This window comes from Chiloscyllium plagiosum, unplaced genomic scaffold, assembly GCF_037043375.1.
Source record: "Chiloscyllium plagiosum isolate Xiang-an unplaced genomic scaffold, Cpla_swu_hap1 HiC_scaffold_6, whole genome shotgun sequence".
In the NCBI taxonomy this organism is placed as follows: Eukaryota; Metazoa; Chordata; class Chondrichthyes; order Orectolobiformes; family Hemiscylliidae; genus Chiloscyllium; species Chiloscyllium plagiosum.
In genome coordinates, this window is record NW_028270144.1 from 91,409,316 (window position 1) to 91,624,670 (window position 215,355).

The following is a 215,355-nucleotide window of genomic DNA, read 5'->3' on the forward strand; positions in this document are numbered from 1 at the left end:
TTAAAATTTTACAGTAAACCTTTAATCTACAAAAAAGGAATTTAATATATATATATATATATATATAATTCTTGAACCGAAGGCTGACATTTATTTACAATGCTAATGCCTCCGGGAAAATGTTGACGGGTCTTTGTTTTGACTGGACAGCAATGATTTGATGCAATTGAGTAAATCGTTCGGCCAGAATGCAGGCACTATATGGATCGAGAGTCATATCTAGGCCAGATCAGGTTAAGAACGGACATTCCTTTAAAGAACATTCACTTTTTAAAAAAAAATGATATTTAATTGTATTTACTCATAGCTGCTTTTTTTTTCTATTTCTATGTACCTTTACAGATTACGAGTTCAGTAATAAGACCATACTATCCGAATGTATAATGAACATACAGAATGTAAGTTATTCTATATTATTTGGTGAAAAAAGCAAGTAATGAGGGAATTTTCAGCAATGAAATTAGTTTCAGGATACTACATATGTGGGGAGAGAAGTTATTTGAACAGGATTTTAACCACCACTATGAAGTTGCTGAAGTAATCCAGGCAAATTCAAACGTCACAGTGGATGGGGAATTTATACGGGGCATGAATCTCTCACCAAAAAAAAAGTTTATAATACAATTGATTTAAAATCATTTCTTGAAATTACTGTTTCAACATTTCAATGCTAAAAAAAAGCCCTCTGTCCAATGGATGGATTGCAAACATCAGGATTTGAAGGAGTACTTTGGTGCTCACAAATGGATTGCTGAATAGACGGAGTCAGAAGTCAGATGAAATCAGGTTATAGTCCAACAGGTTTATTTGAAATTTTATTGCGTTGCTCCTTCGTCAAGTGAGTCCAACACTGGTACCTCCACATCACGGATATATTGAAGAACTGTCAGCCAGTAAACAAAGCAAAAATGGCAGTACAAATCAAATCCATTAACATTGCGTTCTTTTAAAGAAGGTGCAAGTGTAAAACAGGTACGTAGTGTTAAAGTATTATTAATTGCACGTGAATGTAACCATGCAACAGGCGAGATCAGGGCTTTGCAAACTTAATAAGGAGAAGCGCATTGATTAAAAAAATCAAAATACAATATATTGAAAGTTGACTGCTGTTCATCAATAAGACCAAATTTTCGACACATTTGTGGATTTCTACCCTGTAGATTTCACTGATGCACATAAATATTGGGGAAATAAGACATTTGATTATCAACAATATTTCAAAGATTTTGACTTTAAGTTGTTAATTTAGTAATGCTTTCTTATAAATACAATGTACCTAAAACATTAAAATATCAAAACAGGCAATTACTCTTTTCTTAAATAAAAATAAAAGCAATTTCAGCTGTTGGATTTCCTTGAGGATTCATTCAATATCTGGACAGTATGTTGTTATTTTCATTTTCAAGCAGTGGTGTAAATTTCTTTTTCAATTAGCTTTTCAACTTGCTTTTTATGAAATTCATACTTAAGAATACAATTATACTGGAGCGGAATTTACAGCCTCAGTCTGCTGTCTGGATAATATTTGCAGCTATTTTTGCTGCTCTGTTCCTCAGTCTCTGGATATAAAGGTTCGACATTCAATTCTTGAATAACTTTATTTTTAAAAAAAAATAATTGCACAGCTGCTGTGGAACTTTGACAAAATACTTGGTTACACATTCATCATTTATGAACAGTTTGCTTTTGTTTCATAATCTCTTAAATTGCCATAAAACTAACAGTTTAGCCACCTGATGACTTCATCCACTTAGCATACTTGTTCTGAGATTTCTCTGCTTTGTTCTTGAACTCCTGCACTACTTTCTTTTAGGCTTCTCCATCTGGATGTCTTCCAGCAAAGGTACTGTGCTTTTTAGTGAAATGCCTCTTAAGATTTGATTTTTTTGGTGTTGGCTAATTTCTTATTGCAAATGAGATACACAGGGAGACTAGCCAGATTTGGAATGAATGCGAATGAATCAGTCTATTCATCTTGAAAATCTGAATTTTCCTCTTCAATTCTTCTCTTCTTTGCAGTCATTTCCAAAGCAGCCTTAAAACAAGGACCAGGGTAAGTTTGTCCCCCTTCAGTGATTATGTGTCAACTTGCACACAATGCACGTGCTTACCAACACAGATCCAGCATCAGGGCCAGAGTGAGACTGCTCTTTTATTGATTAATGTGCTTGCCTGCACGTGTGCACCAGCACAGCATCAACACTATCAAGAGCATCTCTGTTACAATCAACTAATCAACATCTACTTTTACATTCAACCAATGACAGTGTTAATCCAGTTTTAATGATCAGTCAGAATGCACCATTGTAGGTCTGCTTTTTAAACAGATCTACCAGGGTTAGAGTGAGTGTGATATTTTATTATTATTGAGCCTGTTTGCAGGTGATCCATGGTGGTCAACAATGTACAAAAGCCTCTTGTGATGCAGTGATAATGACTCTATCTCTGAGCCAGCAGGCCTGGGTTCAAGTCCTACCTGAAATATGTTCATCTTTGAACAGGTTGATTAGAAAATATCCAGTAGTACGCAATCCCATTTTTCATGGCAAAGCGTTCGACAAACAAAAAGTTTATAGGTAGCTGATGCTTTTTCATGTGTTTCTAACTGGGAGTACATTGGAGAATGATTCTCTGAAAATGTTTTCAGGAAATGATTGATAGGTGTGTTCCTTTGGGAACTGGAATTATAGAGCCACAGAGTTGTACAGCACAGAAACAGACCCTTTGGTTCAACTCATTCATATCCCCCAACCAAATATCCTAAATTAATCTAGTCCCATTTGCCAGCATTTGGCACATATTCCTCTAAATGTACCCATCTAGATGCCTTTTAAATGTTGTAAATATACCAGTCTCCATCACCCCCTCTGGTAGCTCATTCCATACATGCACTATCCTCTGCATGACAAAGCTGCCCCTTAGGTTCGTTTTATATCTTTCCCCTCTCATCATAAACCTATCCTTTCTGTTTTTGGACTCCCCAACACTGGGAAAAAGACATTGGCTATTCAGCCTATCCATGCCTCTCATGATTTTGTAAACCTCTATAAGATTACCCCTCAGCCTTCGATGCTCCAGAGAAAATAGCCCCAGCCTATCACGGAAGCCACACATCGTATTCCAGGTTTTCATAAGTTGCCAAATCCTAAATTAGGTTAAACAACTTATAAAGTTGAGCCTGACTAAGACACAATAGGCAAAATTTTAATGTCTTAAGACTAAATGTGGAGATTGGCCAAAAAACCAGAGGTACTTCTGCTTAGTGGTTAAGTAGTTACATTGTTTTGAGTCCATTACATATTCAGGTGTACATAAAGAGCCGGATTTTTTTGATAGGTTTTCAGGAGGTTCTGACCCCTGATGGGATCTTCCAGGCATTCTGGTTAAAAGGCATCCAGACAGCATAACTTCACAACTTAGCTCATCACCCCAGCTCTGCTCATCACCCCACTTATCCCTGAAGATACCCGAATTATGCCAGAAGAATGCACCATACTTCAGCGATTCCTCTTTAGGGATGCTCCTGCAGGGTGTCTGTGAAAGAACGGTTGTTCTGTTTTGTACAGTGGCAACAAGAGGCCAACCCAGGTCACCAAAGCAGCCTGAGCTGACCTGGCTGTGGAGGTTAGCAACAGTGTCCAAGAGTATGAATGATTTGCTGCATACCACCAAGCTAAGTCCCACTGTGTACTCAATGATTCATGTCCCTATGAATGTGAGTTTACATTGTCAGCTTGCCACTTCATAGCATTATCACTCACAAGATTGACTGCCAATATCTTCATCACTGCATGTGTAATCAATGTGTGTCACTTCATTGCACCAACCAGAATGTACTTTCAGCACCATAGTGCTACTTCTGAATCTGCCCTGGCTTACACTTCAAACATAAAAGGAGCTACATTCAGCAAATTATGGACCATCAGCTCATTGATTTTTCATCGCAATAAGGAAAACTTGCACATCTGACAGCTTCTCACCCATAGGCTTGCATGGGACAAGGGTACAACCAGAAAAGATGGCTTCAGGAAGAACACTTCACAGGGTTAACAGGCACACACATTGTTTACAGTTTCATTGATTTCTATTAACTCTAGCTCCTCAACCATGTTGAACTAACTTTCATTCAGAACCCTTGAGCTACTAACTTAACCCATACCACTGTCTTCTTTCAAATATTGGCGATCACAGGTCTAAGGATTCAGTTATGCATCTGTACCTCACGTATAGGACCAAAGCAGAGAACAAGGTAGGACTGTTAAATTAAACTGAATTTATTTCAATGCAAGAGGCCTAACAGGGAAGGCAGATAAACTCAGGCCATGGTTAGGAACATGGGACTGGCATATCATAGCAATTATAGAGAAGTGGCTCAGGGATGGACAGGACTAGCAGTTTAATGTTCCAAGATATTAATGCTATAGGAAGGATATAAAGGGGGACAAGAGAGTAGCGGGAGGGATAGCATTACAGCTGTACTTAGGGAGGAAGTTTTGGGAATACATCCAGGGACATTCTCAGTTATCTGTAAGAATAATAGGGTGGTTATGATAGGGGATTTTAACTTTCCAAACATAGATTGGGACTGCCAGAGTGTTAAAGGATTAAATGGAGAGACATTTGTTAAGTGTGTACAAGAAAATTTTCTAATTCAGTATGCGGATGTACCTCCTAGATAACGTGCAAAACTTGACCTACTCTTGGGAAATAAGGTAGGGCAGGTGATGGAGGTGTCAGTGGGGGAGCACTTTGGGGCTGGTGAACATAATTCTATAACTTTTAAAATAGTAATGGAAAAGGATAGACCTGGATCAAAGTTGAAGTTCTACATTTGAAGAAGACCAATTTTGATGGCATTAGGCATGAACTTTCAAATATTGACTGGGGGCAGATGTTTGAGGTAAAGGGACAGCTGGAAAGTGGGAAGCCTTCAAAAATGAGATAAGAGTCCAGAGACAGTATATTCCCATTAGGATGAACGGCAAGGCCGATAGGTGTAGGGAATGCTGGATGACGAGAGAAATTGAGGTTTTGGTTAAGAAAAAGAAGGAAACATGTGTCAGGTATAGACAGCAGAGATCGAGTGAATATTCAGAAGAGTATAAAGGCAGTAGGAGAATACTTAAGAGAGAAATCAGGAAGGCAAAAATGAGAAAAAGTTTTGGCAAATAGGGTTAAGGAGAATCCAAAGGGATTCTATAAAAACATTAAGGACAAAAGGGTAACTAGGGACAGAATAGGACCCCTCAAATATCAGAGCTGAAAAATGTGTTGCTGGAAAAGCGCAACAGGTCAGGCAGCATCCAAGGGGCAGGAGAATCGACATTTCGGGCATAAGCCCTTCTTCAGGAATGAGGAAGGTGTGCCAAGCAGGCTAAGATAAAGGTAGGGAGGAGGGACTTGGGGGAGGGGCGTTGGGAATGCGATAGGTGGAAGGAGGTTAAGGTGAGGGTGATAGGCCAGAGAAAGTATGGGGGCGGAGAGGTCAGGAAGAAGATTGCAGGTCAAGAAGGCGGTGCTGAGTCTGCCTGAGATAAGGTGGGGGGAGGGGAAATGAGGAAATTGGAGAAATCTGCATTCATCCCTTGTGGTTGGAGCGTTCCTAGGCGGAAGATGGGGCGCTTTTCCTCCAGGCGTCGTTTTGCCATGGTCTGGCGATGGAGGAGGCCAAGGACCTGCATGTCCTTGGCGGAGTGGGAGGGGGAGTTATATCCTTGGTGGTGGGGTCTGTCTGGAGGTGGCGGAAATGACGAAGGATGATACGATGTATCTGGAGGTTGGTGGGGTGGTAGGTGAGGACCAGTGGGATTCTGTCCTGGTGGCAATTGGAGGGTCGGGGTTCAAGGGCGGAGGTGCGGGAAGTGGAGGAGATGCAGTGGAGAGCATCGTCAACCATGTCTGAGGGGAAATTGCGGTCTTTGAAGAAGGAGGCCATCTGGGTTGTTCGGTATTGGAATTGGTCCTCCTGGGAGAAGATGCGGCGGAGGCAAAGGAATTGGGAATATGGGATGCCGTTTTTACAGGGGGCAGGGTGGGAGGAGGTGTAATCTCGGTAGCTGTGGGAGTCGGTTGGTTTATAGTAAATGTCCGTGTTGAGTTGGTCGCCCGAGATAGAAATGAAGAGGTCTAGGTAGGGGAGGGAGAGTCTGAGACAGTCCAGGTAAATTTGAGGTTGGCGTGGAAGGTGTTAGTAAAATGGATGAACTGTTCAACCTCCTCGTGGGAGCACGAGGTAGCGCCGATACAGTCATCGATGTAGCGGAGGAAAAGGTGGGGGGTTGGTGCCAGTGTAGCTGCGGAAGATGGACTTCTTCAAAGACCGCAATTTCCCCTCAGACGTGGTTGACGATGCTCTCTACCGCATCTCCTCCACTTCCCGCTCCTCTGCCCCTTGAACCCCACCCCTCCAATCGCCAACAGGACAGAACCCCACTGGTCCTCACATGGGGGAATAGATGGTAACATCTTGAAAAATGTCCATATTACAGAGGAGGAGGTGCTGGATGTCTTAAAATGCATAAAGCTGGATAAATCCCCTGGGCCTGATCAGGTGTACCTTAGAACTCTGTGGAAAGCTAGGAAAGTGATTGCTGGACCCCTTGCTGAGATATTTGTATCATCAATAGTCACAGGTGAGGTGCTGGAGGACTGGAGGTTGGCTAACGTGATACCATTACTTTAGAAAGGTGGTCAGGAAAAGCCAGGGAACGATAGATTGGTGAGCCTGACATTGATGGTGGGCAAGTTGTTGGAGACAATCCTGAAGGACAGGATTTACACGTATTTGGAAAAGTAAGGTTTGATTAAGGATAGTCAGCATGGTTTTGTGAGTGCAAAATCATGTCTCATGAACTTGATTGCATTTTTTAAAGAAGTCTTGATGAGGATTGATGAAGGCAAGAGTGGTAGTCGTGACCTATATGGACTTCAGTAAGGCATTTGATAAGGTTCCTCATGGTAGACTGGTTAGCAAGATTAGAGCTCATGGAATACAGGCAGAACTAGCCATTTGGATACAGACTGGCTTGAAGGTAGAAGGCAGAGGGTTGCCTTTCAGACTGGAGAAGTGTGACCAGTGGCATGCCACAAGGACTGGTGCTGGGTTCACTGCTTTTTGTCATTGATATAAATGATTTGGATGTGAACATAGTAGGTGTAGTTAGCAAGTTTGTAGATGACACCAAAATTGGAGGTGTAGTAGATAGCAAAGAAGGTTACCTCAGAGTGCAACAGGATCTTGATCAGATTGGCAAATAGGCTGAGGAGTGGCAGATGAAATCTAATTTAGATAAATATGAGGTACTGCATTTTAGAAAGGCAAATCAGGGCAGGACTTCTATACACTTAATGGTAAGGTCCTGGGGAGTATTGCTGAACAAGGAGACCTTGGAGTGCAGGTTCAAAGTTCCTTGAAAGTGGAGTCACAGGTAGAGAGGATAGTGAAGAAGGCATTTGGTATGCTTTTCTTTATTGGTCAGAGCACTGAGTACAGACGTTGGGAGGTCATGTTGCAGCTATACAGGACATTGGTCAGGCCACTTTTGGAATATTGTGTGCAATTCTGGTCTCCTCCCAATCAGAAGGATGTTGTGAAACTTGAAAGGGTTCAGAAAAGATTTACAAGGATGTTGTAAGGGAGGGTAGGAGCATTTGAGCTATAGGAAGAAGCTGAATAAGCAGGAGCTGTTTTCCCTAGAGCATTGGAGGCTGAGGGGTGACTTTATAGAGGTTTATTAAATCATGAGGGGCATGGATAGGGTAAATAGACAAAGTCTTTTCCCCTCAGGCAGGGCAGGGGTGGTGGTTAATGACAGGAGTCCAGAACTGGAGGGCATAGGTTAGGGTGAGAGGGGAAAAATTTAAAAGGCATCTAAGGGCAACTTTTTCACTCAGAGGGTGTTGCATATATGGAATGAGCTGCCAGAGGAAGTGGTGGTGGCTGGCATGACTACAACATTTAAAAAGCATCTGAATAGGTATATCAATAGGAAATGTTTTGAGGGATATGGGCCAAGCCCTGGCAAATGGGACTAGATTAGGTTGTCTGGTTGCCATGGATGAGTTGGACCGAAGGGTCTGTTTCCATGCTGTGCATCTCTATGACACTACCTATGCTAAAGTCTCTCAATGCTTCTCTCCTTCTGCAAGAGAAAAGTGTGTACAACTTGTGCAGGTATGCTAAGCAAGGGTGAATATCTGACATAAGGGTTCTCATTTTTGAGGAGGAGGCTGCTGAGTTGGCAGTGAGCAATGGGATCATGCTTGTGCTGAAGGGTTGATTGATATGTGCAGCCATTTAGTAAGAAATCTTTCAAATAGCTATTATCTGCTGCATATATTAATGAAATCTTGAGCAAGGATTTACACCACACTACACTACAAATCTATTTGTATTTCTGCGCAGCCTCCAGAACCAAGAATCAAACAAGGTCTAGCAAAGTAAGAGCCTTAGTCCCCAGACAAAAGACTCTCAGCCTGTCAAAGCAGACCTCTGAGGATGAGCAGCCAGAATCCTCAAAGGAAGTACAATGAAGGTCTGCTACCCTCCAGCAGTGGATGGACATTCACCTTGATGGGTATATCTAGAGCAGGCTTAGAGTCACATTGTGGTGTGTACAGCACTAGCATGGGCTCACATCTGAAGGAGGAAGAAATGGCAGAAGGCTCTGACACGTGAAGAACTGCTGCAGGACTAGGTCTCGTACCAGACTCAGACATAAGTGTGCAGATAGAGATGAAGAATAAAGCAAGGAATATCTGACTGCCGCACTACCTCACAACTTCAGCCTAGATGACAGTTTAATCACCATGTTCTTAACTTGCATATGTACAGGCCTTTGAAACATCTTGCATAGTTCAATGTGTTATAACCAATCCCCTCATTACCCAGCATAATTTGCAGTGATATTCTTCTTATCAAAAGGTTAATGCACAAGAGGACATGATTGGGAGGTAGCTGTTTGCTGTTTTAACAACTGATTTGCCTTTACTGCATTGACATTTTCCTTATTGTGCAAAACACTTAACCTACAGTGCGAGAACTCAGTTTTTTCATTTGTTGTATGTGGTCTTGCTGTGTTCTAACATGAAGAACAGATCTTTGGCTCCTTATTTTTGCATGGCAAAGTCTCTATGAATCATATGCTTGTAAAATACCAATACAATACTTAACTTTTCTTTCAAGTCTTTCATCCTGTAATCTCCTCCTTTAGAATATACATTTCGCCCTATAACTCTTGATGTCCCTTTTATCATCTTCCATTCTCTCTAATATTCTTCAGTATCACCTGGTGACTATTCATTGCTTCACTATCTCTGAATATTCCTGACCTTCCCTCGATCCCACTCCCATTGAGATCCTCATGGGTCAGCCTCACCCTTATAACGTTCCTTATTCAAATTTGCATCTCCTCCCTCCACAGAAAACCTGTTGACCCCATTGTGTTCCTCACTTTTAATATTCAGCTCCCACCCTTTGTTGTTCCTATTGCTCCTATACCTGTTACTCTCTTTTTATCGCAGTATGTTCCCTCCATTCCTATCATCATTCCACTGACAATTGCAACCTTTAAATTGGATTTCCTAGTTTTCATTTAAAACCAGTTCATTTTTCTGTCCACCTTCTCTGTAATTCCAGAGAATGCTGCAGAAACTCAGCAGGTTAGGCAGCATCTAAAGAAAGAGAAACAGAGTTAACGTTTTGAGTCCAGTATGACTCTTCTTCAGAACTGGAGAAGAGTCTAAAGAAGAGTTATATTGGACTTGAAATGTTAACTTTGTTTCCCCTTTCACAAATGCTGTCAGATCTGCTGAGTTTCTCCAGCATTCTTTGTGTTTGTTTCAGATTTTCAGCATTTGCAGTGTTTTGGTTTTTTTTTTCTGTTCATCCCTTTTTCAGGTTGATCCGCCTTTTAAGTTGAGGCTTATTGCTCACCTCGGTCAGGCTTGCTGAAATCAGCCAGGGTGGTTGCCTGGCTTGGATAGATAGTGAGTCTGGTCTGCCTTCAGTCCTGACAACGCAATGGTTAAACTACAAGAAAACAAATGGCCATTTTCTGAGAGTTCTTATGTGCTGGTCGACAGGGAGAGTCTTCAGCCCAAACTCTGAACCAAACGCACAAACAAAGGCTTGTTTATGAAGATACCAAATTACTAAAGAAGTTTTACTCACCAGAGCTTCTGAGGCAGAGTTCCAAAGTTGCACAAACCTCGGGGAGAGAAAAAAAAGCCTCATCTCTGCTCTAAAAGAGCAACCCCCAATTTCATATAATGCCCAAAATAATTACCACAAAAGGAAACAATCTTTCCATGCTTAACTTGTCAAGATCATTCAGGATCTATACACTTCAATCAAGTCACCCCCTCTCTCTTTTAAACTCCAGTGAAAACAAGCCCAGCCTGTCCAATCTGTTCTCGTAACTCAACCCACTCATTTCAGGTATCAATCTAGTAAATCTTCTCTGAGATGCTTCCAACACATTTACATCTTTCCTGAAATAAGGATATCAAATCTGCACACAATATTCAAGATGAAGTCTCACCAATACCCTGTACAATTTTAGTATAACATCTTTACTTTTATGTTTAATTCTTCTCATTATAAAATATAACATCCCATTAGTTTTTTTGGTTATGTGCTGTACTTACATACTAACATTTTGTGACTCATGCAATAGAATACCTAAACCTCTTTGTACTTTGAATTTCCAAATTTGATCTCCACTTTGGTAATACTTTGCTTTATTAGTCTTCCTGCCAAAGGGAACATCTTCACTACTTTCTGCCTTATACTCCATCAGCAGATTTTTGCCCACTCACTCAACATTCTGAAAACTTCTTATATTTTCTTCATGACATATTTTCCCAACTAACTTTGTGTCATCTACAAATTTAGTTACTCCCCTTTGCTCCCTGCAACAACATGAAAAATTAGAGCGAATGCAGCCCACGGCAGATGTTAAACTAAGTGGGTTATCATTTAAGTAAATGCAAAATATAGCAGATACTGGAATTCTGAAATAAAAATAAAACAGCAAGAGCTGGACAGATTCAGTGAGTCTGGCAGAAATCACTGAAAGGGGAAGAGTTAACAATTTGAGTTAACAATTAGAATGCACTTCTGAAGAATTATATTAAACTCGAAATGTTAACTCTGTTTTTCTCTTTGAAGTTGCTTTCTGACCTGCTGAGTTTCTCCAGAATTTTCTGATTATATGGCCTGTAGTGCTCTGTTTTCTGCCTGCTTCCCTTCTCGAATGGTACAACAAAGCACAGACATAAGCAAAAAGTATGTTTACTGATACCATAAGTTGCCTATTTGTGCATAATCATGCTGGTCTTGGATCGGAGTCAGAATGTTGTAGGTTCAAGTACCACAACAGGAATTTCAGCATAAAGCCTAGACTCAAGTGCAGGAGTTCAGCTCAAAAGGAGCTCTGCATTGTCAGAAATGCCTTCCTCCAGATGATAGTTCAAGACTCCATTTGCCATTTCAGTTAAAATATGCCAAAGTACTATTTCAAGTAAAAGGATTTTCCTTTACATACTGGCCGATATGTAACCAATAAGGGCAGTCGGAATATATTTAAAAGGGAAATCAGGAGTGCAAAAGGGGACATGAAATAGCTTTGGCAAATAGGGTTAAGGAGAATCCAAACGGATTCTCCAAATACATTAAGGGCAAAAGAGTAACCAGGGAGAGAATAGAGCCTTTTAAAGATCAGCAAGGCAGCCTATGTGTTGAACCGCATGAGATGGGGGAAATACTAAATGAGTATTTTGCATCAGTGTTTACTGTGGTAACGAATATGGAAGCTAGAGAATTTGGAGAAGTAAATAGCAACATCTTGAAAAGTGTCCATATTACACAGGAGAAGGTGCTGTGTGGTCTAAAACTCATAAAAATGGATAAATCCCCAGTACCCGTTCAGGTGTACCATAGAACATTGTGGGAGGCTAGGGAAGAGATTGCTGGGCCCCTTGCTGGGATACTTGTGTCATTGATAGCCACAGATGAGCTGCCAGAAGACTGGAGGTTGGCTTATGTGGTGCTACTATTTAAGAAATGTGATAAGGAAAAGCCAGGGAATGATAAATGGGTGAGCTTGACATCAGTAGTTAACAATTTGTTGGAAGGGATCCTGAGGGACAAGATAAAGGCAAAGACTGATTAGGGATAGTCAACATAGCTTTGTGTGTGGGAAATCATGTTTCACTAATTTGATTGACTTTTTAAAAGAAATAATAAGAAGGATTGATGAAGGCAGAGTGGTGGACGTGATCTATATGGACTTTACTCAGGCGTTTGACAGGGTTCCACATGGTAGACTGGTTGATAAAGTTAGATCACATAGAACACAGGGAGAACTAGCCATTTGGATACAGAACTGGCTTGAAGATAGGAGACAGGATGTGGTGGTGGAAGGTTGCTTTTCAACTAGAGGCCTTTGACCAGCAGTATTGCCACAAGGATCTGTGCACTGCTTTTTGTCATTTATATAAATTATTTAAACATAGAAGGTGTAGTTAGTAAGTTTGCGGATGTCACCAAAATTGATGATGTATTGGACAGCAAAGAAGGTTAGCTCAAAGTATAACAGGCTCTTGATCAGGTGAGCTGAGGAGCACCAGATGGAGTTTAATTTAGTTAAATATGAGATAGTGCATTTTGAGAAGACGAATCAGGGCAGGACTTATACACTTAATGGGAAGATCCTGGAGAATTGCTGAACAAAGAGACCTTGGAGTGCAGATTCATAGTTCCTTGAAAGTGGAGTCGCATGTAAACAGGATAGTGAAGAAGGCGTTTGGTATGCTTGCTTTTATTGGTCAGTGCATTGAATATAGGAGTTGGGAAGTCATATTGCAGCTGAACAGGACATTGATTAGGCTACTTTTGGAATATTGCATTGAATTCTGATTGCCCTGCTTTAGGAAGGATGTTATAAAACTTGAGAAGGTTCAGAAAAGATTTACAAGAAAGTTGCCAGAATTGGAAATTTGAGCTAAAGGAAGAAGCTGAATAGGCTGGGGCTATTTTCCCTGGAATGCCAGACACTGAAGGATGAGTTTATAGAAGTTGATAAAATTATGTAGGGCATGGATAGGGTGAATAGCCAAGGTATTTTTCCTAGGGTAGTGGAGTCCAAAACTAGAGGCCATAGGTTTAAGGTAAGAGTGGAAAGATTTAAAAAAGACCTAAGCAGCAGCTTTTTCATGCAGAGGGTGGTATGTGTATGAAATAAGCTGCCAGAGGAAGTGTTGGAGGCTGGTACACAACAAGGTCCAACATTTAAAGGGCATGAATAGGAAGGGTTGAGAGGGTTATGGACCAAATGCTGGCAAATGGGACTAGATTAATTTAGAATATCTGGTCGGGGGACATGGTTGAGTTGGACCTAAGAGTCTGTATATCTCTCTGACTCTATGACTCAATCAACACCAGAAAACATGTTGTTCTTGACCCCTGCCTGGGGAAATATCATCCCTGTATCTAGTCTGTTCAGTACTGTCAGAATTTTATACATTTCAATGAGAACCTCTCATTCTTCTACTCTCAAGTGATACAGGTATGCTTTTAGTTGGACCTTTTAGTGTTCAAAATGGCGGCCATGTTTCCGATATTGTAATGCGACTACACTTCAAAGGTATTTAATTGAATGTAAAGTGTTTTGGAGTTTCCTCAGACAAGTCATTCTTTTTTCTTCATAATCAGCTGAAGTCTGAATCACACCTGAATCACACCTGGTATACTGTTTTCAGTTCTGAACAAGAAATGTTTAGCACTGGCTTCCATGCACAAAAGAACTGTTGTCTAGAGTTTGAGATCTGTGTTTTGAGGATATTTTTAGATTTGAATGTAGATTTTAAAGACTTGGAAGAAGGTATTAGTGAAGTTACAACAGCAAATGTTATGGAAAAGGCAAATCTAAACTGTTACTTCAAAATATATTACTCAAGGAAGAGAAAGTGCACAAGTATTATTAATACCACAATTTAGTAAAAGACAAAGTTAGAACTAATAGTTGAAAATTGTGTGCATAAACAGTGAATGAGGTGGTGGAGCCAAAAACACTGGAATAATTTCAGAATAAAATGATCCTGCAATAGAATTCTGAGTGGATAAACCAAAATCTTTAAAAATTCATTCACACGATGAGTGTGTCGTAGGCTGGGCCAAGTAAGACTGATGTTTCCTTCTCTATAAAATATTAATGAATTGGATAGACTTTTTCCCCAACAATTGACAATGATTTCACGGTCACCAGTAGACTCTTAAATTCAGATTTTTATTCAATCAAAATCCATTATCTGCAAAGACAGGATTTAAACACAAGTTCCCTGGGTCTCAGAATTAATAGTCTAGTGATAATAACATTAGATATCATTGCTGTGTGGTGAGTTTCCCAGCAATTAATGTAAAGAAACAACTTATCAATCATTGAATAGGCAAGTCGTGGCTGTTTACTTGAGTGTATGCATTTTGATGAAAACAAAACTTTTCATTTTCCAAAGCAACTTCCTCAATTGGTGGAGGAACTGCATTTTCAGTACCTGAACTGAAAATGGATTGAGGGAATAAACCACTACCGCCACATTGCTCCAAATACAGAAGATACAGCAAACTGATCTGCCTTGAAAGGGGACTAAATTAGTTTGGAAAATTCAACCATAAGTACCACCAATCAGAGAAGTTACCCACTGCAGAATTTGTAAGGAGGTTTTGATAAAGGGTCATTGGATCTGAAATGTTAATGCTGTTTCTTTCAACACAGATGCTGCCAGTCCTGCTGTGTTCCTCCAACAGTTTCTGGTTTGATTTCAGATCTCCAGTATCCATACATCTTTATGTTATCATAGTACTATAATTTGAAAGGAGCTATTCACCCAGCCACAGGCTTGTTCTCCCTTCTGCTTATTGGTGGTAGGCTTAGAGTGACCCTATCAGCTACAAATGTGGGAGACAAGCAGCTTGTGATTGGAGGAGCAGTGATAAAGTGATAGGCACAGTGAGCATGCCGGCAAAGGTGAGGATTGCAGATGCTGGAGATCAGAGTCTACATTAGAGTGGTGCTGGGAAAGCACAGCAGGTCAGGCAGCATCTGAGGAGCAGGAAAATCAACATTTTGGGCAAAAGTCCTTCATCAGGAATGAAGGCAGGGACCCTCCAGGGTGGAGAGATAAATGGGAAGGGATGGGGTTGGGGAGAAGGTAGCCAAGAGTTCAAGATGTGGTTGAAGAACTTCAGGGCAGAGGAGAAGGTTGCAGTGAGAGAGAGGCTTACTGAAATCCTTGAAGAAAGCGGAGAACTTCTTCGGTTGAATCCTGAAGAATGAGCTGGATGAAGCGAAACTGTGGAGTCTGTAGGATGTTCAACGAGAGGGTGGGCAGGATGTGGGGTTGGCAACTAGGGAGATAAGCTGGGGGCTGGGGTAGTGAGTTTGCAAACGGGAGAGGAACAGCATCTGGAGAAGGGGAAGAAGGACTGCTAGGGGAAACAGTACGGTTTTAAGCTTTTCTACAAAGGAATTGTGTATTTGCAATGAACACTGTCAATTGGAATTTTAGTACTGAACAGTTTTATTTCATAAAGATTCAGATTTATGTGTTATCACAGCCAAAAGCATCTCACATACTGTGAATTACTTGAAGTGAAGAGACTACTTGCGACCATTTAACTGTGCCTCACCAGTCCATGCAAAGTTTGTCTGTGGTTATTGGTTTTGTGTATAGATAAATTTCAGTATTTTTTAAATTTGTTGCTAACTTATGCCTGTTATCACATGCCAATTTACATACTCAGGTGTCATGACATGAAGGCATTCCTTATATGTGTGTGTCTTTAAATTGAATGGACTCGTGATGATTATTGAGGATATTGTTGAATTATTGTAATTCTGTTTTGTATGAGTTCAAGTACTCCATTTGTCAACACCAGTACAGAAGGTAATGTTACTATTTTACTAATAAAGGAGTAACTGATAACAAAAAAATCTACAACTTAGATAACAGTGAAATCAGCTAATTAGATTAGATTCCCTACAGTATGGAAACAGGCCTTTCAGCCCACCAGGTCCACACCGACTTTCTGAAGAGTAACCCACCCAGACCCATTCCCGACCTTACATTTACCCCTGACTAATGCACCTAACACTATGGGCAATTTAGCATGGCCAATTCACCTGACCTGCAAACCAGAGCACCTGGAGGAAACCCACACAGACACAGGGAGAATGTGCAAACTCCACACAAGGGTAAAAACAATGACTGCAGATGCTGGAAACCAGATTCTGGATTAGTGGTGCTGGAAGGGCACAGCAGTTCAGGCAGCATCCAAGGAGCAGCGAAATCGACGTTTCGGGTAAAAGTCCTTCCTGATGAAGGGCTTTTGCCCGAAACGTCGATTTCGCTGTTGCTTGGATGCTGCCTGAACTGCTGTGCTCTTCCAGCTCCACTAATCCAGAAACTCCACACAGACAGTCGCCCGAGACGGGAATCGAACCTGAGTCCCTGGCGCTGTGAGGCAGCAATGCTAACCACTGAGTCACCATGCTGCCAAATCATTCTGCTGTTTATACAGCCAAAGTGTATTCTGATTAAGTCAAAGGATTAAACATGTCTTCAGCAAGAGCACAATATAAACAATAATGAACGTGCAGTCAATTTTCTTTTAAAGATCAGGCTGGGTATAAAATGATTCATTTGTGCCAATTTTCTGCTATTGTCCAAGACCCGCTTTACACAACTGATCTTTAATGCAGCTGCTGGAAAACAAAATCAGACATTTTCATGATTTGTATATCCTCAGATAAAGAAGCATTTCATGCTTGGATGCAGCAAAATGTGGGGAGGTGGTGGCACAGTCTATCGATCCAGAAATCCAATTAATGCTCTGGGTACATGGATTCAAATCACATCATTGCAGCTGGAGGAATTTAATTTCAATTAATACGTTTGGAATTTTAAAAATGTGTGGATAGTTGTTAAAAAATATCCGCCTAGTTCACTAATGTTAATTACAGAAGGAAATCCTCCATCCTTACTTGGTTTGGTCTATCTGTGACCCCAGTTCCACAGCAATGTAGTTGACTCTGCTATGGCCTTGTGACTTATAGCAAACTGCTGCAGATAGCATTGACCTAAACATTAGAAACAACAGAAACCTAGCCCTGTTGATCCTGTAAAGCTGTCCTTGCCAACATCTGGGGCTTGTGTCAAATTTGGGAGGGCTATCAGAATAATCAAGAATCAGCCTGATGTCGTCAGATTCTCCCAATCACACTTTTCAGACAGTGTTCCAAATACCACTGTCATTATCTCTGGCAATGTCCTATCCCACTGGCAGAACAGTTGCTACAGAGACAGTGATACAGGGAAGAAACAGTATATAGAAGTTGTCCTGGAAGTCCTCAGCATGGATGCTAAACTCCATGAAGTCTCATGAATATGGGCAAGGAAACCTCCTGCTGATGACCACCTCCCACCTCTCTGGATGATTCCTCCATGTTTAACATAATCAAAGAAACACTGAGGGTGATAAGGGCACAGAATGGTCTCTGGCCAGGGGACTTCAATGTCCATCACCCAAGTGTCTCAGTGCCACCACTGCTGACCAAGGTGGCTGAATCCAAAAAGACAGAGTTACAAAACTGGATCTGTTTGCAGGTTGTGAGAAAAGCAACAAGCTGGAAAATCTAACTTCATGCAGCCCTCACTGATCTACCTGTTGTAGATGAATTTCTCCAGGATCATGCTGGTAGCAGTGGCTGCTACCAGGTCCTTGTGAAGGTGAAGTCCTGTCTTCACATGCAAGATAGCTTCCATCAGGTTGTGTGGCACTGCCATTTTGGTAGATGGGATTGATTTCAAACAGATCTCGCAATATAAAAAGGGGAATCCATGAGACTTTATGAGCAACCAACAGCAGATTTGGATCCAACCACAATCTATCAACTCAAGACCCAGCAAATTATCCAATCTTCTGCAACTAGCCAGGGATCAACACTGGCTCAGTGAACACCCTAGGAAGGAGTGCCAGGAGCTGCACTAGGTAGGCCTAAAAATGAGGTGACAATTTGGTGAAGTCCAACTTAGGACTGCTTGCATCCCAAACAGCAGATGCACCATGCTAGGTAGTCAAACAACCATGAGGTCTAAGCTCTGCAATCCTGCTACATCCAGCTATGAATGGTTGTGGACAATTAAGCAACCAACAGGAGGAGGAGGTTCCATCCTTACTAATGGAGGGACCCAGCACATCAGTGCAAAAGGCAAGGCTGAAGCATTTGCAACTATCTTCAATCCAAGTGGATGATCCATCTTAGACTGTCCTCAGGTTCCCAGCATCACAGATAGATGTGTTCAGCCTATTCAATTCACACTGTAATAACAAAAGAATGGTTGAAGGCAAAGTTTGTGAGCCCTGACAAATTCTGCAATACTTGTGCTCCAAAAGTATATGCTCCTAAACAAGCTATTCCAATTCAACTGCAACACCAGCATCTACCCAATAATGTGGAAATTTGCCGGAGTATGTCCCATACACATAAAGCTCAACAAATCCATCTGGCTAATTGCCACCTCATCAATTGACTCTTAATCATTAGAAAGAGTAAGCTGGGAATATTATGGTGAGTAACTTCCTCAATTCACCAAAGCCTGTTCACTATCTACTAGAGAAAGTGAGGATTGCAGATTCTGGAGAGTCAGAGTCAAAAAGTGTGGCGCTAGAAAAGCACAGCCGGTCAGGCAGCATCTGAGGAGCAGGAGGGTTGACCTTTCGAGCTTAAGGCCTTCATTAGAAATGAAGGGTTTGCGGCCAAAATGTCGACTCTCCTGCACCTCGGATGCTGCCTGACCTGCTGTGCTTTTCCAGTGCTACACGTTTCAACTCACCATCTACTCGGCACAAGTCAGAAGTATTCCATCATACTCTTAACTTACATGGATGAGTATAGCTGTTTTGTTCATGTTCAGATCAAGGCTGCAATGAGGTCAGGAGTTAACTGGCCTAGTGGAATTTAAATTGATTTCAGAGAGCAAGATTATTGCTAAGTACCTGTAAATGCTGTTGATAGCGCTGTTGATGTCACCTTCCTTCATTTTACTAACAGTAGATTAATGAGGTGCTAAATGGACATGTTAGATTTGTTCTCCTATATGTGTACAGAACATAGCTTTCTGCATTGTCAGGTAATGCCACTTTCCTAACTGTACTGGAACAGCTTGATTAGGGACATGGCAAGTTCTTTTGTCCTGGTTCTGGAATGTTGTTGGGGCCCACTGCCTTTGCAGTATCCAGTCTTCAGCCTCTCCTTGATACCACGTGCAGTGAATTGAATTGGTTAAAGACTGGCATCTATGATGCTGGGAACCTTCAAAGGGTGCCAAAACAAATCATCCATTTGGCACTTGTGGCTGAAGGTTTCCTCAAGTGTTTTAGCCTTAACTTTGCACATCTCCATTATTAAGCTTGGGAATATTTGTGGAACACCCTCTTCTAGTGAGTTGTTTAATTATCCATCACCATTCACAGCTGAACGTAACAGGACTGCAAAACTTTGATTTTTTTTCCATTGGGTATTAAATTTTTTAGTCCTACTAATGCTGTTTCACACAGTAGTCCTGTGTTGTAGCTTTACCAGGTTGACACCCCATTTTTAGGTATGCCTAATGCCATTCCTGGCATACTTTCCTGCCCTCTTAATTGAATAGGCTTGATGGTAATGGAAGTGTGGGATTATCCAAGATTATGAAGTTGCTGCTGCTGATGGCCCACGGCCAATTCAAGACCAGTCTTGCTGGTCTTGAATTGCTGGATCTATTCAAAATCAAGACGTCTCTATTTTGAAATCCGTTTAGCATGGTCATAGTTCCACACATGACTGAGTGTATCATCAGTGTGAAGATGGGACTTTGTCTCTACAAGAACTGTGCTGTCTTCACTCCCACTGATATTATCACAGACATATGCATCTGGTCAGTAGGAGGTCAAGTATGTTTTTCCTTTTTGATGGCCCCCTCACCACCTGCTGCAAACTCAGTCTAGCAGCAGTATCCTTTAGGATTTGATTGGCTTGTTCAGTAGTAGTGCTGTTGAACCACTCTTGGTGATGGCACTGATCAGCAAGGAAACAACTGATGTCCTTGCAACCCTCAGTCCTTCCTAATTGGATTTCAAAATGGAGTCGTCTTGATTCAGCAGACAATGACATTGGTGGGGGGACGTTGGAACAATTTATTCAGCAGGAGCTTTCCTTGTCCATATTTAGAATCTGAAGTCAATATTGAGGACTCCCAGAGCAACTCCTTCCCTCCTGTATACTTCTTCAGATATCTTGCTAGTGGATCAAGATTTATCCAGATTTAGTGATGGTGTTATCCATGACATTGAAAAATACAATTCTATTGAGAATTACTATGTCAAGTGCTGTTTGATTAGTCTGTGAGACAGCCCTCCCGAGTTTGGCGTTAGCCTGTAGCTAATGGGGAGCTTTGCAGAGCCAACAAGGGTGAGTTTGCCACTGTTAAATCTGGTGCCTAGATCAATGTCAGGTGGTCTGTTCTGTTTCAGATCTTTTTGAGACTAATTAGCAGTTTGATATCACAGAGTGGTTTGCTAGCTGTACAGGAGGCTACTAAGTAAGATAAGGACTCATGGTGTCAGAGGCAAGAAGCTTGGCTACTTGGCAGAGAGCAGAGACTAGGGATAAAAGCGCCCTTCTTACGATAGCAGCCAGAGACAAATGGTTTTCTGCAAGGCTTAGTGTTGGGACCACAACTTTTCACTTTATAGATGAATGATCTAGACGAAGGAACTGAGGGTATTCTGGTTATGTTTACAGACAATACAAAGATAGGTAGAGGGGTTGGTAGCATTGAGGAGGAGGGGACTGCATATGGATTTGGACAGGTTAGGAGAATGGGCAAAGAAGTGGCAGATGGAATGCAGTATTGGAAAGTGTGAAGTCATGCACTTTGGTAGGAAGAATAGAAATATGGACTATTTTCTAAACGGGGAGAAAGTTCAGAACTCTGGAATGCAAAGAAACTTGAGAGTTCTAGTCCAGGATTTTCTCAAGGTAAACTTGCAGGTTGAGTCAGTAGTTAGGAAGGCAAAGGTGATGATGGCATTTATTTTGAGGAGACTTGAATATAAAAGTAAGGATATACTTCTTAGGCTCTATAAGGCTCTGGTCAAACCACATTTGGAGTATTGTGCACAGCTTTGGACCGCATATCTCAAGAAGGATGTACTGGCCCTGGAGTGTGTTCAGAGGACTATCATGAGAATGGTCCCAGGAATGAAAAGCTTAACATATTAGGACCGTTTGAGGACGCTGGGTTTATACTCGATGGAGTTTAGAAGGATGAGGGGGTGATCTAAATGAAACATACAGAATACTGAATGGCAGCATCCGAGGAGCAGGAGAATCGATGTTTCAGGCAGGAAAATCGCCTCAGGCGATTGTGTGGAGTTTGCACATTCTCCCTGTATATGTGTGGGTTTCCTCCGGGTGCTCCGTTTCCTCCCACAGTCCAAAAATGCGCAGGTTAGGAGAATTGGCCATGCTAAATTGCCCCTAGTGTTAGGTGAAGGGGTAAATGTAGGGGAATGGGTGTAGGTGGGTTGCTCTTTGGAGGATTGGTGTGGACTTGTTGGGCCGAAGGGCCTGTTTCCACACTAAGTAATCTAATGTTGAGATGTTTCTGTTGGTAGGAGAGACTGGGACCTGAGAGCACAGCCTCAGAGTAAAGGGAAGTCCTTTTAAAACTGAGATAAGGAAAAACGTCTTCAGCCACAGGGTAGTGAATCTATGGAATTCATCGTCACAGAAAGCTCTGGAGGCCAGGTCATTGAGTATATTTAAGATTGAGATAGATGGGTTATTGAGTATCAAGGGGATTGAGGAGTACAGGGAAAGAGTGGGAGAATGGGGTTGAGAAACTTATCAGCCATGACTGAGTGGCGCAGACTCGATGGGCTGAATGGCCTAATTTCTGCTCCTATGTCTTATGGTTATTTCAGTCGGTAGTTGAGACTCAATCATATTGCTGTGAGTCGAGAATAGGTCATACCAGGTAAACATGACAGACTACTCTCCCTAAAAGGTATTAGTGAACCAGATAGTTTTTATGATAATCAACAATGGTTTATAGAACATAGAACCTTAGCTCCCTCAACTTTTCTTCATAAGACATACCCTCCTGTCCAGGCAGCAACATGGTAAATCTTCTTTGCACCTTCTCTAAAGTTTCCACTTCCTTCCGTGGGCGGCACGGTGGCACAGTGGTTAGCACTGCTGCCTCACAGCGCCAGAGACCCGGGTTCAATTCCCGCCTCAAGCGACTCACTGTGTGGAGTTTGCACGTTCTCCCCGTGTCCGCGTGGGTTTCCTCCAGGTACTCCGGTTTCCTCCCACAAGTCATAAAGATGTGCAGGTCAGGTGAATTGGCCATGCTAAATTGCCCGTAGTGTTAGGTAAGGGGTAAATGTAGGGATATGGGTAGTTGCGCTTTGGCGGGGCGGTGTGGACTTGTTGGGCCGAAGGGCCTGTTTCCACACTGTAATGTAATGTAATCTAAACCTAATCTAATCTAATCTTCCTATAATGAGGCGACCAGAACTGAACACAATATTCCAAGTGTGGTCTAACCAGGGCTTTATAGAGCTGCAGCATAACCTCGTGGCTCTTAAACGCAATCCCCCTACTAATGAAAGCCAACACATCATTTGCCATCTTATCAACCCTATCAAGTTGGGTGGCAACTTTGCAGGATCTATGGACATGCACCCAAAGATCCATGTTTCATGATCAAAATTAGACTTTCAATTCAAATCTCATAACTGAGATTCAAACCCAGGTTCTCAGTGTATTATGTGTCTCCAGATTTCTAGTCCAGGAACAATATTACCACGTCATCCCATTGTCATGTCCTTCTAGGCAGCAAAGGATGTGTGTTATCAGTTATTAGGACCAGGCGAGGACAGCAAAATCAACTCTCATCTTTACAACCTCCCCAGATTGGCCACACAAAGAATTACTTTTCTTTTTAACAATAGACTACGTAGGTAACTAACTTCCACTCTTTAGCAAGGAGCCAATTTAGATTACTTACAGTGTGGAAACAGGCCCCAACAAGTCCACACCGACCCGCAACCCACCCAGACCCATTCCCGTACATTTACCCCTTCGCCTAACACTATGGGCAATTTAGCATGGCCAATTCACCTAACCCGCACCATTTTTAGACTGGTGGGAGGAAACCGGAGCACCCGGAGGAAACCCACGCAGACACGGGGAGAATGTGCAAACTCCACACAGTCAGTTGCCTGAGGCAGAAAGTGAACCCGGGTCTCTAGTGTTGTGAGGCAGCAGTGCTCACCACTGTGCCACCGTGCCGCCCACAGTTTGTTGAATGAAAGAAAAACTATTTTCTTGTCTGCTAACCCCCAAGAAAAATAATGAAGTTGTGACATAAAGCATACGCCCAGGTGAGGTCAGTGCAGGACAGAGATAGAGAGAGAGAAAGAAACTGACACCAGAGTGATCCTGCACAGTACTGCCTTTGCTGTTTGAATTCATGCATCGCTGGACATCAGAGTGCATCCCGGAAAATTAAGAAACAGTGAAATTCACAACTGATCTTGGAGTAACTGTTTGGGTGAAGTTCACAGCACAGAATCATATAAGTTAATTGTTTAAAGTGGCCTACAGAAAGTCTGCAGTAGTGAGTAGAGGGGTTATATTTTGATTATATGTTTTATGAGATATATCTCTTGATTAAATTTAAAATATAAGCTATAACTATTAATCTAACCTGGGGTAGTGTTTTGTAGAGGAATAAGACAGTGTTATTTTCTGGATCTGTAGATTGTGAAGGAACAAAAATGGCCTTTAGTAGGACGATGTGTGCTTCTTGTCAGATGTGGGGATTTGAAGAGAGTTTATGGGTTACTGCGGATTATATCAGCAATAAATGCTGTTGGTTGCGAATCTTATCAGATCGAATGGATCGGTTGGAGAGACAGTTAGAAGCAATGAGGAATTTGCAACAGCAACAGTATGTGATGGATACAGATACAGTCACATAGATGGATTAATTCCAGAAAAGATAAGCGAGGTAGGCACCTAGTGCAGGTGTGTTCTATGGTGATACCCATTTCAAACAATGCTGTTTTGGAAAATGTAGGGGGTGATGGATTCTCAGGGGAACATAGCACGAACAGCCAAGCTTCTGTATTGAGACTGGCTCTAATGCAACGAGAGGTATGTTGGGTTCTAAGAGATCAATTGTGTTCGGGGATTCTCTAGTCTGAGGTACAGATAGATGTTTCTGTGGCCAGCAGCGAAAAATCAGAATGGTGTGTGGCTTCCCTGGTGCCAGGATCAAGGATGTCTCAGAGAGGGTGCAGAATGTTCTCAAGGTGGAGCGGGGCCAGCAAGAGGTTATTGTCCACATTGGAACCAATGACATAGGAAGGGAAAAGGTTGAGATTCTGAAGGGAGATTACAGAGAGTTAGACTGGAATTTAAAAAGGAGTAGTAATATCTGGAATACTCCCGGTGCTACGAGCTAGTGAGGGCAGGAATAGGAGGATAGAGCAGATGAATGCATGGCTGAGGAGCTGGTGTATGGGAGAGGGATTCATATTTTTGGATCATTGGAATCTCTTTTGGGGTAGACGTGACCTGTACAAGAAGGACGGATGGCACCTAAATTGGAAGGGGACTAATATACTGGCAGGGAAATTTGCTAGAGGTGGGGCAGTGGGACCCAGGGGGACAGTGAGAAAAGAGATCAATCTGAGACTGGTACAGTTGAGAACAGAAGCGAGTCAAACAGGCAAGGACAAGGTAGGACTAATAAATTAAACTGCATTTATTTCAATGCAAGGGACCTAACGGGGAAGGCAGATGAACTCAGGGCATGGTTAGGAACATGGAACTGGGATATCATAGCAATTACAGAAACATGGCTCAGGGATGGGCAGGACTGGCAGCTTAATGTTCCAGGATACAAATGCTACAGGAATGATAGAAAGGGAGACAAGAGAGGAGGGGGAGTGGTGTTTTTGATATAGGACAGCATCACAGCTGTGCTGAGAGAGGATATTCCTGGAAGTACATGCAGGGAAGTTATTAGGGTGGAACTGAGAAATAAGAAAGGGATGATCACCTTATTGGGATTGTATTATAGACCCCCTAATAGTCAGAGGGAAATTGAGAAACAAACTCGTAAGGAGATCTCAGCTATCTGTAAAAATAATAGGGTGGTTATGGTAGGGGGTTTAAACTTTCAAAACATAGACTGGGACTGCCATAGTGTTAAGGTTTAGATGGAGAGGAATTTGTTAAGTGTGTACAAGAAAATTTTCTGATTCAGTATGTGGATGTACCTACTAGAGAAGGTGCAAAACTTGACCTACTCTTGGAAAATAAGGCAGGGCAGGTGACTGAGGTGTCAGTGGGGGTGCACTCTGGGGCTATTAGATTTAAAGTAGTGATGGAAAAGGATAGACCTGATCTAAAAGTTGAAGTCCTAAATTGGACAAAGGCTAATTTTGATGGTATTAGGCTAGAACTTTCAAAAGCTGACTGGGGGCAGATGTTTGCAGGTAAAGGGACGGCTGGAAAATGGGAAGCCATCAGGAATGAGATAATGAGAATCTAGAGAAAGTATGTTCCTGTTAGGGTAAAAGGAAAGGCTGGTAGGTATAGAGAATGCTGGATGATTAAAGAAATTGAGAGTTTGGTTAAGAAAAAGAAGGAAGCATATGTCAGATATAGACAGGATAGATTGAGTGAGTCCTTAGAAGAGTATAAAGGCAGTGGGAGTATACTTAAGAGGGAAATCAGGAGGGCAAAAAGGGGACATGAGATAGCTTTGGCAAATAGAATTAAGGAGAATCCAAAGAGTTTTTACAAATACATTAAGGACAAAAGGGTAACTATGGAGAGAATAGGGCCCCTCAAAGCTCAGCAAGGCAGCCTTTGTGTGGAGCCACAGAAAATGGGGGAGATACTAAACAAGTATTTTGCATCAGTATTTACTGTGGAAAAGAATATGGAAGATATAGAATGTCGGGAAATAGATGGTGACACCTTGCAAAATGTCCATATTACAGAGGAGGAAGTCTGGATGTCTTAAAATGCATAAAGGTGGATAAATTCCCAGGACCTGATCAGGTGTACCCTCGAACTCTGTGGGAAGCTAGAGAAGCGATTGCTGGGCCTCTTGCTGAAATATTTGTATCATCGATAGTCACAGGTGAGGTGCCGGAAGACTAGAGGTTGGCTGACGTGGTGCCACTGTTTAATAAGAGTGGTAAGGCCAAGCCAGGGAACTATAGACCAGTGAACCTGATATCAGTAGTGGACAATTTGTTGGAGGGAATCCTGAGGGACAGGATGTACATGTATTTGGAAAGGCAAGGACTGATTACAGATAGTCAACATGGCTTTGTGCATGGGAAATCATGTCTCACATACTTGATTGAGTTTTTTGAAGAAGTAACAAAGAGGATTGATGAGGGCAGAGTGGTAGATGTGATCTATATGGACTACAGTAAGGTGTTCGGCAAGGTTAGATCTCACGGAATACAGGGAGAACTAGCCATTTGGATACAGAACTGGCTCAAAGATAAATGACAGAAGGTGATGGTGGAGGGTTGTTTTTCAGACTGGAGGCCTGTGACCAGTGGAGTGCCACAATGATCGGTGTTGGGTCCTCTACTTTTTGCCATTTACACAAATGATTTGGATGCAAGCATAAGAGGTACAGTTAGTAAGTTTGCAGATGACACCAAAATTGGAGGTGTAATGGATAGTGAAGAAGGTTACCTCAGATTACAACAGGATCTTGACCAGATGGGCCAATGGGCTGAGAAGTGGCAGATGGAGTTTAATTCAGATAAATGAGAGGTGCTGCATTTTGGGAAAGCAAATTTTAGCAGGACTTATACACTTAATGGTAAGGTCCTAGGGAGTGTTGCTGAACAAAGAGACCTTGGAGTGCAGGTTCATAGCTCCTTGAAAGTGGAGTTGCAGGGAGATAGAATAGTGAAGAAGTCGTCTGGTATACTTTCTTTTATTGGTCAGAGTACAGAGTACAGGAATTGGGAGGTCATGTTGCGGCTGTACAGGTTAGGCCACTGTTGGAATATTGCGTGCAATTCTGGTCTCCTTCATACCGGAAAGATGTTGTGAAACTTGAGAGGGTTCAGAAAAGATTTACAAGGATATTGCCAGATTTGAGCTATAGGGAGAGGCTGAATAGGCTGGGGCTGTTTTTCCTGGAGCGTCGGAGGCTGAGGGGTGACCTTATAGAGGTTTACAAAATTATGAGGGGCATGGATAGGATAAATAGACAAAGTCTTTTCCCTCGGGTTGGGGGAGTCCAGAACTAGAGGGCATAGATTTAGGTTGTGAGGGGAAAGATATAAAAGATACATAAGGGGCAACCTTTTCACACAGAGCGTGGTATGTGTATGTTTCCTGATGAAGGGCATTTGACCGAAATATCGATTTTACTGCTCCTCGGATGCTGCCTGAACTGCTGTGCTTTTCCAGCACCTCTAATCCAGAACCGTGTATGGAATGACCTGCCAGAGGAAGTGGTGGAGGCTGGTACAATTGCAACATTTAAGAGGCATTTGGATGGGTATATGAATAGGAAGGGTTTGGAGGGATATGGGCCAAGTGCTGGCAGGTGGGACTAGATTGGCTTGGGATATCTGGTCAGCATGGACGGGTTGGACCAAAGGCTCTGTTTTCATGCTGTACATCTCTATGACGCTATGAGGTACAAAATTGAAACGAGATATTGTGCAGTATGAAAGAAACATAAGATATTGTTTAAAGTCATTAGGGTGTCTTGAATTGTAAGGTTTTAACCTGTGACCATGATTGTTCAACTGATACCTTAAATCACCAGCAGTTACAAATACCCTTCTTAAACCTTTGATGTCTCTCTTCAATCTGTACTGTCAACGGTTTCCTCGAGAGCAGGCAGTACATATTCTGCAGCTGGTTCTAAGTCAGTTCTGCAGTCAAAAACCCATTTCCTTGTTCTGTCAAAAGCAATTGCTTTAAAAATAAGTTGGTTTGTGTGTTTTCATGCCTGGGTTCATTATCGCTAAGCTTAATAATTGCAGATGATATTTCTCATCTCAATATGTAAAATTTGTTGTACTGGTTAAATAAAAATTAGGAGGAGAGTCTTTTCATGCTTGACTGAGTTGACTAGTTTCAGTGTCTTTTGATAAATACCAGTTTCAGTTTAGAGTTTTGTATTCTACATTGGTTTCACGAAGCTTGGCTAATTTGAGAGTTGGCATGCAGTTCTGTCTGGTGGGGCATCCTCCCACTTGAGATCAGAAGTACCATTGTGTTAATATATTGTTGCTCCCAATATAATCTCACTGCAAAGCAGCCAGGTTTCAGGTGGATGACTACTGACCAATCTTTTGATTGAGGGGATGCGGGATGTACAGCATTCCTAAACAAGTATGTCACTAATGTTACAGACTTCTTTCATAAGTGTGTACAGGTTGTTCTGCTGTAACGCATGTTTCATCAGCACAAATTGGTTAGAACACGAATGACAAATTGTGGATGTTGCTTGGATAATGCAAACTTTCTACTGAACGGGTAAGCAATTTTCTATTAGCGATCTTTTACAGCGTGATTTTCTATAGCAAAAGGTTGCAGAGGCGCACAACTGTCATAGTATAGCAGAACATCCTGCAGAAGATTGCATGCCTAAGAAGTAAATCTGAATGTTCCCCAATTGGAAACAATGGATGAACTGGGAGATCCACTTCCTACTGAAGTCTAGGTCTGAGGAATACAAGTCAGGCAATCCTGACCTCTACAGAAAATTCAGGTATGACCTTTATAAGGCCATCAGAGATGTCAAGAAACAATAGCAAACTATACTCGAGACCTAGACTAACCATATGGACACCCATCATTTGTGGGAAGGTTTACACGACATAACAGGCTATAAAGTGAACTTGAACAGAATCACAGACAACAGGATATCCTTGACCAATGACTTAAATGCATTCTATGCTAACTTTGAACAAAAGGTAATTTAAATGATGTCATTTATCCCAGCAGCCACATGTGCACCTGTACCACCACAGACATTAAATTGACCTTCTTTAGAGAGTGAACCCACGGAAAGCAACTTCCCTGGATACAGTCCTCAGCTATGCACTCCGATCTTGTGCAGACTGGCTGGCGTGGGTTTTTGCAGACATCTTTGAACTCTCCTTACTATGATCTGAAGTCCCCATCAGCTTCAAGAAGATGACCATCATTCCTGTGCCAAAGAAAAATCACGCAGTGTGCCTCAATAACTACTGCCCAGTGGCTCTGATCTTCATAATTATGAAGTGCTTCAAGAAGTTAGTCATCGCTCACATCAACCCCAGCCTACCAAACTGCCTTGATCCTTTGTAATTTGCTTACTGACGCAACAGGTCCATAGCAGATGCCATCTCCGAGCCCCTACATTCATCCTTGGAATATCTGGAACAAGGATAACTACATCAGGTTCCTACTTATTGACCGCGGATCCGCCTTCAACACCATAATTCCAAACAAACATCCCTAAACGCAGAGGCCTAGATCCTGGCTGCCCCCCGTAACTGGATCTTCAACTTCCTGACCCATAGGCTGTAATCAGTAAGAATAGGTGATATCACCTCCTCTACCATAATATTCAACCCCAGTGTCCTGCAACACTGAATACTTAGCACCCCTACTATAGTCCTCTTACACTTACGACAGTATGGCCAAATACCGCCCCAAATCCATTAGAAGTTTCCTGACTACATCACTGTTGTAGGTCAGATCTCAAACAATGATGCGACAGAATATAGCAAAGAGATTGAGTGCTTAATGACATGGTGTATAGAAAACAATCTCTTCATCAATGTCAGCAAAATGAGCTAGTCATTGAGCGAACACCTCTATCTGCATCAATGGCTCTGAGGTGGAGATGGTCAAGAGATTCAAGTTCCTGGGAGTGATGATCACCAACAATCTGTCCTGGTCCACTCATGTCGATGTGACGGTCAAAAAAGCATAACAATGTCTCTACTTCCTCAGGAGGCTAAGGAAATTTGGCATGTCCATAAGGACTCTTACCAGCTTTTATAGAAACCAAACTATCTGGATGCACCACAGCATGGTATGGCAACTGCCATTCCCAATACTGCAAGAAATTGAGTTGTGAACACAACCTAGTCCATCAGCAAATGAGCCTTCCAACCATTGACCCATCTATACTTCCCGCTGCCTTGGGAAAGTAACCAACCTAATCAAAGACCCCTCCCTCCCAGTTACACTCTCTTCCATTGGGAAGAACATATAAACATTTAAATACACATATGAATAGATTCAAGAATGGCTTCTTCCCTTCCGTTATTAGATTCTTGAACAGACCTTTCAAATATTGATTGTGATCTCTCTCTCTACACTTTCTCTCTAGCTGTAGCACTATATTCTACATTCTGCTCTGCTGCTCTGATGCACTTTGTATGATACAATCTGCCCATATAGCACATTAAACAATACTTTTCACTGTATCTCGGTTCATATGGAGAAAGTGAGGACTGCAGATGCTGGAGATCAGAACTGAAAATGTGTTGCTGGAAAAGCATAGCAGGTCAGGAAGCATCCAAGGAGCAGGAGAATCGACGTTTCGGGCATGAGCCCTTCTTCAGGAATCAGGAATGAGCCCTGAAGAAGGGCTCATGCCCGAAACGTCGATTCTCCTGCTCCTTGGATGCTGCCTGACCTGCTGCGCTTTTCCAGCAACACATTTTCATCTCGGTTCATATGACAACATTAAATTAATCAATCAAACTCCATACAGACCAACCCATGATTCTGGATCAGCTTTGGAACATTTGATTCTTTTGCTCTGCTGTTCCATTTTGCTTCGGGGAAATTTGTAATGAAATTCAGTAACAATGCCAACCCTGTTTAATGCCAAATTTTTATAATGATTGACAGGTACCATTGCCAACTTCAAGATACTAAGTGCACCCTCTTAAAGGAACAGAAACAGAGCGAATTAAACTATCTGCAAAAAAAACAATCAAATTAAAATTTGATCCTTATGATGGAAGTGTAAGGCATGTGATTTATATATAAAAAAAGCATTATATAAACATAACTTATTTGAGACTTGAGATTTTGAATTGGTGGCATGCGTATATATGGGTTTCATATTTAACTTGTCAGTATTTCTGGAACATTTTTTAAACCAATAGGAATTTGTTTGCATTGGAGAAATTTTATGATTGGATACAGTAAATATTGAAAAACATTTGAACACTTTCAGTTTAAAAGAATTAGGAATTTTATTTTATTTGGGGAAATAAAAGTTGACTTCAGTTTGTAGAAATCTTGATTAGAGTAAAATGTTTCTCCAGAAGATGACAGTTCAGAAATGGGTCACCTCAGTAAAGGTATTAGTTTGATTTCCAGACCAGAAATGTTTCTGTGGAAGGCTGAAAATGTTATTTGAAACTGAGACACTCTAAGCTCAGTTGCATGAATAATTAAGGAAGAGGTTATCAAAGTTTCAAAACCAGGAAATGAAAGAAAGAGATAAGTCAAATCTACATGAAATAGACAAGGGAACTTTACTATGTATTTTGAAATCTTTAAAATTTTGTTATAGGTAAATAGTCTGGCTTTATCAATTTTATTTTCAATTTTTACATGGTAAGCTTGTTTTATTATTAAAACCAATTTTTTGTATGCTCACATTTCCACGAAAGACCACCTCTTTGAATGCGAAATCTATCAAGCCAGCTTTCGGTCTGGGATCTGACTTGTCCAGTAGTAATATCAGTTGGGATCATAACAACTGCATGCTCACTTGAAAGTTGAATTTGCTGGATGAAAGAGGGATCTTTATTTTAAAAGTAATGGGTACATGACAGTTTTGGACCTAAAGTGGCTGTGTGTGAAGTTTATTGCATGGAATTTGAAGATGGCTTTGAATGTTGCTTAGAATTTTCGGGAAATGGAGATATAAATGGATTATTTGAAATCTTTGACTAGAGCTAAACAGAGATAACAGGTAAATTGAAGGTGGAAGCACAAATAGAGACTCATAAGGATGAAAATCAAAATGTCAGCCTCATTCTGTTAACTATCATCTTTTCAAATTAAATTTTCAAATATTGTATTTTATAAGTGAACTTGCACGACATTGCCCTTTTGCAGAAACAAATTCCAGTGCCTCTCAATATCTTTACTGGGTTCTGTCTTTGAATTGAAGCAAAAAGAAATACCTCCCCTTTTGAGATAAACTATTCTCAACCTCCAGTGGTCTGATTCTTCTCATTGATACTCGAATGATGATTTTCATGACTGTCTGCAGCCTTCTCTCCATTCTTGGTATATTCTAAGGAAACTATTGATATAGTTTTAATACCTATTTTTTAAGCTGATGTTTCTTTTCTGAGGATTTCTTAGACATTCCTACGAATATAATTGGTTTTCCATTTAACTTCCATCAATTAGCTTTGTTTGTCCGGTTCTTTACAATGAAGCCATCTTATTTTCTTTATACTACTTTTTTGGTCCAGCCATTAGTTTTTACTATTTTGGGTTATACTCACAGATCTCTCTTAAATTTAGTGAACTCCGATCCTACAAGAGCCCCTATTTGTTATGATCATAACTAAGTTACTACTGGACAGGTCAGATCCTAGAATGAAATCTGGCTTAATGGATCATATTTTGCTCTCTTTCTAATTTAATGCGGCAAACGTTCACTAAAACATATGCATGCCAGGCTACAATTTGGCTTTAACAATTAAACACAACTGTAGTATGCAACAGCAAGAAAAATAAATGAACAGCTATATATTTTTATTTCACTCAGTGTTTACACTGAAGTAATTCACTTCCTTAATTACTCTGATCAAGTTCTTTGTTGTAGGGAATGTTATATCTGACTTCAGTAAGGTCTCCTTTGAACTAAATTTAGAAGCTCTTAATGAAATTAAGGAAAGCCCTTGTTCACTCTAGCTTCTGATAAACCATGACTTCTTTGTTTTCTCCTGTTGTAATCAAAGAATCACTGAATCCCTACAGCGTGAAAGCAAGCCATTGGGTCCATCAAGTCCACACCGACTCTTCGAACAGCATCCCATCCACCCCAATCTCTGCCACTCTGCATTTCTCATGGCTCATCCACCTAATCTGCACATCTTTAGACTGTGGGAGGAAACCCATACCAAAGGATAATGTAGAAACTCCGCACAGACTGTTGCCCAAGGGTGGAATGGAACCCAGGTCCCTGTCGCTGAGAGGCAGCAGTGTTAACCACTGAGCCACTGTGCTGCACAACAGCCCACAGTATGAACAAACTTCCATGACTTCTTCATGATGGCCTAGAGTCTCTTGCTGGTTTAAAATCATACTTCCTGAAAGACTGGAGTTGAAAAGTGTGGTGCCGGAAAAACACGGCAGGCCAGGCATCATCCGAGGAGCAGGAGAATCGACGTTTCGGGCATAAGCTCTTCTTCAGGAATGAGGCTAGTGTGCCACGCGGGCTGAGATAAAAGGTAGGGTGGAGGGAATTTGGGGGAGGGGCGCTGGGAATATGATAGGTGGAAGGAGGTGAGGGTGAGGGTGATAGGCCGGAGAGGGGGTGGGGGGCGAAGAGGTCGGGAAGAAGATTGCAGGTCAAGAGGGCGGTGCTGAATCCGGGGATTGGGACTGAGATAAGGTCGGGGGGGGGGGGAATGAGGAAGCTGGAAAATCTACATTCATTCCTTGTGGTTGGAGGGTTCCTAGGCGGAAGATGAGGCGCTCTTCCTCCAGGTGTTGTTTGGTCAGGGTCTGGCGATGGAGGAGGCCAAGAACCTGCATGTCCTTGGTGGAGTGAGAGGGGGAGTTAAAGTGTTCAGCCACGGGGCGGTTGGGTTGGTTGGTGCGGGCGTCCCAGAGATGTTCCCTGAAACGTTCCGCAAGTAGGCGGCCTGTCTCCCCAATGTAGAGGAGACCACATCGGGTGCAGCGGATATAGTGAATGATGTGTGTGGAGGTGCAGGTGAATTTGCGACGGATATGGAAAGATCCACTGGGGCCTTGGAGGGAGGTGTGGGCGCAAGTTTTGCATTTCTTGCGGTTGCAGGGGAAGGTGCCGGGAGTGGAGGTTGGGTTGGTGGGGGGTGTGGACCTGACGAGGGAGTCGCGGAGGGAGTGGTCTCTTCGGAACGCTGATAGGGGTGGAGAGGGAAATATATCCTGGTGGTGGGGTCTGTTTGGAGGTGGCGGAAATGACGGAGCATGATACGATGTATCCGGAGGTTGGTGGGGTGGAAGGTGAGGACCAGTGGGGTTCTGTCCTGGTGGCGATTGGAGGGGTGGGGTTCAAGGGCAGAGATGCGGGGAGTAGAGGAGATGCGGTGGAGAGCATCGTCGACCATGTCGGAGGGGAAATTGCGGTTTTTGAATAAGGAGGCCATTTGGGTTGTTGATAGAGGAATTGGTCCTCCTGGGAGCAGATGCGGCGGAGGTGAAGGAATTGGGAATATGGGATGGCGTTTTTACAAGGGGCAGGGTGGGAGGAGGTGTAATCTAGGTATCTGTGGGAGTCGGTCGGTTTATAGTAAATGTCTGTGTTGAGTTGGTCACCCGAGATAGAAATGGAGAGGTCTAGGAAGGGGAGGGAGGAGTCTGAGACGGTCCAGGTAAATTTGAGGTCAGGGAGGAAGGTGTTAGTAAAGTGGATGAACTGTTGAACCTCATTGCGGGAGCACGAGGGAAGCCAATACAATCATCGATGTAGCGGAGGAAAAGGTGGTGCCAGTGTAGCTGCGGAAGATGGACTGTTCCACATATCCGACAAAGAGGCAGGCATAGCTGGGGCCCATGGCTACTTCTTTGGTTTGGAGGAAGTGGGAGGATTGGAAGGAGAAGTTGTTAAGAGCGAGGACCAGTTCAGTCAGTCGAAGGAGGGTGTCAGTGGAAGGGTACTGGTTGGGTCGGCGGGAGAGGAAGAAGCAGAGGGCTTGGAGGCCTTCGTGATGGCGAATGAAAGTGTTAGGGACTGGATGTCCATCGTGAAGATAAGGCGTTGGGGGCCGGGGAAACGAAAATCATGGAGGAGGTGGAGGGCGTGGGTGGTCTCCCGAACGTAGGTGGGGAGTTCTTGGACTAAGGGGGACAGAGAGTGTCGAGGTATGCAGAGATGAGTTCGATAGGGCAGAAGCAGTCTGAGACAATGGGACTGCCGGGGCAGTCAGGTTTGTGGATTTTGGGCAGGAGGTAGAAACGGGCGGTCCGGGGTTGTGGGACTATGAGTTTGGAGGCGGTGGATGGGAGATCTCCTGAGGTGATGAGGTTATGGATGGTCTGGAAGATAATGATTTGGTGGTGGGAGGTGGGGTCATGGTCAAGGGGGCAGTAGGAGGAGGTATCCGCGAGTTGGCATCTAACTTCAGCGGTGTAAAGATCGGTGCGCCAAACTACCACTGCGCCTCCCTTGTCTGCCGGTTTGATGGTGAGGTTGGGGTTGGAGTGGAGGACTGCGCGTTGTGAGGATGCAGTCCTCACTTTCTCCTTCCTGAAAGACTGACCTAGCAATTTACTAAACCCCATCACAAACAAACTGATTAAAACTCATATGCTACTAGTTTGAAATCCAAACTCCAATGTGCCTTTCAGATGCACAAGTTGATTTCTGAACCATCGATTGGCTGTGGAAGGGTGGCTTTGTTTGGGCTATTAATAAATGTGAGGAGATTCCATACTTTGTGTGTAAAGTATATGAGTATTTACGAAATTCTGAGCTACATGAATTACCCAAGCCACCTGAATACGTACAGTGTCTTTCAACATTCTAATTCACAACTTATTTTAATCCAGACTCTGCCACATTTTTTTTAACCTAAGATAAATGCATTGATATCATGTGTCTAAGGTTAAACACTGATTTAATTATTTTCGTTCATGGCTAAATACTTTTGCAGTTAATTCCTGAGAGATCAAAACAGTATTTCGAGTAATGAATAAACTAGCAATTAAAAGTTATTATGATTTGATGGCAACCTTGACTTTCAAACCATTCAATATCTGAAGATCATAATTTGTTTTGGATGCCATGAAAGTAACAAACGTTCTGCTCAGCATACAAGCAGCTGGTTGATGCTCAAGTGAAAACTTTAGAATCTTGAGCGAATAGTCATAAACCAATTGAAAAAGTTGATAGGAGATTGACTGCATTAAACACAATAACATACTTAATGTATTTTGATGTGTTTATTATTACAACCTTGAATTTTCCTCCAATAGCACAGTATTTATTATTCTTATAGTTGGTGGCAGCACAAATGATGCAGAAGTTATGTTCATGAACTTAAAACGAAGCTCAGCATTAGGTTAGCAATGTTCAGAAATGACATTGAAGGATCATTTTAGCCACAGAACTATTAAGGTTGAAGTGATTTCTAGAGTACATTTGTAGTCTTGTTTAGATTTTATTAATTGATGAAAATATTAACTTCTTTTACTAAAATAATCTGCTCATAGAACATAGAATGTTACAGTGCAGTACAGGCCCTTCGGCCCTTGATGTTGTGCCGACCTGTGAAAATATTCTGATGCCCATCTAACCTACACTGTTCTATTATTATCCATGCGTATGTTCAATGCACATTTAAATGCCCTTATTGTTGGCGAGTTTACTACTGTGGCAGGCAGGCTGTTCCATGCCCCTACTACTGAGTGAAGAGATTTCCCCTAATATCTGTCCTAAATCTATCATCCCTCAATTTAAAGCTATGTCAACTCGTGTTAGCCTTCACCATCCAAGGAAAAAGGCGCTCACTGTCCACCCTATCTAACCCTCTCATTATCTTCTATGTCTCGATTAAGTCACCTCTCAACCTTCTTCTCTCCAATGAAAACAGCCTCAATTCCCTCAGCCTTTCCTCCTAAGACCTCCTTTCCATATCAGGCAGCATCCTAGTAAATCTCCTCTGCACCCTTTTCAAAGCTTCCACATCCTTTCTATAATGCGGTGACCAGAACTGCATGCAATACTTCAGGTGCGGCCTTACCATAACCTCATGACTCCGAAACTCAATCGCCCTACCAATAAACGCTAAGAGACCATAATGCCTTCTTAACAACCTTATCAACCTGGGTGGCAACTTTCAGGGATTTATGGACTTAGACACCGAGCTATCTCTGTTCATCAACACTGCCAAGAATTTAACTGTTAAAATTCGGCATTCCTGTTATTTCTTCTGAAGTGAACTACTTCACACTTTTCTGCATTAAACTCCATTTGCCAATTCTCAGCCCAGCTCTGTGTCTGATCTTTGTTCCTCTGTAACCCACAACATCCTTCAGCACTATCCACAACTCTGCCCACCTTAGTGTCATCCACAAATTTACTAACCCATCCTTCTATGCCCACATCCAGATAATTTATAAAAATCACAAACAGCAACAGCCCCAAAACAGATCCTTGCGGCACATTACTTGTAACTGAACTGTACATTTCCTATCGACCAACACCCTCTGTCTTCTTTCAGCTAGCCAATTTCTGATTCAAACCACTAAATCAACTTCAATCCCAAAACTCCGTATTTTGTGCAACAGCCTACCATGTGGAACCTATTCAAAAGCCTTACTTAAGTCCATATACACCACATCAACAGCTTTACCTTCATCCAACTGTTTTGTCACCTTCCCGAAGAACTCAATAAGGTTAGTGAGGCACGACCTACCCTTCGCAAAACCGTGCTAACTATCCCTAATCGAAATATACCTTTCAGATGATTACAAGTCCTATCTCTTATAACCTTTTCCAACACCTTACCCCCAACTGAAGTAAGGCTCATTGGCCTATAATTACCAGGGTTATCCTGACTCCCCTTCTTACACAAGAGAACATTAGCAATCCTCCAGTCTTCTGGCAGTACTCCTGTTGACAATAATGACACAAAGATGGAAGCCAAAGACTTTGCAATCGCCTCCCTGGCTTCCCAGAGAATCTGAGGATAAATCCCATCTGGCCCAGGGGTCCTATCTATTTTCAGATCTTCCAAAATTGCTAAAATCTCCTCTTTGTCAACTTTAATCACATCTACTCTTGTAGTCTGTATCTCCATATTCTAACTAACATTGCCCTTTTCCAATGTGAATACTGATGAAAAGTATTCATTAAGCATTTCCCCTATGTCCTTAGATTCCACACACAACCTTTCACTACTATCTTTGATTGGCCCTCATCTTAATCTAGTCATTCTTTTATTCCTGATATACCTATAGAAGGCCTTAGGGTTTTCCTTGATCCTATCCTCCAACAACTTCTCATATCCCCTGCTGGCTCTTCTAATTGCCCCTTGCTCATTGGGTCAAACCATGTTCTGTGCCCATGTAATTGCTTTATACCAGTTTCTGCATTTTATAAAGTGTCACATCACAATTTTACAAAACAAATTCAGTCTACTGAAATTAATAAATAAGTTTGAACATTTGCTTCTTGGTCTTTGGATGTGTCTGCATTTCCTTCTTTCCCACTGGATTTTTGTTTTCATTGCTCATCAGTCATGACACCAAAACATTTCCCTTCAACAGATTGTAGAATAATTTTGTTTAATTACATAAATACAGCAAAACAAAATTCAGGATATTGCTGTTGTCATGTAAGTATTCCTTTAAATATAAATTGTGACTCTTACTACATCCTCAGGAATAAAATGGCAGAAGGATTACCAAAATAAAAACCCAACTCTGTTTCCAAATGCAAATATAGAGATACCTAGGTCTTTACAAGCACTCACTCAAATTAAATAATTTGACAATATTTTTGGAAAAAGTGGACCGGAAACAACTTGTAGAAGATGAATCAGTGTTAGAACACCAGGAGTCACTCAAGGAGGAGATACAGAAGGTTCAGAATACATATGCTCCCATAAAGCAAAAAAGTGAAGGTTGTGAAATTAGACACATCTTTTAAAACATCATATAGTGGGATAAGGCAAGAAAATAAAGATTGTGTGTTAAAACTGCTGTTTTTCATGATATATAATAATTGTCTAGACTTTGTGGTCTCAGCATGATTTCAAATTACATTGGATGATTGAGCTTTTTTTTTAAAACAACTATTTGCACTTTAGTTAAATGTAATGATTATATAAGGAGGGTTAGAAATATTAGAGATTGTCAGCACAGAAAAAGGTCCTTTGGGCCATCATGAGGATATTATGTTGATTGATTGTGGTCAAAATAAGGCAGGAGTCATATACTTTTGTCTGTGGCTATATGCTTTTGGATAAGATTTACAACATAGCCTTAGACAAACAGATTGCATTTACAGCAAGCATTAAAAAAAATGGCATTCTGAAACAAAACAACTTTAGGTTTCAATACACAGTTATTGCTTTAGCTTTGTAACTTGAAGTGCTTTAAACAGACAGTCACTTTGCCTTAAAATATGTAATATGCAGGGTACAGAGAAATATGGACCTCATAAAAGGCAAGAAGTGTTTAGTTTAGAAAGGCATCATGTGTTGGTGCTGACTTGGTGAGATGAAGGGCCTGTTTCTGTGCTGTAATGTTCTATGTTCTTTATGTAATAGGCCTATATATTTCTTTGAAGTTAAATTCCGGCGTAATGAGGTTGGTTCTTGGTAACAGAACACTGATTTTCTGAAGAACAAAAGAAGATGGTACTTTTTTTTTCAAAGTGATTTTTCTGTTAACTTGCTCCAAGGACCAGCAGTCATTGTGAAGTTTCTTATTAACAAATGGCTCCTGAATTCTCCAGACACCTAGGTGCACCAATTAGACATTTGGGATGATGATCCTGTGGTAGGTTATTGTATGAGAGCTATAAATTCAATAACCAGACAGGGAAAGGATATAATCTAAAGCATACACCTAACGAACTTTGAATGATAGAATCCTCCCCAGTGCAGAAAGAAGCTATTTGACCCATCCAGTCTGTGACGACCCTTTAAAGAGCATCCCATCCAGATTATGTGACCTTGCGTTTACCATAGCCAATCCACACCTCGACACACTGGACAATTTAGTATACCCAATCCACCTGACCTGCACATCTTTGGACTGTGGGAGGAAACCCACGCAGATATGGGGAGAACATGCAAACTTCATACAGACAGCTGCCCAAGGATAGAATCGAACTAGAGTTTGTGACGCTGTGAGGCAGCAGTGCTAAACACTTAGCCACCATGCCTCCACATGTTGGATATCTTCAGGAAACAGTCAGGAGATAATAGGTGGTGATATGATGACCATTACAGTTAAGAATAAAACAAATAACTTCAGATCAGAAGCAAACAAAAACAGAAGTTGGAGAAACTCAGCAGGTCTCCAATACTTCAAGGAATGAAAATTTTAGTTAAGAGAAAAGATTATAAACACTGAAACGAAAACAGAAAATGTTGAAAATACTTAGTGGATTTGGCAGCATTTGTGGAAAGATAACAGTTACTATTTCAGATCAAAATTGGGATTACTACCTTTGGATCAGAGGTGTCTGGGAAGTTATTTAGTCACATAATATATAAAATTATAAAGTGCCTAGTTAGAATGGTAAAGTGCTATTTCTGTTAACAGTGTTTCAGTAGCCACGTAGCATACATTTTAAATTAATAGCAGAAGGTATATAGGGGAGTTGAGAAACCTTTTCACTTTGAATATGGTGCAGGTTGAGAACACTTTGAAAAGGTGATATTGTCAGAAGTCCTGACCTTGTTTAAAAATAATTAGACATGCACTTTAAGAGCTAAAGACTAATAGCTGGAAAACGAGATTAGCTGAATAGGTCTCTTTGGCTGTCAGAGAACCTGAGCCAAATAGCCTCCTTCTGTGGTGTACATTTCTCTCATTCTTCTTACTATTGTAGGATGCTTATTTCAAGACTCAGAAATGTTTCATTCATGGATTTAGGTTTTTAATTCAATTATTCTCATTTTCAAATTAACCTTTTTTCCTCTGCATCCAGGTTGTGATTTTACACCAGAAATGCTTTCCTCAGCATTCGGTATACTTCGGAAACAATCTTTTCCTTTTGTAAAGGCTAACCTTAATACTCATTCTTAAGCAATTGATTGAGAACCAGGAGCAAACATCCCCCATAATGTAAATTGTTTTTGATTTGAAATGGATAACACCAATAAGCCATCACACTTTAGTTGCAACTAAAACCAGTGTGATTATAATGGAGCCATAACATGGTTACTGCATAGTAGGTCATTTGGCTTGTTTGATTCCGGTCCTTCCTGGAATAACAACTCACCTACCCTGCGTCCTTGGTCTTTTCCCCCAGTCCTGCTATTATTTTTCCCCTTCAGATTACTGCCCAATTATTTTTCCAAAGTCGCGACTGATTCTCCCTCCACCTCTGGCAATGCATTGCAGGTCCTAACCACTTGCTCGGTCAATAAAGAAAAAATATTTTCTTCTGTCCACACGTCATTTTGTCGGAATTGGTGCCCTCTGATTCTTCATCCTTCCGTTAACTGGAACAGCTTCTCTCTATCTGCTCTGTCCGGGTCCCCGAACAACCGCTGGGCTTCAAACGCCTCCATTTTAAACCCGCGATTGTTTTTTTTTGGTTTGCATACGAGGGTGGGGGGAGGGGAAATAAAAGACAGCAGCGATAACGAGAATCCATCAAGGTGGGAAAGGAAAAGTCCGATAGGAATACAATCAGCAGGTGCACACATTAATCTTGGCGGCGTCGAAGGAAAGAAGAGTGAAAGAAGTAGCAGCTGATAGCGACGCCCCCTCCCTCCTCACCATTTGTTTTGATTCCTTGGGTGCGAATGCGCCAAGGCTGCGCATGCGCACTGAGGCGCCAGCTGGCTGCTCGGCGGAGGCCGCTTGCAGCCGAAAAAAAAACAAGCAGGGGGGAGAAAAACTTGTAGCTGCGGTCAAAGCGGCTCCCACCATCGGCAGAAATAAATATCACCGCTGGGGAGCCTGAGCCTAATCCGGTTTATCCATCCCTCCTGCTTTTTTTTCACCCCGATCGAGTGGCGGAGACGGTTGCATCGGGGCCTGTGTGTTTTCAGTGTGTGTTTTTTTTTGTTTTTTTATCGCACCCGCCCGCCCGCTCCTTTTCCTTCCAATGTTGTTGTTCTTGTTCTTCTCCGCCTCGGCTCACGGATTTGAATTGTGGGAGAAGCAGGGAGGCCGGAGCCGGATCTGGACCCGCGGCGGCTCTGCCTCCCGGCCGGCCGTGTGTGCAGTCGCCGCCGCCGTTTGAAAAGGTGGCTTACTCCAGCCTTTTCCCGTCTCCGCCTGCCATGAACGGCGGCGGAGGCGGCGGCGGTGGGCCACTGCCAGGCGGGGGCTCCAAGGTGAAGTACTGCCGTTACTATGCCAAGGACAAGACCTGTTTCTACGGCGACGAGTGTCAGTTCCTGCACGAGGATCCCAACAATGGCGCCGCTTCCGCGAGCCTCGGTCTTATCGTCAATAACAACCACCCGGGACTGGCAGTCGGGACGGCCGCGGCTGCGCCGGGAGCCGGCGGCGGCGGCGGAGGAGGAGCTGCAGGCGGAGGAGGGAGCGGCGGCGCTGCCGCCGGGGGAGGATACCCACACCCACACGGAGGGCCCAAGAAAAACGAGCTCGGCAGCCTGGTGGAGCCCGGGCAGCTGCTCACCAGTGAGTCTGATGTTGGATATGTGTCAAACCTTATACTAAACTAATCCCCCAAAGTGCCCAAAGTATAGATGGAGACGCTGTTGCGCGATGCAAATACATTGTCTTTTTTTTACACACGCTCAATCCTGTAGAGGAAACAGCGGTTTGCTTGTCAAGTGCACCCGGAAGAGTAGGTGTCTTCAACAAAACGGACAGACATCCCATTATTATCTTTGATCGATTTTAACCATTATATATGTCCTGGAAAAGTGATTTGTCATGGGTCATACATGCTTTCTAAACTGAAAAATCTATAATGATAACTTTAGGGGATTTATTGAGAACACTCCCTGTTGGCCCATGTGAGGCAAAAGTACCAAATAAACTACGAAATGTAAGTTTTCTGATGTAGTTGATTCACACAGTTGTACTCCTGAAGTTTAATGGATTGAGATGTAGGTATAGGTTCTAAATATGCTGAAGGGTTTTAGTTTAAAAATTCGAGAGATTTCAGCGATTAAGTACTTCAACTTACATTTATTTTGTCACCTTTAATGAAAAGTAACATCCCCATGGCATTTCAGTGAAGTGAGATTGAACAGATTTTCAACCATAAAGGGAAATTGGCAGAGATTACCAAATCAGATATAGGTCTGGAGGACAGATAGTATAGGGACATTTGTAGGATAACCATCAATGATGGGACAAAAGTAAATTGGGAGTGTATGGCAAACACAAATGGTTGCCATCAGTTTGGCAATTTTCTTTTAATTTGTTTATCTCTGATTTTGTCTGGGCAAAGGTACTTTTCAGGAAGGTAAGAAGAACCTGAAAAGCTTAAAAGTTAACTTTTATCTAATCTAATCTCAACACTAGCATTCTGCACATGATATGGTGCTGTCAGGTTATATTTGGATAAATTCAGTATTTTTCTGATCAAATAGATTTAAATTAGTTGAATTAATTTTATGACCATTAGTAAGTTGTGACAAATACATGTATAGTTTAAATGAATTTAAGGCAATAGCTGGTCAAGGAAATAAGTTACAGTAAACTATGTCATAAATTTACTGATTTTAGGTCAATTTAATTGAAAATAATTTATACAGATGGAAGATAAGAAGAAGAGTTTGCTATTTATTCCTCAAATTTGTCCCATTATCCAGTTCAGCCATGTTGTGTGTGCCTCAATTCCACTAATATGCAATTGATCCATCTACACCATACCCTTGGTTATAAAAATCTGTTAATTTAGTCCAGTGTCGACAAGCTTTTGATGGAGAAGATTCCATGCTTCCAGGAAACTTTGAGTGGAAAAACAATTTATTTGCTTTATTCTTAATGATGCAGCTCCAATTTTAAAAAGGTGCCCACTTTTCTGGATTCCCCAGCAGTGGAACCAGCTTTTCTGTACTCCTCACTAACTTCTTATTATTTCAACTGTCAGAGTTAATCACCCCTCAACCTTCTACCACATGTAGTGGTTGAAGCAAACAGTATAGATGTATTAAAAGGGAATTTTGACAAGAATCTGAGGGAGAAGAGTGTTATGGGGTAGATTTGGATGAGCAAAGATTAGAGGAGACTGAAATGGTGTTTAAATGCTGATAGGGATTTATGGAATGTTTCTGTACTTATTTCTGTATTTAAAAACAAGGAATTTGAGTTACAGTTATGCAGCCTTGTTAATTTAATTCTTTTGAGAACACCATGGTAAATTTGGTGCTTTCCAAACTTATCATATTTGCTGTGGTACTGTCCACACTGAATAGAGTACTCTGGTGAAGGTATGACAATTTTGTGTACAAATGAAGCCTAACTTTTTTTTATTTCAACTCCTTGAGGTATGGGGCTACATGCTGTACCAGAGGCTTCTGGTAAATTTTCATTATTACAGTTACAGCGGAAACCTGGGAGCATCTTCAGGAATTTATAAGTGATATATTTCTGGAGAAATAGGATTTTAAGCAGAGAATTTGTGTTAAACTTACAGTATCTTAATCAAGACGATGACCTTTAAGCTGGCATTCATTGGGATAGATGTTCCACATGCATCCACTCCCTCCACCACTGATGCTCGGTAGCAGCAGTATGTAATATCCACAAGATGCACTGCAGAAATTTACCTAAGATCCTCAGCATCTTCTAAACCCACAACCACTTCTACCTAGAAGCAGCAGATATATGGGAACACCACCAACTTCAAGTTTCCCTCTAAATCACTCACCATCCTGACTTGGAAATATATTGCCTTTCCTTCATTGTCGCTAGGTCAAAAGCCTGGAATTACTTCTCTAATTGCATTGTGGGTCAACCCACAGCAGGTGGACTGCAGCAGTTCAAGAAGGCAATTCACCACTACCTTCTCAAAGGAACTAGGGACAGGCAGTAAATACTGCCCAACAACAGTGCCCTCATTCCACAAAATGTACTTAAAAAAACTAAGAATACCTAATCTGAAAGGGAAGAGTAATTTCTTCAGATGAAAAGAGGGTACTGATGAGTTGACAAGTGGATCCTGATTAGTTAAGGCATTACCATGGTGAATGCAAGAGGAAATGTCTGTCTTTCAAGCTTTTGTTTAGTTAGAAACTAAAATATAAATTAAAAACTTAGCAGTTAACTGTTCCTTGCTACCTTCTCCATAGCTACACCTCAACCAATCAGCAGTCTTGTTTCATGTAGTATTAATTGTTGTTACCTTGTGTGATTTTGGCATTATTATTTTTTCCTGAATGTGAGACGGAAAGCTTCAATGGCATACCTTTTCAACAATATTCTAGTCCTATACTATCAAGTAATTATAAAAAATCTTTGCATCACAGTAGAAGTAGTGTTATTTGTTCTGTTCAGCATATTACAAGATTATATATCCCGAAGAAGATATGGATTAATTTAGTACAATTTTAACGGAGGTTATATCTATAAGGAGAGGTTGAACAGACTTCATTTTACCAGAACAGAGAAGATCGAGGGTCCACTTAATAGATACCTTCAAGATTATAAAGGATTTGATGGAGTAAATGTAGAGAAAATGTTGTAACTTGTAAATATTATGAAGTTTCATGATATATTATTATTTGAGAACTTGGGCTCAAAAGTGGAGGAAAATGGATTTTAGTTTTCAGTTCTGTAAAGATCTGACATTTCTCTGAAGGGTCAGAAAGTTGCTTTGAGCATTAAGTTCAAAGCAGCATTTAGAAGTTGTATGATTTCAACTTAATGACGCAGTTGACCTCTGGGGAAATAATTACTAAGATGCTTGAGTTTTACAACTCCCAGAGGAAGGGACCACATAGGCTTGTGCAGGAATGGAGGGGGAAAGAGACTCATATTACTGCACTTATTTGCAGTGTCCGAGCAGTCTGATCAAGGGCAAATCTGGTGGTGTTTGGGAGTCAGTGAGAAGAAAGTTCTAGAAGCAGAAGGCTATGGTGGGACTGTCTGAGAGTAAGACACCCTACAAGATTGTTGAAGACATGAGTTTAGATAACCCATTGATAAGTAGCAGTGAACTGAATTAGCATTTTGTTTATAGGGACACAGACAGAATTTATCTTAAGAAAATAATATCTGAATGCACAGAAATTTGTCAGAAGGAAACCAATATCAGCCATGACCAATTAACAGAAAGCCTTCATGTGGCGATGGGGTGACTCATCACTGAGATTTGAATGTCTGCTCGGAGAAATGGAATGAATCCTTCTGATGTTTGGAATAAAGTCTTCTAATTTTTCTTGATTATAGAACCATTAGAGTTCAAGTAGGTCAGACAGTATCTGAGGAGCAGGACAGTTGATGTTTCGGCCAAAAGCCCTTCATCAGGAATGAAAAGATCCTGATGAAGGGCTTTTGACCGAAATGTCGACTATCCTGCTCCTTGGATGCTGCCTGACCTGCTGTGCTTTTCCAGCACCACACTCTTGACTCTAATCTCCAGCATCTGCAGTTCTTACCTCCTCCATATGAGCTCAAGTAGGCCATTCTGCCCATTGAGTCTGCTCTGCTCTTCTTTGAGATCATGGCTGATCAGCATTCTTAACTCAACTTCCCTGTCTTCTCCCCACACACTTGCTTCTCTTAGCCTTTAAGAATCTGTCAGTCTTAACCTTGAATATATTTAATAGTCCAGCCTCGACAGCCCTCTGAGCTAAAGAATTCCATAGAAGTAGCAGCCTCTTAGGGGAAGAAAAGCTCCTCCTTTCCATCTTAAATGGGCTCCTCCTTACTCTGAGATTATGCCCTTTGGTTCCAGATGTTCCCAGAAGAGGAAACAACCTCTCCACATTTGCCATGTCAAGCTCTCTAATACTGGTATGTTTCAGTACAGTGACCTCTCATTTTAATAAATTCTGATATACAAGCCTAACCTACTCCATCTGCCCTCATAAGAAAGTCACTGTATATCCAGGATCAACCTAGTGAATCTTTTCTGAATTGTCCTTGGTGCCAATTTATCTTTTCCTTGATAAAGGGAACAAGACTGTTCACAGTATTCCAGCTGCGATTAATGTGTCATCCACACTACTTGCCCTTCCTTCCACCTATTTGTGTTGTCTGCAGACTTTGTGATAGTACATTCACTTCTGTCATTTGGTCCATTAATATATATTGCAAACAGTTGTGGCCCTAGCACTCATCACTGCAGCATTCCACGAGTTACAGTTTCCCATCCTGAAAATGTCCCCTTTATCCCAACTTTTGTCTTATTTATGTTTGCTAGTCCCCTCTCCATGGAAATATATATTACCTGCAACACCATGGACTCGTTTCTCATTAACTGTATGTGCAGAACCTTATCAAATATCGTTTGGAAATCCAAATGCATTACATTTACTGGTTCCACTTTATCTAACCTGCTTGTTACCTCAAAGAATTCTAATAATGTTGTCAGGCATGATTTTTTTCCTTCATGAAAACATGCTAACTCTGCATAATTATATTTTATGTTTCTAAATGCTCTGCTATTACATCCTTTTCAATGGACCCTACTCATACATGTTTTTTCTTTTGTGTGATAAGCCTTTTGTGTTTTTGCTAAAGCAAAAATATCTGAATACATTGTGACTGACCTCCACAGTAGACAGAAGAAAAATAAAAAATATTGTCAATCAAGTCAAATTTGTTTGTGATTTGATTTGACCATATTAACATCATCTAGGATCATGAAAAGGATGAAAACAGAACAATGGGACAGAAATATAAAATAGTCACTTAAAAATTCAACTGTGAATTCTGAAGATATTTCTTGCTTTCAAAGTGTTTAGAATATTGAACATTACTCCAGAGAACAATTGCTAGGTGATACAAAAAGTATAGATGAACCTTAAGCGATATTTTGAAAGGGTGAGATAAAATAAGATGGAAGGAGACTTGTAATGAGCATAGTCCCCAGTATTGAATTCTTGATGCAATTGACTTGTTTAAGCATACCAAATACTAATAATGTTAAGTAATTCCATGATCCTTTTAGCTTTGTTTTTGTACCTGTGCACTAATATTTTGTGATTAATGTACTTCAATACAAGAATCTCTTTACTTCTTTTTGCTCAGAAACTAAAGGAGCAGATTAAAAAAGCAAAGTGATCGAGCAAAAATACTGGCAATATATTCCAACATCATTGACTTTTAACGGAATATATTTGGAAAGTGAATGTTATCATGTCTACATAGATAAAGTAGTTTGATTGTTTTGTAGTGGTACTGGCAAGTGTGATTTTGAATTTGGTAAACCTCGTCCTTGAGGGCTGGCACCAGATTTGAAAAAAACAAAGCAATTTATTTAATTTCCTTCATTGTAAGGAAATTGTATTTCATTTCCGAGTCTGATCGCACAACTTGTAATTAAAAAAAATGACCGTTATTAATTCTGAAGTGGCTAATCAAGGTACTACTTTGTAAAATTCTTTTGGGGAAAAAAGCAGATTTATGCTGAGAGTGGGCAACTAAATGCCAGTCTTGTCCCCAAAATTAGCATAGGCATGTTATAATAATAATAATAATAATAATAATAATAATTGTCAGTTTAGCTTTCTTGACTTTCTATTGTTTTTATTATTCAGCTGAAAATGATTTAAATGCCTTTATTTTTAGACCTTAAGTTTCTTTATTTTTCAGTTCCAGGGATGGATGCAACATTACCAGACAACCTCACTAACTCCTACTTCAGCAGCAGCTTTATTGGGGTAAATGGCTTCGGAGGAGGGCCTGCTGAACCAAAGTACCCTTTGATTCAGGTATTGGAAATTAACTGTTCCCTAATTGAATTTGTTGCAGATTCCAAAAATAATATAAAAACAGTTTCTGACTATTTTACAAAGGAAAAGAAACAAAGTGGGAAGTCGTTTAGAAGGAGTGGGTCTTGGGAATTAATAACGGCAGGTGAATTGAGCAGGTATTTTGACTCAGTGCTCAGTACAGAGGGAACAAGTAACATCTCTGAAATTGGTGTAAATGAGGATACAGAAGGGAGGAGAAGCTCAAAAAAATCACCAGGGAAGTGGTGTAGAACACATTTTTCGAACCTTGGGGTCACAGTTTCTTGGGACCTGATGGATCCTGTTGTAGGGTTATACAAGGAAAGGTTCATGAGATAATTGATGTATTGGTTTTAATTTTCCATTATTCCCTTCAGACAGGGAAGTCCTGTTATGTCAGAAGATAGCAAATTCAAACGGGAGAGAGAGACAGAAAGCAGGATGCATCTCTCATACAAACGATGTTAAAAGCTATTAGTTAAAGCAATAGAACATGGCATATAGAAAAGTTCAAGCTAATCAGGCAGAGTGAACAGTGTAATGAAAAGGAAATCATGTTTAACAAATTTATTCAAGTTCTTTGAGGAAGTAATGTGCAATGAATAAATGTCTTTTTCTGATTTCCAAGTTAAGAAGTGGCATGTTGCAGAGATCAGTGCTGGGGCCTCAATTTATTAAAATCACTAAGTTACTTGGATGAAGGGACCAAATATGTGGTGACACAATTTGCTGACTATACAAAGATATGTAGGAAAGTACGTTGTGAAGAGGTCATGGGGAAGGAAGCTACACAGTGATATAGATGGGTTATGTGAATGGGCAAAGATCTGGAAAATGGAGAAGATGTGTGAAAATATTGCCCATTTCGACAGGAAGAATTAAAAAATAAGTCTACTATCTAAATGGTGAGAGTTGAGAGATGCAGTGGGATCTTGTGTATGAATTGCAAATGTTTTGGTGTACAAGTACAGCAAATAACTTAAAAAGCTATTGAATATTATCACTTATTGTGAGGGATATTGAGTACAAAAGTATGCAGGTTTTACTTCAGTTACACATGATATTGGTGAGACTGTATTGAGAGTACTGTGCGCAGTATTTGTCATGTTATTTAAAGAAAAATGCAAATGTGTTGGAGGCAGTTCATGGAAGGTTCATTAGACTACTACCTGGAATGAAAAGATGTCTTGTGAAGAAAGGTTGGATAAGTTAGATATGTATCTGCCGGAATTTAGAAGAGTAAGCAGCAATTCATTCAAACATGCAAGATCCTGAGGGGCTTTGACAGATGGACATGGAGAGGATGTTTCCTGTTTTGGGAAATTCCAAAACTAGGAGTCACTGTATGTTTTTTAAAAAAAAATGTCCATTTAAGACAAATGAGGGAATCTTTTTCTCTCACAGGCTGTAAGTCTTTGAAAATCTCTTCCTCAACAGGTGGTGGAAGCAGTGTCTTTGAGTCTTTAAGGAAGTGATAGGTGATAATGTGAAAGATTATTGTGAACAATTGGGATTTTGGAGTAATCAGATCAACCTTGATTTGACTGAAAGGTAGAGCAGAGTCGAGGGCCCAAGACCATTTCTGCTCCTAATTCATAAACAATGTTTAGTTTCTTTATTAAACTAACAATCTAAGTAGTTTGTTGGATGTGGAGGATAATGGAGGTGGGGCTAGGAGGAGCTGCAGATAGATGGGAGGGCGGTTTTGGATGGGGAGAGGAGGGGAATGGTTAGATGCTGATAGGTGTGACCTGGTAGGTCAATGGGAGGGATGTATCCGGTTGGTAGTTGGAAGGAAGGGTCAGTCGGTGGAATGGAAGGGAGAGGCGGAACTGGAAAGGGAGTCTGGGAATGGGTGGGAAGGTTATTTGGAATTGGAGAACGTCATGATGAGTCCTGCGGGATGTAGGCTGCCCAGACGGAAGATAAGGTGGTGTTCCTTCGGTGTGCGGTCTGATTCACTGTGGCAGTGGAGTAGGCTGAGGATGAACATGACGGAGAGGGAGTGGAAAGGGGAATCGAAATGGGCGGTCAGGCTGGCCTTTATGGGCCCAGCTGGGATGTTTTGCGAAACATTTTGTAAGCTTACGTTTGGCCCTACCAATGTAGGGAAGACAATATTGAGAGCACTGGATGCAGTAAACTCGGTTGGAGGAGAGGCAGGTGAACGTCTGGAATGATTGTTTGGGGCCCTGAATGGAGGTGGTGTGCTGGGACGTTTTGCATCTTTTGAGATTGCAGGGGGAGGTACTAGGGGTGTTGGTAAGGGGTGGGGTGTTGGTAGGGAGAGTCTTGGTAGGGAGAGTCTTGGAGTCATAGAGATGTACAGCATGGAAACAACCCATCCATGCCGACCGGATATCCCAACCCACCTGCCAGCACCCAGCCCATATCCCTCCAAACCCTTCCTATTCGTATATACATCCAAATGCCTCTTAAATGTTGCAATTGTACCAGCCTCCACCACACCCTCTGGCAGCTCATTCCACACGTGTACTACCCTCTGCGTGAAAAAGTTGCCCCTTGGGAGGATTTAAACTAGTAAGGTGGGGGGGGTGGGACCCATGGAGATAGTGAGGAAAGAGATCGAGCTGAGACGGGTACAGCTGAGAACAGAAGTGAGTCAAACGGTCAAGGCAGCAGGGACAAGGTAGGACTAATAAATTATTTCAATGCAAGGGGTCTAACAGGGAAGGCAGATGAACTCAGGGCATAGTTAGGAACATGGGACTGGGATATCATAGCAATTACAGAACATGGCTCAGGGATGGGCAGGACTGGCAGCTTAATATTCCAAGATACAAATCCTACAGGAAGGATCGAAAGGGAGGAAAGAGAGGAGGGGGAGTGGCATTTTTGATAAGGGATAGCATTACAGCTGTGCTGAGGGAAGATATTCCCAGAAGTACATCCAGGGAAGTTATTTGGGTGGGACTGAGAAATAAGAAAGGGATGATCACCTTATTGGGATTGTCTGATAGACCCCTGATTAGTCAGAGGGAAATTGAGAAACAAACTTGCAAGGAGATCTCGGCTATCTGTAAGAATAATAGGGTAGTTATGGTAGGGAATTTTAACTTTCCAAACATCGGCTGGGACTGCCATAGTGTTAAAGGTTTAGATAGAGAGGAATTTCTTAAGTGTGTACAAGAAAATTTTCTGATTCAGTGTGTGGATGTACCTACTAGAGAAGGTGCAAAACTTGACCTACTCTTGGGAAATAAGGCAGGGCAGGTGACTGAGGTGTCAGTGGGGGAGCACTTTGGGGCCAGCGACCATAATGAGAAGCCTTCGGAAATGAGATAACAAGAATCCAGAGAAAATATATTCCTGTCAGGGTGAAAGGGAAGGCTGGTAGGCATAGGGAATGCTGGATGACTAAAGAAATTGAGGGTTTGGTTAAGAAAAAGAAGGAAACATATGCCAGGTATAGACCGGATAGATCGAGTGAATCCTTGGAAGAGTATATAGAAAGTAGGAGTATACTTGAGGGAAATCAGGAGGGCAAAACGGGGACATGAGATAGCTTTGGCAAATAGAATTAAGGAGAATCCAAAGGGTTTTTACAAATCTATTAAGGACAAAAGAGTAACTAGGGAGAGAATAGGGCCCCTCAAGGAGGGCTTATGCCCGAAACGTCGATTCTCCTGTTCCCTGGATGCTGCCTGACCTGCTGGGCTTTTCCAGCAACACATTTTCAGCCCCTCAAAGATCAGCAAGGTGGCCTTTGTGTGGAGCCACAGAAAATGGGAGAGATACTAAATGAATATTTTTCATCAGTATTTACTGTGGAAAAGAATATGGAAGATATAGACTGTAAGGAAATAGATGGTGACATCTTGCAAAATGTCCAGATTACAGAGGAGGAAGTGCTGGATGTCTTGAAACAGTTTAATGAGGATAGCAAATGTAGTTCCCTTGTTTAAAAAGGGTAGTAGAGACAACCCTGGTAATTACAGACCAGTGAGTCTCCCTTCAGTTGTTGATAAAGTGTTGGAAAAGGTTATAAGAGATAGTTATAAATCCTATCTAGAAAAGAATAATCTGATCAAGGACAGTCAGCACGGGTTTGTGAAGGGTAGGTCGTGCCTAACGAATCTTATTGACAAAGTGACCAAACAGGTAGATGAGAGTAAACCGGTTGATGTGGTGTATATGGATTTCAGCAAGGTGTTCGATAAGGTTCTCCATAGTAGGCTATTATACAAAATGCGGAGGAATGGGATTGTGGGAGACATTGCAGTGTGGATCAGTAATTGGCTTGCTGAAAGAAAACAGAGGGTTGTAGTTGATGGAACATGTTCATCTTGGTGTCCAGTTACTAGTGGCGTACCGCAAGGGTCAGTGTTGGGTCCACTGCTGTTCGTCATTTTTATAAATGACCTGGATGAGGGCTTAGAAGGGTGGGTTAGTAAATTTGCGGACGACACTAAGGTCGGTGGCGTTGTGGATAGTGACGAAGGATGTAGTAGGTTGCAGAGCGACATAGATAGGATGCAGAGCTGGGCTGAGAGGTGGCAAATGGAGTTTAATGTGGGCAAGTGTGAGGTGATACACTTTGGACGGAGTAATCGGAATGCAAAGTACTGGGCTAATGGTAAGATTCTTGGGAGTGCAGATGAGCAGAGTCCATGTACACAGATCCCTGAAAGTTGCCACCCAGATTGACAGAGTCTTTAAGACGGCATACAGTGTTTTGGCCTTTTTTGATGGAGGGATTGAGTTCCGGAACCAGGAGGTTATGCTGCAGCTGTACAAAGCTCTGGTACGGCCACACTTGGAGTATTGTGTACAGTCCTGGTCACCACATTATAAGAAGGATGTGAATGCTTTGGAAAGGGTGCAGAGGAGATTTACTAGGATGTTGCCTGGTATGGAAGGAATGTCTTATGAGGAAAGGCTGAGGGCCTTGAGGCTGTTCTCATTAGAGAGAAGGAGGTTGAGAGGTGACTTAATAGAGACATACAAGATAATCAGGGGGTTAGATAGGGTGGACAGGGAGAGCCTTTTTCCAAGTATGGGAACAGCAAACACGAGGGGACACAACTTTGAAGTGAGGGGAGATAGGTATAAGACAGATGTCGTTTCTTTACTCAGAGAGTAGTAAGGGTATGGAATGCTTTACCTGCAACGGTAGTAGATTTGCCAAGTTTAAGTGCATTTAAGTCATCATTGGACAGGCATATGGACGTACATGGAATAGTGTAGGTAGGATGGGCTTCAGATTAGTATGACAGGGCGGCGCAACATCGAGGGCCGAAGGGCTTGTACTGAGCTGTAATGTTCTATGTAAATTCCCAGGACCTGATCAGGTGTATATGAGAACTCTGTGGGAAGCTAGAGAAGTGATTGGTGGGCCTCCTGTTGAGATATGTGTATCATTGATAGTCACAGGTGAGGTGCCGGAATACTGGAGGTTGGCAAACGTGGTGCCACTGTTTAAGAAGGCTGGTAAAGACAAGCCAGGGATCTATAGACCGATGAGCCTGACCTCAGTGGTGGGCATGTTGTTGGAGGGAATCCTGAGGGATAGGATGTACATGTATTTGGAAAGGCAAGAACTGATTCGGGATAGTCAACATAGCTTTCTGCGTGGGAAATCATGTCTCTCAAACTTGATTGAGTTTTTTGAAGAAGTAACAAAGAAGATTGATGAGGGTAGAGTAATAGAAGTGATCTATATGGACTTCAGTAAGGCGTTTGACAAGGTTCCCCATGGGAGACTGATAGCAAGGTTAGATCTCATAGAATACAGGGAGAACTAGCCATTTGGATACAGAACTGGCTCAAAGGTAGAAGACAGAGGGTGGCGGTGGAGGGTTGTTTTTCAGACTGGAGGCCTGTGACCAGTGGAGTGCCAGAAGGATTGGTGCTGGGCCCGCTACCTTTTGTCATTTACGTAAATGATTTGGACGTGAGCATAAGAGGTACAGTTCGTAAGTTTGCAATTGTTACCAAAATTGGAGGTGTAGTGGACAGCGAAGAGGATTACCTCAGATTACAACAGGATCTTGACCAGATAGGCCAATAGGCTGAAAAGTGGCAGATGGAGTTTAATGCAGATAAATGCAAGGTGCTGCATTTTGGGAAAGCAAATCTTAGCAGGACTTATATACTTAATGGTAAGGTCCTAGGGAGTGTTGCTGAACAAAGAGACCTTGGAGTGCAGGTTCATAGCTCCTTGAAAGTGGAGTCACAGGTAGATAGGATAATGAAGAAGGTGTTTTGTATGCTTTCCTTTATTGGTCAGAGTATTGAGTACAGGAGTTGGGAGGTCATGTTGCGGCTGTACAGGACATTGGTTAGGCCACTGTTGGAATACTGCATGCAGTTCTGGTCTCCTTCCTATCGGAAAGATGTTGTAAAACTTGAAAGGGTTCAGAAAAGATTTACAAGGATGTTGCCAGGATTGGAGGATCTGAGCGACAGGGAGAGGCTGAACAGGCTGGGGCTGTTTTCCCAGGAGCATCGGAGGCTGAGGGGTGACCTTATGGAGGTTTTCAAAATTATGAGGGGCATGGTTAGGATAAATAGACAAAGTCTTTTCCTGGGGTCGGGGAGTCCAGAACTAGAGGGCATAAGTTTAGGGTGAGAGGGGAAAGATATAAAAGAGACCTAGTGGTGCGAACCAAGGAGTGATGAAGGGAATGGTCCCTGCGGAAAGCAGAGAGGGTTGGGAGGGGATGATATTCCACCTACCGATCCTTCCTTCCAGCTACCAGCTGGATTCATCCCTCCCATTGACCTACCAGCTCGCACCAACACTTGTGTTCACCTGTCACTATCTCTTCCCTCAAGGAGAAGTGTAAGTCTTGTCATTTCCTCTCCTCTAAACTGTGGTTGATTTTGCTTTTTGCCCCTGCGATCTGGTTGACATGAGCACTTATTTCCTTCCCTTAGTTGTTTTGAAAGCACTTTGGGTCAAACATCTAGTTTGGGAGCAGAATTGCCTATATCTAAATTCAGGGTAGCTGTAACGGTCAGCAAAATTATTTATCAAATTATTAGGCATTTTGCACTTTACAATCCTACCTTACAACTTCAAAAATAATCAGTTTGAAAATAAAGGTTTACAGCTGATATCGGGGTGTATCAGAACTGCAGGGGTGTCTCAAAGACCTTCGCAACCAATTAAGTACTTTTGAAGGTTTGTAATGGGGAAAAACAGTCGAATTGTATAGCTAGTTCACATAAACAGCAAAGTGATCTATGTTGTCTAGATTATATCTTGGCCAATCTTCTTCCTTTAACAGAAGATTTAACTAATTTAATAGTAAAGCTCAGCAATTGAATTTGAATTCATTTGTATGACAGAAGCTTCAAGCAGAACAGTGTCAAGTTCAAAGATTGCATGTCATGAATGATGCAGGATTGATAATTTTCTCAAAAGTGCTTAAATGGCCCTGGTGTTTTTCTTCTGAAGATTTTTTATAATTAATTTATGGGAAATGGGCATCACTCACTGGGCCAGCATTTATTGCCCACTCCCATTTGCATTTGAGAAAGTGTGGTGAGCTGCTGCTTTGATTTAGCTGGACCTACAATAATGTTAGGAAAGATGTTTCAGGATTTTGACTTGGTCACAGTGAAAGAATAGGTGAAAGTGAGAACTGCAGATGCTGGGGATCAGAGTCTCGATTAGAGTGGTGCTGGAAAAGCACAGCAGGTCAGTCAGCATCCGAGGAGCAGGAAAAACCCTGATGAAGGGCTTTTGCCCGAAACGTCGAATTTTTTTTTTTGATGCTCCTCGGATGCTGCTTGACCTGCTGTGCTTTTCCAGCACCACTCTAATCTACACAGTGAAAGAATGGCAATATATTTTCAAGTTAGGGTTAGTAGCGGCTTGCAAGTGGGGTGTTTCCATGTATCTATTGCACTTGTCCATTGAGATGGAAGTAATCATGAGTTTGGAAAGTGCTGTCTTGGGTGCCATGTTAAATGTTATAGTAGTGCATTTTGTAGATGTTGCACATCCTGCTGAAGTTTGGTGGTGGAGGATGTAAGTGTTGATGCAGTTCAAGCAGGTTGCATTGTCCTGGATGTGTGAAGCTTTGCACTCATTCAGGCAAATGCCAATGAAATGATATGGATAAATAGAAGTGAAGATAAACCAAAAGAAAGGATGCATACAAACTAATGAAGATGCTAACAGGGATTACGAACCTAGAAAACAGATAAATAAAAGTAATAATAAAGCCAAGTATGCAATGAAATCAAAATATTAGAAGTATAAAAATAAATTAAGTATTTAACAAACATTTGTGAACCAAAACCATGGACAAGGCTGCTAAGAGATGTGCACGATAAATTCACAAGGTTATACTGAAATGACACTGTTGCTGTTGAGATACTATGCCTTAGCCCCTTCAGGTAAAACTATCAAATATAAAAAAAATTAACGGGAGACTCGGCAAGATGGAGGCTCTGCCTCACAGCCAAGGCATATTGATTTTTTTTTTGCCATCCCTGCCTAACTTCTTTGAGAGAATTGTTAATTTAAAATTTCGAGAACACACATTTGTTCACATTTTGGAGTGGGAAGGATGCCAAAGGGAAAGGGAGTGAGCAAACAGCAGCAAGGAGAACGTGCCCCTGCAGTACCAGGCACGCCAGAGACTGCTGCTGCGACCTCTGCTGAACCCTCAAGGCACTTCACTGACATGCAGGAATTGGCGGCGGCAGCGATGGCGAGACTTCCCAAAAGTTGAGGCTGCATTTGCAGAGATTGGTGCCCAGATTCAACCCATTACATCCATGCTGCAAAAGCATGAATGGGAGCTCCACGGCCTCGGGACGCGGATGGAGGAGGTGGAGGGTTGAACAACTGCCTCAGAAGCGGCGATTCCATGAAAATTGAGGTCGGAGGATGAATCTGGGGATTGTCGGGCTCTGGGAGGGTGAAGAAGGTGGGCAGCCAGTCAGCTTCTTTAACACTGGCTGCTGCTGCAATCCTGGACCTTCAAGTCAAGTCCGGATGGCTGCACATTAAAAGGACCTATTGGGTAGTGGTGCACAAGACCGTACCAGTACAGCGCTCCCGTCCAGTCCTAGCGCACTTCCACACATACAGGGACAAGCAAAGAGTGATAGAAGCCTCCAAATCACTGGGGAAAGAGCCACAGGCACTGCTGCACCAAGGGTCAAAAGTTATGTCCTTCCAAGATTTCTCGGCAGCTGTAATCTGAAAGAGTCATAGAGATGTACAGCACGGAAACAGACCCTTCGGTCCAACTTGCCCATGCCGACCAGGTATCCCAACCCAATCTAGTCCCACCTGCCTGTACCCGGCCCATAACTATCTAAACCCTTCCTATTCATATACCCATCCAGATGCCTTTTAAATGTTGCAATTGTATTAGCCTCCACCACTTCATCTGGCAGCTCATTCCATACTCGTACCACCCTCTGAATGAAAATGTTGCCCCTAAGTTCTCTTTTATATCTTTCCCCTCTCGCCCTAAACCTATGCCTTCTTGTTCTAGACTCCCCCACCCCAGGGAAGAGACTTTGTATATTTATCCTATCCATGCCCCTCATGATTTTATAAACCTCTATAAGGTCACCCCTCAGTCTCCGACACTCCAGGGAAAACGGCCTCAGCCTATTCAGTCTCTCCCTGTAGCTCAAATCCTCCAACCCTGGAAACATCCTTGTAAATCTTTTCTGAACCCTTTCAAGTTTCACAACTTCCTTTTCTGAAGGCTTCCCATTTTTCACCCATCCCTTTACCCGTGAACATCTGCCCCAAATCGGCTTTTGAAAGTTCTTGCCTAATACTGTCAAAATTGGCCTTCCTCCAATTTAGAACTTCAACTTTTAGATCTGGTCAAGTCCTTCGATGAAGTTAAGAGGCTGAGCAACCTGGGCATACAGTATTCCATGAGGTACCCGGCGGTGCTCCGTTTCAGCCATGAGGATTTGGTATATGTTTGATTTGGCGGATAAAGCCAAGAACTTTGTGGACACTTTAAAATAGACCGACTGATCTGAAGAATATGGTTAATGTTTGCTCTCTTTTCCTTCTTTCCCTATATTTTCCCTTTTCCTTTTTTCCTCTCTCTCTAATAATTTTTTTAAAAAAATCTTGGAAATGTTGTTCCTATTATATTTTTATAACTGGATTTTATCATGGGAAATTTTATGAGTGCCCTTCATTGTTTTCCTCTCTCTTTTTTGTCCTTTTAGTCATTAATTGGGATTGATATTGAGCCAGGGATGTGTGGAGTGTTATCCTGACTTTGTCCTCTTTTGTTGATTTAAGGATCATCTATCTCCTTGTTTACTTATTATTTTTGCCTAAAGCTGGGGCAAAATTTAGTCTTCAATAAACCGTGAAGAGGGGGATGGGTAGTGTGAGTGCCCCCTATGGGCAGAGGTGAGAGTCTCCCGTTCAAAGTTTTGCAGTTGTTTTTTTTTGTAGTTTTTTTTGGTAGCAATAGTTGTTTGTAGTTATGTTAGAGTAGTTTTTGCATACAGTTTTACAACTCTGAGTCTTCATTTACTTGTGCTCAGTTCTCTCTCCTGGGGGTTTTAAGGGTCTCTGAAAGGGGAGATGGCTAAGTGTCTTGTTAAATGGTGCACCTGGAACACCAAGGGAAGTCATTTGCCTGTTAAAAGGAAAAAAGTGCTTTCTAGCCTTAAGAGGGAGAGGGTTGATAATTGCTCTGTTGCAGGAAATCCATCTTGATGATGGGGAAAAGCTGAAGTTACAACCGGGGAGGTTATGATCGCATATTCTTTTCATGCTTTACTACTAAAAGTAGGGGAAGTGGCTGAACTTAGCCAGAAAAATCTGCCGTTCACATATTAGAGCAGGTAAAAGATGAGCAAAGGCACTTTGTGATACTTAAGGCCCTGATGTGTGGAGACGAATATGGAATCTTAAATGTCTACTGTACCCCGGCTCATCTCCTCAAATTTTTGATTCGTGTCTTCTCTAAGCTGAATGCCTTTAGAACATGGCACAATATTATAGGGGGGGATTTCAATTGCCATTTGGTTCTGACAGTGTTTAGGATGCCTAATGGGCTCCCAACTATCTCTTCGCAGGCTAAACAGATGACTAACTTATGCGAGGAGTTGAGGCTGGTGGACATTTGGAGATGTCTTCGCCCTACTGGCAGGGACTTCACCTTCTTTTCAAACCTGCATAAATGTCACACGAGGATTGATCTTTTTCTGACGCCCTCGACTCTTCTGGATTCAATTATGGGTTGTTAAAATTGGGAACATAGCTACTTCTGATTACACTGTGGTATCTTTGGAGGGGCAAGGTTCACAGCACTGGTGTCTGGATCCTCTTTTCTATCAAGAATTCCAAATTTGTGGAATACTTTTTGAGGGAGTTTCAGGAGTTTTTGGCGATCAACTCCGGCACAGCTAGTAATCTGTCTATGCAATGGGAGACCACTAAGGCCTTTGCTAGGGGATTAGCTATTTCCACTTCAGCTAGCTGGAAAAGGCAGAAGGGGGAACAGCAGCGTCTACTTGAGACACGGTTAAAAGCTGCTGAGGCAGCACATTCTGCGAGGCCTTCGGTGACGCCCTCTGCATGGCCCTCTGGGCTACCCTGAATTCAGTACTTACAAATACCGCAAAAAAAATCTTGCTTTTGCTAGACAAAGGCTGTTCGAGTATGGGGACAGGTCAGGGAAGTATTTAGCATATCTGACGAGGAAAAGGTGTGCTTCCCAATCCATTATTGCAGTTCGAGACTGCGCCGGGGTCCTTGCATACGATGCCAAAAGGATTAATTAGGCTTTTTGGAGTTTTTACTCTGAATTGTACTGGTCTGAAGGTTGCGAGGATAGGTCAGTCAAGATGGAAACCTCCTGGGGGGGTAACCATGGAACAGGCCTCTCTCCTTAATGCCCCTGGACGGTTCAGGAAATACAGGAGGCAGTTAGGCAACTTAAGAGTGAGAAAACCCCTGGCCCGGATGGTCTCCCGGGTGAGTTTTATAAGGAGTTTTAGAGATTCTATCAGGGCCAGTGCTGAAAATGTTCAATTATTCCTGTATGCATGAATGCCTATCACTATCATTGAGAGAAGCTAATATTTCCTAATTCGTAAGAAGGGGAAGGTTCCTGAGGGTTGTGCTTTAAACAGGCCCATCTCTCTATTAAATTCAGATTTTAAGATTCTATCTAAGATTTTGGTGCTGAGATTGGAGAAAGTGTTGCCCTATATTTGTCAAAGTGGACCAGACAGGTTTTATAAGGGGCTGTAGGTCTTCTAATAATATTAGAAGGTTGCTGAATATGGTCCAAGCATTTCAACAACGATCAATCCAGGGGTTGGTGATTTCCTTAGATGCAGAGAAAGCATTTGACTGGGTGGAATGGCCGTATCTCTCTTACGTCTTAGAGCAGTTTGGGCTGGGTAGGGTCTTTGTTAGGTGGATGGAGGTTTTATATCGCCACCCTCTGGTCGCGGTCATCACCAACAGGGTAAAATCTAGGTACTTTAAGAATAGTGGTTGTCAAGGCTGCCCCCTCTCACCATTGTTGTTTACTTTGGTGATAGAGCCGCTGGCAGAGGCCGTTCGTCAGAACGTCCACATAACCGCTCCATAAGTTATACTGTACAGATGGAGGGTATACAAGGTTATACTGTATTGGACCCGATGACCTCCGCACCCCATCTGATACAATGTATTAATTCGTTTGGGACCATTTCAAGATGTAAGATCAAATTTGCAAAGTCGGAGGCTATGCCTTTGGGGAACCTTAAGGAAATACTAGAGGTTGAAGGTGGTCCTTGGTTCCACTTTAAGTAGCCACGAACGGGTTTCCGATACCGAGGTATTTTTACTATCCCCATATTTAATCGGCTATTTCGGACTAACTTTGTTCACCTGCTTAACAATATTAGTCAGGATCTCCAGAGATGGGAGGCTCTTCCAATTTCATGGTTGGGCCGAATACCCCTTAAGATTAATATCTTTCCTCGTTTGCTTTATCCTGTGCATATGCTCCCTATAATGTTTCCCAGGTCAATGTTACGGGAACTTATGGCTTGGTTTAGTTCTTTTGTTTGGCGTCATAGGTGGCCCCTCATCAAACTTAGTAAATTGCAGTTGTCTCAAGGATGGGGAGTTGTTTTCCCAAACATCATTTGAGCTCCCTACTGTCCTTTGTGTGCAATTGGGCAGGTAACGATCCAGGCTCAATATGGCTGGATATTGAGGCCTCCCCCCGCCTCTCATTAACCTGTTGTTCATGGATAAGAGGAGTACAGTTATGGACCACTGCCGGAACCGTAATGTTATTGGTACGGTCAAGGCATGGAGGGCAATGCATCAGAGTGAAGGTTGCTTATTCAAGACTTCACCATTCACCCCCATAGTTGGTATGCCATGGTTCCGACCAAACTATGGGCTGCGAGAGGAGTTTCTAGTTTGGGAGGTTTGTTTGAGGGGGAGGTTATGATGTCCTTTGAATAATTGAGCCGCAAATATGGGCTGTCCAGTAGATCCTTTGTTTTTTTTCAGGTTAGGGGTTTCATCCTGAAGAAGACTACGCTTCTCATTAAGCCCTATAAGCCCAATATACAGAGGTGGTTGCTACATGCCACAAGCACCCTTTCAGTTAGTGCCTTCTATCGCCTACTGGGTGGTAGGACCTGGTAGGATATTAACCGGCTATGTGAAGTTTGGGAGCAAGAACTAGGAGTGGAGATCTCTTCTGAAACATGGGAGGGCAGATGGGAGAACGTGCGAAAGATCTCCATCTGTAATAGAACATCCACTATGCAGTTAAAAGTTCTGCACAGGGTTCATTTGGCACCGGACCGTCTGGCGAAGTTTACGCAAGGGGCATCTCCAAGTGCCCCAAATGTAAAATAAGTGTAGTTCCTCTTATCCATTGCTTCTAGACATGCCACAGGCTGTGTGTTTGTTGGAGCGCTGTGCGGGAGAGATAGGGAGGGTATTGAGGACCGAAGTTAATGTAGAACCGACATCTCTCCTCCTTGGTCTACCAAATTTATCAGCTTTAGACAGGCATGGGAAGAAACTATTCAATATTCTGATGAATTGGGTGTTTGAGAACCCACCAGGCTTGCTGGGATGGCGGATTAATTATGGAGCGCATCCCCTTAGATTTTCTCACTAATATGGTGCACCACACAACAGAGGGTTTTTATAAGAGATGGCAGCCCTTTTTTGAGTTGTTTGGATACAGATTTGTCTGTCATCTTAAGTAGGGTGTTCATTTAACCAGGATGGTTTGGTTTGCTGAGCCCTGTCCCCGGAAGGGGGACTCCTGAGTTTATACGGGTATATATACAATGCTCCTGTTTTTTGTTTGAGAGCTTTGTGTCGAGCATTGTTATTTTGTGTTCTTGTGTGTTCTTTTGTTCTTTTTAGTGACTTGTTGGTATTGTTTTGCACAGTGTTAGGTTATGTTTTGCATTATAGGGTAGGTTAGTAGTTAGACAGTAGTTGTGCTGGAATTTGCTTTTTTTTATTATACTGGTATTTGTTATACCTTTTACAACTTTATATTTTGCAAAGTCAGAAAAAATTGTTTTTTGCTAATAAGCATATTGCCCTGTTATCAAACCCTTGGTAATGGAATCCAGTATTTTTACAATGACTTAAGGCTAAGTTGCCTGTTGTTTCTCTCTCCTTCCATTTTTGCATAGTATCCACTGGGAATTTTCCCTAAACCAGGGAATTTTCAAAGGTCATAAACCAATGCTTTCATTTCTAAGAACTCTTGGATGTAGGCCATTAGGTTCAAAGGTTTCATCAGATTATAGTTTTATTAATTTCTTTTACTTTGACTATTTTTAGTTCCTCACTGTCTTTGTCTCCCCATTACTTCTGTTTTTATATTTTCTACTGGGAAGACAAGATGCAAAATATCTGTTTAACATTTGTTTCCTTTCCGCTATCTGAGAGCTTTAATCATTCATGTTTACTTTTGCTTTTAAGATACCCAATTTTAGTATAGTCACGTTTTAAATGAAAAGAATGAATTTTGATTTAAAAAGAACATGAAGTGAGAAGAAAGGTGACCTAGACGTTGTGGAGGTCTAGCCTGCCATGTTTGATCAGGGAACTCTGCTCTGAATGCAAAAGGAGAGTCTGTCGATATCTGGTCCGTTGTGATGTGTGACTTCCGGCAGTACATCTAATTGGACCAGTATTATATTTGTAGGAATCTACCATAGCTGTGACCTCGGAACTAAAATAAAAAGGAACACATTCTAGCATAGGAATATGTTGAAAAGCTTCTTGGAAGCAAGGCCACAAAAAAGATTAAGCTGGGTTAAATCTATTGGTTTCAATTTAAAGTAAAGCTGATATTATTTAGAATTGTTATCTTTCTTGTTCAGTGAACGTAATGGCCTACATCCAAGAGTTTTTAAAAAATGAAAGCATTGGTTTATTGCTTATGTTTGTTCTGTTCAAATTTGTAAGTAAAGATTGTTCAGGTGTTTCAATTTAATCCTGTGCTTTATTTTCTTTCCTTTTGGTTCTTCCATGCATTTTGCTTTTTAAACAAGCATGGCCCATCAAGCCAAATTCTACCAAATGTTCAGCTTGTCCAGTTTTCTCGTAATGGTGTCATAACATCATGCTACAAAATGATCAGTCAGAAGAAATCCCAGCATGAGAGATTTTTCACCGGAATCTCTGGATGTTGTGTCACATTGATCTTTTGAAGAAATTTTGTTTTTTGTTCTTACACTAGGATATCTGTGTTGACTGTGACAGGTGTATGACAGTGGGATAGATGAACTCTTGGCAGACTTTCCATATTTGACATTTATGCATCCTGATAGATATGTTGAACAATAATGTAGCATTCTTTAGCTCTAATTAAATGTTTTAAAGCATTCATATAAATGAAGAGCAAATAAAATGTATAGTGGACATGATTTCACTTTCTGTTGCTTGGTTATTTGTAAAAATAGTATCACCCCAGTGAAACTAAACGGAACTAGTATGCCATCAGTGGAAGTAACATGCAATAGATAATTATCCCATAATCAAAGTATCAAATCTGAGCTCTGTACTCCTTACACATACTATCATGAATGGTGGTTGACATCCAAACAACCAATGGGATGAGCAGTCTCCACAAAGCTCCCCATCCTCAATGAAGTGGGAGCTCAGCACATCAGCACAAAAGACAAGGCTGAAGTATTTGCATTTGTCTTGTCTGAAAGTGTTGAGAGTTTGACTCATCTCTGCCGCTTCTTGAGGTCACCAATGTCACAGATGACATTCTTTGATAGACTCCAGATAATTTCAAGAAAAATATGAAGACACTGGATAATGGAAAAGCTATGGGCCCTGACAACATTCCAGCAGTTAGTAAAGTAGAGTATGCTATCTGTTCCAATTCAGTAACGGCACTGACACATATCCAACAATGTGAGCCATTGCCCAGATAAGTCCTGTACACACAGCAAGACAAATTCAGCCTGGCCAATTACTGCCTACCAGTCTATTCTCTCTCCTTTTTTAAAGAAATAGAAAGGATCACTGACCTGCTATCAAGTGGCACTGGGAAAGGAATAGCTGGCTCACTGCTGAATTGGCATTTGTCAGACCGCTAAGTTACAGGCTTAGTCCAGATATGGGACAAAGGAGCTGAATTCTAGAGATGAGGGGAGATCGTTTCCCTTGACATCAAGGTAGCATTTGACTGAGAATAGCATTAAAGAGCTGTAGCAAAACTGAGACGCAGGAATCGAGGAAAGCTCTGCTGATTGGAAGATGGTTGTGGTTGTTAGAGATCCGTCCTCTTGGGTCTAGGATATTGCTGTAGGAGTTTTTTCAGGGTACTTATTTTTTAGTCAATCTGTTTGCAAATGTTAATACATATGGGACTTGTGTATCGGTCTCCTGGCTTAGGTTTAAAGATGCTACTACTGTGAGATAAGAGCTCACATGAGAGGATTGAGTGTGATGTATCCAAATCAGGATGGTAAGCATTGTAATCATTTCAAATCAACCTATTCAGGCATATCCTGTATTATGACATCTGTAACAAGTGGAACTAGGGCCTCCTGGCTCTGAGGTATGGACACCACAACTGTACCACACAAGTGCTTAGCACATATTCTGTAAACAACCTTCATCAGACCTTGGACTAGGTGGGATTTGAGCCCTAGCTCATCTTCAGGTGGTACTGTGTTCTGACAGGCCTGTCGGCCTCGAACCTGACTTCTAAACCACTATTAAAGCCTCCGGAGCAAGAATACCCTGTTACAACTCACTTATTGATTTTTGTTCCTCTCTTGTTACCTCCTCGTTCCTGTTGACTGAAGAAAGACATTTGAATTTCTACCAATTAGTGTAGATTGAGAGATCAGTATGTCTGAAGCATTGGGCTCAAAAGCTGAATTTATCTACGTGCTTTTTAACACTCCTGTTAAAGAAACTAACATTACTGTGAGTTTCAGCTCATAATTGCTGTTTTAGGGCATATCTGCTTTGATTGGATCTTGAAGTATGTTAGGCACATCTAGGTTTTAGTGATTGTTAGCAGCAACATTAGTTTGGAGGAGTTGTTGGGGGGGGGGGAACGGCAAATGGTGAAGGCTGTCTAACAGTAAAGCTATCCTGGCTCTTGGTTGGAGGAATGATGGGGTTCACATGTTGGGGACAGCTTGGATGCCTTTGGGAAATGGAAATTGGGAAATGCATGGGAGATCGAATGAGGGATTGGGATGGCAAATGAAGGGGATGTGATGAAAATAATTTAATTGAAAATGAAGAAAAGGATGAATATGTTGGAGTAGGTGTGGAACAGAGCCTAATAGGATAGGATAAGAGTATTTTAAAGTACTGTTGCAACAAAGATTTGCATTTCACTGTAAATGTTTTGCAGGCATCTGCTAGTAGCAAGATTATAAACCTTATTTGTTTCATATTTGCACCTTCAAAGTTTTCTTAAATTACAAAATTATGTTTTGATCAGGATTGTTATTTACTGTACAGTTAAACATTGTTAGTAAATAGTTACATATTTTTGCATGCTGTATCCCATTAAAATTAAACATTTGTTACCTTGAGTATGTTTTCCCTTGGTAAGATGGAATGTTACAATTTGGCACAGCAAGTAGTTGTATGACCTCATACATTTGGCTCTACTGCTTGTTGAGAATTAGAAACAGGAATGTTTTGCTGGTTACCACCAGACCATTTTATTTCCCCTAGTGTAATGTTGGTTCAAGTAGCAGTGGTTCAGCAGATTACTAACTCCTTTTGCATTTGTGAATGTAAAGGATATTTGCATTGTTAGATTTGGAATTTTTGTTGATCCATACTTCTGTCTATCAAGCAAATAAATTAAGAGGCAGTGGAACAAATCTAACATTGTACAATGTAATGGCTTTATAGTCATGACTTTCAAATGGGCTGAGATGTATAGAATTGAAGGGGCAGTGGCAGGGCCGATATGAAGTTGCCTCCGAGTTTGAAATTGGTGGTAGTAAGTAGTAAATGGTTGATTTTTTTTCAGGGGTGGGGAGGATACTGAGTTGATATTCTGGGATCAGGGTACTGACTTGAATTTGTGTATAAGGAAGATTAATACCAAGATTTATTTAAACATTAGGAGCATTGTAATTCACTTCAAAATGGCCTAGACAATCTGTGGCTGGGGCTATTTTTGTGCAGTGGGAAAGGTGTAAATCTGATTCGTACAGGGAGTTCTTGAGAGACCTAAGGGGTAACCACACTTCATACTTATGGTTGAAATATCCAGTCAGTTTTGAGGGAACTACAATTGTGATGATGGACTAATAAATGAGCAAGTGAGAAAGATTCTTAACTTGAGTACTAGATGTATTACTGTTTGTTAACATTTAAGTGAGGTATAATTATAAAAAATGTTATTTTTTTCAAACATAACAAATCATCTTTCGTCTAATCAGTAACATAGCATCAAATGTTATGATAAAGTAAGTCCATCTAAATTTGTAAAATGAAACTGCTAATTTAAATTTTTTTTTAAAAAGAGAAGACTTGTCTGTGGTCAAATAGATGTGTCGATATTAGCAATATTTACGTGTGTTCTATTATATAAGTTAAAATTAAATTTGTTTAAATTATGGTTGGGTATCATTTTAATTGAAAACGCCAGTACTGATTTATAATCTATTAAAATGTTTCAAGTTTAACTTTCATAGTGGAGGGATTTTTTGGAAATTTCTTTGGCATATTCTTCAAAGTATATATTTGTAAGTTTGATTTTGCAAAGCCTTTGATGGAGTCTTCTATCTATATAATGTTGTATCATAAAGGAGAACAATCATAAATGGTTCAAATTTTCCAAAATTGTATGGAGTAAACAAGTCATGACTGCACAGAAAGAAGAAATTCAGTCCATTGAGCTCTTGCTGGCTTTCTGTAGAGCAGTCTAGTCAGTGCCATTTCCCCACTCTATATTTATACCACCAATTTTGTAGCAAATTCATTCTAAAAGAACGCCATTCACTTTGTTAAAGTAGTTCTTTCTCACATTGCATCTTTTGCTCAAATCTTCACGTATGTCCTGGTGCTTCACTAAATCAGTTAATGAGAACAGCTTTTCTTTTTGTATCTTTTATGTAAACTTGTAAAAATCTTTATCTTTAGCAGATCTCTACTTATTTTCTTCTGTTTGAAGGAGTGAGAGCCCAGTGTTGTTTTTTTTGTCGCTAAATACACTAAGCCCTGGAACCATTTGGATAAGTTTCCTGTGCGCTCTTTTCCATTCTTTTTGCTTTATAATCTTGTGTAGCTGTAAAAATCTTTATTTTGTAGAAATTCTACTTTCGCAAACACACAGTTTTGTTGAGAAGGTGCTTTGTTGAAGCTTTCAGTGTTGCGCTGAAGACAATTTGCTTACTTTTTACATTTGCATTTCTTGCAATCTTTTTGTACTATATGAGAAGAGAGTGCTGATTGCCTCTACTTGCCAAGCACTGTCATGGAGAATGCACCATTTCGATGATAATTAATTTTTAATTCTGAATCAATGTTCTAGTAATCTAGTTCTATTGTGGCATTGTAAGGCTGGCAAATTTGATTATTTATTAATTTGTTTCGGTATTAAATCTGCTTTCAGCTCTACTACATCCCACACACGCTCAGAACTGTTGGCTAATTGCAATATTGAATTTTCTGATTTTTGAAATTTGAAATTAAAGGTGTCTTAAAAATGAATTCCCTTCTGTTTTAACATGTTAATGTTTTACATTGTTAACTAAATGGAGTGTGATCAGAATAAACTTACTGTTGCATAATAGTGGTTTAAACCACACAAGTTGTGGCAAGTCTGTTTATAGCAATGGAACTAGTTCATAAATGTACCAAACCAGTTTGAACAAAAGTGAACGTATGAATCCTTGTTTCCTGTGGTATGAAAATGCACATGATACCACTTTTGGCATACCAGATAATTTGGCAGGCTAGTTTCTGATGATTCCCCCCCCAGTGTCAGCCTACAGTTGCTAACTATGCTAGGAGTTAATTTGCATGTTCTGCTTCTCCATATCCATATTTCAGTTAGCTGCCTTAATTCTGGTATTACACGAATTGTTAAGTGGTTGTTTAAATTGGGTCTGCTAAGGAATCTGTGACGCAGTGTGAACCTGACAGGTCAATAACACAATTGTTCAGGGTCATCAGAAGTTCTCGAGATAATCGCTGGATTGTGATTATGAGCAGAACTTTGCGGATTGTCAGTTGAGCTCAACTGACAATTAGTGGGTCTTTATACAGGCTTTGGCCTAATGCCAGTTCAGTGACCAATCACCAGAGCTATGACCTAGTGGCCGTGCCCAGGCTAGGAGATCCGCAAGGTAAAAACAATGACTGCAGATGCTGGAAACCAGATTCTGGATCAGTGGTGCTGGAAGAGCACAGCAATTCAGGCAGCATCCGCAATACAGGTGGGTAGTAGTGGCTGCAATGTGAGCCATGGACCCCCTAAGGATAGTAAGTCTTCCAACGAGAAAACTGACATGAGGGGCAGGCTGGAGAGGAGGAAAAGGTAGTCAGTGTGGAGGCACAGCAACCGACCCAACGTTCATGTGAACAAATTGAGTCAATGGAGGAGGAGGAAATAGTAAAGGAGGCTAGGGAGTGGATACCAGTGAGAAACAACCACAAAAGGAAAATATGTTGGGACCCACTCCAGTCCAGTGCAAAACAGAAAGAGGCTGCTACATGACGGACACACCGACAGCTCCTCTGATGATGAAGCCGTGCCACTAACAAAATAAAGTGGCATAGTACCACTGGGGAGAAGGAGAGGAGCACCCTGAAACCTGGAAACTCTGGATGTCACAAGGGGCCTGGTGAAGCCTAACCCCCAGCTATCTGGAACCAAGGGTTAGCCATCACACCATAGTTGTTGGCAGCAGGAGCAGAGATGTTCCGATCTAGCACTGTTAGACACAGAATCAGACTTTCCCGATTTCATTTTTGCCCAAATGACATTGGATCAGGGCAGTCCCCACCAAGAAGGAGTAGAACTGTTACCTCATTGCTGAGAGTATACAACAGTTTGCGTACACCATGGATAGTCAGGGAGTGCTCTCTGCCAACACACTTGTGGATGGATTATTGGGTCTAAGGATAATTCTGTAAACACTCAACGGGTTTCAAAATTGACAGCATTAACACATGTAGCATTAAATCTGCCACACAATGTGTTTATTGTTTTGATATGATATATTTTCATGTTTCTTAACTTTCTAATTTTGCGAAGAAAAATTTTTCAATAAAAGTTTAAAGAAAAAGTGGAACCCCTGTTTCTGGAGGAGTGCAGGATGCTACATCTCGGCAGCTATAGGAAATAATCGAGCTTTTGGGCCTTTGATTAAGTGGGGGGGGGGGGCGGGGGAGTGGGGGGAGAATGTTTGCTGTTCCTCTGGCCTGGGTATTCTGCGAGGAGGCAACTTCACCTTCTTGGAATTTAATGAAGTGGTGGGCAAACGCCTCGTTGCAGACGTTATGTACAGAAATGCTCTACTCAGTCTAATGTGTACACCCTGATGGAAAAAAAGTAGTGCCTTGCTGTCCTGCAGGAACCCCTCCCCCATCCCTGCCACTGGTGGCATCCAGGCCAAACATTTTGGCTGGCGGCTTCAACCGCAACATTGATATGGATGAATGATCCAGAGGTGCTCACAGCAACCCTGGCGCTACTTCCAGATTCTTGATGGAAATGGTTAAAGTTGCCAAGTTGTACGACATCTTCACCCCCTACAGTCAGAGCATGGCGTAGGTATACTGGACTGCGGCCAGACAGGTCTGTACGTTTGAGGATAGGTTTCCTGTTTGTGTCCCGACTGTTCTCGTTCAGACCCACTAGTGTCAAGCAGGTGTTCTTCTCTGACCACTGTCTACTGCTGGCTGACTATCACCTATAGAACGACCAGCAGGCTAGTAAAGGAACATGGAAGCTGGATGTGAAACTGCTTCCCCAAGAAAACATCGAGGAGCTCAAAAGGGAATGCACAGGTTGGAGAACCATGAAGTCCCTTTTTGAATCTCAAGGGGACTGTGGGAAACAGTTAAAGGGAACATCAAAAGGTTCTTTAACATCAAAGGTATTCGGAAGAGAGAGAAGGGGAAAGCTTTCCAAAGTCCTGAAAAGCATGCTGAATCTACTTGAGAAAATAATAGGGATTGAAGTCACAAAGGATCTCCAAGGGGTGAGGAACCTGCAAGCCTTGTTCTTTGCCACAGACTCCTCCAACATAATTTTTTGATCTAGGGTCTGCACTGTGGAGCAGAATGAGACATGTTTGCGTTTCTTCCAAAAGATGCACAAAGAGAGCTCTGTGCTCAGCAGCATGAAGGAAGATGATGACTTGGTAATGTTATCTCAGTCTGACATCCTGAGGATCAGCGAATCTTCTTATGTCAGATTATATGGCATGAAGCCCACTGACAGAGCAGCCTCTTGTTCCTGTTCTCTATGATGGAGATCATAGATGGCAGCGCATAGAAGAGCTGGACCAGCCATTATCTCAGGATTAGCAGACTGAGGCCCTTGAGTCTTTAGAAAAGAATAAAACTCCCCGAAGCGGTGGCTTACCGACTGAGTTGTATTCAGCTCTGTGGGACTTGATTGGCCAAGAGCTGCTGAGGTGTATGACAGAATGCTTCTGGTAGGTAGCATGTGCGAATCCATGAGGAAAGATGGTTGAGTGCTACACACTGTCACACATCTCCTTCTGGAATATGCTTTTTCAAAGAAAGTTTGGAGAAAGATGTAGTGGTTTTTGTGTAGTTTCGTCCTCAGCAGATCCATGACACAGGACTCTGTGTCCGACTGTCTGTTCCCCCGGACACACATGGACTAACATTTGTGCCTGGAGGACCATCAACACTGTGAAAGAAGTTGTTTGGTTTGCTCGAAACGTAGCCTTCCAGAACAAGGAGTTGACCACGACTGAATGTTGCAGACTGGTACATTCCCAGGTCCAAGACTACACGGTGATGGATGCACTAAAGCTTGGGGCAACTGCTGCCTAGGAGCAGCAGAGAAAGACCATTGTCTGAATTTTTTCTATTGAAGTTAAATGGTAGTCTGTTCAGTTATTGGATCCCTTGCTGCCTCCAGTATATGTAAATATAGTATTGTTGAAGTAAGAAATGCCTTTAGTTTCTTTTATTGGATAGAGTCAAATTCCAATATCTATTTGTTTCACCAAATGCCACTGTACACAGAACTACTTTAGTGACTACTTCCGTATGTCTAAAATATTTTTCAGAATAAAATATCTTCTTGAAATAAAGAAAAATGGGAAGTACTTGGGGTGCAGTGTCAAGAGTAAATTGTTGACTGGTGGACTCTGCTGTTATAGTTCTACTATCTCCTTAACCCCTAAAGCTCTTTCCATGCCCTGTTCTGCACTGCACTACCTCCCAAATTTCTGCAAGTGATGGTGACAAAACTGAATGCAAAATTCAATTATAGGAGTAGAGGTGCAGAAAGGAACAAAGGACAGGAGTAGGGGAAACCATTCGAGCCTGTTTTGCTTTCACCGAGATCACAACTGATCTGTAGTCTCCAAATAGTTGCCTTTGACTCATGTCCCTTAGTAACCTTGCTTAACAAAAAGATATTGATCTCAAATTTAGAACTAACAACTGATCTAGCATTAACTGCTGTTTATGGAAGAGAGTTCCAAATGTCTTCCATTCTTTGGATGTCAAAATCTTTGGGAGAAAGAGTAAGATTAGTAGTGCAAAATTAAATGAGAGTAGTATTAAGGGTATGAAGACAGAATTGGCTAAACCTAGGAATTAGGTTAAGGGGTAGGCCAGCAGAAATTCAGTGGTAGACATTTAGGGAGTTGTTTCATAACACTAAGCAAAAATAGATACATTCCAGTGAGAGCGAAACCCTTTAGGGGAAGGACATGTCCATGGTTTAACTAACAATCTTGTACATTCGACTAAATTATAGCTTTATTATCAGCAACCGAAATGGTACAACCTACTTGTACAAATGATCACTTCACTTCCAAGAGCATACAATTCTTGTGACCTGTGACAACCTGATATCCAAATCCAGTTGTGCTTTTATTACCAATTTTTCTTTGTTCAGTTATTCATTATAGAGTCATAGAGTTGGACAGCATGGAAACAGACCTTTTAGTTCAACTTGTCTGGGCAGACCAGATATCCTAAATTAATCTAGTCCCATTTGGCCCATTTCTTTACTCAGTAGTAAGGGTATGGAATGCTTTGCCTGTAACGGTAGTAGACTCGCCAACTTTGTACATTTAAGTTGTCATTGGACAAGCATATGGACGTACATGGAATAGTGTAGGTTAGATGGGCTTCAGATTGGTATGACAGGTCGGTGCAACATCGAGGGCTGAAGGGCATGTACTGCGCTGTAATGTTCTATGTTCCCTCTATCGTCATATTCATGTATCCATAAAGATGCTTTTTAAATGTTATTGTACCAGCCTCCAGCACTTCCTCTGGAAGTTTATTTTATCCACTCATCACCTTCCTCTGTGGAAAATGTTGCCCCTTATGTCACTTTTATGTCTTTCCCCTCTTACCTGTAAACCTATGCCCTCTAGTTTTGGGCTTCCCTCCTCTGGGGTGAAAACGGCCTTGGCGATTCACTTCACTGTGTGCCCCATATAAACCTCTATAAGGTCGCCCCTCAACCTCTGCTGCAGGGAAAATAGCCCCAGCCTATTCAACCTTTCCCTATAGCTCAAACCCTCCAACCCTAGTAACATCCTTGTTAAATTTTTTCTGCATCCTATCAAGTTTATCATCTTCAAAGAAATCACAACTGTATTTTTTAATGCATAGATGTAAACAGCTTCTCTTTATTTTGTGGGAGTCACATCAGCACTGAATTTTTGGCAGCCTATTGTGTTTTCTGGTTTCCTACAACATGTACAATAGGCAAATTGATATTGAGGCAAGTTTATAATATGTCATCACTGCTTCCGTAATTCTAGCATCAGTTTTTATATCCTAGTCATAGAGTCGTATTGCACAGAAACAGACCATTCAGTCCAACTTGTCCACGCCAACCAAATAACCTAAATTAATAGATTTGCCAGCATATGGCCCATGTCCCTCCAAGAGTATGAGATGATATAAATGTGCATTAGTAAATATATGAAATGTCACACTTTGACAGACTTACTTTTTTTGTATGTTGGAAAGAATCCAGTAAAAAGAAAGTAAAGATTAGTATCAAATTGAAATAAAGTATGGACATTTTCATGAAGCTTCGTGACAGGTCAGAAGATTGAATAGAATATGATAACGACAAAATAATTTTTAAGAATTGAGTAAGAAATCTGTGAGAAAAGCTAGCTAGGAAATCTAAAAATAATTTGCACTCAGAGTTTCTTCATGTTTTTAAAAGGAAAAGATTGAAGGGAGCAATGAGTGTGGGGAGCTAATTTCCATGATAAATAAGGAAATGGTAGATGAATTGAATAGATGTTTTGCATCGATTTTCACCCTGGAAGATGCAAATAATATCTCAAATAATTATAAATCAAGAGGTGAAAGGGAGGGAGGAACCTGCGGCAATTATGATTATGAAGCAGAAGATTTTTCCTGTTGAAAAATAAATAAAATGTGACCAGTGCGCAGGTCCTGATGGACTGAGGGAGTCGCATAGAATGGAAACAGACTCTTCGGTCCAACTCATCCGCACTGACTAGACATCCCAATCTGACCTAGATCTATTTGCCAGCGTTTGGACCTTATCCCTCTAAACTTTTCCTATTTGTCTAACCGTCCAGATGCCTTTTAAATGTTGTAATAATACTCACCTCCACCACATCCTCTGGCAGCTCGTTCCATACACTCACTACCCTCTGTGTGGAAAAAGTTGCCCCTCAGGTCCTTTTTAAATCTTTCCTTCTCAATGTTGGAAAAATTGGCTGCTGAGCTAGTGAATGCATTGGTAGTTATTTTCCAAAATTTCCTGTTTTTGGGAAGATTATAAAGCAGTGAATATCACTCTATTCAAAAAAAGAAAACCAGGAAGCCAGAGGTTGAGTCATTTTGCGTAAATATGTTGTAAGGTAAAAACTGGAATTTATCATGAAGAAGTTTACAACAGGACACAGAAAATCTCAGTGCAATCTGAGCCAAATTGTTTTTGCGAAAGGGAAGTCAGCTGATTAGAGTTCTTTGAGAAAGTAACGAGCATGGTGGATAATGCAAAATTAGATGTGATTTATTCGATTTTCCAAAAGGCATTCGATAAGGTGTCACATAAAAGTTAAGCTCTTTTCCTAGAAACTATGTTGTTGGGTGGAACATAGCAACAAGGATAGTGGCATGATCATCTAATAGGTGGCAGGATAAATGGGTCATTTTTGGGTTTGCAAACATTGCTAGCAGAGTGCTACAGGGATCAGTGCTAGGACCTCCCTTTTAAGGTAAGAACATAAGAACTAGAAGTAGAAGTGGGTAATTAATCCCTTGAGCTTGCTTCACCTTTCAATACAGTCATGGCCGATCTCCTCTTCGCCTCAACTCCACTTTCCTGTCTGCTCTCTACAACCCTTCAACCTAGTAGTAATTAAAATCAGTCTATTTCCTCTTTAAATTTACACAATGTCCCAGCATTTACTGTTTCTGAGGTAGTGACTTCCACAGATTCATGACCCTTTCAGAGAAGTAAGTTCTCTTCATCTTTGTTTTAGGATAAGGTATAGCAGATATAAAACCTTTAATTATGGATTGCCCTACAAAAGGAAAGATCCGATTTCTGTCTATTTTGTCAATCAGTTTAGTATATTGTATATTGCAATTAGATCTCCTGTCATTTTTTTTTCTACTACAACCTCTCATTTTTCTAAATTCTTGAGACTATAGACCTAACCTGCTCAATTTCTCTTCATGTGACAAATGTAGCATCTTGGAAATCAATCTAGTAAGCCTTCTCTGAACTGTCTTCAATACAGCTATATCCCTCCTCAGGTAAGAGGACCAAAACTCTGTGTAGCACTCCAGATGTGATCTCACTAATGCCTTTTACAGTTGCAATAATACTTCTCTACTTTTAACAATAAAGAAGGCAAATGGAATTTTGGCATTTATTACCTGCTGTACCTGCATTCTAGAAGTTTTTCTCCATTTAGAGAATAAATTGCCTTTCAAATATCCTGACCAAAAGGGATTACCTCACACCGATCTGCGTTAAACTCCATACTTTGGCCAGTTCACCTAACCTACCCATATCTCTTTGTAGATGTTTTACTACTTAATTGTAACTTAGCACTCCAACAGGTGGGAAAGTAACTGCAAAAAATGTTACAATATACTGCAGAAGCATGTGCATTTGTCCACTCTAATAGAATTAACAGCAGCATGTGATTTCAGTGGAAAAAGAACGCAGAACACATGGTAGGGAGAGATCTGAGTGTCCTGATACATTTAATTGCATAAAGTTAGTATGCAGGTACAGCAAATAATTAGGAAAGTAAATGGGATGTTGCTATTTATTACAAGGGATTATAAAAGTAGAGAAGTTTTGTTGCAGTTGTAGAGGGTGTTGGTGGGACCACAGAGGGATAGAAACACATCCTTCAACCACCATGTCTATGCCAGCCAACAAACAGCAAAACAACACTAATTCAATTTACCTGCACTTGGTCCATAGCTTATAGCTTGGCATTTTAAGTGCTCATTCGAGATGCTTGTTAAAATACACCTGGAGTACTGTCTACAACTTTTATCTCCTTGATTAATAAAGAGCATCTTTTTACTTGAGGTAGTCCAGAGAAAGTTCACTTGCTGATTCAAGGTATTATATAGGACAAACAGGCAGCCAACTAGCAATCTGCATCCACGAACACCAATTCGTCACTAAATGCCAGCTGTGGCTAGTAACTAATCACACAGATGACAAGGACAATAAATTCGACTGGGACAACACAACAATCATTGGACAAGCTAAACAGAGGGCAGCCAGGGCATTACTAGAAGTATGGCACTCATCCACGGACTCCATCAACAAACACACAGAACTAGGCCCGATACATTGACCACTACAATGAGCAACTGGAAGCAGCACAAATGGAACCAAATAAATTCTAGAAGACAGTACCACAGGGCTTCACAGGTGGCTCCAAAGCACTGAAGATGTCACCGAGACGGGACGAAATGTCTGCAAATCAGCTTCCCAACTCAGCGAACACAAGTGTGGTAACTTCCTGATTGCTCGGATGAAGGGATTATTTTATGAAGATTGGACCTGTATTCATTGAAACTTAAAAGATTGAGAATCGGTCACATTAAAACGTATACTTTCCTTAAATTTTAAACATTTAAAAATCGAAACTTTTATTTGGAGAAAGTAACATTTTAATGTAGAAAAAGATTTTGCGTGTTCTGTTTACAGTATGCAATCGCTATAGGTGAGAGCTGTTTGTCTTAGTGAAATTTACCCAGTTATGCACATTATGAAACTGATGGAAAATTATGCACCTCCATGCACTTTCAATTATAACATACATTTTGTGAATGCTTGTTTAGTAGATATTCTTAACAACACTGTTGATAGAACATTTATTTCCATAAAATTTATTTCCATCAAAGCAAAGTGTTTCAAATTGGTGTACAATTAATTAACATTTTTGAAATTTAGCCATGATTGTAAGAGGTCACAGACTCTGAAACTGGGGTCCATGGGACATTTTGATTGTGACCTGTGCTATATTTACTTAGATTGGGCACAGGGTGTTGTTTTAGATTCCTAACCATGACAGGTGATCTAAGAATATAAATATTATGAAGCTGGGAAGACTAAGCCCTACGGAGTCTGCTCTGTCACTCATATGAACATGATTTAGCTGGAGCTGCAACTCTGTTTCCCCACCAACCCTCCATATCCCTTGATTCCCTGAAACCCCGAAATAATCTCAACCTTGAAGCATATTCAATAATGGTTCATCTGCAACCCTCTAAGACAGTTCTACAGACTTGCAAACCTTTGAATGAAGAAATTGTTTCTCATTCCAATCCTAAATGATGGGCCTCTTTATTCTGAAACTGTTCCTCGTTGTTCAAGGAAAGGGCATATTATGGAGGGGGAGTGGCTTTTGTTTCAGTTGTACAATGTTTTGGGGTACTTCTGTGAAGTCTTTGCTTGGACATAGAGCAGTGCTCCTGAGAAATGGAGAATACAATAAACTAAATTAACTGGCAAAGGTTCCAGATTGGGAGTAAATTCAGTTACCTGAAGCCTTTTGAGGTGTTAGAGAAACAGTTTCTGGTGTGAGTGCTGTACAGGGGATAATTTCTTCGAAACTTCAAAAGGACTATTTTGGAATTAATGGGATTATAAATTTAATGTGTGTTTTCAAATTCTAAGAATTTATAATCTAAATAAATAGATTGGTTTACTTTATTTTACTTTCTTTTGCTCAATAAACTATTATTTTATTGTTAAACAAAGCCTAGAATGTTGCATACTTTTGTCTCAGAGACCGCCTTGTTAAAACCAAAACCAAAGCAAGTTATTCTCAATCTAGGATCTGATTTGTCCAATAATATCAACTGGGATCATAACATCTATCTAGTCTGTCTTAATCTTGAATGTTTCCTGCTCTCATTCTTCTAACCTCAAGAGAATAGAGATAATTTATTCAGCCTCTTCTAGGACAACCCTCTCATTTCAGATCCTGCCCCTTATGCAAGTACAGAACAACCTCAGTTATCCGAACTTTGGATTAATCGAACAAGATGTCAAGTTCCCGTTAAAAACGTTATTCGATAAATCAGTTATCTGAACAACATACTCCCTGCCCATCTCGTTCGCATAATCAAGGTTATTCTGTATATCTTTTTTTAAAATACAGATACTGAAGTTTCTCATAGTATTCCAGGTATGATCTCACCGGTGCCCTGTATTTGTGACAAGATCCCTTTATTCTTATACTCCAATCGCCTTACAAGAGCGAACAACATTTTAAAAATCAGCTTTTCTATGCTTATGACCATAATAAATGATCTAACACTTCCTCATGTTATAAACCATCTGCCACCTTGATGCCCACCAAATTAACCTGTCAATATCACTATGCAGCCTTTTGTGCCCTCTTGCACCTTGCATTTCTACTTGTCATTGGTAAACTTAGATATATTACTTTCTGCCTTTTTGTTTGCATTGCAAAATACAGAGGAAACCCAATTATCCGAATACCAATTATCCGAAAATTGGATTATCCAAAGGAGATCTCGAGGTCCCGATAGAAACATTACATCCAGCAGTGATCAGGTCTTTTGTTTACAGTGATTAAAGAGGCACCGTCTCCGAATGGCTGACCTCCCACCCTCTCTCTCTCTCCCCACACTTTCCCTAGAGTTCAACAGAGAGGTGTACCTGTCGAAAATTTGTAGTAAAAAGTTGTGTGTGCACGCTATTTGGAGACTTACCCCAAAAGACAGCGGCAGCAGCAGCAATCTTGTTGGTGCGCAGTCCGGATACCCCGGAGAGGGGCTGAGGGGTGGATGGAGGCGGGGGGGGGGGTGACAAGACGAGTGGGGGGAACTGTTGGGGGCGGGGTCTCCCGTGCTGCTGTATTCTCTAGAATAGGGAGCAGACTTTAAAACTCCGAGCCCCAGAGGAAAGGCATTTAATCGATTTTCTGAATAATCGATTATCCACACGAAATAGTGCCCGCCCATCACAATCAGATAATCGAGTTTCCACTGTAGATATAAATGGTTGCGTTCTCTGCAGTGAACCTTGTGGTATTCCATGAGTCGCAGCTTCCCAACTTAAAGTCCCCCATTTATTCTGACTCTTTGCTTTCTGCCTGGTAACCAATCCTCGACCCATACTAATTTGTCTTCCTCAGTTTGTGAGCCTTTGTTTTGACTATTAACATTTTGTGTGGAACTCCATTGAATGTGATTTGGAAATTCAGATTTGCCACGTCTGTTGGTTCTCCCTTATCTACCCTATGGTTCTGATCATGGTTTTTGTTTTAAAAGTACATTATTTAAGACTTTTTTTAACAGTAGATTCCAGCACCTTCCAAATGAGCTAGGGAGGGAAGAGTGCCCCTCAAAGTTCAGCAAGACAGCAGTGGCAGATGGAATTTAATTTAGATAAATCTGAGATGCTGCATTTTGGAAAGACAAATCAGGGCAGGACATATATACTTAATGGTAAGTTCCTGGGGAGTGTTGCTAAACAAAGAGACCTTGGAGTGCACGTTCATAGTTAGTTCCTTGAAAGTGGAGTCTCAGATAGGATAATGAAGAAGGCATTTGGTATGTTTTCCTGTATTGGTCAGTGTATTGAGTATAGGAGTTGGGAAGTCATGTATAGGACGTTGGTTAGGACACTTTTGGAATAGTGTGTGCAATTCCAGTCCCTGCTATAGGAAGGATGTTATGAAATTTGAAATGGTTCAAAAAGAATTTACAAGGATATTGCCAGGATCGGAAGGTTTGAGCTATCGGGAGAGGCTGAATAGGCTGGGACTCTTTTTTTTTTTTTCCCCTGGAGCTTCAGAGGCTGAGGGGTGACCTTATGGAGGTTTATAAAATCATTAGGGGTATGTATAGGGTAATGGGCGGCACGGTGGCACAGTGGTTAGCACTGCTGCCTCACAGCGCCTGAGATCCGGGTTCAATTCCCGCCTCAGGCGACTGACTGTGTGGAGTTTGCACATTCTCCCTGTGTCTGCGTGTGTTTCCTCCGGGTGTTCCGGTTTCCTCCCACAGTCCAAAGATGTGCAGGCCAGGTGAATTGGCCATGCTAAATTGCCCGTAGTGTTAGGTAAGGGGTAAATGTAGGGGTATGGGTGGGTTGCGCTTCGGCGGGTCGGTGTGGACATGTTGGGCCGAAGGGCCTGTTTCCACACTGTAATGTAATCTAATGGTAATCTAATCTAATCTGGGGTGGGGGAGTCCAGAACTAAAGGGCACAGGTTTAGGGTGAGGGGAAAGATTTAAAAGGGGCCTAAGGGGCAACATTTTCACACAGAGGGTGGCGTGTGTGTGTGGAATGAACTGCCAGAGGAAATGGTGGAGGCTGGTACAATTCTAGCATTTAAAAGGCATCTGGATGGGTACATGAGTAGGAAAGGTTTAGAAGGGCCAAGTGCTGGCAAATGGGACTAGATTTAATTTAGGATGCCTGTTCAGCATGGATGAGTTAGTCTGAAGGATCTGTTTCTGTGCCGTTCGTCTCTATGGCTCTATGACTAATGTGAGGCTCATGCACCCAGGGAGTTTAGTGTCTAGATCTTGGGGATTGTGTGGGGTAGTTGAAGATAACTATGCAGTCCTACTGACACATGATTACTGGATGGAGACTGTAAACAGGTAACCAGATTATTGGCGCTTTGGATTGACTGAGAAGGTTGAAAGAATTAAGGTTCCAAAGATATCTAGATGGATGTGGAGAGCAAGGGCTGTGTAAAGGATTGGGAGGAACCATTACTTCTCCAGAGGCCTAAAATTACAAATTGAATGAGATTTATTCTCTGAGTACGACAGCTGGCCTGACTGATTGATTGGACCCAGACTGAAGCTGTTAACAACATTTTTGTACACGTGTCCAGATGGCAGAAATGCACTAGGAAACCAGCATGCAGGTGAAATTGCAAAGAAGGAAGGAAATCCTTAAAATGCTAGGATGCTGTATAGTGAGCAGGTGGGAAGTGGAGAGTTATGGCTGAACTGGGAATCTGTGATTAGTAATCCATTTGAAGAGGAGTTTTCCAACTAAATTAAGTTAGTTCCGTACAAGTGAGAGTTTATGCATCACTAGACTCCACAAACAACATCAAGATAACTGATCAAATAATCTGGTTTGGTGTTGTCAGTAGATAATTATCAGCTAGAAAGTCAGGCGAACTTCCTTGCTGTTCTTTGAGTGGTATCATGAGATCTATAATATCAATCTGAGCAGACAGCGAATGCCTTAGTCTCATTTCAGTTGAAGGCAAATCGACTTCAATACTGCACAAAGCTGGGAGAACCTCTATGCATCACAGGATTGAAGGTCATCTCACTTATTATTAGATCCCATGTGCTTAGTCTGAGTCTGCAGCCTTTTATCTTTGTAAGTGGTAGTATCCAGCCATTTCAAAGTATACCGTGAAATTCTCCTTGAAGAATCTATCAGTGACACTGACCTATGGTTGACTTCAGTATAGTACTCATGTTGGTACAAGCAAATTTCTAAAATAAATAGAACATCTATAGGTAAGCATGCCACATTTAAGAATTGCTTCCAAATAAACCTGTTGGACTATAACTTGATGTGTGAATTTTAATATTTAAGGAAACCTTTCGTAATGATGAAGTCTGTTGGTAACTTGATACATTTAAGCCAAGATGAAAGGCAGGTGAAAGTTTTGCCAAGTGGCATATAAATGATTTGTGAGCGAATGCATATCATAAAAGACAGTTATAATAATACTTGTTTTTGCTTACAGAGGCAAGCTAACAGCAGCAGCTCACCCAGCCTGTTGAGTGATTGTGCCAAAGCATATGCTTGTGCAGGACATGGTAAAGTATTTTACTGGAATTCAGTTGTATATTTTCGAAAAATATATTTTGTAGATGCTTTTTGTGATTTAGTTTGCTAAATGTGGGTACTGGGAGGGGGACAGTGTGGTGGTAGGGTCATGATTTTTGACACTTTCTGTTTTGAGAAACTCATGTTGCAGATGTATACCCAACTCATTCTTTTTAACATTACCATGATCTGAAGCAGGTTTAATGTACTCGACTCAGTTTGCTTGTAATGCAGTAAATATCTGGTGTAAATTAAGTTAAAATTACATGATTGCCCTTATTTGATTTGGTTCTGGCTCTGATTTGAGATATTAAACCTTGCATAATAATAAAATACAGATTTTAATTTGGCAAGTTGTACCAGACATATTTTGGAAACCATTATTTAAATATGATTTTTAGGTATCATTTCAGGATTATATATTTTCTGCCTTTACTCAGTTAGTGTGAATTGGCAGTCCTGTGGAATGCTGGGACATTTATTTTTGTAAGTAATACTTTCCCCCTTTCTGAACCTTAGCTATTTTACCTAGAATAATGCAGAAAGGTACCATCTTTTATACTACAGAAATAATAATCAACACTCTGGTGAATTTGCACTTTACAAATTAATTCGGTAGTTTTAATCAAAGACTAATTGTGTTCTGGAATCAAAAGAAGCAGGAGAAAATAATTTTGTAATGTGAAATATCTGAGAAAGTATATAGAAGTATAGAGTAGGCCTGAGCATAAGCTTTGCTTATCAATAATAATGGACCAAATACTCTTGAAAGAATAATTTGCTGTGTAGAAATAATTAACTAATGTCTATGAATTGAATATCCCTTTTTAAAAATATCCTAACTTGGGATGTAATTGATGCAGACATGGCCATACTTGTCGATCCTTAAATGCTTTTAGGAAATAAGGGACATGTCATTGTGCATGTTGCGCTATGTAGGAAATTCAGGATTAGGAACTCGTAATGGTGAAGGGATGGAAGTATATGTTTAGATTGAAAAAGTTGGTAACTTTTGAAGGCAATTCAGAAATGTTGTTTCCATATAGCTGCTTATTCCAGTTCTTAGAGGTGGATGGTGCTACTAAAGTAAGCAGTAAATACTCAAACATAATCACAGCACATTCATGGTTCAGCTCACCTGGGACATTAATCAAATTGGCCACTCTGTACTTTTTCAATATTGTGGCAGGTGGAACTATGTATTTCAGAGCACTCCTGACTTAGTTTCTTTGCGACCTACAGTGTTATCAAGTCTCTGCCTTGGCTTTGAAGCTAGAATGTTATTTTAACTGGTCCAGGTAAGCTTTTGATAATTGGTGATCTGCACATAGTTGTAGTAGGAAGCTTGCTGGCTGTGCTGTTGAAGTTGACAGAAAGGCAGCCAGATATAGTCAACAATTGGCTTAAACGTTAACTATCATTAGTCAGCTGAAACTTGGATATCAGTCAGGTTTTGTAAGAAGATATGGATTACTTCATTATCGGAGTTGTGAATGGAGTGCACACCAAGGAATCACTTGCCAGCAAACCAGTCCTGATGTTATGACAGAGTCTTTAAAGCAGCTGAAGTCATTTAGGATAAGGAAAGAACTTCTGTAGCAGTGTCCTGGGTTTGCAGTTGTTGGTGCCTAGCAATCATGATGCATCCACTGCCAAACTCCACCAAAACGAAATCCAGGACTGGCCAGTGCGTTGATCTATGATGTTTTTTGGTTTTGTATTGGTCCTAATTGTGGAAGAAGATATTTGTTATACTGAGCATACTTTGTCAGTAACAGGGTCCTATTGCTTTTCCACCCAGCTTTCCTAGTGGTTTCGCCTTACCACAAGCATTAATTTCTCATAAGGATGGCATTTTTATCTTTTGAGTTGGCTGTGGGGACTTCAAGGTCAGAATAAACTTTTCCTCAACATCTCATTGGAGTTGAGATTTAGGGCATAAGTTCTGATGAGAGTGTCATATTGGTTAGTTATCAGTGAAATCTCATTTTATGTTCCATTTGTATAAAAGTGCATGCAAGATCCTATTTCGAGGGGGAACAACCAACTCATTGGACATGAAGGTTGCTGTTAGTCTTTCAATTTCAGTAAAGGTGTATCCCTTGATGCTTCATTCGACTGTCCTCTCTGTGAATGAGAATCTCATTGAGGATGGCAATTAGCAATTTGATGTTTTTACAATTCACATAAAAGATAGAATCTGTTCTTACTGGATGGTTGTTCTTGAGATTATTCACGAGTATTTACATTCCAAGTTACACATTTTAAAATTTTCTTTTTATTGAGCACAAAGATAACAATCCATCAGGGTGTCATGCTCTAACCAGGCGAAAGTAGGATATCTAATTTTCAAGACACACTTTTCACTAAATTCCACCCCCTCAAAAAAAACAGGCTAACTAACATTTGGATGAGCAACAGTTAGCCTAAAGAAGTCTGCTGAGTCATAGATGCTGCTGTCCAAAAAACAGCTCCAGCCAAACAAAAATGTATGTCTGACTTTGGTGTATAGATTCTTGACGAGGGACTCTCTGGTTCATAGCCCTGACCCATTCCGAATCTCTTAATGCCAGAGGGTTTGACAAATGGACCCTGGTAGAAAACTTCAGAGGACTTCCTTTTATATTGGGCTTACTGTGCCATCGCTATCTGCATGATCCTAATGGGTTGGTAGTCAGATTACATGGTCACAGATGTCAATTGTAATATCCAGGACCACTTGCTGCTGTAAGCACCTTCCCCCTTTGCAACTGGAGAGATGCATATTTTTCATTCAGTATTATGCCACTGAAGAATTTTCAGACTGCATTTTGGCACTTCTCCCAATCGTTTCAGTGGGTGGCAAAACCTCTGGAGCAAGGAGTTTCAAAAGTATCAGTGAAGGTATTATTGGAACATATGACCCTCTCAACCATTTCATGGCAAAAACTAGCTGCAGCATGATCGTTCAGAATTTTAAAAGCTGTAATTTATGTTGTATTAGATATGCATTTGACTTTGCATATTATATCACATTTCCGCATTATAATCATGGACTTTGTGGAGTAAGTATTTGGAAAATTTTTATTCATATTTTTGCAACTTGTAAGGAGGTCATTTGATCCACTCTGCATAATCACATTTGGAAATAGCTGCCACTTATTCTCATGATGTGATTTTTAAAAAGCTTTTGCTTTTTTATAAATGAGAAAATAAAAATTTTAATTTTAATATTCTCTTTCTTCAAATGGTCAACTGCTGGAGAAGGTATCATAATTTAAATACCTTGGAAGTGGCAGTAGATGCTTACTCCGTAAAGAAATTGGAACTAGTTCAGAAATGGCATAGATGTCTTGTGGTGGGCAAGGTGTATACCCCTTGAGGAGAAAGTGAGGACTGCAGATGCTGGAGATCAGAGCTGAAAATGTGTTGCAGGTCAGGAGAATCGACGTTTCGGGCATAAGCCCTTCTTCAGGAATGAGGAAAGTGTGCCCAGCAGGCTAAGATAAAAGGTAGGGAGGAGGGACTTGGGGGAGGGGCGTTGGAAATGCGATAGGTGGAAGGAGGTCAAGGTGAGGGTGATAGGCCGGAGTGGGGTGGGGGCGGAGAGGTCAGGAAGAAGATTGCAGGTTAGGAAGGCGGTGCTGAGTTCGAGGGATTTGACTGAGACAAGGTGTGGGGAGGGGAAATGACGAAACTGGAGAAATATGAGTTCATGCCTTGTGGTTGGAGGGTTCCTAGGCGGAAGATGAGGCGCTTCTCCTCCAGCCGTCGTGTTGCTATGGTCTGGCGATGGAGGAGTCCAAGGACCTGCATGCCCTTGCTGGAGTGGGAGAGGGAGTTGAAGTGTTGAGCCATGGGGCGGTTGGGTTGGTTGGTCTAGGTGTCCCAGAGGTGTTCTCTGAAACGTTCCGCAAGTAGGCGGCCTGTCTCCCCAATATAGAGGAGGGTCAATTCAGTCCTAAAACTGCTCCCCCTAATTTTGAGGCTATGCACTCTTGGCCTCATTTCACCTGCCAGTGGAAACATCCTTTCTACTTCTATCTTACCTATTCTCTACATAGTTTTATATGTTTCTATAAGATTTTCTCTCCCCTCCACCCCTCCCCCCTCCCCCCGCATCTTTCTAAATTTTGGTCTCTCCTCAAAAGCCAACCCCCTCAACTAGTGAACCTTCTCGGCACCCCTTCTAGTGCCAGTACATCCTTTCTTGAGTAAGGAGACCAAAACTGCACGCAATACTGCAGATGTGGCCTCACCAGCACCTAATACAGCTGCAACATAACCTCTCTGCAATTAAATTCAATTCCTTTAGCAATGAAGGACAAAAGTTCATTTGCCGCCTTAATTACCTGTTGTACCTGTAGGTAGACTAGCCTTCTGTGATTCATGCACAAAGACACCCAGGTCCCTGTACACAGCAGCATGCTGCAATTTTTCTTACCATTCAAGTAGTAGTCTTTTTTACTATTATTCCAATCAAAATAGATGACTTGACATTTATTAACATTGTAATCCATCTGCCAGATATTTGGCCATTCACTTAAATTATCTGTGTCCCTTTGCAAAGCTTCACAGTCCCCTGCACACTTTGTTCTAACACTCCTCTGTGTCAAAGTTTGCAGATGACACTCTACACATGGTCCCCAACTCCAAATCATCTATGTAAATTGTGAATAATTGCAGTCCCGACACTGATCCCTAAGGCACGCCACTAGTTACTGATTGCCAACCAGAATAGCACTCATTTACTCCCACAGTTTGCTTCCTGTTGGTTAACTAACCCTCTAGCCATGCTAATACGTTGCCCGTAAAGCTTTGCATCTTTACCTTATGCAGCAGCTTTTTGTGAGGCATCTTGTCGAATGCCTTTTGGAAATCTACGTCGATCACGTCTTCTGGATCCCCATTGTCCCCAGTGTTTGTAATGTCTTCATAGAATTCCAAAAGATTAGTTAAGCATGATCTGCATCTGCCCAATGGGACAATTTCCATCTAGATTCCTTGCTATTTCTTCTTTGATAATAGTCTCGAGCATTTTCCCCACCACAGAAGTTAAGCTAATTGGTCTATAATTCCCTAACTTTTGTCAACCTCCCTTTTTAAACAGTGCCATCACATTTGCTGTTTTCCAATCTGCTGGAACTACCCCAGAGTCCAGTGAATTTTGGAAAATTACCACAACTGCATTTGCTATTTCTCCTGCCATCTCTTTTTTATTTATATAGATATTTTTATTAGAAATTTAACATTTTTACAAGTTTACAAAAATAAACAAAACTCTCAGATATAAACATTGATATACAATTAGCTCAAATATACAATAGCCAAAATTTAACAAAAAAAAACCAAAAAAAAAACCAAACAAAACTCAACTATCTACTAATCTAACCTACAACTAACCAGAGTGTATATTTAAGTCTCTTACATGCTCGGAATGTGTTAACATCAGATGTAATAAAACCCGTATTCGTGCGGCATTCCTCCCCCGAGGGGCCCCGGACCAGCCAGGTTTGTAATCTCAATTAAATAAAAGCCTTTGTTAGGATAGCCGGAATATCTGTATTTATGTAATTCAAGAAAGGCTGCCATATTTTATAAAATAATTCGGTCTTTCAGTGCACCATATTTGTAAGGAAGTCAAGCGGGCTTCAAGCAGACGCTGTTGTTCTCCCTTTAATTTCTTCTGGGTCGCTGAGTAGGAGATGATCAAGCCTTGCGTGTAGGCTTTGATGGTCTCCCACATCATTGACGGGTTGCTAGCTGTACCTGAATTAATTTCTAAAAAAGGTTTAAATTCTTGAGAGAAGTACTTTACAAATTTACTATCTTTCATTAGGAAGGGGTCCATACGCCAATGCCGAGGGGATGTCCCATTGTTCCTTGCCTTAGTTTCCATATATACAGCAGCGTGGTCGGAAATTGCTATACTACCTATTTTACAGGATGATATGGAATTTTAAAAAATCGAGGGGGCAAAAATCATATCAATTCTGGTATGACATTTATGTGGATTAGAGTAGAAAGAAAAGTCTCTGCCCTGTGGATGAAGACATCTCCATACATCTACTAATCCTAATTCTTTGTTCAGATCCATCAATTGTCTAGATCTGGGAGATACTCCTGCAGTACTCTTGGGAATCCTATCTATTTTCGGATCCATAATACAATTAAAGTCTCCCCCTATAATTATATGACGGGCATCAAAAGCCATCAATTTTGAAAAGGCTTCCGTTATAAATTTAAAGGGGTGTGCCGGGGGGGCAGTACAAATTTAAAATCCCATATTCCTCTCCATTTATGAGGGCTTTACTCAAAATATATCGTCCAGATTCGTCTTTTATCTGCTTTAGGATTTAGAAAGGGAAATTCTTCCGAACAAGAACAACAACTCCCCTGCTTTTTGAGCTAAAAGAAGAAAAAAAGGCCTGATCAAATCCGCCCTGTCGTAATTTCAGGTGTTCTTTATCTGACAGGTGTGTCTCCTGAAGGAGAGCTATATCAACTCTTTCCTTCTTAAGATTTGATCATATTTTCTTCCTTTTGACTGGCGAATTACTCCCCTTGACATTCCAGGTGCACCATTTAACCGACTGATCAACCATAATCCTCTGGGCCAATCCGAGACCCCTTGGGAGGGGGAACCCTATCCAGAACATACTGAGCGTAGAACATATAAAATTTACAAAAATAAAACCTCTTTAATACACCCACAACAATACAATAAAAAACTATTTCTAAAAAAAAAAATTATAAAACTTATCTAAGTGGAGACTTTCCCCTTTGTTCCCAGGGGGTGTCACTTTCTCTCCAAAAGTCCATCATATCCTCTCCCAACCAATGCCCCACCCTTGACCCAGGCACTCCTCAATAAAATGAGGAGAATTCAAATATAATACAAAGCTGGAGTTAACAGTGAGCACCCTACCCCCACCCATACCAACACCTGGGCATACTTAGTAATGTTAATACCATATATAAACATATAACTATAAAATTACCACCTCAACAAATAATAATTAAATATAATAATACAGAATAACAAGGGGAAAACAACCCCGCTCCTAGAGACAGAGGTAAAATTGAATAAGGTAACCACCTCCCCCCACCAACATTAACCATACCCCCAGCTTTTTTATATATATATATATATATATATATATACACACACACACACATATATACATACATCCCTCATATATACATAAAATAATCCCCAAGGGGGGGAGAAAATCAAATCCCTCTCCCCACCCCCCATGATAATATTAAACAGTAAGGTAAGAGAAAAAAAAAAGGGGGGATATAAACCAAAGCGGGGGGAAAGGCAGACCAACATCCATTATGTCTTACAGTTTATCTAAGAGAGTTCAAAAATTCCTTAGCCTTTTCTGGTGATCCAAAGTTACATACGGATCCTTCATGGTTAAAGCGTAATGTCGCTGGGTAGCGTAAGGAGTACTGAATATTTAAGTCCCTTAAACGCTTCTTTGCCTCGTCGAATACCTTCCTCTTTCGAACCAGAGCCTGGGAAAAGCCCTGAAATAGCATGATCTTGGATCCTTTATAGATCATAGCTTGGGGGTCTTTTCCGAGATTTCTAGAGGCTTCTAGGAGTATCTGCCTCTCCTTGTAGCTCTGCAGCCGGAACAGGACCGGGCGTGGGCGCTGGTTTCGAGCCGGGCCCACGTATTGCGACCCGGTAGGCCCATTCCACTCTTACCTGGTCTGATCCAGCTTGCAGATTTAAAAGCTGTGGCAGCCACTGCTCCAGGAATGCTGTAAGCTGGCCTTCCTCTTGCCGTTTGGGAAGGCCCAGCAAACGAATATTTTTTCGACGATCTCGATTATCGAGGTCGTCAATATGATTTTCCAAGGTCCGGACTCGCTGCTCGAGAGTCCGGACCTGATCCACGGCCGATTGAGTGGTATTTTCGGAGGTCGCGGCCTTTAACTCTGCCCCTCCGACTCGGCGTTCAATTTCTTGGATTTCTCGGTCGTGCTTCTGCAGCGCGGCCGAGAACGAGTCCCAACGATTTCTGGATTCTGCAATAAAGGCATCGATCTTCGAATCCAGCTTGGAAATCATTTCTGCAAGGCTTGTTACTGTAGGTAAGTCCCCTGGGGCGGCTATGGACGCCTCTGCTGCAGGTGGAGAGGGTGGGGGAGGGGTTCCTGCTTGCTGAGAGCTGCGGGCTCCTTTCCCTTTGGTCATTTTTACTTAGGATTAAATTGTTTAAATGTAATATTACACAACTAATTAAATTACACAACTATTATAAATGATTTGGTGAGCGTGGTAGGGGGTGGGTGACCCACTGTACCCAAGTCTTGAGAGGAGCACTATAGACTCAGTCTTGCTGGGTCGCCGCCATCTTGGATCCCCCCCCCCCCGCCATCTCTTTTATCACGTTGGGATGCATTCCATCAGGGCCAGGAGACAAGTCTACCCTTGGGTCCATTAGCTTGCCCAACACTACCTCTTCCATGACAATGATTGTTTCCAGGTCCTCGCCTATCTTCGTTATTTGTCAATTGCTGGCACGTTATTCATGTCCTCCACTGTGAAGACCAACAAAAAAAAAAGACCTCTTCAATCCCTCAGCCATTTCCTCATAGCCCATTACTAAATACCCTTCTCATTCTCTAAAGGACCAATATTTATTTTAGTCACTTTTTTGTTTTGTTTTCTGTATTTATAGAAACTTTTCCTGTCTTGTTTTTATGCTCTGAGCTAATTTTTTCTCATAATCTAACTTTATGATTCTTTTTGCGGTTTTCTGTTGATCTTTAAAGCTTTCCCAATCTTCTAGTTTCCTGCTGATCTTTACGACTTTGTATGTCTTCTCTTTCAACTTGAAAGCCTCTCTTGTTTTCTTAAAGTCACTGATAGGTGTAGCCTTTCTTCTTAGAATTTCTAATTTCCACCCAAATGGATTCAGCCTTATTCTCCATAGAGCCTATATTATCACTCACATCATTTAAGGATGACATCAGCCCTGATGTCATCCTTAAATATCAAGAGCTACACCACCTCCCTGTCATGACCATCCTGCAGCCATGTCTCCTCAATGGCTACTAAATCATATTCATTCGCGATGATTTGTGTCATTAACTTGTTACAAATGCTATGAACATTCAGGTAAAGTGCCCTTATGCTAGTTTTTGGATTCTCTTTATGAATTCCAACAACTCCAAGAATAATATCTCCTGAGTTATCCTTCCTTTTTACATCTTTCATAGTCTGCCATGTGGTTAAACCCTCCTGCACACATGCTAACCTGCTGCCTTTCTTTTTATTTACCACCATACTTCCTGCCATTTTTCCTCTTCCCTTCCCCAGACTCCCTGGTTTAAAGGCCTGGTGACCACCTTATTTCCCTGTTTGCTAGAATACTGGTTCCAGATTGGTTCAGGAGGAGACCGTCCCATCAGTACAGATCTCCTCTGTTCTGAAACAGATGTTAATGTCCCATGAAATGGAATCCCTCTTTCCCATACACTTGTTTCCCTTAGCCACGTGTTTACTTCCCTAATTTTATTCGATATCCAAAAGATTTCATACTTATTGAAATTGGTCTGAACTGAAAATCTCCTGAAAAAATGCCCATTGTTCTGTTACAGTTGTTACTCTCAACCTTTGTTGTAGTTAAACCTTAGTATTAGAATGGCAGTGATGAAGTTATGTTGTCAAAAGAATACTTGTGTTCATGTGACATACTGGAAGTTCTGGGTTTTTTTTCCGACTGGAGTTTAGAAGAATGAGGGATGACTTGAATGAAGATAAAATATCCTGAACAATCTTGATGAAGTACACATATAAAAGTTGCATCCTCCTTGTGGGTGAGTGCAGAACTTTAGAGATTAAGAACACTTCTAAAATTAATTGTTTCCCTGATGAGCTTTTTCGTGTGCACGGCTTGTGTGACTTTGGAACTGTCTTCCTAAGACAGCAGTGGAGTCATGGTCACAGGTATACTTTCAAGGTGGAGGTACATGCTTTCTTGTTAAGCTTCACATGCAAAGCTTGTTGGGGACAGATTGGAATGCGGAATTAAAAACACAAGCAGCCCAGTCATGATTTTATTGAATGATGATGAGGTTTGAGGCACTGAATGGTCTTTTTCTGCTTTCAATTCATATGTTCACATCATGTAGTGTACTTACGTAATTAAGGCAGTCAGTTTTATGGTTTTTTGCAAATGTAGCAATAGAAAAACTTAACTGGATTTTTTTGGATATTCACGTTGAACTGTGTGTCTGCTACTCACCAGAAATTGCTGCACCATTTTTCACACAATGATGAATACCATTGGACTTATTATCAGCCTTGCAGCAAATTCTGGCTCAATATGATTGAGTAGATGTAGGGAATACTAATTGGTTTGTAACTGAAGATTTAAACTTATTTTGCAGATCAACTAAATTTACCTGCCTCATTGTTCAGTGATTTCTCTGGCCTCAGCATTTCTCAACGAAGAAAGGTAGGTAGTTTGACCACATTTTTAACTGCAAAGTAACTTAATTATTTTCGTTTCTTTGTATATCTGTTCCTCAGCCAACTCAAAAGATACTTATCCATTCTCCTGCCTTTACCATAGAGGGAGAGAAAAATTATGAAAAATGAACCCTTTCAACCAAAGAGATGAATTCCATTGACATTTGTGTCTCTTATATTTATAGACAACACTACATAGTTCTGTTTTTAAAGCTCAAATTAATTGTTAACTGGTTATTTGTTTTGGTGGACAGACGATAGAAGGTTAAAACTGAATGTAGGTTTGCTTGCTGAACTGGAAGGTTTGATTTCAGACATTGCATCACCATACAAGGTAACATCTTCAGTGAGCCTCCGAATGAAGCACTGCTGGTGTAACCCGCTTTCTATTTATATGTTTGAGGTTTCTTGGTTTGGTAATGCCATTTCCTGTTCTTTTTCTCAGGGGGTAGTAAACAGGATCCAAGCCAATGTGTTTGTTGATAGAGTTCCGGTTGGAATGCCATGCTTCGAGGAATTCTGGTGCATGCCTCAGTTTGGTTTGTCCTAGGATGAATGTATTGTCCCGGTTGAAGTAGTGTCCTTCCTCATCTGTGTGTAAGGATACTAGTGAGAGTGGGTCATGACGTTTTGTGGTTGGTTGATGTTCATGTAGGAGAAAGTGAGGTCTGCAGATGCTGGAGATCAAAGTTGAAACTTTATTGCTGGAACAGCACAGCAGGTCAGGCAGCATCCAGGGAACAGGAGATTCGACGTTTCGGGCACAGGCCCTTCTTCAGGAATGAGGAGAGAGTGTTCAGCAGGAGAAGATAAAAGGTAGGGAGGAGGGACTTGGAGGAGGGGCGTTGGAAATGTGATAGGTGGAAAGAGGTCAAGGTGAGGGTGATAGGTCGGAGTAGGATGAAGGCGGAGAGGTCAAGAAGAAGACTGCAGGTCAGGAAGGCGGTGCCGGGCTGGAGGGATCCGGCTGAGACAAGGTGGGGGGAGGGGGGATGAAGAAACTGGTGAAGTCCAAGTTCATCCCCTGCGGTTGGAGGGTTCCCAGTCGGAAGATAAGACGCTCCTCCTCCGACCGTCGGGTTGTTGTGGTTTGGCGGTGGATGAGTCCAATGACCTGCATATCCTCGGTGGAGTGGGAGGGGGAGTTGAAATGCTGTGCTACAGGTTGGTTGGGTTGGTTCGTCCGGGTGGCCCAGAGGTACCCTGTACCCTGGTGGCTAGTTTTCTGCCTGTGTATCCAATGTAATGTTTGTTACAGTTCTTGCAAGGTACTTGGTAGATGACCATTAATTTTGCTTGTTGCCTGTATAGCATCTTTCAAGTTCTTTAGCTGCTGTTTTTAGTGTGTTGGTGGGTTTGTGTGCTACCATGATGCCAAGGAGTCTGAGTAGTCTGGCTGTCATTTCTGAGATGTCTTTGATGTAGGGGAAGAGTGGGTAGGGTTTCTGGATGTGTTTTGTCGACCTGTTTGTGTTGGTTGTTCAGAAATTGGCAGACTGTGTTCATTAGGTATCTGTTCCTTTTGAATACACTGTATATATGATTTTCCTCTGCATAGTTCCTCTGTGCTGTAGTGTATGGTGGCTCATGAGATAATGTTCTAATGCAGCTTTGTTTGTGAATGTTGGAACGATTACTTTTGTAGTTCAATATTTGGTCCTTATGGTGGTGTTTTCCTGTAGACGCTGGTTTGAAGTTCCCCATTGGCTGTTCGTTCTACTGTGACATCTAGGAATGGCAGCTTGTTGTTGTTTTCCTGAGGACATATATTTGTAACTCAAACATATAAATGGAAAGCGTGTTACACCACCAGTGCTTCATTTGGAAGCTCACTGAAGATGTTACTAGTATGGTGACATAAGGTCTGAAAACAAACCTTCCAGATCAGGGGGCACACCTACATCCAGAACCTCAACCTGAGCTACAAATCTTCTCAAAACTCACTAAGGTTAAAAACTGAATAAAGTTCTAAAACAGAGCAAATCAGGAATCCAGTTCAAATGCTGTAAGCCATGCCACCAAAAAATGCATTATTCTGAGCTGGGATGTCAAATGAAAGTTTTGTGCCATCTGATATCTTTTTAGTAGGTTTTTGTTCTGTTTGGGCCTGGTAATCTTTATATTCTTTGCAGTAGCACTTCTAAAATTTACTAGTAATTTCTCCCTTGAATATATTTCTCAGCAATGATCATTATTTCTTGAACTTTAAGTGCTTTTGCTTAACTGTTCCTCTTAGAATCTGGACATCCCCAATGGTTTGTTATACGCCTTCATTGAAACGAAAACAATTAAATGTGGATGAAGCTACTTAATGTGGTTTAAAAAAAATGATCTTGGCATTGAGATAGTTGTTGTAGCTTAACTTTTTGAATGTGATCTATCTGATCAGTTAATTGATCAGTTTACTCTACTGCTTTAAAAACTCTTCCATTATTCTTTATTAACTCAATGCACATAGCTGTCACTGATGCATAATATTCTTATAGGTACTGATAATATATGTTCTGATAATTCTTGTGTGGTGCAAGCCAGCAAGTTTTTCATCTCTTAAAAACTTGCATAATTTACAACAACCATCAGTCTTGAAATTTTGGAAGAATTAGATTTTCTCAATTTTTGGATTCTGGGAATTAGGTTAGTTTACCAAATGTGAATGGCTGGTCAAATTCGTTTAGTTGTAAGCTTTTCATTTTTGCCCAACTAACTTGGAAAATAACTTGTAATGATCACTTTAAATGTCTTTATTTTCTTTTAATATGAAGGAGCATTTGGCTTCTCAGTGTAAACTCAGTTAGTAGCAGTTTTGCCTCTGTTAGAAAGTTGGGGGTTAAAGTTCCCCTCTAGGATCAAAATCTGCAACACTAAGGGATCCTTCCTTGTTTTATTTTCTGCTATGTATCTATATTTCTATCATCCTTACTTTACTTCCACTCCAACCAAGACTTTACACTACACTAGAATATGAATTAGCAGAGTAAATTGAAGCTTCCTGTCCTTATCTGAGGAATAGTGTATTTACTAAACAAAATATTTCAGTTGAAGGGAAAAATACTGGAAAAAGTTTTCAATAGTATGGTCATATTGTCTTTAGACTTCACTGATGAATTACCCTGACATAATGCAGTCACTGTCCAAGCATGGACAAAAAAAAGCTGAATTCCAGAGGTGATCTTAGATAGATAGACTGGTGTCAACATCAAGGCAGCATTCATTTGAGTGTGGCATTAAAGAGTCCCAGCAAAATTGAGGTCAATGGGAAACAGGGGAGCAGAGATTTCATCGGTTGGCATTTTATCTAAAAGCGAAAAGAATGATTTGCCTCCATGAATCTTTGCTACAGGAGCACCTCTAGGCAGTGTCCTTAGCTAAGCATCTTAGCTACAACGTCAATGATCTTCCCTCCAAAATAATGTCAGAAATCAAGATGCCCATTGATTGTACAGTGTTCAATACCATTTCCAATTCCTCAGATTCTGAAGCAGTCTATGTCTGAATGCAGTGGAATCTACATAACGTTTAGTTCTGGCTGAAAACTAACAAGTAATATTTGCATTGCACAAGTTCTATGCAATGATGATGTCCAACAAAATAATATGATCTCTCCTTGATGTTAAATGGCATCATCATTGCTGAACTGCCACTTCAGTATCCTGCAGGGTACTATTTATCTGAACTTTTACAGAACTGGCCATGTGAACACTGTGGAAATAAGAATAGGTCGGTCACAGGCTGACAGTTCTATTGTGAGTAACTTTCCTTCAGACTTTCCACTTGCTTGGTTGAGTCCACTTTAACAGCACTCAAGAAGCTCCATATCAACCAAAACCAGGCACCTTCTTTAATTAGGACCCTACTTGCCTCTCTCCCAGTGGTGGAGTGAGTGAATACTTAAGGAGTTGGCTGTGTACCGCCTATAAGATAGTCTGTACCATTTTACAAATCCAAAACTTCTACCATTTAGAAGAGGGACAGCAGACGCGCAAGAACAACAACAATTGCATATTTCACTCCAAGCAACATTGTAATCCGGACTGGAACTAGATTGCTGTTTCTTTACTGTCGTGGAATCAAAACCCTAGAACTCCTCCCCAGCAGCACTATGGTTGTTCTTCATCTACCACAATGGCTGGAGGGTTTGAAGAGACCAACTTGTACATAAGTACTGACCTTTCAAGCAACATACAAGGCCTCTGGAATACTTTAAATAAAAAACTTGTTATTTCCTTTACCATATGTTAATTTTACTATATAAATAAGTGCAACTGAGGAAACAGTACAAACTTGAGGGTTTGGTGAATAGGGAGTTTAAATTATGTTTGTTCTTAAAATTTAATCTAGTCTGTAATTAGTAGTGACTGCAAAGTATTGTTTCAATTTTAAAAAAAAATCTATTTCTTGCAGCTTAGACAGGATAAACACACTGCCATGAGAGCTGTGTAGCTAGTTACCAGGCAGGTTGGATATTATTCTCTGGCCCCAATTTGGTTGACTATAAACACTGTTTTTCAGCACAGCTAAGAAAAATGAGTGCAAGCGTAAGAGTTTGGTGAATGGGGGTGTTTGGTAAAGAGATGGAAGAATGTTTGTTTTCTATTGCTTTTCTACTATTCTTGCCCTTTATGAATTGGTTCTTGCTCTAATACAGGGAAAGAAGCCAACTATTTGAGTACTTGGTGAGTGGTTAAAGTTTATTCTATTCTTCAGGTTTAAAATAATGTACAAATTATTGGTAAAGTTTATGAATCATGTAAAAATCAACATAAATAAATGAATAATATAGATGAGTAATTAATTAAAAATAATAAAGTTGGCAGGACAGGTGTCAAAGCTGCAGCATTGCACTCAGGAGACTTTATAGTTTATGGCCAACCTAGTCATACACTATGGAAACAGACCCTTCGATCCAACCAGTCCATGCCAACGTAATCCCAAGCTAAACTTGTTCCACCTACCTGCAATTGGCTCCTATCCCTCCAAACATTTAGTCATGTGCTTATCTAAATGCCTTTTAAATGTTATAACTGTACCTGCATCCATCACTTCCTCTGATAGTTCATTCCACACGTGAACTGCACTCTGTTTTTAAAAAAAAAACAAATTCCACTCATGCCTTTTCTAAATCTTTCTCCTCTCACCTTAAAAATATGCACCCTAGTTTTGAAATCCCACACCCAAGGGAAAAGACATCTGCTATACCCCTCATGATTTTATAAAGTTATCTCTTGGTCTTCTACGCTTCAGTGAAAGAAGTCCGAGCCTATCCAGCCCCTCCTTATAAGTCAGTCCTCTAATCCTGGCAAAACCTTGGTAAGTATCCTTCCTATAACAGGACAACTAGAACTGCACAGTACTCTAAAAGAGGCAATGTCTGCAATGAGTGTTAGCAAATCAATAAGCTTCAGCTCAGTAATTTAGCTGGAGGTTGAGGTACAAAGTCTGTGACAAGTCAGTACATGGGAATGCTTTGTACCAGGAGGCAGTCATACCAATTAGCAGAGTCTCTTATGATTTGGTTAGGGACAGCAAGATGTGACTGTGAACGAGTGAGACTTCAGAGAGCAGGAGTGTTGAATTGTCAACCTCTCACTGTTCAGTTGATTTGAGGATTTCTCAACTTGGTGAGAGTGAAAGTGGGAGCTTAAATGAGCTAACAGTGGCATCTTTGTACAATGACAGCCTTCTCACTCTCATCCTCAACAGACTACTTGGACATTGCAATAATACAGTAAATTTCCGTTATTTCTGGTATATAATTTTAGCTGAGGGGAGTTTATCGGGTTGCCAGTTCATAAGATGCTGGTTAAAACTGTTTTCTGTCTTAAGAACTTGTGGTCCCAACTGTTAGTGAGTAATGACCAGTTGATGTTGCTAATGGACAAGTCAGACCCCTGACGGGAACCTGGCTGTGTAGATTTTTTTAGTTTTGTGATATCTTACTAAAACATAAGCACACAATATTGCAATCTTTGTAACAATAAAACAAAACATAAGTTTGTTAACAACAAAAATGAAGATTTTAAAAAAACACACACTATTCCTTATAACACAGATTCAAAGAGTTTTAAACACACAGTAGAAATAACCCAAGCACTCTATAAATAGAATATAAACAACAGTTTTGTATCGGAAAAGTACACCTGCTGGAACTTAGAAATGTTTTTCAAACTGTAACAGCATCTTGTGCTGTACTTCAAGCTCATTTCCAGGGGAGACTTACTTTTTCTTATTACTACTTTGATGGGCTTGAAGTACTTAAAATTTCATCTCACCTACTGGAACTGTAGATAATTCCCTATTATTCTTCCTATGATCCTGAATTAGCTTCTTTCCAGTGCTATACTATTCCTGACACAGCTTCAATTCTATTTTCATTTTGAATTTCAAAAGTTAACTTCATTCTTTGTGACTGCCTGGTGCGTAACACTCTGGCCTAAAATAATTTCCTTACTTTAAACTCATTTTTCTTAATATCGTCTGTTAGCACGTTACTCCGTCGGAAACCTTCTCAGTACTTTGAAGTTTGATACATGCATCTCACTCAAATGACTTCCTAGCACAGATTAGAAATGTAAATCAGAGCCTGGCAATCCTACTGGGTAGTACCCAGAGAACTCTAGGAAATGTCCTCTTGTTCACTCCAAATACAAAGGCAAATCTACGTGAGGTTTGTTCCTGGTTTCTCACTGTTAAGAAAATATTCAGACTCACTTTTGTAAAAATTCTTAAGGGCAGCTGTTAATTCCTTTTTATTAAACATCTAGTATTTGATCTTCAGTTCAGCTCTGGATGATGGGTACTGTCAAGCATATTGGTGCAATGTATTTTGCATTGAAATATCCACAAAATTACAGTTTGCAGCTCACTACTGTAGATAGGAAATATACAATGCTGTATGATCAAGCACCACACTGAGTGCAGACTCCTTCAAAACAATTGTAGTCTCACTGGAGCTGGATGAACTACAGATCATTCGGGAGGCTGAGGGGATAATTGAGAGGAGTTACCGGGAGTTGGTGACTCCTAAGGCTCAGGACAAGGATAGATGGGTTACAGTTAGGGGGAGGAAAGGGGACAGACAGACAGTGCAGAGATCCCCTGTGGATGTTCCCCTCAGCAATAAGTATACCGTTTTGGGGGGGATGACCTACCAGAGGAAAGCCTTAGTAGTCAGTTCTCTTGCACTGAGCCTGACAGTGTGGTAAAGAAGGGAAGGGGGCAGAATAGAAAAGTACTCGTGGTAGGGGACTCGATAGTTAGGGGAATCGACAGGAGATTTTGTGGTCAGGATTGGGATTCCCGGAAGGTATGTTGCCTCCCTGGTGCCAGGGTCCGGGACGTCTCCGATCGGGTGTATAAGGTTCTAAAAGGTAAGGGCGAAATCAGAAATTGTGTTACGTATTGGCACTAATGATATAGCCAGAAAAAGGATTGAGGATATAAAAAGTGATTTCTGGGAGTTAGGATGGAAGCTGCAAAGCAGGACGAACAGAGTAGTGTTCTCTAGTTTACTACCGGTGCCACGAGATAGTGAGGCGAGGAACAGGGAGCGGGCGCAGCTTAACACGTGGCTGCGCAGCTTGTGTAGGAGGGAGGGCTTCAGATATGTAGATAATTGGGATGCCTTCTGGGGAAGGTAGGACCTGTACAAGAAGGACGGGTTGCATCTGAACTGGAAGGGGACCAATGTTCTGGGTGGAAGGTTTGCTCGAGTAATTCGAGAGGGTTTAAACTAGTATGGCAGGGGGGTGGGAACCTGAGCTGTATACCGGAGGTAAGAGTTGATGCAGATGAGGCAATAGCAAGAGGTAGACCAGCTAGTGGGAAGGATCTTTCAGGGAAGGAACCAAGGGATCAGTTCAAGTGTGTTTGCTTTAATGCAAGGAGTATCAGGAATAAAAGTGATGAACTTAGAGCATGGATCAGTATCTGGTGCAATGATGTTGTGGCCATAACAGAGACATGGGTTTCTCAGGGGCAGGAATGGTTGCTGGATGTTCCAGGGTTTAGAGCATTTAAAAAGAATAGGGAGGGGGGAAAAAGAGGAGGGGGTGTATCACTACTAATCAGAGAGGGTATCACAGCTCTAGAAGCTTCCATTGTCGAGGAAGATCTGCCTACCGAGTCAGTATGGGTGGAAATTAGGACAGCAAGGGAGCAGTCACCTCGTTAGGGGTTTACTACAGGCTCCCCAATAGCAGCAGGGAGATTGAAGAAAGCATAGGTCGACAGATTTTAGAAAAGTGTGGATGTAGTAGGGTTGTTGTAATGGGTGACTTTAACTTTCCCAATATTGATTGAAACCTCCTTCGAGCAGAAGATTTGAATGGAGCTGTTTTTGTAAGGTGTGTTCAGAAGGGTTTCTGAACTCAGTACGTTGACAGGCCGACGAGGGGAGAGGCCATTCTAGACTTGGTGCTCGGAAACAAGCCGGGGCAGGTATCAGATCTTGTGGTGGGAGAGCATTTTGGTGATAGTGACCACAACTGCCTCACATTCTACATAGCTATGGAGAAGGAGAGGATTAGGCAAAATGGGAGGATATTTAATTGGGGAAGAGGAAACTATGATGCGATTAGACATGAGTTAGGAAGCATGGACTGGGAGCAATTGTTCCATGGTAAAGGCACTATAGACATGCGGAGACTGTTTAAGGAACAGTTGTTGTGAGTGATGAATAAATATGTCCCTCTGAGATAGGCAAGAAGAGGTAATATGGATGACGAGAGCGGTAGAGCTTCTCGTCAAAAGGAAGAAGGTAGCTTACATAAGGTGGAGGAAGCTACGGTCAAGCTCAGCTCTAGAGGATTACAGGCAGGTGAGAAAGGAGCTCAAAAATGGTCTGAGGAGAGCCAGGAGGGGGCACGAGAAAGGCTTGGCAGAACGGATTAGGGAGAACACGATGGCATTTTACACTTATGTGAGGAATAAGACAATGGTTAAAGAAAGACTAGGGCCGATCAGGGATAGCATAGGGAACTTGTGTGTGTGGAGTCTGAGGAGGTAGGGGAAGCCCTAAATGAGTTTTTTGCTTCTGTCTTTACGAAAGAAACGAACTTTGAAGTGAATGAAACCTTTGTGCATGCTGGAATGGATAGAGATAGAGGAAGCTGATGTGCTGAAAATTTTGTTAAACATGAAGATTGACAAGTCGCCAGGCCTGGACCAGATTTGTCCTTGGCTGCTTTGGGAAACGAGAAATGCAATTGCTTCGCCACTTGCGAAGATCTTTGCATCCTCGCTCTCCACTGGAGTCGTACCTGAGGACTGGAGAGAGGCAAATGTAATTCCTCTCTTCAAGAAAGGAAATAGGGAAATCCTCGGCAATTACAGACCAGTAAGTCTCACGTCTGTCGTCTGCAAGGTGTTAGAAATGATTCTGAGAGATAGGATTTATGACCATCTGGAAGAGCATGGCTTGATTAAATGCAGTCAACACGGCTTTGTGAGGGGCAGGTCATGCCTCACAAACCTTATCGAGTTCTTTGAGGATGTGACTAGAAAAGTTGATGAGGGTCGAGCTGTGGATGTAGTGTGTATGGACTTCAGCAAGGCACTTGATAAGGTTCCCCATGGTAGGCTTATTCAGAAGGTCAGGAGGAATGGGATACAGGGGAACTTAGCTGTCTGGATACAGAATTGGCTGGCCAACAGAAGACAGCGAGTGGTAGTAGAAGGAAAATATTCTGCCTGGAAGTCAGTGGTGAGTGGTGTTCCACAGGGCTCTATCCTTGGGCCTCTACTGTTTGTAATTTTTATTAATGACTTGGATGAGGGGATTGAAAGATGGGTCAGCAAGTTTGCAGACGACACAAAGGTTGGAGGTGTCGTTGACCGTATAGAGGGCTGTTGTAGGCTGCAGCGGGGCATTGACGGGATGCAGGGATGGGCTGAGAGGTGGCAGATGGAGTTCAACCTGGATAAATGCAAGGTGATGCATTTTGGAAGGTCGAATTTGAAAGCTGAGTACAGGATTAAGGATAGGATTCTTGGCAGTGTGGAGGAACAGAGGGATCTTGGTGTGCAGGTACATAGATTCCTTAAAATGTCCACCCAAGTGGACAGGATTGGTAAGAAAGCATATGGTGTTTTGGCTTTCATTAACAAAGGGATTGAGTTTAAGAGTCTTGAGATCTTGTTGCAGCTCTATAAAACTTTGGTTAGACTGCACTTGGAATACTGTGTCCAGTTCTGGTCGCCCTCTTATAGGAAAGGTGTGGTTGCTTTGGAGATGGTTCAGAGGAGGTTTACCAGGATGCTACCTGGACTGGAGGGCTTATCTTGTGAAGAGAGGTTGACTGAGCTCGGAGAAAAGGAGGAGGAGAGGGGACCTAATTGAGGTATACAAGATAATGAGAGGCATAGATAGAGTTGATAGCCAGAGACTATTTCCCAGGGCAGAAATGGCTAACACGAGGGGTCATAGTTTTAAGCTGGTTCGAGGAAAGTATAGAGGGGATGTCAGAGGTGGGTTCTTTACACAGAGAGTTGAGAGAGCATGGCATGCATTGCCAGCAGCAGTTGTGGAAGCAAGGTCATTGGGGACATTTAAGAGACTGCTGGACATGCATATGGTCACAGAAATTTGAGGGTGTATACATGAGGATCAATGGTCTGCAGAACATCGTGGGCTGAAGGGCCTGTTCTGTGCTGTACTGTTCTATGTTCTATGCATTTGCTTCAGATCACAGCAAAATATTAATGCTCCTAAAATTCATTGAGGTAATTACTTACGTTTATTACTTTTGTCTTGCACTCTTTATGTAAGCTTAAAGATTTCAGCTGCTCCCAGTTGATAATTTTCATAGGAACCAATTACTGCTGGAATCTGTACTGAAAATAGCAAATGCTGGAGATCACAACGGGTCAGACAGAGGAGAGAGATCAAGCTAATGTTTCGAGTCTAGATGACTCTTCAGAGCTGATGAAAAGTCATCTAGACTTGAAACATTAGCTGCTCTCCATGGATGATGCCTGACCTGCTGTGATTTCCAACATTTGTTGTTTTTGGTGATAGTTTTCATATTTGGCTTTTCCAGTTATAGATTAGAAAAGCACAGCAGTTCATGCAGCATTCGAGGAGCAGGAAAATTGACATTTCGGGCAAAAGCCCTTCATCAGGAATTTTCCAGCATCACTCTAATCTAGAATCTGGTTTCCAGCATCTGCAGTCCTTGTTTTTACCTTTTTCAGTTATACTGTTGGGAGAGATGATGGGAGTGTGGTAATATTGCTGGATGTTTAATCCAAAGACCCACGCTGATAATCTGGGAACATAGGTTCAAATTCCAGCACAGCAACTAATAAAATTTAGTATTGAAAGATAGTGTTGGTGAAAGTGAATATTTATCTGTCATCGTCATGAAAAGGCAACAATGAAGTCTGTGAGTGAGAAAAAACTGATTGGGGCGTTGTATATTTGACACTCATGTAGTAGAAACTGTTTTACTTCACTTCTGATGTTTGGTGTTGAACATTCAGGAGTGCTTGACATCAGCAATACTGGAAAAATATTCCCAATGGCTGATTTTTTTTTTGTTGAGCGAAAATAGTTGAATCATAGGAGGTAGTTTGATTTTGCAATTCTTATACTTTGGTATTCAGGTGATAACATTTTACATTACAAATGCCATTGACATATGTGCTTTTACAGAATTGGAATTGACATTGCCAATACAGCTGTCAAGTGGGTATATAAATAAGTAGTTGATCTTTGAGTCTGATTTGGGGAAAAAGAAAGACATTTAACTACACCTTCCATCGCTTTGATTTTTAAAATCTTTTATATTAATTAAATGCGTGATTGATTACATTGGATCCTGAAAGTTATTTTAATATTTTTTCAAGAACAGAATTTTGCAAGTAGAAAAAAATTTATAGTTGATTAATTTAATGACTAAAAAATAAAAGTTGAATGTGGTATAAAGGCTCTGGTCATAATTTCACAATTGTTCTTTCCTGCATGCTAAAAGGAAACGTCCAGGCATTTTTATTTCGAGCCGATAACATCATTTGTTACATTTAATCATCCTTGAACATTTTTTAGTCTTGGTGTAAACAATGTTGAATTCTTTTAGTAATTTCAGTATTTATATTTTGAGCAAATTTAATTTTAATGGAAAGCACAAGAAACAGTTCTGTGTATGATTGCACCAATGTGACTGTGTTCAGAGTATTTTAATATCTTAATGACTTAGTGCTGAAGTTTTGTTACTGCGGTGGGTAACTTGACTTTAGTTCCAACTTTGCAGATTTGTCTTGCTATGAAGACATAGGGGATACACATGCATAGACTTTTTAAAAACTGCATCAGCTGATAAAAAATTGAAAACGCTAATCATACATATACTTTGTACTGGAACACACGACTACAGAAGTCATGCATCAACTATGTAAACCCCCATTTCGACCACACATGGGATAATGTGAGCTATCTTGGGAACCACACTGTCGGAAGATTTATTTTAAAAAATCGTGCGTGAGAGGTTGGTGTCATTGGCTGGCTGGCCAGCATTTATTGATTGTTCTTACTCGCCTTTGAGAAGGTGGTTGTGAGCTGCCTTCTTGAATTGTTGCAGTCCATGTGCTGTATGTAGATACACATTGTTGTTAGGCAGGGAGTTCTAGGGTGCTGACCTCGCGACTTTGACAGAACAGTAATATATATATATATGACTGGTGGATAATATCATAGAATCCCTACAGTGTAGAAACAGTCCCAACAAGTCTACACTGACCCTTCAAAGAGTATCCCACCGGAACCTATTCCCTGATCCTTGACTAATGCACCTAACCGACTAGCCCTGAACACTATGGGCAATTTAGCATGGCCAATTCAGCTAACATGCACATTTTGGATTGTGGGAGGAAATCGGAGCACCCGGACAAAACCCACGCAGACATGGGGAGAATGTGCAAACTCCACACAGATAGTCGCTGGAGGTTGGAACTGAACCCGGTCCCTGGCACTGTGAGGCAGCGGTGCTAGCCACTTAGCCATGAAGAGCAATGATAGCTTTGAAGAGCATGCAATATCTTTCAGTTTTTATCCAGGGAAGTAGAGGTAGATATGAGATCCATTTGGATGGAATGACCATAGGAGCAGATTGCAATTATGATTGAAGAGAGAGCACCTTTTCTCCTTAGTATCTTTAATCAAATTAGTCCTTAACTTTGTAATGTCCATAAACACATTACCTAGTTTGTATAATATCTTCTAATAATTTAATCATTTTGTGTCCTGTTATAATTCTGGCAAATGTATGCTGCACTCTCTCTATGAAGCTTATATTTTCTTCCTGAGATATGCTGCTGAGATTGCTCATACTATCCTATATGTGTGCCAGACAGGGCTTTGTAGAGCTGAAACTGGCTTTTCCAGATATAAAAGTTCTATTAGTCTTTAATAACATTTTTTACATCTTTTCAAGACATGTTAAACATCTATGTACTTGGACCCATGCCTCTATCCGTTTACATTGTTTCTTGGCTTACATCATTTAGGAAGTATCCTATTCAATACATCTTAGTTTGATTTTAGAAATCTTTTCATTTTCCTATATTTGAAATTCATTTGCCTTTGTTTTTCCCATTAACTTGATCTATCGATATAGTATCTTTTTGTAATTTTATGCTTCCACCTACTCTGTTTACAGTGTAGCCCCTATATTTGTCATTTACAGATTTGGATAAATGGCTTTCTATTCCATGATCACAATCATTAATAAATGTGGTGAACAGTTCAGCCTAAACATAAACCTTTGAGGCACTGATCACATTTACCAATATAGTTTCAACCCAAAATCCCTACTTTCTTTTTCCTACTACAAAGGCAATTTCCTAACCAGATCAATTACTTGTGTTCAATTCTGCGAATTTGAGCTTTAACACCCTTTGAGGTACTTAGTCCAATGCCTTCTAGAAGTTCATAAACATTCCCCTGTCCTTGGTCCACTTATTCACATTTTCAAAAAATTCAACCTGATTTGGGGCAATCATTTCAAAGGGCATGACCTACCCTTTACAAATCTAATCTTGTTGATCAGCTGAAATTTTCAAGGTGTTCAGTTACTTAATCATCAATTTCCTGATGTAGATAGGCTTGGTTGACAATGCTTTGAATTCTGTCTGTTCCCTTTCATAAGTAAGTAAAATACTTTACATTTTGTTTTAATCTATTTATAAATTGTCAGTTTCTAAGTGTTTTGGTGTAAACATATACCAGGTAAAATTTTAAGTTAAATGCTGTTTAATGAGCTCTGGTTGTTACGTGAGTAATTGCCTAGAATATTATCTCACCAGCAGACACCGAATCCAGCTGCAAATGAATTCATCCCTAAAGGAGGATCAACCTCTCGACTAAGTTCTGTGTCCCAATCGAGTATGTCTGCCTTTTCACCAGCCTTGTTCTCTCATCCATCCTTGGGTAGTCCATCAGCAGCTGGGCTAGCCCCGGGTAAGTTACTTGTGATTCAGTATATGCCAGCAAAGTCTCTTTTGTATTTTTTTCTTATATTGTTAATAGTGGGAAAAATTTAACGCTACTTAAAAACTATTCAAAAAATTAAAGAGCAGAGACAACATTTAAGACCAAAGTATTCTGTCCAACAATACTTTGAAGGTGAAAAATATTGCTGATGAATTTTCCTTAAGAGATGAAGTTTTGTTAACCTTTTGTGTAGAAATAGCTTCTGAGATATGCCTTGCTAAATTGTCTGATTGTAAAGAGTCACATTGAATATTGCAAGACTGATGTACAATTTGATCTTGCAAATTGGATTCAACTGGGATGCGCATCTGAGATATATTAATATCTGCTTAACCCTGTAGAAATTGATTAGAATAGGGTCCAGCAGAAACATAATCAAGCATGCTAATTTCCATTTGGTGATCTAATAGTGTTTATGAAATAATTTCTATATAATATAAATGGACAGCTATCCCATTCTTTGGACGGCTGAGGGTTGTAGGGTACAGGTGTGAGTTGGATTCATGGTCACTACATCAGCTGAAATTTAAAATATGTGAATATTTGAAGACAGATCAAGTCAGATCATGAAACTGAATGCAATCTGGCAGTTTTCAGATTTTCATGCCAGGGATCATGCTTGGATAATAGTAATCAGTTGGCAACTGACGCCAGTGCCTTGAGTTTCACAATTCTCATCCTGGTATTCAAATGTATCCATGGTTTTACCCCTCCATATTTCTGTAATCTCTTCTAGCCACCTAACTCAGCATTATTCAAATTCCGGTCTTTGCATCACCAACTTCCTGTTGCCACCATTTGCGGCCATACCTCAGTTGTTTATGCCCTAAGTTCTGGAATTGCTGTCTAATGCCAAAAGAAATGGGAGCAGTAAGCTCTCCAGCCCATTGGGTCTTTCTGTCATTTGGTAAGGTCATGGCTGATCTGGTTGTGGCCTTAATTCCATGGCAATGAACCTCTGAGAAAAAACTCTCCTCATCTCTTTAAAGTGGTAGACCACAAATTTTTAAACCTTGTTCCATACCAAGAGAAATATCCTCTTTTTATCCACCCTGTCAAGTTCCCTTAGAGTCTTGAGTGTTTCAACAAGGTTATCTCGCAATCCCAATGATCATGGGCTTGACTGGCTTAGCCTTGCCTCATAGAACAGCCATTTCATCCCAGGAATTTCCCAAGTACACCTTTTCTGAACTGCTTCCAGTATTCCTCCACGAATAAGGAAATGAAGTATTCCAGATGCAGTCTCATTAAGTCGCTAAGCAGATGTAATAACCGTTCCCTACTTTTATACTACATTCCCAATGCAACAAAAGCCACCATGCCATTTGCCTTTCTGATCACTTGTACTTGCTCATTAATATTTTGGGATTCATATACTGACACACCCAGCTGCCTCCACATCAAGTATCTGCAGTCTTTTTCCATTTAAATAACTTTTTTTTTCCTGTTCTTCCTGCCAAGGTGACTAAGCACACACTTCCTATATTGTAATCCATCTGCCAAATTTTTGCCCCCTCTTATTACTTAATCTATATCCTCTTACAAACTCATTTTGGCCTCTTCACCTATCTTTTGTGTCATCAAATTTATCTAATGTGCACTCAGACCCTTTTATTCAAGTCAATAATGTACATTGTAAATAATTGAAGCCTAAGCACTCTTCACTGTGATCTTCCATTCGTTAAGTTTGTCAACTTAAGATGACCTTATTATTATGCCTCTTTGCTTCCTGTTAGCTAACTAATCCTCTTTCCATGTTAGTACATTACTCCAAATATAATGAGGTCATGTCTTGCATAATAACCTTATGTGCAGTACCTTTTTGGATACTTTCTGGAAATCCAGATATTTACATTTACTGGTTTTCCATTATCTACAGTACTAGTTACTTCTACAATTTTATCAATTAGCCAAAGCCATGTGAATCTCCCTAATTGTATTCTAATTTTTAAAACATTAGTTTCAAAATAGATTGAAACCTTTTTCCTTTGACAGACAATAGGCCAGTTGGCCTATAGTATCTGCTTTATTTTCTTTCTTTCTTATAGTGGTGTTACATTTGCCATTTTCTAATCTGCTGAAACCTTTATAGAATCCAGAGTACATTTGGATGATTATAACCGATATACCCCCACTGTGCAGCCACTTCTTTTAAGACCCGAGGAACCAAAGTATTTTTCTACTTTTAAAACGATGCTCATTGACCAAGCTTTTGTCTGTCCTAATGTTTCTTCTTTCAGCATAGTGTCAGTCTTTTGTCTGATTTATGCTTCTGTGAAATGTCTTTGGATGTTTAACTAAGTGTCTAATGATCACAAGTTGTTGTTAATGGGAGAATGGAGGAAAAATTAGGGATTGTGAAAGTAACAGTATTTTAGTGAAATGAGACCATATATTCTACAAAAGAAGAAATTCTAATAAATCCTGCTTATTTTGATTGAAAATTTTTGACTGGGGCACCTCAAGACTTAAGATATGGCAAAGTTCATAATATTTGTGCTTGAACCAGCATAAGAATTGAGTCTGCTCCCTCTGTAATACATCTAGCAAATAACTGGACTTTTAGAATACTTTTTTTCCTATATGGCAGGCCATATGTACTGAGATTCCCCTCCCTGCCCCAAGATTCATTTTTACTGCAAAGATTTATCATAATTTTTTCAAAAGAAGAAAATTAAATTTACATTGCTAAAATTCTATAAAAGGGTATTTTAAAAGTGCTTTTGATTGTATTCATGTTTTAATACATATACAATTTTGAGTGTGATTGGGAAGTTATCTTGCCTTCATTCCAAATCCAAGCTACAGTCAAAATTGCTGGTACAAAGTTTCAAAGGCTGATATTTACGGTGAAGATTTTTTGGTTTAGCACCAGGAAAGTCAGAAACCTTTTACATTTGTTTTCTCTTTTTCCTGTCACTTTTCTCCTTTCTTCTCCTGAAGGAGTTGACTTCTTGCTGGGTTGTGGTTCTTCCAGTGCCTCACCCAAGTGACCAGTAGACATGTGTGAAAATTGAATGGGTGTTAACAGATTATCTGATCAAGGGAGGATCAGTAATCAGAAGCTGGAGCTGAGGCCTATTTGTAGCATCCTTTTCGTAATCCTGGCTGCGATCTAAAAACTCTGCATAGACTGCGGATTGAATCTGGGATCACCTTGGATTGACTGGCTTAGGTATGCACTGGGCAAACATCCTGAACAGTCAGGGGTGACATCGTATACATTTCTTTATCCTTTATCTATACAGTAATCGGACTAAGAAAATAATTTTGATTAAAGATGTGGCCCAAAAATGAACTGGCTTTTTCCAGTACTTTGATTTACATTAGAATCCTCAAATCCCAAAAGACTTCTGTGTTAACTTTATATATTGTCGATTTCTTTGCAATGATGTATTCTAGCAATCAAAGATTTTTCTCTCTCCTAACACCATTATGACTGTGATCTCTATTTCAGTCGGAACCTTCTAGCATTAAGGGAGCAGTTAGTCCTGAAACCATTCCAATTGTGAGAAGGGGTGGCCTCATTTGGATTGATTTTCCTTTGTAATATAAAAATAGGACATTTTATGCAATGCATTCATGATAATTTTCTAGATCAGTATGTCAAAGAAAGAACTAGCAACAGACTACTTTAGGCACAATGAGGGAGTGTTAATTATTGGCCATTTATTAAACAAACCTCTAAGAAAGAATGAAAGTAATATGGAACTTTAGATCAGCCATATGACTGGCTTAGTTAAGCATGGAACCATGCCTTAAATTTAAACAAATCCAACTACATAAGGTTAGAAGGCTGAGTCAGCTGACACAGATTGCAAAACAAAATTTTAGCATACAAAAGTAAATAGATAATGGTAAACGTTTAAGTACATATCTTTTATTCATATCTACTGTTAACATTTATATCTATATGTAATAACTATCGGTTTTATTTTATTACACAACTATTGTTGAAAATTGTTAATTAGCTTTTGATCTTGTTTAAACTATAGCTTTGCTGCTGGTTGCATTTAAAATTAGGACATTTAAAAGAAACTAAAGATGGCTAAGCAAGCAATATAATTTGAGTTCACCAACCACACTGCGATATGCCTGTTATGCTCTTGACAGCAATTAAAGAAAAAAATGTCAGGCAATTATTGTGGACAGAATTTTCCCCTTCCTACAGGTGACAAGAAGGGAAAATAATAAAGTGAATTGGCCTTGGTGAGAAATTTACCTTCTCCTTTTCACCTTAGCAATTAGGTGCAGATTGAGAAAATTCATCAGGACCTGTTAGCAATTAAGGACCTTATGGTTTGTGTCCAATCTAAATGGAGGCAAGGAAGTGGCATTGGAAAATCACTCTCTACCTATGCCTCTGATACCTATCTCTCCACAACAAGAAGGTAAAAGTTATTGAATTCTCACTCCTGGATTTCTCTGGTTGGCAGTTTCTGACAGGTCACCAGTGTAGGGTGAAATACTTGCTCTTCCATACCTGTCAACTCTGAATGAGTTGATTGACGGGCAATTAGGTGTGTTACCTTGCCCGTTTGGATGAACATTTTAATTATCACCTAACATGCTTACCTCCCTCACTTCAAAAGTATAGAGGAAAATTCCATAGTTGGCTTCACCGTAGAAGACAAATAATTGTTCTTGTAATTGTGTGGAAACAGGAGTCTAGTGAAATTAAGGAATTTAATAGTTTTGTATCAGTATACATTATTGCTGGAGAAATTAATGGGACTAAAAGTGAAAAAAAAAAACAAATAAATGGATGTGATGGCCCAGACCCTAGTATTGTAAGAGTTGGTGGCAGAGGTAATGGATGCGTTGCATTTGAAATTCAGAAGGAATATTCCAGAATGGTAGCAAAAGTACCAATGCGATTTAAGAAAGGAGGAGTGCTAAACTGCGGCACGATTGGCCAGTTAGCCTAACAGCCCTAGCAGTCTTCCATTGTGTCAGCAAGTGATTGATACATTAATGAGTTATTTATTACTTCGTGTGGCTGATTATAAGAAGGCTCGACTGCATTTGCTGTGGGGAAGACAATAGATTGATAAGGAGCAGGATTTGCAGGACTGCCTTACCTGAGCCCTCACTGGCCAGCTGAGCTTACCATTTCTCCTTGCCTCTTCTAAGGCCACTCCAATGAGTTGGCTTCCAGAGGTCTCAATTTTAGCAACTGCTCTCAGTTAACTGTGTTAATATTTAGCACCTTCACGTCTCGCTATTTTAGTAGTAAAGTTGTTGGTGCATGGTGTGTAGCCAATTCATCATTTCGAAGGTCTTTGGATATAAGGTTGTCATCCATTCAATGAACGACTGAGCCAAGCCTAAATGTTGACTTATTTAATATGTGCATTATAATGAATTATACTTCAGGACCTCTGTATTGTTCTTGTTCTGCCAATTGTTAACAAACTTAGATCTGAGACAGTGAAAGTAGAAACTATTCAGCCTTTTCTACTGCTTACCACATCTTGTCCAGGTCTCATGACAGTAAAGGGATGCAGATTTGAGGTTCAAGGCCAGGTTACCATTGCTTCGCACTTTATTACTCAGCGTTGACATAGCAGATGCATCTTTTTTAAAGCTTGTGTAGATCTGACAGATCACTGGAGATTGTGGAACCCAGATATGTGAAGCTATCAGCAACTTCCAGCGTCGCATGATTCACATGGTCAGTACTGATAGATGATATGGCAACATCCTGGACCATGGCATTTGCCTTTCTTATGCTTATGTTTTCAGGCATGAGGGAATCTACCTATTTACTGTTGATAGTACTGCACGGTATGCAATACTAGTGTGGCATTGTAGATGAAAGAAAACTGGGAGCTTTAAGCCAGTTAGCCTGACATCAGTAATAGCGAAAATGCTGAAATGTAATGTTAGAGGTGTGATAACAAAATAGTGAGAATATCATATGATTCGACTGTGATATGGATTTATGAAAAGAAGGTTTTGCTTGACAAATTTTAGAGGTTTTGCAGATTGTGAGTAATGTTTTCTGTTAGTTGTACAGCAAAGCAACATTGCACAGTACTGTAGGCTACACACAACCCATGTCTCCTTTAAGGTGCGTGTGTCTGTGACCATGCAGCGCTTTTAAAGACCTGTGATGCAGCAAATTTATTGTACTCTGCAAGACAAACATTTGATAAGGTTATTACACAAAATTTATACCTCATTTGGTTGCAGGGATGATACATCAGCATGGATTGAGTATTGGTTAACCGAAAACTGGAAAATGGAGAATAAACTGGATATTTTGGGTTGACAGATTATACTGCAAGAATTGATGCTCCCGTCTCAGCTTTGCAATCAATATCAGTAACTTAGGTGAGAAAGGGAGCTGAGTGTAATGTAGCAAATTTTGCTAGGAAATGCCATTTCATTCATTTTGTTATTTTTGAAATTAATCTTGAGTGGTAAGGAAGTAGGAGATGTTGGTATTCACAGGAACTTGGGAACAAATAGACTGTGACAGTAAAATAGCCAGGAATGTGAAAGTAAATTAAGAATGGTTAAAGTAAACATCGGTCCCTTAGAAGCAGAGACAGGAGGTATTATCATTGGAAGGAGCAATGCATTGAATGGATATTTTGCATCTGCTTCATAGTAGAAGATGCAAATATCAGAAATAGAGGTAACTGAAGGGCTAAAATGAGTGAAGAAATTAAGGTAATGTAATTATTTTTTAGCAGACAAAAAGTATAGGAGCAGCATGAGGAACTAACATCTGACAAATCCCCAGGCACCTGATTCTAGGTTACATCCGAGGATTCTTTTAAGGTAGCTGCAGAAATGATGAATGTGCTAGTTTTGATTTTACAAGTGCTTTTAGTTCTGGGGACATATCAATGGATTGGAAATGATCAAAAGTATAACTGCCATTATGAGGGGAAGAAGAGACAAAACAGGAAATTACATGCTAGATAGTTCATTTGGCTGGATGCAGAATGATGCCAATAGCATGGGTTTGATTGCCAGATCAACTGACAGTGCCATGAAAGTCCCACCTTTTCAAAGTTAAACTCACCACCAGTCATCTTTCTCTGACAAGAGTAGCCTTGTGGTCCTTTGGGACTGTGATGATCTTTCTTTGGTTTAATCTTGAGAGGATAAATGGAAAAAAAATTTCCTCCATTTGTTGTCTTAGTAACCAGGATCATAAATATTAGATCATTAACAGAGTTATTGAATTTAATAACTTGTGTAGACCTATTTCTCGTTCAGGTGAAGATCATTTGATACAAAAAGTGAATACTGTACAATAGGAATCAGGGTAGAGTGATCTTCTAATTATTTACACTCACCTAAAGGAGCAGAAAAGGTGTTTTCTACATTATTGTCCTTAATTGTTTGTATTATAGATCTGTTCTTGAATTTTCCAATGGATTACATGACTTTTGGGCAGCAGGTAGAGAGTGCTTCTATGTCATGCACATGAAACATAGCCCTTGTTTAGGAGAGTCTAATATTTTTGTTGCTTTAAGTCATTGCTGTACTTTTGTACTTATAATATTTGCACTTAAAAATTTAAGGTGCCCTAGGTAATGGGGTTAGTAAATAGAAAACTCTGTGGAGCTAGCACTTGCAAAGTTTAATACATTCAAATGCTTTCATAACTCCGACATCTAAAGGTTTCATACAGACTAAAAAGTTTATTAATTGTCTTGAGATAAAAAAGATTGCTGAATCTGGGTGACTCCTATGTTGCCTACAGAAAATGTTGCTTTTTTTTAAGGGTGGCATGGTAGCTCAGTGATTAGCACTGCTGCCTCAGCACCTGGGATCCGGGTTCAATTCAAGCCTCGGGCAAATGTCTGTGTGGAGTTTGCACATTCTCCCTGTCTACGTGGGTTTCCTCTGGGTGCTCCGGTTTCCTCCCACAGTCCAAAGATGTGCAGGCCAGGTGAATTGGTCATGCTGTATTGCCCATAGTTTTAGTTGCATTAGTCAGAGGGAAATGGATCTGGGTGGGTTTCTCTTCGGAGGGTTGAAGTGGACTTGTTGGGCTGAAGGGCCTGTTTCCACACTGTAGGGAATCTAATTAAATCTAAACTCTTTTTTATTAACTTTCTACAAGGCATACATCATAAAAGTGCCAGATAGACTTGTGAAAATTATGCAGCTAAAACTGACTGATTTATATTGATAAAGTGTCATTGGATGGGAAAAAAATTATGACAACTCAGTTGAGCCTATTTACTGTCTTTTAATGGTATAGTTTGAGCTTGGTAACAATGAGGTTTCTGCATTTTAATTTTTTTTAACAACTATACAATAATTTTTAAGTGACCTTCGGCTACAACTATAAAGATTGATCTGAGTATCACTAAAAACCACTAGCAGTCACATTTCTAAAGACATTATAATATGTGGAATTTGTTTTAGTCTTTTTCTCACCTGAGAAAATTTGTTTTAGTCTTTTTCTACTTTTAATTAACTAACTTGTGTAAAGTGAAACCATATGCTAGCAAATGATTTTAGAGCACGTAATAGATTAATTCCTTCTTCTGCAGGGTCAGTAGAAAGGCAGAGATTCTGTTCAGGTGCAAGATCACTTGGGGTGTTTTTAACACCGCATGTATCACATTGAAATAAATCAATGCCTGCATCTTGTGATATTAGACTTACAGTCTAATTCTGGAGTGTAGTTCTAACCAGGGCGGATGCCCCAACTGCAAAGGTGTTTGATTCTACTTGGATTGCAAATACTGTGAAATGATAAATCATCTTAATGAAGAGTATCCAGTGGACTCACTGGGCCCTCTATACATTAACATTTGTAGATTTAAATGTTTGGAGAGCATAACACATTAAAAATATTTACATCTCTTTTTTTTGATAAAGAGTTAGCATATAGATGTATATTTATGCATGAACACAATACCCTTCTGGACAATTTCCATCCTAATATGCAATAGGGGTACAGCATAATTAACATTATATTTTCTGACTGGAACTTAAGTTTAATGAGTGACTGATCTCAACTTCGTTTGTTACATTTTTAGTAATGATTCTGAATGAATATTCAATATCGATATCACGTGTAATATGAATTAAACCAGTTTGACTTGGGTGGCAGTATGTTGTGCACCATTCTGAAAGAGTGAGTTTATGGCTGGCTTTTCTATTCAATTATGGGGCTATCTTTTGTAAGTGATGGTTAAAATGCAACCTTCCATTTTGCATATCTACTATAATACAGGAATTTCTTACATCTATTATACTTGAGCAGAAAGTTTTTAACTGTACTACAACAAAACTGCTTGTTTTTATAACTGAGGAAAATGCAGCTTTATAGTAATTTTTAGATTTCCAATGAACCTTTTTCCAAAATAAGGTTAGTGAATGCTCTTTATACTCTGTTCAGTTAGCTGTAAACAATAGAATTTTTATGGAAAATATGCAACACAATTGTGAAATTCCTTAAAACTTTGTACCTTTTTCTTCTTGTTAACTTGCAAGAACATTTCAGTTTCTAATTAATTTTGTGGTGGTTTTGAAATTCCAGTTGAAAGTTACATAGGAAATCCTTCTTCAACGTTTCTTTTCTGCTTCTGTTTTGCACATCTCTTAGTATCCATTCGAAGACAAACCCAATAATTTTCAAGCCATTAATAGTTTGTACTTCACTTCTTGAATTAAGAAATTTAGAGCAAATATGCTGAGATATCACTTTTTAAGTATTATTTAATTTTTCAATATACATTTTAATATGTATTAAACTAAACTGTTTACTTAAGTTACTGTTAAAACCACTACTTCCAGCTACACATTTCATTCTACTGGAAACTATGAGCAAACAATGAACAAAATAATCAGACTACTAGTATTTTTTCTTTTTATATTGCAATTGCAAGTTACAAAACTATCGGTGTTAGAGGAAAACGCTGTTTGACTTGAGGGGAAGTTGAAGAAGGGACATTACACAATGAACCCTCCGGGAAATATCCAGTCGGTGTTGGCAACCTTGCATTAGAGTTGTATCTCTTCAGGCAAAACAAAGTATATTGTAATCAGTGATATTTTAGTGGCATTAGTTTCACAGGTAAAGCAATGCTGCTGTTATTTTAATTAAATGTAATTTAGGCAGTTTTAAAAGGAGCAGATAGATTATATTTCACTTTTGTTGGTGGATTTGTCTCACTCCAACACTGTTTATGTAAAAGCCTGTTTTGTTGAATTGAGAGCACTAACTTCCTGTTTCTATTGTTAATCAGGTTTCTAAATGGCCACTGTTTCCTGCCTTATGGTGTAAAGCCACAGAAAACAACTACATTTATTACACACACAATAAGGACAAAAGGCACATAATGCATCACATAAATAAGAGTTTCAAGTTTATTTGTTATCAGCATTTGGGAACATGGAATTATAAGGTATGAGACTGCAAAACATGATTAGAAAATATTTATTTGATACACAGGTCAGATGTGCAATGATGTTTTTGGATTATGGACACTTATTGTCTGAATTCAACTGATCTAACTCCTTTAATACACTGAAATGTTTCAACATTCTTTGCAAAATATGACATCAAGCCACATGAGGAGCTATTAGGTCATATGGTCTGAAACTTGATCAAAGTGGTAGATTTTAAGGATTGTCTTAAAGGAGGAAAGTAAATTAGACAGGTATAAAGAAGGTATTTCAGAGCTTAGGGATTTGGGTAAATGAAAATGTGACCACCAGTAATAGACGAATTAAGATTTGGAATGCCCAAAGACCAGATTTAGAAGAATACAGTATCTGGAAGGGTTGCAGGGCTGGAGGAAATTACAGAGCTGAGAATTTTAAAATCAAAATGTTGTTTGATTTGGAGCCAACATAGGACTTGATGCATGTTAAGATGGAGTTTTGGATTGTCTCAAGTTTACAAAGGGTAGAAGTGGGAGACCAGCCTAGACTGCAATGAAACAGTCAAGTCCAGAGATGATTTAATGTGGATCTTAGGAGACAATCACCTAACACAAGTGAAGTCAGGTCAAGTTACAGTGGAAATAGGTGATCTAAGTAATGGCATGAATATGAAGGGAAAAACTCATTTTGGTAACAAATGTGCAAAGCTTGTAAACAGACTGACTTAATCTCAGACTGTTGCCAGAGAGAGAGGTGGAGCTCATAGCTAGACAATGGAGTTTGGAACAGGCATCAAAAAGAATGCCTTGTTTCATTTTTCTGTTTAACTGGTGGGAATTTCTGCTCATCTGGTACTGGATGCCAGATAAGAAGTTGGATAATTTAGCAAAGGGGAGGGGTTGAGGTTGTTGGTGGTGAGGTAGAGCTGAGTGGTGTTGCCATAATTTGTGAAAACTAATGCTGTGTTTTTGAGGTGTCACTGTTAACCGTGTGAAGATGAGAAATAGGAAGGATGCAAAGATAGATCTTTGGGGAACACCAAGGTTAGAAATTCAGGAGCAGGAAAAGAGCCAAACTTGGCCAGAAAATTCTAAAATCTTTGCATTCTTTAAGATTCTTGATGATCAAAATGTTTTCCCCATGCTGTCTACATTTGTTTAAAAGTACACAAGCATAAAGCTGTATTCTGGTTCTAGTCTAATGTCCAGTTTTTGACATTGTTGGGCATGATTGCATTTTATGTTGACTTTCGCATTTGTTCCTACCTCATAAGAAATGTAGTTTAGAAGTACAACCGGGTGCACTGTTTCATCTACTAAGTGCATGTATTGTGAACTGTAAGCTATGCTATGCTTACAGATAAGTTATAATTGTGGAGTCTAGGTCTATTGTAAGAAGATATCTACGTGATTGAACATTGACTGGGACTGCCATAGTGTGAAAGGTTTGGATGGTGAGGAATTTGTTAATCATGTTCAAGAAATTTTCCTTTATCAATTCATACATGTCCTTACTAGAGAAGGAGCAAACTTGATCTGTTGGTAAATAAGGAAGGACAAGTGACTGAAATGTTAATAGGGGAACATTTTGGGATTAGAGATCATAATTCTATTATTTTTAAAGTAATTATGGGAAAGGATAAGCCCTCCATAAAAGTTTAAGTTCTTAATTGGAGTTACGCAAATTTTAATGGTATGAGACAAGAACTTTCAAAAGTTGATCGGACTAGATTGTTTGCAGGTAAAGGGATGACTGACAAGTGGGAGGCTTTCAAATGTGTGATAACAAGAATTCAGAGGCATTATGTTCCTGTTTGAGTGAAAGGTAAGACTCATACGATGAAGGAACAGTGGATGAATAAAGATGTTGAGATTCTAGTCAAGAATAAAAAACCATCACGGACAACTGGGATCAAAGGAATCTCTTGAAGCGTATAAAGAGTATAAATTACTGGGCCCCCACCAGAAATATTTATATCATCTATAACATTATATCATCTGGTGAGCTGCTGGAGGACTGAAGGGTGGCTAATGTTGTGCCTTTAATTAAAAGATGCTATAAGGAGAAGCCTAGGAATTATAGACCTGCAAGTCTGACATGGGTGATGGGTAAGTTATTGGAGGTGATTCTGAAAGATAGAATTTACATGTATTTGAAGAGGCAAGAAATAATTAGGGATAATCAGTACGATTTTGTGCGAGGAAAATAATGTTTCACAAACTTGATTGTGTTTTTTGAGAAAGTAACCAAAATGATTGATTGAGGGCAGAGCGGTAGATGTTGTTTACTGTACTAAAGCCTTTGAAACGGTTCTGCTTGGTATACTAATTGGTAAAGTCCGATCACGTGGGAGTCAGGGTGAGCTTACCATTTGGATACAAAATTGGCTGGATGGTAGGAGGCAGGATGGTGGTGGAGAGTTGTTTTCCAGTGGTATTCCTCAAGGCCCACTTTTTGTCATTTATATAAATAAATTGGACGAGAATATAGTAAGTTTGCGGATGACACCAAAATTGGTACAATAGTGGATAGTGAAGACGATTTTCTAAAGATTACAGAGAGGTGTTGATGAATTGGATCAGTGGGCTGAGGAGTGGCAGATGGAGTTTAGTTTTCATAAATGCAAAATATTGTGTTTAGGTAAAGCATTATACAATTAATGGTAGGCCCCTGTGTAGTGTTGTAGAACAGAGACCTAGGAGTTTAGGTACATAATGGTTTGATATTTCCATCACAGGTAGATGGTGGTTAAGAAGGCATCTGGCACACTTGCCTTCGTTGCTCAGACTTTTAATTATAGGAGTTGGGGTTGCTCAGGACATTGGTGAGGCCTCTTCTGGAGTAATGTGTGCAGTTCTGGGTGTCCTGTTATGGGAAGGATAATATTAAACTGGAGAGGGTTCAGAAAAGATTTACCAGGTTGTTGTCGAGAGTGGAAGGTTTGAGATACAAAAATAGATTGGATAGGCTGGGACTTTTTTACTGCAGCACAGCGGGTTGAGAGGTTGACACTATTGAGGTTTTAAAAAGTCATGAGAGGCTTAGATAAGGTGAATAGCAAAGGCCTTTCCCTAAGGTGGGAAAGTTTAAAACAAGGTGACATTTTTAAATATGAGAGGAGAAAGATTTAGAAAGGTCACAAAACAACTTTTAATTATAGAGTGTGGTTAGTATGCGAATGCACTGCTAGAGGAATTAGGGGTTGTGGGTACAGTTACAATGTGTGTTCTGGATGGAATTCGATAGGTCAAACTACCAGGCTTAAAGCAAAACACACTTTATTCTTGCACTTCAGTTAAAATATAGACAAAAGTTTAAAACAAATTAGCTTAACCATAACTCTATTGAAATACTTAACAAGATAATATATATTGTTAACTAGCACTGATTAGTTGTTACAAGATAGTAAAATCGCATAAACACACCTTTGGCAAAGGCAAATTCAGTAAAATAGATTATCTCACATGCAGTGTTTCTCCAGTCTAGGAGGAATTAACATAAAGAGAAAATTCTGGGGGCGGGCTTGTGTGCATGTGTGTGAGAGAGCATGTGGGAGAAAACCCAAGCATTTAGCTGTAACAGGAAGAGAGACATAGCAACTTCCAAACCCCAACAGCTACTGAAAGTTAAACTAAAATTCTGGTTCTGTGGGAGCTTCACTCCACCCATTCGTGCTGCTTCCATTGTTCCAACTTTTTAAAAAAAAGAACAAACCCCAGGCCTGTCAAGCTGTTTACTTTATTGGCTTGGAACAGAATGCTCTTCAACTCTATCTCAATCTCTGTTCATTTTAAAACAAAACAGGATAAAATACACCTCTTAAAACCATAATATCATCGCATCACCAAACAGTGTTTTTCAGGGGTTTGAAATGCAGTTGAAGATGGCAATTTGAAGTCAGTTTAACTTTGCTTTTATAGAGTCATAGAGATGAAGAGCATGGAATTGTTCAACTTTGATGCAGTTCTAGGCATGTTTTAAACATTGCTTGTAACTAGAGTAGTATCTCAGTTATTGAGTCAGCATAATGTGCATATTTGAAGTTTAATCATCTTATCTTGATGCAATAATAGATATTACTAGAACCAAATTCAGGTAAATACAGAACAAAACATTCTCATTCCCAGTATCATGAAGAATCCTCTTTTTGAAGTCAGTACCTAGTTCCCCTTAAGCAGAACTGCTCACGACTCCATTATATTTGTGCTGATGATCCAAATATTCTTGGAAAACAGTGCAAACAATTGCATAGAATATACAATATAGGGAGAGATGGCCTCTTGGTATTGTCACTGGACTTCAGTCCAGAGATTAAATAACGTTTGGGGACCCTTTTGAACCCTACCATGGCAAATGGTGGATTTTGAATTGAATTTTAAAAAGAAACTGTAGAATTAAAAGTCTAATAATGATCATGAAATCATTGTAACTTATCATAAAAGCCCATTTGATTCATTAGTAACCTTCAGGAAAGGAAACTTTCATCCTTGCCTTGTCTAGCCTGTATGTGACTCCAGACCCAGAGCTATGTGGTTTAGCTGTCATCTGGACAGTTGGGGTTGGACAATTGATATAGCTAGTGATGCCCATATTCCATGGGGTAAAAAAGGGCTAGTATTTATTTTCTACATAATTTGTCTCCTCCTCCCCTTCCCCTTCTTCTGATTATGTTCTTGCCTACTTTACCTTTGGAAGTATCTCGCATTACTTCAATAACTTCTTGTGATCTAGTTTCATATTCAGCTCATTTGCTGAGTAAAGAAATTTCTCCTGATTTCCTTTTTGAATTTATTGGGAATTTTCTTCTATTCATTGCCCTGATTTTGGATTCTTCAACAAGTGGCATGTTATCTCCACATCAGTCTTATCCAATGCATTTCTCATTTTAAAGACTTCTAAAAAGTCATCTCAAGAGAAAAGCCCTAATCTGTGAATGAGATGGAAAACCACATAGGAAGCTTTTGGGAGTGAATTCCTATTATAAGTGTGGCTTTCCAGATTGTTGGTTAAATTCTGGACTGGATATACATTTTTTGTGCCCCGAGTTCTAGTTTCCTGTATTTCCCCTTCTGTTATTTCTCTCAATGACTAATAAGAGTCTTTCCGTCTCAATTCCTACTTGTTTGCTCTTTACCCAGGTACCAGCTTCCTTTGAAACCTCACTTTTGCTTTCTCCAGCCTTGCTTCACGCTATTTCACCTTCTTAGTGATTGCTCGCTCTCTACATTTTTGTCTATTAATCTTGCTTCTCTCTCCCTTCTACCATCCTCCCTCACTTTCTGCATTAGTGAGTATCCTTTTCTTCCTCATTCTCTTTATTCCCCTTTTGACTTGTACTGTGCCCTTTTTACATGCTTCCACTTCTCCCTTTACTCCCTTTGCTCATTCTCTTGCTTGTTGTTCAGCCTTTCTCATCCCCATTTGCAGCCTCATAACATGAAAAATCCAGTACAAGAATTATGATTGACACAGCTTTTTTTAAAACTGTTAGTTACATGTAAACTGTTTATATCTTGCATATATTACATTTTTTAAATCCATTGGTTGATTGTTGTATTCAGTTTCAAGTTGCATTGAAAGCACTTGCTTTAGACTTTAAATTGAAAGTGTCAAAACTTGGTTGAAAGATTTAGTTAAGTAAGGGTCTTAAGGAGGAAGAAATCAAAATGGGTAAATTGAATTAGGATGCAAATCATGCAACTTAATTAAATGGTGAAACAAATCTCAATGATGGAATGGTCTACTCCTGCTCCAGTATTTTATTTGTGACAATATCCTTTGTAACCATTAGGTGGTGCTATGCTAGCCAGTACAATGTTAAATTATACTCGCATTTGATCACAAGGCATGAACTCAAACTGTATGTTGACTTTGAGAGTCAGTATTAATTTTCATGCAAGAGCCACTTAGTAACCTAACATCACTGAGTTGAAGTCGACTGTGACTAAGGGGGAAATTCATAAATATTAAATATTTCAGGACCTTAGAAATTTTCAGTGCAGAAAGAGGCTATTCACCCCTGTTAGCTACATGCGACATAGTATTCCTGAACTGAATCCACTATCTTATTTCCCTTAACTGTTTAGATTGATTTCTTCTTTTAATGTTGGAGTTCCCTCTGATCAGTTGTTGGCTATGACAAAGCATTCTGTTATCTAACAATTCTGAATACAAATGCATATCCCATCTTTTTCGATGAGGTTTCCCCAAATCAGGCAAAATTGTCACACTCTTCTGAAACTTAAATTGTTTTTAAAAAAAGCTTGGGTCTGTTGTTGACTTTCTTTGCTGCAGTTGAAATAATCCCAGTATTTCATGTCACTTCTCATAACTAGTTTTTTTATCTATGTCATTATCTGGGTAAATGTGCATACTATACTGTCAATAGATGGAGAGCCCTTTATATTTTGGGCACCAAAAGCTAAGTGCCACGTTCAACTTTTTAAAAAACTATACATTTTTCATCAACCTTACTGTTGTATTCTGTACCTCTGTCATAAAATCCCAGACAATGTTGGCCTATGTTTTAATCTACTTGCTATTACATTTTTAGTGAAGGTAGCACAAGTACATGTCAATAGTTTGTTCTCTATATCCATGTCCTGATCACCTACATTAGAACAAAAGTGGATCCACTCTGGGATATACTGCTTCTACACCTTGTTGTGAGATATCTTAGAGAGGTATTTTGAAAAGTTCATTATACCATGCATTCCTGTTATCCATTCAGAAATTGACAACAATTTGCATTCATATAGTACCTTTTAAAACGTCTCAATGTTTCACAGAGATGTAATCAGAAAAATAGATGCTATGTTAAAGGTGCTATTTAGAGATGTGATGTGAAGCTTGGTCATATGTTTTACAGATTTAAAGAGGATGGTGCAGGGATTTGAAGATTATTACAAAATGCAAGGTCTGGAAGACTGAAGGCACTGCCACCAAATATTGGAACAAAATTGAGGGTTGTGAAGTTGATGTGTGGTTTGGAGGGGAATTTGGGTTTGCTGTTCTTACATGGTCTTCTTTATAACTGATAGAAGTTGCAAGTGTATGCGAGAGCCAGATGTGGTGAATGTTTGATGTGGTGGATCTTAACTACTTAACTCTTCTGTTGGAAATGACCATTGCTGGCATTTATGTGGCGTAAATGTCACTTCGCTAAAGCTTGAAGGTTGTCCAGGTCTTGCTTCCTGCAGGAAACGACTACTTCAATATCTGAGAAACCTTCAATAAGTTGGAGTGTTGTGTGTTTGTCAATAAATTTTCCAAATTCTGGCCTTGTGAAGAAGGAAAAATGGCTGAAGCTGCTGAATATGGTTGATACCATTCTGCAGTATCTTGTGGCTGAAATAATTAGCTTCCAAACAGCACAACTGTTTTGTTTCATCCTAACTATGACTAACCATAGCAAGGAGCTCGTATTCTTCCCCTACAAAAAATATTTTTTCTCTGTTGTTCAGGTTCCTTGATGCTTTGCTAGGTCAAATGCTGCCTTGGTGTCAAGGCCAATTTCTGTAAAAGCCGTGATGTAAATCAGACTTTGTTCTTGATGAAACAAATATTCTGGAGAGAAGTACAGAACAAGTCAATGATTATTAATCTACTCAGAGTCAAGAGGACTGCCATGAGAAGGAAGGGAAGAGGGTTGATCAGCTTAAGAAGTCATGTTGTAGAGGATGGTCAGGATGGGACAGTTGTTCACAAGGAGCTAGCGATAAATGCCTCAGTAATCTTTCAGAGAATACCAAGAGAAAATCAAAAAGTTACATGTGAGCTTATCCAAAGAACATTAGAACTTGAGATGCATTGAGCAAGTTTCAAGACAAAATGAAGAAGAGACAATGTTTTTGGTCAACCTTCACTCATCTCAAAGCACTTTATGACCAATTTAATATTTTTGAACTGCAGTTGTTGTAATATAGATGTGACTGCAAATTTGCACATCGATACTAATCAATAGCAAATTGATGATGACCGTTTTTTGACAGATATTGTGAAGGATGTGTATTGGACAAAGCCTTGTTGGGAACACCTCTTCAAAATAGTACCATGGAAATCTTTTATATTCACTGAAGCAAGGAAATGGAATCTTGGTTTTGCATCTCAGCTGATAGACAGACAGCATTTCCAATTGTGTAGTACTTTCTCATTACTGTAGTAGAGTGTTAACTTTGTTCTTTTTTAGGGGCTTGCATGGGAGTTGAACCTAGAATCTTTGGATGCAAAAATGAGTGAGCCTGATTAAACCGCTACCAACAAACAGCCGTAACAATGACAAAGGGGGAAACGGAATTGGGGTGGGAAGAAAGTAATCAGGCAGCGAAACATGAAATTAATGTGATTGGGTAATGAGGAAGAGGAGCTAGTAGGAGAGCTTGGGACCAAAAAGGAAATAAAAGTGTTGGAAGACTAGAGTGGCAGCCAGAAGGCCCACCATGTGAACACTGAAGGACACTGATGAAAAAATGATCCTGTAACCGATTCATATTTCTGAAATTTAACTGAACTGAACTGAAAAATGTGCAAATTAGGTGGATTAGATATGCTAAATTGTCCATACTGCCCAGGGATGTGTAAGTTAGGTGAATTAGTCATGGGAAATACAGAATTACAGGACATAAAGGTGGAGGGGAATGGGTCTGGTGGGATGCTCTTCAGAGGGTCAATGTGGACTTGATGGGCCCCAAATAGCCTGCTTCTGCACTGCAGGGATTCTGTGATTTTGTGAAATGTTTTGTCATTATTCAGTGCCAACGTTGTTCTAGTTTTACATACTTTTGGTAGTTACAATGAAAAGGTCAGCTAATAATTTTATTGTTGAATAGATTAACAGTTCAAAGCCTGATCTTTGGTGCTGGGTGTAATTCTTGCTTTGTATCGCACTGAATTGAATGATACTCTGTTTTACTGAGTTTACTTGTTAAATGGAGAAGCCCTAGCGATGACCCTGTACTGACATTCGGATACATGGTACAACTAAGATTGCTGTGATGCATGACATATGCTCAGATTCAGTGTTCACTGTTCCCTTTTTGGGCAAATAGTTTTTTTGAACGGGATTTTGCAATTATGCTTTAGTACTAATAACATTTACTTTGCAGAAATATTTGGAAAATTACAAAATATTACCCTATCTTTACATTGTTGCCTATTACTGCTGAAAACAGCTGTTTTGGAAATCCTACAATGTTGTGCTTACAAATTGTTTAGTAAGTTCTTGCATAAGTTGGACAAGTGAGTATCCTCGTCCTATTTATGCTATGTTCATTCATCTGTAAAGGACAACCGGAACTAGAATCATTTTAAACAGCTACTGAAACTGGTACTTGGTCGTTAAACATAAATCTCTGACGAGACATCTGCCTCTGATACGGCGTGGGGATTCCCTGAGGACACTGGTGCTAAACAGCAGCAAATGAACAGATGTTCAGATAATTTAAAAAAAAAATTCCATGGTGAGGTGGTTGATATTTGTTTAAGAATGCAAGTAAGGCAAATATTTTGTTTTTGTGGTGTGTAAAATGGACTCATAATTTTTAGAAACTTTCATTTAAGAAAGTTTTTACACCATCACAAGCTCCCCAGTTTCTCTTCCCAAAGTTTTGACATAAGTCGCATTTAATTTATATGAAACCACCCTTCACTTTCAACAACTACAAGGGGTTCATGGACTATTTGTCATGAAGACTTAACTACCACTGCCTCTACTGAATTTTTCCTTAATTTCTTGCCCATCAAGCCAAGGTTCCTCCTACCCTAGTCTTGACATCACTTCGTCCACATTGTCCTCTCTTAATCAGTCTGTCTTAAATTTTTATTCTGTATTTGTAACTATTGACACAAATAAGAAAAGATGAATAAAGAATTGCTGAAGCATGTTTTGAAAGCAAGAAACCTGATGCTCATTGTAATCATCATTTGTACAGTTGATCCTTTAAGCAATGATTAAAATTTAGTTGCACATGATCTAGGGCCAAAGAGTTGTGTACATAAGGAGCCTTGGTTAGTATAAATTGCTGATTGGTCTGTGGACAAGTGACCAGTTGTCGATGATAAAGTTTTTTTGCCTGCAACCAATTATGTGATTGGTTCTCGGGTAGCTGAATAGCTTGGGGTTGTGAACAAGATACAGAGAAGCCTTCAGATCACCAATTAAAGAATTCTGTCTGTTCTCTGCACGAAATGTCATTTTACACTTGAAGAAAACCACTTTATCTTTCCTTCAGTAGCTGCAAGCTATGAATTTTAATACGTCAGAGACCTTTTATCAATGAACTAGCTACCCTATGTCTCTTCCAAACCAGTAGAAGCATCAGAGAAGGATGACTGAGAAGCACTATTCTGACCAACACAGGTATCATCTCACCTACCTTGTGAACAGGAACCACTGAACGGCATTCTTAGTCTTTCCCTCTGTCCATAAATGCACATTTGTTTTCCTTTCTCCATATATGTGAAAGTAAGTGTTTCTAAAGGGGATTACAGTTTTAGTTTGTGGAGTTGTATGCTGCAATTGGCTGCTTAGATGTTTTGCGATGCAAAGTGGTACCAACAGCGTGGGTTCATTCCTACACTGCTGGAGCTTACCATGAGGGTCCTGTCTTCTCAATCTTGTCCCTGACCTGAGGTGTGGTGGCACTCAGGTTAAACTCGCCACCAGTTGTCTTACACTGTAATGAGAGAGGAGCCCTATAGTCCTCTGGGATTACGGTGATTTTACATGCCAGCAATTCATGATTGTTTATTCTATAGCTAGAATAATTCATTTTTGTGAAGTAAAGAAATTTGGTCCATGCTTTCTGTCAATCTGGGTCTGCAGTTCAGATGAATTGGGGAATCTGCCTTTTTAAAATCTTAAAGTTCTGTGACAACTCTGGGAGTAGTAGGGCTTCATTTGCAGCATGCTACCTCAGTGAAGTGTAACTCTTTTTGCCACTAAATTACTGACCACAAAGCATCATTTTCTGGCTCGCGTGCCAGTTGATATTGTAAATGATTCCTTTTCCTTCCCATCAAGTACCGTTACCCTTGACAACTACTGATCTTCACCCTCCCTTTGCTCCTTAAAGTCTTTGATCATGGTGCTCCCTCCTAAATATGAATAAGAAACAAGATAAAGCCATTTGACTTAATCTATAATCTGTTTCATAAGATTATGTCTGATCTCATTTTAACATCAACTCTACAATTCTGCATTTCCCTAATAATCTTTTGTCTGTCCCCTTGGTAATCAAGAATCTGTCTGCCTCTGCCTTATAAATATTTTAAAGATTCTGCACCCACTGTCTTTTTTGAAGAAGAGAATTTGAAAGGCTCTGAACCCCCAGGGGGAAAAGATGTCTCCTCATTGGTGCACCTCTTTCCCACAACCTAAGGAATGTGCGAACAGAAAAAAGCTTTTGAACCTCTCCACTATGTTGAAACACCATTTAACCATCTTAGTTCCTTCTCCCTTATTGCCTTTGACTTTGTTACCAAATCTTACTTTCCTATCACTTACCTGAGGGAAAAATTCTCAGGATCTGGAGCAGACTTGGAAAAGTTTGGGAGCACGAAAGTGAAGATAAATCCAGCGCATATCATTTACTTGAGATTATTGGGAGCTGGAGCAGACGTAGGTGTGCTGGAATTTATATTCATTCAGGGGATGTCGCTGTTACTGGCTGTGCCAGTGTTTATCACCCATTCCTAGTTGCCCTTGGGATGGTGGTGGTGAAGTACTGCTTTGATTCACTGCAGTCCATTTGGTGTAAGTAGACCCACAATTCTCTTGGGGAAGGAGTTCTATCATTTTAACTAAGCGACGTTATACTCTCAAGACAAGGTTGTGAGTGCCTTAGAGGGTGGTGGTATTCCCATATATCTGTTACCACAGTTCTTCTAGATGATAGTGATTTGTTTGAGAGGTGCTGTCTGGTGTCTTGTTGAATTTTTGCTGTGCACCTTGTAGATGTTATGCACTGCTGCCACTGTACATTGGAAGTGGATGAAGACAGTGTGGATGTGGTGCTGATCAAGCAGGTTGACTTGTTCCAGATAGTGCTGAGCTTCTTGAGTGTTTTTGAACCTGCACACATTTGCTCAAAGCACTGCTGATTTGTGCCTCATAGATAATGAACAGATAGTGACTATGTGAACTACCCGCTGCAGGTTTCCTAGCCTCTGACCTTCCCTCGTAGCAATACTGTATTTATATAACTAATTATATAATTAGTCATTTCTGTAACCAGTTCAGTTTCTGGTCGGTGTTTGTTGGTATGGGTGTTGATAAGGATTTCAGTGATAGTAATACCATTGAATGTTGTGGGGTAACGGTTAGATTCTTGCTGGAGTTTAAAAGACTGAAAAAAAGAAATCAAAGTTTGACATCACAGAAGCTAAGAGTTAATTGCTGAGTAGTTCTGCTGTTTCACTTTCTCTAAAGTTAGACTGTTAAACAACTGGAAAGTGGAAAGTTTTAATTTTTCTTTTACAAATACCTTGAGGGTTAAGTAATGTTCCAGTGATGTTACATAAGATAAGAGGGTAGCAAGGTGTATTAATATTAGATATAAAGATTGTTATTTAATAAAGAGAAGAATGGCAGGACAGCTCCACCCTCTTGAGTGGTCATTCTTTGTTCTGCAGAAATATGAAAATTCATGCTAGATCCTGATTGCGTGTGCATGCAGAAATGTCAGTTGCAGAGTAGCTATTTTTTTCAAGCTTGATCAACTGCTATTGCATCCATGAGGCTGAGTGAATAGCATGTTTGTAGATGTGCTCACCCTGCAGTTTAAGGGTTGGCAGAGATTGGGGAGTACCACCAAGCAATGAAGAAAGAAGTAGTAAGTACAGCAAGAGTGCCCTGAGTACATCTCGCTCTCCAAAGTATTCAGTTTTCAATGCTAATAAGTTGTGGTTTGTCTGGGCATGCAGCCAGAGTCAAGTTCATGGTTGGGTTCACCTGTACTGTAGGACATCTGGAAGAGTAACAGTGATAGAAGATTGCATGGTTTTAGGGGAACAAACTGACATTTCTGCAGTTACTAGAATTTTGCCTCCTAATGCCAGAGTCCAGGAAAATGCAGAATTGGTTACAGGGCATTCTAAGAGCCTCAGTCATGGTGCACAAAGGTAGAAAGGGGGATGTGGTTCTGCAGTTAGAATGGAACTAGATAGAAAGAAACAAGAAGGACTTCAAAAATCTGTGCATTATTCTTGGCATCACATATATTTAGGGGAATTAAATAAGTGAGTATTTGGCTATGACGATGGTACAGGAAGGACAGTTTTGGATTGCTGGGACATTGGGACCAGCCCTGAGGGAAATGGGTCTTTTTGGGGATGAGGGAGTTTTAATAGGTAATAAAGAGAAGTATAATGGTGTGTGGAGTACTGGGAAAGACAGTAAGAATAATAAGTTATTGGAAATTTCATGGCAAGTGGGGAAAGCAATAAAGTCAAAATTATTGTGCATGTAAATAAATGCATGGAATACAGTATTTAAGATTAACGAGTTCAGTTGCAGTTAGCCACACAGTTGTGATGTGGTAATTAATAAAAGACCAAGCACAAAACATGGCAGGACTGTTATGTTCCTGGATATCAGGTGTTCAGGAAAGGAAGAAATATTGATTTACCAGAACATTGCACTGCCGGAAAGAATGATGTCCCTGTTCAGTCAAAGACAACCTTTGAATAGAGCAAAGGAGCAGAGAATGCAATTACTTGATGTAGTCCACAGATCAGTAACTAGTGGGAAGGACATGGAGGAACACATTTGTGTGCAAGTTACAAGAAACATAAATGCCTTATTATAAAGTTAAAAATCACACAACACCAGGTTATAGTCCAACAGGTTTAATTGGAAGCACACTAGCTTTCGGAGCAACGCTCCTTCATCAGGTGATTGTGGAGGGCTCGATCGTAACACAGAATTTATAGCAAAAATTTGCAGTGTGATGTAACTGAAATTATACATTGAAGAATTGATTGTCTGTTAAGCCTTTCATCTGTTAGAATACAGTGATAGTTTACACATGAAAGAAGTGAAACTATCACTGTATTCAGACAGATAAAAGGCTTAACAGACAATCAATTCTTCAATGTATAATTTCAGTTACATCACACTGCAAATTTTTGCTATAAATTCTGTGTTACGATCGAGCCCTCCACAATCACCTGATGAAGGAGCGTCGGTCCGAAAGCTAGTGTGCTTCCAATTAAACCTGTTGGACTATAACCTGGTCTTGTGTGATTTTTAACTTTATACACCCCAATCCAACACCGGCATCTCCGAATCATGCCTTATTATAGGTACTCTACTATCTCAAAGTCTACTCTGGTAACTAATATGCAGGCAGCAGCAAAAGTTTCTCGAGTGTGTCAGGACAATTTTCTACAGTGTACTTTTCCAGTCTGACAAGAATGGAGGAATTGTTAGGATTGGTGAGCCATGTGGATCAAATGTCGATTAATGTATCATAAAGTTTGGGTTGGCTACAGAAAATGAGGACTGATTCAAAGTCAGAATAAACAAATTGGAGAAAGCTATTTCAATGGAGTAGGGATGGATTGTTTTGTATTCTTTCAGGGAATGTGGGCTTTACTAGCATGGCACACTCATTTTTTTTCGGCTGAATTGAATGCTGATAAATGCCACATGTACTTGCATTTACAATGCCATAACGGTAATTGAGACATCGAGTGATTGGTGAGGCTCCTCTGATCATCCAGCTGCCTCTCATAATACATGGTCATCTTGTGTTGTGTGCAGTCCTATCATAGAGTGAAAATCCAAATGCCATCTGACAGCAGCAGCTGTCTCCAACCATGAAGGGCTTAGGTGAGGCAGTGAACCAAACCCTTTTTCTCTCAGACTCTGCTCCAACAAAGAGCCGGCTCTGTGCATTGAAGCTGCCACACCCCCCCATGTATTCTGTACTCCGCTGAGGCCTGCAGTAGCAATCAGACTGGCTCAATCCTCCAAAGGTGACAGAGTCATTGGCTCTGTGCACTGAGTGACAGCACTGCATCAATGGAATGCTCATAGCTGTCCTCCCCCCCCCCAACCTCTGTAACCTTACTAAAGGGTTGCCTTGTTTCAGATGATAAAGAGCACTGCTTTCCAAATACTTTGCAGCACACTGCTCACCTTTTTGCAGCCTGTTGATTGAAATCAATTTGGTCCAGAGGGCAGTTCAGAATCAACCATTTTGTTATGTGTCTGGAGTCGCATGTAGGCCAGACAAGGGTAAGGACAGTAGATTTCCTTCTCTAAAAAAAATTAGTGAGCCAGATGGGTTTTATAACAATAGACATTAGTGATTGTATGGTCGCTATTAGACTAGCTGTGAATTACGGTTTTTTTTAATTGAAATCTGCCATGCTAGGATTTTTAATGATGCCCTTAGAACATTAACCTTAGGATTCTGGATTACTAGTCTATTGATGCTACCACATGCCACTGCAAGCAGCTTGTATCTGGATGAGCATAAGTAGGAGCAGGAGTGGTCAATTGTGGCCCTTGACCTTGCTCTACCATTCAGTGCAGTTATGCTGATCTTGGGCTTTTTGAGTGTTATTTTAGTTACACTCATAAGTAAATGACTGTGAAATAACTCCTCAGAAGCTAGTATCCTGTCACCTAGTCACCTTTTATTTACACATGCATAGTACTGGACTCTGGTTTGGCTTCCTCAGAGCTAGCTCTCTGGTTGAACAGAACCTCTAATGCTCCTGTTGATTTTTGTCAGTCTGAGTTCCCTGATTGGGGCTGTTAAGCTGGCACAATCATAGAACTCCTGTTCTGAGCTCCACCGGGTTGACCTCATTACAATCACGACAGAGAATATTCCGTCACTGCTGATTTAATGACTTGCAGATGGCGGACAAACTTTAGGGCGTCAGGAAGTGAGTTACGGCCACAGTATTGTGGTTAGTCAGTTAAATTTCAGGCGAATGATAACCCCAGGATGTTGCTGCGAGAAGGAATTCAGACATGGTAATGCCATTGAATGCAAAAGGGCAGTAGCTAGATCCTCTCTTGGAGATGTTTATTGCCAGGCACGTATGTGGTGCAAATGCAACTTATCACTGTAAATTGTCCAGTAATGCTGCAAATGGACATGGACTGCTTCAGTATTTAAGGAATTGTGATTGTTGCTGAACATTGCAACCTTGTTTACTGATGTAAAAATCACACAACACCAGGTTATAGTCTAATCGGTTTAATTGGAAGTACTAGCTTTCGGAGCGCTGCTCCTTCTCCACAACCAACTGATGAAGAAGCGGTGCCCCAAAAGCTAGTGCTTCCAATTAAACTTGTTTGACTATAACCTGGTGTTGTGTGATTTTTAACTTTGTACAACCCAGTCCAACACCAGCATCTTCAAATCTTGTTTACTGATGATTGCTCAGTGAGATGAAGAGCCAAATTCCTCTGGTAGAACCCAAATGTGTGTTATTAAATATGTTATTCCTTTGCAAGTACTATTTTGTAGTACTATCAACAAATCATTCCATTATTTGCTGATTCATTTTGCTCTTAAAACAAAAATGTGAAGAGACGATGTAAATTAAGGGATACAACTTTGAATTGGTTACGGGAGTACTGGGACCTAGGTGTATATGTACAAATGTGTATACAACATTGAAGGTGGCAGGATCGGCTGAAAGACTAGTTAAGAAAGCACATGGGTATCATAGGCTTTATTGTTAGTGACATTGTGTGTGAAGGGAAGTAAGTAAGTATCATATGTGTAAAACTAGGTGGTTGTAATGCGATCAAAGTTCCATAGCTGCTATTGTACCTCTGAGCTCACGCTCCTAAAATTTCAGCTTTTGACCGTTTAGGTCCTGACCCTCACATTCGAAAGCCCTAGTATACATGTCTCATTTAAAACATGTCTTATTTCATCTGCCACAGTTCTGCAAAATCTATTAACCTGTTCATCTTCTCCTGTATTTGATTACTGACCTCTTGGTTAATTATACTTCCTATATATGTACTGTCAGCAAATTGTGATATTGTGTGCTCAATATGCAAGTATAGCTCATTTTCTCTCCCTCTCTCCCTTTCCCTCTTTTTCTCTCATTATTTCTAATTAACCTGTTCAGACATATTATGACACACCTCTGAGACAGGTAAGACTTGAACCCAGATTATCTGGTGTGCACACTTGCACAGAAACACAATGTTCCCAAAGCCCTTTGAATTCCAGTTTTTGTTGTATTTCTTGTGACAAACCTTGTGTGGACTTGAATTATCTCCATTTGTTTGAACACTTTGCTCGCTGGCTAAATCAGAGTTAACTTCATGCAATCTCTCCAGCTCGCTCTTATCTAGCCAAGTCTTTTTTAACACAACCAAGCAGGTGTGTTTTCTACATTCTTAAAAAGGAAATTGTAAATCCTTAGTGAAGGTGATACTTTATTCGCAGGTTTTGATTCTAACCTGTGTCTTCCAAAAATAGGAAGTGTATCTACTATTAAGATGTCCTTTCTTTAATGTGACTGGCTGGTGTTCAGCATGAATGATATTCCAGCTGATCTGTACTGATACTCGGTTGTAAAATTGGGATCTTTGTTTGCAATATACAATCATCTCATGCCATGAAACCATGAAGATATCGAGGTTAAAGAAGGTTTTGGGTTATTAAATCAAAACTAGACGTTGGTTTAGGTTTTTAAAGTTTCAGTGTTCAAGTGGTGGATTTAATGGAGGTTAGGATACACATGCAATTTGAGATAGAATGGCAACTAAAGCAGGCAAGAAATTCCACAATTTTGAAATCTTAATGAATCCACTACAAAGCAAAACACTGCAGTGAGTCTTCATTGAAAAATTTTGGTAGATGCAGATTGAAAAAAATAAGCAGGTAGCAACCCTTAAAGGGAAAAAAGAGAAAGGATTGAGTTTTACTCAGCATAATAGAACTAATTTTACAGTAGGTTATGAGGAAGCTAGAATTTGTCATGGGATTATCGATGCGTTGATTTATAGAAACTCTAATATTGTACGATACTCTTGCATTGTCTGAACTAAAAACTGCATACCACAGAGTTTAAATTAAAGATAATTAGGTTTCATTCAATAGCTTCTAATCTTTTTAATTATATAAGTATTCCTGTGCAATAGCTTGTTATTAGTAGTAAAATCCTGAGTTACTAAAACAGTGAAGTTACTCCATTCCTCTCCTCTCCACACTTCTCTAAGAAGGGATAAAGCAGCAATTGTTTAGAAATCCAACCTTTGTATCTACTGTTTGTGATCGCTATCAGGGAAACAAAATTTTGTAAAATTGTATCAAAAATGGTCAAAATAAAATCAGTTTCTGTCATCCCATCAATGCACCATGATTCTCATGAATGTAGCTTGCTGGAATTTTAAGGGTATAATACATCCAGTGCAGGTAGTAAAGTGTGTGTGTGTGGAATATTTAGTCTTCAAAAAAAACTGATAAATGAATTTGCAAGATTTTAAAAAAAGCTGGTACTTGTAAATACAGTAGCTTTGAAGATCGATTTATGACAAGCTGTTGATCTTTTCCAGGAATGTCCTTATCAGCAGGATCATCTCCTCTGCACTCTCCAAAAATAACTCCCCATACATCACCTGCGCCTCGAAGGAGAAGTCATACTCCAAATCCAGCAAATTTCATGGTACCTACTAGTGCCTCTACGCCAGTATCTGACGCAGTCTCTCAATCTCCATCTTCTGGTCAGCTGATACAAAAAGAAACTGTGGGAGGGACAACTTACTTCTATACTGACACAGCTCCAGGACCTCTTCCAGGAATGGTGTGTAGATACTATTTTTTGTTAATTACTGCAAATCACGTGCTTGCCCTGCAGCAGAAAATGAACTTGGAATGGGGTAATGGAACAATGTAAGCTAACTGCTTATTTCATTTATTCTGTAGAGCAAGTGCTGTGTGTGTGTGTGTAAAGTATGAAACTAATTACAAATTATTGAGCAAAAACTTTGCATTAATTCTGTATTATTGAAAGCTAGTGTGTTCAACATTTTGCTTTTTGTGGATAGTTAAGTTCTGCAATTGATATTTTGGTTTTCTTGTTTCTCAGGTATTTCCGACTTATCATATTTATCCTTCGTCTGCACCCCATGTTGCTTATATGCAGCCGAAAGCAAATGCGCCTTCTTTTTTTATGTCCGATGAACTAAGACAGGTAAATTGAACATGAATTTTCACTTTCTGTCATGAATATTTTAATTATTCTAGGTAACTTTTGGTAATATGTATACAGCATACCTTAAAGTCATCGTTTGAAAGATTCTTTCTGCCTCCTTGGAGACCAATACCCAAGTCAGCCTTGCTACAAGGAGGAACATCATTCTGGCAAGGTCAAAGGGAAAGTGCTTGTCAAATAGCTGGTCACCTTTGAGATCTGATGATCACAAATAGGTAGATCATACACAAGTGAAGCTAAACTCCATAGTGCTGTTTGTTTTTATAGCTTAAGGTGGAGAGTGCTCCAAGGTTCTGGTATTCATGATTGCATTCCACTGTTCAGCAACCATTTTTTAGTGGCCTGATTGGAGGATGAATTGAAGTACACCAGTAAAAATGGTTTGCAAATGTTAATCCATTTTTGCATACCTTTTGCTTCGTGGATATCCCAATTTGATGAGTAATTGAAGAAGTTGGGAGTTGGTGTGCATTTATGTATGAATTTCCAAAAGTAAAGTAATGGGCTATATACTGAACTGTCAGTGAGTTTGCTAAATGTGACTTAGAATATGAGTAGGCTAATAAACATCACTTTATCATTCCATTTTAATGCCTTCACTTCTCAAATATTTATGATCATTCCAAATGCAAAGATGGATAATGAAACTTGTCTGTAAGTCTTAGCTTTGTAAATGAGGAATAGAACTGTAGCACACTATTGGTTAATGATAGATCATTGACTTGCTGCAAAGAAAATCGACAAATGAGGAAAAAGATATCATGGGTCCGGCGACCTTTCTGAATCTAAGAAAGTTAGAAAATAATTACCTGTACCTCCATAGTTAAATCGTATCCTCTGCTGCATTTCATTCCATCCTGGCTTGGTGATTTAGCGGCTTTAAGTACATCCAAAATTTCTCACACTTTGTCCTTATTAAATTTTATCCCATCCAATATCACAACTACTTCCTCTTTAATTGGGACTTTGGCACCATCTTCTTAGGAAATACAGATGCAAATTACTCATTTGGTACTTTAAGTGTGCCCTCTACCGCCACCTGCATATCTGCTTTTTGATCCCCAGTCAGATCCATGTAACACACCTAAATTCCTTACAAAGTTTGAAAGTGATATACAGAGGAACCTCTATTATCCAAACGAGATGGGCAAGGACTGTTTCATTCAAATAATTGATTATTCAGATAATCAATTTTAGCTTAAACAGGGGAGGCCATACTGATCTAACACTGTGCTCTACTGGAGAATTTGTTTAACTCTACAATTTTAATGAGTCAGCCATTTAAACAAACTACTCTTTGCAGCCTGAACGCGTAAAGTGAGAAGAACTAAACCGTTACCATGAAATTCCAGCCTTAAACAAGGTCCTGAACAGCTTCTACAATTGCAAGACCATTTACAGTATCAGTTCTCAGGAACTCAGTCACACGATGGAAAGACAAAAGCCCTGCCTCACGCATGTGTTTCTCAGCCATTTTGTTTAAATGGCCCAGTAAAGTGTCAGGAATGCTGTAAAACACTTGCAAAGGGCTGTGTTACAACCCTTACCTAAAAAAGTATCCAGTTGCTTATGCTTGAGCTACTTGTATTTTTTTGTTTTTGCCAGCATTTTCACATCATCTTCAGTACAGGCAAATCGAATACACTTACCTCTTTGAAGTAAAGTTTTTGCGGGACCTTGAAATCTTCTTCGGATAATAGAGGTTCCTCTGTACTGCAGACTTAAACAAAAGTCTTAATTTTTTTTCAAAAAAAACCAGCTAATTCTACAGATGAGAGGCCAGCTGGCTAATATTTAGGTAATTAGAGCAAAAGACTTAAGGTTAATAACAATTTGAAATGTCCAATAATTAAAAATAATCAATAATGAACCATCCTTGGGTTACTAGGAAACTAATAAATGTTGCTCAAAAAGTTGATGAACACAATAAGAATAGAATCAGGGTAAATAGCTATGTAAAATGGGTGATAAGATTTTCTTAGGTAGATACAAAGGAAAAGACCAACTAAAGTAAATTGGTCCCTTGGAGACAGAGGCAGGAAAAATCATCATGAAGAATAAGGAAATGGCAGTAGAAATGCAAATTATACAGCTGAAAAATTGTGTAACTAACAGGCTAAGAATAAGGAAGTTTTGACATTGATATCAGCAAGGAGAGGTATCTAAGAAAATTGAGCGTCTAACACTTGACACATCTCTCAGACCCAGTGGCCTATACCCAATGTTTCTCATAAAGGTTGCTGCAACAATGGAGGGTGCACTAGTTATGAATTTCAAAACATCTTGATATTCTAGAACGCAGCCATCAGATTAGTATTTAGCAAACATAATGTTAACATTCATTAGGGGAGGTTGTGACATAGTGGTAATATTCTTGGATTGGTAATCCAGAACTCCAGGTTAATGTTCTGGGTTTGTATTCCATCATGGCAATGAAATTCGAATTCACTAAAAATCTAGAGTGAAAAACAAACTTAATAGTGACCATGTAACCACTGTTGATTTGTTGTAAAATCTCATCTGGTTCATCAATATCTTCTATGGAAGGAAATCTGCCATCCTTATCTGGTCGTCCACATATGACTCCAGTGTGGTTGACTCTTAACTGCCTTTTAGACAATTAGGTATTAACCTAGCCAGCAATGCCTACATCCCATGATTAAGTTTAAAAAATGAAAGAGAGGCAGCAGGGTACCATGAACAATCATGTCAGTCATTGGGAAAAAACTAGAATCTGTTATTAAGGAAATCTGATGAAAATGAATGCAGTTTTATGAAAGGAAAGGAAAATTTAATTTGGCAAATGTATTATATAGTTTTGTGTGTGTAAGTAGTATGATATGTACAGGTCAGTAGATATATATGTACATTTCCAAAATGCATTCACAAAGATGCCACATAAGAAATTAATATGTTAGGTATGGAGTAATGGGAGCAATATGACCATGGAAGGTGGATTGCTTAAAGGACAAGAAACAGAGATCTGGGTTAAATGAGGCATTCACAAGTTGTGGAAGGTGGAGACTCTAGTGTCATGAGGATAAGTCACTCATCAGCTACTTACAATCCATATAAATGTCTTAAGCAGAGAGACGTGGATGCATTATTCTAAGCTTGCTGACAATACAAACTTGGGTGGGAATTCAAGTTGTGAAGAGGACATGAGGTCGCAGAGATAGAGCTTGGTTAAATGAGGTGATAATGTGGCGGATATAGTATAATAGGGAAAGTGTAGATTAAGGGTGTGAAACTTTTAAGCATTGATGTTTGGAGGACTTGGATGTACTTGAACAGGAAATATGAAAAGTTAGCATGCAATACATTGAGCAATTAAGAAGGCAAATAATGTCTGGGCTTTTATTATTGAAAAGAAACTAAAGTTCAAGAATAAGTAAGTCTTAGCACTGCACCTGGAACACTATGTACTGTTTTGGTTTCAATTTCGAAAAAGGATACACTTACTATGGAAAAGTACCAGTGCAGGTTTGTTCACAGGATTGGTTCCTGTGATGAGATACTGAGTAAATTGATTCTGTTTTCTCTGGAGTTTTGAGGAATAAGAGGTGATCTCACTGAAACCAGTCAGATTCTGTAGGTTTCATGGGTTAATCATTTAGGTTGAGTGTCTGTGGAATTGTAAAACCAGCAGTGAAAACCAGGTTGAATATAGTAGGTCAGAGGGAAGTGAAATACAAAATCAGGTGCAAAGCCATCTGAAATTGATGGATTTGAGATTTCTCAGAGCATCAAGGAATATGTGAGTAGACAGGGAAATAGAATTGAGGTGGAAAATCAGCTAAGATCATACTGGGTAGCACAGCATGTGCAAGGTTCCAGTGGTCTACTGTTTCTATTTCTTTCCTTTTATTATTTTATTATAGGTATGCTTAAAAAGGACTTCAAGATTTTCTTTTATATCAGCTACCAGTCTTTTCTCATACTCTTTTGATTTTTTTTTCCTCACTTCCCCTCTGAACTTAACAAATTCAACCTGGTTGTCACTGCTTCTTTCAGCCTGATATCTCAAATATTACCCTTTTTCTGCTTCACTCAATTGTCTTGACATTGAGAAAGCTGTGATTTTTGTTGCGCTTCCTTTCTTCATTATAGGAATTTTTCTTGACGGTGCTGAACAATTTTTTCTTTAAAGGCAGTCCATTGTTCTGTTAGAGTTTTGTCTGGCAACCTTGGAATCCAATTTATTTGAAATAGATCTGTTTTGGCCCCACTGAAAAGGCTTTCATCAATTTGATTTTTTACTGTTTTGTTGGGGAGAAATGTCAACGAAGAGGATTGAGTCCTGTGTTCAGTTGCACAAATCGATCTTTATTCAGAGTTCTCATATGGGAGAGGCCAGAGATCACTCAAAACCTGGCTTTCATGTGAGGCCCAACGCCCTCTTAATTACAGCTCAGATCAGAGGGGATGTCAGTGACACTTTACCTTTTCCAGCAAAGTGCAGAATTTTTATACCCTTCGTGTTACAATAATTATATGTAACATTAATGTAATTGTTCTATCCCCCCAATCTATACATCCAATCCTGTAAACACCCAATTTATGATGAACACCTCGATCGACAACCCAAGGTTTTCCCATGATATCATGACAGTTATCCTGTCTTTGCGCTCTTGCAATAAATCTGACCACATTCCAGCATCAGTTGTTATGTCCCTTCTGTTAGCGCGGATGAAATGATATCAGTCCGAGCCCAGAGTGCGGTTCAACAATCGGTGACGTTTATTGATATAGTAACACCGGCGGGGACCAACCGAGGTCCGAATCTCGGCTGTTCTGCTGTTCCTGCGCGCTGCTACACATTATATACTTTTCTTTGCCAGGATGTGAGGATTTTGAGTATGAATGGGATGATAGTTCCCCATCGTCGCTGGAGTAGGTGCAAATGGTGGGTTTCCTGCCGTCCCAGGAGAGTTGCAGTGTACATACAATAGGGTGCTAATTGGATAATGTAAACGGGTCCGGGTACTATCTGCTTGTCTCTCTCTGTGAGGGCTGGGGGCTAGCACCCCCCTTTGTTCCCTTGGGGTGCTGGTGTGTATTAGTCTGTTCCTGTCTGGTGGATGCCTGTCCTTTGTGTCAGGATGGTTCTGTATTGATGAATATGGGTGTGTTTCAGTCAGTCTCTTGATTTGATTAGGAGATGGGTTTCCATATTAATTAGCTCCGGAGTTTCAGTCTATGAGTCATGGTTAGTATCTGGCCTAGTGTGGATTTGATCTGTCCTCTGGCTCCCATCTCCCGGTTACGTGGGCAGACCGGCAGCTGCTGTGTTCTGTGGGTTTAAGCTGCAGCTGACGTTTTTAAAACACAAAATGAATTCCTATAGTTTTACCGATGTAGGCAAAGTCCCGTGGCAAATGTGGGGCGGCTCTGTTGCCCGCTTGCAGTCCCCCCTTCGGCAAGGGGTTGGACACGTCCACACCCCCGATGCCGATACCTTGAAAATCGGTTCCTCGCCCGGTATATTCTGCGGCCGTCATGCTGCAGTCATGGGGCCTTTGGATAGTCCCGGGAGATGGTTACATTAACTCGAGCCCTGTGAGCTCGTGGTGCCTGATCGCCCGTCAGGAGTCTATGGCGTGGAGCATCGTCTTTCTGGCCGTTCGTTTCTTGTGCTGATGGCATGAGTGACACGCCACCAGGAGCCAGGCCAGAGCCAGCAGTAACTATATGCCTACAATGGTGTGCGAGATGATTTGGATCCAGGGATGTATGTTTACGTTTAGGCCCCAATCCCACACCCTCTGTGTCCAGCCCTGGGACTGCAGAGCAGTCTCTGTTCTCCTCTAGATCCTTTATATGTGATTGCAACTGTTGGTACAGTTTCACTGAGTGCACTACCCGGGTCCTAAGCTCCCGTAAAACCTCGGCCAAATGTGGGATGGGGGCTTGTTCGGGCTCCTGATATTCCCTGAGGGTGTCTCTGAATTTGTCTATAGTTTGTATGGACTCGGGTTCCGTCGTCGGACCTCTGAGATGTGAGCTTGCCCAATTGTGACTTGGCGCCTGGGGGTGAAGCAGAACTCGTGCTGGGGAATCGGGCACTGCAGTCCGTTATACCAAAATGAGGTTTCAAGAGTGGAAACACAATACTGTCCCCTTCCACCATACCCCGCCCTAGTGAAGTGGGGGCCCGTGGGTTCGATTTCCAGGGTGCAGCCCTGTGTCCGGTTGAACCTGCATTCCGCTGTTTCACTCCTTCGTAAGGGGTGAGGGCAGATGGTAATTGTCCCCCGCTGCTTGCAGCCTGTAAGCGGCACCCCGTACACAGCGCCGTTTCGAGATATGACTGTGTGGTGAGCTAAACGATATTTGAGGGAAGCGTTTTCCCGTATGACTCCGATGTTCTCAATGTGAAACAGGGGAAATGGCCCAGACCCTGGGGTGACCACGGGGATCAGGAGGACAATCCCGAATCCTGTCGCCTCACTGACCTCACAGTCGGGAATCACTGGGTATACTCTGGTCATACCGTTCAGAGTCTGGCTGTCGAGCGGCCCGGAGCGCCTCGCGAGTGAGGCCAGTTTGGCGTTGTCGATCCAGTCGGGCACCTCCCCCCTTTGGACCTGGTCAAGATTATGCTGGATCTGGGCTACCATCCACAGGACATACGCATGGCACAGCTGCCCCTCGTGGATATGGGCCGTGTTTTCTCTTTCCCGGTCTATAAGGCAGTTAATGGTGTGGGCGTGTGTTTCCAGGACTGCAATGCCGTCGAGCTGAATGTATGCTTCCTCTTCCCCCAGGAATGTCTGGTCTGTCTGATCTGTGAGAGACCTTTGTAGCAGGTCCCTCATTACCCCTTTTAGTTGCTCGATCTTTTCGTTAAGGCCCTGGATGTCTAGGGAGTTTACTACGGATGTCCCCATGTTGTGTCCTGTGAGAGCATCGTTGACTATGTCCTGTTTGAGTCGTTGTGTTATGTCGGTCCGGTAGTGGGTTGCCCCCATGGTGTCTATGGCCCTCTCTATAACCTCCTTCCCCATCATGGCGTATAGGTTGCGTACCTGTGCTGTGCAACAGTCCAGTACCCGGATGCCCGATATATTGACCAGCACAGGTACGACCTCGTGTCGGACGTTGTCGTAAAGGACCTCTCCCTCATCCCACAATACCAGTCCCCCCGCGGGCCCCGGTCCCAGAGAGGGGCACGGCAATATCTCGGGAGTCGTGGTCGGGGGTGGTGTGGTTGGGGCGGGTGGAAAGCACAAATACAAGGAGATTACCGCGGCATTGGTGGGCTCATAATACCCGCAAACAGACAGATCCCGTAAAGTAAAAGCATCAAAGGCCGGGGCAGAGGCGAGGTCCTCCAGCATGGCACACATTGTCCCGAACATGCAACCCCCCAAGTCCATCGCCTCAGCACGCCGAGGCAGGGCGGCCGCAGGAGTACCTCCAGCCAGGCGTTGTAGAACGCGTCGATCTCGTCGGGCTTGTCCCTTGCAGGAATACAAATGGCGTCGGACGCGTTGAAGGCGACACCGTGGCGGTAGAAGTTGTCATGTATCTCGGGGAAAGAAGGCATCAGTTGTAGGGCGAAGAGGAGAGCAGGGAGGAGAGCGGTGCACCATTGAAGCATGATCTGTGGGAAGAGAGGGAGAGAGAGAGAGAGAGGGGCACCCTTACCAAGGGTGTAGGGTTAGTGTGTGTAGGAGCAAGCCCCCCCGGACCGGTCTGCCCGTCGCGCTGTAAGGAGAAAAAGGAGGCGGTTAGAGTCAAGTCAAAGGTGGGGGGAGGGGGGTGTCTGTCCGTTCGGGGCTTAAGGGAAGGGTTTAAGCTGGGACCAGTGTTTCCATCTGCCCTTTCCTTTCATGTCGACACAGGCGCAAGTGTCGCTGGTGAAGATGATTTCGTGTGTTTAGTGTGTAAAATTATCTGGCCAGACATGGTGACCGGCTCTCACACCTGGACCGCCCATGCGGCGCAATCCAGCGCCGCCATGCAGCGGTGCATGCCCTTCACGACCGGGGACTCCTTTGTGGAGTAGTAACCCACTGGTCTCATGTGGTCGCCTGAGGTTTGGGTGACAAGAGCGCTGTAAAACCCCCTTTCGAGGCCGTAAAAGATTTGGAAGGGCTTTGATAGGTCGGGGAGGCGCAGGGCCGGGGCGCTGAGGAGATGGGACTTGAACTTAGAATAAGCGTGGTCCTGTTCGGGTCCCCATACCACCCTCTCTGCTCCTGGCCTGCCCCCCCTTCACTAAGCGCTAAATGGGTTCGGCGATAGTGGCGAAATGTGCAATGAAAGAGCGGCAGTAGTTAAAAAGCCCCAAGACGCGGCGGATTCCCCTGACTGCGGCGGTGGCCGACTTGCGGTCGGGGGGGGTAGGGTCTTGCATCCCTGGCTGATGTCGTGTCCCAGGTACCGGACTTTAGCCAGTCGTGGGGCTTATTTTGAATCCTGCCCGGCCGGGGATCCGCAGGACGGCGGCCAGGGCTCCCAGGTGGTGGCGTGCGTCCGTGGACGCGATCAAAAGGTCGTCTACATACTGCAGGAGAGTGCTCGAGAAGGGAGAGAGGTCGCACCCCTCCAGGATCCGGCTCATGACCCTGTGGAAAATGTTAGGGCTGTTGTGGAAGCCCTGCGGCAGGCGGGTCCATGTATACTGTCTGTCCCGCAGCGTGAAGGCAAACTTGTCCTGTGAGTCACGGTGCAGGGGAATGGACCAAAAGCCATTCGCCACGTCCAGGACCATAAAGATCCGGTGTGAGGGTTCGAGGCCGTTGAAGATGGTGGTCGGGCTGGCTACGATAGGGTGCTCTTTGGGGGTGACCCTATTGAGTACCGTGTAGTCGATGGTGAGCCTGTAGTTCCCATCCGGCTTCCGGACTGGCCATATAGCGGAGTTGGTGGTGGACACCGTGGGGCGCAGGACGCCGTGCCGGGTGAGCTCGGCAACGGTTGCCTCAGTGGCGCGCAGCGCCTCAGGTTTAATCGGGTATTGTCAGTGCGGGGCGTGTATGGGACCGGCTATCCGCTCAGGAGGGGAGCGGACGAGGCCGCAGTCCTGCTTGCTCGTGGCCCACACCTCCGGGACTAGTTGGCAGACGGCCCCTAAGGCACCGTCCTTGGTCCAATCCCGGGCGATGGGCACACTGGGGGCAAGCGCAGCGACTGATTTAGTGGACACCTATCTACCCTCGTGGGCGCTCTTGTGAAATTTGCGGGATGTCCACAGGAGGCGGCGGTGGTACGCGTCCACCACCGCCCCCAGTTCGCTCAGAGCGTCGATACCCATAATCGTTCCCTCCGAGTTTGGGCAAACCCAGAAATGCACGGGGAGTAAAATGTTGTCTACCTCTCGGAGGACGGCCTCGCTTCGGCGTGCAATAACCGAGCTTCCCCCAACCCCTTTAATAGAAATTGAGTGGTGGGTTGCGGGAAGGTCGAGGTCGGTGAGGGAGACCGACGCCCCCTTATCAATCAAAATCTTGCATCGGCGGCCCCCTAGCAATGCGGAAACCCAGATACCGGGGTCGGCTCCCGGGACGGGGGCCGACGCTACTCAGTCTTTGCGTCGTGCGAGCAGCTGTAAAAGCTCGAGCAGCTGGTCCCGACTGAGTTGATCCCAGTCGGGGGCGGTGGGGCTAGGGTTCCGGGGTTTGTGGGGGCTGGGGTCGCTGTTGACCCCTTGTCTGGGGCGATCCCGGTCGTGGGGGCACGAGGAGTGCGGCTGTGAAGGTAGCTGGCCTCCCTTCGGACCCGGACCCCAGGGGCGTCGGAAAGAGAGCGGGCATTTGGCTTTGCGGTGTCCCGTCCGTTTGCAGCGGAAGCAAACGTCCGGTTCGTCCGTCGAAACTGCTGCAACGACCGGCGCCGCTCGGTTGTCAAGGGACATGGCCCAGTTCTCAAGCTCCGCAAAGGTGACATAGGGCACCAGGCCCGTCCATAGGACTACCTGGTGTGCGGGGCTCAGGCCATCTTTGTATAATTGGACGAATGCGGGGTTCTGCCTATCAGCGTCGGGAACCCCGCTGTGTGCTCGGAACGCCTCAAACTTGCGGACCCCATATTCCTGGGTGCCCTCCCCAGGTTTCTGAGTGAAACCCACAATGGTGTTTAAGTCGACCGGTATATGGTCGAGCGCCTCGCTGCCATCAGCCTTGTAGTTGGCGAGGGCAACCTCCTGTTTGCGACGGCTGTCGCTGAGGTCAGTGCACCAGGACCCATTCTGGTGCATGGGCTGGAGCCTGGACCACAGGTTCTCCAGGAGTTTGGTCCGGACCAGACCGGCCACGTCCCTATTGTGAAGGTTGTGGCAGATCTGCATCTCCCTAAGCCTCTGCCAAAATTCAGCGTTATTGTGCCAAGGCTTAAGGGCGGGGAGCCTGTCCAGAAGTTTCATTGTGTTGCCCGGGGTCAGGGAGACGTAGGTCATCTTAAGGCGGGGGTTATGGGCAAGGGTCGTGGCCCGTCCCCTCTCCCCTCCCCCGGGGGTATATTCAACTTTCATCGGGGCTGCACGGGCATAGCCCGTGCGCGATTCCCAGGGGTCCGGATTGTCCGTGAGCCCCTCCCAGTCCCAGGTGGGGAACGGCGGGGCGCTGGGCGCATCGGATAAGGTCGGTAAAACCGTACGGGCAGCAAGCGCCTGGGCTTCTAGGTGCTCTGTGGCCTGCTTTTTCTTGTCTTGGACATAGGTTTGCCGGCAAGGTTCAGCTTTAACGTGTGCCTGTAGCACCAGGACGCAAGCTTTCTCGTACCTATCTTTCTTCTGGCGGGCCCACCACTCGCGCTGTACATCCAGCGGGTCGCCAGCCTGAGCGAAGCATAGCCTTAATAACTTTTTTATTCTCGTCGGCTATAAAACGGGTAAGGGAACCTTCCGGCCCCCAATCTAGGTCTTCAGCCTCGCTTCCACCCATGGGGCGCAGCGGGTGAAACTTGACAGAAGCTAAATTAAAGTAAAGCTAGCAGGCGTGCTAAGGGATGTCGCTGGCACTAGCTTATTAATCTCCCAGTCGGGGAGCCCACTCCCTGTAAGTTGAACTCCGCCCCGCAGGGGTGGGGATAGTTACAGACGGGGCGCGTGTCGATTCCTGAGTGCGCGACCCCGGGTTTCCGTGAGTCTCTCTCTCTCCGCCTGACGTTCAGCAGCCGTGTGTACCCCACAAACACTGGGCGTGAACCAGGGGCCCGAGTACAAGGGGTGGGGGGGGGGTGGGGGCGTGAACTCAGACCTAACCGCGCCTGATCCTGCAGAGGCCAACACCTCGGGACCGCGAAGTCAATGGGCGTAACCATCGCTTGGCCCAGAGGCTCCGCGTCTCGGGCTGGATTGGAGGTCTTCCCTTCTTGTAGAGCGCGTAGGCCTCCCAGCCTCTACCGCGTACGCAATGAAGGCGCTAAAACCGGGCTCAACGTACAATGGGGTCCCCTATCTCCCACTGCAGAGGTCAACCAGGAAGGCTTGTTTAGTCGGTTTTTAAACAGGGGGATCAATCTGTCGGGGTCTCGTACCTAAAGTCGTCGGTCCAAGGATAGTCTGTCAGTCACAGTAGCACATTAACAATAAACGACAATAATAATAATCACGCACACATTCACTGGTGTTCCGCGACCCCAATCGCCCACCCGCGAAGGATCACTCACTCACATACACACACACACACACACACACACACACACACACACACACACACACACACTTTTAAAGAGTACTCTACCGTTACACGACTGCCGGACTCACTCTGTTCACAGGTTCAGATAACGGCCAGCAGTGAAGTCCCTTGCGGCCTCTGGGAGACTTTTACGCGAGAAGTAAAAGAGTAAAGATACTCACCCAGTGCCGTCGCAGGGATCCAGCAGCCGTTGTTAACCAGGACGAAGCCCCCAATTGTTAGCGCGGATGAAATGATATCAGTCCGAGCCCAGAGTGCGGTTCAACAATCGGTAATGTTTATTGATACAGTAACACCAGTGGAGACCAACCGAGGTCCGAATCTCGGCTGTTCTACCGTTCCCATGCGCTGCTACACCTTGTATACCTTTCTTTGCCAGGATGTGAGGATTTTGAGTATGAATGGGATGATAGTTCCCCATCGTCACTGGAGTAGGTGCAAATGGTGGGTTTCCTGCCGTCCCAGGAGAGTTGCAGTGTACATACAATAGGGTGCCAATTAGATTATGTAAACGGGTCCGGGTACTATCTGCTTGTCTCTCTCTGTGAGGGCTGGAGGCTAGCACCCCCCTTTGTTCCCTTGGGGTGCTGGTGTGCATTAGTCTGTTCGTTCCTGTCTGGTGGATGCCTGTCTTTTGTGTCAGGATGGTTCTGTATTGATGAATATGGGTGTGTTTCAGTCAGTCTCTTGATTTGATTAGGAGAAGGGTTTCCATATTAATTAGCTCCGGAGTTTCGGTCTATGAGTCATGGTTAGAGTCTGGCCTAGTGTGGATTTGATCTGTCCTCTGGCTGCCATCTCCCGGTTACGTGGGCGGACCGGCAGCTGCTGAGTTTTGTGGGTTTAAGCTGCGGCTGCCGTTTTTAAAACACAAAATGAATTCCTATAGTTTTACCGATGTAGGCATAGTCCCGTGGCAAATGCGGGGCGGCTCTGATGCCCGCTTGCACTTCTGAGACATTTGCCAGCTGCATGGTATATTTATTTTTCAAATTCCTATCCATAGCTGACCTTAGTACAGAAGATTGAAAAATATGTTAATTTCTACCAATTGTTATAATATTTGTAATATCAGCTCTAATATAAAGTTACTTAAGGTTCTACATAGTTAGAACTAATGCTATAATTTTGTGACAAAACTAACCATTTCAGGAGTAGCTTCCCTCTTACCCAATTTGGAAAAGTCAAACAAACCCAGTCTGTCTATCTCGTAACTGCCTTTTACAATTTGTATTTTGCATGCTGTAGGGTTTATAAGATAAATTTGATAACAGGATGCACTTTATTGTCGGTATTTTAAATCATTATCATATAGCACTTATTCAAATTGTATTGATAGGAACAAAATTCAAGCACTTTTATAGTTCCATCAAGTCACTAAAAAATACCTACTTGGATTCTTTAGGCTGTTCATCAGGTTTGAAGCAGCAATTGGTTATTCTCTCAAGGCCATAGTGGCCCTGTTACACAATTAGTTCTGTCCTCCTTGCTACGTTATTTTGATACTGTTATGAAGTTATATTGTTTATACTTTTCTGTGCTTTTCTGTTGTTCTTGTCTCTCTACAAATGGAAAAACGTCAGTTCTAAAAAACAGGAAATTGCTTCTAATATAAAATTTACAGTTCCTATGCTAAACATTTCTATGCTATTTTACTTACTTAGATAGTATCTATTCAAATTCCAATAATAAGACTAAAATTCAAATCACTTTACCAGCTCAAGAATCTTGTCTGAATTCTTAAGGTTTTACAGGATATCTGTCTCTCCTGCACTTTGATTCTCGGAAATATTAAATAACTTTATTATGGGATTATACTTTTATTTCTTGCTTATCTACAAGTTTTGGGCTAGGAGAAAGTGAGCTCTTCCTCATGAAGAGCTCACACTCGAAACCTCGACTCCCCTGCTCCTCGGATGCTGCCTAACTGACTGATTTTACAGCACCACACTTTTTGACTACAAACTTTGGGCTGTCTGTTCCCAAACATTTCTTATCAGATTGCGACTTACAGATATCTGCAGCTGTTCATATGTACAGAACTTTCTGTATTTTAATTTGTAAGATTCTTTGTTCAACCTGTTACCTTGAGTTTACCTTATTCTCAAAACCACCAAATGTATGATCCTACTCTAATGTGGAACAAAATAATCTAATTCTGTTAACTGCAGCTAAAAATCTTCTCTGCCATGTTTATGCCAACTAAACATCCACAGGCAGCACTTTTGTGCCATGTCGGGCCTTGGGCTTCCCCAACACTGGTTCTGTATCATGGTTAACATAAAGCTTTCGTGTTTCTCTGTTCAGTGTTCTCCACCTACTATAGTACGGTCTAGCCACTTTTAGGTCTTTTGCTATTTCAAATGGTAAGCAGTGCTGTGAACATATTTTGAGATTGCAGATACCTAGCTTTGAATGTATTTGAACCAATTCCTGTTTTGTATGAAACTAAATTATAGAGTCATAGAGATGTACAGCATAGAAACAGACCCTTCGGTCCAATCTGTCCATGCCGACCAGATATCCCAACCCAATCTAGTCTCACCTGCCAGCATCTTGCCCATATCCCTCCAAATGCCTCTTAAATGTTGCAATTGTACCAGCCGCCACCACTTTCTCTGGCAGCTCATTCCATACATGTACCACCCTCTGTGTGAAAACGTTGCCCCTTAGGTCACTTTTATATCTTGCCCCTCTCACCCTAAATCTATGCCCTCTAGTCTGGACTCCCCAACCCCAGGGAAAAGGCTTTGTCTATTTATCCTATCCATGCCCCTCATAATTTTGTAAACCCCTATAAGGTCACCCCTCAGCCTCCGACGCTCCAGGGAAAACAGCCCCAGCCTGTTCAGCCTCTTTCTATAGCTCAAATCCTCCAACTCTGGCAACTTCCTTGTACATCTTTCCGATAGGAAGGAGACCAGAATTGCACGCAGTATTCCAACAGTGGCCTAACCAATGTCCTGTACAGCCGCAACATGACCTCCCAATCCTGTACTCAATACTCTGACCTGCAAAAGGAAAGCACACCAAACGCCGCCTTCACTATCCTATTGACCTGCCACTCCACTTTCAAGAAGCTATGAACCTGCACTCCAAGGTCTCTTTGCTTAGCAACACTCCCGAGGACCTTACCATTGTGTATAAATCCTGCTAAGATTTGCTTTCCCAAAATCTGAATTAAACCCCATCTGCCACTTCTCAGCCCATTGGCCCAACTGGCCAAGATCCTGTTGTAATCTGAGGTAACCCTCTTCGCTGTCCACTACACTTTGAATTTCGGTGTCATCTGCAAACTTACTAACTGTACCTCTTATGCTCGCATCCAAATCATTTTATGTAAATGATAAAAAGTAGAGGACCCAGCACCGATCCTTGTGCCACTCCCCTGGTCACAGGCCTCCAGTCTGAAAAACAACCCTCCACCACCACCCTCTGTCTTCTGAACCAGTTCTACCTGTATTCCATGAGATCTAACCTTGTTAATCAGTCTCCCATGGGAACCTTGTCAAACGCCTTACTGAAGCCCATAAAGATCACATCTATCCTCTTTGTTACTTCTTCAAAAAACTCAATCAAGTTTGAGAGACATGATTTCTCACGCACAAAGCCACATTGACTATCCCTAATCAGTCCTTGCCATTCCAAATACATGTACACCCTGTCCCTCAGGATTCCCACCAACACCTTGCCCACCACCGACGTCAAGATTACTGGTCTATAGTTCCCTGGCTTTTCCTTACCACCCTTCTTAAACAGTGGCACCACGTTAGCCAACCTCCAGTCTTCCGGCACCTCACCTGTGAATATCAATGAAACAAATATCTCGGCAAGTGGCCCAGCAATCACTTCTCTAGCTTCCCACTGAGTTCTAGGATACACCTGATCAGGTCCTGGGGATTTATCCACCTTTACCCACTTCAAGACATCCAGCACTTCCTCCTCTGCAATCTGGACATTCTGCAAGATGTCACCATCTATTTCCCTACAGTCTATATCTTCCATATCCTTTTCCACAGTAAATACTGATGCAAAATATTCATTTAGTATCTCCCCCATATTCTGAGGCTCCACACAAAGGCCGCCTTGCTGATCTTTGAGGGGCCCTATTCTCTCCTTAGTTACCCTCTTGTCCTTAATGTATTTGTAAAAACTCCTTGGATTCTCTTTAATTCTAATTGCCGAAGCTATCTCACGTCCCCTTTTTGCCCTCCGGATTACCCTCTTAAGTATACTCCGACTGCCTTTATACTCTTCTAAGGATTCACTCGGTCTATCCTGTCTATACCTGTCTTCCTTTTTCTCCAAACTCTTGATTTCTTTAGTCATCCAGCATTCCCTATACCTACCAGCCTTTCCTTTCACCCTGACAGGAATATATTTTCTCTGGATTCTCGTTATCTCATTTCTGAAGGCTTCCCATTTTCCAGCCGTCCCTTTACCTGCGAACATCTGCCCCCAACCAGCTTTCTGTTATGCCATTATATTTTTGTTTTGCTTGGATTGTTTAGTTTTCTCTCCAACATGTTTTAGGGAAATAGATTACATTAGTTAGCTTTAAATGTATTAAATGTTGTTCAGCAAAACAGCATGGTGGCTTCAACTCTGGGAACAAAATATTAACATAGATTCTTTAGCTGAGAGCACAACAGAAAATGTTGGTGTAGTGATTTTACACAAATCAAAGATAGTTTGCCAACATATTCAGAGGGATCATTCTCTGTTTCATGACTTGGGAATTCCCTCATTGGGATCCCTCAATTCAGAAATGTGCTTCCTTGGACTATATCAAAGCAAAGTTGTGGTGACGATAAGCATTTGATATCTTTAGAGATTTTTGACACCCTTTCACTTAGCCTTGATACTTCAGGATAGATATTCTCAATTAGCCTGTTTAAAAATGTTATTCTATACCACTGGAGGAGGGCGACCTGAGCCAGGACCTCCTGGCCCAGTGCTAGGGATGCTGTCTCTCTACCCCAAGAACACTTGATACCTAAAGATAGTCAACACCATGTAAACTTATTCACCTGTAGGATATTGGTGGGGACTGCAAACCATAACTCAAAATATGTCAAATGGCACTAGTTATGGGCTCTTAACAACGATTGCCTTTCATCCAAAGATGAACCCTACCTTTTTCCACAGGACTTAAAAGAGCTTGTTCACTGGAAGCTCTTTACTCTGCGGCATCTACATCCTCCTGAAGAACTGGTATTAAAGGACTAAAGTCTCTTCCATATGTAATATGCTTCCATACCATGACAAGATATACTTCCAGACATGGAATCTATAAGCCATCCTTCTAATAGTAGTGAAAAGACTGAATTCTTTCCTCCTTGTTTCCCGTAAATGAAGGGTTGAAAACGAGGGCATAATTTTAAGGTGAAGGATAAGAGATTTAGAAGGAATTTGAGAAAAAAAAACATTTTCGCAAAGAGGGAATCTGAATAACAATGCTTTCAGGACTTTGCTATTTCAACTTTGCTGTCTTTCAGTTATTGGAGAGAAGGGGGAAGAATTTTTTTTAATGTATGGAAGGCAGTGGGACTGTTGTGGATTGTGGTGTTCTTTGTTGGCAAGGGGGGAGTTGGTGAGTTTCTGGGATTGGATAATACAAGGATTTTGAGAACAGGTGATGTATTTTGTGGAATTAGTGAGGACAGTTTTAAACCATGCGATAAGGTTTGGGTTGGTGGAGTATGAAGAAGAACCCAGAGGAAATGAAGTAGGGGGCTGCCAGAGTTGCCTGATATCCATAGTTTTCTCACATTTAAAATTGGTTGATTTAATAATGGAAGAAGAGGTTTTGGAATAATTCATAAAAGGCTACTTTAATGTGTCGGAAGCTAGTGAATCAATATGCTGTATTGTGTCACTATGCTATGCATTTGCTCTTTAATGGAGTGATTATACACATAAATGATGAAACCACTCTATAAGTTATTGATATCTCTTTATAGGAGTTGATCCACAAGCATTTAATAACTATGGCACAGATTGACCAAACCGAAAATCCAGGTAAGAGGAGTCCTACACATTTGACATTAGCTTTGTAGAATTAAATAAGGGTCTATCTATATTGCATGATTTCTCTTATTCAAACATTCTTGTCCACCTTCCTTCATTCTGCACTGAAACCATTTTTCTTCTATTTTCCAAAGTACTACAGACTGTTAATTTCCAGAGTCTTCTGAAAATTGTGTCTCCTTTTGAATAGAAAACAGAGTTTTGGAACTAAAACTGATGTGATTACAGTTGGATAACTGCCAATAAATAAATTATCAAAACTATTTTTATATTGCATAAATCTAATATGCCCACACAATTCTGTGATTTTATAGTGCATTTTAATCTGCAGATGATGTACATCTTGCAGCTAAATTTTAAATAGAATTTAGTTGATACCTCAAACAAAATAATGCTTAAATTAAAAGCAATACCATTTAGAACATAACTGTCTTTGAGTAAAAGTGGTGTTTGCTTTAAAAGTATTTTAATGTGTTAACTAAGTTTAGATTTGTTTGAGCCATAAAACAGCATTGAAATTATAAACCTTGCTTTGATATAGAACAGGTTTTTGCACGACAGAAACTGCTTAACAATTAACCACAATTAAACAAAACATAATTTAATTTCTCACTTGTCTCCTCAAGTAAAAGTAAGTAAGTATTGGAAAAAACTCAATCCTGTATAATTCATAGTACAAATCCATTCTTTTAGATTACTTATGCTGTTTGATTTTATTCTTTACAGTTCACATTATTGATAAGTTACAGGGCATCTTTGGATACTAATGAGATAATGGTACTAATTTTAGCTAATACATTGATCTAATTAAAGAAAAATATATGTATTGACTTTAAGGTGATATATGTCAGTTTATGGCATTGCAACCTCTGCGACCATTTGCTCTCTGTGGCATATAGTAGACTAGAAACTCTGTTCATCAGTCACAGTGGTAAGGTTTAAGAGATATTTTAAATGGAGAGAATATAATTGGATTTTTAACAAGTAATTACTACAATGTGAACTTTGTGACTTTGTGCATGCCAATTGTGGCAAAAATACTTTGTGGGGCCCATGTATATGGTAGAGTCAGAGTAGTAGAACATATGAGATGGGGGAATTGCGCTTTGGAAAAGGTTCTAACTATTGGCACAGAGAGGTCCATGCAATGAACACGTCAGGCTAAATTAGCAGCAGGCATGATGAATGAATGTAAAAGTGAGGAAAGGATTATGGCAGTAAACTTTGGAGGATGAGGTATCCAATATTAATCTGAGGGAGACAAATGAATGAAAAATGGTGTTAATGACAGATCAGTTAAGATGCAAGATGGTAACTTGATAGCTCCCAATTTCATATCTTTCTGAGTTTGGAATTGCCTAAGTCATAGAGTGCAACATTTCAATTCAGCCTAAGGTTGTAATTAGCGGGAAAGAAGGGATCAATGACTAAGTAAAGAATTTGTAATGAAGACGAGATAATGATTTCAGTCTTCCGAATGTACCACTAGAAAACATTAACTGATCTGAACAAAGTTGTCACATCAGCACTGAAGGATGTAGAGAAGTGATGGAGAATTATAGCTGGTTGTCAGTATATACACGAAAGTTGTTTTTCTAATGACATGACTAAGGAACAATATTTAGGTAATGAAGAACAGGAATCCAAGGGCTGCAGAGAAGACAGGAAGCTTCTGTGGTAATGCACCAATGATATTAGTGAAGTTATTGTTGGCTTTGGTCTTTGTTATTTCCTACAGAAATCTAATTGGTAAGATTGAAACAGAGTTGTGAGAAAAAAGGGCAAGAGTCAACATTTTCCAGAATTGGACAGAAACATTGCTTAGACATGGACTAATGTTTGAGACAACCAATTCATGGAGGGAATCATGATAGATTTTAGTGTGTTTTGAGAAGAGCAAGCCAAACAGACACTCGAGAATTCCTAAAAGCATGGCATTCCAACCGGAACTCTATCAACAAACTCATTGACTTGAATCCCATTTACCAACCCCGGGAAAAAGAACAGGAAATGACATCACCACAAGAAATAACATCACCAACCCAAGGAATCCTAAACACACAAGTAGAAAGCAGGCCATGCCACCAGCGCTTCATCCAGAGGCTCACTGACGATGTTACCTAGTATGGTGACGAAACGTCTGAAAAACAAACCTTCCAGCTCAGTGAGCAAACCAACATCCAGATCATAGATTTTTAAAAGGAAGGGAGGTAATACCGAAGAAAGTAAAACTTTAACAGCGCCACCTGACCTTGGTGATGGGAAGAGTAGTTCACTTTAGTGGAAGTGGTATCAAGACAGCAGGAGCCAACTGTAATGGTCATGTGGGGTGGATGGGAGAGCAACTAGCAGAGGGAGGTGTGGAATCTGAGTGAGGGCAATTAACTTGGTGAGAAAGGTTAAATGCAGCAAAGCAAATGGTCTCCAACATTGACAATTTCTTCAGCTTGTCATTTACTGGAGGTGATTATGGCGAGGGCTTTAATCAGACCACTCTGTGGAGAAAGGGACTTCTATTTTTCATTCCTAGTATATCAATGTTATTGCCAAAGTCCATCTTTATTGCTTACCTTAATTATCCTTATGAACATATGAATTAAGATCAAGTACAGGCTGTTAAAGTTTGCTTTGCCATTCAGTAGGATAACTGCTAATCTGATCATTCATTGTACCTGTCTCCAATAACCTTTCAGCCCCTGATTATTAAAGCAGCGGTAGGAAAATTATTGATAATGTTCAAAGATTCTCTTCCACTGCCTTTTAGAATTCCAAAAATACTGGGACCTGTGTGAAAGAAACATTTCCCTCTGTCTTAAACGAGTGACCCATTACTTTTAAATAAAGAACCCCTATTCTGGATTGTCTCTTAAGAGGCAACATTATTCCCACACGTGCCCTGTCCAAGTCCCATCAAGATCTTGTATGTTTTAATCAAGCTGTCTTTTACTCTCCTGAATGCCACCAGATACAGGCATAACCTGTCCAACATTTCTTCATAAGACAATCCTCCACTCCAGTTATTAGTGTAATAAACCTTATTTGAACTGTTGCCAATGTATTTATATCCTTCCTTAAATACGGAAACAATACTGTACACCCTACTCCCAGATATGGTCTCATCAACGTCCTATATAACTGAATCATTACCTGCCTATTTCTTATGCAGTTCCCTCATAATAAACAATGATATTGGGTTAGCTGTCCTAATTGCTTGCTGTGCTTACATACTAATTTTTGACGATTCATGCTGAAGCACACCCAGAGATCTCTATATCTTAGCTTTGCAATAACTCACTAATCAGATTTGTTTCTCCTACCAAAATTGATAATTTCACGTTTTCCCACAAAATATTCCTGCAACACTCTGGTCACTCACTTAGCCGACCTATATCCTTTTGTATCCTCCTTCAGACCACTACATAACCTATTTTTCTCAGCAAGTTTGACAGTGATACCCTCTGTAAGAAGTTGAGACCCAAGTGATATACCACGCATTACTACTTAGAAACCAGACAAGATTCATTTTTGCTTACTCTCTGTATACTGTTACCTAGATTATTTAAAAGAGGTGAGGGGAGGCAGTGGTTTCCTGATAATGTCACTGGATTAGTAATTATAAACCCCAGGTTAATGTTCTGGTAACACTGGTTCGAATCTCATAATAACAGATGGGGCAATTTAAATTTGGTTTAAAATGAAATTTAAAAACTAATCTAGTAATAACAATGTATTTTCTGTTAATGGGATTTTATGACAATTTGGTTCACAGAATTTCTTTTCGAAAGGATGTCAGTCATTTATCCCTGGTCTGGGCTGTAGATTCCAGACCTCCTGCACAGTTGATTCTGAACTACCCTCTGAATAATTAAGGATGGGCAACAAATGCTGGGCTAAGCAGTGATGCTGTATACCACGACTGAATGGCTGGTGTACCTTAGTTTTGTTGAATCTTGGACCAAATTTGATGCCTAGTATAATTTTCCATGATGATTTGGTATGGCTGAGCAGCTTACGGCAGAAAGTTAAGAGTAGCCTCATTGTTACAGGTCTGGAGTTACACTGAGTCCAAATCAAGTGAGGGCAAGTACCTTCTCAAAAGGACATTTAGTGAACCAGATCAAATTTTACAACATCATCTAAGTTTCTGATCACCATTACTGATTTGAGGTCAATTTAGTCAACTGAATTTAAGTTGTTGTGACTGGAATCATGTCTGCCTATTAGTCAAGCCCAGTGGATTATTGAGGTGTTTTGAAAAGCCTGTAAGATGGATTTGGGGGCATTTGTACCTCATTTATATTTCCTGAGTTTAAATCCCATCTGCCACTGAGGTGGTGCATTGTACTGAAGTGATATACTTAAGTTTTGGCGCAGTCATCTTTTTTTGGTTTAGTGTAGAAATATGTTTTGAAAGTACTTTCAATCTCTCAAACCACATGTTGGAACTGAAGTAAATTGTGAAATAATGCAAGTAATAAACATCCAGCTGATTTGCTTTTCATGTATATGCGAGTTTGCCGATTTCAGTGATTACTGGCACTTAAGTAGATTATTTTTTCCACACCATTATTGTTAAATTGGGCTACCAAAATTGTTATCAATTATTTTCTATTGAAATTTATTGAGCAATATAATCCATTTTACATGTTCTGCCCGTTGTTTCTCAGCATTTTCAAACTACTTCTTTGCTGAGTTGCTGTTTATGCATATTGGGTACTCCCAATTTCTGAGCCTAAAACAAAAGTCTTACCCTTCATTCTTAACCTTGATGTACATTTTGCTATAGGGATTACTAGCTATCGTTTGGACACAGGGACAATGACTATTTTACTCCTTCCTTTGGACACACGGCTTTATTCCTTCTGTACTAGGGATCCAAAATCTAGTTATGCTCAACTGTTAGCTGACTGAGATTAACTCTTGAATTTGATTTCAGGAGTCTAATTTCTGGTCTATAAGGCCCTACAATTAACTGAGTGAACTGTCTGAGACTTTGGCCGAGTTTAATTTGATCATTTAGTTAGTTTACATTACAATAGTGTAAACATTTCCCAAAGTTAAATTGAAAAACATTAAAAGTTATTATTGTATATTAATCTGCAGAATGGGAGAAGGGAGAAAGCTTTTATTCTATTTTAGTATTTTTTGTGTGGGCAAGAGTATTGTTTTCTACTCAGTATAATAATATATGGGTTGTCTGTTTCAGGGTTTCCAACGGAGGTAGACAACTACCACAGTCTTTTTCCTTTGGAACCTCCACCAGCTAATCGGCTACAAAAAACAAGTAACTTTGGTTTCATTACATCCTGTTATAAAGCTATCAATAGCAAAGATGATCTCCCATATTGCCTTCGCAGAATCCATGGTAAGGAAATTTAAACATGCAGTCATTATGTCTCAACTGCTTGTTAGTATTCTGTAAAGATTACTGTAAAGATCATGTGTTGTAGAACTTATGTCCATTTTGATTTTAATGCTTGAAATCAAAAGTATAGGTAACGTTAAGGGGATAACTTTTAACTTTGGCAACTCAGTATCAATATAAACTTTCAAGCTGGTAAATACAAACGATGAAATTCAATACTCCAATATGCAGGTAAGGATACTCTGAGAACAGTGGTGCAGGAGTGTCAGCCTGTGCAATTGTCCAAGAGTCTCTGAGGTTCTCTTGGCTAGTTTGGATGAGAGTGGGGCTGTGAAGTGGACGAACCAAATTACCACAGGACTGTAGTAAAGGAAACCATTCAACTAGGGAGACCCAAAAGAAATATATTACAGCAGACAGCATAATCAAGGGATTGCAATTTTCTCTGCAGAAAAAGCTGGAGTCCAGAAGGGCCTGTTGTCCATCCGGTGCCAGTGTTCAGGGTATCTGCTCTGGGCTGGAGAAAAGCTTGCAGTGGGAGGGGAGTGCATATTGGCACCAATAACATAGGACCAAGAAAGAGATTCTACCAATATCAGGAACTTGGCACCATGTTAAGAAGCAGAATCTCAAATTTAATAATCTCTGAATTATTGCCTAAACCATATAATTGCGTAGGATAAACAACATTAGATGAATTTGGGAGAAGTTACTTTAGTTTATGGGGCACTGACATCAATACTGGGGAAAATAGGATCTGTGCCCTTGGAATGGCCTAACCTGAACCATTATGGAACTGCAGTTCTTGTGAACTGCAAATTCGGTAGGTAAAACAAGTTTTAAACTAAATAATAGGGACAAGAAATCAAATTTAGGAAGTTGTGAATTGAAGAGTGGGGAAAATACAATCGACAAAGGAGTCAATGTTGAGAAATGATAAACAGACAATGACAGGAAGTGGCAGATCAAGAGCAAATCAGGCAATACTAGAGGTTAGACAAATAGTAAAAGGATAAAATGTAAGGAACTGTATTTGAATGTCTGTAGTATTTGAAACAAAACAAGTGAGCAATTAGTACAAATCGAGTTAAGTTTTTGCAATTTAGTGGCCATAAGAGATGTGACTGGAGGATTACTCAGATTAGCATCTGAATATTGAAGGGTAAGATGACATTTATGAAGGATAGGAAATGAGGCATTGTTGGAAGACTGGCTCTGTTCATTAAAGGAACTATCAGCACAATAGAAATGAATTACCTAAATTTGGAAAATCAGAATGTAGAACCAGTCTGGGTAGAGGTGAGGAATGCTAAAGACAAGAGACAAGTGGAAGTTGAGTACACACCCCTGAACAATAACCATATGGTAGGTCAGAGTATCAATGAACAAATAATAAGAATTTGCTATAAGGGTACAGCAATTATCATGAGGGATTTTAACCTACATGTAAACCGGAAAGATCAGATGAGAAAAATTCTAGGTGAAGAATTCACTGAATGTTGTTGGGACAGTTTTTAGACACCAACCAGACAGCAAGCTAAACTAGGAGAAAGTGAGGACTGCAGATGCTGGAGATCAGATCCAGAGTGTGGTGCTGGAAAAGCATAGCTGGTCGGCAGCATCCGAGGAGCAGGAGAATTGATGTTTCGGGCTTAAACCCTTCATCAGGAATTCTTGCTTTTCCAGCACCACACTTCGAGCAAGCTAATCGAGACTTGGTTTTGACAAATGAAATGGGATTGGTTACTGACCTCATAGTGAAAGGCTCCTTGGAAGTAGTGACCACAATATGATTAAATGTTGCGTGCAGTTTAAAGGAAAGAAGTACCAGTCCAAGACTACTATGAGGACAGGAAAGCAGAGCTAGTGAAAGTGAACAATTTACGTTAAAGGATAGGTTAGTAGAGATGCAATTTGCCAACATTTAAAGGATATTTCAGAGGATGCAGAATAGATACATACCAACAATAGGAAAAAACGTCTAAGAAATGGATCTGCCATCCATGCTAATAAAAAGCCAAAGCTAATATCAAACTTAAAAGACACAAACAACAACAGAAATCACTGGAAAAACTAAGTAGGTTTGACAGCAGCAGTAGAGAGACAAGCCGAATTATGTTTTGGGCCCAATGAATATATAATTAAATGACGTGTAGTTCTGCCAAGAAAGATGGCATGTTGGCTCACTAACAGTAAACAGAGAGTATGAATAAATGGGTCTTTTTCAGGCTGGTAGGATATCTATCACTAGTAGTGTGCCACAGGGTTGTGCTGGGGCCTCAACTCTTTACAATTTATATAAACTATTCAGTTGAAGAGATGGCGGGATGGTAGCTAAGTTTGCTGATGGCAATGATAGATAGAATGGGTTGTAAAGAAGACATGAAGAGCCTACAAAACAATGTAGATAAGTTAAATAAGTGGAAAAAGATCTGATAAATGGAGTGCAATGTGGGAAAATGTGAATTTGTGCGTTTTGACAAAGAATAATAAAGCATATAATCTAAGTAGTTCTGAGATACAGAGAATTTGAAAGACATAACATGTGAATTGTAGAAGTTTTGTATGCAGGGACAATGAGTAGTCAGGGAAACTAATAGAATTTTATGTTTTATTGTGAGGAGAATTCACTGGAAGAGTTAGGATGTTAGGCTTCAGTTTTGTAGGGTGTTGATCAGAGTACTGTGTACAGCACTGGTCACTGTACTTGGGAAAGGATGTAATGCATTGGAAATAGTTCAGAGAAAGTTTAGTAATGCGTAGAATGGATTGCCTTATGAGTAAATGCTAAACAGATTATGACTTCATCCTCTGGAGCTTTGAAGTATCAGAGGTGACTTAATTGAAACATAACATCCTGAGGGTACTTGACCAAACAGATATTTCCCCTTGTAGGACAATCTAGAAGTGAGCGTCATACATTAACAACAAGTGATTGCCAATTTAAGACAGAGATGAGAAAACATTTTTTCTGAGAGTTTGAGTATTTGGAATTCCCTTCCTCAAAAGGCAGTAGATGAAGAATTTTTAAATATTTTAAGGTAGAGGTAATAAACCCTTAATTACCAATGAGGTGAAAGATTATTGGGGATATGCAGGAATGTAGCATTGAGGTTAAAATCAGATCAGCCATAATCTTATTGAATGGTAGAGCAGGCTTGAAAGGCTGAGTGGCTTATTCTCGTTCATATGTATTAATTTGAGCAATACAACCATTCTGTATGTCAAAATGCAAGTTCAAAATGTTCGAATTGCACATGAACCCTTAAAAACAGAAATATTGGACCAGATTGTGGAGGTGAAAAAACACCATTTTAATAAAATTTTGGGTACTATTCCAGGTTTTCGTCTTATCAACACAAAGTGTATGGTATTAGTGGACATGTGGAAGAAGATTCAACATTCAAATACAGTAACACTCCGAGAAGTATTCACCACCAAAGCATTTGGAGAGCACTGTGAGTAGCATCTCCTCCACTACCCCCACTCCCCCCACCACGACACCAGCCAGCGCACACAAGATAATGCACATTTTCAAGAAGCGTCTTGAAAACTGACATTGTTTCTTGTTAAAACAGATGTATTTTTTGGGGGGCACTCTTTTCCAAATAGCCAAGTTGATATTGTAGGTTCTGAGTTGTATCTGTAATTTTCATTATATACTTGTGCACCAAGACAACAAGTTATCTACAAAGATTTTACATTTTTATCCTCATTGTGCTGTTTGCATAAGTTTATCCTCTATTAAGTAAAAAGACTAAGGCAGCTTATGTTTCGGGACAAAACCTAATACTGTATTTTACTTCACTTAAAAGAAGGGCAGGTGATATGTGATTTGGCAAATTACAAAGAATGAAAGATGAAAGACCAGTGTGCATCTGTGTGAGATTTGGAGGAAAAATCTAGACTAAGCTGGAAAGAGTCACCAAGTTTAATACTCTGAAGGTATTGAACTGATTCATGTTATCACAGTGAGGCAAGGAGAAGAATTACCTCAGCCAATTCAGGGATTGCATCAATGCTGTTGCCATTTCTAAGAATGCCCTGTAACCAATTCAGCATATCTGACCCCTTCCTTTTGCTTTCCCAATTTATAAATTAACCAAAACTCAAAGGCTTATGAAAGTTACGGTGCCCCCCCCCCCCCCCCCCCCCCCCCCATGTTGTTTCCTTTTTGCGTAATGGTGGAAGCTTAACCATATAGTACCTTAGATTTTTAAAAAAATCTCTCGATAATTGCAGTGTAATTTTTAATAAGCATCCTATATTGGTATTCACTTAAAAACATGAATAATGTATACATATTTCAGGAATGTGTTCATCCAAGTGAAGTACAAAAGTGTTAAATGTTCTAACTAAATTTAACTACAAATAGCGTTAACAATAATGTTTACTAATGTAGTAAATTAAGTTGATATTTGGATTATTTCATAGTTGAAAGTTCAAAATAATCAACTGCATTTTGTAGCACAGATGTGTAATCATCAACCTGAGAGCCTGAAAACTAAGGGATTTAATGGAGTTAGAAACTGGAAGGATTCTCCATTAGTAAGATTTTTTTAAAAGATAATTTTCCAAGTCTTTACAGTTACAAAATATTTTGTAAGCGAGATGGTGACGTAGTGGTAATGTCACTGAATAATCCAGAGGCTCAGACCAATGCTGTAGAAGCAGTTGTTCAAATTCCACCATGGCAGCTGATGAAGTGTAAATTTGGTTCATAAATCTAGACTATAAAGTTATATCCGTGTTCAGGGAAGGAAATCCTTACTTCGTCCAGTCAATACGTGACTCCTGACTCATAGCAAGGTGGTTGACTATTAACTGCCCTCTAAAATTGGCTGTGTAGTCACTTAATTTAAGTGCAATAAGGGAGGGGCAGTAAATGCCAGTGATGCATTCAATTGAAAAAAAAGGAGAAAAACTCAATGAAGCATGTAATATCTGTATTGTTGGGGGCTTTTTAAAAATCTTTCTTCCATGTGGTGTTTCCCATCAGTTATTGTCTGCATATTTTAAAGAAAAAGCATGAAGTTTAAAGTTGTTGAGAAGTACAGTGAGCTGCAAGTTTATTTTTTTATGTAGATTGCATTGCTTGCTTTGTCTATAGCACTTGTATTTGCTTACGACTTCCATGCTGGAGCAGAGACTATGATGACCAGGCACTTCAACGATCCAGGTGCTGATGCCTATTTCACTAAAAGAAAATGGGGTGAGCAGAAGTAACATTTTTAATTCAAACATTTCCTGGTCTATTTAACAATTACTGTATTAAAATCTGCAACAAAATGTACACTTCTGTATCATAACTTAAATGTATCAGAACATTGAATGAACTGCTCAGGAACATTATAAAACAAATTCTGATGTCAAACCATGTGTAGGATGTTAGCTTATAGTCCAACAGGTTTAATTGGAAGCACACTAGCTTTCGGAGCGATGCTCCTTCATCAGATGAAGAAGCATCGCTCCGAAAGCTAGTGTGCTTCCAATTAAACCTGTTGGACTATAACCTGGTATTGTATGATTTTTAACTTTGTACACCCCAGTCCAATACTGGCATCTCCAAATCATTTGTAGGATGATATTTGTAGGGATCAATGCTCAAAATAGATGGGGGTGATAGGCAAATTCACCCCCAAATCTTCAAATTGCTCTAGAAAATTATGCTGACAAGTGAGAGAAAGTCTCACCTGCCCCCCCCCCCCCCCCCCCAAATAAAAAGCTGAATGGAGGATTTGCTACCCAGTCAAAAGGCTAGTTTTCTCCTGTGCTTGCTGCTGATTAGCCCACTATGTGTAAGCAATAGCAGTAAATAAGGCTGGAGGGCTAGTGGTGGCAAAGCAAGGCTGCAAGTTGAGGACAGGGTTTGAAGCTGGGACCCTGGAGACTGACTTGGCTGGGCAATAGTTAGAGAATGGGAAAATTACTGGAGTTTCCTGTTGCGGGATTGGAACAAGAGAGAAGAGCCTGATTTTGAAGGTATTATGGGTGTCGGTGATATAAGCTGCCTAATGGCATGGGAGAGAAAGAGCAAACTAGCTTTTGGTTCGGGGTTGCTGCAGAAAAGGTGGAAAGTATCTGAAAGGCAAGAAGAGGGTCTGCTGAGAGGAGAAAACGTTTTTAAACTTTTAACAAAAAAATACTCAGCTACCTGGGAGCAGGAAAACCAAGGGAATGCATTCATTCCAAATGTGAAGTCTCTACCCTAAAGATGCTGGAGATCAGGAGCTACTATATGGTGAAAACTCTAGCGGATACAATTTTATTAGACAAGTATCAATTGTGTTATTTAATATTGAACAGTTTTATTTCATGCAGCTTTGTATTTGTGGTACCATATCTCAAAGTGTCTTAATTAGTTACTTGAGGTGCAGTGAATGTGTTAAGAATGAACGTGTATTAATTTAACTGAGACCTCACCAATGTACAGAAGGCCCGCTTGAGTTGTTGGCTTTTTGTTTCTCAATCATTTATTGCTATCTTATGCCCATCGTTTTTTGCTTATTTAATTTCTGAGACATGACCGTATTTAATGTTTTCTTTTGTGTTGTGACTTTGTCTAATGGTGTGATGATGATTGTTGGGCCTGTTGACAAATTATTCTAGTTCTGCTTCTTTGAATGTTTGAACTTTCCACATGTCAACACAAATGCTCAGTGACTGTATCACCTAGTGAGACTGAAAAGGATCCCTGAAAACCAAAAGGCTTCCCCTAAAAATGGAAAAATAACCATTAAGAAATCTCAAGTGGAGTTCTTGGAGAACCGGGAAATTATTTTGACCCTTGCGTAATCCAAAACTTGTTCAAATGTTCAACTTTTAAAGAGTGTCGTAAAGGAGGAATGAAAGGTGGACAGTTGAAGACAGATAGGGATGATATTCTAAGCTTTGACAGAAGCAGCCATAAGCACATCAATTAGTTTTTGAGCTATTAAAATTGGGGGTGGGAGGGTTTGTATACAGGAGGCCAGAATCAGAACATTCTGGCAATCTTAGATGGATGTGAAGCTGGAGGAGTTTACAGAAATTGGACAATAAACGCATGGAAGGGCTTGAAAACAGAGCTGAAAGTTTTAAAATTAGGATGTTTTACTGGAAGCCTGTTTTGGTTAGCAAGGAAAGGAGTTTTGGGAGAATGTGACTTACTACAAATTAAGACGTTGGTTCAGGATGGCTTCATGTTTACAGAAGGTGGGACGTGGGAGACCAGCCAAGCATTCATTGGAATAGTTACATTGAGAAGGTAACAAAGGCATAAATTAGGTTTTCAGCAGTTGATGAACTGAGTCAAGGGCAATGTTACAGAGGTAGAAGTAGATAATCTTACTAATCGGTAGTGACACAGGTTGTGAACAGCCTGGAATAAGCTCTCACTGTTGATGGGAGAGAGATGGAATTGGCAGCTAGAAATGAACTTTGGAACTGGCAATAAAATAATTCAGCAACTGGAAGAGTTGAGAGAGATGGTGATATGATAGAGATTTGTATCATTGGCATGGAAATGAAGACTGTTGCTCACAGGAAACTAGGTAATTAGCACTTTCATGGTGATGCAATCAAAAGATGGATCCCATGAACAAGGTGAGCTCAGAGAGAATGAGGGGTGATGGGAGAAAAACTAGAGGAAAGTATAAGTTCAGGACTAGGGCAGGAGGGGAAATTTGAAAGATGTTTGAGGTAACTCTGTGGAAGGGAGGTGTATAGTAGAGAAACATGGTTGGATTATTTTCATCTTGGGTAGTGAAATGCTGTTGCAATACTTCCTATCAAAAATAAAAGTAACTGAAGAATATATCAGGAGAAGGATTACAAAGTTTGCAATATGATGATCAGTAATGTTGGTTTATCAGGCAAGCTCTAGCAGCACCTCATCTAAACCTGTGGTTGAGCTTTCTGGGTTCAGGTTAAGTCCTGTTTGTCTGCAGAAAATGGGAGGGGTAAAATGTGTGTTCCATAACAGCCAAATGCAAGCCAGTTTTGTATTTTTCAAGGTTTTAATTTGAAAGTTCTCAAATTCATTAATTCATTTCCACATTGACCCAAAACAAAAATTTTGTGAAGGAAAATGTTTGCAGATTCTTCAATATCAATATTTAGAAACCCAGATTTATGGAAATGCCAGCAATTGTTGCGTTTTATGTATATTTTTAAGCAAGCCAAAAAGACTTTTGAGAAGGATTATAGCAGTCTCATGAGCCTAGGGAAGTTATTTTACAAAGAAACTTCTAACCTTTGTGTTAGTGTTACTGCTTATCATTGCAGAAAGAAATATGGATGAGCTACAAAGAAATAGAAATAAAACTGCAAACAGGGAATTAAATGTGCAAGGTAAATTTTAGTTCCATGTGACCCGTTATTCTCATTTATAAAAATTGTGTAGTTGACAGTTGAGAATTGGGACTGGTGGTTAAGTGGTTTAGTCACATGCTCCTTGGGTCAGACATTGTGGGCAGTAAATATATTTTATCATACCAAGCCATCTGCTGTCCTTGTCCATGAATTTTATTTGTCAGGGATGTGGTAGCAAATTTTTTCCTAGTTTAACAGATTGTCAATACATTTGCTTCAGCCTAAGCTAGTGCTCATTAGAACACCTGCACAAAGCTAACATTGTTGCTGTCTTCACCACCATCTGAAAGGAAATGCAATAAACGCATAAGTATAGATTGCCCTTTTGCAAGTAATGCTCTTTACTTAAATACTATGATACTTCACCATTAATAGTATGATACTTCTGTTCATCATTGTAGGTTCCTATTTGCAGTTGGAGCAGTATAGTGATTTATATTTCATAAATGTACACCAAAATTCTATTTATGTGGGAGTTGGTGTTAAATTGGCCTTTTGGGTTTTTGAGTTTTTAAAAATTCTTTCATGTGATATGGGTAAGTAGCCTTTGCTACATATTCCAAATTGCCTTTGCCTTTGGGAGAAAACAAAAGTCAGCAGTTCATGTGAAACAGGTTAACCTGCAGTGCTCTTAGTAAGGGAGTTCCTGGATATTGATCCAGTGACGGTGAAGGAAAAGCAGTGTAGTTCCAATACAGGATAGTGTGCCACTTGGAGAGGATCTTGCAGTTGGTGGTGTTCCCATTCATCTGCTACCCTTGTCTAAAATGTGTATTTGGAAAGTTCTTCAAAGGAGCTTTGAGTTGCTGCAATGCATCTGGTAAATGATGTGCAATTGCCTATTGTGTGTCAGTGGTGGAATGAATATTTACAGTGTTGGATGGGATGGCAATCATGTTTGCTGCTTTGTCTGGATGGGATCAAGTCTTTTGATCTTTACTTGAGCTGCTCCACTTACTCACCTGAGCCAGTAGAGTGTATTCTGTCATGTTAATGATGTTAGTGATGTTAATACCACTGAATATCTGGGCAAAGTAAGGTGAGCATTACTTGGCAGTTTTGTAGCATACTTGTTACCTGCCACTTAAGACAAATTTGAATGTTTTTGAACTCTTGCAGCACTTTGGTGTAGACTGTTTTAGTTTTGGAAATTACAGAAAGAGACCACTTGGCCTATTACATCTGTGCTGGCTCTCAGATGAGCAGCCTACTTTGCATCATTTTCCTTCTTTGTCCCCATAATCCTGCACATTACCCCTTTTCAAATAACTGCTTGATTCCATCGTAGACTGTCTTGCTTGAACTAGCCTCCTCCACAATCTCTGGCAGCGCATTCTAAATCCTATTCACTACTGTGTGAAAAGGATTTTCCTCCTATTCTTTTACTGCTTTTACTAATTACTTAAAATTCATATCCTCTCTTTCTCAATCCTTTTACAAGTAGAAATATTATCTCCATATCAACTCTATCCAGGCCTCTCACAATTTTAAATAAATTGCATTTCCTCTCAGTTCCCTTTTCCAAGGAAAACAGTCCTAACCTTTTCAACTTATCCTCATAACTGAAATCCCTCATTCCTGGAACCATTTTCATAAAACACCTACACACACTGTCCAGTGCTTCCATGACCACCTCAAAGTGCATTGCCCAAAACTGGATTCAAAACTCCCAACTACGGACTAACTAGACACTGTACAAGTTGGATAGATCATCCTTGATATAATTTATGTCCCTATTAATAAAATTTAGGATACTGTAAGCTTTGCTCACTGTTCTGTCAACCTACCCTGCTGCCTTTAATGATTTATACACTTATACACCCATGTTTCTCTCTTTGCATCCCCTTTAGCGTTGTATTTGATATACTATGTCCCCAAGCTCTTCCTAACAAAATAAATTGTCATGCACTACTTAGTTTAATTTCATCTGTCACTTACCTATCATTCCACCAGTATTTCTATTTTCTTTTGAAGTCTTGCATTGTTCTCCTCTCAATTTATAATGCTTTGAAATTGCAACTGGTATTGAATGTTATGCAATTGTCAGTGAACATTCCCAATTTTGACCGTGTGATAGAAAGAATAGTCCAGCATCTTTTCATTTGTAGGTAGATTCAAAACATAACAGTTGCATAAATGAATGCAACTAATGAGTAACAGTTACTTCAAAAATTATGTAATTAATGATAGATCATGATGGAAGTTTTATTTATTCATATTTTCACTGGTTGTAGGTGTTACTGGCTAGGCTAGCTTTTATTGTGCATCTCTAAATGCACTAGAAAGTGGTGGATGGCTGCCGTTTTGAACCCAAAATACTGTTAGGAAGGGAGCTCCATGGTTTTGACCCAATGACAATGAAGGTGGAGCAATATATAGCAAACTTTGTTTTAACTGGCACCTTATGTGCTGGTACTCCGAGAAATTGGCAAAAATTATATACCTCAAAAACTGCAAAGTTTACTGTGTTATTCAGTCCATTTACTTTGTTTTTTTAAATATATTTACCTCAATGTAACTATACTTGTTCAATTCAATGGCCACATGAAATATCACGAGTCGATTCAATTTCTCCTCAAACACTGCAGTATCCGAGTAGTCAGTTGAGGTTGCAAGTGAGAAGGCTCTCTGCCGGTAAGTTTTATTTAAGGCAAAGTTGCATTGTTATTTAAGTGATTTATGTTGTAAGTAAAATGTAACTGATATATATACCCTTTGCAATTTGTCTCTATTGCTTTTTGTGTATTTTCATATTGATTGTATTCATCTCTTGATTATCTGGAATATTTGATCAATCGGCACAATCCAGGTCCCATAGAAGCCGGATAATGTGAAATTTACTGTAGCTCCCAGACAGGATGCTGAAGTAGCAAGGAGAGGAACTGGCAAGTAGTGGTGTATTCATGCATCCCTGCTGTCATCCATCTGTTTGGATTTATGTGGTACTTTTCAAAGCTTAGGACATTGAAAGAATAATGAATACAGATAAACGTACATTTGCTTTCTCAGACAGTAGGGGCATATTGCACTCTGTTGACCTCCTTAATGAGTGTAAAAGCCTACATTGTTCTTTATTGTCGTTTTGTGGGGAAAATCTCTACTGCAGCTATTTATCCACTAGTTCAAGATTCTTTGAGGACTCAGTATCCTTCAGATCACTACGTAAAAGTCCTGACACAGTTTCTCTTGTGAATGATGTCTTCCTGTTTTTTTTTTCATTTTCCCCTGCTATTTAATAGCTAAAATATCAACAGGAACTCTTGTTTATGCTAGGCCAACATGATGGACCTCTCCCTCGCCAACATGCAGGATTACTGCCAGAATCTCTTATTTGGGCATACATTGTCCAACTGAGTTCAGCACTGCGTACCATTCATACAGCAGGACTGGCCTGTCGTGTCATGGATCCAACTAAGATTCTTATAACTGGTAAAACCAGGTAAAACTCTGAAATGAGATACCTTATTCTAGAACCCATTTTTGTTTAGAATTTGGATTTTTTTTCCAAATATTCAGTTTTTCTAAAATATTTTCTTCATTAGCTACAAGTGTTGATATGTTTGTATTTATTTATTGACCTGCGAATCATTCTATTTATATTGTTTGCATACATTTATTAAGAAATGTGAGAAAATAAATCCAAAAGAAATATGTTGTAGAATTTCTTCAGCTTTCTTTTAAGTTTACTTGCAATTTTTCTAACATTGTTCATAAAATTATAAATTCTGTCTGCTTATTATTTGGTTTTGCACCAATTTTAAGACAGGCATTTTCAGACAATATCATTATTAAACTTAGAAAAGTCACCCTCACAGAAAACCTCATTTGAACTGTGAGACACATATTGTGTATAAGCATTGTGCTGGATCTTTCCTGTCATTCTCTATAAAACTGTCTTGACTTCATTTAGTGATTTTTGCTTTTGATTGTGCTGTACATATTCTGATTTTTTTTTTACATATTTTGTATTGGAACTATATGCTAAATTTTCCTCCTGACCTTGTCAGTGGCTTAGCTGACTATAATTCATTCTTCAATAGCTTCATTATTTAAATCAGCAAAGTGTTGGGATTCATTGTGATCTGTTTTTCTGCAATGGTTTTTTTTGTTGGAGTCCAGTTCACAAACAAAAGGAACTTAAATAGTACAAGAAATAAGGAAAATTTTGAGTTCAAAGATAAACCTGAAGCTGAAAAGTTGCATAATGAAAATGTTTCTGAATTCACTTTGTTTTTGCAAGGTTACGTGTCAATTGTGTTGGAATTTTTGATGTCTTAACATTTGACAGTAGTCAAAATAATCCACTGGGAATGATGCCTCAGTATCAGGTGAGTGCGATTTTTAATTCAGATCCCTTTGCCAATATTGCTTCATACTGTTTCAGTGGTTATCTGTGACAGGATAATTTCCCAACTGAAACAAATACATTGAAAATTATTCCCTTAACTCCATTTGTAATATTCTCAATCACTGCAGAAATACAATCTTAGTAAGATGAAAGCTTAACCATAGCTAATGCAAAACCAAACTTCATAATTCTCTTGAGTTGGCTCAACCACAGCAACTATGTCTGTTACATATGTCAAAAATGTCACCTGCTTTAAAATTGTGCAGGATAAGATCAGACTCCTGTTCTGCATTCCTAATCACTAATGTTCTTCAGGGAAGAAAATTATCCAATTTCACCTGTTCTGGCTTACGTGTATCTCCAGACCCATGTTAGTGTGGTTGATTCTCAATTGCCCACTGGGACAATGATTGAGTACATCCGAGTTTTAATTTTTGACTCTCAGGTCAAGACAATCGTGCATCGTTTTCCCCTTCATCTCAGACCTCTCCGCAATCACCTGCCCAATAGTTTCACAATATTAGTCACTGTTCCTGACTAATTTCACCTCCTTTGTAACTTTTGATTTGGTCTCTTTGATGACATAGAACTCTTGTTTCTAGATCCCTTACCACACAACTGCTAAACATCAAACTGATATTCCTGGCATTCATGTTAGCTCAGAAGTATTGCATCTTGCTACTTCAAATCTGCAGTAGTACTGTGTTACTTAATTTATCTGTCTTCTGTAGCTATAGTCACATTTATAGCCTCCGTTCCCCCGCCCCTATTTTCCTTGATTTCATAATTGTTTCCCAACTCTTTGTCCATTTCACTAGAAACTTAACTTTATAAATCGCCACGGTGCATTCTCTCCATGACACAACATTGATAATGTGGCATTGATGGGGGTACACCCACTCTTTCCCTCCACTTTATTACTCTAATTTCTAAGGCGTTTAGTACTTAATTTGCAATGTCATCCTCTTCTTTTTTTTTATTTACATGCAATGACTCTTGCTTCCATCCCTCTTGAATGGAGTCATTGTACTTCCATACCAATCCCCATCCTTCCACCACATCTCCACCAAATGGAGTACTAGAGCCAGTCTCTGACATCATTCTTAAATTTGGATTTAACTATTCATCTCCACCTTTAAGACACATTATTCCATTGCTCCCTTTGCTGCTTTCCTTAAATTGTCGTCTATTGAAAATGCAGCTCTTGTGCTTAACAACACTCATCTATTAGTTCTGCTTTCTCCAGCATATACAATCTATCTACTTCCTCTACAACTTCCTCAACATGATCTTTGTTTCACTCCTGGACCTTTCAACTTTGACATTCTGCATATCTTATGCTCTCTCTGGTAGATGTTGTGGCTACCTAGACCCTCCTGTCAAATTCTCAACTGGTACTGCTGTGCCTTTTTCACATTTTAAAAACCTATGTTCTTCCCAACCACCTCGTTCCTCTTGCTGTTTCACTGTAAAGTCCTTGAAGTTTTCTATATTGGCAGCGATTCTATTTAAATAAAAGTGCTGGCACGGCTTTAGAAGTTCCTATTAGCATTAACTTTTTGGACCCTTGTTTTGGGACCTTTTTGTGAACCTTATTAGTTAGTTGGAAGGGTTGTCTGATTACCTTTGAAAATTTTAGAATTTCATAGGATTTAAAACCTTGAAACAGAGCTGTTAGGCCAGATTTCTACTTTATTGGGAGATTGGATTCCAGGAAGTAGTTCAGAGTGGCAAGGAAGCCAAGGTGGAATTTTCTGGAAGGCAGAGGGAACACAGCCTAGGCAAGAAAAAAAAAGTGATCTTAGCAAAGCTAAATAGAATACATTTTAATGCAAGAAGACTGGAGGATAAAGTAGATGAGCTAAAAGTGCAAGAGTAAGATATTACGGATGGACAGGATTGACAGCTCAGTATTCCGAATTGTAAGGTTTTCAGGCTGAGATAGAGAGGATATAAAAAATGTGGGGGTGGAGGGATGCTTTGGTCACAATATTGATGAAGAACTCAATTATAGAAGTGAGGAAGGTGATATCATGAAGGATCATCAAATGAGGCCATATATGTAGAAGTAAAAAACAAAGAAGTGCCAAACACACTGGGTGTTTACAGTAGGTCTCCAACCAGTCAGGGAAAGATCAGGATCACATATACGGTCACGTTTCGGAGACATACAAGAATAATAAGGCAGTAAAAGAATTTAACAGGGCAAGTATTAACTGGGATGGTTTTAGAGTGCAAGGAGGGAGGGAACAAAATATTTAACTTGTAGTCAGGGTTAATTTTTTTAGCCAAATAAAAACTGAAAGAACTGCAAATGCTGTAAATCAGAAACAAGACAGAAATTAGAAAAGCTCAGCAGGTCTCGCAGCACCTGTGGAGAGACATCGATGTTAACATTTCAGGTCATGTGACCCTTCCTCAGTTCTGCTGAGCTTTTCCAGTAATTTTAATTTTTTAGCTATTGTCTAGAAAGAATTGGGTGTTAAGATATGGCCTTGGATAGTCAGAAAAGAGCTTGGATAATTGCAAGGCATAGACCATTTTGTAGATGGTGACTATGACTCAATTATATTGAGGATAAATATGGAAAAGATTGACTGGCCAGGAATAAAAGTTCTAAACTCAAAAGGCAAACTTTTCTAAAATGAGATACAAGGTGTCCCAAGAGCAGCTACTTGAAGATAAAACTGTCACACCAGTGGGAGGTACTCAAGGAAGAAACAGTGAGACTACATGTCAAATATGTTTTCAGAAAGATAAAGAGTTGGGAGCAACAGCAGAGAAGGAAGATGAAAACTAGAATTAAGAAAAGTTGGTCTAAATATGTAAGAGAGCTTATTGGAGTAAATAAAGTGCAGGAGGTAACTTTAAAATAATATTGGAAGTGCAAAGAGTGCAGAATAAAAGAAAATTTAAAACTTGTTTTATTTGAAAATTATCTAAAGAGCAAGGTAATTGCTATGGAAAATGTTAGAGTCTGGAAGATGTGGGCACAGTAAGGTTATTCTGTGTTAGTCTTCACATGGAAAGGCTGGTGTAGTACAGACATCAGGTTGGAGTACTGTGGACGTATTAGAAGAAATTAGCATAGATAGAGGGGTGAGAGTTTATCAGCCTTAAAAGTATGTAAATCTAGAAGCCTGGATGAGGTGTCTCTCAGGCTGTTGAGACAACTGGGGCTCTGGCAGAAATTTTCAAATCCTCTGGTCATAAGTCAGATGCTAAATGACTAATAACATTGTCCCATTTTTAACCAAGAGAGTAAGGTGTAGATCAACAAATTACAGGTCACTCAGGCTAACCTCCGTGGTGGGGGAAGTTACCAGAAAGAATTTTGAGGGACAGACTATATCTGCTGTCGGAGAGGCATGAATTTGTCAGGGATATCAGCATGGATTTGTTAAGGGAAGTGGTGTTTGATAAATTTGATCAAATATTTTAAGCAGATAACCGGTATCGATGAGAGTAATGCATTTGACTTGGCCTTGTGGATTTTAACAAGGCTTTTGATAAGGTCGCTCATGATTGGTCAAGAAAGTAAGTGGTAATTCCCAGTTGGCTAAGGGGCAGGAAGCAAAGGGTGATGGCACAGAGGATGTAGAGATTAGAAGTCTTTCTTTCTTTTTCATGGAGTTCCATGGCCTTGGTGCTGGGGCCTTTGCTGATTTTGGTGTACTCTGATGATATCATTTTAAATATAGGGGATATAATCAAGAGTTTTGTGGTTGATACAAAAATTGGCAGAGTGGAAAGCAGTGAGAAGGCTAGCCATAAATGTAAGAGAATATCAACAGATTGCTCAGGTAGACAAAGCAATGTCAAATGGAATTCCACCTTGGGGAATATTCTGGGAAACTTGGGGAAGGCTAGCAAGGCAAGATATTATACTATGAATGGTAGTACCTGAGAAAGTTCTGAAGTTGGTGTGCATATTCACAGCTTCTTGAAGGGAGCAGGGCATATTAGATAAGATGGTTAAGAAAGCATATAGCATACTTGCCTTTATTAGCAAGACATAGAACATGAGAGCAAGGAGGTTATGCTGGAATTTTATAAAACACTGTTTAGGCCACAATTGGCATATTACACACAATTCTGGTCACCACATGCAGGACGGATATGATTGTACTAGAAAAGGTGCAGAGAAGATTTGCTAGAATGTCATCTAAACTGGAGGATATGAACTATGATGGAACATTTGAATAGGCTAGGGTTGCTATCTTTGGAGCATTGAAGGTTGAGAGGGGACCTGATAAAGGTGATACATTTATGGGTGCACTGGTTGAATAGAAGGCCATTCAGCCCATTGAGTTCACACTGACTTTCTGAAGAGCATTCCACCCAGACCCATGCCCCGACCTTATCCCTTTAACCTTGCATTTTGCATGGCTATTCCATCTAGCCTGTGCACCCCTGGACACTATTGGCAATTTAGCATGGCCAGTCCGTCTAACTTGCACACCTTTGGAATGTGAGAGAAAACAAAAACACCCAGAGTAAACCCATGCAGACAAGAAAAGAATTGCAAACTCCACAGACAATTGCCCAAGGGCGGGATCAAAACTGCATTCCTGGTGCTGTGAGGCAGCAGTGCTACAACTGTGCCACAAATCCAGAATTGGCAGAAACTCAAGTGCTGCTTTCTTCATTCCTTACTTGGAATGTCAGTCAAATAGGCTAATCAGTGCTGGGCTATTTATTGCCTGTATCTGTAACGTGAATGGAAGAACCGAATGCATGGATACTGAATTTGTCAATGACACCAAGCTCGGCAGGAATATTGAGTTGTCAAGGCATGTTAGAATCTACAAAGGTTAAGCGAATACACAAATTTAGCAGATGGATTTTAACGTGGGTAAATGTGACTTTGTCTGTTCTGGCAGGAAAAATAGCAAAACAGCATTTTATTTAAATAGAAAGAGATTGCAGAACTCAGTTGGTGGCATAGAAGGCGTTTGGTGTCCTGGGTATATCAATCAAAAAATGTTTGTTTGCAGATACGTCACGTAATTAGGATGGAGTGTTAATGTCCATTGCAGGATAATGGAATATAACAGGAAATTTTAATGCAACTGTATAGGATCATAATGATCCCATATCTAGAGTACTGTGTGTGTTTTTAATCTCTATTTTACAAAAAAATGCCTTCTAAGTAGTTCAGAGAAGATTTATCCAAATAAATCCTGAGGTGTTTGGCTTACTTTGTGGAGAAAGGTTGAACCAGTTAAGTGAACTAGTGTATATCCACCAGAGTTTAGAAGAAATTTATAAGAGATTGAGGAATCTTGATAGAGTGGATATTGGGAGGATGCTTCATTTTTTGAGGAGGCGAGAACTAGGGGACACAGTTGAAGAACAAGAGGTCTTTTTAAGATGGTGATGAGAATTCTGTTTTTCTCATGGTCATTAGTATGTGGAAATCTCTTGAAGTGAATGCTGCGTCATTTAAGTTATTCAATGCTGAGTTAAATGGATTTTTCCCAGAAAAGGGAGTTGAGCATTATGGTGGGGGCAGATCTGCGTGTGTCCCAGAGATGTTCCCTGAAACGTGCTGCAAAATGGCGTCCTGTCTCCTCAGTATAGAGGAGACCACATCGAGAGGAACAGATGTAGTAGATGAGGTGGATGGGTGTGCACTCTCCACTTTCTCCTAAACCCAGCTCCAGCCACACTCGGAAAGGATTACCATAATGTAGGACAAATAACACTCCATGCGTCATCATAAATGTTCACTTTATTCATCCACACCACACACAGTCTGCCATCTATAAAATACTCTGCAGCAACTTGTCAAGATACTGTGTTGACAACATCTCCCAATCACGCAGCATCCATTATTTAGATAGGCAAGGCCAACTGGTGCATGGGAATACTTCAGACTGCAAATTTCCCTTCCAGTAGCATATTGTTCTGAGTTTGAACTTATCACTTTTCTTCATCAATTGTTTTAAAATCCTGAAACACCTTATTGAACAGTGCTTTGGGACTACACACATACACAGAAGTTCAAGAAAATGGCTAATCACCACCTTCACAGCCTTTTAGGTACTATTAATAAATACTGACCAGAAGAGCATGCCTACATGCCATGAATGAATTAAAGATAATAAAAAATGTAATACTCCTAACAATAAATAGATTATGCTTAATATTATCTAGGTATTTACATATAATTAATATACACTTTTTAAAAAAAAATGCAATTCAAGATTGAACGATTGAGGATCGAGAAATTTGGTGGTGTGGGGATTAATATCCTGGGTTCTATTAAATTTGCTTGAGTTCAAAATCAATCCATACAGACAAAAGTCCTCATGGTGCCAAACGTTAATGCTTGAAAAAGTATATAATAGCTTCAGGCCTTGATTGCAGAACAGTTGAAAGGTACATGTATATCATAATGATCCCAGCCCCTCATCTCCAAATTTGACTGGTATTATGAGATTTGGATTGAAGCACAGGTAGAAGGCCAGGTGTTGTGCTTCATTTATAATGATGCACAAATCAATCAGTAATGTGTACTAAGGAAGTGATGACAGTTACTCAACTTTGTCCATAATTTTGTAAAAATAACATCCAACACTACTTTCATGATGTTGCTGTATTTACATATTATCTGGCTATTAAGTGTGATCGTATTTCAGCCAACTAAGTAGTAATGATGACGTGATGCACTTTGGTTAGAAGAACATTCAAAAGGGGTACAGTTCTAAAGGGCATACGGGAGCAGAGAGTCTTTAATGTATATGAGCACAGATCATTGAAGGCGACAGGGCAGGTGGAACGAGCAATTAACTAAGCATATGATGTTTTTGGCTTTATTAATAGAGGGATAGAGTATAAGAGCAAGTAGATGATGTTGAACTTGTAGAGGATACTTGTTATACCTCAGCTGGACTATTATGTACAGGTCAGGGCATCACATTATAGGAAAAATGTGAATGCACTGGAGTGTGTCCAGAAACAATTTAGAATAATAGTTCCAAGAATGAGAAACTTCTTCAATTATGAGTATAGATTGAAGATGTTGGTACTATACTCGGAGAGAAGGGGTTTGAAAGAAATTTTGATCTTTTCAAAATCAGAAGTGCTTTGGATAGCGTAGGTAGGAAGTAGCCTAAGAGAAAGAATGAAAATGTATGCACTTATAGGGTGATGTAAGGAAAACTTATTATTAGGCTATGGAATTCACTGCTTGCAAATGTGGTGGAGGCTTGTTCAGTTGAGGCATTCAGGAGGGCATTAATTGTTATTTGGATAGCAATGGGAAAAAGCAGGAGATTAAGACCAAGTAATAAAACTAATGCAGGCACAATGGGCCAAATGGTCTTGTGTGATCTGGCCATTCTGTGATTATTTCTGTTTATAAGTTTACATGTTCAGTACTATAATAAAACTTGTCTCGATCATATGTTATATCATAACAAACATTAATTACATGAGCCAAGCAAACAAACAAATATATGGCAGTTATAAAAATCTTAAAGTTTCAACTTGTTTTTCAACCCCATCACTTACAGTAACTAAATCACAGAGAAATATCACTCCTATTTATTTGTTTGCTTAACTAGCAGTTTTCAGTTTCTTCCCCTTGGAATGTTGAGACCATTTTTTATGATTCCTTTCCCGGTCTGCTGGCATGAGCCTCCCAATTCTCATGCCCTAAACCATTTCAGTTTCAACAACTTGAAGATGCCTATCCAGACAGTCTTTGGAAGCTTCACAGACTGGAAATCATTTCTGCTGAGTTGACTGGTTTCCCTAAACTGATTTGCTTCTGCTACCTGGAGAAACTGTACTTCCAGTTGAACTGAACTCTCGATTGTTCTGAAATAAAACTTTGAATCTTCTGTTCTGAATCAAAGCTAAACCAATTGCTTTACTCTCCCTGTCATAAACCCAATCAAAAAAACATTTTATCCGTTAACAGTAGAGGGTTCTCCCATTCACTCAACTGAAATCACACAGTTCCTTAGAACTCATTTGTTTAGGTCACTGCCGAAAAGTCTTTCTAATGTTTTCAAAACTGTCCCATTTTGAACTCCAGATACAAAAATAGATGATGTCTTCTTCATACACCTTTCACCACAATGACAACTACTCAATTTGTCTTCTCTCTTTCTCACGCAATCTCTTCTGCCCCTGCTCTCCCCCAACCCCCCACTGACATCCAATTTTTCTTTTCCTCTCTTCACACAGTTTGGACATTAAATTTATCCATACTAACTAATCACCCTCTTTCTTTGTATCTCACTCATTAAATGCCATTAGTTTAAAATACACGCATGCTTATCCTATTCATCAAGATCACAAATGCCTGTTTTCCTATATTTTAAACACATGGGCAAAAATTACAAACAATGTTTTATGACATTTTAAAACATCCCAAGTGTGCACAAGCAATTTCAATTAATGAGGACTGAAAATATTGAAAGTACTTAGCCCTGGCAGCATCTCCATACGTAATTATTTAAGCATTTTCTATTTTGGTTTTAGATTTCAGTAATCCATAATATTTTCTCTTTCATCCAAATAAAAAGAAATATGCCATTCCAACAAAGGTTTTTAGGCAGCCATTGATTGTGTGCATTTTTAAAAATTACCTGTTTAAACATGTTTGACATGCCATTGGTGGAAATGAGATTAAACCAGAGGTAGGGGTCTTGTGGCTTTGATTGTATATTTAGTATCTTAATTTTCAGTTGCTTCCCAATGAGAACATTGATTTTGGATGTAAATCTGAGTTACATTCTGCAAAAGATGCTGTAAACCGAGAACATAAACAAATGGTGGAAGAAACTTAGGCCGTTAGGCAGTATTTATGCACAGAGACAGAGTTAACATTTCGGGTTGATGAGCTTTCTTCAGAGCTATTCCAATGCATTACCAATGAGCGAGTCTACATTTATCTCCTTGACGTTCATTGCTGATAGCATTGTCAAATTCCTCACCAACAACATCCTGGGATGCTGGGGGGAGGGTGTGGTCCATTGACCAGAAATATACATGATCTATGCTATGACTACAAGAGTAGAGCTATTCAGTATTCAGATATAAATAGATCATTCTTGAATCATTGTTAACCATAGCAGGATGCCCCAGCAGCACATAGAACCTGTTACGAACAGTGAGTTTGAATGCAGGAAGAAGCCTTTTGTTACTCAGTTGGTCCTTAGTAAAAAAAAAAGTTTGAGACATGGAGTTAAAACCCATGTCAGATTTATGACTGGTAAAATTATTTACACCATACAAATAAACTAATGTTTTTCAAGTGAATCTAACATTTATCATCTTGATGTACTTTCAATTCCCAATTTATGTTTTCTTGCACCAGCAAGCCGATCTGATCTCTCTAGGAAAAGTGGTTTTGGCCTTAGCTTGCAACTCTGTGTCAGGAATTCAGCGTGAAAATTTACAAAAGGCTATGGAGTTGGTGTCCCTCAATTATTCTTCAGATCTGAAAAATCTAATTCTGTAAGTTATTTTGCAAAGCTGTTCTTTAATTAGTATAATCTGAAAGTATCTATTTTGATTGAAATGTGCTAAGCTGCGGTTACATGTTCTGCCAACAGCATGTTTTCTTCCTGTGTTAGCACCTGTCAGCATGGCTCAGTCGGTAGAACTGAGTGAGAAGCATGCGGGTTTATAAACTCCACTCGAGACTTGGCAAAAAAATCTAGACTGACATTTCATTGTTGTATCGAGAAAATGCTACATTGTTGGACATGACATATCTTAAATATGACATTCGACCAAAGCCCTATCTCCCTCTTTAAGTGAATGTATCTGATCCTATGGTATGCGTTTGACTAGAGCATAGAAGTTATTCCCAGTGTGCTGGTGCACATTTCTCCTTCAACCAAAATCACAAAAACAGATTAGCCGTCTATTAATGTATTGTTGTTTGTGGAAGCTTGCAGATGGAAGTTGACTGTTATATTTTCTCATTACCATAGTGAGGAAATTTCAAAAGTACTTAATTTACTGTGAATTATTTTGAGAAATTCAAAGGTCATAAAAGGCACTGTGTAAATTCAGGTCTTTGATTGGCTCCTGCCTTTACCAGGATGAGGTGCAATATGCTTATCAGATTATAGTAAAGAATGGTGCTCTGGAGAAAGAACAGCTTTCAAAATTGAGATAGACTTTTACATAAAGGGCTTACAATTTTGTTTTTAATAACAAAATTAAAAATATTAATTTGTTTAATATGTAAGTTTATGTTCATGTTATTAGATTGGCTTTTTATTTTGAGTATCATTTTTCATTAACTTTCATAGTTAATGTAATTAGTTCAAATTAGTTCAAAAGTAACCATTCTATACCTTTTCGTTCAATAAAATGGAAATTCTTTATCCCACTGAAGAAATCTACAATATTTTTCCATTTTAGGTTTTATACTTGAAATCAGGTCATCTTGTCACCAGTTCTGTTGATGTTATGACAAGAATCTTATTAGAGGTAGTCCCACTGTTGGTACTGAAAGCAGGATAGATGATAAGATGCTCGTCAGCATTTTATCAGTGGCAGCCTAGGACTGCTGTCCAATTGAGGACAATATCTCATCAGTCCAGTTGGAGCCGCAGTAGCCTTGGCAGGGCCACCAGTTGAGTTATCTGCTACTGACACTACAGAAATCAATTCCGTGCTGAGGTGCCGTTGTAGGCAGGTTTTATTTAGTCAAGGCATGCCCTCTCAGGCTCCAGCAATTGCAGCAGTTTTGCATTCTCTAGTTGTGGCATTGCAGTTGTCAGGTGGTAATTGTTGCTGTGGGAGCCTCCAAATCTTCTGGAAAGGAATAATGTTAACTTTGCAGAAAGATACAATGATAATCATAGGGCCTTTCGATCTAGATACAGACTGGAAAAACCAGACGGCAAAAGCAGACTCAGTGTGAAATTGAAAATGTATTTTCTGGATAGTTTATCAGCACAGGATGTTTTGGAACCAACCAGAAAGCAACGTGTATACTACACCTGATGTTGTGCAAAGAAATAAGATCAATTAATCACCTATTAATGAACATGGCCCTACATGGCAATAGTCGTAATTTGTTGTAAGGAGAGAAGAGTGAATTCAGGACTAATATTTTAAATTTAAGTCAGGACAATTGCACAAAACCACAACTTGCTAAAGTAAATTAGTAATTAAGCAATGGATCAAGAGATACAATAGCAGATGTTTAAGGGCATATTTCACCGTGCACAGAATAGATGCATTCCGATGAGGAAAAAAACATCCAAGAGGTGGATTTGTGTGGTTAATTAACTCAGTTAAAGATAATACCATACTTAAAGAAAAAGCATATAATTGCACAAAGGTGTATGCCAGATTAGAAGATTGTACAGAATACAAAAATAAAAAATTAGAATGTCTGAGAAATATACAAGTATAAAAGCATTTGAGTTTCTATAGGTATTTAAAGTACAAAATAATTAACAAAGTGAGTGTTGGTTCCATATATAGCAAGAGAGAGTCTGGAGAATTAATGGAAAATTAGATGGCAGATGAATTGAAAATGTATTTTGCAAATGTCTTTTAAAATAAAGCATAAATGCAACATCTCAGAAATAGCTGTAAATCAGGATGGGGAAGATAATTCAATTTGCATTTGCCAGGGAAGAGGAATTGAGCAAAATGTTCTTGCTGCTGGCTAACGAGTTTCAGGTTCTTATGGACTGCAATGGGAAAATGTGAAATTGTCCATTTGGTAGGAAAAATTAGCCAGTAAGGTAGATGATGAGTTGGCTTTCCCAGATTCAGGGAATGTTCGTTAGATTATAAAATAACCCGTGTCGGAGAGGGGAGACAAAGCAGAAAACCACAGGCAAGTTTCTTTAACATCTGTCATAGTAAATATGTTAGAAGTTATTATTAAAGTTGTTATAGTAGACACTTCAAAAAGTTTAAGACAATCAGACAGAGCAAACATGGTTCTGTGAAGTTAATCATGTTTAGCAAATTGATTGGAGTTGGAGTTCTTTGAGGAAGTAACACATGCTGCAGATAAGGAAAACCCTGGATAGGCTAGGATTTCATAACATTTGATAAGGTGCCACATCACACATTGTTCTGGAAAATAAAAGTTTGTGGTTTAGGAAATAACACATTGGCACAGATGGAAGATTGGCGAGCTGACAGGATATGGGGTAGGCAGAAATGGGTCATTTTGTGGTTGGCAAGAAATGACCAGTGGTGTGCCAAAGAGATCAATGCTGGGGCTTCAACCTTTTAATATTAATTTGAATGAAAGGACTGAAGGTATAGTTGCTCAGTTTGCTGATGAGACAAAGATATGTTGGATAGTAAGTTGTGAAGGAGGCATAAGGAGCCTACAAAGAGATGTTAACAAGTTCAGGGAATGGGCAAAGATGTTGCAACTGTGTGTAATGTGTGAAATTGTCCATTTGGCAGGAAGAAAAGAGCAGCAGATTTTTTAAAGTAGTGAGAGATTGCTGATCTTTGAGATGCAGAGAGTCTGGAGACCTGGCACATGGATCACAAATGGTTGATATGCAGGCACAGCAAGTAAATAAGAAAGCTAATAGAATGTTATTGTTTATTGCCAAGTGAGTTAACTGGTGAAATCACATCTGGAGTACAATGTGCAGTTTTGGTCCCCTCAAATCGGTAGGGATGTAAATATATTGGAAACAGTTCAGAGAAGGTTTACTCTACCAATACTGGTGTTGTGTTTTAGGGAAAAATTGGACAGGTGAGACTTGCCCATTGGAGTGTAGAAAAGTAAGAGGTGAATTGTTTGAAAGGTCCTAATTGGTTTTAACATGGTATGTGTAAAAAATGTCTCCTCGTGGAAAAATTCAGAATTAAGGCACAAGCTAAAGGATTCATGGCTGAGGTGAAGGAATGCATTTTGTCGCATAGGTTTAAGTGTCTTTTGAACACTTCCTCAGTGGAAGCAGAGTCATAGAGATGTACACCATGGAGACAGACCCATCAGTCCAACTTCTTCATGCCGACTAGGTATCCCAACCCAATCTAGTTCCACCTGCCAGCACCCAGTCCATATCCCTCCAAACCCTTCCTATTCATACCCATCCAAATGCCTCTTAAATGTTGCAATTGTACCAGCCTCCACCACATCCTCTGGCAGCTCATTCCATACACATACCACCCTATGCATGAAAACATTGCCCCTTAGGTCTCTCAGATCTTTCCCCTCTTACACTAAGCCTATGCCCTCTAGTTCATTTTTAAGGCAGTAGTAGATTATTAATAAGCAAGGGACTGAAGAATTATCAGGGGTATGTAGAGTTGAAGTTGCAATCAAGTCAGCCATGGTCTTGAATTATGGAACAGGCTTAAGAGGCTGAGTGGCCTACTTCTGCTTCTAAGTCGTATGTAACTGAGATTAAGGGAGGACATGATTGAGGTGGATAAAACTGAGGAGCATAGATGGGATAGACAGGAAAACAACTTACCCCATACTAGAGGAATCAATGACCAGGTATGGGCAGGAGGTTTAGAATGCATGCGAAGACTTTTTTTCTAACTCAGTGTGGGAACCTCAAATTCACTACCTGCAAGGATGAGAGGGGCAGAAACCCCCATGACATCAAAGTATTTAGATGTTTGCGTGCAATGCCTAGGCATACAAGGCTATGACCAAATGCTGGAAAATTGGGTTAGAATAGTTGGGTATTTTCTTTTGACTGGTACAGACTCAGTGGGCCAAGGTGCAGTTTTCTCTGTTGCAAACCTCTATGACTATGTAACCTGCTGGTAGGACACCTTGGCTTATAGGGCTGTGTGTGTACAAGGCAAGTGGCCCCTCCTATTGCCATTAAAATAGCCTCTAGTTTATTGCTCCACTTGGTTCCGCTCTGAAAATATCTCCTGGTGGCAGGGAGAACATCACATTCCACTTTGGCTCCCTGTGCCGTTTTATGACATCTCCTATTATCGAGCCCCTTGGCTTGTATAATAAATCATATTTAATTTGTTTCAGCAGTTAATATTCTCTCATGCGTTCAAAATTTGAAGTAAGTTGTTTGTTTTTCTTCACTTTTTCCTTTGAATTTTTTAATATCATTGCGCAATGTTATTTGATTCCTTCATAGTTTTCTTGTCATTCTTGTTTTAATTTTGAGAGATTGAAGCTCTGATTGAAGCTGATCAACCCTAGTTCTTTTTGGATGAATGCACCATCTGTGGTTTGGAGGCTGATTTTAATTTTGCCACCTTTCCTCAAAAGGCTTTGCTTTTTGATTTATGGCAACACTTCTTTTTAGTATATATTTAAGCTGTTAAGTGTGAATGTATTAGAGAGCTGTGATTCTCATGTTTGGTTGTTCCATCTTGCAACAATTTCAGTACCTGTCAAGCATGTTTTTTAAAAAAATCCAAATGATTATTTTGCACTTTCTTTCATGATCTCTGCTGTCAAATAGAATACACATAGGCACGCATTTCTATTTCGTATATAATGGGTGAATTTCATCCAAACAAAGTAGTATTATTAGGTTTGACTGAACCTACTTATGTCTAATTTATATATAACAACACTGACTGAGTTTCAAAAAGATTTCATTGGTTGTTAATTGCTTTGAGATATTTGGTTGTTGCAAAAAGCGATTTAATTCTAAGTCTTTCTAAAATCATAAGTACCCATGATTAATTGGAACAGCAATCTATTGTAAAATCTCATTTTTTTCCTTATAATATCAACTTATTTTAATTTTGTATCTTTTCTTTGGATAAATGAGTGCATAAAGATATCAGTTGATTGAATGTAAAATCCTTAAAATAAAAATGAATTAATTGACTATGTTGCAGTCTGATGAGATGTCTTGTTCGTTATCTAGTTGCTGTTATGCTTTTCTCCTTTAACTATCCTATAACTGAAACCAATCTGAATGTACTGTTAGTTTCTTGTGTTATGTGGAAAATCAACAGTTGACAGAATAAAGTTTTGGCTGTTCCGCGTATTTCTTTTTTGGCTTTTGTGAATGCCTTTTTAAAATCAATTCCGAGATGATCTATTATCATGTAGATTTAAGGCATAAAATGCTTAATTTCATATTTTACTGTAATGTATATTCAGTTTGCATTCTTAACAAAATTTCATCATAAAATGTAATCCTTTCTTAATAGTGCAATGTTATAGCTTACATTTTAAATAAATATCTAGCACTAGGTTGCACACTGTTCGAAGGAAAACTTTTACATTTGCAAAAATTGGAAATTACATTTAGTGGGAGGAGATTAAATTTATAACTAGCAGATCCAAACAGCAGCATCTTAGCTGATAATAGCTTTTTAAATTGTGCTACATCCAGTTCACTTTCAGCAAGATTATTTTATCCATTTCTGAGCACCATGCTTGAGGAATAGTATGAAGACTTTGAAGATGGTACAGAAGAAATTTACTATGAGTGAGGGGTCTTGGCTAATAATATAGTTAAATGGATAGACTGGAGAAGCTGGGGTTATCTCTGAGCAGAGAAAGATGAAGGAAGTCATTTGGAAGAGTGATTAAGGAGAAACTGTTTCCAATGACTGAAGGATCATTGACCAGTGGGCCTAAATTTAATCTGTTAAGTAAAAGAAAATAGACATGGGGAAAGATTTTATGTAAGGAATGGTTAAGATTTAGGATATACTGCCTGATACTGATTCGGTAATACCTTTTAGAATAAAATTGAATAAATGCTTGAAGGAGAAAAATAGTGTCAGAATTTGGGGAAAATTATTGCAATATATTTTGAAAGAGCAGAAGATCTCTGGCCAGGAGTAGGTAATTCAGCCCCTCAAGTCTGAAAGAGTAACAGTTGTCATTCAGTGGAGCATATAGCCTCCTGCCCTCCACTATTCTACACTAGGTAAGCATTATCGGGTGAATCAGAAAGTGCTGGAGAAACTTAGCAAGTCTAGCAACATCTGTGGAAGAGAGAAACTGACTTCATGTTTCAAGTCCAATATAATTTCTTCAAATCTGAAAGGAGCTGAAAATAGTGCTTTTTATGCTGTAGTCCAAGGGAATGGAGGAGAACGTGCAATATACTGAGAGTGTGTCCAGAGCAAACTACAAAGGGAGCATGAATGTTAGTGAAAGTAATAGAGATGTAACATGTAAATGATAGATGTCAAAAGGGCAAAAGAATGTCCAATCTGCTGAGAACTGAGTCATGGCTGGGTGGAGGAATGTGGTAAAACAGTGATTTCCTTGTACCTCTTTCAATCCAGTGTACTGTATTTGCTGCTCAGTTAATTTGACCCAGCAATTACATTTAAGATGCATGAGAGAATATTATGATAAAAGCTTATTTTTCTTGCATTCACTGTTTTCTTTTGTAGGATAGAATTATTTTGTAAATTGCTTGTCATTTTAGTATTGCTAATTCCTTTACTTTACCAAAGGCTTGGTGAAAAGTCAGCACTTGCCATGCTACAACTCAAAAGGTGATCCAGTGAAGGATGTAAGCCAATTAGGAGTCTTAGGTCACAATTGAGCACTCACTCAACATCCTAGTCTTGCCTGATGTCTGTCACTACATTGCACGCAGAGTTCCCTTTTCTTCCCTATCTCCAGCCCCTCATTTCTGCTGCCTCCTTTACCAGGGCTTACCACTTCCACATCCCCTGCATCCTACTCTATACCTCATCCCAATTCCTCCTGCTCCATTCTTTTGTTTATTTATTCTGCCTTTTCCTGGATCAGCTTTGGATCCCTTTCCCTTATCATTCCTTACTTCCATGTCTCAGTCTCTTCCTTGCTCCCATCCACATTAACCCTCTTTCTCATCTTATCTCTGCACTTTCTCTGCCTTCATCTAAATTCCTATAACCCTGTTAACAACCTGAACCCAAAGATAGTTTCCAAGTTCCATGTTTTAAGCTACAAAGGAAGTCAGTGCAGAACAAGAAGGCTATGGGAATCAGCAGCAGCATGTGCTGACATATGTTGAACAGCAGAGGGTGCTAATGGGTGACCTGTGATCCAAAGCACAGGTCTGAGAAGCAAAAGAGAGGACACGTGGGTGGTGGCCAATTTGGTTGGTCAGTAAGCTGAACATAGCCACTGTAAGATGCAACTAGGCAAGCATCTGAACAAATTGGCAAAAGAAAACTTCAGAATGAGACAAAGAAAAGTCAGTAAAATGAGATCTTTGAGGCATCCAGTGGCAGAGATTAGCAAGCAGACTGATTTCAGGAGATATAGGTCAAGTTACTAATGGTTAGAAACATTAGTGCCACTCAGCTTCGTTGCAAATTATTTATGATCCTGGCATTAAGAGGATTGGCATCTCTACAAATCAGTCAAATTCGATCTATTAAAACATGAGGACACATTCTTTCACGGAATCTGAATGTTGGTGACTAGGGCAGCGTTTGTTTCCCTTGAGAAGGTGATGAGCCTTTTCTAATTGCTGCAGTCACAAGTTGTGTAGGTACACCACAGTGCTGTTAGGAAAGGCAAATATATGAAGAAATAGCCTGGGAAAATGTCTACACATTCCCTCAACAACAGGTATGGTTCTCAAATAAGTCATTGGATGATGACCCATTTGAGTACAATGTCTAGTTGTAAGTCCTGTGTTTGATTAATTTGATTTATTGTTGTCACATACTTAAGTACAGTGAAAAGTTTTGTTTTGCGTGCAGTAAGGCAGATCATATCAAACAAGGACATAAAAATCATAGGGTATTTTATCCATCCGTGTTGCTACAAAGCTTTTGGAAGGCTACAATGTGAGTTTATTTCTTGATAAAGAGACCTTACAGTGAAAAAGGAATTATAGGCAGCAACAAATCATTTACTGGAAATAAAACTAAAATGGGAAGAATGATTCAGATTTAAGATTATTATTGTACTAAGATTTGTGCAAGAATGTCTGTTTTCAGAGAAAGCAATGTAACCACAGCATGCAGGCTTGGTTCTGAGAAATGAAAATGCTCAAAGAAAATGGTAATTTCATTTTTAAAAAAAATACACTAGCCAACTGCGTGTAAAAGTTTTTAAGGAACAAGCAGACAGTTACTGGCAAGGAGAAGAAAATGAGGGAAGGAATTATTAAGCAATCTGACATGAACTGTAGATGAAAATATACAACATTAATTCGTTGTTCATAACTCTTCAACTTAGGTATTTGCTGACTGACCAAAACCGGCTACGCAGTGTAAATGATATTATGCCAATGATAGGTGCACGTTTTTACACACAATTGGATGCTGCACAGATGAGAAATGATGTGATTGAAGACGATCTGATGAAGGTAAATAATTGATTACTCGGTGTCACGTACATAATGTAGTTTTAAGATGCCAGCATGAGACTTGGAATGCTGATGTTTTTTTAAGGTGTGCATTGTAAATGTTTTTGCAAAGAGATGTTTAACACCAACTTTATTCATGGGGTATTGCTGTCTAGACTAGCATTTATTGCGCATACTCATGTTCGCATATAATGCCACTGAAGCAATCTTTTTCCTTCAAAAGAAAACTATACAATCAAGAACTTATACAAAGTCCCTTTTAATTATTATGGGCTGAAATCTGTCTGACTTCCACGTATGTGCCTGTATCGTAAAATACTCTTTTGTCATCTTGTCCGCCTTTAAATGAGTCCTATTTAACTTTTTTTTTATTAAATTGGTCCTGGATTTTTGAGGATGCATCTTCTAATACCAGGAAAGCAGAACTCTCAAATGACGACTGAATTAAAATTCATTGAGATCAGAATTCTAAATTCTGTTTTTGCAACAGGTCATTCTTTCTTGTGCTAAGTTGCAATTGATGGTCAGAGAATTCTCCATCTTTTGAGAATAACATAGGGCTGTTTATGGGCTAAACAGTGTTAAAAGCTCTCATGATGAAAATCTTGTTCATAATTGTTTTTAATGAACCGATCCAATCGTGATATTAAATTATTAATGGCCATAGACCTGCAAAAGGCAGGTTTGCTGTGTGCTGTTTAATGCCCAACCTTAGTTCTCCCTAAAAATGTGATGGTGAGTTTTTTTCTTGAACTATTGTAGCCCTTGGCGTGCAAGGGCACCAGCGGTGCTGTTGGTGAGAGAATTCCAGGATTTTGACCCAGCAATCATGAAAGAATACTGATGTTGTTCCAATTTGTGACTTGGAGCTGGTGGTGTTCCCATGTATTTGCTGCCTTTGTCCTTTTATATGGTAGATATCAGAAGGGTTCAGAGATACTGTTGAAAAGGCCTTGTGGATTACTGCAGTGCATATGATTTATAGCACACACTGCTGCTTGTATGTGTTGGCGGTGAGGAAGTGAATGACTGAGGTGCCTAACAAGCAGGCTATTATGTCTGAAATGGTGTCAAACTTCTCGAGTGTTGTTGAAGCTGCAAGTGGAGAATTTTCCATTATACTCCTGACCTGTGCCGTATAAATGGTGGACAGATTTTGAGGAATCAGGAGGTGTGTTACTTGCTGCAGACTACATAGCTTCTCTTGTAGCTACAGTATCTATATGGCTTGTCCAGTTCAGTTTCAGGTTAATGGTAACCCCCAGAATGTTGATCTCACCCATTCGGTGATGGTAATACTATTGACTGTCTAGGTGAGATGGTATGATTCTCTGTTGTGGAGATAGTTATTGCCTGGCACAAGTTTTTTACTTGCCACTTATCAGCACAAGCCTGCATTTTGTTCAGGTCTTCCTACATATGGACACAGAATGTTTCTTTATCTGAGGAGTTATGAATGGTGTTGCACATTGTGTATCAGTAGCAACATCCCCATCTCTGACCTTATGATGGAGGTAAGCAGCTGAAGATGTTTGGGATTTGGATACTAAGCTGAAGAACTGCAGTGATGTCCTGGAGCCGACATGATTGATTTCCAACAATCTCTAGAATTATCTTCCTTTGTGTTAGGTATAGTTTCAGCCATTGAAAAGACTTTTTTTCTGACTTTGCTAAGGCTGTTTGATGTCAATAGCAGTCACTGTCATGTGACCTCTGGAATTCAGCTCCCTCTTTTTTTGTCCAGGTTTGGATGAAGGCTGTGGTGAGGTCAGGAGCTCGGGATCTTTATAAAATCCAAACTCCATGTCAGTGAGCAGATTATTACTTTGCAAGTACCTCTTGATAGCATGAGCCCTTTGCATCAATTTAATAAGTGAAAGTTGACTGGGTTGAATTAGTTCTTTTTGTGCAAAGGACCTACCTAGGCACTTTTTTGTATTGGCTTGTAGGTGCCATTGCTTTGTGCAAAGTCCACAGTTGTAAGCGAGAATGGTGTCAGAGCCTGCAGCTGCTGCGGTGTATATTGTTTTCAGTTGTTTCTTGACATCACATGGAGTGAGATAAGTTGATTGAACACTGATGTTTGTGGAGCTGGGGATCTTTGGAGGAAGCAAAGATGGATCATCCACTTGACACTTGCATGAAGTACTTGTTCTGTCTTCAAACACTACGTCTTTTATACCGATGCAATAATCACTCCTCAGTGTTGAGGATGGGAACATTTGTGGCGCATCCACCTCCTGTTAATTGTCAATTTCTATTTAGGACTATGTGTGGCAGAGCCACAACAGCTGGGATCTGATCCTTTGATTGTGGGATTGCCTATCCCTGTCTATTGCATGCTACTTAAGCAATTCAGCACGCAGGTAGTGTTGTAGCTTCACCTGGTTGACACCTCATTTTTAATTATGCCTGGTGCTCCTCCTGGCGTGCTGTCTTCTACTTTTTATTGAACATGAACTGATCATCTCACTTTATGGCAATTGTAGAGTCCTTGCCACATCACGAGCTGACAGCTGCTGCTGTTGGCCTGCAGTACCTCATGATGTCCAGATTTAAATAACCAAATCTCTTCAATGCCAGTCCCATTTAGCGCACAGTATATTTGACATGAGGGTGGCTGGTGTTATCATTGTGAAGGTGGATTTTCATCTCCATTGACTGTGTGCTGATCACTGCTACTGATATTGTCATGGATAGATGTATCAGTGACAAGTGGATTAGTGAGGGTGAGATCAAGTATATTTTCTCCTCTCCTAGATTCCCTCGCCAGTTGTTACAGACACAACCGATTAGAAATAAACTAGCTAAAGTGTTACCAAGCCACTCTTTGTGATGAACATTGAAAACTCCGCCTGGAATGCATTGTGTCACCCTCAGTGCTTCCACCAGTGATGTTCAATGTGGAGGAGTACTGTGGTAAATGGTAATAAGCAGCAGATTTCCTTGTCCATGTTTGACCTGATGCCGTGAGACCTCTTCGGGTCCAGAGTTGCTGTTGAGAACTCCCAGGGCAACTTGTTCCTGACTGTTCACCACTGTGCCATCCCCTCTGGTGTGTCCGACTTGCAGGTGAGGCAAATGGTGATAGTGGTGTCTGAGATAATGCCTGTAATGTATGATTCTGTGATTATGACTTTGTTAGGCTGTTAGTTGACCAGTGTCTCAGAGCACTCCCAATTTTGGCACAAACTCCCAGATGCTGGGAAGGAAACCTTTGCACAGTTGATGCAGGGTTTTTTGTTTGGTTTCATTCCTTTGGACTTTGTATTAGTTAATGCAACTGAGTGACTTACTAGGCCTTGTCAGAGGATATTTATGAGTCAACTACATTACTCTAGGTCTGGAGTTGCATGTAGACCAGACTAGGATGATAAAATTCCTTCCCTAAACGATATTAGCGAACCAGATGGTTTTTATGACAATCACCATTGAGCTAGCTTTTCTTTATTAAGCTCAAGTTTCATGATCTTTCTCTACATTGACCTCATTGGTATAACATTGCAAATGTAATGCTTAATAGTTTAGCTCATGTCCCTTGTACCTGTTAATGTTGACAGATTCATGAAGTCTTTGGTTCTATTCTGTATGTTAACTTCAACATTACAATAGTTAGTACCCTTCACAAAGTACTAAATTGCCTAGAAAGTAATTTGGAAAGTTGGCATTGTTAAAGTTTCCATTTAATGCTTTATAGAAACTCATTTTTCACACTAAACATGGAAAGATTAAAAGGAATTCTAACCAATGTGTTGATGTTTTAATGGAAAACCAGCAGAAAACAGCCAGATAGAAAATGTTGCAGAGTTCATTAATCCTCCAACCTCTATAGTTTGATAGAATTTAATTTGTATTTACTATATTTTACTAATATTTGCAAAAGGGTATACTGGAATAAACATTGGTTCAGTAATGCAGTGACAGCTGGAATTATGAGAACTGAGAAAATGCCAGCAACATTGAACAAATTTTGTCTTGCTTCACAGTAAAAGGCACAAATTGCATTTGGGAACTAAAATGTATTCAAGGGGCTGTTGATGAACTGAATATACTTAATCTTGTTGATGTTAATTGAGAAAAACTAAATGGACTAAGACCCCTTGTTCCTAAAATTGAGATAGGATTACAATTTTCCAAAATTATGTTGATTCTAGAACAGTCCTAGTGGATTTGAAGTTATCAAGTATGTTAGTATTCAAGAAAGGAGGGATTCAGAAACCAGGGAAATACAGGGCAAAGGAAGAATTAACAATGCACTGAGTGAGTCAGCATGGTTTTATGAAAAGAAAAAGACATACTTTTCCTCTGAATATGTAATTGGTAGGATAGGTAGATAGGAGTGTCAGTAGATGTAATATATTTGTATTTCCAAAAGTTTTTCAGTAAGGTCCCAGACAGACAGCAAGACAGGATCTCATGAAATTGAGATAACTGTTAGCATGGATGGAAGATTAGTTGATGGACAGGAAACAGGAATCGGAGTTGAAGAGGCATTTTCAAGTTGATTACTGTAACTAATGGAGTACAGCCAGGACCTCAACTATTTACAATCTCGACAAATGACTCGGTTGAAGAGATCATGAGTAATGTACTCTACAATGCAAAGCTCAGAAGCTGCAGACATTGGGTGAATGCTCTCACATTTAGATGAATAAGGTGTAATCTTTTTGAATCATACACAGTTTTGAAGCGGAGACTTTAAGAGGTTATTTCCTCTGCCAGCACACTTGGTTGAGGAGATCAATTTATTGCAACCACATTTGCTGATGATGCAGAAGTGGGTAGGTTAGCAAGTTGTGAGAAGGATATAGTACGTCTGCAAAGAGTGTAGGTAGGTTAAGTGAGCGGGCAAAATTTTGGTGCATGAAATATATGGGAAAGTGTGAGGTTGTCTACTTCGGTAGGAAAAATAGAAAAGCAGAATATTCAAATGGAGAGAGACTATAATTTTTTTCAATGCAGAGCAATATGGATGTTCTTGTGTAAAATTCACAAAAAAATGTTAGCATGCAGTTATAGCAAGTTATTCAGAATGCAAGTAAAATGTTGTCTGTTATTGCAAGGGGAATGGAGTACAAAAGTAAGAAAGTCTAGCTACAACTGTACAGTGCATTGGTGATATCACATCAAGAGTACTATGTATGGTTTTGGTCTCCCTACTTAAGGAGGGATAAACTTGCATTGGAATCAGTTCACAAGGTTGATTCCTGGAATAAAGGTATTGTTTCTTCTGAAATGCGCCAGATGGCCTGTCAATATAAGCAATCCTGTAGAGGGTTTTTTTTCCCCCCACTCAAACATGTTCTTGCTACTTTTTGTGTTTAACAGACTTGGGACTTTTAGATAATTAAACAGACCACCTATGTACTTCACAAGCATTTACATTTGCTCCAGAAATTTCTGACTCTATGTTTAAGGCCTTTCAAAAAGCTCTAATTTAAAACACAGCTGCTGAGTTTGAGTTAAAGTTTTATGCCTATGAGATTTCCACCCCTTTCCCCTGTGGGCAAGGAGAAAAGGATCTGTCAAAAATAGGGATGGGACTTCAAGATCCAAGTCTTAGAGTTATAGAGATTTTCAGCACTGTAACAGACCCTTCGGTCTAACTTGTCCATGCCGATCGGATATCCCAAAATTAATCTAGTCCCATTTGTCAGCACATGTCTCATATCCCTCTAAACCCTTCCCATTCATATACCCACACAGATGCCTTTTAAAATGTTGTAAATATTCCAGACTCCTCCTCTTTCTCTAGTGGTTCATTCCATGCATGCACAATCCTTTGCGTGAAAAAGTTACCCCTTAGATCCCTTTTAAATCTATTCCCTTTCACCCTAAATTTATGCCCTCTAGTTCTGGAGTCCCCCCAACTCAGGGAAAAAACCTTGTCTATTTACCCTAACCATGCCCCTCGTGATTTTATAAATCTCTGGAAGGTCACTCCTCAACTTCCGACGCTCCAGGGAAAAGACTGGTGAGTCTAATACTGGTGGTGTGCAAGTTGTTGAAGGGAATCCTGAGGGACAGGGTTTACATGTATTTGGATAGGCAAGGACTGATAGTCAACATGGCTTTGTGTGTGGGAAATCATGTCTCACTAACATGATTTGAGTTTTTTGAAGGAGTAACAAAGAGGATTAATTGAGGGCAGAGCGGTGGGCGTGATCTACATGGACGTCAGTAAGGCATTCAACAAAGTTGCTTATGGTAGACTGGTTAGCAAGGTTATATCACATGGAATACAGAGAGAATAGCCATTTAGATTCAGAACTGGATCGAAGGTAGAAGACAGAGGGTGGTGTTGGAGATTGCTTTTCAGACTGGCCGCCTGTGACCATTGGTGTGTCACAAGGATCCAGCCTTTCCCTATAGCTCAAACCCATCATACCTGGCAACATCCTTGTAAATCTTTTCTGAACCCTTTCAACATCCTTCCTGTAGGAGGGAGACCAGAATTGCATTCAATATTCCAAAAGTTGCCTAAGCAATGTCCTGTACAGCTGCAACATGATCTCCCAACTCCTATACACAATACTCTGACCAATAAAAGAAAGCATACAAACGCCTTTTTCACTATCCTATCTACCTGTGACTCAATTTTCAAGGATTTATGAACCTGCACTCCAAGGTCTGTTTGTTCAGCAACATTCCCCAGGACCTTACCATTAAATGTAATAAGCCCTGCCCTGATTTGCCTTTCCAAAATGCAGCACCTTACATTTATCTAAATTAAACTTCATCTGCCACTCCTCAGCCCATCTGATCAGGAGTCAAACATGTGGTGCTGAAAAAGCGCAGTCAGTCAGGCAGCATCTGAGGAGCAGGAGAGTCGACGTTTTGAGCATGAGCTCTTCATCAGGATTCCTTCTGTGCTCTAGGACCCTCTGATTCAGATGCATCACACTAGAACTTACCACATAATACAAATTGGAATGAGGCATAAACAAGCTGCCAGCATAAAGCTGAAGCCTATAAATCCATGGAAGGTGGCAGCATAAACATTATTGAAAACTATGAAGGAAACGGTAGCGCTTAAATTTTCAAGACAAGCAACACAGGCAAACAGAACACCTGCAAATGAACAATGAAGAATAAAACTATGTTAATGATGGCACAAAGAAAGAATCTCTTGAAAAATCATACTCTAATTCAGGTTACTTTTTCAACAGAAAACAACTTTCTTTTGTGAAAGATGGAATGAGGGAGAAGGTACTCTGAATATAAAACTGGCATAATCCAGTTAGGTTGAATGGCTTGTTTACCTTGTGGATTTAAAACTAAACCAGAAGTTTCTGCATTGGATCATGGTGTCATTGGGTCAATAACAGGCTCACGATGGCTTCAACAGTAGGCATCAAGATAGTGCTACCTCTTACCTAAAGGCAGTAATTTTACAAAACTGTGCTCCTAGCATAGAGTTTCCTTAAGCCAGGAGGCATAGCAAATATACTTGTTATTTCCTAATGATAAATAAATGAAAAGTCATAGGCAGCACATAGCCAAACCTCTAATATATGTTCCAGAACTTAAAGCTGTATGTCAGTGATTTTTTTTTTTATTTAATGAAGCTGATCACTGTACAGCCAAACAAAATTAAGTATTTAAAACTAAAAGAAATCAAGCTATAGAAACATTTTGACGATGCAGCACATTTTCTTATGATATAATGTCTAAAAGAATAGACTGATGGCAGTGTTAAAAAGTGTGATGCTGGAAAAACACAGCCAGTCAGGCAGCATTCGAGGAGCAGGAGAGTCAATGTTTTGAGCGTAACCTCTTCTTCAGAATTCCTGATGCCTGACTGGCGGTGCTTTTCCAGCACCTCACATTTTGACTCTGATCTCCAGCATCTGCAGTCCTCACTTTCTCCCATCTGTTCAAGGGCCCATTGTACTCTGAGGTAACCTTCTTTGCTGTCCACTACACCTCCAATTTTAGTGTCATCTGTAAACTTACTTAACCACATCTCCTATGTTCATATCCAAATCATTTATATAAGTGACGAAAAGTATTGGACTCAATGCTGATCCTTGTGGGACATCACTGGTCACAGGCCTCCAGTCTGAAAAGCAACCCTCCACCACCACCCTCTGTTTTCTACCTTTGAGCTAGTTCTAAATCTAAATGGCTAGTTCTCCCTATATTCTATGTAGTATAACCTTGCTAACCAATCTACCGTGAGGAACCTTGTTGAATGCCTTACTGAAGTCCAAATAGCTCAACCCTCTGCCTCATTAATTCCCTTTGTTACTCCTTCAAAAGACTCAAGTTAGTGAGTCTCACACACAAAGCCATGTTGACTATCCATAATCAGTCCTTGCCTATCCAAATACATGCAATTTCGGTCCTTCAGGATTCCCACCAACACCTTGCCCACCACCGATATCAGGCTCACTAATCTATAGTTCCCTGGTTTTTCCTTGTCCATTATTTTTATAGATCTCTGCAATTGGCTGGACTCTGAGAAAATTTGACCCATAGTGCCAGAACAAAGAGTCAGGCAATTCGGATGGAAATGAGAATTCTTTTTTCATTCTGTATATCCTTGTAAGCCCTGTATATCCTTGAGATTCATTATCCCACAGAGCTGTGATTTCATTGTACCTGATCATTTCAAGGCTGAGATATAAATATTTATATATAAATATAAATCTTTGGATGTTTAACAGAATTAAAGGTTCTGGAGAACAGATTGAAACATAAAGTAGAGATTGAAGTTTGGTTGTTAGCTTCAGGGTCGTATTAGGCATGAAGGGCCTTATGACCTACTCCTGCTCTTATTTCTTATGTTCTTCTGATTGGAGGAATATTTGGAGTTAGTTTTGTTGCTGTATGTGTATATGCTTCAAGATGGATAAATGCCAAATGTTTGGAAGGCCCCGCTGAAGTCTTGGTAAATTGTTGCAGTGCACCTGTAGTTAGTAAACCCTGGAGCTGCAGTGTGCCAGTGATGGAGAGATTGAATGTTTATACAGTTGAATGATCTCATTAGTGCTTGGAATGATTCCAGGCAGTGGCAAGTTTTTTCCTTGATTTCTATTGACTTCAGTTTTACCAGGGATCCTTGCTGTCACATTCTGTGAAATAATGCCCTTGTTTCACTGCTGGAATTTAACTTTCTTGTTTATGTATGGACCGCAGTTGTACTGAGCTTTTGAGCTGAAAGGCTCTGGCAGAACTGAAACTAAGCAATGGTTTCATCTTTATTGAAACTTGTAGACACTTGGCTGAGCGGTACATTAATTTTGTTCTTCTTTAACTTGTGTTTTCTGTCTTGCAGGAGGTGCAAAATGGAAGGCTGTTTCGGCTACTAGCAAAACTGGGAACCATCAATGAGAGGCCAGAGTAAGCTTTATTAGCAGGAAATCAAGCTAGAATGTGACGTTCCAGGTTTATTTTTGCCATCTCTCTACTCTTATCGTACTGGTACCCTACTCCTCCTTTTCTATTTTTTTCCTTTCTGAATATCATCTTGCATTTAGCCTAGGCCAGACACTCATCTCTAAGAAACAAAACAGAAGTTGCTGGAAAAATTGAGCAGATCTGGCAGCATCTGTGAAGAGAAATCAGAATTAACATTTCAGCTCTGGTGACCATTCTCAGAACCCTCCTGAGAAAGGATCACCGGACCTGAAAAGTTAACTCAGATTTCTCTTCACAGATGCTGCCAGACCTGCTGAGCTTTTCCACATCTTCTGTCTTTGTTCAGGGTTTCTGTGGTTATATCATGATTCTAAGAACATTTGATAATATCAGGTTTGATAGCCAAACAATAGAAGCACAGATGCATACTTCAGTCTCGGCAGAGTGGACCCATTTTTTTCTTTTCCATCTGTCATTTACCCCAATTTTAAATCATTATTATTCCTTCACTGTCATTAGCGTGCCCTTTGTTTTTCGCCTGGCCGCCCTCACAATCTGTTCCACTCTTCCTCCCACTATGCTTACAGCATTGAAAACACCATTTCCCAACTGCTTTTAGTTTTGAAGAAGAGTTATAGCAGACTCAACATTAACTATTCCTCCTGCCACTGATGCTGCCAGACCAGTTTAATTTCTCTAGCACATTGTTTTTAATTCAGATATCAAATACCTGCAGTATATTGCTTTTATATTAGTTCAAAATTGTTTTTCATTATAGGCTATGCAACTATATATGAGAATATGCTAAGATTACTCCACTCTCGTCATGTTAATTTCACTGTCAGGTCCCTCTGATTTCTAAATATGCAGCCACTATCTTTATAATTGTCTTGGGTATGAGGTTTATGTAATTACTCTGCTAGTAATATTTTAATATTGAATATTAGAAAATAATTATGTTCAGTCCATCACCAGGATCAAATGCTTCCATTCTCAAAGTATTACTTGACAGTGCCTCACTTAATCTGCTCCTAGCCTCATGCTTTGTTACTTATAAGTTTGGCTATTGTGTCTAGGTTAGCATCCGTCTTCCATGACTCGAACGTTATCTTATCCTAAAGTGCTGCCCATATCCAAACTCTCACCAAGTGCTACATATTTGTTACATTTGTGTTTACTTACCTACATTGACTTCTGGTCTACCATTACCTCAATTTTCAAATTATTATTCTTGTTTTCAGATGCTTCCATTGCTGTTTCTCAGTGTGATAATCCTTCAAGATATGTGTGCTGCTCTAAATATGGCCTTTTCACCATTCCTGATTTTAGTTGATCTGCGGTTGGTGGCTGTGCCTTCAACTGCAAATGCTGTCAGCTTTGAAATTCTGTTCCCAAAACTTGCTGCCTTCTCATGTTCGTTTAAGAGGTTTTTTCTAAGCTGTTATTTTGCAGATATTTCTGCCATTATGCCTTTTATGGATCATCATGAAGTGTTGTTTCCTCAGACTTTTGCCTTTGGATATTTTGCTATGTTGAAGGTAGTGGGTAAATGCAAGTTGCTGCTTCACCCTTTTATATCTGAAGAAATTAAATGTAGACAACTATACTTCATAATGATGCAACAGTGGTTCAAAATTTGAGCATTTTTTGTAATAGTTTTGATCAGAACCTAACAATTGTATCTTTTTTAATCTGTTCCTGGGTTGTGGTTATTGCTAACAGCACCAAACTTTTACTTCCCTTTCCTCACTGCCCTTGAGAGGTGGAGGCACTCAAAAGGGAATTAGATGGTTATTTAAAAGCAATAGTCTGCAGAGAAAAGGCATAAGGAAAGTATTTGAATGGGTCCTCATTTGGAGAGTAGAGCAGATACGATGGGATGAATGACTTCCACCACTGCAACAATTCTGAAATTCCAGAGTGAAAGGTTTCTTTAATAGCTTAATTTCAATATTGTAAATGCATCTGCAATGCTGTTAGGGAGACAGTGCTTGGATTTTAACTCCATGACTTTAAGAACAAATATATAACTTTCAATTAGGATCATTCATGAATTGATGGCAGGATTGTAATTAATTTGCTCTTGTTCTTCTAGATGATAGAAGCCCTGGTTTTGGAAGGTGTTGATAAAGGACTTTTGTGAGTTGCTGCAGAGGATCTTGTAGATCAGGCTTTTCCAGTGGGCTGCCTGGGTGGAGGGTTCCTATGAGGCCCCCATGCTGATGCTCAAAAATGGACACATTCGGAAAATCGCAATCATAATATTATGTCGGATAGGATAAAGATCAGACAATGATTAAGATTCCTGACTGTAAAACAGCAGATTTTGTTGATATAAAAATTGAACTGGAGCATGTTGATTGGAAACACCATTTTGGTGGATAAAGCAGTAGATGAAAAATGGGAGAATTTCAAAGAGATGAATAGGGTGCAAGCTATATGCCAACTGAGAAATAAAACCTGATGTATCCAAAGCTAGAATACCTTGAATGATTAACGATATTGATGGGGAAATAAGGAAGAAGAAAAAAAGAGGTAAATGATGCATACCAGAATAATAATACCAATAGAATCAGAAAAGTATCTCAAATGCAGAGACAGACTAAAGTTGGAATAAGAAAGGGTAAGAGGAAGCTTGAGTACAGGATGTCATGTTGTGCTAAAACCAATAATAAAATGTTGAGCAAATACATTAATAGCAAAAGATTAATGAAGGATAGAGCGGTTCTCATAAAGAACAAACAGGGTAAGCTGTTTACTGAAGCAAAGAACATGGCAGAGATACTAAATGAGCACTTCGCTTCTGTCTTTACCAAATTGGAACATGGTAACAATGGTCGATTTGAAAATATGGGTGTTGAGCAGTTCAGCAGGAAAATGGTAGATGAGAAGAGGTGCTAAAAAGGTTGGCAGAACTCCAAGGTGGAGAAGTCAGCAGACCTGGATGGGTTGCATCCTAGGTTGCAGAGAGAAGTAAGGGAACGAAATGCAGAGCTATTGACAGAATTTTTCAGGCCTTTCTGAACACAGGATTGGTGCTGAAAGACTGGAGGATTGCAAATTTGACACCATTATTTAAGAAAGGGGCAAAGGATAACCCAAGAAACTGTAGCCCTGTAAACATGATGTCAGTAGTGTGTAAACTGGTGAAAGCCATAATACAGGATTAGGTAAAAATACGTTAATTCTAGACAGTCAACATGGCTTTGGCTCTGACAAATTTAATGGAATTCTTTGACAATGTGATTCAGACAGTGGATGAGGGTAATGCTGTGGATGTTGCATATTTGGACTTTCAGAACACATTTGATATGGTGGAACATGGTAGGTTCATTTGCAAATTAGAAATGTTTGGAATTGATGTGTCCTTGGCAGCATGGATTATAAATTGGTTAAAAGATATGAAACAGAGGATAGGTATAAATGTGCATTTCTCAGATTGAAGACAAGTTGAAAGTGGTGTTCTTCAGGGATCAGTGTTGGAATCCTTGCTTTTTCTGATTTGGAGATGGGTGTTGAGGACAAAATCTCGAAATTTGCGGGTGATACTAAACCAGAGAGTTTAGTGAAATGTGGCAATCATATTGAGTGACATCAGAGAGCCATTGGCAAGTTGGCCCAATGGGCAGAGGCCTGTCAGATGAATTTCAAAGCAGAGAAATGTGAGGTAATTTTATTTTTGTAAAAGATAAATGGAGAGACAATACAGGCTCAATGGTACAACTTTGAGCAGAGGAACCTCAGGGTTCACATGCATAGTTCTCTGAAGATGGCTAGGCAAGTTAATACAGTTGTTAAGAATGCTGATAAGATCCTGGGATTTATTAAGAGTCATAGAGCATAAAAGTAAGGAAGTGATGTTGCACTTCTATAGATTATTGGTCAGACCACATTTGGAGTATTTGATTCAATTCTGGGCACCTTATTTAAGGAAGGATGTTAAAGCTCTGTAGAGAGTATAAAGAGATTTATTAGACTGATATCATGAATTAGGGCTTTTAGATACAAGGAAAGATTAGAGAAATTGGGCTTAATCTTACCTGCTCCCAAGAGAATAAGAGGTGACCTTATTAAGACATCAAAATTATGAACAATTTTGATAACGTAAAGAACAATATTCTGTTTCTACTAGTTGGTATGTTGGGAAGAAGGGATGACAATTTCAGGATTGTCAGCAAGAGAGCTAGGAGTGAGATAATAAGAAACTTCTAGAGTTTTTAAGATTTGGATATGCTGCTTTGGAGAGTGATGGAAGTGGATGCTGAGGATGTTTAAAAGAGAGCTGGATATATATATTTGCAAATGATTAGTGGGCGGCATGGTGGCACAGTGATTAGCACTGCTGCCTCACAGCACCCGGGTTCAATTCCCGCCTCAGGCGACTGACTGTGTGGAGTTTGCACATTCTCTCCGTGTCTGCGTGGGTTTCCTCCGGGTGCTCCGGTTTCCTCCCACGGTCCAAAAATGTGCAGGTTAGGTGAATTGGCCATGTTAAATTGCCGTAGTGTTAGGTGCAAAGGTAAATGTAGGGGAATGGGCCTGGGTGGGTGTGCTCTGGGAGGTCGGTGTGGATTTATGGGACGAAGGGCCTGTTTCCACACTGTAAGTAATCTAAAAAAAGTAATTTAGAGGGCAATGGGGAAAGGGCTGGAAATTGGGACTAGTAGGGTTAAGTGGTGTCCTTCTGTATTATAAAATTCTATGATTCTATTTGAGATGTTTCATGGAACTACTGCAAGCAGAGGCTGGTTCTCTTCCACACTTATGTAATCCCACTAGTAGGTGTATGAGCCTTGGCAGCAGGGTACGGGGAGAGTGAGGCAGGGGGGGTTTGATTGATGAGTGAATATTTGAGGGGGGCTTTATTGGTGAGGCTATTAAGAGTTAGTGAGGAGATGGTGGTGAGGAGTTGGTGAGTATCACTGATGGTGGTGGGGGTATCGCTGGGTAAGTGTCAGGGTGGGGAGTGGAGTTGGGGGTGTGAGGCACACAAACAACAACTTGTGTGGAAAGTTGTAGGTCATGCTATAAAAGAGATAGTAACAATGGGAATGCAAAATTGGCTGAATAGGAAATCCAGAGTAATGGCCAACAGGTATTTTTTTGGGAAGGAGAAACGTTTTCAGAGGAGTTCCCCGGGGTCAGTATTGGGACCCTGGCTTTTCCTGATTTATATTAATAGATCTTGGTGCACAAGCGATTAATTTCAAAATTTGTGGGTGTGACAAAACTTATGAGAAGTATAGTATAGAAATCCAACAGGATAATGACCAGCTGGTGCAGAGGACGAACATTTTGTGGATGACATTGAATGCAGAGAAATGTGAGGTGATGCACTTCATTTTAAATCGTACAATCCCTACAGTGTGGAAGCCCATCGACCCCCAAAGATCATCCTATCCACACCCTCCTCCCTTCCACCCTGACCCTCTATCCCTGCGTTTCCCATGGCTAATCTAACTAGACTGCACATCCCTGGACACAATGGGCAATTTAGCATGGCCAGTCCACCTAACCTGTGGTTCTAGGGACTGTGGGAGGAAACTGGAGCACCCAGAGGAAATGCAAGCAGACACTGGGAGAATGTGCAAACTGCACACAATCGCTTGAAGGTGGTAGGAAGAACTTTGAAACCCAATATAGTTTGGAGCATCAGCGATTAACTGGTAGAGCAGATGGGAGAGTGAGTAACCTGAGTGATGGAGGGCCAGTGGTTGAGTTTGAGTGAGGCTTGGCGAGAAAGTGAGTGACTAGTTGGTGTGATGAGGGTAGGTGGATGGATTGGTGAGTACATGGGCCAGAAACCACCACCTCCCCAGAAAAAAAAACTACCAACAAAACAAGCTGGGAAAGGAGGGGGGCAATCCGAATTGAAAGGCAACTCACTTCCTCCTCTCATAATTGTGTGAATTCCACCCAGAGCATCTCAGAGTGTGCACCGCCAGTGGTGTAAAACGACCAGTATTAATTAAACTCAACTCCTTAGTCAACCATCAAGAGAGAAAGTAATGTAATTAATTCTGAAACTAGGGTCCTTATCTTTATAAACAAATGTCTCATGATATGAGGTTCAAGCTGGCTATCATGAATTGCGGAAAGTTTCTTAAAGGTATGAAGGTGGATAGGCAATGGCAAATCTTTAAAGAGTGCATGGAGGAACTGCAACAATGATTAATTCCTGTCTGTTGCAGAAATAAAATGGAAAAGGTGACCCAAGCATGGCTAACAAAGGAAAATTAATGATAGTATTAGATGGCATAAAATATTTCTAAAACAACAGATCTAAGGATTGGGAGCAGTTTAGATTTCAGCAAAGGAGGACAAAGGGATTGATTAGGGAGAAATAGAGTAAGCTTGGAGAAGCATCAATCAGTGTGTGGAGAGAAAAAGGATAGTGAAGACAAATGTAGGTTTCCCCTTACCATCAGAAACATGGAAAGGTATAATGGAGAATAAGGAGATAACAGACCAATTGTCTTCACCAAGGAGGGCACAAATAACATTCCAAAAATATTGGGAAACACCAGATCTAGTGAGAGGAGTATCTGAAGAAAATCGTATTAGTAGGGAAATGCTGTTTGGGAAATTGACAGGATTCAAGCATGACAAATTGCAAGACCAGATAATCTACATCACAGAATACTTAAGAAAATGCCTGTAGAAGTAATGGATGCATTGGTAGTTATCTTTCAAGATTTTACCAACTCTGAAAAGTTCCCATGGATTCGATGGTAGCAACATACTATTTGAAAAAGGAGATAGAAAACAAGGAATTTATAGACTGGTTGATCTGACATCAGTAGTAGGGAAAATGGAGTCCATTATGAAACATTTAATAACTGAGCACATGGAAAGCGTTGACAGGATTGGACATAATCACTATGGGTTTACGAAGGGGAAATCATGCTTGACAAATCATCTGGAGTTTTTTGAGGATATGACCAGTAGAGTTGATGAGGCAAAGCCAATGTATCTTGTTTACTTGAACTTTCATAAGCTGTTGATAAAGGCCCATAGATTGGGGGTAGTGTACTGATGTGTTTAGAGAGCTGGTTGATGGACTGGAACCAGAGTAGAAATGAATGGGTCTTTTTCCAAATGGCAACCAGTGACTAGAGAGGTACCTGCAGGAATCTTTGCTTGGACCTCAGCTATTCACAGTATACTTGAGTGATTTAGATGAAGGGACTAAATGTAATTCTGTACTTTTGCAGATGACACAAAGCTAGGTGGGAGGGTGAACTGTGAGGAGGATGCAGAAGTATTTCAGTGTGATTTTAACAAATTGAGTAAATGGATTTCAGATGAAGTATATTGTGGAAATGTCAAATTATCCAAAACGTGAAGGCAGATTGTATCTGAAGGACATTAGATTGGGAAAGGAGGAACTGCAATGAGACCTTGGTGTGTTTGTACACCAGTCGCTGAAAGGTGGGCTTGCAGGAGCAGCAGGCAGTGAAGAAAGCAAATGGTATCTTGGCTTTCACAATGAGAGGATTAGAGTACAGGAGGAATCATAACTTGTTGCAGTTGTACAGGGCCTTGTTGAGTCCACCTGGTGTGTTGTATACAGTTTTGGTCTCCTTATCTGGGGAAGGATGTCTGGCTCTGGAGGGAGTGCAGCAAAGGTTTATTGGGCTGATTCTTGGGATGACAGTCCTAACTGATCCAGTCTCTCTTTATATGTCAGTTCTACATTCATTGGAGTTTAGGAGAATAAGAAGGGACCTCCTAGAAACCCACCATTTTGAGTTGTAGCTTCAGGCTTTGGTAGTAGAATTATAATATTCCAGTTTGTGTTTTGAAGAAGTTTCCAAACTTAATTGAACCTATTTTAACCTATTAATTTCTTGGAATCCTACATGCATGACTTTTTTTTTCTAATTTTCTTCTTGATTGTGAGCACCAATTTTACTGTGTGGTTATCTTTCAAACTTCGGTTTATTCGCTAATGTAACCAAGGATTTATCCAAAATTATCAAACAGTTTATTCACTTTATTTGATACGTAATTTTAAGTTGGAGAAAGTGAGGACTGCAGGTGCTGGAGATTGGAGTTGAGAGTGTGGTGCTGGAAAAGCACAGCTAGTCAGGCAGCATCCGAGGAGCAGGAGAATCGATGTTTCAGGCATGAGCCCTTCATGATGAAGGGCCCATGACTGAAACGTCTATTCTGCTGCTTATTGGATGCTGCTTGACTGGCTGTGTACTTCCAGCACCATACTCTTGACCATAATTTTAAGTTGTCAAACAATATTGGTAAATTTTGATAGATGAGATAATGTTGGAGAACTACAACCAAGTTGTTTGCTACATTTTCTCATCTAATTTCCTTCATGTTATAAAAACAATTCATTGCTTGCTTACAAGCAACAATGATGACTTAATAAATATTTAATTGACGACAAGGTATTTTGCAACACCATTACAGTGTGCAAGGTAAGTTATTTTACTGTTTTTCTCTGTCTCTGAGGCAAAAGTGTCATTATTTGGGTCAAGTTAACATATTTAACTTTTCTTTCACCTTACAATTATAAACATTTGCTGCTGACTGGAGTGACTGAAATTAAGTGGAGGAAAGCCTATTAGGCAAACCAGTAGGATTCTTGCCTAGTTAGAATGTAACATCTCTGAAGAAGGCATTACCTCAGTGATTTTTGTTTTCTTCATTTGGAGTACAACCTGAAGGTATGTTTGAGAATGAAGAGGACTTTACCAGAGATAGGTACATTTGCACATTTTTCAGCTGCCTTATTGCATCAACTGTCTGCTTCTGGTTCCTCCAAAATAATGAAGATACAGTCACTGAAAGAGACCCAGTTTGCAGCAAAGGCTACTGGGAAGTAACATGAATTCAATAACATGGTTACTGACACAAAAATGGTTTTATGGTTCTTAATAAATGTATTAATTTGGATGTGGAGATTGAACTACATTCAAAGAATAAAATAGACCATATTAAGGGTAAGTTATCTAAAATTTTTGATTATAGTGAAGCAAGAGTTGTGCTATGTGAAATTAATTTAACCACGCATCTTGTAAATATTTATCCAATCTGCACCTTAACACCCTACAGCAGACCCTTGACATTTATTAACAAAATTGAGCAGCGTTCTAGTTCATGCTGATTTCTGCATGATGTGGTAAAGACAATGTATACCATCTTTCTGGCAATTGTATATTTAGCTACTTTAAATGATGCAAAAGCAAACAAAGCATATTTTTTAATGAATGCATTCAGTGAATAAAACTGATGACTTTTCACAAATACTGTAACTGTTCATTTAATCAAATATATTAAATAAATTATTTTGAGAAGCTATTAATTGTAATAGGAAATGTCATATTTCCTTGTTAAAATTGAAATATTTGATTCAAAAATGATTATAATATTGTTGAAGAAATATCTTTCCATTAACTGAAACACCTCCACCTCTTCCAACATGAAATAACTCCAGAGTATTAAAAAAGTGAGTGACAGCATTTCTTGATGATGACGTTTTTTCTTCAGGGTAATATTTCAATCCTACAGCTGTGAATAAGAACCAATAACTTTAATGCTTTCCTTCATCAAGCTTTCACCACTGCACTCAGTCATAAATTTTCAAAGTTAATTATTTTATACAGTTGATGGTATTTGATGTTATTCCCTTTATTTACCCCCAGTACAGTGAATCAATATATACATTGCAGGATAAAACTTATTGCACTATCCTCATTTGCTTTTGACGTTCCATTTCAAGAAGCTAAAATGTACTTCTGTTTAAAATTCAACATCACATCATGTTATAATACATTGCATTTATGAAGCATGTAATAAAAATTTTATACTGATGTGTGCCCTTCTGTGATTGAAAATCTTAGTGTGGGTATTCAACAGACTTACTGCATTCACATTGTACAAATTGTTTTGTCAGGTTCCAAAAGGATCCAACGTGGTCAGAGACAGGTGACCGATACTTGTTAAAATTATTCAGAGATCATCTTTTTCACCAGTTGACTGAAACTGGTACTCCATGGATTGACCTCAGTCACATAGTCTCTTGCTTAAATAAGGTAATGGATCATATGATAATAAAACAGAAATTACTGTTATTTTGGAACTTTGTGAACATTTTAAAAAATTTTACAAGAAATTCTTTCAACTCCTTTTAGTAATCTTAAAAGCATACATTTTGTATTGCGTTTAAGTATGTAATTTCATGTATTTTACTTTTGTGCTTGCTTTTGTTTGAAAGATGATCACTGTTTATTGTTCATTTTTGTTCCTTTGCAGTTGGATGCTGGTGTACCAGAAAAAATTAGTCTGGTTTCCAGAGATGAGAAGAGTGTTCTCGTGGTGACATATGCTGATCTGAAGCGTTGTTTTGAAAGCGCTTTCTCAGAACTCCTAGCAGCTTCTAATGGACAGTTGTAGTATTTGCTGTGCTGAGGCAAAACATTGCTGAAGAACAATATAAAGAGCTAATTGCACTACAACTGTATTAATGCCATCTCATTTCACATTTAAAGTACAAATGTAAATGAGCAGCGCTGCTTGCACTTCGGTCAGGTACACTGTTACTTGAAGGAAGAACGTCCATATCACAGGAGCCTAGAACTGCCACCAGAGGTTGTTTCTGTGAAGACTGTTTTTAAATTGGGAAGTGGCATCAGATGCATGATGATCCCAGTTTTATTTTTTCACATGTTTATGCACTAATTTTAAGTTCAAGACTTGTGATCTTTAAGGATGTACCACATGTAATTTTGATAAGGGAAAATCGTTATCTTTAGAATTACTTTCTGGGTAACAGTATATATCCCTAAGGAAGATGTTGAAGTGATTGTACTGCACGCACGCCTATGGCAAGGACTAGGTGAAAATGCCATTGGATATACTATTTGTGAACTGAACTCCGATGGGTTATATTTCTGGCAAAAAGACATGCTGGACTTCAGACCAACTGCCATGTGCTATCACTTAGAAAACCAAACTACAGAAAGCATATTTTTATGAAAATCAGGTGGAATATTAAATGGACGCTATTCTTCCAGGAACTAAACAGCTCCTGTGTGTCAGTGTTGATGGCATCTTTGTGAACTATCACAGCTACACATCTTTCATAACAAAATTAAAAAGTAGCTTTTTTGCTTCATACAGTTACCAGCGCCTTTTTTAACAACAAATTCAGTGTAAGTAATTGGAACAGGTAAGATGCCTCTACATTTATGCAAGCTTTTTTTTATAGGAGACTAATTTTTAAATTGGGTTCAATACCTGAAATGTCAGGAGTGGATTAGGTTTTGTTATGTATCATTTAATTTTGTATAAAGTTCTATTATTTGAACAGCAGCTTTAATAGGGTACTTTACACTGGATATGGAAACAAACAAGGACTTTGTCAAGTACACTTGCACAAAAACACAGCAGTTGTTTCACAGTAACCTGTGCAATTTTGGAATGATTGGGCTGCTGTGCCTTTACAATACTGTTGCCCCAAAGTTGGCTTTGCAATTAGTCATCTGAATTACAGATATATGAAACTACCTAAAGTGTGATGTTTCTTAAAGTTAGAAACAGAATCGCCTTTTTAGGGAAATTCTTTCAGAATCAATTTCTACATGTGTTATCAAGTACTGAAACTGAACCAGCTGGGAAATGCAGAACATATCAAGACATAATGCAACCAAACAGTCATATGTGACTGCCAATTCCATTGGGCCAAAATATAGAAATGAATCTAAAAGAAATTTAACTCAATCTAATGACTGTGACATGTCTTTTCTTCCCAGTATTAAATCTTTAATTATACTGACTGCTTTGTGGAAGAAATGTTGAAACTGAGGGCAGTACAGCCTTGATAATCGAAAGTTCTTACCCGTTACCCCAGTTTTATAAGCTTAAAATTCTGCATATTGAATTTCAGTGTTGGCAACGTCATTCATACAAAAGATTTGGAATCTAAACCTGTTTGGCAACCACAACTAGATTCACCTGGTAGCAGCAGTTAAAACTAATGGGGAAGGACTACATATATTTGTGATTTTGACACATTTGTATGCATCCTGTGTGAAATTGATCTATCAACAGGCAGTAGAAGCAATTGCAATGCTCCCTCATTTTAGCTGCAAAAAAGTTGAGGGAACTCTACTATGTTCTTTCAAGGATAATGTCCTAAGTAAAGTTGTGTCAATAGCTCATCTGTTTGACAGAGAAGCAGCTGTTTTTGTATGTTTTGAGAAAAACATTTTTTATAAAATCACAAAAAACAAAAAAAATGGTATTCTGACAATGAGGAGAAATACTGTATTTATATCATTCTGTGCACTTCAAAAGGTTCTTGTTTCCACATGGTTTCTGAATAATTGCGGAAAGGGGATCATCTGTGGGTATTAAGGGTTGGGAGTGCATGGCCTCCTCACATTCTTAGTATGGACCAATATTTGGGTAACAGGCAGAGGTAAACAGGGCTTAAATTTTGATGTTTACTGAACCAGCACACTGCCTCTGGATTGTCAAAAACAAAAAACAATCCCTGAATCTAAAAGAAATTCTGATTACTCTGTTCTTACCTTTGAATCTGATTTCATAGTGAGGTAGCTAAATGCCTACAAAGTTCATTTGAATGTATTCCTGATCCAGCCCAAATCAGCATTTGTACATCAAATTTTACATTCTTTGCTCCTTTGTTACCATGGCTAACATTTCTAGTCACCATGCGATTTTAAGTCCTGATCTATGAAATTTATTCATAGATGTCTATTTCAGAGGGTTCCAATATTCTGGACTGTTTCAGATTCAAACAATTTTAAAATATTTGCAGTTGAGCTTTGAAGTAAATATTGATTTCTCAAACAAAATTTTGGCCATCTGCACTTAAATTGGCTTACCACTATTGCAAAATAGTTTAGGAAGGCTTTGAATATGGTGAGTAACGTGCTACCTTTTGATGATCCAGTGCCAGCCCTTGAAATCATATGGTGACTTCAATTTTTGAAATCATGTATGGTTTGAAAATTCATTTCAGTTATATACAGGGTTTTCAGTTGCCTAATGCTGTTTGAAACAATCCGCATATGTATTACTTAAAAACTTGTTTTATATATTCTGTCAGTAACAGTTTTTGTTTTGTAAGAAAACCTTGTAAGCATATTCTGCACATGTTCCACTTCAGCCTTATTTTGTTTATTTGTAAAGAAAAATGTCCTGAAACCAGCTATCACAAAAGTATCAGTCTGTCTGTATGACCCCTCCTCAATGTTAAATGTTACCACATCTGATTTAAACTTTTGTGTGTACAGCAGTATTTTAATAAAGAATACCAGAATTCAGTCTTGCCTGTATGTTCCTTTTGTTCAGGGTTGTGGATGTTGCTGGTTAGACCAGCATTTATTGTCCATCCCTAATTGCCTGGTGAAGATGTTGAAGAGCTGCCTCCTTGAACTGCTGCAATCCTGGGCTATGGGTCCCTGGATTTTGAAAAGTAACAAAGTAACTACTAAATTGAAAATGTAGATATCAGCATTTTGTATAAAAATTAGCTTCAGTATCTTGGAATTTACCAGATATTACTTTGAAGGTTTGCATTAATTAAGTATAACATAGACAAACATTTAAGGCAGCATCTTGGGTGGAAAATCTATTTACATAAGTAATGATACAATGATGGGATGAATGTCTCAAAAATATAACATTCAATTATTATCATGCATAGCAGTGCACTTAGGAAATATAGATCAAATGTAATCCAATCTGCAGGAAATGGATTGATTCAGGGACATTATTGTAACCAAAACTATTAATGGTTACGTGACAAAAACAAGATCTGCACATGCTGAAAAATTGAAATGATCATCAGTTTATACAATATCTGTGGAGGGAAGAAAAAGAGTAAAAATTTCAGGTCTGTGTCCTCATCAGAAATTATGTATGTTAGATTTGCAATAGATTTTGAGCAGGTGTAAGGGCAGAGTGAGGGAAGACGAAGAAATGCAAAAGATCTGAGACAGGATGGGTAGCATGAGGAATTAAATGGCAACAAGTTTAGCACTTCGAACAGTGCAGGCCTATTGGCCCTCGATGTTGTGCTGACCTTTTATACTACTCGAATTTCAAACTAACCTACATACCCTTGTATTTTACTACCATCCATATCCCGATCCACGCGCTGCTTAAATGTTCCTAATGTATCTGACTCTACTACCACTGCTGGCAGTGCATTCAATGCATCCACTACTCTGCGTAAAGAACCTACCTCTGACGTCTCCCCATAACCTTCCTCCAATCACCTCAAAATTATGTCCCCTCATGATAACCATTCCCGCCCTGGCAAAAAGTCCCTGGCTATCCACCCGATCTATGCATCTCATCCTCTTGTACACCTCTATCCAGTCACTCTGGGTAATCCAAGATGGAGGACAGGAAAAGTTTCTGGCTGTAACAGCTGCTACTTTTTTAAGGTATTTTAGGTGCTGGAGGTGATTTCCTCGAATTTCGGGAGCAGTGATTATTGTTTTATATGTTGTTGCATTGTTTTGGAACTTTGGGGGGAAAAAAGTCAAAACAACAGCAGTTTTAA

At 40.1% G+C, this 215,355-nt stretch overlaps 1 protein-coding gene across 2 annotated transcripts; it reads left to right on the forward strand.

Annotated features, from left to right (window-relative positions):
• The first annotated feature begins 41,906 nt into the window (after positions 1–41,906).
• pan3 (poly(A) specific ribonuclease subunit PAN3) lies at positions 41,907–214,108 on the forward strand. Of its 2 annotated transcripts, none has more exons than XM_043692011.2 (18): positions 41,907–42,695; positions 48,792–48,910; positions 82,853–82,925; positions 93,328–93,395; positions 107,708–107,861; positions 136,798–137,045; positions 137,331–137,435; positions 155,065–155,122; positions 160,338–160,496; positions 163,838–163,954; positions 165,607–165,708; positions 172,122–172,287; positions 173,089–173,176; positions 182,531–182,670; positions 191,303–191,432; positions 200,713–200,777; positions 210,712–210,850; positions 211,071–214,108. In XM_043692011.2, exons 1-18 carry the CDS (start codon positions 42,332–42,334, stop codon positions 211,209–211,211), a joined length of 2,436 nt encoding a protein of 811 aa, XP_043547946.2. In that variant the 5' UTR covers positions 41,907–42,331; the 3' UTR covers positions 211,212–214,108. The 2 variants fall into 2 exon arrangements, with proteins under 2 accessions (XP_043547946.2, XP_043547948.2); XM_043692013.2 differs by having other exon boundaries at positions 107,711–107,861.
• Positions 214,109–215,355: the final 1,247 nt, after the last annotated feature.

Excerpts from the sequence above, each read along its gene's own strand:
- pan3 (XM_043692011.2), top strand. The coding sequence starts at position 42,332 with ATGAACGGCGGCGGAGGCGGCGGCGGTGGGCCACTGCCAGGCGGGGGC. Across the intron at positions 165,709-172,121 it reads TTTCACTAAAAGAAAATGGG|GCCAACATGATGGACCTCTC; the intron begins GTGAGCAGAAGT and ends TGTTTATGCTAG. Across the intron at positions 210,851-211,070 it reads TAGTCTCTTGCTTAAATAAG|TTGGATGCTGGTGTACCAGA; the intron begins GTAATGGATCAT and ends GTTCCTTTGCAG.